Source organism: Anabrus simplex, chromosome 1, assembly GCF_040414725.1.
Source record: "Anabrus simplex isolate iqAnaSimp1 chromosome 1, ASM4041472v1, whole genome shotgun sequence".
In the NCBI taxonomy this organism is placed as follows: domain Eukaryota; kingdom Metazoa; phylum Arthropoda; class Insecta; order Orthoptera; family Tettigoniidae; genus Anabrus; species Anabrus simplex.
The window spans coordinates 516,964,688-517,238,518 of NC_090265.1; the positions used below are offsets into that span (position 1 = coordinate 516,964,688).

At 38.9% G+C, this 273,831-nt stretch overlaps 1 protein-coding gene and 1 pseudogene across 2 annotated transcripts; one reads left to right on the forward strand and one right to left on the reverse strand.

Moving 5' to 3' along the window:
• Positions 1–46,888: 46,888 nt before the first annotated feature.
• LOC136868747 (zinc finger protein 665) lies at positions 46,889–161,223 on the forward strand. Of its 2 annotated transcripts, none has more exons than XM_068227109.1 (5): positions 46,889–47,009; positions 65,174–65,334; positions 97,182–97,315; positions 127,799–127,935; positions 158,327–161,223. In XM_068227109.1, the coding sequence occupies exons 2-5, from the start codon at positions 65,298–65,300 to the stop codon at positions 160,278–160,280; spliced, it is 2,262 nt and encodes a 753-aa protein (XP_068083210.1). In that variant the 5' UTR covers positions 46,889–47,009; positions 65,174–65,297; the 3' UTR covers positions 160,281–161,223. The 2 variants fall into 2 exon arrangements, with proteins under 2 accessions (XP_068083210.1, XP_068083211.1); XM_068227110.1 differs by having other exon boundaries at positions 46,968–47,009; positions 65,124–65,334.
• Positions 161,224–162,413: 1,190 nt separating this feature from the next.
• LOC137501081 (uncharacterized) lies at positions 162,414–220,603 on the reverse strand (annotated as a pseudogene).
• Positions 220,604–273,831: the final 53,228 nt, after the last annotated feature.

A 273,831-nucleotide genomic window follows, 5' to 3' on the forward strand; every position in this document is an offset into this window, starting at 1 on the left:
TAGCCTCTAAGCTAGCTTTCTCCATATAAGCCGGTGTATAGCCACCATCTTGTGCAATCGCCCATAGCCGTTTCATAAGAGCCTTGTATGGCCGCCATTTTGCGCAAGCACCCCTAGGGTGTCTCATAAGGACCTATGTATAGCAACCATCTTGTGCAAGCACCCCTAGGCCGTCTCATAAGAAGCTATGTAAAGTCGCCATCTTGTAGAATTAGATAGCCGCCATCTTGCGCAAGCGTCCCTAGGGAGTCTCGCAAAAGCCTATGTATAGCAGCCATCTTGCGCAAGCGCCCTTAAGCCGTCTCATAAGGTGCTGTATATAGCCCCATCTTGTAGAATTAGCTAGCCACCATCTTGCGAAAGCTTCCCTAGGGCGTCTCATAAGAGCCTATGTATAACAGCCATCTTGCCGCCACCATCCTGCGCAAGCACCCTTAAGCCGTCTCATAAGGAGCTGTGTATAGCCGCCATCATGTGCAATTGGCGTCGGGAAGGGCATCCGGCCGTGATATTGAGGTTAGGCTCCTCCATGCTCTTTGGCGTGCTCTCTTATTCTAATCTCCATTGCCCTGCTACTCAAATAACGTTTCGAGAATACCCATTGCCCTACTACTCAAGATAGCTTCGGGAAGGGCATCCGGCCGTAAAACTAAAGTTAGGCCCCTCCGTGAGGTTAGGCTTGCTATCTTGTGTGTGTGTAAAAAGTAAGGTTAAGCCCCTCGAAGATGGCGGATGTGAGGTTAAGCTCGCTCTCTTAGGCGTCAGGGAGGGCATCCGGCTGTAAAACTGAGTTTAGGCCCCCCATGAGGTTAGGATAACTCTCTTACGCGTCAGAAGTTAGGTTAAGCCCCTCCAGATTGGCGGATGTGAGGTTAAGCATGCAGTCTTAGCCAGCATAGCAATGACCTTGTCAGAGGACAATGCGGCGGAGACCTCTGCGGTGGGCCTGCGGTGACGGTGGCTCTAGAACCATCCACCTATACTACTTTTGTCTTGTCGGATGAAGACATACAGCATGTCAATTCTATATTTTTCCAATTGCATTCTGTAACTAGATTGAACCTGTTTTGTCTTGTCGGATACAGCATTTGCTTATCCTACAATATTTTTGCATGCTGAAAATGTATTACCTCCCCCTTACCGCCTTCTCCTTCTGCCGCTTTCTCCTCAATCGAAAAACTTATGCGACGAGAACAATACAATATAACGTAAGTATATTTGTCTGTAATGTAACGTTTAGTTGAGGAAAGCATCTGTCTGTAAGAGGTGGGATGGAGCTAACCTCAGTAACTGTAAAAAGTAGTCCTTTTGCCATTTTGCCACGAAGAGTCGATTTGCCGAGAGGAGGAGCCCTTATGCGAGGAAGAGGAGCCCTTTTGCTAGGAAGAGGTGCCCTTTTGCCAAACGGGTAAAGAGGAGCCCTTTTGCCAGGAAGAAGGGCTTTTTTGCCATACAGATAAGGAAGAGCCATTTTGCGCTTTTGCTAGGAGTTGCCAAGGAGACCTATTGCCCTTTGCACGGAAGAGTAGCCCTTTTGCCCATTTTCCCTACGGATGAAGAAGTGCTCTTTTTTGCCCTTTTGCTAGGAGAAGTTGCCCTATTGCCGTTTTGCTATGAGCAGGTGCCCTTTTGCCAAGGAGCCCTTTTACCCTATTGCCAGGACAAGTAGCCCTTTTTCCTTTTTGCTCTACAGATGAGGAGGTGTTCTTTTGGCGCATTTGCCCATTTGCTTGGAGGAGGTGCCGTTTTGCCCTTTGCTAGGAGGAGGTGCCCTTTTGCCAAGGAGCCCTTTTGCCAGGAGGAAGAGGTATTTTGCTCTACAGACGAGGAGGTGTCCTTTTTGCCCATTTTCCCTTTTGCTAGGAGCAGGTGCCCTTTTGCTACACGGATGAGGGTAGGAGGAAGAAGAGGGCAGCTGTGTCCCTTCGGAAGAGGCCATAAGAGCCTTTGTATAGCCGCCATCTTGTTCAGTAGCCCCTGGGCTATCTTTCTCCATAAGAGCATGTGTATAGTCGCCATCTCGCGCAAGCGCCCTTAAGCCGTCTCTTAAGAGCAGCCGCCATCTTGCACAGTATCCTCTGACCGAGGTTCTAGGAGTCAGTCTCATAAGAGCCTGTGTATAGCCATCTTCTTTCGCAGTAGCCTCTAAGCTAGCTTTCTCCCTATAAGGCTTGAATAGCCGCCATGTTGCGCAAGCGTCCATGGCCGTCATCTGGACAATGATAATGAAAATCCACAGACATAGCACTCCCATTCCTCGGTGCTAGCCCTGGACCTCAAGAAATTAACAAAAGACGGCACCAGCAGCGGAATACGACATAAAGGAGTCCTCTCTACAAGCCTTAAGTATGTATTCATATTTCTCTAATAAAGACGGTATTTCTTAATTTACCGCAGTATTTTAACTTCATTTAAGCAAAAGCAATTATTATGTTCCATTTGTGACAAATTTTACAGTGTCATTTTGTAGATAGGAATGCGCGACGTAACAACTAAATTAAATAAATTAATATCGCCACCCAATTCTCCCGAAATTACAGCTGTTACGAGAATATTATCAAAACCGGAATGTTAATCAAGAACATCAACCGTCTCTATTATGAGCATTTAACCAATTCGGTCTTTTTCGTACTAGTTTGGTTCGAACATTACACCACCCGAAATACTCCATACCTTTTCGAGCAAGTACATTTAAACCCGAGATTCTTCACACTCTCTTCGAAGATCGTCCTTCAATTCTAAGAACAAAGAGTCACGTCACGAACGGTCTATTTCACTTCGCTTTAAGCAAGCACGATCTGTATATTACTTTCTACACGGATGGTTCAATACATCTATCTCCAATTTGTGTAGGGGCTTCATTTTACTCGCCGCAACTGGCTGTTTAAAAAATGCCCTCTACCACACCTAGCTTCTTCTTTTACGGCCAAAATATTCGCAATCCGCCAGGTTTTATTGTATATAAAATGTTTCAGAATACTAAAAGTTCTCATCTGTACTGATTCATTAAGCACTTTGTTAGCATTAGACAATCCCGAACATATACAAATAATTGGTATATTCAGACTTTACGCAAATTAAGCTATGACTTGTCCCTCTGTAATATTAACTTTGCGTGGATTCCAGAACATTCGAGAATCCAGGGCAACATGAAAGTAGATACACTAACAAACGAGGCAGCGCTGGGTAGCTGGATTTTATAACTACATAGCTGTTCCACACAGAGACTTATGGGAACACTGTCTTCGATTCATCAGAGACCAGTGAGTAGTATAATTGGATGGTTCGGCCGCCTCCTCCTCCTCCGGCTCCCAGGGGCCTGCTCCTCCTCCTCCTCCCGAGGGGCCTTCCCAGGGGCCTGCTCCTCCTCATCCTCCTCCCGGGGGGCCTTCCCAGGGGCCTCCTCCACCTCACCCAGGGGCCTCTTCCAGTGCTGCAGACTTAACCTTACTAAGGTTTAGGCCCGTCAAGATGGCAGCAGTGAGGTTAGCGATGCATTCTTGTCTGTCATAAAAGCACGTGGCTTTGTTTACAATTCGAATCTCGCGCTAGTAAGGTTAAGTTAGCAGCACTGGAAGAGGCCCCTGGGAATGCCCACGGAAGGAGGAGGAGGAGGAGGAGCAGGACCCTTGGGTAGGCCCCTCGGGAGGAGGAGGAGCAGGCCCCTGGGAGCCGGAGGAGGACGAGGCGGCCGAACCATCCTATTATACTACTCCAGTGGAATTCAGAATGGCGCTGAACATCACAGACGAAAGGTATTCACTGTTATGCATGACATTCCTAACCGTTGTTCGCTTTTGAAACATACACCCGCCGTCATATTACTTCAATCATACGGATCCGTAATCATGCATGTACGCCTGAACCTCTCCATCGCCTCAAAATTATTGACAGTAATATATGTCCACGTGGACAGGCACTTGGCAGTATAAATCACACATCCTTCCAATGTCAGACATATGAACATCAAACACGCGAGTTCCTATCTAACCTTATTAACAGGGAGTAAAGAATACAGGGAGCTGTCTGCTACACTACTCTCTGTGGATATCGCTTGAAGCCAATGGTCACGCCCCCCCCCCCCAATGGTTAGCAAAACATGGCAATTCTTACGTTGTGGATATATTCAAACTAAAATATTTTCTCTGGAGAAGGGAATCTTCGAATCGCTCAATTAAGTAAAATCGTTTTCAAAATAACACGGCGATTAACTGTAACAAAATTTTCTGGCAAACAGACCTATTAATACGTTTTACTAAGCTCTAAGGAAGCGTTTTTCATGACCCGCAGGTTTAAATCTACTCCCTCGCTGGTTCACTATCGGTGCTATAAACCAAGTATATTAAAACAGGAGATGCAAATCTTCACCAGATATCAGTAAAGATAAGGAGTAGGCTATTAATAACAGCACACCGCATCTGAATGCTTTAGGGGAATGCGCAATAAATCACCAAACTAGGCTTAGCAACATTACTTACTACATATGTTGGAGTGGTGGTGGTGGTGGTAATTATTGTTTTAATAGGGAGTAAAACCATGAAGTAAACCATCGTCTGACACAAGTGGAAACAATGCAGGACTCAGCTAAGGGCCTCTTGGACGCCAACCCACACTCCGAGTTTAAGAGCGCTTCAGGCCCTTATTTATTTATTTATTTATTTATTTATTTATTTATTTATTTATTTATTTATTTATTTATTTATTTATTTATTTATTTATTTATTTATTTATTTATTTGGCGTATGATGAATAATGACAACCTATAAACTATTTACACAACCAGTGAAAGATGAGTACAAAGTAAATACAAATTAGCATATCTATACAGTCAAAGAAACAATTTACAAAGTTTGAAAGTACAAGAAGAAAACACAATATATTTACATCGCTATCCACCTATCAACTCTGACTGTTCATATATACACACTGAGTGCGAGTGATGTACATGTCACTAAATGTGAATGTCCAAACCCGCCACCCACTTCACTGCTTCGGGTGTTGCTGAGTTGAGGTCTTCCATGGTGCCATTGAAAACACGGAGTGGACATTCCTGCACTACATGTTTCATTGTTTGTCGAACCTCCCCACAATCACAGTATGGAGAAACTTACCAGCCCCAGGTGTGTAAAGTAGATGCTGTTCTACCTACTCCACATCTCATGCGGTTTAGTCCACTCCAGGTGCAACGTGGCAGATCAAAGCCTGCCAGCTTTGTGGATGGGTTATTAATATCCACTATTGCCCGAGGTGGGGATAAAGACCACTCTGTTAACCATTTAGAGGTGGGGTTGAATTCGCTAGATGTTATCTTCACGGCTGTCTTCCAAGCAGGCTGGCGAAACTTCAGGCGTGTGCATTTCTGTCTGATATCCTCATGAACAGGTAGACGTTCATTCTATAGCATTCTGGTCCATAGCTGAAAAAGGGCCTTCTGTCTCCTGATATGTGGAGGTAGTATATTGCTGAGAACCGGTAACCATTGTGTCGGTGTAGCACGAAGTGTACCAGTTATGATTCGCATGGTTTGACGAATTTGTGAATCTACTAGCTGTGTGTGAGCATTGTTAAGCCAGACACCAGAGCAGTATTCAGCTGCAGAATAGACTAAGGCCAGAGATGTTGTCCATAATGTGTTTCCATCCGCTCCCCAGGAAGTTCCAGCCAAACGTTGGAGAATGTTATTACGAATTTTTAGTTTGTTGGCGGTTTTCTGCAGGTGATTTTTGTACGTAAGAGACCTGTCCAATGTTACTCCTAAGTAACTGGGATTGGCACAATATTGTACTTCATGGCCCTTGAAGAATACCCTTGGATGGTGGTTTGCTTCTGCGTTGTTCAGATGGAATGTAGATGTCACTGTTTTCTGTGGATTGGGATGAAGGTACCATCTTTGAAAGTAGTCATCCAACAGTTCAAGGTCTCGGTTAAGAACTATTTCAGCTTCTGCGAAGTTGGGTCGTTGAATTGTAAGGCAAATATCGTCCGCATATATGAACTTTCGGGACACTGTTTCAGGCAGGTCGTGGATGTATAAGTTGAAGAGAGTAGGAGATAGAACCGACCCTTGAGGCAGACCATTGTTGACTTTGTGGAATTTGCTTCTGTTGTGTTCTGAGTGAACTTGAAATAGTCGGTTGCTTAACATTCTGTCAATTAGTGTAGTAATTTTTAAGCAAGGAACAGCTTTAATCAGTTTAAGCATAAGACCTTCCCTCCAGACTGTGTCATATACAGCTGTAAGATCTAAGAAGACAGAGACGCTTTTCAATTTCCTCTCAAAACCAACCTCCAGATATGTGGTCAAGGACAGTACTTGGTCACTGCAGTCACGGCTGGGTCGAAATCCTGCTTGTTCAACTGGAGGGAATTCTTCAATGGCTGGTGCTATTCGGTTTAGTATCAGTCTTTCTAATAACTTGTAGGTGACGCAGAGTAGAGCTATAGGTCGATAGCTTTGTGGGAGAGTTGGATCCTTTCCTGGTTTCAGAAGGGCAATAATTTTTGACTTCTTGAAGACTGGGGAAGTCTTCCTGACTGAAGTATGGAGCTGAAGAATGCAGCGAGCCATCTTCTTGTAGCTGGACCACAGTTTTTTAGTAGTTCTGGGTAGATTCCATCTAGTCCTGCAACTTTGCCATTTCGGACTGATGTTAATCCCTCATCGAGCTCTTGTGATGCGAAAGGTTGTGAATAGGTTGCGTTCGGTTGTGTTTCTCGTTTTGCCTGTTTAAGCTCAGTTTTAACCCATTTCGTGGTCAGTTTATTCCTTGTTGTTTTAGAGGTGGAAACGAGGTGGTTTGCTATTGCTTCTACCTTGATTGGGGAATGTTGCTTTGGTGGTATGGATGTGGAATCTAATTTCCGAATAAGTGACCTTGCTTTTCTGCTGGAATGGGTGAAATTCATGTCTTTTACAGTCTTTATCCACTTCTCTTTTCTAGCAAGATCAAGTGATTGTAGTAAATCTGTTGCTTTCTCGTGACTGCTATTTTCTTCGAATTCCTTACTCAGTCTGCTGGACTCTTCACTCCATCCCGGTATATAGTCTTTACGGAATCCTCTAGGAATATAGGTTTTTGCTGCTGATTTTATTTAGCCAACAAACCTCATGTATTTCTCTGGGACAGGTTTAATCCATCTGATGTTGGCATCAGTAGACTTGGCATAAGCAACCCAGTCTGCTTTCTGAAAGTTCCAGTGAGGTCTGGGTGTATATTGTATAACTGGGATCTGAATTCCTTTTTGGTAGATTATGGGTCTGTGCTGGCTGTGCGGGAAGTTATTGAGCACGTATCTCCCTTAATCGCCTTGTACGACACTTGGCGGTGATTATTGTTTAAAGTGGGAGTACAACTAGGCAACCATCCTCTATTAACACTAATCAGAGAGAAATTAATATATCGGCCAAAGAAAGACAAGGGACATGAAGGGCGAGAAAATGAAAGACTCCCTAGACCTCGAATCTTCTTAGAGCCTAGGGTCGGAAAAGAACAAGTGTTGACCATCGGAGGTCGGACATGATAGAGTAAAATTAGCCTGGCACAAGTAAGTGAAAGCATTGCCAGGACTCAGCTAAGGGCCCCGTCGTTGATAACCCATGCTCCCAAATTGAGAGCTCCTCGGGTCCCTTTCAGTCGCCTCTTAGGAAAAGCAGGGGATGCCGTGGGTGTTGTTCTACAACCCCCACCGCCACAGGGACTTCTACGACAGGCAGGGGATACCTTGGGCCTTATTCCGCCGCCCTCACCCATAGGGGATACATATATTAGAGGTGGTGGTAGTGATTATTGTTTTAAGAGGAATTACAACTGGGCAACCATACACCATTAACACTAACTAGGAGGAAAATGGAAGGCATCCGACAATTTGAAAAATGAAGACATCGGCCAAAGGAAGACAACGGCCACGAAGGGCGTGAAAATGAAAGACTCCCTAGGCCTCGAGTGCTCTAATTCTGCAGTTCAGAAGGGAATGCTGCAAAAATAGTAGGTACTGCATTCTCCTTCAAACAACTTTCTTCATGGACCGACCAAACAATTCCGGTTTGATGTGTGTTGAACATATTCTGGTGTAAGGATAAGGTATCCAATTTTCCCTTCTAATGTCCTTAATCCACTCTGCCCCTCTTTCTTCATGAACAGGAAACCTCAGGAAAAAATGACGATAAACAACAAGTCTAACCTAAAAATTCTTACGAAAAGTGGACGGTGCTTCTGAGACGCCGAACTACTAGAGTAGAACGCAGCCGGGAAGGCGGTTTCGTTGCGCAGAGAGAGACAGAAGTATGAGGTGCGGTGATGCCAATTTGGCTACTCATAACAGCACGAAAGTGTAAACATTTTTCATCCAGTTATATCTTTAATTCCAACGCGATGACCTATAATTTTTGTGGGCTTAAGCGTTTCCTGAAAGTCCAAATTAATATTTAACATCAAACCCCGAGAAAGTGTTAAGGAAAATTTTCGAGATATTAAGGATGGTAAATGGACGGGCCAGTTTCAATGCCATAGGATATTCGCCGTTCTTATACATATCAAATATTGTTGTACGCAGAACATTTTTATTGAAATCATCGAGGTCCGTAACAGGCTTCTTCCTCTTAGGGTTCTTCCCTGGCGACCTGAACACTGCATTATGTTTATTTCCGTAGCTTGTTTTATCCTCTGTGTTGTTCGCAGGCCGATACCACACTCGTGGCAACATGGCGTTCCTCGCCTTCCCCGCCTATGAACGGCTGCTGCTGCATGCTTACAAAATACAAATACACTCTAAATACTATTTCCCTCGCCTTTCGCTGGAATACTTGTCTTTTTGCTCTTCCTGGATCTATCGTACACACGCAAATAGTTCCCTAAAATCGTTGATTATGATATTTACAAATAAAACTCGAAACATTCACTCGTGACCCGCACAAGCAGGCACCTCTTACTGAAATGATTCTATTGGCTCAGCGGAAAACACGTCATACTACAAAGCTCGGGAATGTTCCTGCGCAACCCTCTTCAAACCGCCTTCCCGGCGCGTTCTACTCTAGCACAATAACAATGAAGGCAATGTAATATACTATACTACATATTACAAGCCATACTTAGAATCTTACCTGTGAAATCTTATTCCAGGAATATTTTTGGATTTCCGATCCGTGCAACCGTATGCACAAACGAAATTGTAAGAGCTACAACATCAACTAAATATTAGTACCCCTTTTAAATTTTAGCTTGTACAGCGTTTGCATCTGAAAACTTCCGCAATTACAATTTGCGTTCACCGTGTTCCCTTCAGTGAGCTGTGATAGATTTGACTATCAAAAAGCAGCATGCGTTCTCGCGCCTATTTACGACCACGCCCCTTATGTAGACCACTGCCATTGTTATATCACGTTGGTGAACGTGAGATACGACAAAACTGCAACAGGCCGTACTTCAGGGCCATACTACTTGGAAGCGCTGCAAGGGGAAGAGTTGCGTCGTGATTGGCTGGCTTGGCCTCGTGGCCTACGCTCGTAATATTCTCTTTGCTCGTAATCACATTCATAAATTGGAAAATGGCGATGGCGAATTAGTTCTATTCGGCTTAATATTATAGAAGGATTTGCGACAAAGAAGGAGTCTGTTAATTTAATTTTTTCGGATACGATTAATGTCCAAATTTTTGCTATATGTTTGAGTTCTGTAGTTTTGCAATTTCGGTATAGGCTACATGTAGTCAGAACATGAACGATGTGAGATGATATTTTCTGCTGAAAGATGCTAAGCACAGCGAAGGTAAGTTATGGAAATGTACTTATAAATAGTGTACTAAATCATACTTTTTCATTCCTTCCATTTCATTGTTTTCAGTTTTTAAACTTTGTTTTCAAATGTGATGTTTTTTATTTCAGAGAGGTAACACCTTGATTTTAAAGTACTCCTGAAAGTTTTCAGCATGTACAAGTGGCTTTTATTTCGATATGACTGGCAATCTCAACATCAAGAATAAGCATTTTTACAAATAAGGATTCTCTGAAGCAATGTAAGCATGTGTGTCGTGTGAGTGATGGTGTAAATTGTTTTAGTTTTTATGTTTGTAAATTTTATTTTCTTGGGAAGGACCTTGTTAATTACCGGCACACTAAGCACCAACTAAAGTATGATGTTGTTCAATCAATCAATCAATCAATCAATCAATCACTCAATCAATGATCTGCTTTTAGGGTGGTTGCCCAGGTGGCAGATTACATGCCAATTCTTTACTTAGCTTTTTCTTTAATGTTTTCAACAATATTGGAAATTTATTGAAAATTTCCCTTGATAATTTATTCCAATCCCTTACTCCTCGTGCGATCAATTAATATTTGCCCCAATCTGTCCTCTTGAATTCCAACTTTATCTTCATATTAAACTTCTAGAAGCTATCCCCTACGGTATAATCCCTGTAACTTGGACATGCATGTGCCAAGTAATAAAATGGCAAAATAGAAATGTAGGACTAAATGAAATTTTAGTAATTTCACAAACAGGATTTGTAATCTAGACCTTTCAATATTAAGTGATGTTGAAGAGATTGAGATTGGAGAAAACACAAACTATTATGGATGAAGGTGAGTATCATTCTTCTCACTAAATCATTTATCAGTGCTCAATTACAGAATGCTAACAAAGATCTATCTGGTATGTGGTAGAATGAGGATAAGATTACGGCACTTTCAATTTATAAATGTGGGCCTCGCTTATATCGATATGTGGTTACTCGATAATCTTCCCTCTGTCAAGCTTTCGAACTCTTTACCATCTCAAATACCTTATGACACTGGTCTTAATCCATCCATAGTTGAAGTGCTGAAAGTATTGTTTCTAAAATGTCTAATATTGACAAATGATGTGCCCTCCTATTTGATGAAATGTCACTAGAAAAGAGGTCATATTATGAGGCTAATAAACAAGGTATATGTGGGAATGAAGATCTTGGTGCTTTAGGAAGGTCACCTGCTCTAGCAAATCATGCATTGTTTTTTTGTTAAGAGGTATTCACAGAACTTGGAAACAAATACTGTAATCGCCTATTATTTCACCACAAATTCAGTACCAGCAAGTATTGTAGCCTTACAACAGCTGATTGAAGTAAGGATTGAAAGTTGTTTGCACAATTTGTGACCATGGCTCGAGAAATCAGAAAACATTGTCAAGGTTATTTAGATAGATCCAGTCCATTCAATTTTCTTGTGAATAGTGAATCAATTGTTGTCATATATGATGTTCCCCTTCTTCTGAAAAATACCAGAAGTGCCTTAATTGCAAATAAGAATCAGGTTAATGATCACAGGGTGGTAAAATTTAAGTACATTCAATATTCAATATAGATATAGAGAAAAGATTTACAACTGGCCAAACTGAGAAAACAACATTTCAATTTCCAGGATAGCTATGTAAGAATGAAACATAAAGTTGCTGCTGAACAGTTCAGCCATACTGTGGCAGCTGTATTTGAAACATGTGTAGCTAATCCAAGTGTTGCCCTCAGAAGCTATATACACAGCAGAATTTGTAGAAGCAAGTGACAAGCTTCTGGATTCTTTGAACAGTTGTAACCAGAATGTCCTTGAAAGTAAGATGTATAGATGTGCACTTTCAGGAAATTCTCCACACATTGAGTTTTGGAACAGTATTCTAAAAGAGATATGTGCCTGGAAATGAAGAGACCTTAAAACTGGCAGAGATAAGACATGCACATTCAGTTTCATTGACGCATGGCAGATTACTATAAGATCTGTTATGTTTTTGTGGTATCACTAGAAGAAAGTAGGATTCATGTATCTTAATATGAAAGCACTCATTCAGGACCACTTAGAGAATGCATTATGTTGCATATGACAGCATGGCATTACCAACACATGTCCTACATGTTTTCAATTTGTAATTCCTTTAAAAATGTGTATTGGAAATGATATGGCTTTGCCCTTCAAGACTATGGGTAAGTGTGAGACTAATAATTGTTTTCCCTTAGCAATTTATATCAGTTTTTAAGTGCTGATGATGACAATCCAGGAGTGTGTAAGTGGCACTGGCTCTGTTGATCGTGAATGTATATATTACTATCTCTTGTCAGACCAGTGAATCCTACTCTGAACTTTGGAGGATATTCATGCTGTGACATATGTAGAAGGATATATTTCGAAAGTTTTAGTGATGTGTGCAAGAGAAATCTATATTCACCTAACTTGACTGAAAGCCATTTATTTACATATTTCAAAGAAAACAGTTCATCGGCTAACTTGCATTATGCCAGTGAGCAACTGAAAGATTTTCTGCTTCATATTCATAATCAATTGTATATATTTTTTGACAAATATGGTCATACAGAAGCATTAGAAGATAGCTTTAAAGGTTTATTCTCCAGGCCAGCCTACTCCTTTTGTAGGAATGTCTTGAAAAGGTGATTTTGCAGGCAGCTCTTACATTTCTCATTTAAAAGAGTGTAAACATTTGGTCAAGAGAAAGTATTCAGCTGGACATGACAAATAGGTTTAAAAAATCAAATCCCAGTAACAATTGTGTTTGTAAACAATGTTCATTTTGCTAGAATTTATTATCAGGTTAGCTGTATGCAGGCCTAGGTAGTCTTAAGACTTGTGCAGTTGTATGGATTGTATGCTTGCTTGTCCTTTTTGCTGGCACCAATATATTTTCTTCATTAGTCGATTGGGTTTGCTATACCATATGTTGGTCTAAGAAATTTAGTTTTAAGGCTTGTGTGGCTGTAAGCATTGTATGTGTACAGCCCATTGTATACTGCTTGCCCTTCATTGATTAGGTTACACATTGTCATGTAGGCTGAGGAATTTTAAGACTTGTCTGGTTGAAAATATTATCCGTATTATACTGCAGAGCACCTTGCCCTGTGGAAAGGTGATCCGCCGGTAGCAAGTTGTTGGGAAGTAGATCGAGAAGTAGTAGGATGGGAGGAGGTGGTAGATTAATGACTTCAGGAATACTAGAGTAGATGTGTTTATGATAAGAGTTGGTAACAAGGGAAAGCCTGAGAACATTAGGTAAGAGTTGAGAAAAGGGGAGGATGAGTAGGCTTGAGGGTAGTGTAAATTTAAGAAGCTGGTATATAGTTTAATTTTATCGTGGATAGATGAAATGAAAGGTGGAAGCTAAAAAAAAGAAGGAAAAAAGGAAAAAGGAAAAAATTAGTGAGTTGTCTGAGTGAACTAATGGACTTGGAATGGAGTACTGTCTGTTTGTGTGTAAATGAGGTGTGGAAAAAATGGATTGCTTAAGTGTATTTGTGTGTGGAAGGAGAATAAAGAAGGTGTATGTAATAGTAATTTAGATAGATTAAGTGGGACTGTACTTAAGGAGAAAATGTTTGCAGTATGGAAATTATGAAAGTAGGTCATATGAAAAAAATAGTTAAATGGTTGTAGATACCTTGATGAGGATTGTAAAATGATGGATTCTTGATGTTTATGTACTAAGTTTAATAGGATGGAAGAACTGGGAATAGTCTAACAGTTTGATGTATGTGTGGTGTTGTAAATTGAGAAGACTGAGTGAACTAATGGACCTGGAACGGAAACTGTTTATTTGGGTGTGAGGTGTGAAAAAAATGTTAAATTGTTTTAGGTGCGTTGATGAGGGATGTAAAATGGTTGTTAGTTGCTGTTTAAGTCTTAAGTTTAATAAGGTGAGATATAGTGGGCGGAAATTGTGTGAGAGAGGAGAAGGTGACGTATCAAAAGAAGAGGGAGGGGTTGGGACTTGACCCACCCCAAAGAAGTTAGGCTTGAGCATGTCTGCACGGGAAGAAAAAGGAGAGGAAAGGTAGTGAGCTGACAATGAACAGAGAAGGTGTGACGTACATAGCGGAAGTGTGTGGCAGGCCATGTGTTGGGTCTGGTTTCCGCCAAGCTGGCTTGTCACACATGGTAGGGAAGGAATACAGTGTCAGCAAGTGTAGGTGAGATCAGTTCTCACGTGGCGAGGCTGGTGGCTGCTGTAGACGGGTTGGTTGGAATGTATTCCATACCAGGGCTGACGCAGCGACCAGTCTACTAAATGTTTTAGGTGGTAGGTAGGAGTAGGTAATAAGGGTTGTTTGTAGTGCGGTGGCTTCCTGCAGGTATACTGGTTATCCGCGTACGCGGGGGATGATACTGAGTAGATGTAGCGGGAGTTAATTAAGTAGTTTTAGGAGAGCTGTAGTGCCTATTGTTTGTTTGTTTTTTGTTTCGCTTTGTCTTTATTACCTGTAAGCCGATGGTGTACACTAGGGTGGGTAATAAAGATATGTATGTGTGTATTTTACTGTATGGGTTCCTGGTGTGGGTTACTGTAGTCACATCCTAGTTCGTGAACCATGGACAATGGTTGAGTGGCCTAGCAAGTGGACCTGAGAGTTGGGATACCAGTTTCCTTGGAAGAGGAGTGGGCATCTCAGACATACTCTATGTAGTGGCCCTCCTTATGCTCAGGCGGCTTAGATTGTAAAATCCACCGGTGGTCCCATATCCCGTTAGAGAGAAGTATTTTCATTCACTGGGACTATCTGTAAGTAAGGTTATGTTAGCACCCTTCTTTCCAGAATTTTACCTATGATAACGCAAGTGAAGTCCATTTGCAAACGGTTAAGGGTAGAAAAACTCTACAATGAGGAAATTAGAAAAGAATATATGGATAAGTTTAGTGGTAATTTCCAGGGATTAGACAGCCAACAGGTTAAGGATAAAGGAAGAGGATGGGGAGACTATTGGATGGTGTTGCGTCCAATTACTTGTCAGGCTCCTCACTTTCATCTATTTTATCAGACCTCTCTTGGCCAGCTTTTGTTCTTTTCGACCTTGACGGTACTAGGTTGCGAATCCTAGGGATTCTTTCATTTTCATGGCCCTTGTCTTCCTTTGGCCGATATCTTCACTTTTCGAAGTGTCGGATTCCTTCCATTTTTCTCTCTGATTAGTGTTATGTAGAGGATGGTTGATTAGTTGTACTTCTCAAATCAATAATCACTACCAGTTAAAGGTCAGAGGTGTAGAACTAAACGAAACCACAGACCTAGTTGCTAAAAGAGGGCTTTGAAGAGACATAGTTAATTCACAGGGGATTGTAAGCTGAACGGTGAAGGGCATAACCGTCTATAATGAAGATATATGTATTTTATTGATGCTTAAACTTTTGCTGAAACCATGGTACTGTAGTCTTCATTAACTGATGAAGGCCTAGGCAATTTTAAGGCGTGTGGTTGTAAACAATGTTTGTGAACATTGCACCTCGGCGACAGCCCCAAACACAGATCGCTGATGATTGATTGAATGAATGATTGTCTTCTTTCATGTACATATCCTTTCTCTGAAGGAAAGAACAGTTTCATATGCTTCTCCTTTTGTCATGTATAACGTTTGTAGTGTTTTAATTAAGTTGCAATTCAATAAACATCAAATGTCATCATGATTTTGTTTTTACTGGTCGATAAGATTGCGTTAGTGTTTCTCCCAGAGAATACAAACCACTCAAAGATCCTCATTCCAAACTGCAACATTGTGGTTCTGTTCCAAATGACAAAGTTCATTTTTCAGCCTGCAGGTTTCCGAATTTTGCGAGCTGGCCGCGGTGATAGGTATGAGAATCTTAGCTTGCAGAGTACTTCCAGGTATGAAAACTTTCGTTTTGTTATTTAGGATATCCCGCTTCCCCACACGTTTCTCAGTTTTTTAACATATTGTATAACATATTGAATATCGTTTCATTATATATACGAAAATCTGAAAATACAAATTAATTTATGAACCAGTAGTAAAACATATTGCTCAGCCATGCCATATTCATGAGAGAAAAAAATGTAGACTGTTACATGTTATTCACCATGTTAAGATATTGGAAAACGTGTGGGGCGGCGGGGTATCCTACAAAAGTTTTCATACCAAGATGTACTTTGCAAGCTAAGTTTCTCATACCTATAACCACGTCCTGTTTGATGCGTCTCTCTCGCTAGCGTACCCCTGTGGGTGGGGACTGTAGAATAACACCCACGGTATCCCCTGCCTGTCGTAAGAGGCGACTAAAGGGGCCTCAGGGGTTCTGAACGTTGGAGCGTGGGTTGGCGACCACGGGGCCCTCAGCTGAGTCCTGTCATTGCTTCCACTTACTTGTGCCAAGCTCCTCACTTTCATCTATCCTGTCCGTCCTCCCTTGTTCAACTCTTGTTCTTTTCCGACCGCGACGCTATTAGGTTTGCGAGGGCTAGGGAGTCTTTCGTTTTCACGCCCTTCGTAGCCCTTGTCTTCCTTTGGCCGATATCTTCATTTTTCGAAGTGTCGGATCCCTTCCATTTTCCCCTCCGATTAGTGTTATATAGAGGATGGTTGCCTAGTTGTACTTCCTCTTAAAACAATAATCACCACCACCACCACCACCACCACCACTCTCCCGCTAGCGCAGCCAGGGATCTATTCAGCCGTGCTATCACTTAGCAGCCATACCAGTAGGAGCGCTGCGGTCATCTTTGTTTCCAATCTCTAACATGGACTGTGCACTTCTGTTATAAATTGGTATTCTGTGCTGTCATTGGGCTTTACTCTCAGAGTTTCAAGGCATCTCCCTGTATTCTTTACTCCCTGCTTATCAACGCGTGCTACCAATTGCCATTAACTGTTTCGTGTTTGGTGTACCATCCGACAGATCGCATTGCAGATTTAATCATCATTTTTTTAATTGTATGTAATATTAACTTGTAACCCTCTCTTGTCAATTCAGGTATGTACAATAACATCCTAATCCTTATTTGTGGTCCGGTCTAGTTTGTTTGTACAAGCCGTCGTGACGGATAACACCGCCGTGAAGATTTAGAACCTTGTGTCGCAGTGTTTTTTGTATTCTGTCCTGATAAGATGCACTAAATAAATTTGTACTTTCCTCATTTTTATCATTACCCGCTGTGAAATAGCTCCATTGAACAGGCATCCCTTCCCTTCTGTTGCGCACCTAATTTTTTTTAAGTTGGCACCACTCTTAGACTATATTAATAGCCCGCAACCAGTCACTGGACGTAGCGTGATAACAAGCCCATTCTCATTTCAGGAAGCATTTCAACAAGACCAACTACAATTACATCAGACCGCAATCCAGAAAAAAAAACATGGCAGACATCGGTGTGCGATATGAGAGGTTGAGGAAAAGGTTATGCATGTTTATTCCGAGTCAACTAAAGAAAATGTCACAAGTCGAACGTCATGAAATGCAACTCACTAACTCAAAGTATGAATAATGAAACACCAAAAGTAGCGTTATCGAGTATTGTAAGTATAAATGAAATTTCAGAGGGGAAAATAACGAAGGGAGAATTATTGTATCAACGTCAGGTTGGAAAAGACACAGAGTATAAAAAAATTCACATATGAATGTCCGGTCAGCAAATACTGTGTCAACAAAGGACATTATTAACCTTACATGAAATACTATGTAACACCACCATTAACCACAGCCCATTATGTAAAACACGCAAACAAATTTCTTCAACAACATTTCAACACTCCAAAATCCACTTGTATTGTTGAGTAGGTACAAGCGATGTTTGTATGATAAACTTGACCATCTAAAGCACTCGCAACCTTAAAACTCACCAGAAATGATGGCATAATTGTATTTTATATAAAAACATAATCCTCATTTTCACTCGCGGGAAATGGAATTAGTTTAGTTTACGCATATTCATTGTAAAACGTTGAAAATTTATTACATCATTCTTGCACCACCGTTAAAGTTAATTTATTCTCTAAATCATAAATCTTGGTCATGATTTTCCGGATCTTTCTGGGACTGATTTACTTTTCATCGTAGTTAGGTACGTTCGCTGATAGGGCAAATGCTGGGATAGGCATCATTAGTTTTAATTTCGGAAGTTTGCGCGGCACTCGCATTAGATCATCACCTTCTACGGGTATATAATGTCTTCCCTAAGAATACATTATTTCAAACATGATAAAATGATTAATGCACACAACATTATTAGTCCTATGATTCGGTTCCAAGTTTTCTCACGAATACTCTTAACCAAATTTTGCCTTAATACTACGTCTTTTGGAAACGAGAACACTGAAACTCTTACTTACATCCAGGCACACAACACATTAAACTATAAACATATTGCATAGGTTACTAAAAATGAAGAAAATACTTTCAGAGAAGAACACGAGACTCAACATTAACCTAATCACCACAGATATTGTTGGAATAAATAATCTCTTTGAGAACAAACAGCTTCTTACTGCACTGAAAGAGGATTTATAACCTTCTTAAGACCATAAATAAAGATAATGTACGATTAATAGTATTCAAATGTACGTAAATATTTGGTAAAAAACACGGCTTACACTAATCAAAACAAACGCATGCTAGCACTCCAGCTGCCGCCATTAAGGACAGTTGCGATAGGTCGGTTAAGGTCTGAGGTATTGTAGTTGGTCTTGCATTTCAAGAAGTCATATCGTTTTATTATGAAATCGAACAAGTGACCACGATAAAGAAGAAGTGACTGGGCAAAATATAGGAGCCCATAACCTTCACGAGGTAGGAGCTACTTATTCTCTTTGAGTAGGAGAAGCAGTGTTGCCAACTTGGGGTTTTAGCCCTAAATTTAGGGGGATTTAATCGTCCTAGAGGGCAAGTTGGTGGGGTAAAAGAGTTGGGGGGAATTTTAGGGGGGAAATTATTTTTTGAGGAATTTTGAGGTGCTATGGGAATGACATTTTTATTTTTGTTTATTTATTTATTTATTTATTTATTTCATTGTTGCAGTATGCTTGGGTCCGCTAGTGTGTCAAATTTATCTTGAGGTTTAATTTTTCACTGTTGGTCAGCCTGTCTCAGACACTGCAGTTAATCACGCAACGTCATTATTTTCTCTTCTAGCAGCTCTTAACGTACGATCCCTTTACGTGCCTCGGGATTCCCTGTTATCGTCTCTTTTATGAATCCAGCAGCCGCCTTATTCTTTACATTTCTGTTGACTACCACCGGATAGGTGTGTTTATATGAAATCTACTGATTTTTCAATTAATAAGAACTACAAACTACCGATACGGTACATCAAAACATTACAAATATGCATATCTCTCACTTTCTCTCTGTATCTCCTTCTCCTCGATAAGCAGCAGCATTTATTCCTATTGGTACATGTTGAGGGGAATCAGAGACTTTGGGTCTCGCACATAGTTCATTGGTCTGTTTTATCGAAAAAATGTCATGTAGGAGGAAAATCCCCACAGTACGTGAATGTAACAGTCTGATAGCGTAACTCGAAGCAGTTTTCACTGTGACTGTGCAGTTCATGCAGTTGTAATGTTATTTGCTTGATGTGTTAATAATTCTGTGGAGTGATGTATTCTTTTTTGTGAATGTGTAGCGGTGTAATATATAATAGCATCCAAATAGAAGAAGAAATACGTACAGAAGTATACAAAGACGTGGGAAACGTTTCCCGTATTGGAAGGTAAGTTATATATGAAATTTAATCAATCTGAGTATACTTAAAAGGTGTTAAATACCACATTACAAAATGCTCTCATGAGATATTTATTTTGTCAGCATCTCAAACAGAAAAGTGCACATTTAAAAATACGGTACGATATTGCTAGACATGAGGTGTCAATGAAACCCACAACTGATTTTCCTACAGCCCTAAGAGATAAAGTCATTATAAACAGCTGTCTTGTGATGTTTGTAAATCGCTCATCAGTACATGGACACAGTGGATCAGTTTTGCTGTTATGGTTAGGTTATAAACATGTTCTTTTTCATCTTTGATGATTAGTGAGTAACAAATCTCTTCATCACTTTTCAGAATGGTTAACACCCGACGCAGCTGGCCAAAGCATTCTGCAGATATTTCCACACTACTCTCACAGCTCATAAAAAGGATTTGTTAGATTATGCAAAAACGAAAAAGCATTGCGATGAAGTTCAGATGGAGAGGGTTGCAAAATTGTGCCAAGATATCAAACCTGCAGAAATTGGCAGGAACTAAAAATTGCTGGTTATGTAGCTCAACGTTCTTCCATTAAGATTGTTGATCATCTGGTGGGAACTTATTTGTCTGTTAGAGTGTTCTACTTCTATTACTTTACAAAGTGTAAAGATCCATAGAACAAAATATACCATGCTTATTAAGAACGTTATAGGCCCTTCTCTGCAAGAGAATTTGGTTCTCGAAATTGAAAATTCCCCTTACTCTATTATTATTGATGAAAGTGCCGATCTTACAACTCAAAAGATGCTTAGCTTTATGTTACGGTACATTTCTGTTGTTGAAAAGACATTGTTTCTACATTTTTGTATTTTGTAACTGACTACTTGTGATGCAGAAACCATTTACAATTCAGTAACAGGATAGCTGGAAAATGATGGCATTAAACTTGAAAACTTATTAGGCATTGGGTTGAATGGTGCAAGTGTAATGGAAGAGATCAATAATTCTGTAACAGCTCTTCTGAAATGCACTGTCCCTAACCTTATCGTCATGAAGTGCGTGTATCGTTCTCTCCATCTTTGTGCCGAGAAAGCTACTAAAATTTTTTCTTGTCAGTTGGAGTTTCTAATCAGGGAGACCCATAAGTGGTTTTCCTAGAGTCGTAAGAGACTAGGCCATTACAAACAACTGTTTAAAACAATGAATAACAATCGCAACCTCAAAAGGATTCATGGGCTTTGTGGCACTCGGTGGCTGGCGAGATATGCTACCATTGAAACAACTCTGGAACAATGGCAAGATCTGAAATTACTATTTTCCTTAGCCAGAACTGAGGACAAATGTTTCATGGCTGAACAACGTAGCCTATAAAGCCATTCTGGTGTTCCTCTTAACTGAGTTAAAAGCTATATGCAGGATTAATATGGTATTTCAAAGTGAGCGAATTGAAGCAGAGAAAGTAGTGGAGAATGTCTTTTTACTCTTTAAATCAGTACTGAAAAAAAATTTCTCACTCAGCTGGAAAAGCAGAAGGATGTAGATCTCCCATACTTTGACTTTGAGAAGTACGTGATGCATACTTCAGGTACGTATTTAAGATATGATTTTCTTCTTCTTCTTTTATGTTGTTGGGCGCTGCACACACGCAATTTACCCAGTCACCAAATGTACACTCGCTTGAACACTGTAGTCTCTATTTTTTTATTATATGAATGTTACATGTATGCGTATAGAACGATTGGTCATTATTATCAGAAGAATGTATGTTGAAATTACGAAGAACTAGATACATCACATTGAGTAATTTAAATTGTGTGAGAGTATTCAAAGACAAAATGTTACATTGATTTAAGTAGTCCGTGATGGCCAGCACAATTTCCGGTGTGAGATTGGATACTAGGCAAGAGACACATGTGGGAAAGGCAACCTGTTGTTCTAATAATCGTTGAAAGAGAATGTTTCGTTGTGAGTTAAATGTTTTACATTGTAGAATAATGTGATTAGCATCCCCGATAGCGTTACCACAATTACATAGCGGTGAGTCATTTAACTGAAATCGAAACTTATAGGCTGGTGTGATTGCATGGTTAAAACGAAGGCGAATGATAGTGGTAACATGCCGACGTGTGTATTACGCTTTAGCAAACCATGGCCGTAAACAGATAGAAGGTTGCACATTAAAATAAAAACCACCCTTTAAAGTCGCAGATCCTTTCCAATCGTCCTGCCATTCCTGACAAAGTGCGTGTTTTAAAAGAGGTTGAATATCGGTAGCGGGAATAGCGATGTTACAGTTGAACCCATTTCCTAAAGCAGCGTCTTTGGCAAGTAAATCAGCTTTAAGATTGCCATTAATATTAGAATGCCCTGGAATCCAGACCAACGTTATATCCTGATGGTTTTGGTCTAAGTTAAATAATAGTTTTTTTAATATTGAGGACATACCACGAACTTGGACTTTGAGTTGATTGTATGCATTTTAGAACACTCTGTGAATCAGAAAATATGATGGCTTTTGGTATAGCATGAAGTTTGACATATAATAGGGCCTGCCGAATGGCGAATGCTTCAGCAGTGAAGATAGAAGCATGTTTTGGTAGTGTGAATTTACCGGAGGTTTTAGATGAAGGTATATAGTAGGCTGCTCCGACACCTTGGTCATTTCGAGAACCATCCGTGTAAGTACTTAATGTATCCTGATGAGGAGATAGGCATACTGGGAATGGAAAAGAAATAATATGAGAAGATTGTATGCTTTGTTTGGTATTGAATCCGAATTGAGATATAATAAGTTGTGGTTTATACAATGATACAGAGTATGGGAAGGAACAATGAGGTAGAGAGGGACATTTAATGACTTGATTGTTATAATCTCTAATGTTTTCAAAGGCTGTTAAGAGGTCAGGCGGTTTTAATTTAGTATTAGGGTATTTTTGAAAATATTCCGAGAGAAGTTGTAATTTAGGAAATAACAAATAGGAGGTAAGCGGGAATTTTCTTAGAAAGAACTTGTTTGCTAGAAACTTACTCCGTAAGAACAACGGCATTTCTCCATTTTCAACCAGCAACGCATTAGTGGGGGTTGATTTCAATGCACCAATGCATAGTCGTATCGCTTTGTATTGAATAACGTCTAATTTATGGACAAGGGTGGCAGATGCATGTTAAAAAAGAAGCATCCGTAATCTAACCTTGATCGTATGGTATTCTTATAGATTGTCAACGCCATGACTGGGTCCGCCCCCCAGTTCCTCCTTACGATAGCTTTGAGAATATTTGAAAAGTTATTTGTTTTATAGTGTAGGGATTCAAAATGACATTTCCAGGTTAACTTATTATCTAAATATATACCTAAATATTTATAGGTTGTACGAATCGGAATTATTAAAGTACTACTTTGTATTGGTGATTGATCATAACTTCGTTTATTGGTGAATACCATGGCAGCACACTTATTCTGTGAAACTTCGAATCCATGGCCATTGAACCAATTTGCGTTGTCTAGTACTTGTGAGATGGTTTGTCTGGCTTCCAATACTGTACTTTCAGTAACGTATATTAGGACATCATCCGCGTACGTAATTATGCGAGCATCACGAGTAATGAGTGTTTCTAGATCCTTGAGGTATAATGCAAATAATATACCACTTAGTACGTCACCTTGGGGTAAGCCCTTGGAACTATAACGAATGTTATGAGGCTGCCATGATGATTTAACGTGTACCCATCGATAGTATAAAAGTTGCCCTATGATAGTGATAAAATTGGAAGGAAATTGCATATCCGTTAATTTTTGGAGTAATACATGAATATTAACATTATCATATGCCTGTTTGATGTCTATGAAAATGGCAAGAGTATCTTGTTTTCGAAATCTAGCTAATGTAAGATCCGTTAAGAAAATGTTTATAGCGTCAAAAGTACTTCTTCCCTTGATAAAAGCAAATTGGTATTTGGCAATAAATTATAATATTCCAAGCACCATATTAGGCGACTGAGCAGTATACGTAGAAAAACCTTCCTAATACAGGATCCCAAGCTTATGCCTCGGTACCGTGGATATACATGTCCTTCAGTTGGTGGTTTTTCTAAAGGCACAAGGAGAAATTGATTCCAATCCTGTGGAGTTGTGGCGGACGTTAAAACCGAATTGAAGTACGTGATTAAATTTTTCTTGAGCTCTGTGGGGAAGATGTTGTATCATTTTGTAAGTAATGCAATCCGGACCCGGGGAAGTGGAAGTCTTACCTTCAACAGCGGTGAGGAATTCTATTAGGTCAATGGGTTGCATAAGTGTGTCAAATTGAATATTATGTACGGACGAAGACAGCGGAAATTGGTGTATCACGAAATCTGGAGTTAGTTCATTATAAAATGTCTGTAAATTATCAGGATGAATGGTAACAGTATTGTGTCGTCGTTGAATGCGACCTAGGGCCCCGCACGCCACGTCAACCGCCATTCTTCAGCATGTGCAAGACACCCTGGCTGTTCCAATATCGACCAGAACAATTTCCCGTCGATTGGTTGAAGGTGGCCTGCACTCCCGGCGTCCACTCAGAAGACTACCATTGACTCCACAGCATAGACGTGCACGCCTGGCATGGTGCCGGGCTAGAGCGACTTGGATGAGGGAATGGCGGAACGTCGTGTTCTCCGATGAGTCACGCTTCTGTTCTGTCAGTGATAGTCACCGCAGACGAGTGTGGCGTCGGCGTGGAGAAAGGTCAAATCCGGCAGTAACTGTGGAGCGCCCTACCGCTAGACAACGCGGCATCATGGTTTGGGGCGCTATTGCGTATGATTCCACGTCACCTCTAGTGCGTATTCAAGGCACGTTAAATGCCCACCGCTACGTGCAGCATGTGCTGCGGCCGGTGGCACTCCCGTACCTTCAGGGGCTGCCCAATGCTCTGTTTCAGCAGGATAATGCCCGCCCACACACTGCTCGCATCTCCCAACAGGCTCTACGAGGTGTACAGATGCTTCCGTGGCCAGCTTACTCTCCGGATCTCTCACCAATCGAACACGTGTGGGATCTCATTGGACGCCGTTTGCAAACTCTGCCCCAGCCTCGTACGGACGACCAACTGTGGCAAATGGTTGACAGAGAATGGAGAACCATCCCTCAGGACACCATCCGCACTCTTATTGACTCTGTACCTCGACGTGTTTCTGCGTGCATCGCCGCTCGCGGTGGTCCTACATCCTACTGAGTCGATGCCGTGCTCATTGTGTAACCTGCATATCGGTTTGAAATAAACATCAATTATTCATCCGTGCCGTCTCTGTTTTTTCCCCAACTTTCATCCCTTTCGAACCACTCCTCCTTGGTGTTGCATTGTCACTGTCAGTCAGTGTAATTCCATGAGTATTAAAAACTCAGCACATAGTGCCGATTGTAGTTTACTTGGGTTAAAGGATAATGAATTATCCTTCTGGAAACTACTTCCTGGTTCATTATTAGAGGATGACACTGTAGACCGAATCCCTGAACCACTCGGCGCGTGGGTAGTATTAGTTATGGGAGATGAACGATGTTCTGTTCTGGTGGGTCCAAGTATTTGAAGGTAACCGTCCCTATCATAACCAGGGAGAGGTGTGATCCGAGGTTCACAATAGATAACTTCCGTAAATTTTCTTTTTTTAGGAAGCTCGACTGTTTGGTTTGACTCGGAAGAGTGTAATGGGGAAAATTGCTGCGTTACTGAAAGTGGGTTATGTGCCTTTGGCTGTACTTGATTTTGTGCCTCTTCGAAAGATATATTTTGAATGCACATAATTTTTTTTAATAGTAACTTGTTTGTTATGAACTTCGCATAAATGTGATCCCACTGAATGATAAAGATTGCAGTGTAGACATTTTAACATTGTTTGCTGATATTCCCGTGTTGAATAGGATAGAGAACATCTCCCACATCGAGAATTGCTGGCCCTACAATTTTTAGCAATGTGTCCATATCGCTGACAATTTTGACATATAATAGGATTATAAATAAATACTTCAACCTCTAAGAGCACATTAAAAATAGATACATGATCCGGTAGGTTTTGAGATCGGAAGGTTACTTTCACGGAACCAGTAGGCACGTAATCTATTTTATCACCAACACTAATCCTTCTGTTCATTCGCTGCACTTGTTTAATGGGTTCGGTAGAGTCAATGAATTGCATTATGTCTTCGTTGGATAAATTTTTATTCACACCACGAATAATTCCGATACGATAAATACTGGATGATGGAATGTAGGCTTTTAGATTCTTTTCTGATAAGATTGGATGGTGCAAAAAACTATTGGCGTGTTGACCAGACTTAAATCCAATTTGAATCCGGCGAGCACCTTTGCGACTAACAGTTTTTATGCCACTGATTTTATTGTCATAAAAAAGTCGACCTAAGGCCATAGGATGCAAATTGCCTGTATTATTATTACCCGCAGGTTCAACATTAATCAAATAAGGATCCCTATGAGTACGTGGATACAATTCTGTAGGTGATGAGCTATTGTCGCTTTTTGTGAGATTTTTGTCAGCCGGAGGCCTTTCATCGTTAGAGTTCACTGCTACCTGTTCATTCTTTGCGGGAATTTCTTCTTCGTGGTCGACCTCCAAATCCATGTCCAGATTCGGGGGACGGTTGGTGCCACCGCCTCCAACTGCTTTCTCCATTTAAAACACTCACTCCCTACTAATTATACTACACTGAAGCACACGTCAGCTGAGGAACGATGTTCGCTGCACCGCAGGTACTGACGAACTGAAGATATGATTTTGAATGTTTGGTTCAAATTCTGAAACCTGATGAACGCAACGACGTTCATTAAAGATGCAAGAAGTTCTAATTGACTTGTGCAAGGAACTACAGAAACGATTACCAGTAAATATAGCAACTTTACAGACGATGGCAGTGCTACATCCTTCCACAGCAACATCACAGAAGAAACATGAAATACTTCGACTAGTCTCCAATTTTGGTGGTCCTAAAGTGGCTGGGAATATAGATGACATTGTCTCAGAGTGGAACAATCTCCCAAGATAAACAATGGCACAACACATCAAGTACTACGCCTTTGTGGGATTAGGTTCTTCAGGATAAATATGCAGCTGGAAATGGTCGTTTCTCTAATATTGGTAACTTTGCAATTAGGATGCTAACGTTACTAGTATCAATTGCCACAGTGGAGCGCGCATTTTCAGTCTTTTCTATTATAATAAACTAATTAAGGAACAGGTTATCGTTAGAACTAATAAATTCTCTACTTGAATCTAGTTATTATTTAATAAGAAAAAAATTGGTGTACTCGTTTTCATCCATCCCCTCAAATTATGAAAAAGTTCAATGAGTCCATGTATCATTACAAAAACGTTGAAATGAGTGAAAAAGAGGAAGTGCTAGAGGATCTCAGCAAATTTTAAGGATCACTCACCAGGAATACAAGAAAGACAAACTTGTGAGTGCGGTAGTTTTCTCTTCAACAGTAGCACGGACGGTTTCTAATAATTTTCTTGTATGTTTCCAATCATCCTTTTGCGTACCGTAGTATTTCTGTAGAGTTTTAAAAAATAGTGTGTTTAATCAATATGATGGTGACGAAAATAATAATTAAGATTTGGGGTTTTTTTATCTCATTTAGAGGGATTTTAGAAGTGATGTGGGGCAGTCACGCAGTGACCGTTGTACGGTACACTACCTTAGTTGTGCGAGTCAGTGGTGCGCGGTAGTGGTAATCACTTGTGTTTTGCTTAAGTGTGGTGAAGGAATGAGAAGTCATGGAGACCGACAGTGGCGGAACGTTGAAAGTAGCCGGGCATAATCTGCGAGTGGAGCGTGAGATTGTCGTCCCCATGGATGAGGAATCCATAACTGATTCACATAGTCATTCGACACAACTGCAAGGTTCTCAGGCATCTGAGACTACTGAACACAGGCGTAGTACGGAAGTGGCAGACCGTTCTAATTCAGAACAACTTAACAATCAATCCGAGGTGTCCCCAGTAACTTCTCTCCCGGAATATTATAATCGCTTTCATCATGGACCCTTCTTTGTATTCGTTGAATCCATTATCGATCAAAACATAGGCATCTTACACCCTATGGCACTTGGTCGCCGATTCTATGAATCTAAGCTCAACGTCAAATCTATCCAACGTAAGGGACGCAATAGACTACAAGTCACTTTCCATACGGCTTCTCAAGGCAATGCCTTTTTGAGTAACCCCCTGCTTGAAACCCTCCAAATTAAAGTCTACATTCCATCTTCACAAGTGTTACGAGTAGGAATTATTCGTGGAGTTGAAAAAGGCCTATCGAATGATGAAATTTTACAGTATCTGGAATCTGAGGCACCGGTTAAAAGCGTGCAACGTCTTAATCGTCGTGCAATTCAAGATGGAGAAACCCAATACCTTACTACAGGTTCTATAAAAATAGTTTTCAGGGCTCAAACGCTCCCATCCCATGTAGCCTCATTTAAGGTGTATATGGCAGTTGAACCTTACATCTTTTCACCTATTCGCTGTCGTAAATGCCAGCGCTATGGACATACAATTCGGCAATGTCAAGCCAAAAACGCCCGTTGTGGGAAATGTTCGCAGCAACATAAAACCCAGGCTTGTACAGAGCAATTCACGCAGTGCGCCTACTGTAAGAAAAATCATGTTACGGGTTCCTCAACTTGTCCTGAACACAAGTATCAAGTTAACAATAAAAGGTTAATGAGTACTGAATACCTGCCTTTTCCCGAAGCTAAAGCTCGCATTGCCCTTCCAATTTACCATTCCGAACAACAAGAACATCAGTTCCCTCCACTACCATCGAATCCCTCATCCCCTCCGACATCAAACCCCCGTAAACGTAAGTTTACTCAAGTCATCATGCAATCTCCCCCCCCCCCCCCCTACACCCGAGCCAGGCTTTGATTGGCAAGGATACATGGCCATCCTGCGAAATGAACCTTCGGTTCCAGTTAATTCATTCCCGTCAACGAGTGCCATGCAACAACCTCTGCACTTATCATACCCATCAAGTTCGTCACCATCTAATGGGCAGCAACCTTCCGCAGCCCCCCAAGTCATAAGCTATCCTCCTACCAAGGAACGACTTCAACAAGAAATCCAGCAATTACTGGTAATGTTAATCCAAAGTATGAGCCACGAGCCTCAGATTCACCATGTATTATATAAACTACGAGATTCTATCATGAACATTCTTGCATGATTACAATACTCCAATGGAATTGTAGAAGTGTCACCTCTAAACGACATGAATTACAAATATTAATAAACGAAACGCAAGCTAATATTATTTGCTTGCAAGAAACGTGGTTTCAACCACATTTCATTTTCAGATTAAGAGGTTATCAAGTATTCCGATACGATGGTAACGGTTTTGATGGAGTCGCCACATGTGTACAAACTTCATTGCCCTTTACACAATTCCCTTTGCAATATTTCATTCCACGCACTTATGCAGTAGGGATAGTACACCATAATACTTGTTTTATAAATATCTATTCCCCCCCCCCCACATTTACTTTACTCAGAATCAATGGACGCAATTTTTCCAACAATTTGCAACATTCCAACACCTTTTCATTCTCGGTGATTTCAATTGCCATCACACTGAATGGGGGTCTATCATAGATACAATAAAAGGCTCCAATTTACTTGCTACCTCAAATCATCAGGATCTGTTTATTTTAAACGATGGCTCCCCGACCCGTTTAACTCCGCCTGGATCTCCACCCAGTGCCGTTGACCTTACATTATGTCGTCCAACCATGGTCCCTGTCACCACCTGGCACACATTATCTGATACCTACACCAGTGACCACTTTTCCATCATCATAACATATGGAAATCGTCCAATAATTTCCCAGTTTAAGTCACCTTCATGTATACGTAATGTCCGATCTTATAAAAATTTCAATATTTCAAACTATCAATCATATCTCAGTCATATCTTGCAGCAGGAACACGAGTCACCTATTACCTTTCCAACCTTACTCCCTTATTTAACCCAATATTTAAATATGTTTCATCCGTGTCGACTGCTTAATGTGACGACCCACCCACAGAAATACTAAATAAAGTGGTGGGATAAAGAATGTCATGATCTCATTCAACAACGAAAAAAATTATTTAAACAATACCGCCAATCAATGACTCAGCAGCATTATTTCCAATTGCAAAATCATATTGCAAAAATAAAACGTGTCTTTAATGCAATAAAGACGAAAAGCTTGGCAATCGTTTATTTCTACATTAACTCCTCAATTACCAGCAGCGAAATTTTGGAACGTGATCCGCATGATAACGCGAACATTCCAATACCAAACTTATTATTCCTATCCGCGACAAGTTTTAGAAGATTTTTATATACCCTAACCCCAGTATCAGTAAACCCGCCATTTCTACCCACCTCACAGGACAATTCTCGTTCTTTTACTTCATTATTAAAGCCGATTACATATAACGAACTACAATCTGTATTATGTACCGTTAATAGCTCGTACCCAGGACCTGATGCAATTACTTATCTCATGCTCAGGGCCCTACCCCCTCACGCCCAAATTTACTTACTACAACATTATAAATGTGTTCTTGAGACATTACAGGTACCAACAACATGGAAGGATTTTTTCATAACTCCTATATTGAAACCAACAAAACGACCTACCGAACCTGCAAATTTTCGTGGCATAGTTTTGGGATCATGCATACGGAAAGTCTTCTGTAAAATCCTCATGAAACGAATGGCGTGGTTATTGGAATATCACTCGCTATTACCTAAGTAGCAGTTCGCTTTTAGAGGTGGTAATAGTACACAGGAACCTATCATTATTTCCCTACTCCACATCTTATTGGCAAAATGGCGGAAACAATCTACCGTGGCAGTCTTTTTGGATATTAAAGGTGCCTATGATGCTGTGTTATTGCATATTTTCTGGGAGAAATTATTTATTTATGGATTTCCCATCAAATTCCTTTCTATTTTAAATCAACTATTTACCAATCGCCGGTTAACCATTAAATCAACTCAACACACAATTGAAAGCCGCTATACATCAAAAGGATTACCACAGGGTTCGATACTAAGTGGAATTTTGTTTACACTTTATATGAAAGATCTCGAATATCTTGTGACTCCACACGCTCGAATTTTAGCTTACGCGGATGATTATGTTATTTATTGTTCTCACTCCAACATTGATCATTGTCGAACCACAATATCTCGCGTTTTAAGTTTAGTCCTTCGGTGGCTAACAACCCATGGACTTTCACTTTCAATCGCTAAATATGCAGCGATGATCTTTACAAATAAACGAACCTTTGATAAAAGCCCTATTAACTTTGATACCTATAGCATCCCCTTTGTCCCACAACACTTATATTTAGGCATATATATCGACCAAAGACTTACATGGCAACCCCAAATACAGTATTTAATTCGGAAATCTGATCGTTATATTACTATCTTACGAACGGTAACGAAACGTGCATGGGGTGCTGATCCCTTGTCAGCAATACAACTATATCGTGCAACCATTCGGTCCACACATGATTATAGCGCCCATATTATTGATTTAACCGCTAAACACAGTTTACTAGCTTTGGATCGTCTTCAATTTTCAGCACTACGTATCAGTGTGGGTGCCCTCCGAACAACACCGACTAACGCTTTACTAGTAGAAACTACGGAAGAACCACTGTATATTCACAGGATAAAAATTTTAAAAAATTCCTACTTAAACATATTAGCAGATCGAACTCCCTTATCGCACCTAAATTAAAATTATTATATGAATATTATCAACAGCGTCCTCCACCTTATCATCAGTACCCCGCCATCTATATGGCGTATGCTGAACTCCACCATCTTACTGAAACTATACTTCGCACACCACGCGTAAATTTGTATTCATATGACTATGATATTCAAACATTCCGTCCTTCTATTATCATTGCCCCTTCTGATTCATTAAAACAATCAGTGTATTCACCTCATCCCAAATTATACGCTCTTAAGAAATTTAAAAGTTCAATAACCTTACCAGATTATCTCCTTTTTACTGATGGGTCAAAATCGACTACTGGAGTCGGAGCAGCATTTTATGATCCACAAACACAAACTATCTTTAAATATCCGTTGCCTAATAATTTAACTATACCGCAGAATTATATGCCATATATCAAGCTCTTTTATATGTCCAACAGTTAAAATCCAAAAAAAATAAATATATTCAGAGATTCTCAAAGTGTATTACAAGCTCTCCAATCCTTCGCCCATAGTCAAAATACATATGTCTACGAAGTTAAACACCTTATTTTACAACTCGAAACATCCAGTTTTGTTATAACGTTAATATGGATTAAAGGGCATAACCGACACGCAGGCAACAATATGGCCGATATAGCAGCAAAAGAAGCCAGTGCAGATACCGCGAACTTATTTCAAATCAAAATCCCGATTTCTGACTTCTTTCCATATATCAAAAATGAAGCTAAACACACATGGTGCACAAAATTGCGTTTATCAGCTAGTACGAAAGGCCATTATTACTATCAAATTCAACCGAATATTCCCACACTTCCCTGGTTTGCAAATGGTACGTATACACGACGTCACATTACTAACATCATCAGACTACGTTTTAATCATGGCTTAACCCTGGTATATTTATCTCGATTTCAAATTACGAATGATCCAACTTGTTCCTGTGGAGAACCTCAGGGCGATAGTGACCATTTGTTTTTTCATTGCCCCCAATATGCACGCCAACAGGCCATTTTAATGCAGAAATTAATTAATGTCCACGTACCTTTCCCTACACGACTTTCAGCTTTGTTGTATCAACCTTCGCCTAAGATCATTGCTATCTTAAACGAATACCTTGATAACACTCACATCAAATTGTAATTACGATCTAGATTCTCAGTTGTTTTTCCGACATGTTGGTAAAGTGGCATTTCTATATGTTCCGGGTGAGTGGATCTCGCGCCAAGTGTTTTATTACTCTCCAACTTTGTACAGTGCAACACGTTTTTATTGCTCAAGATTAATAGGTTATCCGTGTATTCGACCAGTGCAGATAGTTTAATACTTTTATGAACTTACATATACACGATATCATAGTGCTTCTTTCAGTTTATCTATCTAAGTGTAATCGTGCTAAAACTGGTTATTAATGATGTAAACGTGTGCTGTTGTGATATAAGTGAAAAAATTCATTGGGCTCGTGACTGGGAAAGAATATTTTGGTTCCCAAATAAATATCCACAAGACAAGACAAGACAAGTGATGTGGGAGGAATTTGGACTTAGGAGTTGGCAACACTGAGGAGAAGAACGCGAAGAAAAAGTGAATACACGGAGGACGGAGGTGTTTACTGTAGGAATTCAGTCACGCAGTGATAGTGGTACGGTACACTACTCTACTTGTGCGAGTCAGAGGTGCGCGGTAGTGGTAATCACTTGTGTTTTCGTTCAAGTGTGGTGCGGGAGTGACAAGCAATGGAGACCGACAGTGGAGGAACGTCGGCGGTAACCGGGAATTCCTTACGAGTGGAGCGTGAAATTGTCGTACCTATGGAAGAGGAACCCATAACTAATTCATCTAGTAATACGACACGACAGCAAGGTTCTCAGTCAACTGAGTCTGATGTACAGAGGCGTAATACGGAAGTGGAAGACCGTTCTAATTCTGAACAATGTAACAATCAATCCGAGGCGTCCCAAGTGGCTTCTACCCCGGAATATTATAATCGCTTTTATCATGGACCTTTCTTTGTACTTGTTGAATCTATAAACGAGCAAAACATCGGCAATTTACACCCTATGGCACTTGGTCGCCGATTTTATGAAACTAAACTCAATGTCAAATCGATCCAACGTAAAGGACGTAATCGACTACAAGTTACTTTCCATACGGCTTATCAAGCAAACGCATTTTTGAGTAATCTTATGCTTGAAACCCTCAAAATTAAAGCATACATTCCATCCTCACAAGTGTTAAGAGTAGGCATTATTCGTGGAGTTGAAAAAGGTTTATCGAATGATGACATATTGCAGTACCTGGAATCCGAGGCACCAGTTAAAAGCGTGCAACGTCTTAATCGCCGTGCAATTCAAGACGGAGTAACCCAATACCTTCCTACGGGTTCAGTAAAAATTGTTTTCAGATCACAAACATTACCCTCCCATGTCGCCTTATATAAGGTGTACATGGAAGTTGAACCTTACAACTTTTCACCCATTCGCTGTCGCAAATGCCAGCGCTATGGGCATACAATTCGGCAATGTCAAGCAAAAAACGCTCGTTGTGGAAAATGTTCGCAACAACATGAAACCCAGGTGTGTACGGAGCAATTTACACAATGTGCGTACTGTAAGAAAAACCATGTCACAGGTCACCATTAAAAAATTAATGAGTACTGAACACATATCTTTTCCCGAAGCTGAAGCCCGAATCGCCCTTCCAATTTATCATTCCGAGCAACAAGAACTTCGGGTCACCATTAAAAAATTAATGAGTACTGAACGCATATCTTTTCCCGAAGCTGAAGCCCGAATCGCCCTTCCAATTTATCATTCCGAGCAACAAGAACTTCAGTTCCCTCCTCTATCGTCGAATCCCCCATCCCCTTCGACTCCAAACCCCCGTAAGCGTAAGTTCACCCAAGTAATCATGCAATCTCCCCCTCCTACACCCGAACCCGGTTTCGGCCGACAAGGATACATGGCCATTCTGCGAAACGAACCTTCGGTTCCAGTACATTCGATCCCGTCAACGAGTGCCATGCAACAACCTCTGCAACTAGCATATCCCTCAAGTGCGCCCACATCTGCTAGGCAGCAACCCTCCGCAACCCTTCAAGATATACATTATCCTTCTTCCAAGGAACGCCTTCAACAAGAAATCTAGCAATTGCTGGTAATGTTAATCCAAAGTATGGGTCACGAGCCTCAACTTCACCATGTATTATATAAACTACGAGACTCTATCATGAACATACTAGCATGATTACTTTACTCCAATGGAACTGTCGAAGTGCCGCCTCTAAAAGACATGAGTTACAAATATTGCTGAATGAAACACGAGCTCATTTTATCTGCTTACAAGAAAAGTGGTTTCAACCGCATTTCATTTTTCGATTACGAGCTTATCAAGTTTTCCGACATGATGGTAACGGCTTTGATGGAGTTGCCACATGTGTTCATACTTCCTTATCAGTTACACATTTCTCTTTACAATATATCATCCCGCACACTTATGCTGTAGGAATAGTACACCATAATACTTGTTTCATAAACATCTATTGCCCTCCCCACATTTACATTACTCAGAATCAATGGATGCATGTTATTCAACAATTTGACACATTTCCACATCTTTTCCTTCTCGGTAATTTTAATTGCCACCACACTGAATGGGGATGTATGGTGGATACAATCAAAGGTTCCAATATACTTACTACTTCAACTCATCAGAATTTGTTCCTTTTAAATGACGGCTCCCCGACCCGTTTAACTCCGCCTGGATCTCCACACTGCGCAGTAGACCTTACTTTCTGCCGCACAAATATGGCCCCTGTCACCACCTGGCATACATTATCTGATACTCACACTAGTGACCACTTCCCAATTCTCATCACATATGGTATTCACCCACCACATTCCCAGTTTCAGACACCCTCCTGTATAAGTAACGTCCGATCTTATAAAAATTGTAATGTTTCTAACTATCAATCATACCTCAATTATATTTTGTAGCAGAAACACAAGTCCCCTCTTTCCTTTTCCCTCTTACTACCTTATTTAACCCAATATTTAAACATGTTTCATCCGTGTCGACCATTGAACGTGACGACCCATCCACAGGAATATGAACTAAAATGGTGGGATAAAGAATATCACGATCTAATTCATAAGCGCAAACAATTATTCAAACAATATCGCCAATCAATGACGCAGCAGCATTATTTTCAATTGCGAAATCATATTGCGAAAACAAGGCTCGTCTTTAATGCAAAAAAACCGAAAAGCTTGGCAATCTTTTATTTCTCAATTAACTCCACAACTTCCAGCAACGAAATTTTGGAACGCGATCCGCATGTTCACGAGAACTTTCCAATACCAAACTTCTGCTTAACCGCGACAAGTTCTAGAAGATTTTTTATACACCCTTGCCTCTGTTACAGTAAATCCATTCTTTCTACCCACCTCACAGGATAATTCTTGTTCTTTTATTTCCCTTTTGAATCCAATTACATATAATGAATTACAATCTGTATTATGTACCGTCAATAGCTCATCACCAGGACCTGATGCAATTACTTATCAAGTACTCAAGGCCTTACACCCCCCCATGTCCAAATTTATTTACTCAAATATTATAGTAGTATTTTCGAGACATTACATGTACCAGCATCATGGAATGGGTTTTTCATCACACCCATTTTGAAACCAACAAAACGACCTACCGAACCTGAAAATTTCCGAGGCATAGTTCTGGGATCGTGTATACGTAAAGTCTTTTGTAAAATCCTTATGAAACGAATGGCGTGGGTATTGGAATATCACTCGCTATTACCCAAGTATCAGTTCGCCTTTCGACGTGGTAATAGTACACAAGACCCTATCATTATTTTCTTACTCGACATCTTATTAGCAAAATGGCAGAAACAATCTATCGTGGCAGTTTTTTTTTGGATATTAAAGGTGCCTATGATGCTGTGTTATTGCACTTCCTCTGGGAGAAATTATTTAGTGCTGGATTCCCCATGCAATTCCTTTCGATTTTAAATCAACTATTTACTAACCGCCGGTTAACTATTAAATCTCCCCAACACACAATTGATAGCCGTTACACATCACAAGGTTTACCACAGGGTTCGATACTCAGTGAAATTTTGTTTGCTCTTTACATGAAAGAGCTCGAATCTCTTGTGATTCCACACGCTCGAATTCTAGCTTACGCGGATGATTATGTTATTTATTGTTCTGACTCCCACATTGACCTTTGTAGAGCCACAATATCTCGGGTTTTAAGTTTAGTCTTTCAGTGGCTAACGGCCCATGGACTTTCACTTTCTACACCTAAATGTGCAGCGATGATCTTTACACATAAACGAACCTTTGATAAAAGCCCTATTAACTTTGACACTTATAGCATTCCCTTGGTTTCACAACACTTATATTTAGGAATATATATCGATCAAAAACTCACATAGCAAACTCATATACGGCATCTTATTAGGAAATCTGATCGTTATATCACCATCTTACGAACGGTAACGAAACGTGCATGGGGTGCTGACCCCTTGTCAGCACTACAGCTATATCATGCAACCATTCGGTCCATACTTGATTATAGCGCCCAAATTATTGATTTAACCTCTAAACATAGTTTATTAGCTTTAGATCGTCTTCAATTTTCAGCACTACGTATCAGTGTGGGTGCCCTCCGCACAACACCAACTAACGCTTTATTAGTAGAAACTAAGGAAGAACCAATGTATATTCGCGGGATAAAACTTTCCAAAAAATTCCTACTTAAACATATTAGTGGAACGAACTCCCTTATTGTCCCTAAATTACAATTATTACATGAATATTATCAACAGCGTCCTCCTCCCAATCATCGGTATCCCGCCATATATATGGCTTATGCTGAAATGCACCATCTTACTGAGACTATACTTCGTACACCACGCGTTAATACGTATTCATACCACTATTATATTCAAACATTCTGTCCTTCTATTATCATTGCCCCTTCTGATGCATCAAACCAATCAATGTCTGCACCTTATCCCACATTATACGCTCATAAGAAATTTAAAAGTCCCATAACCTCATCAGATTACCACCTATTTACCGATGGGTCAAAATCAAATACTGGAGTCGGAGCAGCATTTTACGATCCACAACTACACATTAGCTTTAAATATCCGTTACCTAATAATTTAACTATCTTTACAGCAGAATTATATGCCATATACCAAGCCCTCGTATATGTTCAACAGTTGCAATGCAAAAAAATAAATATATTCAGCGATTCTCAAAGTGTTTTACAAGCTCTGCAATCACTCGCCTCTCATACAAATACATATGTCTACGAAGTTAAGTCTCTTCTATTTCGACTTGAAACATCCGGTTTTGTTATAACGCCAATATGGATTAAAGGGCATAATCGGCACGTAGGCAACGATATGGCCGATATAGCAGCGAAAAACGCCAGTGCAGATACCGCGAATATATTACAAATCAAAATTCCGATTCCCGACTTCTTTCCACATATCAAAACTGCAGCTCAACCCACATGGTGCACACAATGGCGATTATCTGCTCGTACGAAAGGCCAACATTACTATCAAATTCAACCGAGTATTCCCACACTGCCGTGGTTTGCAAATGGTACGTATACACAACGTCACATTACCAATATCATCCGACTACGTTTTAATCATGCCTTAGGCCTCGTGCATCCCGAGCGCGCTTCGCGTAGTGTGTTGCGTGTAGCGTGAAGTGCTATGCATAGCGCAAGGCGTGCTTGCTGTTCACACCGAAAACTCTACGCCGTCCTCTCAGATTAGTTTGGCGCGAGGCGTTTTGGGGTGGTCACAAACTAATGCCGTTATCCAAGTACACTAGAAACAGTTTACTGATTGATAACAGTTACCTAAAATTGAAAATTAGAAGGAAGAATCGAAAGTGGATTCATGCATTTAATGAAGAACGAATTACTTTCGGAGAATTCCATCGTTTTGTACAGAGATGCAAGACTTTATCACGATAAATTTTATAATTACTTAAGAATGACAAAAGATACCTTTGACCTTCCAAACCCTGCAACTGAAATGTGGCGACAAGTAGCAGAGAAGTATTGGGAGAAATTCAAGTTTCCCATTTGTTAGGAACACCGCGCAGCAAACACGTGGAAATTAAATTTCCGGCAAAATCACGCTCTTTATATAATAATTATAAATAGTATTTTGCAATATTGTTACAATTAGCATACCTAATTTATCATCGTAACAAAAGTGGAGTAAATGTGTGATTAATACAATTCATAAATATAAATATTTTCTTCCAAGCCCACTAGCCTACTAGGCTGCAGAGTGATACTATTCACGTTACCACCCTCCACTGGCAAAATTATAAACCGATATGACAGTCTGGGAGATTCTGTGCACTTTGTCACAAAGTGTCCTGCTAAATGGTTACCGTTCTGGCCTTTGGTCACAGGAGTCCCGGGTTCGATTCCCGGCAGAGTCGGGAATTGTAATCAAACTTAGTAAATTCCATTGGCGCTGGGGCTGGGTATGTATGTGTATTCATAATAATTTCATCCTAATCACGACGCAGGTCACCTACGGGTGTCAGTTCAAAAGACCTGCACCTGGCGAGCCAAACTTCTCCTCGGACACTCCCCACACTAAAATCCATAACTTACACAATTTCATCCTGTCACAATGTTAAGCCCAATAGAAGTAATAATACTATATAAGTTTTGTGTAGGAATGCGTTAAAACTGTTGTAGATACTTAATAGTTACATTTTTATAGTTTTTATGCCTCGGGTACCGTATTCCTTCTCTTTGAAAGACTGCATGAATAATTTTTTTCTTACATAGCTTCAGAACCAGCTAGGTAACGCTAAGCAATTAACCAACACTGCACGTTGTCTGGCGCTTCGCTTAGCTGTAAGGTAGGTGTTCAGTGCAGGAGAACGCGGACGGTGTGAACACCTGGCTTAGGAACAAAGCACTGGTTATGCTTAGCGTGACGCTTAGCGTTGAGCAACACGCGACACACTATGCGAAGCGCGCTCGGTGTGCACGCAGCCTTAACCCCAGTATATTTAACCACTGCCTTCATAACGCAACAGGCCATACTGTAGGAAGCGCGCGAAGGCAATCAGCTGATCGATTAGGGCGAATGTTACGAGTTGCATCTCCGAGTGTAATACGAAGTGTTTGAAAGCTTTCTGTGTATAATAGGGGTTATTGAAAGTCAATTATTGATTTTTAAGTATGTTAAATGCCTTTTCTAAATTATCGTAATTCATCAAAGCGAGATCCACATAAGTAGCTGTAATTGAAATAGTGAGACAAGGTTGTTTAGGTTAGGTATGCTATCTCCTCGTGGGGAGCTGAGTTAATTCAGAGGATTTATTGCTCCTTGTTAAATACATTAATTGAATATTTTCTGTTCTGTGTTAATACAATGTGTTGTGAGTTGAAGTGTGTGTGAAAAGCGATTGCCATTATGCCAAAAAGTTGTTGTGTGCCAGGATGCAAATCCAACCACTCAGGTGAATATACACCAGTATTTTCATTTCCTTCGGATGAGGAAAGAATTCATTTATGGAAGAGAAAAATACCGAGGGAAAATTTAACAATTACAAAGAATACGGGAGTATGCATAATTCATTTTCCTGACGACCAGATTGTGAGAGAAATCAGAGCAACCCGTGCTGATGGTGAGTCCTGCTTTTGTCTTTCTTCTTGTGGTACAGATTTATAGTAGTGAATTTTGCAGAATAAGCCTACAAGTAATTAAATGGGCAATAACTGAGCCTGAATTTGTGATGTTTCTTGGGTAGGGAATATTCAGAATTAGCTGCCTTTTTCCTCTCATGCTAAGTAAGATTAAAACACAGCCTAAAATGTAGAAATGAATGCAGTTTATAAATCCTAATCTTTGTTAACTGATTTTAGCATTATTATAACACTGAAAAATTAAACTATTGCTAGTATGAATGATGTTTATCTTGTAGACAACAAAAAATGGGCCAATTTTTTTGCTTAGGTACTGAATTGGTGGTACCACGCAAGAAATTGGAACTGACAAGTGATGCCGTACCATCAATATTTCCAAATTTACCAAAGTATCTTACTTCAGACAATCGCGTTTATCGTAAAGATCCAGAGGAAAGAAGAAAAACTTATATCGAGAATGAAAACAGGAAATATACTCAGTGGTTGTCAGAAGATGAAATTTCAAATTTAGATCAGGTTTTAAATAATGAATCAAAGTATAATCATTTAGATTGGATAGTCAAAGGTAAAAATGAGAAATTGTATTTTATGAATGTAGATTTCAGTGATTGTGCATCCCTTAAAAGAACTGTGACCATTGATAAAGAGTTAAAAGTAAACATTTTTGTTGATAGTATAAATATTGAGGTAGGGCAGTTTTCATATATTTTAGGCCCAGAGCTATTATGCAACTCTTATTCTAAACTGGTTAATTTGTTAACGGCCGTAAACAACCTTGAAAGTAAAGATGTTACAATTGAGGATAAAATTAGACATATCCAGGTTGTTCTTAAAGAGTGTAATGATGTTTGTGAGGAAAGCAGAATAAAAGCTGCTCTGGATTTCATTAGTGAACAGCTTGCACTTTTATTTTCCAGCCAGATGAGGTATTCTGTTGATACTTTAGTTTTTGCCTGTAGCTTTTTTTATTCATTTCCTGCTGCTTACAGATTTCTTAGGAATTTGGAAATTCTTGTGTTGCCACATCCCTCTTATCTCAAAACATTCACTTTATCTAGCATTAATTCTGATGTTAATGATTCACTTAAGAAGTATATGAAAGTAAAATGTGATGCCCTGGAAGCGCATGAAAAACTGGTATGTCTGTTGCTAGATGAGATATATGTTAAACCGAAAATTACATACAAAGGCAACAAAATTGTTGGCATGGCAAGGAATTCATTGGATCTTACATCAGCAACTACTGTTCAGACTTATATGATTAAATCTATTTTGTCAAAACAGAAAGATGTAGTAGCTTTACTGCCAGTAAAAAATATGGATGCTGATTTTCTCTATCAGTCAGTAATGAATGTCTTACGCACACTTCATGAAGCAGGCTATGAGGTTGTTGCTGTTATTGCAGACAATGCTAAGGTTAATGTTAAATGTTACAAACAGTTAAGTAATGATAGTGTGATCCACCCGTTTATCTTTAACCCCTGTGACAGTCAGAAGAAGTGCTTTTTACTATTTGATACAGTTCATCTGTTGAAGAATTTAAGAAACAATTGGTTAAACGAGAGGGACAGTACTTTCATCTACCCATCAATGAACGATGTTAACACCATTCAGTTGTGTAAATTTCAGGATGTCAAGAAGAATTTATCAGGACCAGAAACTTCATCTTGTAAAGCATGCCCCAGGTCTTTCCTATCGAGTGTGTTATCCAAACAGTTTTGAACGACAAAATGTTAATTATGCCGTAGCGCTTTTTGATGATAAAACAATTGCTGCAATGTCTACTATCCAGGATACAGAGGGTACAAAAGAGTGGTTGCAAATTATCAGGAAGTGGTGGATGATTGTTAATGTGAAGCATCCCGAGAAGGGGATTCGTTTGAGAGAGAAGTATGCTGAGCCTATTAGAAACATGGGTCAGGAAAGTGTTCAGTATTTGTATTCCTTTTGCTCCTGGCTCAAAAGCTGGAATGATATTGTTATCATTGACTCTCCCAAAAGTTGTGAAAAACTCAGTAAGGAGACATTTTCAGCTTTGTTACATTCCACTGAGACCTTGCTCGAACTATGTAAATACCTTCTGAATGATCTGAAGTTGCATAATGTAATGTTAGGCACTTTTCAAACTGATGACTTGGAGCAAAGATTTGGAAAGTATAGGCAGATGAGTGGGTGCAACTACAATGTTTCAGTTCAGCAGATAATAGAATCTGAGAGAAAAATAAAAGTTACAAATTTACTGAAGTTAAAGTCTAGGCAAGCAATTTTCAATGTTTCTGAGATGATCAAAGATATTAATGCAGCTTCAGACCAGGACATATCCAATGAATTCCTTTTGCCTGCTGAATATGACCATGTCATAAATGAAAGTGAGGAAATTGAGATGGAATCCTCTACTTTAGAAATAATAATATTTCTTGCTGGCTATGTTAGCTTTAAAGTCTCTCTCAGATGTGAATGCTTGTTGTGTAAGACAACTCTAATTACAGCTTCAGACTTAATTTGTGATTTACCCCCTGAAGTGAGTTATTAAAACCATTTAAATCGTGGAGGGTTAAAGTATCCATCTAGTTTCTCACTTGAAATTGGAATTCAGGTGTATAAAATTTTTGAAGTTCTTGTTTCTGATAGTTACAAAATGTTATTTTTGTATTCTGAGGACCCAAAATCTGTGCTTAATCATCTGGTACTAGAAGCAATGCAACTTAGTTCCTCTACAATTGTATGTGAATGTGGGAAAACATTAGTATATCTTGCTGGCCGGTGTGGTACCATTTGGGCGAATGTATTGCTAAATAACTACAGTAAAATTCAAACAAATGTTTGTGTGGAAGAAAGTGCCTCCAAACGATCTTGGAAAGATGGTGCCGGAAGTTCCAAGAAGAAAACCAGGAAAGCTGCCGTATTTATGGACATCTAAAGTTATGGAGGTAATGCCTTTTATTATTACACATTTTATTATTTTTGTACGTTCGTTGTCTCCATGCTTTTATCAATGAAATATATGATTTGTTGAGTGCGTTGACAAGTAAGACAATCGTTATGCTTTGAATGTTTTTATCACGTTCTAAACCAAATTTTCCTAAAATTATGTCGGCCTTATTTACTATATTTCGAAAGATCACAGTGTTATTGTTTTCATCTGTTTTATTAATGCAACCAATCGTTAATATTTCGTAACTAAAAGACAAATTATATCGCATTACAACGATATGTGCATGCATTGCGCGGGTCGGACGGACCTAGCCGACCGCCTCTTTGCGTGACGTCACAGAAGTTACACTACGGCCTGATCCAAGACCAACTACAATTATATCAGACCGTAATCCAGAAAAAACATGGCGGACATCGGTGGGCGATATGCGAGGTTGAGGGTAAGGTTATGCATGTTTATTCCGAGTCACCTAAAGAAAAGATCACAAGTCGAACGTCATAAAATGCAACTCATTAACTCGAAATATGAATAATTAAAAACCAAAAGTAGCGTTATCGCGTGTTGTAAGTCTAAATGTAATTTCAGAGGGGAAAATAACAAAAGGAGAATTATTGTATCAACGTCAGGTTGAAACAGACACAGAGCACTGTATAAAAATATTTCACATATGAATCTCCGGTCAGCAAATACGGTATATAGATGTCAACAAAGCATTATTATCCTTACATGAAATACTATGACTCCTCCATTAACCACAGCCCATTATGTAAAACACGCAAACAAATTTCTCCAACAATATTTCAACCCTCCAAAATCCACCTGTATTGTTGAGTAGGTACAAGCGATATTTGTATGATACACTTGACCATCTAAAGCACTCGTCACCTTAAAACTCACCAGAATTGATGGCATAATTGTATATTATATGAAAAAGAATATAATCGTCATGTTCACTCACGGGAAATGGGGTTAGGTTTAGTTTAGCCTACGCACGTTCATTGTAAAACGTTGAAAATTAATTACATCATTCTTGCACCACCGTTTAAGATTAATTTCGTCTCTAAGTCATAAATCTTGATCATGATTTTCCGGATCTTTCTGAGACTGATTTAATTTTCTTTGTAGTAAGGTACGTTGGCTGATAGGGCATCATTAGTTTAAACTTCGGAAGTTTGCGCGGCACTCGAATTAGATCATCACCTTCTATGGGTATATAATGTCTTCCCTTACAATACATTTGATTTCAAAAATGATAAAATGATTAATGCACAGAACATTATTAGGCCTATGATTCGGTTCGAGTTTTTCCTTACGAATGCTCTTAACCCAACTTTGCCTTAATACTAGGTCTTTTGGAAACGGGAACACTGAAACTCTTATACTTACATCCAGGCACACAGCACATTAAACTATACACATATTGCATAGGTAACTAAAAATGAAGAAAATACTTTCAGAGAACAACACGAGAATGAACATTAACCTAATCACTACCGATATTGTTGGAATAAATAACCTCTTTGATAACAAACAACTTCTTACGGCACTGCAAGAGGATCTATTACCTTCTTAAGACTATAAATAAATATAATGTACGATTAATAATATTCAGATTTCCGTAAATATTTGGTAACAACACGACTTTCACAAATCAAAACAAACGCATGCTAACACTCCAGCTGCCGCCATTATGGACAGTTTCGATAGGTCGGTTAAGGTCTGAGATATTGCAGTTGGTCTTGCCTGATCATTACGAAGGCAGTGATTTAACTCGATTTCACATTACGAACGACCCAACTTGTTCCTGTGGAGCACTGCGGAGAATCTCCGGGCGATAGTGACCACTTGTTTATTCATTGCCCCCAATATGCACATCACCAGGACATTTTAATGCAGAAATTACTCAAAGTTCAAGTACCTTTCCCTACACGACTTTCAGTTTTGTTGCACCAACCTTAGCCTACGATCATTACTATTTTAAACGAATACCTTGATAACACTCACATTAAATTGTAATTATGATCTAGTTTTTCAGTTGTTTTGTTCCGACATGTTTGTGCGGTGGCACTTCTATATGTTCCTGGCAACGAGCTAGAATAACATAGAGGGGCTGTACACCTGACATCAGCGCTCCCTGCTTGAAGCAAGTTGATAAGGGGCAGCCATGTTAACGGTTGTCAAAACAAAGCGAATTGGCGCGAGAGCATATGTTGAGATGACAGGGAGATCGTGCATGCCAATTTAATTCCCAAGTTTTAAGAAGTGAAAAGATAGATTCTCGCTTTCAAGAATGCCAGCCGTAAGCTCAGCGTATGGTTGTACTAATCGGAGTAATAAAACCAAGGATATATCGTACTTTAAGTAAGTATTACTGAATTATAGCAGAGATTCCTTTTTGTAATTTCTGTTTGTAATTAAATCCATTTTATTGTTTACTTAGCGAAAGTACGGATAGCCACGGGAATTATTTGTCGAATTTTGTTCCAGATTTCGTTTAAAGAACAAGGAATTAACTGAACAATGCGTTGTGAGGGCGAAAAGAGATAAATGGTATCCCACTCAATTCAGTTGCTTATCCTCTGTACATTTCCAGCCCTATTTAATTTTCATTCACATTTACAAATAAAGGAAATGGAACGCCCACCACCAAGAAAACGTAACCACAAAAAATCACGCATTTCGTTCAAACGTACACCAAGTATGATAAATACAGCATTTTACTGCTATTTTTGAAATGTATACAGCCTTTATTGTAGATGTCTGTTGCCTTGGTTTTTAAAACTATGCCACACTTCATAATGGACAACTTTCAAGCTAGTAATCCCAGTATGATATGGTAATGGGAAAAACATGATATCCCCCCTATATTATAATAAATAATTACACTAAACGATTATTGTGGTAAAGTATTCATGGGCCGTCTCTGTGGTGCACTGGTTAGCGTGAGCAGTTGCCACCCCTGGAAGCCCGGGTTCGATTCCCAGCTCCGCCACGAAATTTGAAAAGGGGCACGAGGGCTGTAACGGGATTCTATCACTGAGTAGAAGTGGGTTCGACTTCCACCCCAGCCATCCTCGACGTGATTTTCCGTGGTTTCCCACTTCTCCTCCAGGCATGGTACCTAACTTAAGGCCATGGCCGCTTCCTTCTCCCCCCACAAGGCCCCTGTTCAGCATAGCAGGTGCAGCCCTCCCTCACAGTTGTATCCCCCGACCCAATGTATCACTCTCCAGAACACTGTCCTTGAGGTGGTAGAGGTGGGATCCGTCGCTGAGTCCGTGGGAAAAACCAACCCGGGAGGGTAAACAGATTAAAAAAGGAACACAGTACTCATGAGGATGCAATAATTTTAAAAATATTAACAGAATGAGGTTGTAACCTATTATAGGTCCCTATGATTTTAAGGTTTCCTGTCATAAATATTTATGTCCATCGTTTTTATTCGAATTTACGCTTAACCACAACAGCCAAGCAGGGTAACGCTCTTGTTCCGATTTCGAGGCCTATTCGTATGTCAGTGTGCGATGTTTTCGAACTACCCTACAATCAACTGATCGTGATATTGGCCTCGTGCCCCAATAGATGAAGTGGCGGTATTCGCTTTCATGCTTCAAGCTTTCGGCAACGGACTTTAATTCTCCCCCAGCGATTCTAAAATGCGTATTTTCTACACTTTTCGCCATTTAAAGGCCTTGCCCCCTTGCTTGTGTGACAACAGGAAACATGGCGGACGTTCGTTCTATTAGGTTCACCCAGGCAGCGCTTCCGCCTCTCTATGTTATTCTAGCTCGTTGGTTCCTGGTGAGTAGATACTGTATCAAGGTTTTTATTACCTTCCGATCTTGTACCGAATGTAATACTTCCATGAACCTACTTATATCCGATATAATATTGCTTCTTTAAGTGCATCTATCTACGTGTGATCATGCTAAAAATTAGTGATGTAATCGTGTGCTTTTGTGATATAAGTGTAATATATTAATGGTCTCGTGACTGGGAAAGAATTTATTGAATCCCAAAGAAATATCCGCAAGACAAGACAAGATACTGTAGGAATTTTTAATATATGTATGGTGTGAGCAATCTGTGGAAGGTGGTTATTTTTATCTTCGTTAATTTCATTTGAAGGTGATGGTTCTTTTAATTTCAGTTTTTTCTTCATGGAAATTAGTGGTCCGATATGTTAGGCCTTTGAACTATGAGCTGTCAGATCTCTCATAACCCTTCTTTAGTATGAAGTGGGCAAGAGTTGTTCTTATGTTTTCTGTCGTTAAATGTTGAGACTGACGAAACCAAGTGTTCAAAAAGTGGAAATATCCAATATCACATTTTGGAAGGATTTTGGGTAACATTTTTCGTAACTTCTGTCATTTTCTCGTTATTTTGAGGTAAGTTATTTGTTTACCTACCTTACCTATGGCGTGACGCCCTTTTTCGGGTCATGGCTTCCCCAGTTGCTCTTTGTCAAACTTGTCTATCTCGCGCAGCAACTCTCCAATTCCGGACTTTCAGGATGTGTGCTGCGTCGTGATGTACACTATCTTCCCATCCGTTATGTGGCCTTCCTTCTCCGAAGTCTCCTAAGAATACCTCTGGGATTCGGTGTTCTTCCATCCTAATTAGATGACCTGCCCATTTAAGTCTCTTACCATACAGGGAATATAGTTCATTGTTGTATCTAATTCTCCATTCCCCTTGTTCGCATATTTTCCTCAGGATTTTCCTTTCGAAGGAATCTATTTTCTCCACGGTTTTCTTTGGGAGGGTCCATCCATCACTATACTGTGAATGAGGGTTTTGTATAGCATAACTTTTAGGTTCTGGTTTCTATCTCTACTTCTGAAAAGAGGTAGCACTGCGAAGAGTGCTCTGTTGGCAGCTTGAATTCTTCCCTGTATTTCTACCATTTCCTCATTCTTGTTGGTTAGATGTACGGTACACCAAGATATTTATACTCGTCCACCACCTCCACTTTGGATCCTTCAGGGACAAGTTGGTCATCTGTATATTTCCTTCTCCGAGCCTGCACCATTACCTTCGTCTTTTGTTTATTGATCTTAAGTACAATCTCTTTGCCTTCATTACTCAAGTTTTCAAATACTTCTTTAACTGTCCTTGTTGTCCATCCCATCAAATTAATGTCATCAGCATATCCAATTAGTTGAGCTGTTTTGTATAGAATTGTTGCACTGGTGTCCACCTTTAACTTTCTAATCACTGATTCTAGTGCCAGGTTAAATAGAGTTGGTGCTAAGCCATCTCTTTGCTCCAATCCATGATTCACTTCGAAGAAGCTACCTACTTCAGTCTGAATTTTCACTCCGCCATCGTATTTCTCATAGTTAATTCCACTAGTCGCACCAGCTTTTCTGGTATCTTGAACCCCTTAATATCTTCATTAATTTATTCCTGTCAATAGAGTCGTATGCTTGTTGAGAGTCGATGAACATCTGTATCACATCTATGCCCTGTTCCCAACACTTCTCCAACATTTGTTTCACAGTAAATATGTGATCAATAGTGGATCTTCCCTCTCTGAACCCTGCCTGGTATTCTAGAATTTCTTCCGCCAGGGGTTCTAGTCTCTTCTTCAGGATGGAGGTGAACAGCTTATATACTGTACACAGCAATGTAATCCCTCTATAATTGCTACATACCAACTTATCCCCTTTCTTGTATATTGGGCATATGATGCCTTTGCGCCAGACTTCAGGTATTTCTTCTGTATTCCACACACTCACAGTTAGATTGTATATAGCTTCTTGTAGTGTGGTTCCTCCGTGCTTTATTGGTTTTCAGTTGCTGCATGGCTTCTATCTCTTCCTGCTTAGATGGTGCTGTGACTTCCAATTCATTTGTCTCATTGTTATTCCTCGAAGTAGTTGGTGCTTTCCCTTCCATTTCTACTGGGTTCAGGAGGTGTTCTAAATATTCCTTCCATCTATCTTGGATCCCTTCTTTATCTCACAAAAGCTGTCCATCTCTGTCCTTACACATATTTGTTCTTGCCTTGAATCCTTCGTTCACTTCCTTAACTTTTCAGCAAGCCATATAGCTATTTTCTTCCTTAAATTCCTTCACTATTCTAGCCATTTTCTCTTTCTTCGACATACATTCCTTACTTCTTTATTCTGATTTTCAACCTCTTGTTTCTTCACCCTTGTTGGTCTAAGTATGCTTTATATGCCTTATCTCTTTCATCTATGGCTTTTTGGCATTCCTCATCAAACAGTGTCTAGTGTGTCCTTTGCCACGGACTTAACACTTTCTTTCAGAGCAATGAATTTTATTTCGACCGTTGCTGTTTGGTCCTTATTACATTTTTCTACCAGAACTTCTGCCATTCTTTCCCCATATCTTTCTGATACTTCCTTATATTTCAGTTAACTAGTATTGTATTTTTCTATCCTACTCACTTCTTTCTTGCTTTCATAATGCGACACCTTAAGATTGCCTTAACTAAAAAGTGGTTGGAGCCGCAACTTGTTCTTCTGTATGATCTGACATCCATGATATTGGATACCCATCTTTCCTCCATCACTACAGGGTCTATTCGATTACAGGTCTTTCCATCCGGCGATATCCATGTTTGCTTGTGTACCTTTTTATGAGGGAAACAAGTTGATATCACTTTCATGTTTCTGCTGTTAGCAAGGTCAAGCATTCTCTGTCCATTATCATTAGTACTGTTGTGTAAACAATGGATCCCTATTATTCCTTGATATATCTCCTCCTTAGAGATTCATACTGGCAATCTTTGAAACACAAACTATGAATCGCTTATGCATCGCTGTGCGACGTCTGGCTTACACCGAAGAAAGTGGAGAGGAACCATATTTGCCCCTACCCAGCTACAGCGGGATAAAGGTAAAGGATGATAATGATGATGATATCTCCTCCTTCCCAATTTGTGCATTTTGGTCTCTATTATCATCTTAGCATCGTTTGATGGGATTGAATCTAGCAGTTGTTCCAGTTCAGCATAGAACTGATCCTTGACTATCTGTTCCTTGTCTTCCATTGGTGCATATACATTTACGATTGTTAGATTATAGAATTGCATTTTAACATGCAGTGTTGCCAAACTTTCATTTATTGCCTGAAACTGTAGTACATCACCTTTGGCTCTTGTCCATACTATAAATGCTCCTACTCCTTCTTGTGCCTTCCTTGATTTCCTGCTACTAAATATTGTTTGGGATTCATGTTTCTGTTGGTAGCAAGGTCAAGCAATCTCTGTCCATTAGTATTGTTGTGTAAACTATGGATCCCTATTATTAGTTTTCTGGAGCAAGGTTGTTAGCCTTGTTCCAACCCCCAGCAATCCTGGAGGACCAATGTTTTCTGTTAGGTTGTTTCCCTTAGCTGATTGGTCCCCATTTAAGAGTTGGGAACTTGCTTTCTTCCCTTACATGACTCTGCCATGTACCTTAAAAATGTACCCGATGCCCAGAACCACAGCGTGGACGTGCACGTATCGGACTGTGTTTTGCTAGTGCACTTCCATTAACAAGAAGTGTACCCACAGGAACACATACTATCTGCGCACATTTTAGCGATAGATTTGCGTAGGGGTTTGAGGAGTAAGGAGGGGGCGCTTCTGGTTCCGTTAGTACTGCCAACTGAATGGAAATGAAATCTGGAATGAATCAAAAATATGATCGATCGATATGAATTTTCTAAATCTTTGTTATTTTAAGCCAACAACTGTGTCACACACACATTATATAACATTATATAACATTTCTTGATGCGAATCTTATTCCTAGAGTGAATTCTATAGTTTGGCTTTGCTGTGTAAATAACAACAGTACTTGTACGTAAAGTGTACGCCAGACGTCGCACAGCGATGCATAAGCGATTCATAGTTTGTGTTTCAAAGATTGCCAGTACGAATCTCTAAGACTGCCGAGGTCGACCGCTTCAGCACTAGGGTGTAAATCTATCGCTAAAAAGTGCCCAGATAGTACTACCCTTTTGACCCCCAGTTATTTGTTTAGCATATTCCATTATACACAGCGCTTAAATTTAGGAGGTGAACAATATTATGAAATAAATGCATGTAAAAAATAATAAAGAAACAAAAACGAAAGATTATAAACATAAAAAATAACAACAATATACACCACTTTTTCAATACTTATCAGTCCTTATATTTAGGATACAAATATTATAACTGGTGTTATATGTTGGGACAAGTTCCGCTTAACTGTCGTAAGCCTCCTCAGCCAAAGTAAACCTTAGCCTAAAGTTTGGTCAGGGCCCCGAACCTAGTGATCTTAAAGTACATGGTTCCCTAAGATCCGACATTTATATTAGATGATATAGATGTTGATTCCCATAGGGAAACAAATATTTTTTCCGAATGAGTAAATTTATAATACCAATATAAATGGTCCGTTATTGGACATTATAAATTTTCCAGCTAACTCATTCCTGGTTGCCAACGTTTCGCCCTCGTGTGCAAGGCTGGGCTCATCAGTTGGTACCTAGCACACCTACCAAGACGCTGGCTAGTGCATACCATGGAGGCCACTGCATAGGCTAATTGTAGCCACCGGCAGTGCCATGCACTATGAGAGACTTTGTCTCATTATCAAAAATTGATGCCTGCTTGGCCATCAGATGATATAGATATTGATTCCCATAGGGAAACAAATATATTTTCCGAATGAGTAAATTTATAATACCAATATAAATGGTCCGTTATTGGACATTATACATTTTCCAGCTAACTCATTCCTGGTTAGCCTATGCAGTGGCCTCCATGGTATGCACTAGCCAGCGTCTTGGTAGGTGTGCTAGGTACCAACTGATGAGCCCAGCCTAGCACACGAGGGCAAAACGCTGGCAACCAGGAATGAGTTAGCTGGAAAATTTATAATGTCCAATAACGGACCATTTATATTGGTATTATTTATATTAGAGCCAATCAGTAGCCTAAAAACTAGTGTGAAAACTTCTAACAATGTTCGACATAGCTAAGAGTAAAACCACTATAATCGTTTTGGCGGAGGTTAAAACATAAAATACGAAATAGAGCTGATAGTGAAGCAAATAAAATCATACAGGATATCATATTGCTATCAGTCAATCAATAAAAATGTGTATACATTTTATGTTCGTTGGAATGGAGAAGGAAATTAGAATAGTCATTATTTAAATCTCATTCCATTGCATAGACATGAGCGTCAGGTGAAAAGATCATGTATAGTAGTTGTCTAATGGAGTAGTAACACATCACAGGATTGATCACGCCTGAAATTGCGTAAATGTAGAGGCAAATATCCAGTTCCTTTAAAACAGGTGTCCTTGAATTTCTACTGGGAGCTCAACAAAGTCATAGATAGATGCAACACATGCGGCAACAGGCAGACGATTACCAGACCTCTTCAAGCGGCTAAGGTGACCAGCCACTGTTCTTCCAACATGAGGGACTTCAATTCACGCTCATCGTGTCTTATTTTCTCCATCTATGACTTTGTTGAGCTCCATTTTTATTGATTGACTGATAGCAATATGATATCCTGTATGATTTTATTTGCTTCACTATCAGCTCTATTTCGTGTTTTACGTTTTAACTTCCGCCAATACGATTGTGGTTTTACTCTTAGCTATGTTGAACATTGTTAGAAGTTTTCACACTAGTTTTTAGGCTATTGATTGTCCCTAATATAAATGCCGGATCTTAGGGAACCATGTACTTTAAGGTCACTAGGTTCGAGGCCCTGACCAAACTTTAAGCTAAGGTTTATTTTGACTGAGGCTGCTTACGACAGTTAAGCGAAACATGTCCCAAATTATAACACCAGTTATAATGTTTGTATCCTAAATATAAGGACTGATAAGTATTGGAAAGGTGGTGTATAGATAGATAAGGAATGGGTGAGCCCTGCCTTCGCAGGGCTCCACAAGTAGGTCTTAGAAGGTGGTGTATGTTATTGTTCTTATTTTAATGTTAACTAGCAGTTTCCCGCTGGCTCCGCCCGCTATGTACAAAGTATGATGTTGTTCGTTACTATTCTCACGGATGTATTTGCAATGTTTGGATTTAATGAAATAAAGCACATGATCTGCTGTGGTAATAGAATGTAATATTATGTCAACAAAACACTTGAAAAAACATCACACAAAGAAACTGAATTAAACGTTCCTTGGAACAACACTACGCGCCGAACTGTTAAAAAGTCCTTCAGAGATCTTCGTAATGGAGACAAATGTACTCATAACTTTTCTCAGAATCTACCAGTTTAAGTAGTTATTTCCTCAAAATAAAGTGCATGATCCACTGAGTGTTTTTAGACCAAAACGAATTGCATACCTCAATTAGAACAAAAGATATGATTATTGCTTCAATAAGAAAAAATGTGAAGAAATGAGACGTCAAATTGAATGTGCACTCATAACTCTCCTCAGAATCAACCAATTTGAATAGTTAAGAGCTTAAATGAAAGAGATTGATCCTCCGAGTGTTCTTAGGCCAAAACGAACTCCGTACCTCAATTAGAACCAAACATGATTGCTTCAAGGAGACAAAAAATTGAAAAATCAAATAATTTGAGGAAGGCGGAAGTTAAATGATTTTTTGTACCTGATGACAAATCTGTGCACGAATACCTTTCAGTTAAAAAAAAGAATGAAGGAAATCGACCGGATAGAATGGCCGGACTGACTTCGGACTTTAATTTTCATAATTTTTTAAAATATATAGATAATCTGATATCCGATACAGTCTACAATGAGATTTATTATATGTAAAAACAAAAGTCCCTCATGTTGGAAGAGCAGTGACTGATCACCTTAGCCGCTCGAGGAGGTCTGGTAATCGTCTGCCCGTTGCCGCATGTGTTGTATCTATTCAACTTCAGAGGTTAGACAGAGTCCTGTCTGTCGCCTCGGTAGGTGGTGGTGGTGGTGATTATTGTTTTAAGAGGAAGTACAACTAGGCAACTATCCTATACTAACACTGATCAGAGGGAAGATCTGGAAGGGGTCCGGCACTTTGAAAAACGAACGTATTGCCCAAAGAAAAACAAGGGCCACGAGGGTCATGAAAATGAAAGACTCCCTAGGCTTTGAAACCTAACACTGTCGTGGTTGGAAAAGAACAAGAGTTGACCATGGGAGCTCGGATAGGGTAGATGAAAGTGAGCAGCTGGGAACAATTAAGTGGAAGCAATGCCAGGACTAAGCTAAGGGCCCCACGGTCGCCAGTCCCTCGTTCCCACGTTAAGCGCCCCTGGGGCTCCTTTTAGTCGCCTCTTAAGATTGGCTGGGGGTACCGTGAGTGTTATTCTACAGCCTCCACCCACAGGCGGTGATCTCGCCTAAGGATCCCATGGTCGCCAACCCACGCTCCCAAGTCAGGAGCTACTTGGGTCCCTTTTAGTCACCTCTTACATCAGGCAGGGGATACCCTGGGTTGTCGCTTTCTTAACGTCTGAGAGGATATTTAAGAGCATTGTGGTGAATACTGGCACCAGTATTCTGTTTATCGTTCGCGCATTTACAGGTAGCTCGCAGCATATCCACACTCAGATTTTTCTGTATCTCTTGCCTTTCCTTTCCTCATGCTCTTGAGCACCTTCTCAGTCTTCAGTCATGTGATTCTTGGTTCAGTGTCTCCCCTAATTTCCCCCTCAACTCGTACAGAATTCGTCCATTTCTGTTGCCGTTATGGTTTCTTTATCACAGCACTTGTTCTTCATTACTCTATATAGCAGTTCCTCTACTGTCCTCTTCCAGTCTGTCTGCAAACTTATTCTGTTTCTTGTATTACTATGTTCTTAACAGGAAGTTTCTTAGCCCTGTATATTTCTTGGAGTCTGGGGATATCTTGGTTGTTGATTTCTAACCCCTGTATTTGTTTTCTTTATCTAGTTCCTTCTAACTGACTTCCAGCAGACGTGAGCAAAATTAAATAGCTCTTGCAGACCAAACATATTAAAAAAGGTAGTGTCTGTTCCTCATGTTAGAGGCAGCTGTCAAATGCGTCTGTACTTCAGGTTAGGAGCAGCCTCTGTAATCCTGGCAATAGGTATAAAATGCCCTTGATGACAAAGCGAACCGTCAGTTGAGAAATATCCTATTGCATCAATGGCTATCATCGACATCATCATCTACTAAAGGCAATGCCTTGTCGCTCTAGCCACATCTGGCGATCTTCTGATGGCCTCTTCATGTTGCTGTATGAAAAACACGCCAGTTCACCGACGGAGTTCTTGGTTGTCCCCTGATTCTCTCTCCCAGTACTTTACCTTGGATGATTGTTTGGAGAAGAGAGTCATGTCTCAGTACGTGTCCATGGAACTTTGTTTTCCTCTTCTTTATTGTAGCCATGCTGAGTTCAATGGCTGTGTCTCTTCGAAATTCAGATCATGCTAGAGCGCTCTTCCAAAACGATGAGCGCCACTTGCGCCCAAGTGACATGAAAAATGTGTGAGCGTTATCTTCCCATGGGCGGGGAAGGTTAAAGAAGCTAGTCCGACAACGACAAGTAAGACTAAGATTTGCTACACTCAGTATTGGAACATTGATCGGATGACATCATGAGCTAACAGAAATGCTGAATAACAAATGTGTTAGCATTGCCTGCATGCAGGAGACCAAGTGGAGACATTCAAAATTGCAATAATATGGGGATGGCTACAAAATAATTGACCAGCATTACCATATCACCATCACAAGTGTCAGGAGAGTGTTGCTAGGCTCATGTCTGTCAAGACTGATTCACCATTGATAACTCTCCATATTATATCTTGCTATGTCCCTCAAACTGCCTGTACAGAACATGAGAAGGATGAATTCTGGAAAAGTCTCGATACCCATCTTCGAGCGATTTCCCCGGATGAGTCAATTATCCTTGGAGGAGACTTAAATGGACATGTTGGGTCTCAGCGGGAAGGATATATGAGATGCGGCGGTGGATATGGACTTGGCATCCGAAACGATGATGATTGCCACATACTTAGTTGTGCAGAGGCTCATTGTCTGGTTATTACCAACGCATGCTTCAAGAAAAGGCTAACATATCTAGCAACCTATGCTAGTGGAAGCAATGCTACACAGAACGATTATATTGGATGGTTTGACAACAAGATTTGAAGCTGGTAACAGACACCAAAGTGTTTCCATATAACTGCTTTGTACTCAACACTGCTTGCTTATCGTTGATATTCTGAAAAATGTCAAACAACCTAAAACACCTAAAACTGGGCCAGAGCAAATCAGATGGTAGAGAATGAATGTCAGTGAAATGCACTGAAGACAGCCTTAAGTAACTTCTCTGTGAAGCCTGACCAAACAGCAGAAGATATGTGGAAAGTTGCTGTGAAACAGATACACGAGGGAGTAACAGTAACTCTGAGAAAACCATACCTAGGCAGAAATACATTGACAAGCAGATCAGGTGGAGGGATGATGAAGTCCAGCAAGTAATTAAAGGGGGGTAGGAGAAGATGGCCTTGAAGATTTGGTGGAACACACGTCTTGATGCTGACTTTCCCCAGTATCAAGTACATACTGAAATTAGCAGCAAAAAGAGCGGTGGCTGTTGCAAAAGACAGTTATTACAAAGATCTGCACGACCAGCTTGACACGCCGTTAGGAGAATACAAAATATATCCATTTGCTAAATCTGGTGACCGTTCAACCCAGGACTTTGGACATATAATGCATATCAAGGGAGCTCACAACAAATTACTCCGTGACCAATCGGCTATCCTCCAACTATGATCAGACTACTTTGCTGATATCAGCAACAAAGAATTTACACATCCACCAATTGCATCAGCAACAAAGAATTTACACATCCACCAATTGCAAGTCCTGCTCCCACCTTCAGACCTGTGCCCTTAATTACAGCCGAAGAAATAATGATAGACATCAAGGAGATAAGGAATGGGAAACTGACTGGCCCAGATAAAATACCAGCAGAAAATGGAAAATGCTCAAAAAACCTCCTTCTGAATTGAATGCTTCGATGGACTCTTCTACCAGATCATCACTTTCTCACACATGGACAATTAGCACGACAGTTCCAATTTGGAAAGGTAAAGGAGATACGAGCGTCTGCTTGACCTACCACTCTATTAAACGCCTCTGCCATACATTGAAGATATTCGAGTGAGTGCTGGACATCAGACTCAGAAACATTATCAATATAACAGCCAACCAGTGTGGATTCATTAAGGTCTGTAGCACCATTGATGCAATCCATGCCACCTGCCTATTGATGGAAAAACACAGTGTGTATACATGGCATTTCTAGACCTGAAAAAAGCATTTGACAGAGTCCCACACAACCTTATTCGGTGTGCTCTTCACTGCCGTGGTGTTCCTGAAGTCTATGTAAGCTGCATACAACTTCTACACCACAATATCACTAGTGTGGTCTGGAGTTCAGCTGGTATACAGACACTGGACACCTGGACCCTTCTTTTCGCAGATGAACATGCCTTGAAGTCCAATACCAGGTGCAAACCTGGATGGATAGACTGGCTGAGAATGGACTACGCTCAAACCTCTAGAAGACTGAATACCTAGAATGTGGTCCCCAAACTTGTGGTGTCATCACAATTAATGGTCAAGACCTGCAGAAGAACATACGTATTAAATTCCTAGGGTCCATTGTCACCTCACACGGCGATGCAACTTCTGATACCAGGATGAGTGTAAACGCAGCTTGGCACAAGTGGAGAGAAGTCACTGGAGTCCTCTGCGGTAAAAAATGCCTCAGCATATAAAATTAAAAAATTACACCATCAGGGTACACTTAGCGGTCATTTAAAATGTTACCGAATTACGAAAAAGGCTCTTCATACTATGGAGATGCTTCGATGGACTCTTGGACAGGCTTGTTGTGACCGCTTGAGAAATGCAGGTGTATGACAAAGATTTGGCGCGTTGCTGCAGTTGTGGACAAAGTAAGGAAATTCGTCTCCACTTGTATGGTAACATAATTAGAAGGCAGGACTATTTACTTGTAAAACCAGCTCTCCATTTTGATCCAGGTGGATTACGATCACGTGGAAGACCATTAAAACGGTAAACCAACAACATCCAGGCTGATGTGTGATGTTGGCTTTCAACATGAAGATGTCGGCAACAGAGTGTAATGGACGAAATATAGCAAAACAGCAGACTCTGTATGCCAGGATATCAGTAGGAAAGAAAGACAGTATCTTCTTTATTTGGTTTCTGTTTCACAGCTGTGTGGACTTGATTATTTCATCATGGTGTTTCCTTTTCCCCGTTGATTAAACTTTTGACTCCACATAGGTTTTTAGCTTCACCCACAAATATTTCTTTGAAAATCTTTCACTCTCCCTCTACGTTAGTAACTTCACTCTTTGGCAGGCTTTGTTGGATTCTTGTATTGTTCCTTCACTTCTTCCAGTTTCCATGTCTTGACCTTACATGATTTCTTGATATTCTTGATAAACTTGACATCAACTTTATAATGGGGTTAAGAATAGATAAAGGCAAAGAAAGAGGATGAAAATTTAAGAATAGAAATTCAGATATATTGGATTGGGCCCAGACCATATGTCCCCCATATATCATGTGAAGCCAGATAGAGAGGTGAAGCAGTGAGACTCAGAATAGCCTAAAGTTGAGGTACCAGCTGCAAAAGATTAGAATAAAATAGAGATATCTCTCCCCTTACCTTTGGAGATTCATTCACTTTCTTCTTATTCTTATTCTTCTTCTTAATGTACCATCTTCTAGCGAAGGTTGGCGGTCAACATGGAAATTTTGAATTTGGATGCAGCGACATGGAACAGAGACATCGTGTCCAACCCATACCAGACTATGAGGTTCTTCATCCATAGAGTTCGTTGTCTAGATTATTTCCTTTTATTCTTCCTTGTATAACAAGCTGCAGGATTCTGTTCTAATCATTCCGCATTACATGGCCGAAGTATTCCAGCTTCCGCCTTTTAATGGTCAGCATGACTTCAGTCTTCTTTCCAAGTCGATCCAACACCTCGGAATTCCGGATTCTGTCTGTCCACGAAATGTGAAGCATCCGTCTGTACACCCACATTTCGAATGCTTATAGTCTTTTGCAGAGGGCTTGAGTAAGTGTCCGGCCTTCCATTTCATAAAGCTGCATGGAAAAGATGTAGGCACGGACCAGGCGGAGCCTTAGGTTTAATTGTAGGTTGCGGTTGTTGAGTAGTTTCTTCATCTGCATGAAGATGCTTCTCGCATGTTCAGTGCGGACCCGTTTTTCTTGGCTGCAGTCCCGTTCCTGGTTGAGGTACAATCCTAGATACTGGTATTGGTGAACTGTAGCGATGGGTTCATTGTCGAGAGTGAGCTGCACGTGGACGTCTTGCCATTTACTGATGACCGTGAATTGGGTTTTCTTAATGTTTATCTTCAGTCCTCTGTTGCTGCAAGCAACATTCACTTTGTCTAATAATGCTTAAAGGTCTTCTGCATTGTCTGCTGGCAATACCGTGTCGTCAGCATAACGGAGGTTGTTTAGACGTTCCCCGTTGATAATGATGCATGCCTATGGTAGACAGTTATTCAAGTGCTTCTGCAAGGATAGCTTCTGAGTAAATGTTGAAGAGTAGAGGCGATAATACGCAGCCTTGTCAAACGCCACGGCGGTTGCCTATTTCTTCTTCTTGATTGCTGCTTTCTGACCCCAGTACAAGTTGGCAACAATTACACTTTATTTTACGACATATGTTACTCATAGCTGTTTATTGCCATTCTCAAGATAAGACTTGTAATGGTTGTAATTCAAAGTTACTGCATGTTAATTATATATAACGTGTTTGTGATACCGTATCCAACTACCAGTGTTTGTTTAATTATAACAAATATAACACTGTAAATCAATGGAGATACAAGTAAGTAATTTATAGAGAGACAGGAACATGAATAAAACACCATCTCATCATGTTTCTATTACTTGATTTGACACTTGTTTGTTCCTTTCTATTACTGAGATGTAAGTAAGATTCACATGCTGCATCGAGGTGGATGATGAAATACGATATGTGGTAGGAAATAAAACATTTATGTAATCCAAAGCATTTAATATATTTAGCAGTAACGTTAACAAAACTACTGTTATCTTTGAGATATGTTAATCTATTTTTCTGATATATTTAACTGAAAACGAGATATATAGTGGTATCATGTTGAAGATAAAGGGTGTTTTTAGTGTTTTTGGCATAGTAGAACAACTTGATTTGGGGCATACTGATTGTGAAGCCTTAAATGTATATGACTTGAGAGAGATTGACTTTACAAAGAAAATTTTGTCTCTCATCCTATTCAGAACATACACATGTCCATCATTGGATGGAGTAATAATAGTCACACATGTTTCAATTCGTTTGAGCCATCTTCATAAAAAAAAAAAAGGTTAAAGTTATGTACATAATTTATGCTAAAAATGTGTTAAAACATTAAGGAAAGAATGAAAAACAAGAGACATGACAGAATTAAAACAATGCAATATATACACAATTCCATCATTAGATGGAGTAATAATCAACTCGTTTGCGCCATCTTCAGTGAAAAGGTTAAAGTTATTTACATAATTGATGCTGAAAAATGTGTTAATACCTAATGAAGAAAACAATGAAAACAAATGAGACATGACGGAAACAAACTATAAGTGACTGTGGCTAGAGCCCTGTGCTGATATAGAAAATATTATCCACATCCGGAGTTTCTTAATTCGCATCCACGAATGGTTGTCTGCATCCGCAAATGGTTATGTGTGGATATTGTAAATATTTCACTACAGTATACTACACCCAAGTTATTGAAACGGATAGATCCACCTATTCAATTCATCACAATGTTATAAGATGAATTCTAACATTTTATTAATAATGAGACTGGTTTTGTTGCGTGTATGCATCATCTTCAGCCATAAACTTGGAAAAAGACAATAACACCTTAAGGTTACAAAAACAATGTGTAATAAATATGTACACTAAACTTGTGAATAATTAGTAGAAATTGACATGATTAGAAACATGAGACGGGAACAGTAACTTATAACACTAGCTTAGAAGTTCTCTTTTTCTGAAAATATAGTACCAATTCCTTTTTGAATGAGTAAGGTCTTATACGGAGTTAGAGAAGATACTATCTGTTCTCCCGACTACACACGTCACACACGCTGCCAGAGGTCCCACCTTGAACAGAGAACACAGTCTAGCACACTGGGGCAAATATGGTGTCCGCCTCATTTTCACATAAAAAATTATAAAATTATAAATACATAGCAGACCAATTCCAACCATAGCTTTGTTAAGGTTTATTTTGAGTTAGAGAAGACCTGCATTTTACCATGTAAAACGGAGCTTGAAGAATTTTCACGTTCTTTCCACATTCAAAACTTGTTACGTCAATTTTAAAATATGTTAAGTTATTTTAAGAAAGAACACCACATACAATTTTAATGACCAGTATTTCAGTCAGTGCTTTGAAAATGGTTTTTGACTGAAGCTCCTAATGTTTTTTTATCCTACATTTCAAGACTCGGTGAACTTTCTTCGAGAGGACTTTCACTTCGTATAAGACCTTACTTATTCAAAAAAGGAATTGGTGCTATATTTTCAGAAAAAGAGAACTTTTAAGCTAGTGTTATAAGTTATTGTTCCTGGCTCACATTTTTTTATCATGTCAATTTCTACCAATTATTCAAAAGATTAGTGTACATATTTATTACGTCTCCGAAGACCGTAAAAGTAGTCAGTGGGATGTAAAGCAAATAACATTATTATTATTATTTATTACGCATTGTTTTTGTAACCTTAAGTTGTTATTGTCTTTTTGCAAGTTTATGGCTGAAGATGATGCATACACGCATCGAAACCGGTCTCATTATTTATAAAATGTTATAATTCATCATATAACATTGTGTTGTATTGAATAGGTGGACCCCACTGTTTTGTTCCCATTATAATACAATAGGCCTGATACCTGGCACTATAGTAGACACCCTACAGTCGCAGGTTTATGAGAGATTTTCTCTTGCGACAACCATTAACATATTGACCTTTGTTCCTTCCTTCCATTAATTGCGGGCAGGAGCCAGTTAGGCTTAAGTGATATTTACGACTGTATGGTCTCAAGGCTCTTTATATATAACCATTCTCCCATATCACTGTCAAGGTCGCCTAACCACAAGCAAAAATAAGAGTATACTTGAGTGAAAATCAATAAACTTCATTATTTATAAATTATCAGCAAAATTATCCGCACTGTGTTATAATTTAAAAACAGGACAAAATCACTGTGCTAAAGTTCAAAGAGACAGTCTTTCTCCGTTCAGTCAGCATCACAAATAGTTAAAACTAAGGCAAACACACCTAGCCAACAGTGGACATGATCATTGAGAACGGGACTGCTAAAATTGAGAAGGTCAGGCCTTTCGAGAGTGCAACTATTAAAAAAATTTGAACTTCATTTGTGGTTTTCCACCATGTGTCACATACATTTTACCTGGTACGTGTTTCCCCTCAAACTTAGTTTCTCAAGTTTTTTTTGTTCCACTCTTAACTATGTGTGATGCTGACTGAACGGAGACAGACTGTCTCTTTAAATTTTAAGCACAGTGATTTCATCTTGTTTTTTAACTATAACACACTGCAAGTTTTTTTACTAAGAGGTCCACAACCTTGCCATAATTAGAGCCCTGCACGGATGCGGATATCCGCGGACTATATGACAGTGCGGATAATTTTGCTGAAAATTTATAAATAATGAAGTTTGTTGATATTCACTCAGGTATACTGTTATTTTTGCTTGTGGTTAGGCGAGTTTGACAGTGGTATGGGACAATGGTTATATATAAAGAGCCTTGAGACCATAAAGCCGTAAATATGATTTAAGCCTAACTGGCTCCTGTCTGCAATTAATGGAAGGAATGAACAAAGGTCACTATGTCGATCGTTGTCGCAAGAGAAAATCTCTCATAAACCTGTGACTGTAGGGTGTCTAGTGCCAGGTATCAGGCCTATCGTATTATGTTAACGCTCGGATACTCATTCATTTTGTTGTAGTACAGAGTATATTCTTTGCCAGGAATGTTGATACTCTCTATAGCTGCCTGTCAATGTTGCAGTTAACTGGTGAGTATGTTTCCGGCTTGACTAGGCACACCGTTTAGGCGCCAGATTAATTAGAAGCCAGCATTGCTGTTTCAGTGCTGGCAATGACCGAGCAAAGGAACGTCGCTGTGCAGACGGCCAAGTAGATATCTTTCAAATCAGTCAGTGGTTAGATGAAAGTAGTAATAGTATTATTAGCGATGATAGTGACGATAGGGAACAGGATATTTTTATACACAAAATACACCAAACTGAATCTGAAGAAGGTACAAGCAGTGAGGAAGATGCCCTGCCCGAGTGTCCGGCGACAAATGACGATGCAGGCACCTGCAGCAATAATTCAGGATGATTCACTGCCAAGGACAATTTCAAGTGTCTAAGGGATCATCCACACACTAATGTCCATAGAGTGCATAATATTATCATGCACTTTCCTGGCCCGAAGGGAATAGCTCGTATTGTGTATTGAATGTTTAGAATGTTTTATAGGTAGCAATATAATACAAATGATAATCACAGCAACACATATTTATAAAGATGATTTAAGAGATATGTTCAAACGTGATTGTGATACAAAATTTACCATTACTGCAGAAATAAGTGCTTTTATAGAGAGCTAAAATTCCTTAAAATGCTCACATGAACTCCAAGACAGTTTTTTAACCTGATATTGTTTTTATTTCCATGCAAATATGTTGTAATTTCTGTATTTGTGTGTGTATATATATATATATAAATTTAAAAACTGTAATTCTTTTATTTCTGTTTCCATAGTAGATTTCCCTTAGTGTGAGATGCAATCAAATTTTCCTTCAAGAGTTTTTATTTCCTCTTCTCAACAAAAGAAAAACTTACATATGGTCTTCAAATTTGGCGTTGAAAATGTATATATACTACTATTTAAGATATTATTACCAAAGAAACCAAAAAACAGTGCATACGAGACATTCAGTTTGAATTTTAGTTTGGGCTACGTATGTAGCCTGCGTGAGTAACGCTGCGTCTATTCCTAGCGCGAGTGTCCGTGGGTTAAGAGATTTATTTGTTTCAGTAACTTGGGTGTAGTATAATGTAGTTAAATATTTACAATACCCGTGGATAACCATTTGCAGATGCGGATAACCATTCGCGGATGTGGATGCGGATAATATTTTTTATATCCACACAGGGCTCTAGCCATAATCACTTATTGTTTGTTTCTGTCTTGTCTCGTTTGTTTTCATTCTTTTCTTCATTGGTTTTAACACATTTTTGAGCATCAATTATGTAAATAACTTTGACTTTTTTTCACTGAAGATAGCTCAAACGAGTTGAAACATGTTTGACTATTATTACTCCATCTAACGATGGAGATGTGTATGTACTGAATAGGAGGACACATTAAATTTCCTTTGTAAAGTGAAAACCGTCAATTCAGAATGATCCTAATATATTGTAATTGAGGGAGGTTGTTTTGTTTTGAAATGCTATATAGACGGAGTGATTCAATTTATTATAAGTGCAGCTTTTAGGAATGAGTCAGCAACATAGAAGCATGGAGAAATCCCAATAAATATATGTTTGGAAACTAACCATTTTAGAGCTATGATGTAAATACATTTGCAACTCTTACAGTGCTGTTCATGCTCTATGTTCCAGACACAGGCACCATGCTCCAGATTGGATGTCAACAATGTGTTGTGTTTGTAGAGCCATTTGAAGCATTTGTCAAGGTACTTCACGCATTTTCTATCAAAGAGATGACTGACATCGATATCAAATGGTCACATTATTGTGTGAGGTGCCATTAGTACTGCTTCAAATGCTGCTACGAATAAATGATGTTGATATCCTACGTGAAGCCTGGTACCTGCAACATTAAGCATGATTAAATCATATTTCTGAAATGGTTGGTTTCTGGACCTACGTTTATCGTGACTTTTTTCCTTGTATCTTTGCTCTGTATACCACTACAGTTTGTACCTGTAATTTTGAAACACTCTAAATGAGAGAAAATTGCGAAAGTTAGTGGTAGAGGTGATTTGTTAAATAAATCCACTTAGATTTTTGCTAGAGCCCTGAAACAGTGTGTTCTATATAGCAATTGTTCCATATTTAATGCTCTGATTGTAATTTGAAGATGTGCTTTGTATGTTTTATATCATCTTAGATCGGATAATGCCAGTGGTAATATCCTGACTTTTACTTCATTGTGTGCAGTTTTGTATGGATTTGGTCGCATACCTTGGAGTTGCCTCTCAAAATACAACTACCGTATTATTAATTTCAAGTGGAGAAACTGACAGATAGTGACTGCTCGTTGTACATCAGATACATCTGTGCCATGGAGCCAGCATTTGAAGAGCCAGAAGTTGCAAAAGGTATAGCGCCTACTGAATTTTTTTCTAAAAGTTTAATTTTCATCTTTTAATTTTGTTTCTATATTACATTTACTATTAGCTGTTGTATACCTGTCGTTGACAGGTTAGTTTTTGTAATTGCAGCAGTAATACCATCTAGCGGAGCACCCAGTTCGTTTAGACATCTCTTGGTATGGTATGGTATGGTATGGTCCTGATGCTATTCTGTTTGTTACTGTGATTAATTGATAAAAACCTCACAGTAGCTGAAGGTTCCACTTTCCACAAAATTTGCTGCAATGCGGGATCTTCAGGGTGGGTGAGGATTTGCCGAAACATCTTCTCCACATCTGATGTCATGACATACTTATGGTTGCAAAATCTAAGTCATATTCATTATTTTCATTTCCCCCCATCCAGCTCTTACGAGGTCAGGATGTTGATGGTACTTCTTCACCATTGCCTATCTTTTCACCACTCCTCTTCAGTAATTGTATTCCAGTCAAGTCTTTTTTTTCTTATTCTTTTCTTGACAGTCTGTCCATCTTGCTCTGGGCCTCCCGCTTGCCCTCCTTCCTCTATCTTAGCCTCCAATCTAAGTACGATGTGAAAATGATCTCACTGCATATTAGGTCCTATGATGAGCTTGTCGTTGAGTAACATAACAAGTAATTTCTTTGCTGAGGCATCGAACACCATTCTGACTTTAGTGGTGTCACTATATGGATGTACCACTGCTTGATGGGGTATGAAGTATGAATTCACCACTTCTTCATTTTGGTTTGTTTCAATCAAGCTCATATGCCTTAGTTTTTGACAATCGTCAATGAAATCTGTGTAAGCAGTCTTGAGTTCTGGTTGTCTGTTTAATCTCTTGACTAATGATTCTAGTCTCCTTGGTGCATAATTTTTTGATTCTCCAAGGATGACGTCTGGCTTCATTGGTAGACTTACGGTGAATGTACTTGGTTTATTCTTTGAAACAGTTCCTGTGTACTGCCTTTTACATATTCTTTCTTTGGTTATGTAATGTTGAATTTCCAGAATTGACTTGTGCTTCCAGAATATTTCCATCTGATCTGATAATTGTTGACTGCTAATTTTTATGCATGCAGTTGTTGAGTCTTGTTTATTCTCTAAAACTTTGCTGCCTATAACCCAACCCAATTGGGTGTTTTGCAGACCTAGTTGACATACAACTTCATTTTTGGGTGGACCCATGACTGTTTTCCTATAGAGTCCAGCACCAATCAATATATCTATGTCCCCAGACTTGTTGAATGTGGGGTGTGCCAAGCGAATGTCCTTTGGAATAATACCTTGTCATTCTTGAGTTCGAACTGTGGCAATCGTTCTGTTATAAAAGGCAAAAACCAGAAATTCTGCTTCTACCTGAAATCCATCATGCCCTGAAGCAAGTTGTACTCTGGTAATTCTTTTTATTTCCACTTTGGAGTAATCCACTCCTGTGATTTATTTGCTGCTCTCCATGTTCAGTAAACCAGGCTTCTTATACAGATCTCCTTTTATTAGATTCAGTTGAGATCCTGGATCCAGTAAGCCTCAGCATGTTTTTCTTCTTCCAGGAGCATCTTTCACATCAGTTAAAGCCATCGACAATAGTATTTGCAATGTTATTTCTTTCACCAGGCTTGCACTGAAAGAAGCAGGTGGATGCTGAGATTTGACACAAAGGTTGTGTGCACTTGTTTGTATGCAGTGTTTTGTTTCTGTTCGTCGTCATGCTCCTCTGTATCTAAAAGTGGGCTGTGTAAAAGTCCACATTTCTTGCAATTCAATGTTCTACAATTTTCTGCAATATGTCCTGGATTCAAACAGTTATGACACTGCCCTTTTTCTCAGAACATTTTCTATCTGTGTTCTACTGATCATTTGAGTAATTCCTCACAGTTAAAAATAGCATGACTTCCATCGTACAAATTACAGCTTGTCTAAGTGGTTGTCATAACTACTTTCTTGATAGGTTGTTTGTTCTTTGAATTTGTCTTCATGTTCAACATCTTTTTTTTGTTATGTAACAACATCATATATGACTGGGATGTGCTAATTCAATACGGTGGCAGGTTGATGCATGTATCAATGGTAATGGAGGGTGGAGAAAAACTTAGGATAATGATTCGTAGGTTTTACGGGAATAAAGAGAGAAGAAAGCAGGTTGTGAGGAACAGCAGTTACAAAATTTGTTTAAATAATATTGTAAATATAATAATGACTGATTAGAACGACTTGAGCAAAAACAATAACCAAATTTTACAATTTCTTTATGGAGTGCATAACCTTGAGCCATATAGCCACCGTCTCTACACATAAAATATGGATTACAAGTAAGACCGTTGTCTTATGACAGCTCGAATGTCCAAAATAACTGAACAAATTTAGGTATACTACTTGAAGGCTGACCAATGTCAAACCAATCATAAAAATTTTAAGGAAATATTAACAACAAGAAATCTGAAGTTAATCGAAAAATCACAAAAACGAATATTGAATTTAAGAAGGTAGAATTGGACGGCAAAAATTTACAAAATATGTTATTAATAGATTACAAGATATTGAAGAGGTGAGTTCTATAGCACTTGTACTCCTCCAGGGAGAAAAAAGTCCAACAAAAGCTTCTCTGAGAACAATATCAAAAGGCTTTCGGCCACAAATCTAAATGGCTGGCAATAAATATTCCGGGGAACAGGTTATCACCACAGAACAGATGAACCAGCTGCTCTAAAAAATATCCTTGAAAAGAAAAAGACATAATTATTTAAAGATGCTGCCGAATAAGCAGAAAGAATGACGAATAACTCACGGAAAAGAGCAGAGTTCAACCTGCCACTTAAAACATGTCTTTGGTTTTTTGTTGAAAATAAGAAGTCAGCCACGGTAGTGGCAACAGCAGCTACGTTTTCAGCTGCTTGACGTGCTGGTGAGATCTGTAATTGCAGGAAGTACACACGTTATCGATGACGAGGTGGTTAACCTTGGGCCAGAGTGCTGATGAAGGAATACGGCTGAATGCATACGGCCAAGGAGCTGCCGATGAACGTGTGTGTTTTGTGTGTGGCTGCCAAGGTGTGAGTGCTCTTAAGCAAGCCAGGAGCTGGTGTTATGTAGAGCTGTAGAAAGTTCTCAAAGCGGCAAACGAAAAATAGCGCTAGAAAACTAACAGTTAAATTACTAAAAAGAATGACAAAGACTAACAAAAAATGCAAAGTAATTGGAAAAAAAGTCCGTAAAGAATATTAGCAATAACATGAAATAAATAATTCAAGAAAGTAATAATAATGAATTATTAAGATTAGCCAGTGAAAAGAAGAGAGCAGCGGAAAAGAAAGGCAGATAGTTTCCATTAAAACTGTGGCGTGAATGTGTGACAAAAGGGAACATATACGGAATCAGTGGAAGGCTACCAAAAGAGAAACCACATTAAAGGTAAGTCCAGTATCAATAAATATTGAATTTAGTGAAAGGCAAGGGGTACCGAGAATGACGTAAATTTGCCAACAGACTTCGCGTATGTTCAGATGAAGCATGAACCAGAGGGCATTTTGAAAATATCTTGTGAGAAGGAGTTCCGTATGGTTTGCTGGTATGTTCCGTTCCTGTGTGTTTCCCATGATCAATGTACTGTGTAGAGTTGTAGAAAAAGAGTTTTAACATTGAAATCCGTTTGACATATTTTCTATGTGTGAGAGATGTATCCTGAAAGTTTGGCTATGCCTTGTTTTTGCACCCTGTATACTGCAGAGCTCCATGCTATCTTAGAAGCTCTGAGGCATGAACAAGGCCCCTTTCTCATGTGTATACCAACTCGTTATGTTTTCTGCAGTCTATTTATACATATTTCCCACAACACCCATTGCTGCAGCAGATTCAAATCCTTCTAACTAGGTTGTTCAATGCTGGCACCCAAAACACCTTTGTGTTGCTTCCAAGCCATGTAGGGCTTCTGGGCAACAAACTTACTGATCAGCCTGCAAAAGAAGCAGTACTTTTACCATTTAGCCCTGCGAATGTGCCTGCTACGGATATTTGTTCTCAACTATGCCAAACTATCTTGATGTCCTGGGAATTGGAGTGGTTATCTTTCCAAACTATCAACAAGCTTAGAGGAATTAAGAGGACAACTGCCATGTGGTGGTCCTTTTTTTTCCATCCCTCACAGGAAGAGGCTGTAGTTTTGATGTAGGCTGAAGATAGGTCATGGAAGATCCACACACTCCTATCTCTTAAAGAGGGAAGCCCCCCCATGTATTCTTGTGGAGATCTGAAGAGAATTGTAATTTTTATTTATGACCTTGTTGATGTGAATACCCCTACCTGGGTACTTAGGTACTTATAGTGATCCCCATGAGGTGCTTTCACTCCAACACAGTAATTTGTCGAGGTCTTTTTTGCAGCTGCTCACAATCCTGTAATTCATTTATTGCTCTATTCAGTTTAACGTTATTTACAAAAAGCCTTATCTGTGATTCCGTGATCTGTTTAATTTTTATTTGGACCCCTTCTTTCTTTCACCCCTTCCCTCCCATCCCAACCTCCCCCTTCCCCTCCCTTCTTTACCCCTCCCCTCCTCTCCCTATCTGCTCCTTTGTTTACATTGCCTGCTTCCTATAAGTCAATGCTTGTTCATTGTTGCACATTTACTAACTGAAAAATTAAAGGATATATGCTGGGTTCGATCCCAGGTTTTGTTAACGAAGTATGGGAAGATTTAGTATCGCGACATCCTATTCACAGATGAATAAATATTCACTGTGGAAGAGTCGTTTAGCAAGCAAAACAAGGCAATATCGTGTCAAAAACGGCACCGCAGTATTGGGATATTAAAAATACCAATTATGTCAGCTGTCAAAATAATTCTGCTGGACACAATTCGTGCTGCTATTGATGAGTGGTCTCAACATCTTTGCCGCTCTGTTGCCGCAAATGGTGATCATTTTGAATAAGAGTATGTTCATTCTGTAGCATTTTTTGTGCGTTTTCAAAATATATGTTTATAAATAGGTTTGCATATTTTTATTGAGTACTTAGTACATTAAGGCCCGGTTTCATCAACACATGTTAGTACTTAACAAGGTGTTAAATCATTTTAACATACGATTTAAGAAAATTTGCGTTTCATCAACAAATGTTAACATTAACAAATGTTAAACTGCGTATTAAAGTTAACATCAGCCATTTCCAATGTTAAATGGCTAACATTAGCATTTAGCAACCTGTTCCAAAATGGCTGCTGTGAATCTCGCTTTCGAGGCGGAATTGCTCTATTTAGATCTTTTACAAAACAGTCCTGATCAAAGAAGAGTTCAGCGACGTAATGACTTTGAAAATTTGACAGATCCGAAATTTCTTCATAGATACAGGTTATCGAAAACAGTCGTTGCTAAGGTTGTTGACAACATTCAAGTGAGGTTAGAATATCCTACGAAGAGAAACCTATCTCTTTCTCCAATGTTGCAGGTACTGATAATATTACGAGTTTTTGCTACTGGTTATTTTCACATAATGGCCGGAGACAATGCTCGAATTTCTAAAGCCACTGTTAATAGAGCATACCTGCCAACTTTCCCGATTTAGGCGGGAGACTCCCGATTTTCGACAGTTTTTCCCGCCTCCCGATTATTCTATCTTTTCCCCCGATTTTTTGGTGAACTTCAAACATGTGTTTTCAAATCCCGCCATTTCAGCTTTTTTACGTCAGTGGCCGGAAGTCCTTCGCTCAATGGCCGCTTTTAAACGAAATATCGAAGTTTATTAATGCGAGAAATGTGCGCGAATGTGCGATGTTTATTGAAACCTGTATATCGCGACGCGCATATCGATTGTCAATCTCTCGTTCTCGCGTGCTATGTTCGTGTTCGTTCACGTCAGTCTAATCGAGTCCATCCTCTTTGGTCGATTCTAGAGACTAGTCGCTTTCTTAGTAATATAGTGACATAATTTCAATGATAACGACTAGTGACTTTTCTAGAGATTTTAGAAGCCATTTGGAGACAATTCTGACTAATTTTAATTTATCTCAATATAAAGAAAATGTTTTGTCTGTACATTGCTCAGAATTTAAAAAGAATGATATTTCCGTACCGGTCGTGACCATATTAACAAGGAGAAATAAGTTTTAATTTTCCGTAATTTCTGTCTGTCTGTCTGTACGTGCGCAGGCTCATCACGAGAAAACGGCTGAAGAGAATTTAATGAAAATCGGTATATAACGTCGGGGAATAAGTTGCTACAATCTAGGCCATAAATAATGTTATTCACGCTGAGTGAAATGGTAGTTTAGGGGAAGGCCTAAAATTTAATTCTCAAATATTTATGTTATTATTGGCCCTAGTGATAAATACTACATAACTAAAGTTATATATTATTAAATTTCCTATCATTTATGTCTTATACATTTTTACCGTACCGGCTGTGATAACAAAGATATTCATGAATGATTTTTTTTCGTTTTTTTTTTCTTTTTTTTTTTCTAAGTCCATATCAGCGCCGATGTACGAGAAAATGGGTGAACAGAATTTTATGTAAAGTCAGGGAATAAGGAACTACAGTTTATGCTATAAATAATTTTATTCACTCTGTTCGAAATGGTAGTTTCGGGGAAGGTGCCAAAAAAATTTTAAATTACCTATCTTAGTGGTCATATTGAAAAATACTACATAACAAAAGTTACAGAGAATGCAATTTCCGAATGTGCTGTTTTCATTTTATCGAATATTTCGTATGAAATCATTGCTTTTAATCACGACATTCATACTGGCGTTGTAATGAGATGTTGACTTCAGTTGGGAAAACTATAAGGACAGTCTTCCTGAGAATTCCGTAGTGAAGCACGGGTACATCAGCTAGTTATTTGATCCAAATAGCATTGCGCTTCGCATAATTGCCGGGCGCTTGATGCAATATATTAATCTATGCATTTGCTAAGTAATGGATTCTAAGTGCATGACTGATTCACACATCTGGAGCATGAGTTCATACTATTTTTGGTAGGCTTATCAGAGACCGATCATCCCACTCACGCACTTCCTGTGAGGGAATAGAGATGTGTAATTTTTAGCCTTGTAGCCTCATATAGCAACAGTCGGGCTTTGAGACAATGTGTTATAAATATATCGTAGTACTGTGTTGCGCAAGACATGTAGAATAAGCAATTTTGACCAATTGTATCTCCTGATTTTTCCTGATTTTAAAATCAAAATCTCCTGATTTTTGGTTTTGTAAAGTTGGCAGGTATGATAGAGTTGTTTGTCGTGTGTCTGCAGCCATAGCATCCATGAGAAGAGCGTCAGTAAATTATCCGCGACTTCTATGAAATAAGCCGTTTTCCTGGTGTTTGTTCTACATGCAATAGATTGCACACATGTAAGAATCCAATCTCCTGGAGGCAATTGGGCCGAAATATATCGTAATCGAAAGGGATATTTCTCTGTTAATGTTCAGGCGATTAGTGAGCCTAACCTCCAAATCAGGGATATACTTGCTAGGTAGTCTGGTTCTGCACACGACAATACAATATTTAATAACTCCCATATCGGAGCACAGTCTGACAATTAACGAATTGATTTTGTTAGGTGACAGCGGATACCCGCTAAAAAAAAGTATCTGTTTACCCCATTGAAAACCTCGCGGACTTTTCCCGCGCCTCGTCCTTTTCTTTTATCGTCAAGCCATCTGTGCGCTTGCACTCAATAACTTATATATATATTTACTAACTAATTCAATTAACAACTCTTCTTCGAAGGAGGAAAAATTAGAACTACGATTCCGTTTCACTTCACGCGCCAAATTTTACAGCTGTGCTCAAACAAAAGCGCATCGGAGCGCGCTGTAAAACAGCATGTTCGTACCACTGCCTCCTTGATTCGCACCAGTTCGCAATATTGGGAGAGTTAACAGTCGATTAGTTAACATTTCACAAGAAAAGTTTGATGAAACGCAAGAAACCTAACAAGATGTTAAATTTCTAACTCCGTATTAACTAACTACTTGTTAGTATATATTTAACATGTGTTGATGAAACCGGGCCTAAAAGTACTGACAAAACTTATGGCTATACTGTGTATAAGAAACCATAAAGGTCAAATAATACTGCCTTGCCGAATCCCTGTATTAATCATTACACGTTCAGATAATGGTTTATATTAGTAAAAAATGAAATACACCTTGTGAAACAAATTTCAGCGGAGGCATTGAGACCAAAGTCACTTGCAAGACATATCTTGCTATGCAGATGAATATAGTTTGTTTTCCACTAAAGAGATGGATCTTCTTCAGTAGAATTGTATCTGATACACTGGGCCTGGTATTTATTAGTTAACAACAGTTGTATAAACAAATTCCACCTAATAAGGAAAGGATTTTAAACATCTCATGATGCAACTCTGTCTTTTATATTTATTCTGACAGAAGATGGATCTTCTCTCAGTTCTATTTTATAGAAATTTAGCTACGCATTCAGTACAGGTGTATGCTCCACAGACTGGATGTAGCGTGGAAGAAAAATAAGAGTTCCTCAATGAACTGGAAACACATACTCTTGGAGATGGCATCATGGTAATGGGAGATCTGAATGCTCATGTGGGAACTGATAGAATAGGATATGAGAATGTTCTGAACCCACATGGGTATGGCAATAGAAATGGATAGAAACTGTTGGACTTTTTTAATCAGAAATAACCTGATAACAAAGAACACATGCTTTATTAAGAGGATAGCCATAAGATCAGCCGATACTGTTGGTATGGACTGTATGGAACACTCCTCGATTTTATAATAACAGACCAAGAATGGGGAAGATACGTCATGAATACAAAGATAATCCCCAGTGAAAGTATGGAGGGTGCTCATAGATTATGAATTGTGGAATTAAAACAAGTAAAAATCCCTAAAATTGTATTGAAGAAGAAACCAAAGATTAGGATTTGGGAATTGGAGGAGGATAAAAGAATGGCATTCCAAGATTGTATAAAAAGGAAGTTGTGTAACATGGAAATATGAAGTGGAGAAGAAGAGTGGGACAATTTAAGACAGACATTTGTGGAAGCAGCAATTGAGGTATGTGGAAGAACAAAAGCAAAGTTTGAGGGAAAGGAGACACGGTGGTGGACAGAAAAAATAAAAAAAAGAAATAAAAGAAAGGAACAAGGTGAGGAAAGAAATGGATAAGGAAAAGCAAAAAACGTATCAGAGGGATGAGAATAAGATAGAAAGTTTACATGTGGAAAACAAAAGATTGAAACTACAAGTAAAGAGGAGTATCAAGGAAGAAAAGGAGAAATGTTGGGGAGAGTTTACCAACAAAATTGAGCAAGATAGTCAAGCAAATCAGGAACTATTATACAGAGTAATAAAATCGAAAAGAATAAATCAAGAAAAAAATGAAGGTATTAGAGGGGGAAGATGGATCCATAGTACATTACGAAAAGGGTCTTCAGAAGGTGATGGCAAAGTATTTTGAAAAACTTTATAATGAGGATGACTGCTCGGAGGAAGAAGGAGATAAGAAAATGGAAATAATAGATGTTGAAAAAGAAGAGAACCCAATAACATGGTTGGAGCTTGAAAGGGCAGTGAAAGCAATGACCAAAGGTAAAGCAATTGGAAAAGTTGAATTCAATGGTGATATGATTAAAGCAGCAGGAAGCATTGGACTGCAGTGGCTATACCAAGCCCTCAATGCCGTATGGAAATATGAAAGGATACCTGAAGATTGGCAACGAGGAAGCATTGTACCATTGTTCAAAGAAGGAAATGGGAAGAAATGTGAAAGTTATAGAGGTATAACTCTGTTATCACATGGGCTAAAAATAATGGAGAAAGTCATAGACAAAAGACTGAGGGATATAATAGGAACACAAAGTGAGAACAATATAGCTTTAGATCGAATAGATCAACAATAGTGTGCCATTTCATTGTTCTGAGAGCAGTTATGTGGAGTTGAACTGCGTGCGATTACTAGTAATGAAATAAGAAGAAATTAAATAGTACGCATAAGATGTTAAACATCCAGGAAATATGGAATTGCACAGAGCAGAGAGATAAATACGTAAAGCTAAAGCAGGCACATTGGTAATCTGCACAGAATTTTTTTTTTAAAGACATAAATATCATAAAAATCAGAGTCCTAGTGGCCGTGAGGGAGACAAAGTAGTGGTCTAATTGTTAACGCCAACACTTAGAAAAATAAACTTGAATTGAATGCACATTGAAAGAAAAAGGGCACGCAAGTTAGCTGCAAGAAGAGCGATTCGGAAGGAAATACAATACATCACGGTTATAACATCAACTAAAGAAGAAAGAGATATTATACGCTTAGACGTGTAAAATACATATAATTTTAATATTAAAAGTAGTACATTGAATACAAAAAACACGGGCAAGATCCACCTAGGCAAATCATAAGAAGAGGGCATTGAACAGGCCTTGTGTTACAGGAAGAAAGATTCGACTAGAATACACAATTTTAGTTAAACAAATACAACTAGCAACTACAATTGAGATAAATACGTAAAGCTAAAGCAGGCATATTGGTAATCTGCACAGAATTTTTTTTTTAAAGACATAAATATCTATCTAAGCCCATACTTACGAGCATTATCATACAAGAAGGCTTGGCATTTGTCAATATGTTTTCACTAATCTCTTCTATGATTTCGTATTTCCCGATTGTGCAAGACACCTACATCATGGGCCTGGAAAGAAGAATATGCGGGAGCTGTCCGGAGGAAACCCAGCCGATTTGATGGGCAAAGCAGAGCTCGATTCCCGAGGAAATCCTGATGACTATTGGCTGAACAATGAGGCTAACCAATGCAACTGATGGCTAAACAGAATTAACACAATCCCGGCAGGCGGAGAATGAGTTTCAGAGTAATATCAATTGAATTTCATAGTTTTCACGCATTGTAGATTGTTTGTATTTTGATAATCATGTGATAGATCATTTATATCTTCGAGACATATCAATATAATCTATTTTCTCGCGAATGACCCAATAGTGTTTCATTTTAAGGAAGGAATTAGGTAGTCTTCTAAAAAAAATAAGATCATATCCAATTTGGGAAGAGACTACAGTATATTATATGATAGTATGATAGTGTGATTTCTACGATATCAGTCAGTTACAGTATATCATGCCATAACACGTGTGAAATATTTTAAGAATAGAATGCCGTGGAAAGATAGGGGAAATGTAGGATAAAGTATTTAACAAATATAGGTTGTCTGTTGCCATAAATGAGTGAGATAAGGTTAGGTACGGATATACAGATAGACTGAAGACACGTTGATATTAAAAATGTAAATACTGATCCGGAAATTGATTTACTTTAAAGATGAGGAGAATTTTTGCATCAGTGTAGGTTATATAAGATGAATATTGAAATGTGTTACGTTAGGTATGAAGTGAAAAATGAGAATAGAGGTATGAGATGATGTTATATGAAGATAGGAAGGAAAGAATTGAGTTGTTAATGCTGCGAGGATATGATTGAAATGAATGAAATATGAGAAGATAAAGGATAAAATATTGGTGCAGACGCGGATCATTAATACCTATTTATCGAAACAATAGAGATGTTTCATTGATAGATGATCCATATCACATAATAAAGGGCAGCATAATACGATACTTACGAATAATATGGCAGGGTTGATCATCAAAATGAATTCTAATATGCATCATTATTCGTTTAAATGAATATTTCAACATTAGGTACCTACTTATAGGTTGCGTTTGATAGTATATGAAGTATGGCAGGTATTTATTGGCATGTATAGTCATTAATACATCTTATTATTAATATTGAGAGGTTGGTAGTCATTTCAAATCTTCATTTATGGTATTCTCTTTACGTACTTTCACACCAGGCAAATGCTGGGGCTGTACCTTAATTAAGGCCACGGCCGATTCCTTCCAACTCCTAGGCCTTTTCTATCCCATCGTCGCCATAAGACCTATCTGTGTCGGTGCGACGTAAAGCCCCTAGCAAAGAAAAAAAAGAAAAAGAAAAACAAAAACAAATTCTCTTTACTTAAAGGTGAACTTCATGAGGTCATACATTAGATTTCTAGTTCAATTGAGAAGTTATTTGGTTATTTATGATTTGTTTGATTTTGAAACATAATAGATGTTTTAATGCAATGCTAATCACTCAAAATATTTTAATTTTGAATGAATTGTAGCCCATTAATGCTACCTACAATATGAACAACGAAAGTCATTGTCCTTGAAATCAAAGATGAACGATAAAATGAAGTATGTTTTGTGTGAGCAAGACTGAACAATTAATTTAACTCAAGCGAATTTGTTAATAACTTATTTATTTTATTTTCTCATCTAATGTTAGACAAACATGAAGTGGCTATCCATGTCAATGACGATTATATTAATTCATACGATGGCTAATGATTATATGCACTACAAAAAATCTGAAGACTGTAATCAGAATCAGTTGATTAATTTTGGGATTTTCAAGCAGATACTTCACAATTTATCCATCATATTTCCTTTTCATGAATCAATATTAGTAAAAAAGGTATAATTTAATATCATTTATAGTTAGTTCGAATAGTATGTAAGTTAGAGTTAAGGTAGCCCAATTTATGATAACTGATGTCACTATTGTGCGTTTGGTGGAGTCGCCCATCAATATTCTTTTTTGGATTGAAGAAATGCGTACTTGAGTATCTGCATCATCTGGAATCCACATAAAATAAAATAAAAAATTTTAAATTTAACTTCATTATTTACCCTGAGATGCCTACCGACCCTGGCTGGAGTTTTCTTCGGCACCAATCATCTCGGATGCTGGAGATGGCGCAATAGACTTGATATTTACAGTGCGAACGATAATGGAAAAACATCCGGAAAGGAACAAGGAAGTCATCTTCGTATTTTTGGATTTGGAAAAAGTTTGATTCAGTTAAGAGAAAACATGTATGGGAATGCCTACTGAAAAGGTATGTACCAAAATCATTAACAAGATAAAAATATTGTATCATGAGAGTAAAAGCAGTGTACAAGTGGTGACTCTGAAACATTGTATACAAATAAAGGACTCAAGCAAGGAAGTGCACTGTTGCCATTATTGTTTATCATATTGATGGATCAAATCATAAAACTTGTAAAACAGAGTGTCAGTAGTCATGAAGTTAATGCTTTGGTATTTGCAGATGATGTGGTGATTTGGGGAAAGTGAGAAAAAGAATTTCAAATGAGACTGGACGTTTGGAATGTGAAGCAGTTTGGAATGGTAATTAGTAAAAAGAAAACTGTAGTCATGCACTGTGGAGAAGAGAAAAAGAGAAGCCAAGTGAACATAGACGGAGAACAGTTAGAGAATGTAGAACAGTTTACATATCTGGGTAGCATTATTAATGGAAGTAATGAAACAATCCCTGAAATTAATAACAGACCTTTATGGGGGTAATGGAGTCCCACTCCCATTTGACAGGCGAGGGACTCCTTGGAAACAACTTGGCGAACGAAATGGAATTCGATGGGAAGCTATCAATTTTAATGGGGCTTATGGAAGAAAGAAGGTAGAATTGGCTAAGTCAGCAAAGAGGATGCATCTGGATGTGCTAGGAGTAAGTGATATTCGGGTAAGGGGAGATAATGAGGAAGATATAGATTATAAAGTGTACTTGATGGGTGTTAGAAAGGGAAGGGCAGAGTCTGAGGTAGGGCTCTTTATCAGGAATACCATTGCACGCAACATAGTTTCGGTTAGGCATGTAAATGAGCGAATGATGTGGGTGGATTTGTCAGTTGGAGGAATTAGGACAAGAATTGTGTCCGTGTATTCACCATGTGAGGGTGCAGATGAGGATGAAATTGACAAGTTTTATGAAGCATTGAGTGACATCGTGGTCAGGGTCAACAGCAAGGATAGAATAGTGCTAATGAGCGATTTCAATGCGAGAGTTGGGAATAGAACTCAAGGGTACGAAAGGGTGATTGGTAAATGTGGGGAAGATATGGAAGCTAATGGGAATGGGAAGCGTTTGCTGGACTTCTGTGCTAGTATGGGTTTAACTGTTACAAATACATTCTTCAAACATAAGGCTATTCACCGCTACACATGGGAGGCTAGGGGTACCAGATCCATAATAGACTATATCTTAACAGACTTTGAATGCAGGAAATCTGTTAGGTATGTGCGAGTTTTTCGCGGATTTTTCGATGATACAGATCACTATCTGAATTGTAGTGAACTAAGTATCTCTAGGCCTAGGGTAGATAAAGTGAAATCTGTCTGCAAACGAATAAGGGTAGAAAATCTGCAGGACGAGGAAATTAGACAGAAGTACATGGATGTGATTAGTGAGGAGGTTTGAACAGTAGACAGTAAGCAGGTTCAGGATATAGAAAGTGAATGGGTGGCATACAGGGATGCTGTAGTAGAAACAGCAAGGGAATGCCTAAAAACAACTGTGTGTAAAGATGGGAAAATGCGAACATCTTGGTGGAATGATGAAGTGAGAGCAGCCTGTAAACGTAAAAAGGCTTATCAGAAATTTCTCCAAACAAGGGCAGAGGCAGACAGGCATTTGTACGTAGATAATAATTTCGTGTGGCTATTTCTAGCCGAGTGCAGCCCTTGTAAGGCAGACCCTCCGATGAGGGTGGGCGGCATCTGCCATGTGTAGGAAACTGCGTGTTATTGTGGTGGAGGAGAGTGTTATGTGTGGTGTGTGAGTTGCAGGGATGTTGGGGACAGCACAAACACCCAGCCCCCCGGGCCAATGGAATTAACCAATGGAGGTTAAAATCCCCGACCCGGCCGGGAATCGAACCCGGGACCCTCTGAACCGAAGGCCAGTACGCTGACCATTCATCCAACGAGTCGGACTGTACGTAGATGAAACAGAGCGAAACAAATAGTTGTTGAATCCAAAAAGAAGTCATGGGAAGATTTTGGTAATAACCTGGAAAGGCTAGGTCAAGCAGCAGGGAAACCTTTCTGGACAGTAATAAAGAATCTTAGGAAGGGAGGGAAAAAGGAAATGAACAGTGTTTTGAGTAATTCAGGTGAACTCATAAAAGATTCCAGGGAATCACTGGAGAGGTGGAGGGAATATTTTGAACATCTTCTCAATGTAAAAGGAAATCATCCTGGTGGTGTTGCAAACAGCCAAGCTCATGGGGAGGAGGAAAATTATGTTGGTGAAATTATGCTTGAGGAAGTGGAAAGGGTGGTTAAAAAACTCCATTGTCATAAGGCAGCAAGAATAGATGAAATTAGACCTGAAATGGTGAAGTATAGTGGGAAGGCAGGGATGAAATGGCTTCATTGAGTAGTAAAATTAGCGTGGAGTGTTGGTAAGGTACCTTTAGATTGGATAAAAGCAGTAATTGCACCTATCTATAAGCAAGTGAACAGGAAGGATTGCAACAATTATCAAGGTATCTCATTGATTAGTATACCAGGCAAAGTATTCACTGGCATCTTGGAAGAGAGGGTGCGATCAGTCGTTGAGAGGAAGTTGGATGAATACCAGTGTGGTTTCAGATCACAGAGAGGCTGTCAGGTTCAGATTTTCATTATGCGCCAGATAATTGAAAAATGCTACGAGAAGAATAGTCAGTTCTGTTTATGTTTTGTAGATCTAGAGAAAGCATGTGACAGGGTACCGAGGGAAAAGATGTTCACTATACTGGGGGACTGTGGAATTAAAGGTAGATTATTAAAATCAATCAAAGGCATTTATGTTGACAATTGGGCTTCAGTGAGAATTGATGGTAGAATGAGTTCTTGGTTCAGGGTACTTACAGGGGTTAGACAAGGCTGTAATCTTTCACCTTTGCTGTTCGTAGTTTACATGGATCATCTGCTGAAATGTATAAAATGGCAGGGAGGGATTCAGTTAGGTGGAAATGTAGTAAGCAGTTTGGCCTATGCTGATGACTTCTTCATAATGGCAGACTGTGCCGAAAGCCTGCAGTCTAATATCTTGGAACTTGAAAACAGGTGCAATGAGTATAATTTGAAAATTAGCCCCTCGAAGACTAAATTGATGTCAGTAGGTAAGAAATTCAACAGAATCGAATGTCAGATTGGTGATACAAAGCTAGAACAGGTTGATAATTTCAAGTATTTAGGTTGTATGTTCTCCCGGGATGGTAATATAGTAACTAAGATTGAATCAAGGTGTAGTAAAGCTAACGCAGTGAGCTCGCAATTGCGATCAGCAGTATTCTGTAAGAAGGAAGTCAACTCCCAGATGAAACTATCTTTACATCGGTCTGTTTTCAGACCAACTTTGCTTTACAGGAGCGAAAGCTGGGTGGACTCAGGATATCTTATTCATAAGTTAGAAGTAACAGACATGAAAGTAGCAAGAATGATTGCCGGTACAAACAGGTGGGAACAATGGCAGGAGGGTACTCGGAATGAGGAGATAAAGGCTAATTTAGGAATGAACTCGATGGATGAGGCTGTATGCATAAACCGGCTTTGGTGGTGGGGTCATGTGAGGCGAATGGAGGAGGATAGGTTACCTAGGAGAATAGTGGACTCTACTATGGAGGGTAATAGAAGTAGAGGGAGACCAAGACGACGATGGTTAGACTCTGTTTCTAACGATTTAAAGATAAGAGGTATAGAACTAAATGAGGCTACAACACTAGTTGCAAATCAAGGATTGTGGCGACGTTTAGTAAATTCTCAGAGGCTTGCAGACTGAATGCTGAAAGGCATAACAGTCTATAATGATAATGTATATGTATGTATGTACTAAGTAAAGGTACAACATTTTATCATCAAGTTGGAGAGCTTTTATGGGATGATAAAGTACCCAAGAGAATTAAATTTAACCAGTTGTAACATACAGACTAGAAATGCTGGTAACTAATAAGAGACAAGATAGTAAGATCAAAGCAGTGGAAATGACATTTTTAAAAACATTGGTTAAAAAAAAAACAAGAGATAGAATTTAGGGAAGAGCTAAATATAGAACCGTTTGTAGAGAACGTACAGAAAGCAAGGCTGAGATGGTTGGGACATGTAAAAATATAAATGGGAAAGGAATGGGTAGCAAGAAGGGAATTGGAAAGAGACGTTACGGGAAAGAGACCAGTTAGAAGACTGAGAAGAAAGTGGACGGATCAGATTTAGAAGGACATTGGATGTGGCAGAAGTAATGGAGCAGGAAAAGTGGAAGGACAGAAAGGAGTGGAGGAGGCTTGTTAACCACATCCAGGCGACTGAAGTAGGACATTGATGATGATGATTCACTAACTCTTTTGTCTAAAGTCACAACCACCAAATTAGGTGGGTTAGAGAAATTACACTGTTGCCAAGTTTATTTTGCAACTGGCAAAGAAAAGTCTAAAATTATTGAACACATCATTTTGGAGGTAGTATGATGTTACCTCATACAATGTTCCAAAACAAATTATACTGCAAGCTTCAGAAAAGACTGCTGATTTCAGTAGTATAATTATTTTCCATATAAACCGCTTTAAATAATTATTAATAAAAACTTCAACAAGTAAATTAAAATCCGTAGAATCGTATATTGAAAATTTCAGTAACCAGCCAAGATTTTTTGTTTTTTGAGCCAATAAAATTTTGTCTGCAGAAAATATGTAGAAAATCGTCTGACTTAACTTTTTATCTGGAACATATTTCTGTGGGTATTTTTGTTTTCCTAGAAAATGGCCCGGCAAGCAATCGTACATACAAATGTCACTAGCTGAAGTCTTTTGGGTCGCACACACCAGCGCATTACAGAAAATGGTAAATACTTTTGGGTTACATATTAATCTTTATCAGTTGTATTAAAATATTTGTGTATGGTGTACAATATAACTTTAAATATTTGAATACTCTATATTTGTCTGTGTGATATAGAAAAAGAACTACTTAAAAAATAAGTTTACATTCAGTTACAATGTAACACTAATAATGATTGGCTCCATTCTTTTATCCCTTACTATTTCCTTGGCTCAGTCGTCGTCTGGAAGATTTTCCGCATGATTGGAGCACTTTTCCCAATCTGCTGCAGTCACACGGTTGATGGCTTCTGACGTGAGTTTTTATACATCTTTTATTTTGAAGTTCTTATACCTGTCTGCCAGTTCTCTCTTGACTTGAGCCCAAATCAATTTAATTGAGTTGTATTGGCAGTGGTAGGTGGCAACCTACTATCTCATGGCTCCATGAAAGATCTAATTCATCAAGCTAGTACTTCTTTTCTACTTTGAAGGGAGCATAATTTTCCAAAAGTTCAGCTTGAGTTTCTTGTTGACTAAAAGGCATATTTTTTCTTCAGCAACCACTCTTGAGTTTTTCTTTTTCCGGCTTGTTCTGGGTACTTTCTCAAGTAAAGCTGAATGATACGGAGCATTATCCATAACTATTTCAGAAGGTTCTTCCAGACTTAATAGCAGGTCTTCTCTAAACCACTTTCCCCGTGTGGGTGGGGGACACAAATGAAGAATACACCCATGGTATCCCCTGCTTGCCTTAAGAGGTGACTAAAAGTGGCCCCAGGGGTTTTCAGCTTGGGAGTGTTGGTTGGCGACGAGGGGCCCTTAGCTGAGTCCTGGCATTGCTTCCACTTACTTGTGCCACGCTCCTCACTTTCATCTATCCTCTCCGACCTCCCTTGGACAACTTTTGTTTTTTTCCGACCTTAATGGTATTAGAGCATCCGAGGCCTAGGAGTCTTTCATTTTCATGCCCTTCGTGGCCCCTGTCTTTCTTTGTCTGGTACTTCATTTTTGAAGTGTCAGATCCCATTTTTATTTCTTTTCCCTCTCTCTCCACCCGCTGTGGGTGTGGAACACAGACGTAGACTACACCCACAGTATTCCCTGCCTGTCGTAAGAGATGACTGAAAAAACGACCAAGGAATGATGACATTAGAACCATGAGATTACTTGTGGTTCGTACCATTACGTGCAGAACACCATGGTTCGATGTTACTTGCAACTGGTACCACCTTGCGAGGTTCTACATTATATAGCAGCAGTACCATTCTGCGCGGAACGTATGGATCTGAGTGTTGCTTGTGAAAGAGATCATCATGTGTATTCCACTGGTCCGTTCCACTGTGTTCAGTATGGTCTTCCTTACCTATGAGTAGTGGCACTTTATGTACTACACCCTGGGTCTGCATTGCCTGCGGTCAGTACTACATTGTGAGAAACACCACAGGAATAGCAGCGCCACTATTTGAGGAAAACCATTGGTCTGCGTTGCCAGAGAGGAGTAATATTATTATTATTATTATTATTATTATTATTATTATTATTATTATTATTATTATTATTATTATTATTATATGAGGAACACCATGGGATTGTGTTGCCTGTGGGCGTTACCATAATGTGTGATGCACGGTAGGTCTGCTTTGCCTATGATTAATACCACTATGTGAGTGACCCAATGAGTATACGTGACTTGTGATTAGTTCCGCAAATGAGGAACACCACAGGATTACTGGCGCCCACGATTAGTACACCTAGGTGAGGAGCACCATAGGTCTACGTTGCTTGTGGGTGGTGCCCTTATGTGCGAAACACCATTGGTTTGTGCTACCTGCGAGTGGTGCCATTGTGCGTGACATACCATGGGTTTCCATAACCTGTGATTAGTACCACTATGCAAGAAACACCATGAGTCTACATTACCTGTGATTTTGAACCCCTTTAGATAATAAGCATCATCCCAGTAATTAAGACATTGTGAATTGGATCCACTTCACGATCATTTTCTCATCACCATGGTATAAAACCTTTAATACCCCCTGCATGTAAACAGTCAGTCTTTCACATTTTACGGTTGGCACCTTCAATCCACCGCTCTTGTCTGAATGTTGCCGAATGAAATGCTTACTGTGCGGCTAATTCATCCAAGTCCCATCTAAATAAATACGTTGCCTCGGATGTTGTTCATGTTTCAGGTCATACATTTTTCTCAAAACTTGTGCTCGAGCTACGACAATCTTCTGTCTTTCTAGCAGAAATTTTCTTCCATCATTAGCCCTCATTTTTGAAGCCTAAATTGTGAAGCATTCGTTACACTGAACCTACACTTCAACTATATCTGAATTTCTCTCTTAGCTTTATACGCACTTTTTCCGCTGTAGGAAATTCACTGCAGTCATAAAATTCTAGCACAGTTTGCCTAGCTACATTGCCGTTAAAATAACTAAGCACATTTTTTTTTTCTCCCTTACATAGTTTTTCCTTGGAGATGAAAATACTTTTAAGTTGGGTGAATATTTTGCTTCATTAACACATCTCTGGATCAAACAAAGGCTAACATTACACATTACTGTGATCACTTCTATGCTTTTCTTGAAATTCACAGTCTGAAAAAAATGTGAGTCGGCCAGCTTCTACACATATTGCAATACATTCACAATTACTGATTTTGTTTGGCTGGCTAAATCCTTCTTCTTAAGCCTTTCCAGCCAACGACGCTTCAGAGGAGGTATTTGTTTCTTTCTCGCACTTACTTCATTCTCTTCAGTTAATATTTAAAGTTAAACATTTCATGATTGTTCCGTATTGAATAGAGAAATATACAACACTAAACAGAAGGAAGGATCCACCTTTTCAATACTCACTTGTTAAGTTGAACCAAATAGAAGTGGGACCGGTTTCAAGACATTTGATGTGTCATCAGCCAATTAGCAAATGAAAATGAATGAAAATCCACAACCTGTTTCCAGTCATTCGACCAGGTCAGAAATGGAATGAATGAAGCCCCCATCTAGCAACGAGGATAGGAATTGTGCCGGCTGCCAAAGCCTGTCGCACTTCTCTGGGGGCAATGATTAATAAATGACAGATGAAATGAAATGATACTGGAGAGTGTTGCTGGAATGAAATATGACAGAGAAAACCGGAGCACCCGGAGAAAAAGCTGTCCCGCCTCCACTTTGTCCAGCACAAATCTCACATGGAGTTACCGGAATTTGAACCACAGAACCCAGCAGTGAGAGGTGGCAAACTTCCGTCTGAGCCACGTGGGGCTTCCCAATTAGCAAAGCAGTGCAAAAATTAAATCATGATGTTTTAAAAACACATAACACAATGATCACAGACAAAAAGAGTACTAGAAAAATTAACACTGTTTCGTGTGGAAGCAATTCCAGTTGATGATGTTTATAACACAATGATCGCAGTCAAAAGAGTAAAAAGATCAACACTATTTCGTGCCAAAACAATTCCAGTTGAAGTTCATAAGCAGGTCTAGTATAATTTTGTTGTGTTGCATTCACATATGAAGACGTTGTATTAAAGGTCAATAACGAGTTAAAGGATTTGTTCCAAGATGAAAAGTTGAAGGATAACGCGTTATGAAATTGAACATGTGATATGCAGTTATGTATAGTTGTTGCTAGGCAGGTCTTGTAGGCATTTGTTTTTTCGGCATTCACAGGCATTGTTGTCGCTTGCTCGTATTGCATTTGTAAACTACAGTTGAACCTGACTTATACGTACATCAAGGTAAGAGAAAAAAACTACTAGTAACTCAGAATTACTAGAAATCAGACTTATGCAGTATAGCACATATTTACTGAAAAACCAAGGGAATAGACCTACATGTGTTTATCCTTCCAAATAATAAATACAAAGGTTATGCCGAAAGTTTTTAGCAGCACGTAAACCGTAATTCTGAGGACAATGGGATTATTTTCATTTGAAAGAGCGATGTTTTTCAACCTTGGAACATGCGCGGGCAACCCTTCCTAGTAGTAGTTCCTCCACAGCAAGGGAAGAAAGCACAGGCAGTGCTGAGTCGGACACGGTGCAAGATGGATCTGTCGCGCTGCGATTTTCGAGCAATGATTTTTTATGATTATAAAAAGAAATTAAGTGCCGAAGAATGCCATTCTTCTTTGCTGCGCGTTTTTGGTGAGACTGCCCCTTCTAGAGCCACAGTTGGAAATTGGTTTCGCGAGTTTTCAAGGGGTCGGCAGTCAATTGAAGATGAATCTCGTCCGAAGTGCCCAGCAACAGCTGTGACTCAAGAAAACATTGATGCTGTGAGGGAAATGATCAAAGCAGATCCACATCTTACATTTTGTGACATTGAAGGGACCTTAAATATTGGGTCAAGAGCAGCGCAGACCATCATTCACGATTATTTAGGCCTTACCAAGAGATGTGCCCGTTGGGTGCCACATTCCCTGACAGAAAGCCAAAACGAGGAGAGAGTGGACTGGTGTCATTTCATGCTAGAAAAATTCAATGGAGGGCAGTCTGAAGACACTACAATATCGTCACAGGTGATGAAACATGGGTCTACCATTATGACCCTGAAACAAAGAGACAGTCTTCTGTGTGGTGCTTTCCAGGGGAGGAACCACCCACAAAAGTTCGATGAAGTCGGAGCTCCAGAAAGAAGATGGTGGCAACTTTTTTTTTTTTTTTTACAAAAATGGGGCATCTCACCTCTGTGATCTTGGACCCACGTCGTACAGTCAGTGCTGAATGGTATGTGCATGACTGTCTTCCCAAAGTCACAGTACCCAAAGTCCAAGAGTGGGCACCTTCTGCTGCATCACGACAGTGCATCTGCACGCAGGGCTGCCAGAACAATGGACTTCTTGGAAAGGGAAAAGTGCGAGTGTTACCTCATCCCCCCTGTTCACCTGACCTGGCCCCATGTGACTTCTTTCTGTTCCCTAAGACCAAGGAAGAAATACGTCGGGAGTGGTTTTCGTCAGATGAAGATTGCAGTGTACGAGAGTGCACTAAGTGACATCCCGAAAGAAGCTTGGACTGAAACGTTTTCTAAGTGGTTTCAGAGAATGGAAAAATGTATACGTGCTAATGGAGAGTATTTTGAAAAGTTGTAATTGTTTTTTCGCAAATAATTTTTTTTCTCACACTGCTAAAACTTTCGGCATAGCCCTCGTACATTAAGACAGAAAATATTATTTTGAACTTGGTCCAGTCGTAAAAAAAAAAAAAAATCAGATAGTTTGGCTTGTATCACTTTTCTTGCATTAAGAGTATAAACCTCCTTTTGCAGACTTAGTAATGAATTCATTTTCACTACATTGTTTCGCACTGATGTAACGCCTATACACATCGATTGCACTTAACACTTTACTCAGTTCAGGTGTTTCAAGATTCAAGTCGTTATCTTCATCTCCATCACTGTCACTATCGCTTGTCCATCACCACCGCATTGTTGGCCTACATCAGAAATAATCTCTTCATCCGGTAGTTCTCCACATACAGCCAGGTTACCATTGAAATGCTCAAAAGTATTGAATTCTACACCCTCCGGTAGCTTCAGCTCATTGCCAGACAAAACTTTGTCCCCAAAACCATTATAAGAGGCAGCCTCTTCTAGTAAGACACCAGCTTTGCAGAAACAGTTGCTGATTGTGGAGGATGACACCTGCTTCCAGGCAGCCAAAATAAAGTCAATGGCTTGTAGCAAATTTATGGAGAGAGGTTCATTTCCTGCATGCACTTTAAAATTTGCAGTGATGCCCACATCAAGTGGTTGTAGAACATTGGTACAGTTAGGAGGGGAAAATTTCCACTCGGACATTCTCCAGAATGATTTGAGGGGGATGTGCTGCACATTGATCCATAAGAAGAAGGATCTTCTTCTGTTTCTTTTTCATTTTAATGTCCTGTTTTTTCAACCACTGTTCCATTAGAAGTATAGTCATCCACGAATTTCTGTTGGATTCATATTCCGTAGGTTTTGTTTTCGCACTCTTAAAATATCTCGGATTCTTCGATTTTCCTATCACAAGTGGAGGAAGTGTGTCAGATCCATCTGCATTGGTGGCGAGAAGTACTGTTACACAAATTTTACTTTTCTTCCCTCCATGGCTAATGTTTCATTAGGAAGGAGATTGTAGAATAGGCTGGTGTCATCACAGTTGTAGATGTTTGGAGGCTGATAATCGCTTACGATACTTGGCAGAACCTCTTCTTTCCAGTGTTACACCATGACTTCATCCACAGCTTTTGAGTCACTGCAAATTGTTCTCCCTGTGATTCCGTGACGATCTTTAAATCCTTGCAACCATCCTGATGAAACCCTGAAATCAGTAGCGATACTCATTATTTTTACCTTCAGCATGTCGCCATTAATTGGTAGAGCTACAGCCCACTTTTGCTGTAACCATGATAAACGTGCTTTCTCTAAATCTACATACCTTCCTTCTTGCTGACAGCTGCGCTTTGCTGATTTTGAACCCAGTTTTAAGAACTCATCCAAAATAGCATTTCTTTACTGATGGCTGTACATTGTGTGGTATAAGCATTCCCTAAGTCTGAAGCAATTTCAACTTTAGTTTTGTATGGATTAGCGTCCACTTGTCGTATAAATTTTACCTTTTCATCTAGGTTATAACTTTTCCTTTTTCTGTTCTCCATGGCTAACAACTGAATGACAAAACTGCTGTTGAACAGTAAACACCAGATACTGGCTCCGTGGACATTTTACTTCTCCATTGTTCCCACGAAAGAAATTCTCATCATCATCATCAATGTTCCACTCCAGTCGCCCGGGTGTGGTTAGAAATTCTCATATTCAAACAGATTTACTGTATTGTCTTTTGTTTCAGCACCGAAACCGCCCACTTTGCTTATAATGTATCTTAATCTTATGCGGCATTATGAAGGTTAAAAAATAACGAAGGTAGAGGAAGAGCTACATAGAGAGTGAAGGGAACTCGCTCGGTTGGCCTTTCTTTAGCCACCAGTATGTAAGGGTCAACAATGTCACTTGGCAAAATTCTTTGTGTTCTGTTTCAGCACTGAAACCTGACCGCTCTACTTCCTCCTCCGGCGACAAAGAGGAAACTTCGTAAATACAGTAGTTTCTTTTAAAAAGCATGTGCTCACTACAATTATGCAAAACTAAGTTATATTTCACTGACACTTAATAAGTATAATAGCGAATTTCGTATAAACAGATAACGTATGAACAGATTACGTATAAATAAGATTTTTACCGGACGAGTTGGCCATGCAGTTAGAGGCGCGCAGCTGTGAGCTTGCATCCGGGAGATAGTGGGTTCAAATCGCACTGTCGGCAGCCCTGAAGATGGTTTTCCATGGTTTCCCATTTTCACACCAGGCAAATGCTGGGGCTGTACCTTAATTAAAGCCACGGCCGCTTCCTTCCAACTCCTAGGTCTTTCCTATCCCATCGTCGCCATAAGACCTATCTGTGTCGGTGCGACGTAAAGCCCCTAGCATTGTGTGAGGTCCCTGACTGTCTTGGCTTGTAGTACTCTGAATTATATTTCAATTCTATATTCTGCATTTTGCTTCTTCTGTGGAAACGTGGTGAAAGAGAAGAGTTCGTTCAAAATCTTTCAGCTAGTTACATCAGTAAATCAAGAAAATGGTGCCTCTTTATTGAGGAGAAAATAGACTGGAAGAAGGAAAATACCCAATATACAAACCTGCTGGATAAGAGAAAATACCAAGGTGAAACGAGAGAGAATGAAGTAGGAACTCTAATCTCTCTTACCTTAATAAATCTTTGAAAATATTATTCATGAAGTGTTACTTAACACATTGTAAGGGAAACTGTTTGATATGTTGTAAGTAAAGAATATCTCAGATTTTGCTCGCAGCCCTCACGAACTAAGGGATGCCACAAAGTGTATTAGTCTAAAGATGTAGACTTAGGTGTAGAAATTGTCAAGGAAGCAACACCAAGAAATAAATATCTAGAAGAGACTCATTCATTTTTGCAACAGTGATCTTGTCAGTGAAAACAAGAATGACAAGGGCTTCAAGATACATCCTCCGATTCAGATGATGAATGGAGCATTTTAACAGTTCAAAGTGTTTGAAGAATATCTAGTGGTAGATGAAATGATAGTTTAATACTATGGATGTACGAGGGTGAGTCAATAAATTACAAAACTGAATTGAGGCAAAAATAGTCAAAGTAACTTTCTGACATTTATTTCACTTTTCCACATTCGCCCTGTACATTCAGGCACTTATCCCATCTCTTTACAAGTCCTTGAAAGCCAGCTGCAAAGAAGTCCTTTTGGTTGTTGTCGCAGCCAACGTGTAATCTCATAGATTACGGCATCATCTGTTTCAAAATGACAGCCACCCAAATGATTTTTTCGGGACCCAAACAGATGAAAATCACTGGGAGCTAAGTCAGGACTGTATGGTGAATGACTCAAGCATTCCCAATGAAATGTTCGTAACAGCTCGTGCGTTAGTCTTGCTGTGTGAGGGCGGGCATTGTCATCCAGAAGAATCACACTCTTTGACAGGACTCCAGGTCGCTTGCAGCGAATGGCTTGTCGGAGTTCCCGCGGAGTGGTGTAGTACGACGCGGCATTCACAGTTTCACCATAAGGCTGGAATTTTGTAGTACGACTCCGCGCATGTCCCAGAACACGCTGAGCAAAGCCTTGCGGGCCGATGGAATCATCTTGAACTTTTTCTTGTTGGGGAGGCGGTATGTTTCCATTCCATACGTGATCGTTTGGATTCGGGTTGAAAGTGGTGACCCCAAGACTCGTCCCCCGTAACAATTCGTGCCACGAAGTCCTCTCCTTCCTCTGTGTACCGAGTGAGATGCTGCAAGGACAGACCCATTCTGTTCAGTTTGTGTTGCTCAGTCAACTGGAGGGGCACCCACCATGCAAAAACTTTACGAAACTGCAACTGCTCATGCACGATGTTCCATGCGGTTCCATGTGAACAGCCTACAGCACACGCTACGTCATCAATCGTCACACGCCATTCATTACAGATGAGTTGTTCCACACGCTGCAGTGTGGTTGCAGTTGACACCTCTGCAGGACGACCAGGACGCTCCCCATCTCTGATGCTTTTCCTTCCATGGTTAAACTTATGGATCCAATCGAACACAGCTTTCTGTGAGAAACAGCTTTCACCTTAGACGGGATGCATTTTGTGATGCAGTTCTTCTATGGACAGTCCTTTGGCCCATAAAAAAATGCACAACTGCACTCTGTTCTTCTCGTGTACAGTCACGCAACACATGTGCCATCATGCACTAACAGCCTCTGACTGACTGAGTGCCTGTGAGATGTCGTACGACAAGCATACATCTGCTGCCATCTGCTGGCAAAACTTGAGCGCATAATTTCAAATGGTATAAGGCAAACACGTTTGCGACTTATTTACTGACTCATCCTCGTAATACAGTATTTTGAAACAGTTCAACGTCAAACTTATTAGATTGAAGTACAAGTTATGGGCCCTGTGTGGATTTAGTGGTTACTGTTTCAATTTCAGTCTGTATTTTGGAAAGAAACAGACCGAGGGTGAAAGACAGGAGATGTTGCTAGGATCCCATGTTGTTCTGAACATGATAGACTGTGTGGATAATCCTAGGAGTCACATAGTAGTGCTCTTTGATAATTGTTTCACTTACAGAGACCTGATTCATCTCTGATCTCTATGATATAGAGTAAAATGTGCTGTAAGAGAGGATCAAACAGATGACTATCCTCGGAAAATGAGTAAGGAGATGAAGGAATGTCTAGAACCTATTGCCAAAATTTCCATGTGACCCTCTGCGTACAATGTTTTAATGTGTACCACAAAAAGTTGGAGTTGATGTACATGACTGCTGTTATGTAAGACAATAGAGCTTTGAAACTTCATAATTTTAATACCCATATCCTCATACGAGGATGGGTATTATCTGCTTATCTGTGACACTTGTCCTAAAGGTTTCCTAATAGGAGATATATTTTAACACTTTTAAACATTTTTGAGTAAAAATATCTCTGGAAAACAAAAGTAACTTGGGCATTAGTGAGTTAATCCAAATCAAACAACCAAAATAAGCTTAAAATTTAGTAAAATATCTGACTTCTTTCTAAACATCTTCCTGGATGACTTACGCCGATAATATATCTTCGAAATATCTGTGACGATGTTGCCAGTGGTGATCAGCAAGAATGTTTAATGCTCATTTGCCTCTCTATTACTCTTCTATTTCTCAAATGACCTTGTAAAACTTTTTTTCCATACTCATCACTGATGTCACTGTAGTTCGATGGAAAGAAATCTGATTGTTAATGAAAAGGTGAATCTGATGGGACTTTCTCTTTCCCATTAATTTTTAATTCCTCAACAAATCTTTCACTAATCTCTGTAATTTTTTGTTCTGTAGTTCCCCAGAAAATTGACTTCTGATTTAAAGGCAAGCTAAGCTATTGTTCCAACTGAAGTGAGAGTCCCTTCGGATACAGCATCGTCCAGTGGATCTCATATCTGTGGGCTGATAAAGATGCCTTCCTTAAGGTTTCCCCACTCAGCATTTGTAATTTTGTCCAAAAATATTGGATGCCCTTCCCGATATGTTTATTGCCTTCACAAAGATCTCCATTAATCCTGGTTTTATATGCGATAGTAAAATGATCTTAGCTACATCGAGTGGCAGGTTTTCCACACTTCTTTGTCCTACTACTACGTTTTTTCTTAATGGTCGCTCCTTAATTTCGTAATGATTTTGCTAGTACCCCACCCACATGGGAAACAGTGACATTTTGTCAACCCTGGCTGCATTCCTCTTAGCATATGTATGACTTAGATCTGAAGAAGGTTACCATTAATGTTGTGGATAAGGACAGTTTCTATACTGTCTAATCACTGAGAGAGTTGTTTTGTTAATTCATTCACCAGAAGGAACTCGATCACATACTTCACAACCTTGGCCTGTCTAAGACCATTAACAAGATAAGAACTGGAAAGTCAATAACCAAGTCTACACAAAAAAAAATATGAGATTGTACACAGAATGCTGATTGTGACTGTCCTACAATTCAAGATCTTGAACATCTTATTTTTTGGCCAGACTGCCCTGTGGAAACTCAAGATGAAGACTTAATTACAGTCAGTGAAAGAGCTTTCGTGGCTACCTCATAATGGAGCACTTTCAACGTATGAGCATACTTCAATACATTCATCATACTGTCATAGGTCTCTTTCATATTAACAGAGTGTAGGCAACTGGAGCAGATGGATGAACGTTCTCAGTATTCAGAAGCATTGCCTTCAAACTGAATTTTGATTATTCTGTGAATAGCTACCTTTCTTCAAGGTGGTGATCTCTTCCAAATGCAACCATTAGCCCATTAATTTTGCAGTGAACTAACTGTTAATTTTCTGTAAAGATTGAAAGATTGTATTCCCATTTTCTGAAAGGTGTTATTTTTGTGCGAGGTTGTAAAAGGTTCCATTCCTGAAGTTGAGATGATAGAATCTCAGCTTGTGTTTCAGTTAGTTTTAAATCTCTCACCAGATCACTTAATGTAACTTGTGATATCAGTTGTTGTTTCTGGGATTCAGTGAAGTCAGGATTAGAGAGAGATGATCTATGATCAGGAGAGGAACTAGAGCCATGAGATATCGTTTCTTCCTCTAAAGATCATTGGTCGGAGCGATCAGGAATTGGTAACAAATTGATATGTTTACCAGGTTGCATGGCTGATCACAAATTAGGTTATATAATTTCATGTTTATTTTTTATTTAGGTGAAACCAATATATTGACCATGCGAAAATACCAGTCTGTAGTGTGATCTGTAGGTATCCTTCATAACACTAGAATGCCAAATAGCATACATGAATGCGTAGTACTTAACCAACCTATTGAAGTTCTATGGTAATAGTATGGCAGCAGTAGTTAGGTGCCCATATTTTATCTTTATTTCTAAATCTACTAACTACATTTTTCAAAATACATATAAATCTTCATAAGTAAAGGTGTAATAATCCTGCACTGAGTCTTTGTACTATACCCTCCATATACATTACAGAATAAATTAGGGGAATTCTTACAGAGGCTAGACACGGCAAACATTTTTGTTTTTAAAATAATACACACAAGAAAGGAGAATAGTTACCTAACTTGATGAAATATAAATGCTTGCCCTCCACAAGAACTATCTTAGTACTGTTAGGTATACGGAAGAAAAGGATTGCATTCGAAGAATTGTCATATCAGTGGCATTCATAAATATAATTTCTATTAGTTTCAGCAGCTAATGTGTGGATGAGTAAGGGAGAATTCAATGCTTGAACTCAGCTGGTGAGTTGCTCTTGGTTATTGAAAAGAAATTTTCACGAATTTCACACTTAAATCGTGTTTCGAAGTTTTGTAGTACCCATGTGTTCTCTTCAATGCATGATAAGTGTACTGTAACACGTCCTTGTTGATCCAAATTTTCCCTGGGGAGACAGTCTCCTGTAAACTCCTGAATGTAACGGTAACTCTCTCTAGACTTCACTGGAAATTTCATGATAATTACTGTGGGAGTATATTTTGGTATTTTCAATACCTCAGGCAGATTTCCATATCTTTTCTTGCAATGTCAGGTGGTATATTGCAGTTAACAGCTAATTTACAAATACAGGGTCTTTCATAAAGAATTGAACTGATTTCAAAGGCTTATTGCGCCGTACTCAAGCCATGCAGTGGAATGATTCACATATCGTTACAGCGGGTGTGGCCTCACATTTCTATTATTAGTCAGACTGTGCTCCGCGCCTTCCTCCCCTCCCGTCCCCCGACTCCAACTGCACAGCAGTGATCTCACTCAACTGCCGCGCGAGTCTAACAATGGCAACACCTCGGCACAAAGCATTCTGTGTTGTTGCGTTCGCACGGACCCGGTCTGTGGTCATGGTGCAACGTGAGTTCCATAGGAGATTTAACAACGATGTGTACAGGCCCCCTCCCAAGATCATCTGAGGTTCCAACAGTTCCAGCAAACAGGATGTTTGTGTAAAGGAAAAAGCCCCGGTCGACTGCGAACTGCACGGTCAGAAGAAAATGTGAGGAGAATCCAAGAGGCATTTACTCGGAGCCTCCAGAAATCCATATCTCAAAGTCACAGTCAGCTTCAGGTGAGCAATACCAGTATTGGACATGTTGTGAAAAGACGCCTACACATGAAACCGTACAGACTGCAGCTAGTTCAGGCACTGAGACAGACATGTTGACAAGGGACAACGGATGAAATTCTATGCTGCGATGCAGAACATGGAAAATGATGCTGAAGACACCTTTTCATGCCTCATTTTTAGTGACGAACCAACCTTCCATATCAATGGCTGTGTCAATCGTCACAATGTTCGGATTTGGGGAACAGAACACCTACATGCTACAGTCGAGCACAAACAGAATTCTCCCAAGGTAAATGTTTTCTGTGCAGTCAGTAACGTCAGGGTTTATGGCCCTTTCTTCTTCAACACCAGCAGTGTCACAGGACAAAGCTATCTTGCAATGTTACGGTTTGGCTCTTCCCTTTGCTGCAAACATACTCATGCGACATCATTTTCCAACACGATGGAGCCCCACCCCATTGGATCTTACCAGTGCGAGCAATTCTGAATGAAACAGTGCCTCAATGGTGGCTTGGTTGACACACCGCTACGGATCGTGCTCTACTCGCATGGCCTCCCAGATCTCCAGACCTCGCTCCTTGTGACTTCTTCCTGTGGGGATACGTCAAGAACGAAGTTTATGTTCCGCGACTACCCATTACACTGGATGACTTTCAAGAGCAGATAACAGCGGATAACGTGTGATCAACTCAGTGCATCGTGATATGCTGCAACACTTTTGGGAGGAATTGTCCTATCGCCTTGATGTAGTCCATGCTGCTGGTGGTGGTCATATAGAACATATGTAGGACTAAACTTGAACATCATTCAAAACATGTCTTAGGTTTAATCTTGTACTAATGACTGTTGGGAAAATATAGCTTGATGAAATCGGTTTGTTCTTTTTGAAAGACCCTGTATATTACCAACTTACTTGTACAAATCTATTGTTACTGGCATTGGAATCCTCCTTTGGGTACCCTATTACAATTGTTTGCTTTTATTCTCAGATGACTACAAAACTGGTAAACAGCTGTGTCGACTATGTGCTAACACTATTGGGGATGCTGTCTATATCTTTGACACCGAAGAACAAGAAGGTGATGATCTAGCAACAATGATCAACATGTGTCTGCCTGTAACGGTAAGTCTTGTTATTCATGTTACAATCTTGGTGACTATAAATAATCTTCTGGCTAGTGAATGTGCCTCTTGGGTTCAGATCTGTATTGTATATGTACGAGGGCAGATCAGAAAATAAGTTGCACTTCCCAGTTATGGCCATGTATTACACCACCTATACAACAGCAACACGACTATAACGACATACACTGTAACGTCACTTTTCCACTTAGTTTCCAAGAGACTCCAAACATTTCTGCGAACGCACAACCAGCTTGTCGACACCAGATGCATAGAAATTTCCTCCAGCGTTCTGCAACCACTCGGTGACAGCGGCCTTCACCTCCTCATCGGTCTTTAAACGTCGACCACCGAGCTCCGTTTTGAGCTTACCGAACAGATGAAAGTCACATGGCGCTAGGTCGTGACTGTAGGGTGGATGTTGCCAGACCTCCCTCTTGAAACGCTGCAGCAGTTCTCTCGTTTCGCGGGCCTTGTGAGGTGTTGCGTTATCGTGCAACAAAATCACACCGGCGCTTAATTTCCCCAGGCGCTTCTCTTTAATCACTCTATGCAACCGGTGCAACGTTTGACAATACAACGCCGCGTTGATTGTCATTCCTTTAGGCATGAATTCCACGTGCAGCAAACCCTCCATGTCAAAGAACACTATCGTTATAACCTTACCGGCTGAAGGTTGAACCTTGGCCTTCTTTCATTGTGGTGATGGGGGATGGACCCATTCCATTGATGTTCGGTTTGTTTTGAGGGGTGAAGTGGTGGACCCACGTTTCGTCGCCTGTGACGATTCGCCGCAGAAACCCGTTGCCGTCTGCGGGATAGCGTTGCAAAAATGCCAGGGAGGATTGGAAACGTCCCTTGTGCTCATTGGTGAGAAGACGTGGGACCCATCTTTGACACAGCTTTCGATATCCAAGGTCCCCGTGAACAATGGCGAACACACTGCCATATGACATGTTCAGCTGCGTCGTGATTTCTCTCAGTTTAATGCGCCCGTTCTGTCTAATGATCGCATTCACACTGTTGACCTTTGCACGGGTTCTGGACGTTGCGGATCTGCCTTCGCGATGGTTGTCCGTGATATCAGTGCGTCCAGCTTCGAATTGCTGACACCACTTCACGATACCTTGCCGGGAAATGGCCCACTCCCCCTACACAGCACTAATTTCACGATGAATGTCCGTGCAATTCTTCCTTTTGGCCCATAGGAATCGGATTGTTCACACAAACATCATATTTGGAGTGAACGTCCAGTTGACGCGCCATTGCATTTGGCCACTATTCACACAATACTAGACTAGACAACACAGCAACCTGCCTAAAAGACGTGTGGGCAGTGTCTGTCCCTTTCTCCGCTGTGCCCACGTTTGCGACATACAGCGCGCTGCTGCGGCGTGTTAGTGCAACTAAGCTTTTGATCCACCTACGTAAATAGTTATTCGAGGTTTATAAAAGGAAAGCTCTTAATCATTCTACATGCAACCTACTAAAGTATACTTTACCGTATATATACTGTTTATGTTTAGGAAACTGGTAGAGAAAAGCGAGTTACCATATAAGTACACGCGGTTACAGTATATGTATATGACAACAGCAAAATTCATCGGGCTGGAAGCATATGTGACAGATTTTATGAACACTACCCCACCCTGACTTGAACTCCATTGAAAATCTGTGGGACGTGTTGAAACAGTGAGTAAAATGCCAAAAACAGCATTCCCGCAATTAGGTGGAATTGCGTGATCAAATCCTCAGTCAGTGGTCCTGGATGCGACGTACCTACCTAACCTTGGTGGACTCACTTCCTAACCCAATCCAGGCAGTTATCAAGTCAGAAGTGGAGTTTTACGGAATTAAATGATGCTTGTAATGATTTCCCTAGGGGTGACTAATTTTTTTGTCCGGTGAGCTTATTTCATGATAAAAGATTCAAATGAATTTATTGATCGAGAATTGCAATCTTGGTAAAGGGCATTGCGATGCTTAGCGCATCTTGCTGAATTACTTGTTGGTAGCATATAGTGAGACCACAATATAAGTCAGTTATAGTGAAAACTTGTAACAGCAAAATATATACTCGCTATAGCAGATTGACGTTACATCTGATTATTTGTAAAAGTTGGGAAAAACCCATACATTAAAATCTGTATGTAACGGCTACCACTTGGTTCAAAACATGTGTTTTCACAGATATCCATACTATAGCTTACTCGTAAGTTATTTTTTTAATTCTGAGATGTGAATGCGTATGTTCAGTTTTATTCTGAAAAATCTGAATAAAACTACTCCAATGGCTCCTGCTGCAAACATTTAGTTTTCTTATTCAAACAGCGTCACCTAACATAACTTAACCTTGTACGCATCATGAAGACATATTTCAAGTGCCAGTAGAGTAACCAAACGTAAGAAAATACTGTGAAATCTCATTAATGCTTTCCTCATTAAGGTGATTCTTGCTTAACTCATAAATTCAAAGTCTTGATTCACGACATAATAAATATATTTAAAAATATCTCGCTTGTCGCATCACAAATTTTCACTATTACCGCTTAGTACGATTACATTTTTCCTAGCTCTAAAAATGTTCTTTGTCATCTGTTGTGAAGGGAACGTGATTTCCAACACAGATTAGAGCCATCGCCACAGGGGGTAGGTCGGGGAAAGTTGCACAAAAACGGGAGACAGCCTTGAATTCCTGAACATTAGTGCGTAAATTACATCTCCGGGAAACAAGCGGTTAGCCTCAGGAATGTTCAGGTTTGTTTTCCGTTTTTCATTCATATTGCTGAATAACCCAGTAAGACTGTTTGGCTTGTATTTCACATTCCATTCAGAAGTTAGAAATGTATTCTGTGTTGAGTGATTCAGTGAAGGGTAGCAGATATTCGTCGCATGACAGACTACCTATGAATAGGAACATAATCATGTGAAGTTGAGTAGCATGGTGCTTTTTTTTTTTTTTTTTTTTTTTTTTTTTTTTTTGTGCTAGCCCAGTCATGGATACTGAAAAAGGTCGTGAAATCCCTTACTAAAGAAGACAAAATCCAGGAAGTGGACAGGCATCTGCATCTTTCAACGTTGGCATGCATGTTGAAACTCGCACCTTCAAATTTTGACTCGAGTCAATCGGAAGTGTTGTCACATTCAAGAAGACAGTCAAAGTCATTCTCTCGCACATGACCGAGTTTAATTTTCAAATAACCAGAAAATGTTTAATAACCCACTGGTCCAAAATATAAGGCTTCAGCTGATTTTTTTTTTTTTTTTTTTTTAGAAAGAGTGTAATGTGTAATAATGCACTGATACTTTTATGGGCCCCAGTGCAATTGTTTTAATATTTGTTGTCTGATGTTTTACACACCTTTAAATACACTGTTTTTATTTATTAAGCCCCAGTGGGAAATTTTTTTGTATTTGTTCTCTCGTCTTTTTCTTGTCTTTTAATACTATCATCACATCTTTAGAAATGGCAGATAGCCTATATCTTTCACTGTATTCATTCATACATACATACATACATACATACATACATACATACATGAAGTAAAATGCATTAATATCGGGGAAGAAAAATATCCGGTGCTTACATACCCGTGCTGGACAGTTTTTATTCGTGTATTCAGTTCTACTTTTTCTAACTTAACACATTCTCTTTCCTTGTCCCCTGCAGAAACAATCCAACAAGGTTTTACTGAATAAGCTCAATGTTCTCCCCACCAATTTTCGTCAGCCGCGTGGCAGGAATGAGTAGCCGGGTGAGGAATACTACATAAAAAATGAATAAGATAAAATTTCAATGTATTCCCGTCAGGGCATAAACAGTAATATTGGACAGGTAAATATTATCTGCTAAATTGATCTATTTTAGTGTTGTTATCACAAACGAGTCATAACAGAGTATTTTGAACTTCTGGTGTTCTAAGCTTGTTTCTAATCTTGTAACTCCGGCGCTCTTTTGCTGTGGAGCGTAATTATTGTTTTAAAAGGATGTGCAACTAGGCAACCATCCTGTATTAACATTAACCCCTCAGCGCCGACCTCTATACATGGTATAGACCCTCTTTTCTTCCGTAGCCGCCGACCTCTATACGTTGTATAGACCCATACATGGTTTCACATTTACGGCTATAGCGCGAAGAGTTTTGGAGTTATTGATATGCAAATTGTTTTGTTTCCAAGAAGACATTTTCAGGTTTATCAGCGTTGTAAATAAGAATTGAAAAATTGTTATGATGTAGTTCTTTTTGCAAGGATAATTATTTGTCAAATAAGTCTGAGCACTAATCTCTTGCTTTTTTAAAAGTCTGTTTGCTTAATTCTTTCCCACAGAATAAAATAAAGAAAAGATGATCTGAGAAGTTTGTCTTTTCGTGTGATGTTCTTTGCTCTATTTGTACATTGGGAGTGCGGTTTATTTATTATATTTGTCTTTATTTCTCAGCTTGTAATATTTTCGTAACTCTCCACGAGCGCTCTGTGTAGGCATCAGTTAGTGCTGCTTTCTGTCATACGATACGAGAACCAGTTGTTCATGGTATATATCTCGCTTGAAAGAAAATATCTTGACCTTTCATCTGAAATATGTATCGAGTTGGTTTGTTTCGTCATAAAAGTTATTCCCCTCATTCAGTTTCGTCCTGTTGCTTTCGGTCTCGCTGCAGCTTCATCAGTCCGTGTGACGCGCCGCGCTCAGCCGTGGTATGACTGACAGTAACGTGCTTGAAATATTGTATAATTCAGATGAAAGTTTAGTCGGAAGTAGTAGTGACAGTATAAGCAGCAGTGATAATGAAATAGATGATGTAGCAGTGGTAAATGATGAGAGTGACGATGAGGAGGAAACAGTACTTGAAAATTTCGTGTAAGAGACTAGATAATTATACAGGTCAAAGAGAAGTTTTCAACGGTGAATTCTGATTGCTAAATTCTCTAATAATACTCACACAGGTCACAGAGACAAATATTGAGCAATTACCTTATCGGGTTCAGCTGGTGAAAGGTTTGTTTACAAAATACGCTCGCTCGGGAGGGGAACGAAATATTCAATGCCGGCGCGCATCAGATAATACAGTTCCAAGGTTGCAGGAAAGACATTTTATCAGGAAATTAGCACCCAAGAGTTGGAAATCCAAACCTCAGAGACATTGTATCCTGTGTTCAAAACACGGCGAAAAGAAGACGTCAGTGTACTGCTTCCAGGAGTGTGACTTGAGTCCCTGTCTCAAAGAGTGTTCGAACTCTATCACACGGAACTAAATTAGTAAGGAAATGTGAAACAATTATGTAATTATCTGCATGTACATAGTTCTGTCATAAGGTATTCCAAATTTTGCGAAAATCGGGCTACTCTTATACTTGTAGTAACTCTTTAAGTGAATCGATGTATTGCAGTCGCGCGTAGTTGAAATCTCATCCGGCCGCGGGGTAGGAAGCTATTTAAATGGCTGCGACGCTGAGGGGTTAATGAGTGAAAAAAGAAAGGGACCCTACACTTCGAAAAATGATGGTATCGGCCAAAGAAAAAAAAGAGGCCACGAAGTGTGTAAAAATGAAAGATTCCCTAGGCCTCGTGACCTAATACCGCTGGGATCTGAAAAGAATAAAAGTTGACCAAGGGAGGTCGGATAACAGATGAAAGTGAGGAGCCTGGCACAAATAACTGGCAGCAATGCCAGAACTCAACTAAGGGCCCCGTGGTTGCCAACCCACACTCCTAAGAGCCCCTGGGGCCCCTTTCAGTCGCCTCTTGCAGCAGGCTGGGGATACCGTGGGTGTTGTTGTACCGCCCCTGTCCACAGGGGGAAATGCCAATGAGTTTGTGACGTCCAGTGGAATAGAGTGCTAGCGTGCGTTTTCACACTAATCCAGACACCGCTCATGCAGGACACTGGATGATAGTCAAGTTCAACATTTAAACTCTGATGTAATTGATGCAATTATGCTGACAGTAATGAAGGCTTATTATTTAAATAAATTGTTTTACAGTATTTACTTCTTAATTTGGAACACACAGTAGCCAGGCAGGCATCAGTTTTTGAAAATCAGGCAAAGTCTCTCATAGTGCATTGGCACTGCCGGTGGCTCCAAGTAGACTACACAGTGGCCTCCATGGTATGCACTAGCCATGCGCTCTGATAGGTGTGCTATTTACCAACTGATGAGCCCAACTTAGCACGCTGGCAACCAGGAATGAGTTATTACAAGATATTAGAATCTGCCCTCCCGACCGTTTAAAATAGGGCAAACTCAACTAGCCAACATTGGTAACAATCATCGAAAATGGGGCCGCTAAGTTGACAAGAGATTGAGAATGTTGCTGTTTTAAAATTTGAAATTCATCAGTGTTTTTTATCGCTTGTCACATACATTTCACCTGGCACATTGTCCCCTCTCAAACTTGGTTTCTCAAGCTTTTTTGCTCCCCTCCTAGCCATTCATGGTGATGGTGACTCTACAAAGACAGACTGTCAGCCTGAATTTTCAACACAGTTATTTCGTCCTGTGTTTGAAGTACGAACTGTAAAAATTTTAAACTTCGAGGTCCGCCACCTCACTATAAGCACTTATTGTTAGTTTTCATTTCTTTTCTTCTTAGGTTTAACACACTTTTTATATTCAGTTATGTATTTTATTATATTAACACCCCCCCTTTCACTGAATTTGTCTCAATGAGTTATTTATTGCTCCACATAATTATGGTAATATTGTATATTTTATTGTTTTTATTTTCATCATGTCGCTTTTGTTTTTCATTTGTTCCTCCATTATGTTTTTAGCACATTTTTAGCTTTATTATGTAAATTACTTTAATCCCCCTTATTTCACTGAAGATGGCTCAAACGAGTCGAAACATTTTTGAATTTTATTACTCCATCTAATGATGGAATTACGTTATGTATTGAATAGGAGGATGCATGAAATTTTTTCCTTTGTAAAGTGAAAAAAGTTTTCCTTTGTAAAGGAATGAGTTAGCTGGAAAATTTATGATGTCCTTATAACGGACCAACTATATTGGTATTATGTATTAATATTATGTAACTAGCACATATCTAGGTGAATTTACTCGGGCAGTCTGTTAAAAACGGCTGGGCAGTGCCCCCGTTAAAAAGGTTCTAGGGAGAACACTGAAACTATAGTCCGTGCTGAACTAGAATGGGATTAACAGTTGCTTCAACACGTGATCTCCAACTTCAATATGGATGGAATGGGAAGAAAGTATTAGTAGTAGAGATGGGCAAAAAAATATCACAACGGTTATTTTGGAACTGTTCTGGACTCAGATATGATCTTTAAATGAACGGTACGTTGGAACATCCTGTTCCAAAAGAACAGTCTTTTGTGTCGCCTGCACTCGAGCGAGATTGGTCTGCAGTATCCTGAACATCCTGTTCTGAATCAACACTGTTCCGCATCGCCTGCTCTCCAGCGGGATTGGTCTAGCTACATCCTGTTCCGAAATAAGGCCGGGCGCACATTGAGAAGCAGTTGGCCGCAGAGCAGGGGAGAGCAGAGCAGGACAGCGCGCGGCTGACGAAACTGCAAAGTGCATGTGAGCGCACATTGCCACGCAGGGTCTTGTCGGTTTTCAGAAGGATTAAACATGTTTTCTTCAGACTCTGTGATATTGGGGCATGCAGCGTAAAGGAGCTTCTTTTCTTATTCTTCAAGCGTTCATGATTTTTCCTCATTTACCTTGTGCTGATGACCACGCGACCAGGCGAATTGGCTGTGCGGTTAGGGTCGCGCAGCTGTGAGCTTGCATCCAGGAGGTAGTGGGTTGGAACCCCACTCTCAGCAGTCCTAAAGATGTTTTTCCGTGGTTCGCATTTTCACACCAGGCAAATGCTAGGGCTGCACCGTAATTAAGGCCACGGCCGCTTCCTTCCCATTCCTAGCCCTTTCCTATCCCGTCGTTGCCGTAAGATCTATCTGTGTGCGATGTAAAACAAATTGTAACAAGGTGACCACACGGCTGTACACTTTAAGACAATCCCAATAAAAACCACCAGTTTACAAGACTGAACAACATATCCATGTTACGTTGTTCGGCGTTCGTATGGACAAAGCAACAAAAGTCTAAATTCATTTTGCCTGGTGTGAAAATGGGAAACCACGGAAAACCCTCTTCTGGGCTGCCGACAGTGTTCTTCGAACCCACTATCTCTTGGACGCAAGCTTATAGCAAGGTGACCCTAATCGTACGGCCAACTTCCTCGGTAAATTCATTAATATCTATCTCCGTTATCATAGCTGGTATGATAAAACAGTATAACCACCCCGCGTGGCACTACAGCTCTGAAGGGCCTTGGCCTACCAAGCGACCGCTGCTCAGTCCGAAGGCCTGCAGATTACGAGGGGATATGTGGTCAGCACGACGAATCCTCTTGGCCATTATTCTCTGCTTTCTAGACCGAGGCCGCTGTCTCACCGTCAGTAGCTCCTCAATTCTAATCACGTAGGCTGGGTGGAGCTCGAACAAGCCCTCAGATTGAGCTAAAAATCCCTGACGTAGTCGGTAATCGAACCCGGGGCCTCCGGGTAAGACGCAGGCACGATAAAACAGTAGAAGACGTAAATGATCGGAAATTGCATTCTCTTTAACTTTTGTTCCGTAGTATTCATTAATAGGATCAGAGAGAGAGAGAGAGAGAGAGAGAGACAGGGAGAAAGCATTCATTTACAAATGTACTGCTAGTTGCCACAAGGCACAGTCTACTAAAATAAATCAACGTTGACAATCTATTGTGAACACGTTTTTATTTGACGAGACATGGTAAATTATTTTCTTTCCTTATTTCTTCACATAAATGTGATGGTAGATGACGGCCACGGAGTCGGCGATGATCTCCATAACCAACATTAGATCTCGACGTAAAATACCCAATGTTACGAGAACCTGAGTCACGGATTGTTACATAGATATTTGAGAATTACATTTTAGGCCTTCCACTAAACTACCATTGTACCCAGCGTGAATAAAGTTCTTTATAGTTCCTTATTCCCCGAATTTACATAACAGAAATTAAATTTAAAAACTACATTGTAGTCCACATCCTACAAAACATGTTAAGACCGAACGGCTGTGGTAATTTTCTCCTCCATTCCTCAACTAAGTACGTGGCACATGCGCAGGAAACTGTGTTTCGAAGACTGCGCGTGGTAGGCGGAAGTAGGTGCAAAATCGGCGTGCTCTGCTCTTGTCCTGCCCTGTCTGTCAACTTGAGATGGTGCAATGATTTGTGTGGATTACAAAAAATCTGCGCTGCACTGCTTTAGCTGCTTCACCTGCGTTCCAATGTGCGCCCGGCCTAACAGTGTTCCGTATCACCTGCAGTCAGCTGGATTGTTCCAAGACCGACTTTGAATGGTCTTGATTGGTCTAGGTGTTTGAGAACCACGCATCTTCCGCTGGTTGGCTGATTGTTCTGACTCCGTGAAAATTTGAGTTCTAGTTCTTTACACTAGTTTTGATGTTCTTTGAAACTAGTCATTGCCTGCAATGAACAGCAGTGGAGCATCAAGGTTAGGAAAAGGGAACCCACGAATTATGAAATTGTAAAGGGCACTTATCTTAGTCAGCATTTTGACAAACAGCGAATCCGCAGTATGTATGCATGACACTAATTTTTTAATCTTTGTTTGTATGAATTCTCGCTGCGTTAAACCACTTGCATTGTCAAAGTATTCTTTCACTGTGATTTACAGCTGTTAAATTTTGTGCTATCTACTGCAATTTGTTCATTAGAAGTGTTTGAAATAGACTGTATATACCAGTATATAAAAATTAGCAATGTCAGTATACCAAACGTTATTGAACTAGGCGTACATGTTTCATATTTTCCGATACCTGCCTTCTTTTGCCAGATAAAAACCTTCGTTAATCTATAACTTAGGTTCTTCTGTCAGTCAAAACTAATTTATGATTAAATAAAATTTATATATTATCTGAAAAATAAAACATTTAACAGCATTATCATCATCATCATCATTATCGTTGACCATCTCCAGTTGCCCGGATGTGGTTTACAAGCCCCCTCCATCTTTGTCTGTCCATGAACCACTATTCTCTCAAAAACTTCTCCCAGTCTTGTCCTGTCTCCTCAACATTTTTCTTCACCAGATCTGTCCCTTTTCCTCTGGGTCTGTTCACTGGCCTTTTTCCTTTTACTTCTTGCAGTCCTGCTTGCTCTCATCCTTCTGACGTGGCCAAACCACTACAGTCTTGCTTTCTGAATCCTCTGTAGGAGTGAGTCTCCTATTCCCATGTCCTCTGACTTTTTCATTCCTGAACTTGTCCTTCCTGGTCTTTTGTAACATGGTAAGAAATAAATTGTCAATATATATCAAGTAAATGATATTACATCAGTCTTGGGACTAGTTTGAGCCACTTAGTGGCCATCTTCAGCCAAGTAAAAATTTAACAGATTATGTGATAACTAAAACATATGTATACCAGACAAAGACAATGTTGCAGGAATGATTATAACATTAAAATACATATAATAACAAAAATTATGGTTATGATCTTCTCATAATATGATGTCTTTTAGTTGACTTAGGACCTCGGGCAAAGAAGTAAATCTCTAATGTCTGATGTAGAACAAGCACTGACTTGCTGGAGGACGCAGGCTTCTTGCTTGTTCCCTATCCGCTCCGTTTACATGGCCTGCCTGCTTTAATCCAGTGGCGGAAAGTGAAGAGAGGAAATGTTTCGGCAAATGCATTCCTATAAAGGGACAAACTCGGGACATTATTTGTACGAGAGTACTTTGAATGGGAGAAAAGGTGATAAGTAGGGTTTAAGACGTTAAAATAGCCCAAATAAGCAAGCAAATATTACCTCAAAAGTGACGAAATATTACCTCAAAAGTAACGAGATATGACGTAAAAATTACAAAATATGACCCGAAAATGATTGATCTAAGTATGGCCATTTTAAAATAAGTTATACATAGACACGGCAATCCCTTTAATACAAATTTGTTAGCTAAATTCTTACTTTCTAATTAGGTTTCCGAATATACAGTACATCGGATCAAAAATTAGATGTATGGCTTTTCAGGCGTTTGCTCTATTAACCAGCGTTTTGTCTTAGGGCTGACACCAGACTCGTCAGAGTGGGATGTGTCAGACCCTACCCACTGACGCTGGGTGTATGCAGGTGAACTTATCAGAAGCCTGTTTAAGAGGCACAGTCTGATAACTGCATATGGGAGATAAAACTCCACAATGGAATTAATGCCCGCCTAGCAATTCTGAATGGAAATTCTAAGTTTCCATAGAGGGAATTAGATATTTTTCCACCAATAGAGCATATCAAAAAAATTAGATGTATGGCTTTTCAGGCGTTTGCTCTATTAACCAGCGTTTCGTCTTAGGTCTGACACCAGACTCGTCAGAGTGGGATGTGTCAGACCCTACCCACTGACGCTGGGTGTATGCAGGTGAACTTATCAGAAGCCTATTTAAGAGGCACAGTCTGATAACTGTATACGGGAGATAAAACTCCACAATGGAATTAATGCCCGCCTAGCAATTCCGAATGGAAATTCTAAGTTCCCATAGATGGAATTAGATATTTTTCCACCAATAGAGCCTATAAAAAATCAGATCAAAAATTGGATGTACGGCTTTTCAGGCGTTTGCTCTATTAACCAGCGTTTCTTCTTAGGTCTGACACCAGACTTGTCAGAGTGGGATGTAAAATTCTAAATTCCCATGGAGGGAATTAGATATTTTTCACCAATAGAGCATGTCAAAAACATATCAGATGTAAGGCTTTTCAGGCGTTTGCTCTATTAAGAGGACTCATGAGTGAGTTTTGAAAATCTGAAACTACTCAATGGATCATTTCGAAATTTTAACCACAGGTAGATATACCTATAGTTAGGTTACATTGTGAATTTTAACTTGATTGCTCAAATAGGTTTTGAAGTAATAATAATAAAATTATTATCAAAATCATTGGGTCATAAAAAATGTTCCTTGCGATGGAGTTTTCACTCATTTTCATCCATACTTATTAAACATTACTTAAATAAATGCATAATTAGAAATCGCTTTTGAATTTGATGTGCCTTTAATATGAGAATCAGGAGAGGGAGTCAAAATCATAAAATTTATGTTTTGCCCAAAAATCAGAAATTATTTATATTTGAATGCACAAATAATGCAGTTATTTTTCACTGACATAGAAATATAGAGCTAAATGTAATTTTCATACATATTTAAATATCCAAACCAACTTTGAACTGAATAACTTGAAAACTGCAATACAGGGAGCTTTTTTGAAATCATAATATTGGTAACAAAAATCACTTCATGAGAAAACAGCATGTAAAGTTGGGCGGTTCGTTACTTACATCAGAACTGCCCTGCACCATATCCACAGCCCTCAGATGTCTTCATCCTTTCTTCTAAGGACCCATTTTGCAGTTTTCTCTCCTGGGTGCTTTTTATGTCCTGACGAAGACGGCTGTGATCACGTTGCTCACTGATCTTCAGTGAAGAACATGTCATAGGTTCTTGCCTAATGTCATGCATCACTTATAATGTTTTCACACAACTCATGTTAAATTCACTCACTGCTTTTGTAACTGCAATTTCCAGCTTCTTCCTTGAAATGAAGACCTCTTGAGGGTAATTATGCCTTATAATGCTATGGAGGCTCTCATTAGCATTTTGAATTTTCCCTCTCTTCCACCTCTCCAGAAAGGCATCTTAGGCCAATCTCTGGTAAATAGGCAGTATTTTTCCAACAATTTCATATGACAACTTGCTTTTCACACAACTAGTAGCGTGAAGTATCAAACCAGGAATAGTAAGACACACTCCAAACAATATTATCCTTGTCACAGATCAATATACACAAACAAGTATTTTAAATCAACCCCCATGGAGCAAATGTCTACAAAGATTGGTAGGAAGTAACTACAGTATTCGAATAAGCAACTCATGTATTTTTCTAGTTTCTTCTATTTACTTCATTACTGATAACAAAGATATATTGGACGGCATGAAGAAAATAAAACTTGAAATCTAAAGGAATTTATTTCAGTATTTTTTTATAGAGGTTATTTCATCCCCATGTATAAAAGGTTTTCAAATTTTTTTGTTCTTAGATGTCAAAAGACACTTGCATGACCATTTCCGCAAGTGGATTTTGTGGTAAATTGTTAGCAATGACATGGAAAACAAAATCCGACGTGTTTAAGTACATGAGACAGGTAGGTGTGCCGTGCTTAGGTATTTAAAAATAATGCGCAGCCATCTTTAAATCACCGCCAAGGCTTTAAAAATAGCGCTATGGGAAAAATTTCAACATTCCTTATTTCAGAAAAGGTTTGGGCCCCAATTTTTGGCAAATTCCAAAATTCGATATTTTGGCCTATTTTCATGAAAACGAACTCATAAGTCCCCTTAACCAGCGTTTCGTCTTAGGTCTGACACTAGACTCGTAAGAGTCTACCCACTGATGCTGGGTGTATGCAGGTGACCTTATCAGAAGCCTATATAAGAGGCACAGTCTGGTAACTGCATACGGGAGATAAATCTCCACAATGGAATTATTGCCTTTCTCCCGTATGCAGTTATCAGACTATGCCTCTTATATAGGCTTCTGATAAGCTCACCTGCATACACCCAGCGTCAGTGGGTAGGGTCTGACACATCCCACTCTGATGAGTCTAGTGTTAGACCTAAGATGAAACGGTGGTTAATAGAGCAAACGCCTGAAAAACCTTACATCTGATATGTTTAAGAGTGGGATGCGTCAGACCCTACCCACTGATGCTGGGTGTATGCAGGTGAACTTATCAGAAGCCTATTTAAGAGGCACAGTCTGATAACTACATGCGGGAGATAAAACTCCACAATGGAATTAATGCCCACCAAGCAATTCCGAATGGAAATTCTAAGTTCCCATAGAGGGAATTAGATATTTTTCAACCAATAGAGCATATCAAAAATTAGATGTATGGCTTTTCAGGCGTTTGCTCTATTAACCAGCGTTTCGTCTTAGGTCTGGCACCAGACTCGTCAGAGTGGGATGTTTCAGACCCTACCCACTGACGCTGGGTGTATGCAGGTGAACTTCTATTAATAATCTTGACCATAGTGGCCGGTATTGGATCCGTATTGACTTAATAACAGCAAATATGTTGGTAGATGGTCCACCTAGTCAATACTATTTATTATTTACCTTTCACCTTAACATCTAGTACATGTTTCGAGGCGAGACCCATCCCACTCTGACGAGTCTGGTGTCAGACCTAAGATGAAACGCTGGTTAATAGAGCAAACGCCTGAAAAGCCATACATCTAATTTTTGATCTGATTTTTGATATGCTCTATTGGTGGAAAAATATCTAATTCCCTCTATGGGAACTTAGAATTTCCATTCAGAATTGCTAGGTGGGCATTAATTCCATTGTGGAGTTTTGTCTCTGTTATGCAGTTATCATACTGTGCCTCTTAAATAGGCTTCTGATAAGTTCACCTGCATACACCCAGCGTCAGAGGGTAGGGTCTGACCCATCCCACTCTGACAAGTCTGGTGTCAGACCTAAGACGAATCGCTGGTTAATAGAGCAAACGCCTGAAAAGCCATACATCTAATTTTTTTGATATGCTCTATTGGTGAAAAAATATCTAATTCCCTCTATGGGAACTTAGAATTTCCATTCAGAATTGCTAGGTGGGCATTAATTCCATTGTGGAGTTTTATCTCTGCTATGCAGTTATCATACTGTGCCTCTTAAATAGGCTTCTGATAAGTTCACCTGCATACACCCAGCGTCAGAGGGTAGTGTCTGACCCATCCCACTCTGACAAGTCTGGTGTCAGACCTAAGACGAATCGCTGGTTAATAGAGCAAACGCCTGAAAAGCCATACATCTAATTTTTTTGATATGCTCTATTGGTGGAAAAATATCTAATTTCCTCTATGGGAACTTAGAATTTCTGTACAGTACATGTTCAGCAGTTATTCACAGTCTATTCTCCTTGATTCACTTATCAAACATTTGTAAATGTATACCTGTAAAGTACTAACTTTGCTAAGCTTATCAGATCACACAATATTTTTAAAAGTCAAAACATGTTTGCACCCTTCATTCGGTGGTTTGAAGTACGAGATAACTAGAAATCAATTTTTTTAAAAATATTTTGGAACGTTTAAGCCCAGATTACATTAATATTACTGAAATACGTTAAAGTTTAAATTGAGCACCACGAAACGAATTAAGTAGATTATGGTAGGGTGGCAGGGCAATAGTGCAAACTCACATAACTCTTTCATTGTTTTCCACGGGTGGTACTGACGTGTATGCGAAGATTCATCTTCAAAGTATCAGGCACGAAAGACCTCCGATTATCACTTAACACATTTTTGTAAGAAGAGCATCACAAGACGTTATTGGGGCATATTTGAATAATGTTAAATCACTGCTGTCGAGTATGCATTCATCTTGAAATGTACTGATACCTTCTCCTCTAAGAACATCATTTATCTTGCACATACAGTGAAAAATGTCATTTCGATTGAGCACGTTTTGAAGTTTCCGGTTTACACTGACGCCAACTATTCCATGTGATCGTTGTACTGAAAGTTCTCACAATTTCTATACTTGCATGAATTTCTAAACTAGCAGCTTCTGAACGAGTAATTGCACTCAACATAATTCCAAAGTTCCAAAATATACGCCAGACTTTCTGACAAACTGTTGGAAAACAGTTCCTGCGCAATCCTGATAGAAGAGGCAGAGTATTCCACTTGTATTAACTACAGCTGTGATGCGGAAAAGCAGTTTTGTGAGTACTAGTTCTCGTTTGGGAAGTTGACGATGATTTTGCACAGCTACAGCTACCCAGCATCAGTGGGTAGGGTCTGGCACATCCCACTCTGACGAGTCTAGTGTGAGACCTAAGACAAAATGCTGGTTAATAGAGCAAACGCCTGAAAAGCCATACATCTAATTTTTGATCTGAAATATGACCTTTCTACGAAAATGGCTCAAAATATGACCTTATGACAAAAATAACCAAAATGTGCAATTATATGACAAATAAAAATCACTTAATTGTGATGATAATCACCTGATTTGCACCAAAATCCAATCAGGCAAGAAAATAGAGACAAAGAAAAAAATGACTTTTCCTAAACATCCGAGCCCTAGTGATAATGGTCCTCTCATTTCTGTAAATAAAGTGTTAGATAGAACTGCAGCTGTGGTTAGAGTAATAGTTAAAATAGGGAAAGACAAGTATTATTACACATCAAGATGGCAGTGACTTACATGATGTTCGCGTGTAATATTGTCGCTTGGAACTATTGAATAATCGGTAATTCTAAGCTAAAATTTACCGTCTGAAGCACCAGAGTGAAGCTGCTAAGTACTTTTGTAGTGAGTGTGGTTTTAAATCTGCGTTGTGGAGATTAGTGCTCATTAAAGGATCAATCTCATACCTAACCTCATCTTGTAAGCTAACTGATAATGGCCGCCTCTGCTGATGGAGGTCGGCAAGTTTTTTCTAACTCACTGAATCTAAATAATGAAAATCAGCAAGTCTCAAGTAACCTCACGAATCGTCAGAATAAAGAAAGCATAATTCCCACCCGTACTGGTGAACCAGGTAACCTCATGACAACCTCTATTACTGTTCCTAACACACTTAATCTCCTAACAATCCAAGGTTAAGTTACTCTGCAGCAATGCAATCCTATCCTACCAAAGATCAAGCTATTGTTATTGAATCGTGTGATGGTATTAGTATACGAGATTATATACTAGCAATTCGAAAAGTCATAGTAACATCCGATTTGTCTCACGGATATCAAATGGAAGAATATGTATCTTCCTTGCAAGTCAAAAGTGTGTTGAAGAATTAATTTCAAAACATCCTAAGATTCTCATAAATAATGTTTCCTTGGAAATAAGACCTCTCCTAACTAAAAACAAACGAGTTATTCTATCCAATGTTTGCCCTGTGATTCCTAATATTGTTATTGAAGAAGAATTTCTCAAACTCGGCATTAAACCAATGTCAAAGATATCACCTATTAGAGCAGGTTTAACAATCCCCGGATTTTCTCACATTCTCAGTTTTCGGAGACAGATTTATGTTCAAAATGAAGAATTTAACAAACTTCCAGACTCACTCCAAATCGAATATGAGGGTACCAATTACTGGATTTATTTATCCTCTGACACACCCACCTGCTTTCTTTGTAAAACTGAGGGTCACTTAGCTAGAAACTGTCCTGATAATGATGAAATAATAAATGAAGGCTCTTCATTAAATCAAAACAGTCATTCTCGTGGCAAGATCAATCTAACAGAATTTCCCCAACTAGTAGAAGATACACGAAAAATTAAAACAAACTGTCAAGAAAATATTACCTGTACTCCCTCACAAACTACTGTTCAGACAACTGCTACATCTACATCCCTTCAGTGTTCTCAAAATCAAAACTGTGAGCCTTTACCCTCAGTCGAAATGACTCTAACCTCTCATTTGGAATGCCCTCAAAACCCCTCATGTGTTCATCTTGCTGGATCGAAGAGACCAATATCACTATCGAGCAGTGAAGCTACAAGCAGAAAAGACCTTGATTTTAAGGAACCTCCCCTAACAACTGAACCTAAGACAAGTGAACAGGCAGGGAAACACAAGACAAAACAAACTTCCAAGAAACCAAAGACAGAAAAAGAAAGCACAACTATTAGTGATATGCTTAAACCAATTAAGCAAGTTCTAGAAGCCAACCCTCAGTCCTTTCCCCTCAATTACTTACAACTCCAATCCTTTTTTGAAAACAGTATTAGAGTTAATGACATTGCAGCAATAGCTTCCAATTACACCCAAGATCTAGAGGGTTTAGCCCAAGCCCTTCAAAAACTATATCCATACTACACTGAAAAATCCATTAAGAACAGGAGTACTCGAATAGTCAAGAAACTGCTTAAGGCTAGCAGTGAAAACCGAGGTGAAGCAATTAACAGTTTAGTTCCAGATTACTCCAGCGATGACTCTACTTCCCTCACATAATGATGATAAAATTCCCTCTACACTTGTTTGTCATTCTTATGACTATATCATTACTTCAATGGAACCTCAACAGTTTTCGATCACAGCGAGAGTATTTACAACTTCTACTAAATAAACATCAGCCTTCAGTTGTCTGTCTACAAGAAATTAACTTTAGAGACAACTTTGTTTCCCATTTAAGACAGTTCAACGTACATTATAAAAATTGAATTAATCCAAATCATGCAAGTGGAGGCGTAGCCACCAATGTTAAAAATAATTTACACCATCAAGAGGTTCCTTTAACTGCTGATTTAGAAGCAGTTGCAGTTTTATTATACCTACCACAAGCTATATGTGTATGTAATGTTTATTTTCCTATGAATAGTACATCTCACACTGATGATTTAAGAAACCTAATACACCAACTCCCCAAACCCTTCATTTTGATGGATGATTTTAATAGCCACAACAGTTTATGGGGTAGTCGCAATACTGATGCAAGGGGGAAAGAAATAGAGAAGATACTAGATGAATTTACTCTAGTATTATTGAACTCAACTGCTCCAACTCGTTTTGATATAGCACACGGAACATACAGTAGCATAGATTTAACTATATGTACGCCAGAGATAGCTGCACTATTTAACTGGTCCATTTATTCAACTCTACAAGGAAGTGACCACTTCCCCATCATAATTAATGATGATCAAAGTTCTCCAGACAACACATCAAAACCCCAATACTGTAAATGGAATTTAAATAAGGCAAATTGGCAATCATTTAGAAAGATTGTAAATAACTATTTAAATGATCTAACTCCAACAAATAAATTTCCTTCTAAGCACATCAATGATATTGTTCAAGACTTCACTGAAGTAATAATTAAATCTGCTGACCAGAGCATCCCAAAAACAGCTCCTATGCCCTTCAAGAAAACGGTTCTCTGGTGGAATGACTCCTGTAAAGAGGCTATCAAAAATAAAAACCGTGCTTACTACCTATACAAAAGAAATCCTACGCCTGAAAATAAAATCAATTTTCAAAAATACCGAGCAATAGCACGAAATAAAATAAAGTAAGAAAACCTCCTGGTTAAAATTCGTCTCCTCCTTAACCTGCCAAACTTCACAAAAAGTTATGTGGAATAAAATCCAAAGAATAAGTGGCAAATACAATAAATTCTGTATTACCTCTCTAAGAGATCCAGTCGCTGGGTCAATTGTAAATGAACCTCAACAAATAGCTGATCAACTGGCTAAATCATTTTCAAAAATCTTAACAATTATGAACCTGAATTTCTTCACATGAAAACAACTCGAGATCCAATAGACTTAAGTGAAACTGTACCTACACCGAACTATGCTTATAATGATACTTTACAGTTGCAAGAAATGGTTACAGAACTCAACAAATGCGGCAGATCTAGTCCTGGCCCAGACACCATTCCATATGAATTTTTAAAACAGCTTCCACATAGTGCACTCAATTATCTACTTGCTATTTTCAACTATATATGGAGTTCCAAACTATTTCAGATCAATGGCGTTGTGCTATTGTAGTGCCTATACTCAAACCAGGAAAGGACACTTTGATCCCAGATAATTATCGTCCCATCGCCTTGACAAATACAATGTGTAAGCTACTGGAGAAAATTGTTAACAAGAGATTACGCTGGTATTTGGAACATATACACTTTTTTAGTGATGCACAAAATGGTTTTCGTCAAGCACGTTCAACAATAGATACTCTGATATGTTTAGAATCAGAAATCCGAGAAGCTTTCCTAAATAATCAGCACCTCATAGCTGTTAGTTTAGACATTGAGAAGGCATATGACATGGTGTGGAAAGACTATCTAATTGAAACACTGATGAAACATAATATTTCAGGAAACATGCTTCACTTCATTTATAATTTCCTTAAAGATCGCCGAATTCAAGTCAGGACAAATGGAACTCTTTCACATGAAGTAACCATTGACAATGGAGTTCCCCAAGGATCAGTCATCAGTGTCACATTATTCCTCGTTGCAATAAATGGCATTGTCTCCAACATTCACCTACCAGTAAAGGCTTGCCTTTTTGCCGATGACTTGACTATACTAAGTGCAGGAAGAAATAAATTAACTACTCAACAGTTACTTCAAGAATCAATTGATAATATCAAAAAATGGGCTAAAGTTACAGGGTTCAAGTTTTCCAAAACTAAAACCAAATGCATACTCTTCTCCAAATGTAAACATACTGTACAAGACCCTGAGCTGTACATGGACAATCACAAAATTGAAACAGTAACAACTATGAAAATCTTAGGAGTTTTATTCGACACTACGTTAAGTTGGATACCTCACCTGAAAAACCTTAAAGATGACTGCTTGCGAAGGCTGAACATAATGAAGATCCTGGCAGCAAAGAACTGGGGGGCAGACTACCAAGTGCTAATGAACGCGTACAAAGCCATTATTAGGGCTAAATTAGACTATGGCAGCATTGTATTGCACCCGTCATGCCGGGCTCAGCTCGGCCGGTGAGCAAAGATCTCCAGGGTGTAGATCGTTCGCTTATCGGCTGTGTGAAATTTTTAAAGTGCAGGGATAGATGATGAACTAGTGGCAAATGAGAGAAAGCTAAATAGGTTTTACACATTTATTATAACTACTGCTCTTCATAAACTTCACAATAATTTACAAAATCTAGGTATTTTGTTTATATGATTTGTCTTCTTTTATGTCGTAATCACATAGACACTTCATCGAAAAACGGAACAGCAAATGGCTGAATCTGCAAATATAATATTTATATTTTTAGTGGAAAGTTAATTAAATAATTAATAATAATTGATTTGAGATGATCTCTCCCATTGATAATTTAATAACTTGAAAATAAACTTCCTTCCTTCATAGATTTGATTTTAAACAAGTTTGAAAATGATCATTTTCATTCTTCTTTGAAAATTAAATAAAAAAATTTCTCTCATAAAATTATGGTTAAATCGTCTTCCTTGACCTTTAAATTAATTAATAAACTCAACTTTATAATTATTTAGTAGTTGCTTCTCACATAATAGCTCGGAACTTGACCTCATGTCAATCTATGTTTATCCATTAATTGAAAAAATTAATTAATTAACGCTTACAATTTTTGATTTTATGAGTTCAATCCACTGACATGGCCTATACTTATTTATGTGTATTCGTTAAATAAGATCCTATTCTTCCCTAAAAACGAATAAAATTCACTAAAGGTTTAAATTCATTCAAATGGTGAACCACTAAAGTTGGCGTAAATTAGGCCAAAAATTCCACGAAATAACGAAGAGCATCATCACAAATATGGATTGGAAACTTACATTAAGCAAAATACAGTCAAATCACACACACTACACTCACACAAAGATACACGGAAATATTATATACATATTTACACGAACGCTAGCCCTTGACTATTAATTTTCATGTTTAGACAAAGTTAGGAAAATGATTCTCATGATGACACTATCGTGGTGACCTCCTCTCATCAACTGGAAATGTGACAGAGCAATGATTATCACTTTATTAAAGAACATAGTTATACGACGATGTTCAGAGAAAATTTACGAACACAAAATCATCCAAAAATCATCGATAAAATCGCTTAAACATAGGCCAGAATTAACATTCCGCGCACGCGGTTCATGAGCTACGATATTTATTTTTACTTCTCCACTATAATTGTGATTCTCGATTAATCTGCACTCACAACGAAGAAATTACATCAAGTAACATATTTTATTCTTAAATTGACTCACTAATGGATGCACAGCTCGACTGCTGAATTCAATAATATCCATCTACCAGTCAACTAATCATCACAACACAGCAAATATATAAAAAAATTGTATCGGTCAGATACTGCCATTTCCCAGGCCTAAATTACTATAAATGAGCGCACATCAACCATATTCAATAATAACTAATATTATGCTCATGACCTTAGGTGTTCTTTTACGCGATAATTTAGTTAATTTATTTTTATTATTATTATTATTATTATCCCTGGCCGCGCAAGATCATACGTGCGGAAGCTACTGCACAATAATATTTCAGATGACTCTATTGCACACAAAATTCAACCATACGTCGCATAATTGAAGAATGAACTCTGACATAATAGAATCTACGAAATTACTGTCCCATTTGATCTCATTTTAAGTCTAAAAATATTCAAATAGTCCTAGTTTAACGTTGAGGTCGTTTTACATTTATTTCTCCTGCCACAATGAACTCGGGACAGTTGAAACACTTCTCGAAGACATCCACTCAAACAAACTAATAGGTTCAAATACTCACACATCCTCAATCTACCATCACCAAGAAAGAAGAGATGGAAAAATTCTAACTAATAGAAAATTTCTAAACAAATAAGTAGAGGCTATGTCATTACAATTACATTACAAAAGGAAAGAAAGAATAACAAAGTTTAAATATTACTTGGTGGTGACTGTCGGTTGTAGAACTCGGGCTGATGACCTAGTGCATTACCACATTACGCACCATCGATCCTGGTCACGCCCGCCTGGACTGCCTCACATTTTACTCGTGCATTGGAGACATGCTGGCGCGCTGGAAATCACACCATTCACCAAGAAAGAAGACTGGCATCCTGACTTGAACTCGAACCGGTGATCTCTTCTGTGGAATTTCTTGTGAAGCTGAAACTGAAATCACGTCTGAGACAAGGTCCAAAACTCACACCGATGTTTGATAAGATGGGAAAGAAACTTAACTTTTAAAATCTGTTGAATTATGGGTGGAATCCGTAAATATCTGAACTGCAGTTGCAACAAGTTGTAGGCTCTGAATGACGAAGTTCCCTCAGCAAGCGAAGTGCGTCTTCTTCCGTCCGTAGTTGAAGCTAGAGTAATTCTCCACACGACGTGTTCAGAGGTAGAAATTTCTGAGTAAATTTTCCTTAGGAAAATCCATTATTCACTGTCTTAAGACAGGGGTGCGTCTTCTTCTGTCCGTAGTTGAAGCTAGAGTAATTCTCCACACGACGTGTTCAGAGGTAGAAATTTCTGAGTAAATTTTCCTTAGGAAAATCCATTATTCACTGTCTTAAGACAGGGGTGCGTCTTTTCCTCATAAGCGATTGGTTAATTTATTAACTTCGCACCAAATTAATCGCTTGATTGGCTGCCATAGTCAGACGTCATGCACCTTCACTATTATCGATCGAGCACTTGACACACATTCTGCCTGGTCACGTGGCATTCACGGCTGATTTGAAGGTTATTTGGCTAGCTGTATCTGCGCTCTCCCCTCGTTTGCCCTTGAGTGGAATTCCCTGACACCTGACGTATCTCGCTCAGCCGACTCGATGTGATAAAACTCCCTTCCTGGTTCACGAAATAATATTTCAACACACAGTAGAAATAAAATATTTTCCAATAAATGATTTTTACCAATTTTGAAGGGGACAGTATACAATTCCGCAAGAATGTCTTCACTCAAAATTCTTGATTCCATCCAGTCCACAGCTCTTCGAATTGCTCTAGGAGCCTTCCGTACCAGTCCAGTAGCCAGCATTCAAATAGAAGCAAATGAACCACCACTCACAATTAGACGTAGACAACTAACTTGACTTACGCGCTCAAGGTAGCAACTATGAGTGAATCAAGAATTAAGTTGTATGCTTTTCCTAACAAGCATTGAGGTACACTCATTAAATCAGGATCACAACCACAGCCCTTCAATGCCAGAATAGCCAAGTTTCTTGAAGAACTAAGTTTAAATATCCCTCCAATACTCCTCGCAGATAACTCTCTTAATGTCCCTCCATGGACTATTACCCTTCCAAAAATTAACTTTGAAATAAATTACAGTGTCAAAGATGAAACTGACAGATCTCACTACCATCAATTATTTCTTGAAGTTTCTAATAAATACCCAAGGCACGCTGCAATCTATACTGATGGATCAAAATGTGAGGAAAGAAATGGATGTGGGATTATATATCCTGAACGTACCATGCTATACCGATTGCCTGACTACTATACAGTCTTCTCTAATGAGCTGTACGCAATAAAGCAGGCTTTGCTATATATTTTGAAAACCAGCACCTGTAATAACTCCATCATTTTTTCTGATTCTATTGCGTTTAATGCACTTTTTGAAAGTCCATCATTGAAACATATCCTTGTACAAGAAATACAACTGTTGTTTAACAACATCATGAAAGAAGGCAAACAAGTCATCCTTGTGTGGATACCTTCTCATAGAGGTATTCAAGGCAATGAATCTGCTGATCAAGCAGCTAAAGACGCTACTTACCTCCCGCTAGGTGATCTAACAATAGCTACCCCTCACACTGACATTATTGCCTATGCTAAAACAAAATTATACCAACAGTGGAAGATAAAATGGCTTCAAACTTCGAACAGCAAACTCCACGAAGCAACAATGGAATCTACAGTACAACCACAGTCTAATATACACAGTCGCGAAGCTCGGCTTACTTTTTTCATCCATGCGACTGCAGCGCTCCACTTGGCCAGCAAGCTGCCGGTCTTCTGGGATGTGTAAGTTGTATACGTTTTGCGAGGTAAGCGTGAGGTAATTACATTATAGATAATCGGTTTACTATTAAATTGACATAGTATGTACGAAAGGAGGTGTGTGTGGCGCAATAAATTGATCAGTTACAAAAAGACACCAGAGCTATCATTCTTTAGGCTTTCTAAAGATCCTGAACATTAAAGCCTTAATTACTGTTTACATTTTCGGATAAGAGAACAATATTGTGAAGATTCAGAAATTTAACTTCAGATAAGTAGGCATTTCGTTCATCACTGATTCAGGAATGTAACTCATAGTGAAATCCATCCAATTATATGAACTTAAATAACGTTTTAACACAACCGTAACCTCTAACACGTAGCGGTGTTTTGATTTTCAGTGTGTAGAAAACTGCTTGCCGCCATGTGTAGTGGTTAGTGTGATTAGCTACCACCACCCGGAGGCACGGGTTTGATTCCCGGCTCTACCACGAAATTTGAAGAAGTGGTACGAAGGCTGGAAGGGGTCCATTCATCCTCGAGAAGTTAACTGAGTAGAAGGGAGTTCGATTCCCACCTCAACTATCTTCGAAGTCGTTTTCCGTGGTTTCCCACTTGTCCAGACAAATGCCGGGATGGTACGTAAGTTAAGGCCACGGTCGCTTTCTTCCATCTCCCTTGTCTATCCCTTCCAATCTTTCCATTCCCCACAAGGCCCCTCTTCAGCATAATTGGTGAGGCCGCCTAGGCGAGCTACTGGCCCTCCTCCCCAGTTGTATCCCACAAACCAAAGTCTCATGCTCCAGGACACTGCCCTAGAGGCGGTACAGGTGGGATCCCTCACTCAGTCCGAAAGAAAAACCAACCCTGGAGGGTAAACGGATTAAGGAAGGAAGAAAGGCAAGAAAATTGCTTGTATATAGTAGGGGAGATGATTTATTGAAGAAAAATGTGAACTATTTGTACAATAACATCACGTTATGTTCCAATCATTTTGGAGACAGCCAGTTTATGTCAGCAGAGAAGAAGAAATTAGTATGGAATCTCCGCAGATTTCTTCGAACCGAAAGCCCGTCTCAAAGGAGCACAACATACAGAGTCATACGTTGCACCGACTCAGATAGGTCTTTTGGCAACAGTGGGATAGGAAAGGGCTTGGAGCGAGAAGGAAGAAACCATGGCCTTAATTAAGGTACAGACTGTTTTGACGATGGGAAACCACGAAAACCCATCTTCAGGGCTGGCGACAGTGGAGTTCGAACCCACTATCTCCGAAATGTAAGCTGATAAGCCGCCCAGCCACTTGCACGTTTGTCAGAGGAGCCGAGAGAACATGGGCTGTATGCTCACTAACTTCGATGTAGTATACTATTAATTCCCTAATGTTAATGCCTGATTTTCCACATTAATGCTGTGAAGGTACTAAGTCATTAGTGTTGAAATTATTTGTGAAACTAAGATTAGATTACCTTGTGATATTTTGCAATGAAAGTTTTCAGTGTCATAAAACAAAAAAGCTCAAAATCCAGCCATTTAGGTTCCTGAGATGTTTGAATATTGTTTGAATTGTTTTATAGTTCATTACTATTTTTATGATTTATGTGAAATTACCAAATTCAGTTCAATAATAGGATTTCGAAAATGGCTAAGACCTTAACTACAGTGGTATGATCAGCTGTTCATTCGAAAATAAACTATTGCTGGTTTCCTTCGGTATTATTACCACGCTGTAGTCTAGTGTATCAACGTAATTAAAATGTACGATTAATATAGTTGTCGAGGTGGTTACAGTTTTTAATTTACGTGGGAAAGTGCATTCAACTGTTGGGTAGAGAATTGTTCCGGACAGTTAAAGCTTGCTGGCCGCTACGAGTGCTAGTGTCGTTCCGCCTGACAACAGGATGCCATTTCATTACTAAGGAGCTTCGCGACTGTGTATATTAGACTGTGGTACAACACTATCTTCACAACCTTCACAGGCAAGATCAAGTCCTAATAACTAGAATACGGATTGGCCACTCCAAGATAAGTCACAGATTATATACGTATTAATATTATTATTATTATATATTATTATTATATTATTATATACATATTAATATTTGCACATCAAATGCTACCTCCTTGAGAAGAAACTGCCTCCCATCTGTACAGCATGCAATAGTGTGTTGACTGTGAAGCACATCATAACAGACTGTTCACTGTATGACAAATGGCGCCAGTACCACGGTATACCTAAGGATATTAAGGGGACACACTCATCTTCTTCACTGTGCAAACAAATTATTAAGTTTTTCAAAGACACTGGTCTGTATTCAAAAATTTAACTGTTCAGTTTAAAATACCAAAATCTTTTATTATTATTTTTTTCATTCTTCACTGTACTGTAATTTAATGTAAATTCTACAGTTAGAAGTCACAATAAGACCTTAGGGTTAAAGTGACTCTAAATTATCTTAATTTTAAAAAAGTATTATTATTGTAAATGGGCAACTGTCGTAGGGGAATTCTAATTATATTATATTATTGATAAATACTAAAGGTGCTGCAAATACTAATCGTAATTATGCATTGCATATGCTTATTTTTATGTTTACTCTTATTGTAATCACAAAGACGCACACACACGGGATGCTGTCAATTGTGTACACTGGTTTATTTACAAATTATATACATATTAATATTTGCACATCAAATGAACCAACATCTTGAACTTAATCGACTGCCACATTTGCACGTCAGCCAACTAAGGAACACATGACAAGATCAGATGTGGTACCGACATAACATAACCACTTATACAGCAAAACCACAACATGACTAACAACTCGATTAAACAACCCAAGTCTGTCCTTTTATATACCTTGCCTGGCCAGGCTTCCAGAAAAGTATGTACAGCATGCTTCCTCATATCTTCTCTAGTCTCCAATAACCTATATGCAAATGAATAGAACATTCTGTAAAACAAAGGTGCGTTGTGCTAGACGCTTACTCTGTCTTGCACGACATTACATCGGATTCGTTCATCATTTTTACAGGTAATAATAAATTACATAGGGAGCCTCCGTGGCTCAGACGGCAGCGCGTCGGTCTATCACTGGATACCATGGTTCAAATCCCTGTGACTCCATGTGAGATTTGTGCTGGACAAAGCGGAGGCAGGACAGGTTTTTCTCCGGATACTTCAGTTTTCCCTGTCATCTTTCATTCCAGCAACACTCTCAATTATCATTTCATAGCATTTATCACTCATTAATAAATCACCTTGGGAGTGGCGACCCCGTTGTAATAACAGCCTATATATGTTTCATTCATTACATCCCTGACCCGGTCATTGACTGGAAAACAGGTTGTAGGTTTTCATTTTCATTTTCAATAAATTATATACTATTAATTACGTGTTCTTACAATAAATAAAGTCGTATTAATAAACATACAGCAGAAGTATTGTGGCATAACCTCACATGTTCTCTTACACAAGACAGATCATACAACGTAGAAATAATAAATGATACGACCACAATTTATACCAAATAAAGTCCATACTGACAACCTGTTGTACATAACTTGGTAGGTAATAATAATAATAATAATAATAATAATAATAATAATAATAATAATAATAATAGACGTGGCGACACAGAGCATCTCTCTCTCTTAAACGTCAATCCTATTCTAGTTCCATGTGGACTATAACTTCCAAAATCAGTCATCCACTCTGCACCATATTTGGAGGTGTATCGCAGTCTTACTTAATTTTAGTACATAGTAGAAACTCCTCTCGCGAAGGTGACAATGAAGTACCATATTGTTAATTGTGTTATTCTTTTGAATTAGTAGGAAATCAGTGCATTTTTGTCTTTATTTGTGACAATTCAAACATGGACTGTTAGTTCTGTAAAACAAGACCGACATCATCCGATTGAAACTCACGTTGAAATAATGAGTAAAGTAGGCCCATTCAAGAACTTAACGAGTCTTTTGAACTCTTTAAAATGTAAACTGTTCTCATCTTGGACTTACGAAGAGAAGTCTGGAGCCAAAAACAAAAGATGTATGCCTGAGTTGGATATTAAGTATTTTGACGGTAAAGTAACAATAAAATTTCAATTTTCTTGGTATGCATCATGTTTGTGAATAACAGCCTGTTCCAGAAGCAAGAAGCTTTTTTTGTTATACATGTGTTTTATTTGGTGGTGAAAAGGAATGGAATTGTAAGTGGTGTAATTGCTACAAAAACTTTCTTAAAGAAGTAGAGAAGCATCAATATTCAAATAAAAATATGCAGAATGGAGTGAGGTTTCGTTTGCTGGGGCATGGGAGTATAGAACATTCTTTATCTGAAGGTGCAAGAATTCAAACCGTTAAACATAACAAAGTCATGAAACAAAATCGGCTTGTTGTTGAGAGACTTGTTGACACTGTGTTTTCGTGGGAAACAGGAGCTTGAATTTCGAGGTGATTTTGAAGGGGAAGATTCTATCAACAGGGGCAATTACCTAGAGTTGTTAGATTCTTCTTTCAAAACAGGAACAGTACATTCGAGATCATCTCCAGTGCACATCAGACTTTAAAGGCACATCAAGCAAAATGCAGAATGAAATTGAGTCTGTAACTGGCATAATTCAGGATATAATCAAAGCAGAGTTAAATTCTTGTGAGTTCATTGGTATTCAGGCAGATGAAACCTTAGATGTATCAAACAGATCTCAAGTTAGTGTAATAGTTTGGTTCATCTCAAAACAGGGTCCCGCAGAATGATTCATAGACTTTTATGATGTTTCGATTGATAAGACTGCATTAGGTTTATCAGAATTAATTGTCGATATTCTGAGAAAGTTGGGAGTAATTGATAAAGTTGTACGTCAAATATATGACAGGTGTTCCTCAATGGCAAGAAAGCAAGGGGGTGTTAAGAATTACGTTAAACAAGTTTGCCCAAAGGCAATATTTTTACACTGTTGTACACAAAAGTTAAAGCTTATTCTTCTCCATTACTCCAAAACAATAAAATCAGTCAGGCTCTTGATTCATAATCTGACTGCATTTCATTCATTTTTTTAGTAGATCCTCAAAAAGTGCTCATCTTCTGGAATCCAAATGATTCAGACTTCCACAAGCATGTACTACGCGTTGGAGCTTTCATTCCAGAGCATTCTGCACAATATTTTCACACTGATGATCTAAGACAGGTTTTTGAAGACATTGCTGAGAATGATGAAGGTTGGGACAGTGAGTCGTACAATTCAGCTGTTCTGTAATGGATGCAGTTACTTGGAGTGAAATATGAATAAAGCGCCTGTTTCTGCGAACTTTGGATACTGTTTTCAAGCAATCTTCTAAACACTTACTTATCTGTGTTTAATTTCAAAGCTCTTGCATGTGTATGTTTGTTTCTTGCCACAAAGTACCTGAATGTTTTAACAACGGACAATGAAATGTCAAAGAATTTTATAAATCGTATGTTAAATAATTTTTTAAAAATGGAATAGCCCTTGATATATATATATAATGTGATTGTTCCTGGTTCATCTTTATTTGATTCCTTATTTATGAATTGTTTTTATGTTATATGGGTGTAATACAGATGTTTCATATTTGAATCTCATAAAAATGTGTTACATAATATAGAAATAAAGTAATTGTATATTTTAACACTTTGTGCATCAAGATTTCATGAATATTTTGGCAGTTTTTAGAACATATAAATTGAATGGTAATTATACCTCAGAGTTATATAAAGTCATGTCTCAATTACAGTAACTGTAGTGTATTTTAGAGGCCAGAATAATGTGGTTTCTGCATTTTTTTCTGATTTGATTGTGACTATAATGAGGTCAGAAACAGAGAAGTAGTCCTTTGCAGAATCAAAGTATTGAGTTCATGTTGCCTCACAGGCTTTTTTTTTTTTTTTTTTAAGGTGCGTCGCACAGATCGATTGCCCAAGCAGTTATGCTGGGAGTGTGTGGATAAGCTTTACTTGTGCTATTCCTTCGCTGAGACATCACTACTGGCACAAGATAAATTGCAAGCTTTGTGTGACAGCAGTTATTTCATGTAAGTATAGTGGTCTCATTTTAGGCCTAAATAAACGCTTTAATTCTCACTGCCAAAAAAAGATTTGATCGATTGTGGAAATGAAACATATCCCTAATCCGCCATATTTATTAATGTATTACTTGCAATTTTTGGGAGAATTCTTCTTGATATCACACTATTGTATCTAGGTTAGGTTTTTCAGTCTGCGGAAACTAATACAGTATAAAATAAATTTGTGAAATACCTGAAAAAAGAAAACATTCATTAACCCATTGGCATATTGATTTTCTAGCCCTTCACATGCCCGTGATTAATATTTAATTGACTTAAATCACAGTTCATGAGAACTTTATTAATTGTTACAGTTTTCTTGTGCAAACTATTATTTGGAAAAATGAAAATCCACATCCTGTTTGCCAGTCATTTGACCGGGTGAGGAACGGAATGAATGAAGCCTCCATCCAGCCGCGAGGATAGGAACTGTGCCGGCTGCCAAAGCCTTTCGCACTCCTCTGGGGCATTGATTAATGACTGACAAATGAAATAATACTGAAGAGTATTGCTAGAATGAAAGAGGACAGGGAAAACCGGAGTACCTAGAGGAAAACCTGTTCCGCCTCTGCTCTATTCAGCATTGCTCCAAAACCGGAATTTGAACCATGGAACCCAGCGGTGAGAGGCCAGCACTCTACCGCTTGAGCCACAGAGGAACATAAACTTTAATTTACAAAATGAAAAATCATAAATCCTATGTTTGGATATTTTGCCTTTTCAGTAGTTTTCATTTTTCATCTTTTTAGCAGTTCTAGCACATGGCATTTCAACATTAAAGACATCACTATCACCATCAGAATTTTCTGATTTGCTGTCAGTTTTCTCGGATCTGCCACTATTACTTAAAAATATGAAGTTTCTCACTCGCTTTCATTATCATCTGTTCAGCATATCTGATATATCACCGTTAGCTGATAACTGCCTTCTACATGCCATGCTACTCATCTACTCACCTTGGATAGGGACAGATACAACGGGGAATAACTTTTCAAGATCGATTATAATGCTAACTCTTCGAGATAACCAAATGCAATGACTATTCTGAGAAAGTATAACTCTTTTCAACGGTATATAACATGTTACTTCCATCTCTTGGTGAACTTCTGAAATACACGTGCTCGGCTCCACGGCTGCGAGCCATGAAACTACACCTTTTCAAGGTCGATTATAATGTGAGCTATTTGAGATAATTGAACGTAATTATCATTGCAAAAAGGAGCAACTCTTCCTCTTTCTAACGGTATGTAACATGATAGTTCCATCTCGTGATGAATGTCTGAAATACACACTCAAAACTACTCACACTCAACTCCATGGCTGCGAGCCGTCATGCAACGTCTCTTCAAGGTTGATTGTAATGTGAACTATTCGAGATAATCGAATGTAATCACTATTGCAAGAAAGAGTAACTCTTCCTCTTTCCTGCAGTATATAATACGTCAGTGCCATATCTTGGTGAACGTCTGAAATATGTGCACAAAGCTACTCGTGCTCAGCTCCACGGCTGTGAGGCGCCAAGCTACGTTACATCCCGCGAACAATCACACAGCTGGGAGCCGTCAGTATACGCCAGTGTGTTACCTCAGATTATACACGAAAAAGAAACATTTAACTCGAAATTCGTTTCAGATATACTCTGTTATTAAATTCTTTCTTTTTCAGGCATTTTATAAAATCATATTATACTGAATTTGTTACCGAAGAGCCTAACAATTATAGATTAAGTCAAAACCGCAGAGAAATGACTTCCATTGTAACAAATCACAGTATTGAGCGCAGACAATATAAGGAATATTGAAGTTTGATTGAGGTAATTGACTGCTTCATGTACATTCTTCCATTGTACTAACTTATATTCTTATTCCTCTTCTTCTACAGCTTTACCCTCACTATGAGGTTGTGATGCAAGTTGTGTCACACAATTGGGGTTAGCCCAGTTTTCTGATTAATTCTAATGCCAACTCTTCTTCCATTTTAACTTAATTTAAATTATTTATGGTACTAAGTATATTTAAAAGTATTAAATAATTTTTTAAACCTTCCTGACTTAAGACACACATATACACTTACGTAATAAATACCACCCCTTTTACAATGACTCTAATGCCGTGAACATTATGTTATTCCTCTTCTGCCACATTTCCCCACACACAGTCTGAAGTTGTGATGCGAATTGTGTCACATATGAACTTGGCCCGGTTTCATAGGCTTAGGGCATTGTAGGCCAGCAATGTTTGGCATCAATAGACTTCATTAGAAGTGTAAATTTGTATCTCCATTATTGTGGTTTGTATGATAAAATTTTATGAAAATATAAAAAGAGGATTAAAAAATAGATTTTCTATAATTGTTATGTAGGCTACACTTTCTTAATGGAACTAATATTTCTGGAGATATTTGGAAATTTGTAATAATCATGAATATCTGTTAATATTATTACTATTATTATTATTTCAAGCTTCACTTTTTTTTTTTAAAATTTATATACAGTACTAGCTGTCATACCCATCACTGATGGGTTAGCTTTTGGATAATGTCAGCAGTGATACTATCTATTGAAGATGACTGGCAGCAGAAAGGACAGAACACATTTAATCTAACGACGATAGTTGGTTAGTATAGTGTTTTTGTTGATAAAATTATAAGTTTTACGTACTCAGGACATTGTAGGCAATTGCATATTAAAGCATTTGAGGCCTAGGCTTCCAACCCCTTTTTTAAAATTCTGTTAACCCTCATTCTTCGAGTGATTGTTCCTTCACTTTCTACTAATTTTGATAGTCATCTTGTTCCTTCACTTTCTACTAATTTTGGTAGTCATCTTTATTATCCTACTGCCAAATAGGGGCTAATGAGCACACACTTCTTTTGCTTATAAAAATCACAAACACCGCCAACAAACACGAGCAGCTTTGTTACCAAGGCAGCTGAACAGTATTCGATAGAATAGATCTAATGTATTCGAGAACAGTGCAAATGAACTTTTTGACATAATCTTAGACATGAAACTTTATAACTCTTATCTGATGCAAGTTTATTATAAACCGTATTATATACTCTGAGAAGTAAGTAGTGTGTTTAATATTATTGTATATGTTGTTTTATCAAATATAAGGTTCTTCAGCAGCTGAAGATGGCTTCTAATAGAGATCAAAACTGGTACTGCAAAATGTATTTGTAATGTAAATACATCAGAAATAAATCAAGTATTGATTATGTCGGAAATCCAAGTTCAGAATTGTGATTCAAAGCATTTCGTTACCAATTTGGAGGAGTGCTTCACATTGTTAGAGGTGGTGGTGATTATTGTTTTAAGAGGAGGTACAACTAGACAACCAACCTCTATATAACACTTATCAGAGGGAAAAAATGGAAGGGATCAGACACTTTCAAAAATAAAGATATTTGCCAAAGAAAGACAAAGAGTGCGTACATTTTTCTGAACCCCTCTGTAGAACATAGGGGAAAAGACTAATTGCACTTATTTCAGTGGTAGGAATCTCCAAAATTACATTAATTTTGCTGCATATGAAGCAGCCCACAGCTGATTCTTCTTTTCAGCATATTCATTTTTACGTTTCTAGTACAAATAAATGTCTAAGGGCGTGAAAATGAGACTCCCTAGGCCTCGAGTGCTTAAATACCGTCGGGGTCAGAAAGGAACAAGAGTTGACCAAGGGAGGTCGGATAGGATAGATGAAAGTGAGGAGCATGGCACAAGTGGAAACAATGCCAGAACTCAGCTGAGGGCCCCATGGTCGCCAACCCTCGCTCCCCAAGTTAAGAGCCCCTTGGACCCCTTTTAGTCGCCTCTTATGACAGGGAGGGGATACCGTGGGTGTTATTCTACTGCCCTCACCCACAGGGGCCTTCGGATTGTTATCCTGCTGAATGGGCAGTTGGCTGACATTTTTTCCCTTGCTTATGGTGGTATGGTGTCATTTAGAAAGTCTCTTATCTCTTTTGATATCATACGTTCAATCCAAAATATGGAGTCTACACCGTTATGGGAAAAGCATCCCCAAACCATAATGTTTCCTTCTCCAAATGTGTCTTCTTTGTATAATTGGAATGATATTCAGCATTTTTACGCCTTCTCATGTATGCAATTAAATGGAGTTAGATTCTAAACACTCAATTAAACTGAAAATGTGAGAATTGACTGCATTGACAAAATGATCATATACTACATGGAGACTTAAATAAGAGCGCTTGACATGTAAGAACATGCCAGAAGAGATTAATGCTGATACTATACATATGTATCAAAGAAGAACAAGGAAGTGTGTGTGAGTTTATGACAGCAGGTCAGAATGATTTGAAACAAAGGCCCAGGCAGGTCCATACAGCGAGATTTATGGGGAGCAGTTCCTATTGGCTGCAAGGCGGGTGATGTCACTGCGAGGACACGAGTGCGCTATATTATGAACAATGAGACATAGCAGTAGCTCTATCTTGCGTGATAATACACACTTTATGGGATTAAATTAGACGCAGATAAAATTTGCAGTTATGCAATATATACATATCGTAATACAGAGGCGTCCAAAAAAATGTAGACACTGTTTGACAGTCAATATTAATGGAACAAAATGACATACCGTTACAGTTCTTACACAGGTGGGGGGGAGGTTATTTTGTGTGTTCAAAGAGACCCTCCGCTAGCAGCCAAACAACATCGAGACTTATGAACTGCTGACTTTACTATGGCTGTCAGTGTTGCCATAGTGATAGCCGCACAGGACGTCTCTATGGTTTCTCGTAGCTCGTTCAGTGTAGCTGGCTTCTGTCAATGTTGTTGTTTGAGTCATCAGTCCATAGACTGGTTTGATGCAGCCTTCATGCCACCCTATCCTGTGCTAACCTTTTCATTTCTACGTAACTACTGAATCCTACATCTGCTCTAATCTGCTTGTCATATTCATACCTCGGGCTACCCCTACTGTTCTTACCACCTACACTTCCTTCAAAAACCAACTGAACAAGTGCTGGGTGTCTCAGGATGTGTCCTATCATTCTATCTCTTCTTCTCGTCAAATTTAGCCAAATCGATCTCCTCTCGCCAATTCGATTCAGTACCTCTTCATTTGTGATTCTATCTATCCATCTCACCTTCAGCATTCTTCTGTAACACCACATTTTGAAATCTTCCATTCTCTTTCTTTCTGAGCTAGTTATCCATGTTTCACTTCCTTACAATGCCACGTTCCACACGAAAGTCTTCAAAAACATTTTTTAAATTCCTATATCAATGTTTGAAGTGAGCAGATTTCTTTTCTTAAGAAAGCTCTTCCTTGCTTGTGCCAATCTGCATTTTATGTCCTCCTTACTTCTGCCATCGTTAGTTATTTGACTACCCAAATAACAATATTCATCTACTTCCTGTAAGACTTCATTTCCTAATTTAATATTTCCTGCATCACCTGCCTTTGTTCAACTGCACTCCATTACTATTGTTTTGGACTTATTTATTTTCATCTTGTACTCCTTACCCAAAACTTCGTCCATACCATTCAACAGCTTCTCGAGATTTTCTGCAGTCTCAAATAAAATAACCATATCATCAGCAAATCTCAATGTTTTGATTTCCTCTCCTTGGATTGTGATTCCCTTTCCAAATTCCTCTTTGATTTCCTTTACTGCCTGTTCTATGTAAACATTGAAAAGGAGGGGGACAAACTGCAGCCTTGCCTCACTCCTTTCTGGATTGCTGCTTCTTTTTCAAAGCCCTCGATTCTTATCACTGTAGACTGATTTTTATACAGATTGTAGATAATTCTTCGTTCTCGGTATCTGCTCCCAATCACCTTCAGAATCTTAAATAGCTTGGTCCAATCAACATCATCGAATGCCTTTTCTAGATCTATGAATGCCATTAACATGGGCTTGTCCTTCTTGATTCGATCCTCTAAGTTTCAGACGTAAAATCAGGATTGCTTCACGTGTTCCTACATTTCTTCTGAAGCCAAATTGATCTTCTCCCAACTCAGCTTCAACTTGTATTTCCATTCTTCTGTAAATAATGTGTGTTAAAATTTTGCAGGCATGAGATACTAAACTAATGGTGTGATAGTTTTCACACCTGTCTGTGCCGGCTTTCTTGGGAATAGGTATAACAACATTCTGCCGGAAATCGGATGGGACTTCTCCTGTCTCATACATCTTACACACTAAGGGCCGGTTCTACCACCTACTGGCAAAGTAGCACGTAACTTGCCCTTCGCGTAAAAGGATGTTTCCGTTCGACCACTCCCAGGTAGCGCTATCGGCAGCATAAATCGCCGTTATCCGGCGCGTAATTTATCGGCCACTGCAAGGGCCCGATAAGACTTTACCTGCCGGGCAAGTTTTGAGAGCTGAACATTATTAGCTGTATTTCTGGCGACATACAACTCAAAAATTAGCTTAGTATACTGAAAAAAGCATTATACTGTAACAGTGATCGATATTGTATTGCAGGATTTTGAACATTAATGTTTCCTTTGAGTTGCAACGGTCACACCAGCCTCTCGCATTGATAGCGTAGGGAACACATTTAATACGTCAATCTTTCGCAAAGAAACTCTAAAAGGATATAAAATCAAAGCCTATTTGGAAATAATCTCAAATGGGATTTAATTTTCTACGTTTTCAGTTTTCAGACACCAGGTATAACTTAGTCCTATGTATCCCAATTACCCCAAGCTTCCTCGTAGCGTAATGGCTAACGCTCTCAGTTCATAATACAAGGTTTCCAGGTTTGAGTCTTCATTATGACGAATCTCTTATGGAGCGAGCGACTTAGACCAATCTGCTACGAGAATACTTTCCAAAAACGCTGCCTTACATGACAGGTTATAACTGGCGTAAGAAAATGTAATCTTGAGATTTTAATCCCAATTAGGTATTGATTTTGAAGCTCATAGATTAAAATCACGAAAGCTTGACATAAATCGTTGTCCATAACTCTTAAGACTCCCCTTATAAGGCTTTTTGATGATAATCAACAGATGCAAGCACAGGAAAATAAGACAATCGAAATGTGCTTCATACATCTGACGATAGATAGCACCACACTCGAAAGCGAGAAGTCGTTGAAAATCAGTCTAGCCAACTCTGTATATCGGTGTCTAGCTCCGGGTAGCTACCCAGCACTTGCGCGGAGGTGGTTGCACGCAAGGCAAAGTACCAGCTGATTTACACCCCCAGGTAGTTTACCTCCCGGGCAGCTGCCAGGCACTTTACCAGCATGGTAGAACCGGCCCTAAATGGAATAGCCTTGCCATGCTGGTTTCTCCTAAGGCAGTCAGTAATTCAGAGAGTATGTCATCAATTCCAGGTGCCTTGTTCCTATTTAGGTCGCTCTGTCAGACTCTGACCTCAAAATTGGGTCTCCCATTTCACCAGCATCAACAGCCTCTTCTTGTTCCAGAACCAAATTATCTACATCTTCACCTTGATACAACTGTTGAATATATTCCTGCCATCTTTCTGCTTTGTCTTCTTTCCCTAGGAGTGGCTTTCCATCTGAGCTCTTAATATTGATACACCTAGATTTCCTTTCTTCAAAGGTTTTCCTGGATGCAGCATCTACCTTTCCTAGGACCATACAATCTTCGACATCCTTGCACTTCTCCTTCAGCCATTTTTCCTTAGCTACCTTGCACTTTCTATCCACTTCATTCTTTAAACGCCTGTATTCTTTTCTGCCCTCTTCATTTCTAGCATTCGTGTATTTTCGTCGTTCATCAATCAGGCCTAGTATCTCCTGAGTTATCCACTGATTCTTAGTTGATCTTTTCTTCCTTCCTAACATTTCTTCACCAGCCCTACTGACTTCATTTTTCATGACTATCCACTCTTCCTCTACTGCGTTTTCTTCAGCCTTTTCATTTAGTCTTTTTGCAACATGTTCCTTGAAACATTCCCTTATGCTCTTTTCTTTCAACTTGTCTAGATCCCATCTTTTTTCATTCTTTCCTTTCTTCAATTTCTTCAGCTTCAGATGGCATTTCATGACCAACAAGTTGTGGTCAGAGTCCACGTCTGCTCCTCGGAAAGTTTTGCAATCCAACACCTGGTTTCTGAATCTCTGCTTAATCATAATCAAGTCTATTTGATACCTTTCAGTGTCTCCAGGTCTCGTCCATGTATAAAGCCGTCATTTGTGGTGTTTGAACCAAATATTGGCAAGGACTAAATTATGATCAGTGCAGAATTCAACCAGCTTCCTCTTTCATTCCTTTGTCCCAATCCAAATTTTCCTGCTGTATTACCTTCTCTTCCTTGGCCTACAACTGCATTCCAGTCTCCCATCACAATTAGATTCTTGTCACCTTTTACATATTGTATTAAATCTTCTATCTCTTCATATGTTCTTTCGATTTCTTCATCATCCGCTGAACTAATAGGCATATAGACCTGCACTATTGTGGTGGGAATTGGTTTGGTGTTTATCTTGACGACAATAATTATTTCACTATGCTGGTCATAGTAGCTTACCCGCTGTTCTATTTTCTTATTCATTATTAAACCAACTCCTGCATTTCCCCTGTTTGATTTTGTGTTGATAATTCGGTAGTCACCTGACCAAAAATGCTGTTCTTCCTGCCAATGTACTTCACTTATACCAACTACATCTAACTTTAGTCTATACATCTCCCTTTTCAGATTCTCTAATCTACCACAATGATTCAAACTTCTGACATTCCACGCTCCGACTCGCAGAACGTTAGTATCCATCTTCCTGATGATCGCCCCCTCTCGTGTAGTCCCCCGCGGAGATCCGAATGGGGGACTAGTTTACCTCTGGAATTTTTTACCCGGGAGGAAGCCATCATCAGTACATCATTCATACAGAGAGAGTTGCATGTCCTCGGGAGTTAGTTACGGCTGTAGTTTCCTGTTGCTTTCAGCTGTGTAGCAGTATCAACACAGCTGAGCCATGATGAGTATTATTACAAGGCCATATCAGTCAATCATCCAGACTGCCGCCCTGGCAACTTCCGAAAGGCTGCTACCCCCCCTTTCGATGAACCATACCTTAGTCTCGTCTCTCAACAGATACCCATCCAATATGGTTGCACCTGCGGTTCGTCTATCTGCTTCATTGGGACACGCAAGCCTCCCCACCGCGGCAAGGTCACATGGTTCGCATGTCGATAAATTTTCATTTTTCAAGGTCCCTTATAGGTAGAAGTCAAGAGGTGTAAGGTCTGGAGATCGTAGTGGGTACTCAACAGCTCCTCTTTGACTTATTCATCATCCAGGTAGATTTTCATCCAAGTAGGCTCTGGCATCTCTGTGGTAGAGAGGCGGAGCTCCATCTTGTTGTAGGTAAAATCTTTCATTTCCAAACACCTATTGGATGGCAGGTAAAATCGATGTTTGCTGCACATGAAGATACACTTCACCAGTTACGGTACCTTCAAAGAAGAATGGACCATTCAAACCGCGCGATGACAGACCACACCACACATTAACACCGGGTAGATTAACATGTTTGTCCATGTAAACATGATGATTTTCAGGAGCCCAGTACACGCAGTTAAGGCGGTTTACAGTATCGTTCAGTTCGAATTGCGCCTCATCAGACCAGAAAACCATCCCTGCAAACTGATCATCCTCATGAACCATGCCTTCAAACCACTAGTAGTACTCCATCCTTCGATGCGGGTTATCCTCGTTCGTAGCATGCTGTGATCTTGAAATGTCCAATTTCCACTTTGCAGCCTTCATAATCCGTCGTACGGTTGTTCAGCGTACCCCACTTTCACGGACAGATTATTGAGGGGACCTAGTAAAATTTTGCAGTACAGCAGCACTGGAAGGCTGGACTTATTAATGTTTTGGTTGGCCAAACTTCTCTTATGCACATCCTGAACAGTACCGTCGGCTTCAAATTGATCCCGAATACGATAAATTGTTGTACATATTGGTGGCTGTGTTCCGTACACATTATGCAATTGCCATTGTACATCCATCATGTTTTCGTTCTTCCACTACCCCTTCAATACGGCCTTGCGTTGCTCAAACAACATTCTTACTTCATTCATTGCTGTACTGTCTTGTGGTGGAAAATGCGTGCCAAGATTGTTGCGCCATTCACGTGACCATCATCTGTTGAGAAAACAATGGACGACTCTGCCGTGCAAGAATTGCAGTGATATGTCATTTTGCTCCAAAGATATTAACTATCAAAGAGTGTGTACATTTTTCTGAACCCCTCAGTAGAACCTAAAGGAAAAGGCTAATTGCACTAATTTCAGTGGAAGGAATCTCCAAAAATACATTAATTTTGCTCTCAGCTGATTCTTCTTTTCAGCGTATTTTTGCATCGCAGGGACTTTCATTTTTACATTTCTAATACAAATAAATGTCTAAGACCAACTAATGTTATCACGGGCTGAAACAAGCTGCAGTATTTAATCACACCTTTACACTTAGAAATGGTTTCAGGTCCATGGAAACTACAAAATATTGCTTCAAAGTCAGTTACTGTGTTCAAACAATACTTTGTAGTCCTTTAGATATAATCGATATCCAGTCATTGCAAGCATCTCGTGGAAATCTACATTGTTCTAGGGAACCAAGTGTCGAGGGAACTGATTTTTATGTAAATGTAATGTACCTTACCTTGACCTTAATTCCTCTCATTCCCATTGGAACATCGTGCATCCATGAAATTTCTCCATTGTGGTCATTGACTTGCTTTAACTTCCTTCCAAGTCTTCCCTACTTCAAGGGCCTCCTCGTCTACAGTCCTCCTCCAGGTCTTCCTAGGACGACCTCTCTTCCGTGCACCTTGCGGATTCCATTCCAGTGCTGCACGTTCTATACATCCCGCTGGCTTTCTCAAAGTATGACCTATCCATTTCCATTTCCTCCTCTTGATTTTCACTGCGACTCAAACTTGGTTTGTTGTTCTCCATAACTCGTCATTGGATATAATTTCAGGTCATCTGATGTTTATGATGCGTCGTAAGCAATGGTTTATAAATGTCTGCAAGAGATTAGTGATAGTTTGTCTAACCTTCAAAGCATATAGGACTGATTCAACATTTGTATTGAATATTTTTATTTTCGTCTTCCTTGAAATGTTATTCTTCCACACTGCATACAGCTGCTTATAATCTCCATTTGCTTTCCTTATTCTGGCTCACTTCTGCCCCTCCTCTTGTCACTACGCTTCCCAAGTAGGTAAATGTTTTAAATTCTTCAATCTCCTCTCCTGCCACAAAAATTATTTCATCAATTTTAGCATTTACTCTCATTTCCTTGGTCTCAACAACATTTTTATATTGAGTCCTGCAGCCTCTGCTTCCTTCTGTAATCCTTCTGACTTGTGTTTCCTATCACTAATTCTTGAAGGCAAAAGACAAATATCATCTGCAAATTCTAAATCTACAGGCAAACACTGCGCTCTGTCTGATGATTGAAGGAGACTATTTCCTACTTTCTTTGAGAAATTGTGATTTGGAATTGATCTACACCAAAGTTGCGTAACAGTGTAGTGGTTAATGTGATTAGCTGCCACCCCCGGAGGCCCGGTTTCGATTCCCGGCTCTACCATGAAAGTTGAAAACAAATAGTACAAGGGCTGGAATGGGGTCTACTCAGCCTCGGGAGGTCATCTGAGTAGAGGGGTTTCGAATCCCACCTCAGCCATCCTCGAAGTGGTTTATTGTATTTTCCCACTTCTCCGCCAGGCACCTAAGGCCACGGCCGTTTCCTTCCCTCTTCCTTGTCTATCCCTTCCGATTTTCCCATCCTCCAACAAGGCCCCTTTTGAGCATAGCAGGTGAGGCCGCCTGGGCGAGATAATGGCCCTCCTCACCAGTTGTATCATCATACCCAAAGTCTGACGCTCCAGGACACTGCCCTTGAAGCGGTAGAGGTGAAATCCCTCGCTGAGTCCGAGGGAAAAACCAACCCTGAAGAATAAACTGATTAAGAAAGAAAGAAAGAAAGAAAGAAAGAAAGAAAGAAAGAAAGAAAGAAAGATCGTAGTACTATAGGTCTATAATCTATCATTCCCGAAAATATATATATTTATGGTTGGGACAACTGGCCTACCCACTTCCGGGCCCATGAAAGAGAAACATTAAATATCTTGATGGAGGGAAAAAGTTAAACATGATAAAGATAAATATGACTTCATCTAGTTTTCACAAGTCGGGCTGAGTGGTGCAGACGGTTGAGGTGCTGGCCATCTGACCCCACCTTGGCAGGTTCGATCCTGGTGCAGTCCGGTTGTAGTCGAAGGTGCTCAAATACGTCAGCCTCGTGTCGATAGATTTACTGGCACGTAAAAGAACTCCTGCAGGACTAAATTCCTGCACATCGGCGTCTCCGAAAACCGTAGAAGTAGTTAGCGGGCTTAAACCCAATAACATTAATTACATTTGGCTTTTAACAAGCTGAGCATATCACACAAGAAAAGTGTCTTGGTGACCTTTTAGTCGTTTAGTACAGGAATGCCTTTGGGTACTGTGACTTTTACCTTTTTTTTTTTTTTTTTGCTTTACATTGCACCGTCACAGATAGGTCTTATGGCGACGATGGGACAGGAAAGGCCTAGGAATGGGAAGGAAGCGGCCGTGGCCTTAATTAAGGTACAGCCCCAGCATTTGCCTGGTGTGAAAGTGGGAAACCACGGAAAACCATCTTCAGGGCTGCCGACAGTGGGGTTCGAACCCACTATCTCCCGGATGCGAGCTCACAGTTGCGTGCTCCTAACCGCACGGCCAACTCGCCTGGTATTTTTATCCTTCGGTTTATTGACTTGGCTTATATAACCTAAAACTTAGGCTAAGTTGGATAATATTTTAAACACCAACATCACTATTTTCACCTGTTTGCAATTATGTTATTTATTTCACTAATATTATGATAATTATTATAACTGAGCATTGTTAACTTATAAGACCCCAACAGACAAGCATTGGTTTTGTGTAGAGATATACATTTGTTAAATTCACGTTTTTTCTTTCGTGGCGTACACGCTTATTTTTTGTTATATTATAGAGTATTTAGCTGTAGCCTAAATTTCTTTACAAATGTAAGCTCTTCAATATAGACATAAATAACTGTCGCATGCCAAGATAAATTGGTGTAATTAGAGCTGTCAATATGGTTCATAATCCCTTTGATTTATTACCTTGACACGGATCACCCAAAACATAGGTTAGGTTTGGAGAGTACTTTAATAATCAGCATTTAATTAAAGTATCATACATTAAAATTCAAAGTGTTACCACCAGAACAGCTGACATGGAAAAGTGATTGAAAATTCAATCAAATTCTATTGCACATCGGAACTATACACCATTTATAAGTTTTCTGCCTCACTGTCTGCGCAGGATTAATTTTAAGTCTAAAATATACCACTCAGATTATTATCCAATGTATAGACTTCAAATTTAACTATACCAGACACTAACATAAAGTATCGCCGCTATAAGACCTATCTGTGTCGGTGCGACGTAAAGCCCCTAGCAAAAAAAAAAAAAAAAAAAAAAACCATAAAGTAGAAATATGCAAAGTGTATCCTGCTTCTCACAGCACACTATGTGTTATTTCGTCTGCTAATTCAGTGAACCTGTACGATTTCGTCAGACCAGTGAGATCGCTTACTTGCGTGACGTGACATTTTCGTACTTTAATTTAGATTTTTATCATGTTTGGAGTTATTATTTGTACATTCTGATCACATTTTTGAATTCTGCATGAAATTTTGAATCAGATTAGCATATTTTTAATTAAAACCCCGTATCATGCATGTTCCCTATTGGGAGGTTGTGGGTTCGGATCTCACTGGTGTCCAGTTGGCCATTTTTGTTCTTTACTTAACGTATCTGGTTGGCCATGTTTGTTCTGTTCTTAACATCTCCTCAATACGTACTAAATGTATGTAACATGACCTAATAGATCGATCGATCTTGATTACTCTTGCCATCTTCTCAATTGTTCTTCTTATGATAACATATTTCCTTGCTTATCCCTCACTGGTTTACTCTTCCTATAACCTCCACGTGACAATTTCCTTGTAATACGCAGTTCAAAAAAATTAGGGGAACATGTTTTTGAATGTATGCCATGCTCCACAAAACAATACCTTACACCCAGATATATTACCAACTAAACCTTTATTTTTTACCGTTGAAGTATACAAAAGAACATTGATGGATTCGCATTCATTTTCAGAACACAAACGGAAATGTCCAAATAGAAGCAAAAACAAAGTGATTACAGTCCTCCAGGGTGGATTTTTATTGCAGTTGGAGAGTTTCTGAATGGTGCATGTCCTCCACGAGCATTTATCACAGCTTGGCACCTACGTGGCATGCTCCGTATAAGTGACGGAGGTCACGTTGCATTATCAGGTCCGATTCTTCAATGAGAGCCCGTTCCAGGTCTTGGGGAGTCTGTGGTGGAACAGGACGCCCACGAACACTTCTGTCAAGCCTATCCCACACATGCTTGTTGGGATTAAGTTCAGGACTTACTGCTGGCCATTCCATCTCTTGAATGTCCAGTTCTCGCAAGACAGCTGTGGTGATGTAATCTATCAGCTTCATTGTCCGTATTGATAGATTGTGCACACAAGTACAAAGAACGATAGTATTCCACCTAATCAATACTTTGTTATACACTGACTGACAGAGCAAATGCAACACCAAGAAGGAGTGGTCAGAACTTTATGCCAATTGCAGGGTAGACTGACGTCACTGAGGTACGCTCATGATGTGAAATGCGCCGCTGTGCTGCGCACGTAGCGAACGATAAATGGGACACGGCGTTGGCGAATGGCCCACTTCGTACCGTGATTTCTCAGCCGACAGTCATTGTAGAACGTGTTGTCGTGTGCCACAGGACACGTGTATAGCTAAGAATGCCAGGCCGCCGTCAACGGAGGCATTTCCAGCAGACAGACGACTTTACGAGGGGTATGGTGATCGGGCTGAGAAGGGCAGGTTGGTCGCTTCGTCAAATTGCAGCCGATACCCATAGGGATGTGTCCACGGTGCAGCGCCTGTGGCGAAGATGGTTGGCGCAGGGACATGTGGCACGTGCGAGGGGTCCAGGCGCAGCCCGAGTGACGTCAGCACGCGAGGATCGGCGCATCCGCCGCCAAGCGGTGGCAGCCCCGCACGCCACGTCAACCGCCATTCTTCAGCATGTGCAAGACACCCTGGCTGTTCCAATATCGACCAGAACAATTTCCCGTCGATTGGTTGAAGGAGGCCAGCACTCCCGGCGTCCGCTCAGAAGACTACCATTGACTCCACAGCATAGACGTGCACGCCTGGCATGGTGCCGGGCTAGAGCGACTTGGATGAGGGAATGGCGGAACGTCGTGTTCTCCGATGAGTCACGCTTCTGTTCTGTCAGTGATAGTCACCGCAGACGAGTGTGGCGTCGGCGTGGAGAAAGGTCAAATCCGGCAGTAACTGTGGAGCGCCCTACCGCTAGACAACGCGGCATCATGGTTTGGGGCGCTATTGCGTATGATTCCACGTCACCTCTAGTGCGTATTCAAGGCACGTTAAATGCCCACCGCTACGTGCAGCATGTGCTGCGGCCAGTGGCACTCCCATACCTTCAGGGGCTGCCCAATGCTCTGTTTCAGCAGGATAATGCCCGGCCACACACTGCTCGCATCTCCCAACAGGCTCTACGAGGTGTACAGATGCTTCCGTGGCCAGCGTACTCTCCGGATCTCTCACCAATCGAACACGTGTGGGATCTTATTGGACGCCGTTTGCAAACTCTGCCCCAGCCTCGTACGGACGACCAACTGTGGCAAATGGTTGACAGAGAATGGAGAACCATCCCTCAGGACACCATCCGCACTCTTATTGACTCTGTACCTCGACGTGTCTCTGCGTGCATCGCCGCTCGCGGTGGTCCTACATCCTACTGAGTCGATGCCGTGCGCATTGTGTAACCTGCATATCGGTTTGAAATAAACATCAATTATTAGTCCGTGCTGTCTCTGTTTTTTCCCCAACTTTCATCCCTTTCGAACCACTCCTTCTTGGTGTTGCATTTGCTCTGTCAGTCAGTGTATAAAGTGTCTAAAATATTTTAATCACATTAAAACACAGTACCGGTATCGACCTGTTAATTAGGTCATCATCAGCTGCTTGTACAATATAAAACATTACTTAGACTAAACATAAATGCCACATATTCCATTAAAATATTATGCTATAATGTTAAAATATAATTCAGGGTACAGTTCTTAGTCTAAAAAGCCTTTGACATCCTTGTGTCACGTTTAAAATATCTTGTGCTGTTTTTCCAACATTATATCCAACGGTTGTTCATGGTAAATTCAGAAGTGCATTGTTCGGTTGTAATTGTGGGGGGGGGGGGGGGGCGGGGGGAACGTTATGTTCAGTAGTATAATGGGGCTCTGTCCTTGTTTTCTAAGTACACACGCTCATTTTCAGTCCATTATTTTGCTGATAAACATGCTTGATTTTATACTAAAACTTCATGTTGAGATATAAGTTGCTCTATATGAGGTATTGATATCAATAAAAGTAAGTGTGAGTGCTCCCCTCTTCATACTTGTGTTCCACTCGGATAATGTTAAATGATCTATGAAAGAAAGAAAAAAGAAACGGTAGAAATTAAATTAACTAATAGTGTGCATATTGAACGTGTTGTAAACCATCATGTGTGTGTGTTACGTGCGATCTTGACATGCCGCTTGTATGGTCGGGAGCATGCTGCATGCTGTTCTGTGTACGTTGTGTGGCAGTTACAGCATTAAGAGGGAGGGGTAGTAGGGAGAGTGAAGCAGCTAGTGGACACTTCATATAATAATACTTTATATAGTAAAGTATTGATTAGGTGGAAAACTCTCGTTCTTTATACTTGTGAGCTCTGGTGATGCACGCTACACGAGCCCTGGCATTGTCGTATATGAGTACGAATTCAGGGCCAACACCGTATGCAGCAACCAACACATGGTGTAGCAGTATCTGCTTGATGTACCCCACAGTGGTAAGATTACCACAGACTGCGACAAGATCCGTATGGCCATCAATTCTGATGTCACCCCATACCATCACAGAACCTTGTCCGAATCGGTCGCCTTCCTGGACAACATTTGGCATGTACTGTTCTCCATGGCGTCTCCATGCACGTTGACATCCATCATGCTGTGTTGGGGGAATCTGGACTCATTTGTGAACAACACAGGTCTCCACTGTTGAAGTTGCCAGTTGACGCGGGTACTGGCAAACAGAAGGTGAGCTGCACAATGTAGCTGCGTTAAACGGGGCACTCGAACAGGACATCTGGGTCGTAAGGATACTTCTCTTAACCTGTTCCTTACTGACTGGTCATACACCATGACTTCAGTGACCCTCCTGAGGTTTGGTTGCAGGTCTCTGGCAGTTGCCAAACGACGCCGCAGCGCACAGGTGGTCAGATATCGTTCATTCTGTGGGGTTGTCATGCGTCCACGACCTTGTTCAACCCTTCTTGTGAACTGGCCTGTCTTGATGTACCAATTCCACAAGCGTTGAATAACTAACGGAGAGACAGTGAGATCCACAGCAACACAACAAAAAGTCCATCCTTCCTGGATCAAACTGACGACCATTGCGACTTGAACCTCAAGAGGTCTCATGGGATGTGCTTGTTTACGTACAACGTGGTCAAATGACCGCAGTAGTCTGCGTACCTCACAATGACACATGAACACACCACTATTCACTTTGTTTTGAGGGGTCGCCTGACAGTTTAATGTATGGCTACGCCTACAGATGGAGTATAACTTCGATTTGACGTACTCTGAGTAGCTAAGGTCTCAGGGTATGCTGTATGACCATTGGAACTCCATCTACCAAATTAATGTTCACATACCAGACGTTACAAAACGTGTTCCCCTAATTATTTTGAACTGTGTATTATAGAGTTGTTTCATTTCACCCTTCTTCTCAGCTTCCTCTACAATTTGTGCCTGTTGGTCAATCTGTCTTCTTTTATCCCTTCTCACACTCCTTTTTTACCATTTTTTCAATTTCTGAATATTTCCTTTGGTCTTCTGACTTCTGCAGTCTTGTTCTGCTTTGATTTACTATAGCTTTTGCCTCTCTTCATTTTCCAGTTAAGTCCCATATTTCCTCAGACATCCAGTCTTTCTGTTGTGCCCCCTTTTATTACCTGGCTGAACTTATCCACTGAGCGAGAGATCCCAAGGGGGAACGTTCGTTCATGGCTTTCCAATTTTCTAGAGGCATTTAAGGGAAAGGGATGGACGACCAAGTACAAGAATACATTTTAAAACAACATTTCTGACATTTATTCACATAAACACCTTTTGAAACAAAAATATTCTTTCTGGTTTTAAAACTTTACAATAATTTAATTGTATCCTGTCTTCTAGTAGTTAATTTACATAAATCGGAATGATCTTCGTGGACATAGACAACAGTTAGGTTCTGGTATAAACTCAGTTTAGGCCTTTACTGCCTTTAAAATATAAAAATTAAAATATGGATTGAGCCTCCTGTATCTCACATTAGTATTTACAAAATCAGCTGGCAGTTATCTCAAAATTAAACTTGAAAATTCCACTTATCCATTAAAGATCTAACGCATGGTCATTCTTAACTAATGATTAGTTACATTACTTTCAATGTAGGTAACACTCGCTTAGGAAATCCTACTGTTGGATATGAGTCTACTTCATAGGCACAATTAATTAATTAATTAATTAATTCATTAATTTATTATTTTTATTTTATTTTATTATTATTATCAATGATTATTAAGTCTATCAGTCCTCCTGAAATTATCAATAAAATGGATGACACAATCCTAAGGAATTGTAAGTAAAGCCTAGATGACACTCAATTCGACACTGCTTCTCAAAATTTATGTACGACCCCATATCATGATATTTCAAATATCACATGTAAATCAGGTAAAGTTTAACGCGAGGTCCAAACAAATTTTTTAAAAATCCTGAACTTGAGAAACCATTCAAAGATCAACTACAGAAACTACTCTAATAGAGTTAAAAAATTTCAGTCACACAGGTAACTCGTCTACGAGTACCTCGCCACCTTTAAGAATGGAAAATGGAAATAAACTACAGCAAATACTAATAGACTACGATCTAGGGAAGAAAGATCACCTAGTTATTACAAAGATGAGAAAGATATTATACAATAAATGGGTACTCAAATGTTGGCTGGTATTCGACTCCTGGCTGAGGTCCAATTCATTCCGGCATTTCCCTCTCGTTCACCTTCCCCATGCCAGAATCTCCTTACATATTTAGCCGCTCTTGGAGACACAGCAGTTGACGTCCCACGATGAAATTGTGATGATTCTTCAGAAAAGAAGATTCATCTTCAGGTGTCGACGATCCGTTGTGCTGGGTCTTTGCCACGTGCACATAGAATTAAGCTGAAACTGACACAACAGGCATTAAAATATGCACACACCAGTCGAAATGTTCACTAATCTCGTGGAGAAAAAGACTTAACTTGAATCCTCTAAATTTTCAGTACCACTCAGTGAAGTTTTACTTTAAATTACTACAGTCACAGGTAGCGTAGAAACTTATCGTCCGTAGGATTTCATTAAATTCCATGTGGTCCAGCGAACAGCAAATACGTAACATCAGCTGCACAGAGCAGAATAAGTTAGTAAGAGTAAGAGAAAAATTTAATGTGCGCATGAAGTTTATACCTTTTGCTCGGGGGGTGTGTCGTTTTCCAAGACGACCATTGGTTCACCAGTGTCTCTTTTAATTGGCTACAATTATTCCAGAAACTTGTGGATTGCTGGCTTGCTGGTCGGCACGCGCGCGATAGCCTCGAGGAACCTGTCCGTCACGTGATCTCCCCATCACTCGATCAAAGACAGATCAGTACTTGCTGCTTCTGAACCGGTAAAAACTAGCCTGACACACACACAGCTCGCTGAATGACAAAATCTTGCTCTTGGCAAACAATAAAATTTTCCAATGCAGGCCTGTAGCAAATATTCTAATTATGACCAAATTTGACGGGGACATTTGATAGCTCCGATAACCCATTACTTTTTCACACGTTAGTATATATAAGTGTTCTTAACATTTTTCAACTCCAAACTAAATTCTTTCCTGCTATTTTCATTATTTAACCTTTGTATGTTGAACTACTTTTTTTCTAGTTGCAAACTTCTTTGATGCAGCTTTTATTTTCAATTTAAACTAAGCTACTACTAGATGATAGTCACTACCAACATTAGTTCCTCTTTTGTTCCTCACATATGTCAATGATCTTCTAAAATTCTTACTAATAGCTACATGGTCAATCTGATTTTCTATTTCGTGGTCTGGTGATACCCACGTAACCTTATGACACCTTTCGTGAGGAGAGAATGTCCCTCCACTCACCATTTCCTGGTTGGCACACAAATTTACAAATCTCTCTCCATTATCATTCATTTCGTTTAATCCATGTTTCCCTCATTGTTTCATCCAATCTTCGCATTCATATCACCCATAATAATAGCAATATCTCTTTTATTTATATTCTTCATAGTTTCGTTCAACTGATGATAAAACTGATCCTTCATGTCACCATCAGATACTTCTTTTGGTGCATAACAAACTATTGTTGTTACATTTTGAATTTTACCTTGAAATCTAGCTGTCGTCATTCTTCCTGAGATAGGAATCCATTCAATTAAACTGTTCTTGTATGTCCTACTTACCAACATACCCACTCCATTTCTCTGTTCAGCATCCTCCCCAGACTGTCTAGAATAAATAAATGTGTTCCCATTTTGCGTCGTAACCTCTCCAAAATCGCACCACCTCACTTCGCTTAAGCTAAGAATTTCCAAGCCATAATTTTGCATCACATTCTCTTTCTTAACCTGCTTTAGTTTACCTTCCTCTGTCAAAGTTCTGACAATCAAACAACCAGTTCTCATTTAGGTTTCGGGCCAAAGTTCGTTATCAAGGTATCCATCCGGTTTCGTTTCACTTCAGTTTCTTTAATAATTGGACTTAAGCTGCACAAGTTATTAGCCCACAGCACCTGAGCCTCCAAGCCTGCTGTTTTTTGTAGTGGTTGTCTCCCTTAGCTTTTGAACATCCCTCTTCACCACAAGGCACTAATGTTAAACAAGGGAACAGAGTTTTTTGCTTTGGTCTTTGCCTTCGGCAGTCTTGCCTTCAGCTCACGTCAGGGGAGGCCTATCGGTTTTCAGAAGTGGTGTCACTACTTGGACGTAAGTCATAGTAGATAGTTGGAAGGTGTTGGTAGCATTCAGTATTCCATACTTCGATTCTCGACTTCAGCCCTTGTTCTTCTTGGTTTGTTGTAGTTTGCAACTTGAAGCTTGAGGATCTCTGTTAGAATCCACGATACTCTGTTCACTTAGCATTCTGCGGTCTCTGTGCTTAGAATCCACTCTGTACTTGTTGGAGTAGCCGTTCCGAGGAAGGTTAGCTCTTGTATGTCACACTAAGTGACTAAGTTAATTATTACTTGCATATTGTTTGTTTAATATACACATATATAGGAAATCATATGAGTTTCAACTCTTGACAGCCACCTTACCTAATGCCAATAAATTACCATCTTCAAACCCTCTCGTTTTTAGTACTGTTGTTAGCCATCAGGTGGGTCCTCATATGGCAGGGATACGAAACCTTATTGTCACTTGTTGCTTCCATCTCTGTTCTAGCCCTTTTGGTATTCCTTTGCTGCCAAAACTTGTCTGAGTTAGTGCAACATTGAAACACTAACAGGAAGAATATATCTGAAAAAATTTGCTGAATCAGTGCCAAAAAGACTATATAATGTTGTAAAAGTGAAAGGAAATAAGACATATTTTAGTACCCGAGTTTATTATTTTAACCGTAATGGTTTAATTTATTTGGTCTTTATTGACTTCAAGTTAGTGTATCACTGATACTTATTATTCATATTGAGATTAAAAGAAGCAACAATAATTTTGAAAACAAGATCTTTAGAAAGGAAACGCAAACCAACACAATTATCAGAAGTGATTCGAACGACCCTGGTCAGCATAAAGAGGCGACCTTTTACAGTTTGATAGTAAGACAATTAGGGTCTCCTTAAGAAAAGCAGGATTTAAAAAAAAAGAATATAATGTATGAAATTGCAGAAAATAACAGGTATTCTAAGAATTACATCAATAGAATAAAAATGAATTAAAGAAAATATTTAAAAAGCAAGGTATTAAAATTGCATACAGAACAGATAATAATTATTATTGTTACGGAAATTTCATAGAACAGAGAGGGGTAAGAAGGTGCCGAGGTGAATGGGCGGACAAAAAAATTACCAGAGCATAAGTTAAAATACTAGATTTTGAAATTTTTTCTTTCCTTCATTTTTTCATTTTAAAATTTGATATATAATCGAATCAACAACAACAACAGCAATATAATGATGAGCTCGTCGGCTCCCACGACGACAATGACTTAAAGTCAAAAATCGGGCACAAAATTAGGATTATCCATTTGATAATTTACAAGGGATGAGCAATGTAGCTCTAAACAGGTACACTTTTACAAGAGCATGTTTGCTCCACTCATTTACATCCCAGGAGACTGAACTCTAAAAGGTTACTGTAGAGATTGGGCCAGCGAGGAAGACATCCGGTGAGGGGAAGTGTGCGAGTGAGAAAGCAGAGCCGTGGGAGCGAGAACGCTGACTTCCCCTTCTCGCTCAGTGTTGTGGCGACGTACAGTTGGCCCGAAATATTTGTTATAACTGACATGTAACACTCCGCAGATTTTCAGTTAGTGGAATTCCCTTCCGGCTGTAAATTACAGACATACCTAGCCGAAATGAATGCATTTAGAAGTGTTGCAGATGACAGATAGATTGAAGGAGTTAGAACATAATTTAACCTCTTATTACAGTAGCTGTGTATCAATTTACGTAGTCCTTATTTTTAAATTATAATTTGATGTAAAATTAACTTTATGACGCTGTAAATGTATGGTGTAGAACATTGTTTGCTATAATACCAGGCTTCATAACCTGAGCAACGTCATGTAAAATAATTCGATGTTGATAATAATAATAATAATAAGCTACAAGAAAATTGAAAAACTCACAGATACTATGCGATGGAGGATAAATTTTTACGGTCATCTTCACCTGAGAATGAACTATGATTAACCGAACAAATCTTGACTTCTTCCGTAACTCAAAACAAAACCAAACTGGTTTAAAGAAACTGAAAAAGAAATGGTAGAATTAAAAATTACAGAAAATTCACTATTCGGTCAAACAGCTAAAGTAATAACTAAAGAAGAAAACATAACGTTCCAAAACAAATCTACATTAAAAGCCAAATCTATTATCTCGGAAGACGAGAAGAAACGAAGATCAGAAAGAGTGAAGAAACAATTGGGCACTAAGAAAAGAACAACACACAGAGAAAGAATTGATTCAACATACCCCAAAGAGGGTGAAACGAAATAATAATAATAATAATAATAATAATAATAATAATAATAATAATAATAATAATAATAATAATAATAATAATAATAATAATAATAATAATGTCAGTCTCTGTGGTATAGTGGTTAGCATGATTAGCTGCCACCCCCGGAGGCTCGGGTTCGATTCCTGGCTCTGCCATGAAATTTGAAAAGTGGTACGAGGGCTGGAACGGGGTCCACTCAGCTTCAGAAGGTCAACTGAGTAGAGATGGGTTCGATTCCCACCTCAGCCATCTTGGAAGTGGTTTTCCGTGGTTTCCCACTTCTCCTCCAGGCAAATGCCGGGATGGTACCTAACTTAACGCCACGGCTGCTTCCTTCCCTCTTCCTTGTCTATCCCTTCCAATCTTCCCATCCCCCACCAAGGCCCCTGTTCAGCATAGCAGGTTAGGCCACCTGGGTGAGGTACTGGTCATTCTCCCCCGTTGTATCCCCCGACCCAATGTCTCACGCTCCAGGACACCGCCCTTGAGGCGGTAGAGGTGGGATCCCTCGCTGAGTCCGAGGGAAAACCGACCCTGGAGGGTAAGCATATTAAGAAATAATAATAATAATAATAATAATAATAATAATAATAATAATAATAATAATAATAAGTACTTTTGCTTTAAGGCGATAAAGCAGTGTTAGACTATATGATCGTGTGTCCCTAGCTCCTTAGTGCCAATATTTTGTTGCTTTCTTGTAAAATAATAAATGTGACTTAACAATATGACATATATAATTAAATAATTGTTTTCAGGTCATCATCATTAGTCGTTGTGCTCATTACTGAGCGTCGTGACCTCATAACTCCATCATTTCCTTGTTGCAACCTTGACAAGATGTCTCCATCCAGAGCGGTTTTCACATTTCGTTAGTATGACCTGAAGTGGTAGCCCAGTGATCTTCTTCGCCTGATCTATCCATCTGCTTGCTGTTCTTCCTCGTGGTCTACTGCCTTCAATTTTGCCTTGTAAAATTACCTTTTCCAAGTTCTCTCCGTCTCGTCTCAAAATGTGGCCAAGGAACTGGAGGTAACGTTCACTCACACGGGAAGATAGACGTTTCTTGATGCAGAGTTCTTCCAGAATGGAAACATTAGTTCTTTTTTCTGTCCAGGATACACGTAGCATTCTCCGCCAACACCACATCTCAAAGGCATCAATGCGCTTTCTGTCTTTAGCATTCACGGTCCAGGTCTCACAGCCATACAAAAAGACCGAGAACACTAGTGATTCTACCAAGCGCATCTTCGTGGCTTTTGATATTGCCCAGTTCTGCCAGATCTTAGTAAGTTTAACCATTGCAGCACGACCTAAGACAATACGTCTTTTTACCTCTTTATCACAGTCCCGTGTCGTTGATGACAGACCCCAAGTATACAAATTCCTTAACTATATCCAGGTCTTTTAGGTATCCCGTAAGTTGGATTTCACCTTGCCGATCAACTACCATTAGTTTGGTCTTTTTTATGTTTATCTCTAGACCATACTGAAGACTAGTGTTCTTCACCCTTACAAGCAAGTCATGAAGTTCCTCTTCACTACCAGCGATGAGGGTAGTGTCATCTGCAAAGCGTAGGTTATTAATTTTTCTGCCACCAATCGAAACTCCACCATTCCAGCCATTGAGAGCTCTTTTGATGACACACTCTGCATAGATGTTGTAGAGTTGAGGTGATAATATACAACCTTGCCTTACTCCATTCGTCACATTGAAAATGCCTGAGAGATCACCATCTACCTTTATGGTTGCTGCGTGGTTTTTATACAGGCTTTTCAGTAACGATATTAAGTGCAGTGGAACCCCAAATTCCTTTAGCACCTGCCACAACTTGTCCCACATAACACAATCAAAGGCCTTTTTGTAGTCCAGGAAGCAAATAAAGGCAGGGACACAAAACTCGCGACATTTCTCAATTATCTGTCTCATGTTCAAGATAGACTCTCGTGTTCCTTTACCTGCAACAAAGCCTGCTTGTTCTGCGGATATCTGAGGTTGCAGGAATGGTTTTAGGCGTAGATTTATTATGTAGAGCAGAACTTTGCTTGCATGGGATATTAATGCGATAGTACGATAATTGGAACAATCCCTTATAGACCCCTTTTTGTGAAGAGGGATTAGTATTGATGTTGTCCAGTCCTTGGGCCATTCACCAGTTTTCCACACCATATTACATACCAAATGTAAAACACGCATGCCCTCCTCCCCCATCACTTTCAGCATTTCTCCCGAAATACCATCCATACCTGGGGCTTTGTTGTTCTTCAAATGATTGACAGCGTTCACAATTTCAGTTAATAAAATATCAGGTTCTTCTTCATACCTCAAAGAATTTTCCTGTTCGGCAGAATTATTTCCTTTGCAATACAGCATTTCACAGTATTGTTTCCACCTCTCTATTGCTTTGTTCTTATCAGTAATGAGGTTGCCATCTTCATCTTCAATCACCCATGTGCGTGGTTTGAACTCATGGGTAATGCTGTTGACTTTTTTAAAAAGATCACGTGTTTGATTCAGCCTATGATGTTGGTCTATTTCATCACAAATACTGGTGAGATACCGTGTCTTGTCAGTTCTGCAATTGCGTTGTATTTTGCGGCAAAGTTCACTGTATGCTTCTTCGTCTTGCTTGGATTGAATGCCACGTTTCTTTAGTGTGCTCCGCTCTTCTATCAGCAGTAGAGTGGTGTTCGATATCCAGGGGTGCTTAGCTTGGGAAGAATTAGTAAATGGTTCAGGGAGAGAAGAGTTAATGATTGTCTTGAGGTTATCCCATGTTTGGGAGGCTGATCCTTCCTCCTGCACTTGCTGGAGTTTTGGCCTTATTCTTTCTCCAAAATCTTTGAGAGCCTTTTTGTCAGTAACGCGAACTTGTGTCACTCTCTTCTTCTTGGTCAGCTTCAGTTTGATCCGCATTTTCATGGATAGCATAATGTGGTCACTACCACAGTCTGCTCCAGGATAGGTTTTGCAATCCAGTACAGAAGTCCGCCATCGTTGCCTCACCAAAATGAAATCAATCTGATTTCGAACCCTGTCGCCAGGAGAAATCCATGTGTATCGACGCCGTGGGTGATGTTGGAAGAGAGTATTGCAGATAGACAGGTTATTGCCAACACAAAACTCCAGTAGACGCTGACCACGCTCATTCCTCACACCTAGACCGTGCCTTCCAACCACATGTCCCAAATGATTATCTTCAATAGTCTCGCCTATCTTCGCATTAAAATCACCCTGAATGACTAACATTTCCTTCTGAGGAATCTTTCTGATGGTGTGTTCCAGCAACTCATAGAATTCATCGATTTCTTCATCCACTGCAACTGCAGTAGGAGCATAAACCTGAATGAAGTTGATCCTACACGGAGAAGCATTCATCTTAATGGAGATGATTCTGTCAGAGACAGACTCATATCCGACGACAGCACTGGCTAGTATTTTAGGAATGACTACAGCGACACCATTCCGACTGAGATCCTCGCTTCCAGAAAAATATATGGTGTTATCCGAGTGAGTGACAAAGTGGCCACAACCTTTCCAATGTGTCTCGCTGAGTCCAAGTATGTCCAGATCATGTAGGCTCATTGCTCTTTCAACGATAGCCAGTTTTCCTGTCTGTAAGAGACCTCGTACATTCCAGGTTGCAATCTTTCTAACTACGCGCAAAGTTGGTTTGGATTGATTTGCACGTTCAGATGCTCCACTTAACCATGTCCCCCCCCGGAGATCCGACTGGGAGACTTACTCCGGACACTGATTTATGATTGAGTAAAGCCATGAGGTTGTCTTGGGAAAATTAACAGTGGTGGTTTCCCATTGCCTTCCACTGACCCCCAATTCCACTCTGCTCACCGACCCAGCTTCCCGCTGGGGTTGTTACCCAACCTTCCACTGGGTTGCTCGGCTTAACAGGGGCACCACGTGTAGGTAGGAAATGGAGAATTGAGGTGAGAGAGGCTAAGAGAACTCTCTTGTTGAGTTCTTATATTCGCATCACACCTCCATTTAGCCAGAGTCTCAAGGTGGTCGCAGAGACTCTCCCTAGGTCAGTTCCCAGGTACAGAAACAAAATATAATTCATAAAAGGAAAACACCATAAAGGGTCTACATATGCTGAGTAACAACGTATGTATACGAAGATAACTTAAATGGCACTAGAAGTAATAAGTATTAAAATAATGACACTAAATTATTCACAAAAGGAGCACATCTTGTTTTATTATGTCCACTACATCTCTTCACTTCCACTGAGTCCTCCGTCATCACTTCTGTCATCCTCACCGGATGACGTGTCGTCGGCTCCCAGCTGGATCGCAAAGGACTCCATAATGTCTTCAAAATGTTCCCCACCTTTTATGTTCCAGTCTTCGGCGGATATTGACGCGAATTTCTGTCTAGTTAGTTTCTCTACATCGTCAATAGTGAAGGTGACGTTGTGAGATGCTACCCAGTTCTTCACTTTTGCCCACATTATTTCAATGCTGTTTAATTAAGGGTGATATGGGGGCAGTCAAATTACCGGGTGTCCGTACTGTTCCATGAGTTCATCTAAGACGTAGGTTTTGTGTGCCGGCTTGTGCAATTTGATTAACTTATAAAGCTCGTGTTTGTACATCGTCTCACGGTGTGGAATGTTCCTATTCACTAGCCAGGAGATCGTCGCTTTACGTGAGCTGGAGGTTGGAGCACAATCTACTTCCTTGTTGTGATATGACGCGTAGTCAATTATGAGAACACTGCAAGGTGGAAGTTATCTTTCATTCTCTTAAAAAACGGTCACTATTCATGTCGTCGTGGTAGTCGCCACGCTTGTTGCCAGACTTCCAGATTAGCAGACAGTTCTCGATGAAACCCATTTCACCGCCAGCATGTACAACTATCCTCCGCCCGATACTGGGCATTTTTTTAATAAACAAACCTTTTGTATTTTATGTCATGTTTTTCCATTAGGATGCGATTGTTAGTGTTAGTTTTTTTCTGACAATATCCTAATGATCGAAGAATTCGCTCGATACTAGTTATGGATCCTTTGAACTTTAAGTCTTTACCTAACTTTGCACGAATTTTTGAAACTGCAGGTAAACATTTTTCATCTAAATAAAAATTGCTAACAATACGACGTACGGCACCTTCGTCATAGTCGTCCAATCCAGTAATATTCTTTGTGCGCATTCTGTTCTTGTTTGGTGTTTCAAACGGACTATCCATAGGTTTTCCTAATTCTTTCGTTTTTCACTCTTAATCCGTACCAAAGAACTTTCTGACACTCCAACAGCTGCTGCTACTCTTTCCTGCACTTTTTTACAATCTATCACAAACTTTTCTTCCATTGCCTCCCTTTCCATAAAGTCTATAACGTTCAAGATTGCTGCACGAGTCTGACTCTTTAGCACCTTACGATGCAGGCTACTTTTAACGCCTTCCATACTGTCACAGATAGGCCTAACGTACATCACCACTAACCACAGTTACTACTCAACGGGAAATTAGAAAGCAGAGCGTGGCAGCAGAGTGTAAACTTATGCACTGAGCTGTCCTTGTAGCAGGAGCTCTGTTAGGAGGGGATACGCTACGCGAGATAGTCCAAAGTGCGCATGCGCTCCCAGATGTCTTCCTAGCTGGCCCGATCTCTAGTCCAGCCTCTAAGAGGCACAAGCTTCTTACAATATTATGCCTTACAACTTTCAAAAACTATGTTGACAGTCACTTCTGTTCGACAGTCTGTTACAATAGACCAGGATATCGAAATTCTCAGCACTCTAAATAAAGGCCCTCTCCTAGACATCACTGAAAACAGTTTTATACACCTCGACCAGTTTTTCAGTCCAAACAACCTGAATGATATTTCTGAGAAGCCTAACGCCCTTTTCAATTTTCTCATCTCCATTTTAAATAACCTCAAGTCAACAAGTAAGTGATCAATCTTTCACAATTTACACAATACCCTCATGCTACTTGCCCCTTTCGCAACAACCCATGATCCTCCTTAGATATCTCCCTCTCCCGCTGCCGATTTTTTTCTTTTCCTCCCACTCTCTAATAAGCGCTCATTATTCTCCACCCTTTCCTCTATTTATCGTCTCCCATTCATTTATCATTGACCACGGCAAGCTGTTCGAGTTGAGTCTCACATTGTAATTGTTTTAAATTTTCTTTCTATTTTTTAAATGTTTTTATTTGGTTTTATTCTTTTTAACGATCTGAAATATTTCCAGCTAACTCATTCCTGGTTGCCAGCGTTTCGCCCTCCTGTGCTAGGTTGGGCTCGTCAGTTGGTACCTAGCACACCTACCAAGACGCATGGCTAGTGCATACCGTGGAGGCTACTTGAAGCCACCAGCAGTGCCAATGCACTATGAGAGACCTTTTCTCACTACCAAACATTGATGCCTGCTTGGCCATCAGATGATATAGATGATGATTCCCGTAGGGAATCTGAAACATTTGTCCCGAATGAGTAAATTTATAGTTCCAATATAAATGGTCTGTTATTAGACATCATAAATTTTCCAGCTAACTCATTCCTGGTTGATCCAAAATATTACTGTATTTTCATGATTGCTCTTTGAATCTTAGCTGGCTCCATTTTAGAACTGTAAACTTTTTATTTTTTCAGAAAATGATTTTCTTTGCTATGGAAATATTTAACTGGTCTTTCCTGTGAACAATAAGTAAAGGACATTTCATTTGTTTAGGAAGGAAAAGGCGTGAAACAGACCCCATCATTAAGCTTATAAATGTTATGTTTGTAAAGTCATTACTGTTGATAATTTAATGGTCAGTAGCATTTTAATCCAAACAATATATATTGTTCTGACCTTCGTGATAAACTACGACTTCTTATCAGTTTATCTTCTGCATATGGGCATTTTCTGTTTGCAGGTCATGGACACCATACTTGAACAACCCTGATAAATCTAGCTGTGGTGACAATCAGGATAAAGATAAATTTTGCTGTCCTCTCTGCTATGAAGGTAGCATGGTAGTACAAGCTGATGATACATTGTTAGAAGACAACAGAATGACTGGTTTGCTGAATGGATGTAAGCAGGAACTATCTCTCAGTGAACACTGGTGGGATACTGTGGTAGACCTGAATGCTACAGACATAGAGGATAGCAGTGAAGAAGGAGTAGCCGGGGAATGTAAGGTGATGTACAGCTGCGTTCTCTGCAAACAATTTTTTCCAACTTTGGCAGAGTGTTTGGAACATTCCTCTCTGCATGCAGAGTCCAACATGTTCCCTTGTAGTGTGTGCCAGACATGTTTTCCAGACAGGATACAGTTTGAATATCATATAAAAGAACATCTGGCACAAGGTGAACAGTTGAAGGGTAGCGTTCTTGTATGTTCGTTGTGTGGATGTGAGCTACATAGTGAGACTCAGTTTAAGACCCACTCATGTTTCGTCAAGCTGCCTCATGCATTCAGGTGTAGTGTTTGCAATAAAAGTTTCCGGACTCAAGAGCGATTACTCTTTCATGAACAGTTTCATCAAGGGGCCACATCCCTCTATTGCCAATCTTGTGCTAAAACCTTTCCAAATGAAAAGAGACACTATAGCCACTGGAAATTTGTCCACAAGTGTGAGAAACCCTTTTCCTGCAGTGAATGCAACAAAACATTTTTTAAGAGAAGCCTACTGGAAGCACATCAACGTTTGCACACGGGAGAACGTCCTTTTGAATGCAATGAGTGCCACAAGAGGTTTCATGATAAACCATCTCTAAGATCGCACATTATGTCTCATGTCGACTCCAAGCCATTCCAGTGTGATCATTGTGGGATATGTTTTGTAAATGAAGCAGCACTTAAGAAACATCTGCTTGTATACAAGTCATCTTGTGCCCCAGAGACAGCGTATAAGTGTGTAGTTTGTATGGAGGTATTTATTAGTCCTCAGGTGGCTGAGGAGCACCTGAGAAGTCATGTGGATCAAACTGAGAAGACATATGAACCGGTTATTATTTCAAAATTGTTTACATGCGAGTTTTGTGACAAATATTTCATTTCTCCGTCTTCACTTAATTCACACAGGGAACAGCATAATAGTGACACTCCATATGAATGTAGGTTTTGTACATTGTGCTTTGAATCATATAGACAGCTATTTTCACATAAGGCTGGCCATAGAAGTGAGGAAGGTAGCTCAGTTGATTTCAGGATTACTAAAATGTATCTGTGTAATTATTGCCCCAAAGAGTTCATCACCTATCCTGCAATGGCACTGCATCTCCATCGGTTACACACATATGGGAAACCATTAGAGTGTATCTATTGTGATGAAAAATTTGATACATACTCCAAAATTTCAGATCATTGGAAAATCCACCATCCTCCTAAGAGTGAGAGACAAGAACCGTATCAATGTGAATATTGTCAAAAATATTTTCCTGTAGAAAGTGAGAAGCCATACCGCTGTAATACATGCGGTAAGGGTTTTAGTAAGAGCTGGGGACTCAACAGGCACATGGGAGTACATGCAGACGAAGAGCCCTTTTCCTGCCACCTGTGTGTTCGTAGTTTTAAAAGTAAGGGTGAACGCGACTTTCACATGCGCACACATAGCGGGGGACGACCGTATAAGTGTGACGTCTGCGAGAAATGCTTTAAGACCCAGACTCATTTACTTCGGCACCGCATTATACATACTGGGGAACGGCCTTACAAATGTGATGTTTGTGGTAAGACCTTCATACGATTAGATGTCCTAAGAGAACATAGACGTATACATACAGGAGAAAAACGTCATTCCTGCGACTTGTGTGAAAAGCGTTTCCATCAGAAGCAGCAGCTCCTTCAACACAAGAAAAGACGACATGGAGCGGTCAAGTAGACTGGCAATATAGTTGACCAATATTAAATTTTAATAGTGGAACTCAGCAGTTGATGACTCTTTACAAACACTTGACCTCAAATCCAGTGTTCTAGTACCAAAGGCAACCAAAATGCATTTTAATGCTGAACCACTGTTCATTGATCACTGAGGAAGCCAATCCTGAAGGTAAATCCTGAAACAAGATAGTAGGGGAACCTGCTGAATGCAAGAGGAAACATTACAAAGTAGCCATGAGTACTTTGGTGGACTGGAAAAATATCAGTCTTTCACCTGAATTAACAGTACCTGTAAAAGAAGAGAGACATACAAAACCCCAAAACTTGGGCACAATGATGTGTTCAGCCAGTACTCAATTATTATACTGGAATTAGTTGGAACACCTGCAAAAATGTGAAAAGCATCAATATATTTGCATATTCTGCTGGCACTAAATTAAAACACAAGAAGATAGTAGAGAATTCTGGATGTAATTGTGCATTCAGTTAGCTCAGAATTATAATTTTGGAGAAATCGACTCATATTTCCAAAACAGGGGTTCATATATTCTCCTAGTTTTACTACTGGTAAGTCAGTATTTGCTTACAGCTACTTTATTTTTCGGACCATAAGACACATCTTGATTTTAGGATGGAAATTTAAGAAAAATATTATTTATTTTTCAACCAAAATTTTATCAAGTAACATTACACTTTGAGCAGACACAAAATATCACAGTCCTCAATATATTAATTTTCATTATCAGTCATAAATGTTGTCCGAATGTTTACGTCCACTATCACTTTCTGAGTCTTCAAAAAGTACATTGCTAGCAATACTGTTAAGATCATTGCTAATAACACATTTCTTAAAATGATTTTTCACACACTTGCACAATAGTTGGTCTCTTTATCCTTCCTATTGGTGTTTGATCGTGATTTAGTCTATCCATCCATTTTGTCCATTCCCCACGCATGAAGACTTTAAATAGCTTATCTATCTATCTATCTAGGTATTCTGCCTTATGGCAGGTCTTGTCATGGGATGAACCTCTTCCACTGTTGCCTGTCCTGCGCCAAGTTTTTCATGTCCGAATATTTATTTCCTTGGATATTGTCCAACATTTGATATTTTTTCCTTCCTCTTCCTCGTTTGCCTTTCACCATTCCTTCTATTCCTTCTTTCAGTAAACAGTCCCTCCTCAAACAATGTCCAATCCAGTTCATTTTTCTCCTTCTAATGGTTTGTAACATACTTCGTTCTTCTCCAACTCTTCGTAATACCTCCTCATTCCTTACCCGGTCTTCCCATTTCACTCGTTCTATTCTCCTCCATACCCACATCTCTAGTGCCTCCAATATTCTCTCATCTTTCTTTCTCAATGTCCAAGTGATTGATATATCGTGTGGCTGCAACTGACTTTTGAGTCCCTCTAGTATGATCGCCAATTGAGAGTTCAAATCCTCTTGATTGTTTCTGTTATATGTGTTTTGAACTTTTCACACAGACTTTGTTACGAGGCCACCAAAACATTTAGTCCACACTTTCTCCATCCACACCTTCATTCCATTTTCATCCACTCACCCACCCACCCACCCACCCACCCACCCACCCACCCTTTGTCTTGAACATAAAGAACAATTTTTTGTGGAATATTATCTGTAGGAGCAGGGTTCCTCTTAAAAATTACCATAGGAATGAGTTTTGTGCCATCTGCATAGCATGAAAAAATAAGTGAAATGGATTTTTTCATGGCCAGCTATTTTAACCGTAAAGGCTGTATTTAATTAGGGAATGTTTTTTTCAATTGGTTGTGTTTAGAAGGTGCACAATTTAAAAATGTTTACACAGTTGCTTCTTCAGTTCCAAAATTAATTATGAACTTTTATTTTTGATATTGCTTTTTGATATGTCATGCCTATTGCTTTAGTAATTGGCCTTGTAGTTAACCTTTGTGTGGTACAGTTTGAAACAAACACCTGGATGTACAGTAGCCAAAAATATACAGTTTCATAGCAGACACCTTTGATTTTCTTATCGGAACACTGCACAGTCCATGGTGTTGCTGTTCTTGTTGAAATGTGGTTAGGGGACCAGTATTATCTCTGTAACTGAATGTTGTGCGAGTCCAGGATCATCAGCGAGAACTTCATGCTATCCACTAGCTTTGACATTAATTTTGTCAGAACTGTCATCACTCTCACTCTTCCTCACTTTCAATGATTTCTGAAGTGTCTGACAAATAAAATCACTGTTGCTGTTCTGAACTGCACCAGTGATATCTGAAACACTCAACAAAACATACCTGCGTTTACAACTTATATGCTTTTTTTTTTTTTACATCGTTTTGCCCTACTCAGGAGCATGGTTGAACTTTCTTAGCTGATGTGTTGGCCATCTTTTCCTCCCAAAATCTCTTCATCCTCTCGTCGAGGTTCTTTCTTGGTCCTTCTGTCCAAGTTATAGTAGTTCTGGTGTTGGGTTTGTCTTCAAAGTGGTGATTGTCGATTTTGGTTCTGAATTTACATCAGTCCTGTACAGTGTCTTCTGAGATGTTGATTTCCTGAAGATCTGTTTCAATTTCACGAAGCCAGCTGTTCTTGGTTTTTAAGGAAAGGGCCAGGTTGAGAATTCTTTTAGTTAGCCTGTTAGTGTACATTCTGATAATGTGTCCATAAAATTTCAATCGTCTTTTTCGAAAAGTGTGAGAAATTTTTTCAGAATGACATATCTCCTGGGATGATTTTTTCTCCATATTCCATCTATGCAAACTGGGCCAAAAAATTTTCGTAAAATTTTCCTTTCTTATTTCTCAATATCTTTTGTTAAAGATCCGCCACCAATGATTAAGGTTTCTGAGGCATATAACGCTTCAGGTTTGATCACTGTATTATAGTGTCTAAGTTTTGCATTCCGAGATATTGATTTTTTTTATTATACCTGAAAGTTTTGTAAAAGTTTCGTGTATTGTTTTTTGTAAAATTTTGTTCAATTTCTGCCAATCTGTAGTGTTCGTATTTGCGTTTTTCAGACTTGATAGTTTTCTGTTTGTTTCTGTATTTTGGTGAATTCCTGCCAGGTTTGTTCAGTTTTATGAGAATTCCAATTCTGCCAGGCTTTAGTTCTAAAGTTTATGGCCTTGTCGCAGGTTTCATTCCACCACCTATGTTTGCGTTTCCTGGGTGGTGTGCCAACATTTCGAGAAGCCTTCAAAAGTATATCTTCGAGTTCTAACCAGTTCGAAGGATTGTGAGTTGGAATACTTTCAAGGAAAGTACTAATGTTCTGTTTAAGAAATTCCAGATCGACACACAGGTTTTTTTGTTATTCTGGGTTTGGACCTGTTTGGTTGAAATTTGACCTTGTTTAAGGATAGATGGTTGTTAGTATCGATGATCCCTTTTTTAACTTTAACATTCATACTTTATTTTTGATTTTCCTCGGAAAAGCCACATGATCTAGTTGAAATTCTCCCAAGTGAAAATTTGGGGATCTCCAGGTTATTTCCTTGTTTGGAAGCACCTGGAAATGTGTTGACATTAATTTGAGATCAATTTTTTTTTTTTGCAAAAATCAATTAATCTTTCTCCATTTTTATTAGTTCTATTGAGCGCTGGGTATAGTCCTACAATGGTCCTGAATTTCTTTTCTCTGCCAATTTGGGCATTGAAATCTCCTAATAGAACTTTTATGTGATTGGAATTGTGGCTGTAGTTTCTTCTAGCAGTTTCCAGAAGTCTTCCACCATTTGTGGATCTTTTTGATTGTAGTTATTGGTGGGTGCATGTGCATTAAGTAATTTATAAGCTTTGTTTCCTGTTTCAATGGATAGTGTTGAAATTCTTTCAGAAGGCAAAGAAAAGTTAAGTACTGAGTTTACAATGTTTCTTCTTACAGCGAATCCTGTGCCAAATTGTAATGGTCTCTTATGAAGGGAAATTGCTGGCTTGCCTTTGTAAATTCTATAATTTCCTGAGTCAAAATTATTTTCATCCGTGTATCTGGTTTCCTGAAGTGCTAAAATTTGGATGTTTAAGTTATCTAACATGTCTGTTAATTGTTTTAACTTCCCAGTTTTCCAAAGTGTGTTGATGTTTATACTACCAAAGAAAGTTTTGCATTTTGGGCGAAGAGATTTGGGAAGCTCCGATACATTCCCGCATGATGTTCTCGGTCCCCCAGAATCCGATACCGAGAAAAACTAGTATGTCTACTGGGGCCTGGGGTAGTTATATTGTAGGTTGATTCAATCATACTATCAAGTTAAAAGTATTGGGGACATCGATCTATGTCGGTGTCATGGTTACAGCTGAAATAATGAGCTTCAGGGGTTGCTGAAGATGATGGCGAGCTGTGCCTGTTTTTATCCGCGAGAGTATTTTATTTCCCTCAAACCGTCCGGACAAGTCCGGCGAGCCTCCCGATCTGCCATGTCGGACGTGCCCAATAGAGGAACAGGCTGAAACTTCCACGGGTTATTATTATTATTATTATTATTATTATTATTATTATTATTATTATTATTATTATTATTATTATTATTATTGTTACTGTTATTATTGTTATTGTTATTATTTATATTATTATTATTATTATTATTATTATTATTATTATTATTATTATTATTATTATTATTATTATTATTATTATTATTATTATTATTATAGAGGAGAATCAGAAGAAAGGCAGGATAGTTGCAAGATGAACAATATGGTTTTAGAAGTGGAAGATCTTACAGTGGACCCAATCTTGAGCATGACGCTATTAATGGAAAATAATTGGGAATTTGGAGAGAATCATGTCATGACATTCATAAATCTGACAAAGGCATACCATCAGTCAGTCATTCATCAATGATCAGCAATTAGGGCTGTCGCCCAGGTGGCAGATTCCCTTTCAATTGTTTACCTAGCTTTTTCTGACATATTTTCAACAAACTTGGAAATTTATTGGACATTTCCCTTCATAATTATTCCAGTCTCTTACCCCTCATCTCATAAATCGATATTTGACCCACTCTGTCCTCCTGTATTCCAACATTATTTTCATATTATGATCTTTCCTACTTTTGAAAGTTCCACTCAAGCTTATTCTTCTGCATATGTCATTCCATGCCATCTCACCACTGACAACTCAAAACATCAGATCAAAAAATAGATGTAGGGTTTTTCCGGCATTTGCTCTATTAACCAGCGTTTCATCTTAGGTCTGACACTAGACTCGTCAGAGTGGGATGTGTCAGACCCTACTCACTGACACTGGGGTGTATGCAGGTGAACTTATCAGAAGCCTATTTAAGAGGCACAGTCTGATAACTGCGTACGGGAGATAAGACTTCACAATGGAATTAATGCCCGCCTAGCAATTCCAAATGAAAATTCTAAGTTCCCATGGAGGGAACTAGATATTTTTCCACCAATAGAGCTGTTCACCTGCATACACCCCAGCGTCAGTGGGTAGGGTCTGACACATCCCACTCTGACGAGTCTACAGTAGTGTCAGACCTAAGACGAAATGCTGGTTAATAGAGCAAATGCCGGAAAAACCCTACATCTAATTTTTTATCTGATTTTTGATATGCTGTATTGGTGGAAAAATATCTAGTTCCCTCCATGGGAACTTAGAATTTCCAACTCAAAACATACCGCATAGTTAAGAATCTTGTCTTCTTACACCAAAATCTTCCCTGCCCAAAGTTTTTAACATTTTTGTAACACTACTCCTTTGTGAGAAATTACCCAGAAGAAATCGTGCTGCTTCCCTTTGAATTTTTTTCCAGTTCTCATATCAAGTAGGTAGTCCGGGTGAGGTCCCTTACACTGAAATCAAACTCTATCTGTGGTCTTACAAGAGACTTATATGCCCTCTTGTTTACATCCTTACTCTCATAACCATTTGAAGAGATCTGTAACCTTTCTTAACAACCTTGTTTATAGGATTACCCCAATGAATATCATTCCTTATATTCCGTATATTATATTGTTCCAAATGAGGTACTTCACTCCATCAACACAGTAATTAAAACTGATAGGACTTTTCCTCTTGGTGAAACTTACAACTTGACTTTCCATCTCATTTACATTCATACCTTTGTCTGTTGTCCATCTCACAATGTTTAAGTGTCCCTGCAATCGCTCACAATCCTGCAATTCATTTACTGCTTTGTACAGTATAACATCTTCTGCAAAAAGCCTTATATGTGATTCCAAATCTTTAGTCATATCATTTATATTATAAGGAAACATAAAAGTCCAATAATACTGTACTGTGGGCCCCCTCTTAATCATTACAGAATCAGATAACACTCCACCTACTCCTAAGTTCTCAGAGTTCTGTTTTCTAGAAATGTAGCCACTCATTCAACCACTCTTCTGTCTAGATCAATAGCCCTCATTTTCATCAATAATCTCCCATGATCTACCCTATCAAAAGCCTTGGATAGATCAGTAGCAATACAGACCACTTGACCTCCTGAATCTAAAATATCTGTTATATCTTGCTGGATGCTGTTGAGCTTCACTGGTACAACCTTTCCTAAACACGAACTGCCTTCTATTAAACCAGTTAGTGTCTAATATGATCAGAAAGAATGCTTTCCCAGTGTTTACAAACAACAGTCATGTCAGACTGACTGGCCTGTAATTATCCACTTCATGTTTGTCATCCTTTCCCTTGTATGCTGGGGCTGCTATTGCAAATCTCCATTCATTTGGTATCACTCCTTCATGCAGACTGTAATCAAGTAAGTGTTTCAGATATGGCACTGTATCCCAATCCGTAGCCTTTAATATATCCCCAGAAACCTTATCAATCCCAACTGCTTTTCTAGCTTTCAAATTTTGTATCTCTTTATAAATGTCTGTATTATCATAGGTAAATTTTTGTGTTTCACCAGTATTAGTCGCCGCCTCTATCAGGATGTTATCTTTATATCCAATTACCATTACATACTGCTGACTGAAACTTCTGCCTTCTGTATGTCCTTGCATATACACTCCCCTTGTTCATTAATGGTCCTTGGAATGGCCTCCTTGGAACCTGCTTTTGCCTTAAAGTATATATGTACATGTCCTTTCATTGCTGCCTAAAATTTGTATGACTGTCAATCAAGTTTGCTATCATGTTATCGTTAGCTGATTTTTGCACTAAATTTAATTTCCTAGTGAGCTCCTTCAATCTCCCTTACTCTCGCAACCATTCCTAACTATATTTCTTTCTAATCTGCACTTCCTTCTTAATCTCTTTATTTCCCTCTTATAATATAACTAGCTGTTACCCACGGCTTTGCTCGCGAGGATTTTGTAAGTTGATAAAAATTAAATGTTCCTTGGCACTGCACTAAGACATTATCTGAAAATCCCTAAAGTATAAAAACTTGCATAAAAATTTCATTTCATTTACCCCAGAATCTTTTACCCTTATATAAAACTGTCTAGTTTCATGAGCAGTCTTTCTCTCTTCTAATTATTCAATTCACTGTTTCTCAAATTCTCTCTTCCTACATTCCTTGTCCTCTTCCTTTCTCTTCTCTTTGTATTCTTGTACAGTAGTTCTTGTTCTTCTCTGTAACATTCTCCTTCTTGCCTCGTTCCTTTCTTCAATTCTCTTCCTACAATCTTCATCAAACCAGTGTTGAATCCTCAATTGTTTCTGTACCGGGCGGTACACCTCTACACCGTTTATTTAAAAGTTGCGCCAGTTGAAACTCCTCTTCTGGAGGAAGGTTGAACTTTATCTACTCTATTAATTCTCTACTTTCTCAGAAGATGTCACCACGTGGAAAATTTTGAGTTTTTGAACTGTGTCACTTTTGATGTGTTTTTGTTTCGCTTGAAGTAAGAAGTGTGAACTTTCTCTTCTAGAGGACACTACTGAAGATCAACAATAGTGCACCCTAGTGCGGAGTCAAAGAACTATTTTGTTGGAGAAATTTTTATTTCAAAAGTTTGTTTCTTGTTAAATTTCTTTCTGTTATGGTTTAAGTTGGCTGTTTACCCCTCTTTTTCCCCTTGTTTTAGATTTATCCAATCCCGAATTTCTTTTAGTAATTTCTGACCAATCTGGTGTATTTTCCCCCAACTTGTATCTGTTGCGGGGTCCTATCCAATAAAAACATTGTGGGCGGGTGTTTTCTTTCCCCTAACGCCTAGAAACTTCCGCGAGAGTATTTAAACTGCTGATTTTTGGGTCTCTGGGCCACTTCTGTTCCATCTTTCAGTGTGTTAAGTACCTAGCAGGAGGCGGGAGGCGCCTCTTTCTTCGGCTGCGGTCAACAATAAGGTAATGGCCGATTAATAAATTCTTTCTTTTCTTGCTCAGCAGTTTAACTCTCGGGGCGGGTGCGAAGCGTTCCACCATGTAACCTTTTCCTAAAATGTAACTAGTCTTTTCTTCTATTCTCTTGAAAAGCTACATACTGGGATAGAGAGTGCTAACCCTCTCGAGCTCCCACTCATAATGTTTTGAGGTGAACTTATTGTTTCTCAACCTATTCTTCCGTAATGTAATGTAAATTGCTATTAAGTCACCTCTGTAGTATGGGATTAGCCCTTGTAATAACGGCCTAGTGCCAAAGTAGGTTTTAAAATCAAAGTGTATTAGGAGTGCAAGTTCGCCTCCTCTCAAATTGTTTTAGAGGTCATTTAATTAACCTGCTTTTCATTTAATAGACCTCAGTAGATTGGGTATTTTACCCCTGGGTTTGTGTCCGTTGTGGACAACTTGAAGGTGGAGTTTGGTGTGGCCTGGGAGAGGCTTAAATTAAAGAGCGGGTGGCTCTTTTGGAAACGGAGTGTTGTGTGCCTCGAGGAGGCTTAACTGTGTAATTTGGAGCAAGTGCTCCAGGGTTTGATTGGGGTCTTCTGCCCCTTTGTTAAAATTTGTATATCGGAAAGTTGGGCTAGTTGCTCAAGAATTGTGAACTCAGGGCTCGAAGCCCAAACTCTGTAACCCCTGTAATTGTACATTTCAAATTGTGTTTTGGCTACTAAGTACCTGTTCTTTGTTATTACTTAATATTGAAAAGAAAATATAACCTCGTTAAATTTTACATTAACTTTGATTCCGTAGTTTGAAAACCCATTCACGCCCGCACCTTCTTACACCTCTACCTACCGCTAAAAAACGGTAACAGTTTCTTTCTGCCCAAAACAGTTTCGGCCATTTTGTATATTATACCTTTAACTGTTTGCCATCTTACTTCAGTACTCTCTCCTGTCCAATCTTCCATTTCATTAAGGCTATTTGTCAAAACCATTGCATATTGGTGTGCTCTATTTTTATCCTTCATATTTTCAAACCTGGGTATTACAACTCTTTTAATCTCTCTGTAGTTTGCTATCCTTTGTCTGTATTTGACACTTACCAGATAATGATCACTATCTCCATCTGCACCTCGACAGCTATCCACTTCCAACATATCTGAAGCATGGCGTCTATCTATAAGCACATGATCAATTTGGCTGTTTGTGATCCCATCAGGGGAGCACCATGTTACTTTCCTTATGTTCTTCCTTTGCATCCATGTGCTTTTAATAAGCATGTTATTACCCGTAGCAAAATCAATCAACCTTATACCATTATCGTTCGAAACCTCATGTTAACTCTCCTTACCAGCTGTTTTCCTGTAAGCAATTTCTCTTCCCACTTGGGCATTAAAGTCCCCCATAACCACTTTATCATGCATTGCCACTAGTGCTAATTCTTGTTCCAGATGTTCATAAAAGGTATCCTTCTCTACTGACTCTGCATCTTCTGTTGGTGCATATATACGTATGAAAGATATATTGAAGAAGCGGGCTTTTACTCGTAGAACACAAATTCTGTCATTAACGGGCTTAAAGTTCAATATTACACTCGTATATGCATTATCAACAAGGAACCCTGTACCTCCGTATCCTCTGTTTCCACAGCTATAGAACAAGGTGTGTGTCCCAATTGCAAGTACTCCACTTCCATTCCATTTTACCTCTTGTATTGCTACCACCCTCACATTATATTTCTTCATTTCGTTCTTCATATTCAATAATCCTCCAGGTTTATTCAGCGTTCTTACGTTCCACGTTGCGAAATGCCAATTCTTATGCCGTTTCCGTTGCCAGGGTCATTTATCCGTTATATCCGTCTGGTTTCCTTTGTCCTTTGGTTCCGTAATGAGATTTTTTTTTCCAGGGTAGGTTTGTAGACCCCACGCCCAACCTCCAACCTGGAGGACCAGGGTACTGCTCTTAGTCTGGCCCATCGCTTTAGACCTGCCCAGCTTGGGTGGTCCTACCAGGAGCCGTAGCTCCCGCTGGCATAGCTCTAAGGGTCATTTGAGCACGCAAGCCTCCAAAAACACCCAGCAATGCCATATTGCCTTCGTCGAGGTGGCAGTACCTGCGGGAGGGATAGGAATATTAGCTTTTTGAATTTTTGGGAGGCCTTTAACTGTAGGTAGACCTGGGTTCATGTTTAAGAGCTTAGATTTTTCTTGATCTGTAAAAGGAAATTATATATTCTTTAATGTTCGTTTTAATTGTCTCTGAATTTTCTGTGTAGGATTTTTATTGATTATTGTAAACATGCTGTTGTTAAATAATTCTTTCGTTTTAGATACGTAATTAGTTTTGTCCATGATAACTGTAGTATTGCCTTTCATGTAGGTACATCTAGAACCTTGTTATCCCTGATAATTACTGGCATATTCAACATCTCTTTTATTTTTTTTATCACATATTTATTAGCGTAGCCTTGAGCTCCAATTCATTGAGCTAATTACATCATATTCACAAGTCTTCTGCTATACCTTAAGGACGAATTTCATTTGTTCCTCATGACGTGGCCATTCTAGGCTCTATCTTCATATTTCACCTATTAATTACACCCAGGGATGTCATTTTATGCTTGTGATCTTAATATTTCTACCTCTCACTTGGACTCATAATCATATGCATCTCAATTATCATCATCTCATGCAAGTTAGCCATGAATTCCATGTTTACCAATGCAGCATTACTCCTTATGTACTCAAGACAGGATTGCCTACACAGTAGATTTTAAGTTCTACAACTCAAATCCTCGGATAATGACGAATCTATCAATTTAACTTCTGATATAGGATTATTATTATTATTATTATTATTATTATTATTATTATTATTATTATTATTATTATTATTATTATTGTTGTTGTTGTTGTTGTTGTTGTTGTTGTCATCATCATCATCATTATTATTATCATTATCATATTCAAATACACAGTACTATACTTTATTACTTAATTATCATACGCTACCTCAGTTTAATTCATTATACGTTCAAAAAGATTGTTATAATTACCTCATAATTATTTATTTTTTTGCCTCTAATCGGTTATTTATTTATCATAGTCGTATATAGTCACCGTGAACAAATATAAGAAAGTAACTGCAAACCATAAAGACATAGTATGTTGTGACAAACTTGACTTGACACTTTCTTCTTCTCATTATTATTATTATTATTATTATTATTATTATTATTATTATTATTATTATTATTATTATTATTATTATTATTGTTGTGGTAACTCTCCTTCAAACAAATGACTATTAGTTTGATTCTGATAGACGTCAGACTCTCAGATTATAAACACATGTGAAAATTGACACCGACACGCACAAGAATTATCTTATCCACGATGCGAGCTTAAAACATTCAAATCCCAATCGTAAATCTGACTGGACCAATCTCTTAAGTGGACTATGATCATAATTTTATAAATTCTACTTATTATTATTAGGTACGTGAAGCCTCCGTGGCTCAGACAGCAGCGCGTCGGCCTCTCACCGCTGGATACCGTGGTTCAAATCCCGGTCACTCCATGTGAGATTTGTGCTGGACAAAGCGGAGGCGGGACAGGTTTTTCTCCGGGTACTCCGGTTTTCCCTGTCATCTTTCATTCCAGCAACACTCTCCATTCTCATTTCATAGCATCTATCATTCATTAATAAATCACTTTGGGAGTGACGACCCCATCGTACTAACAGCCTATATCTGTTTCATTCATTACATCCCTGACCCTGTCAATGGCTGGAAAACAGGTTGTAGGTTTTCATTTTCATTAGGTACGTGAATTCAGTTTTTACCTAATAGCTAATCTATCATTCTAACTTACACAGACGACGCTTTGCTCACTGTCATTACTAATTACAAAGATAAAAAATTCAACATTTTCTTTACCTTATAGAATCATTGGTTGCTACTGCATTCTGTAGGCCCCCGCTTCCATGGTGAAGATATTCCATAATGGACATCGCAATCACGTTATATGATACGTAACACAGACTAATTGGATACATTTTAAATACACAGATCAAACGCATTAATTTCTTCACAAGCTTTCTTGATGATTATCCTATGGTACAGATTATTTACACAAATAAAAACATTTATGCAATTAGATTATGTATCTGGAATAAAAAGATTCACCTAACTGGTATTATCTTTTGCTGCTCAGCTGTTCATACTTCTGCCTCCTTCTACTGCTCCCGACTCTTGTCATTTGTTTGTAAACAGGATTAGTGTTAAACTACCTCTTTCTATTGAAGTAGCCTCCAAGGAATGTGACCTTGACCATCTTCGCCTCCCGTTATCTGAATGGCTGGCTGTCAGCTACCTTGATCTCGCACAAACTGTGTGTTAAATGAGCTTACCCATTCTCTTTCAACTGCTACCGTCTTTATTAAATTTTACGAATCTCTAGATTATTGTGACTACTTTGCTGACAATAAACTCCCTTCAAAGTTCAGCATTTCGAGTTTATTAAATCAATTATTACTTTTTTAATGAAATAAGTCTGATAAAAGTTTATGAAGTACTACCTGGGACTTATGGCACCTTTCAAACTCTCCTCCTGTATGAAATTAATAATTAATCAATCAGTCAATACTGATCTGCATTTAGGGGAGTTGCCCAGGTGGCAGATTCCCTATCTGTTGTTTTCCTAGCCTTTTCTTAAATAATTTCAAAGAAATTGGAAATTTATTGAACATCTCCCTTGGTAAGTTATTCCAGTCCCTAACTCCCCTTCCTATAAATGAATATTTGCCCCAATTTGTCCTCTTGAATCCCAACTTTATCTTCATATAGTGATCTTTCCTACTTTAAAGACGCCACTCAAATTTATTCGTCTGCTAATGTATTCTACGCCATCTCTCCGCTGACAGCTCGGAATATACCACTTAGTTCAACAATGATAAAGGTGTTTTAATTTATTCCACCTATTCAATACTTATATTATCACGTATAGTTGTTACATAATTAAATTCTTAGTTACATGGGACATGTTTCGCCCTCATTTAAGGGCATCTTCAGCCTAAATACAATAATCAAAAATACAACTAAATTAAAAGTGGAAGTTAAATACAATCATCAAAAATACAACTAAAATAAAAAGTGGAAGTTAAAAGTTTAGTCTGTTCTTAAAATTCAGAACAATAAAATTGTGAAAAATGATAAAATAATGCTAATGGAAAACTGTCTTATGATTAAACTATAATCTTGTCGGAGACTAAAACTTCTATTAAAATTCGAATTAAAACAGTTCATATAAAATATTGGAAAATCAAAGTGGTAGTAATAAAAAGCCAACGACATGAGGGCGTGTACACAAGCATAAACTTGATTGTCATGAATACAATCTTTTCAAGGCCGCTGATGAAATTCGTAGTAAGTAAGGCAGAAGCGTCTATTGAAAAATTGTAAGAGGCCGTTAGCACCGGTAGGTAATAAAATGGCTGAATCCTTGCCAGAAAATGTCAACAGATGCAGAAATAAGTTTTCTGTAAGACAAGGAAAAGAAGAAATAAGGAACTGAACGTAAGGAGAGAATTCAGTCTTACATAATTTTGAAACAGATGAGGACTTACATGTAAGTGGAAGTTGTTATTTCTTAACTACTGTTGAGTTGGTTGCTGCCCGTCTGTTGGCTCTAAGTCTGGTGTTATAACTCTGCTGCAGAGGCGGTAGCGAACTCGGAGGGGAAGGAATAGGGGAGTGCGGAAGGGAGGAGAGGATGGGTGGAGTCAAATGTGACGAGGCTGACAAAGGGGCGGAGTCAACAGCATTGCTGGAAGTAGGCCTAATATCTGTAGGTATGGGAGGAGTATTAGGGTTTGAAGAATTAAATATATTAGGTATCCTAAATTTATTCGAACTAACTGACTTTAATAATTTCGGCATTAATTCATGTAACATACTTTTATTGTCCGTGGTTTCATTGAGATTCTTTTGCTTATTGTACGTCTGATCTAAATAGATGTATAAACTTTCTAATTCATTCAGCATTCTTCCTTTTTGTATGTTTCTAATTATCGTTAAGTCTTTCTCTATGGATTCAAATCTGTGGCCAGTCTCCCTCATATGCAAACTCATCGCTGAGTATTTCCTATGTTTTTCCGCGTTAACATGTTCCATGTATCTTGTCATAAAATTTCTCCCAGTCTGTCCAACATATGAAAAATTACACTGAGTACATTTAAGTCTGTATACTCCCGATCCTAAATAACGATTCTTATCATAATTAACTTTTTTATGATTAAAGAATATGGACTGGTTAGTATTAGTAGTTTTAAAAACTATATTAAAATTATGTTTCTTGAATACGCTAGTAATCTGGTGTATAGCTGGATTATTAAAAGTGAATGTAGCATACTCAGTTTTTTTTGTCTTTTCTGGTATCAGATTCGTAGATAATTTGTTCTTAATTTTATTGATTAATTTGTTGATCATTTCTATTTTGAAACCATTTTGTTTAGCGAGTTATCTAATATAATTTAATTCTTTCTTCAAATTCATGGGAGATAGAGGGATTCTAAATGCTCTATAAATTAGACTGTGAAAAGATGCTTGTTTATGTGAACTCGGGTGTAAAGAGGAATTGTTTATAGTTGTAGATGATTGTGTCGGTTTTCTAAATATTTGGAAATCAAAAGTGTTAACCTTACGCGTAACTGTTATATCTAGAAAATTCAATGAGTTATCGACTTCGTCCTCTTTCGTGAATTTCTAATTAGGTTCGATTTCATTTAATTTATTTAAGATTTCTTGACTATTAGTGACATCTTTGTTTATGATTACAAATGTATCATCTACATATCTCAACCATAAATCTATTCCTTTAATTTTTGCTATTATTTCATTGTGTTCGATTGAATCCATAAATATGTCGGCAAGGATGCCCGATATTGGGTCACCCATTGCTAATCCATTCTGTTTATAAATATTATTGTTAAATGTGAAGTAGTTATTGTCTAATACGAACTTCAACAATCTAGTGAATTCTTCTACTTCCATTTTACTAAGATTACTGTGTTTACAAATATTATCTTGAATGATATTAACAGTTTTATCTGTCGGAATATTCGGGAACATATTCACTACGTCATACGAACACATCATCTGGTTTGGTAGTACGCCAAATCCAAGCAAAATGTCACACAAGTCAATGGAATTTCTTAATGGTTGTTTATTATTAAAAGTGTAATGTCTTTTCAAAAAATTGTGAATGTATTTGGAGACTTTATACGTGGGAGAATTACGGCAATTGATAATCGGACGAATCGGAATATCTTTTTTATGTATTTTGGGCATAGCTCTAGTTTCCGGGAGCCTAGGATTCATATTGACAAGTTTTAATTGTTCTTGTTCAGTAAAGAGAGATGTGGATCTTTTAAGTAAGGCTTTTAAGTTGCGTTGAATTTTAGTTAGCGGATTTTTTTTTTGTTACTAATGTGTATTTTAAGAACAGACTAAACTTTTAACTTCCACTTTTTATTTTAGTTGTATTTTTGATGATTGTATTTAACTTCCACTTTTAATTTAGTTGTATTTTTGATTATTGTATTTAGGCTGAAGATGCCCTTAAATGAGGGCGAAACATGTCCCATGTAACTAAGAATTTAATTATGTAACAACTATACGTGATAATATAAGTATTGAATAGGTGGAATAAATTAAAACACCTTTATCATTGTTGAACTGTTAAATTTTCAATACGGACCTAATATGAGGTTTATAACATGTAATATACCACTTAGTCGAGCAGCTCGTCTTCTTTCTCCCAATTCTTCCCAGCCCAGACTTTGCAACATTTTTGTAATGCTACTCTTTTGTCGGAAATCATCCAGAACAAATCGAGCTGCTTTTCTTTGGATTTTTTCCCGTTCTTCAATCAGGTAATCCTGGTGAGGGTCCCAGACACTGGAACCATACTCTAGTTGGGGTCTTACCAGAGACTTATATGCCCTCTCCTTTACATCCTTACAACAACCCCTAAATACCCTCATAACCATGTGCAGGGATCTGTACCCTTTATTTACAATCCTATTTATGTGATTACCCCAATGAAGATCTTTCCTTATGTTAACACCTAGATACTTACAATGATCCCCAAAAGGAACTTTCACCCCATCAACGCAGTAATTAAAACTGAGAGGACTTTTCCTATTTGTGAAACTCACAAATTGACTTTTAACCCCGTTTATCAACATACTATTGCCTGCTGTCCATCTCACAACATTATCGAGGTCACGTTGCAGTTGCTCACAATCTTGTAACTTATTTATTACTTTATACAGAATAACATCATCCACAAAAAAGCCTTATCTCTGATTCTACTACTTCACTCATATCATTTATATGTATAAGAAAACATAAAGGTCCAATAATACTGCCTTGAGGAATTCCCCTCTTAATTATTACAGGGTCAGATAAAGCTTCGCCTATATTCTCTGAAATCCATTTTCTAGAAATATAGCAACCCATTCAGTCATTCTTTTGTCTAGTCCGATTGCACTCATTTTTGCCAGTAGTCTCCCATGATCCACCCTATCAAATGCTTTAGACAGGTCAATTGCGATACAGTCCATTTCACCTCCTAAATCCAAGATATCTGCTATATTTTGCTGGAATCCTACAGGTTGAGCTTCAGTGGAATAACCTTTCCTAAAACTGAACTGCCTTTTATCGAACCAGTTATTAATTTCACAAACATGTCTAACATAATCAGAAAGAATGCCTTCCCAAAGCTTACATGTCAAACTTACTGGCCTTTCAGCTTTCAGCTTTATGTCTGTCACCCTTTCCTTTATACACAGGGGCTACTATAGCAACTCGCCATTCATTTGGTATAGCTCCTTCAACCAAACAATAATCAAATAAGTATTTCAGATATGGTACTATATCCCAACCCATTGTCTTTAGTATATCCCTGAAATCTTATCAGTTCCAGCCGCTTTTCTAGTTTTTAACTTTTGTATTTTATTGTAAATGTCATTGTTATAAGTAAATTTTAATACTTCTTTAGCATTAGTCTCCTCCTCAATCTGGACATTATCCTTGTAACCAACAATCTTCACATACTGCTGACTGAATACTTCTGCCTTTTGAAGGTCCTCACATACACATTCCCCTTGTTCATTAATTATTCCTGGAATGTCCTTCTTGGAACCTGTTTCTGCCTTAAAATACCTATACATACCCTTCCATTTTTCACTAAAATTTGTATGACTGCCAATTACGCTTGCCATCATGTTATCCTTAGCTGACTTTTTTGCTAGATTCAGTTTCCTAGTAAGTTCCTTCAGTTTCTCCTTACTTCCACAGCCATTTCTAACTATTTCTTTCCAATCTGCACCTCCTTCTTAGTCTCTTTATTTCTCTATTATAATAAGGTGGGTCTTTACCATTCCTTACCACCTTTAAAGGTAAAAACCTGTTTTTGCATTCCTCAACAATTGCTTTAAACCCATCCCAGAGTCTGTTTACATCTTTATTTACCGTTTTCCACTGATCATAGTTACTTTTTAAACACTGCCTCATGCTTGCTTTATCAGCCATATGGTACTGCCTAATAGTCCTACTTTTAAGACTTTCCTTTCTATCACATTTATTTTTAACTACGACAAAAACAGCTTCATGATCACTAATACCATCTATTACTTTGGTTCCTCTATAGAGCTCATCTGGTTTTACCAGCACCAGATCCAGGATATTTTTCCCTCTAGCAGGTTCCATCACTTTCTGAACCAGCTCTCCTTCCCATATTGACTTATGTGCCATTTGTTGGTCATGCTTCCTGTCGTTCGCATTTCCTTCCCAATTGACATCTAGTAAATTCAGATCTTCCACTGCAATCACATTCCTTTCCATGTCATTTCCCACATAGCTGATTATCTTATGAAATAATTCTGAATCTGTGTCACCGCTACCCATTCCCGTTCTGTACACTCCTAAGATATTGAGTTGCCTATTATCTTTAGAAATGAGCCTTACACCTAGAATTTCATATTTGTCATCTTTAACTTTTCGTAGCTTACAAATTCTTCTTTCACGAGAATGAATACTCCCCTTCCTACCATTCCTATCCTATCTCTACGATACACACTCCAGTGCCGTGAAAAAATATCTGCATCCATTATATCATTTCTCAGCCATGATTCTTCTCCTATTAAATATCTGGTAAATATATATATCTCTGAAGTTACTGAATTCTATTCCTTTCTTTACAATACTTCTACAGTTCAACACTAACATTTTTATGTCATCCCTACTTGATTTCCAGTTCCCTGTTCCCTTATCACCGCTCACCAGGCCACCCTGTTTCCCTGAATGTACCTCCCTATTACCCTACCAAACAAATTTCCTAACTTATACGTACCACTGAGGTTTAAGTGCAGGCCATCTGAGCGCAGATCCCTATCTCCTGCTCTCCTGCCCACCCATTAGGATCTAGAAATTCCATTCCCAGTTTCCCTCATACCCACTCCATAGTCTCATTTAAATCCCCAATCACCCTCCAGTCAGTATCCCTCCTACACAGTATTCCACTGATACTAATCTGTGCTTCCTTAAACTTCACCCGTGCTGCATTTACCAGATCCCAGACATCTCCAACTATGTTGGTACTTATACCTGCTTGCCTTACATTGTTGGTACCAACGTGAAACACTACCACCTTCTCCTTCACCTCCTCCTTCTCTTCTACTTTCCTCAACATCTGCCTCAACCTAATTCCTGGATAACACTCCACCCTGGTTCCCTTTCCTCCACACACTTTCCCCACATGTCTAACGATAGAATCCCCCATGACCAGAGCCTCAACCCTACCCACCTCATTTGATCCCCTCCCCTCCTGATCAGCCGTATCTTTCCTGATAGCTGCAGAAGCTACTTCCTCCTCCCTTTTCTCCTTCCCATGACCCTGTTCCACCTGTCTCTTTCCATCCTCTACTCTACATTTCCCTTTCCTATCATTTCCCTTCCTACTTCCACACATCTCAACAACAGTTCCCTATTCCTCATCGTCCCCCTGTTGTTCTACCTGGAGTGACTCGTACCAATTTCTCACAGACATCTGTTCTGAATTCTGATCCTGAATAGAGCCCTTAGCCTGCAATCTCCTTCCCCTTAGAACATCAGACCACCTGTCTTCTACATTTCCCTCCTTTCCTTCCCCTCCCTCTTTTACACCTACTGTAACCTGTAGCCAGTGTGATGGTTCAGTCAGCTTCCGCTTCGAACGCTAGCGTCCTGGGGTCCATCTGGTGGCGAATGAATGTACCATTTTCCACTTCTATTATAAAGTCCAAATTTAAAAGTGTCATTGTTTAAGAAGCATTTCTCATGGACAGTCGAGATTTCTTCTGAGGACGCAGAGCACAGTTTCCTGCGAAACGTTAAGAATTACACCGTATTTTCTTGACACGGCATGAGCCCAAAAGCCTATACAGTATCATCTCTTTAAGTATGGGCCGTGAAAGCATTAATGACAACTACAGAAATATTTGTTACAAAATAAAGCATGACCAGGAATTAACATGAAACCTCTTTCTTCATGAGGAATTTCTCTCACTGTCTTACCATGCCAAATGACAAAGAGACATTGTATGGAGTTGATACTGTTGTTATCCTAGAAATAGAGAGTTAGTTTCATATGATCATGAAAATTCAGTACACCATGCATTTTCTCTCGAGGACATGATGGTCTGTGCATGTGAGATTTTAAAAATTGAAAGTTATGTTCCTGGGACTTTTTTCTCCCTGCCATATTTTATGTTTTTCTTTTCTCTTCTTAGTCTGTTTACCGTCCAGGCTTGGTTTTCCCTGGGACTCAGCAAGGAATATCACATCTACCGCCTCAAGGGCAGTGTCCCGGAGCGTGAGACTTTGGGTCGGGGATAGAACTGGGAAGGAGGACCAGCTCCTCGCCCAAGCGGCCTCACCTTTTATGCTGAATGGGGCCTTGTGGGAGGGATGGGAAGATTGGAAGGAATAGGTAAGGAAGAGGGAAGTAAGCGGCCTTAAGTTAGGTACCATCTCGGCATTTGCCTGGAGGAGAAGTGGGAACCACGGAAAACCACTTCAAGGATGGCTCAGGTGGTAATCGGATCCCCTCTACTCAGTTCACCCTCTGAGGCTGAGTGGACCCCGTTCGAGTCCTCGTGCCACTTTAAAAATTTCGTGGCAGAGCCGGGAATCAAACCTGGGCCTCTAGGGATGGCAGCTAATCACGCTAATCACTACACCACAAAGGCAGACCACGTTTTATTTACTTGCCATTATATTAGTTGTTGTTCGTTTTAAGATTGACCATCAAGTCCAGTATACAGAATTGGAAGGGAGAGCAGTAGAAAGAAGAGACACGAACATTAAAGCATAAAAGGATGAGGGCAATCTCCATTTCTTCATACACTACCATCTTCATATAGACAGGCTCTGTTCACATCAATCTCAGTCCTTCTACATTCACATATCTTCTCAGTCCTCCTGCCTTACTTGATATGCTCATTTCTGCTGCATCAGGGGAGCAGCCTCAACACTAATTGAAGGGCCGCCTTGACAGATCTTCATCCTTGACGTGGGAAATGTAAGATGAGAAGGAAGCCAGATAGATGAAAAGCAAAAAAACAGAAAGGTCTATTGATATGACTTCTTATCTTAGTACACTTCCCACATCAAGATTGAAGATCTGTCACAGCTGCCTCTCAATTAGTGCTCTTTTGATGAAACTGGGAAGCAGAAACAGCTTGTCAGGGGCTGTCATTATGTTCGTCCTATTATGGGTTTCTGTTCATGTTCATAGCTTTCTATATATGACTTGATTTTTCAGTTTTGTGTTCCTTTCCATTACATTAACATTGATCATAGTGGTAGAGTACAATATACCGAGCTCGATAGCTTCAGTCGCTTAAGTGCAGCCAGTATCCAGTATTCGGGAGATAGTGGGTTCGAACCCCACTGTTGGCAGCCTGGAAGATGGTTTTCCGTGGTTTCCCATTTTCACACCAGGTAAATGCCGGGGCTGTACCTTATTTAAGGCCACGGCCGCCTCCTTCCCACTCCCAGCCCTTTCCTGTCCCATTGTTGCCATAAGACCTATCTGTGTCGGTGCGACGTAAAGCAAGTTGTAAAAAAAAAAAAGTACAAATTCATAGCAGTCAAACATGTTGATCATTGGAGAGTGTGTAGTCAAAATTGATGATGAAGGATTGTTGATAATATTTTTTTAATTTTTTAATTTCATAAATAAGAGTATGATTGAGAAATGTTGCTTTTGCTTTTCATTTACCAACCATCTACTGGACAGGTTTCTATGTTGTACCCTTAAGAAGTGGGTCACTGTAATGCTGCGTTCCATTATAAGATTGAAGTTTGTTATTTTGTCCTTTAAATTTTGTCATTCATATAACTTCACTAATTTGTAATTACGTGATATAAGATACGAAAGGTAAAATATTGGATGGAAATCTAGATCTATAACTGCTGGATGCTACATACATAATTCTTTGAGTATGAAAACATTATTTTCTCTGGTAAGTAACTGTGCCAACAGAACAGATTGATGTATCATGCTTATACAGTGGCCAGATCAATTCCTCGGAAAGGAAAAGTTTCAGAGTTTGGTTCCTAGTTATGCTCGGTACTAAACATCTTCATGGCATGTCATCAATGTAAGCTGTACAACTTATTTATTTATCATATGGCTTTATTTAATGCCAGGAGTGTCCAGGACATATTCGGCTCACCTGGTCAATTCTTTGTACTTGTCGCCCATGGGTGACCTGCGAGTCTGGATGTGGGATTATGACGATGAGGCAGGTAGAGGGTGAAAGCTGATGTCGGCACATAGCCTATTTCTGTCAAAATATACCAAGGGGTGTGCTCAAGACATTATGTCCTCATTCAATGGACAGATTGCCATCAACAGCATCATTTGCCCACATTCCATATGAACACTCCAGAGAGGTTTGGAATTGAATCCAGGCTTTTGGTTCCTACTCTGTGCCAACATTGTAATGGAGAATTTTTTTTGACCGGTGTGACTGGAACCAATTTACCACCATGTCAGACTATATGTAAACACAGTAAAGTTACATAACAGCTAGATGTTTTGGCCCCATTGGGTCTTTTTCAGCCTTGAAAACAAAAAAGTAAAGTACAGAACACTATAAAACACAACATTAAAAGTCTTATGAAAGATCAATCTTGAAATATTTTATCATGTCATATCATTAAAACACATAACCATAAACATCATATACAAGCACTCGTTCTAGAGGTCTTGTTGTAAGAAAATTTTCATACATAAAGACTTCCTGTGATATTTTATAAGATTATAAGATTGAAAAGAAATACATACTTTTTGTGAGAAGAGAATATTAGATAATGATTTTTTTAAAGCTATTATGCAATACTCCAATGCAAGAAGGATTTGACAGTATCCTGCATTATTTCATAGTCTGGTCAATAAAGGAGGATCAGTTAAGATCAAATGTACATTCACTCTCATTAATATGTATTTAGGGAGCATTATCAGTTCTTTTCGTGTTACCAGTATGTTGTAAGAATTGAGTTACATATCATAATTAAATAATTTTATGCTCAAGTGCCATGTGAAGTAAATGTGGATCAGCCAGATCCTTTCTGTTTTCTCATTGACTACATTATGGTAATGGTAGCATTTGCTCAGTGATTTTTAAGCTTCTTCAAAAATGACTGCAGTTGATTTAAATAAGATAGTCACCTATAATTTCAATTGTAAAAGCTAATACACAGCCAGAAAATATATCAAGATACTAAAGCATGTCTTCAATTTTGATTGCATGTAGCATATCTATGCTTGATTCAGTTGCCTAAACCATTACTCATGTGACTTCTTGTCTCTGCTAATGATATGCTATCAGTGCTGAAGCTCCAGTGGGGATGTATGTTTCAGTAAAATCCATTAACTGTTTAGTGCAAGCAAAAACCATGCGATGGAAAGGAAAAGATGCTTCTTTTTTCCTTCAACAATTGAAGCTGTTAAAGAGGATTTGTTTGGCAAGCTTTCAGGAGTATGATGGTTTTATTGGAGACAGTGCATGGCAGTGCTTAGATTTTCAAAACCCTGGGCAATTGTATATTTCCATACTCGTTGACCAGATTCTGAACTCCCATTTTGTATAGATATCCAACAAAATCGAAATAGTCTGGAGGTAATAGTGACCGGGGACAGAGTGCACGGCATATCTCATAGCCTATGTGGCACAAACGACCTATATACAGTGAGTGATCTTACTCGTGCACCTAGAGACAATTGTCAAGTATTTCAACATTTGTATGCAGATTCATTTTCTGATGTGCCACATGAATGACAAGCTCTGAGAATTCTCATAGTTTCTCAACCGACAGTAGGGAACGGGCTACGAGAATTCTCGCTTTTATGCACCTCGTATTTCCTTCATCCTATTGTGGGTGAGATTATGAGTTCCAAACAGTGTAGTCATAAGATATAAACTATCGCATTCGCTGCATCTTTCTTTCTTAAAACCTTATATATTTAACAACATAATATCAGATATGTAGACCTATGTAGAGCTTGGAATCCAGTACGGATGTCAACATGGCACGGTGCATTCAGTTGCTGATGGATACCGATATTCGCGATTAATTAAGTGCAGACCAGTTATCATAGGTATCGAGTGACAGTGAATTGGATATTTCTAATGTTTAATGGCTAACACTAAATGGGGAGTAACCGTAAAGAGAAATCCTTGCATACTTGAATACAATAAGTACATGAAAAGCACAAACAGCACATTCCTGCTACACTGTGCTTAGGAATACTATCGAATGGAGCCGCAAACGGTACTGTTGTGAATGGTATCACACCGTACAGACTACTAAGCAACCTAGTGAATACATTTCAAGTTTGAGGTCGATATCTTGAATATTTTCCGAGTTACAGTAGTTTTGAGTGCAGCAGTGTCATTTCTTTCTTTTTTTTCTTTTTTGCTAGTGGCTTTACGTCGCACCGACACAGATAGGTCTCATGGCGACAATGGGATAAGAAAGGGCTAGGAGTTGGAAAGAAGCCCCAGCATTTGCCTGGTGTGAAAATGTGAAACCACGGAAAAGCATCTTCAGGGCTGCCGACAGTGGGATTCGAACCCACTATCTCCCGGATGCAAGCTCCCAGCTGTGCACTCCTAACTACACAGCCAACTCGCCCGGTCATTTCTTTCTTGGAGGCTATGTGGGGTAGCAGCGTCTGTTTGGCGTCCATCATCAATGTGTTAACTGGTGCCTCAATACAATCTTGGATATCTTCAGTGGTATAAAAAGGAAAGAAGAATTTTTAATCCATATCGACCATTTAAGTTTAAATGTCTGGCCTACTCGAGACTGAACTCTTGGTTGGATAACGTAATGGTCAGTTATACCAACAATATTAAAATATATGGCCTATCCAGCAAATTAGAGTACTATACCGTCTTTAATTCACGATATTTTAAACAACATTTCAAAACATATTAGGCTTTTAAACTAACTAAAAAGAGCATCTGATATTTTAAGCGATGAGTAATATTAAAGAAGTTGCATCTTGTTTGCGAGTGGAATGGCGTGGAAGGCAGCGCTGGTGCTCGCAACCATAGGAAACCAGAAGCGATATTATTCACTGGGTTGGTTAGTAAATCTTACGGATGGTTAACCTGAGGCCAGTAAAGAGGGTGTCCACTGAATGTTAACAGTTCATCCGCCAGTAAATCTATATATATAAAATAAGAGTTTTGTCTGTATATTGCTCAGAATTTGAAAAGAATTGTATTTCTTTATCGGTCATGTCCACAGTAACAAGGAAATGCACTTTTTTCTTTTCCGTAATTTCTGTCTGTCTGTCTGTCTGTCTGTCTGTCTGTCTGTCTGTCTGTCTGTCTGTCTGTCTGTCTGTCTGTCTGTCTGTCTGTCTGTCTGTCTGTCTGTCTGTCTGTCTGTCTGTCTGTCTGTACAGTATGTATGTATGTATGTACATGCATCACTAGAAAACGGCTAAAGAGAACTTAATGAAAATCGGTATGCAAAGTCGGGGAATAAGTCGCTACAATCTAGGCTATAAATAATTTTATTCACGCTGAATGAAATGGTAGTTTAGGGGAAAGCCTAAAACTTAATTTTCAAATATTTATGTCTTAATAAAAATTGGTAAGCAAAGCCGGCGAATAAGTTGCTACAACCTAGGCAATAAATAATGTTATTCACGCTGAGTGAAATGGTAGTTTAGGGGAAGGCCTAAAACTTAATTCTTAAATATTTACATATTAGTGGTCCTATCTCATTGAAAATTGGTATGCGAAGTTGGAGAATGAGCCGCTAAAATATAGGCTATAAATAATTCAATTCACGTTGAGTGAAATGGTAGTTTAGTGGAAGGCCTAAAATTTAATCTCAAATATATATATATTATTAGTGGTCGTATCGATAAATACTACATAACCAAAGTTATATAGAATTAAAATTCCGACCATTTATGTCTTATACATTTTTACCGTAGCAGCTATGATAACGCAGATATTCATGAATTTGTATTTTTGTTGCCAAGTCCATATCAACGCCGAGCTACGGGAAAATGGGTTCACAGAATTGAAAGAAAATCGGTATATGGAGTCGGGGAATAAGAAACTACAGTCTAAGCTATAAACAATTTTATTCACCCTGGATGAAATTGTAGTTTAGGGTAAGGCACCTGAAATGTAATTTTTAAATACCTAAGTTATTGGTCCTTTCAAAAAGTACTACATAACAAAAGTTATGGAGAATACAATTTCCAGTCACTTACGTTTTATTCAGTTTAAAGATACCGACTATGATAAGAGTGGTATTTCAGAGTCGGAAGAAAACTAAATGTGAAGGGCTACAATATCGAAAGCACACAACATTGATCAACAATAACATTACATTGACCATTGTTTGTTGTGATGTTCTTTGTCTCTTATGCTGCCTCTCAACTCCGATAGATGGTATTACTGCTGCGTACCGAGTATAATAGCCTGACTGAATATTTGTTTTCGGCGCAAGACAATGATGTTCTGTTTACTCTCTTGACTGCGATCATTGTGTTTTGGACATTAACTGAATTGCTACGATATGAATCAATGTTAATTTCTTGCCTGTGTTCAATGTATTAGTTGTTTTAAGATCTTTATATCTTGCCCTATTTTACTATTTGGCTGATGATGACACTTGTAATGTGTCGAAACCGGTCCCAATAAACAAGTTGTGACTTCTTTTTAGTTCAACTTACAACGGAGTATTGAAAGGTGGATCCTTCTAATATTGTACATCTTCTTATTTCTCTATTCAATACGGAACGATCATGAAGTTTTTAACTTTAAATGACTGAATATTGGCGGGAAATGGTCGGGGAGTTAGAAAACTTTCTTCTTTAGCATGCCATTCGTCTGGTTCATACATTTTCTGATACAGCTGATACGTAACATACTGGTTCATCATAGTATTCCAGCTATTCGATCCCTACTCTGACGCGCTGTTTTGAATGAGCAGTGGGCATACTAAGGTCTGTGGCCCGGTCTGGAATAACAATTAGGGCTATTCCAAATTATAGCACCACAATTCACTAAATAACTCAACATTGAACCCTGAAAAGAGCCGTTTCTTAAGAAAAGCTTCTTTCTCTTCATTTTTTATTAAATTCTACATTCATTTTATACCAAGTTAGCAGTGAAGAGGGCGTTTCTCTTCTGGCTCGAAGGAAAAATTTGCCTCAAAGGTAGCTTTTTCTGCCGCCAGTGTAGTGAATTGATACTTTCCGATTGATCGGGTACTCCTAGGAAACAGATTAGTAAAAGGGCAATTTTTGCCCTGGGAGTCACCACTATTCGATCCCCTCCCCGCCGAAAGGAGACGAAGATTGTTCACGGCTCATGGCAGTCTGCGGCTTGGTCATTCCAGCTCTGGAACTTTGGACTGTTAGATCGACAGCTTAGTCCTGTTCGTTAAAAGTGAGAAAATGTGTTGTTTTTCATTTGATCGAGTATTTCATATGAAAGCATTGCTTTTAATCGCGCCATTCCTACTGACGTTATTGTAATGTATGTTCATTTCAGTTGGGAAAACCACTAAGACAGTCTTTCTGAGGATGTAAAAAGGCAGGTGGAGAGTGAGTGTCTACCATTATGATGAAAGCTCCCCAACCTGATTGTGACTGATGGAATGCAAGCGGGGCTACCATCACAGTGAAAATTCCCTAATTCAGTCTTCATATGAGAAAAGATGTTTGGTGACCTCTCTGTCGCGTTTCTAGGGTAACGTTAAGAGCTATGCAATTTCATACAATCTTGCTCACAACGTGTACACTACCTAACCTAGAGTTCTGAATACAATGTAGAATTCCGTAGTGAAGCACGGGTACATCAGCTAGTATTGTAATAAAAATAGAAAGTATTGACTGGCGGATCAAACATTAACTTTAGTGTCTCAAGCGGTTGGGATGAAATGGTGCTCTGTAGTTTTTAGCGATGAAATCAGGTCACCTTTGTGCAATTGAAAATAGTCCTCAAGTGTGACTAAGACCTTGAGAGCAGCATTGCCCAAAGTGTGTTCACCAATGGCGCACAGGCCCAGTCCCTGGAATCATGGTGCGAGTTCATGGGTTGAAACTTGTACTCGTGAAGGGAATATTGACCAGTATCAGCTACTGTTAGTTGCTGGGATCTTCAGCGAAGTGGAAAGGTAAACAGCTGGTGATGAGCGCACTGTACTGTACTCATGCTATGGTGTCAGTGTGGTATTGCCCAAATGGAAAAACAACCACCAGCACACCGTTCGGTGCCTTCAAACTGAGCATAGTTGTGTTGACGCAAGCAGGTGAACTGCCCCTCTCTCCCAATGGGAGATAGTATGACCCCTCTAGCACAGCTGCAGATCGGAGCAACTGATAGTACATACAGAACAGTGTTCAATTCATTATGCTGCCATTCTTGCAACAAGAAGGCATTTAGGATTTTGTACTGTTCCTACAGACAAAACCTGCTATCATGTTGCTCATGCTATTTAATGTACTTTGCAGATTTTTTGTCAACTTACTTGACTGGCATGATTGCCAGACCTACCCACCATTAAACATTTTGGTGACAGTTAATCAATCAATTAATCAGTCACCACTGACCTGCATTTAGGGCAGTTGCCCAGGTTGCAGATTCACTATCTGTTGTTTTCCTGGTCTTTTCTTAAATGATTGCAAAGAATTTGGAAATTTATTAAACGTCTCCCTTGGTAAATTATTCCAATCCCTCACTCCCCTTCCTATAATCAAATATTTTCCCCAATTTGTCCTCTTGAATTCCAACTTTATCTTCATATTGTGATCTTTCCTACTTTAAAACTCACCACTCCAACTTATTCATCTACTATGTTATTCCACGCCATCTCTCCACTGATGGCACAGAACATACTACTTATAATACCAACATAAATGGTCCGTTATTGGACATTATAGATTTTTCAGCTAACTCAATTTATAATGTCCAATAACGGACCACTTATATTAGCATTATAAATTTACTTATTCGGGACAAATATTTCAGGTTCCCTATGGGAATCAACATCTGTATCACAAACTACATAGTCGAACAGCTTGTCTCCTTTATTCTAAATTTTTATAATGCTACTCTTCTGTTGGAAGTCACCCAGAATAAATCCAGCTGCCTTTCTGTGAATTTTTTTTTTTTCATTTCTGGAATCAAGTAATCCTGGTGGAGGTCCCATACACTAGAACCATACTCTAGTTGGGGTCTCACCAGAGACTTGTATGCCCTCTCCATTTCATCCTTACTACAACCCCTAAATATCCTCATAACCATGTGCAGAGATCTGTACCTTGTATTTACAATTCCATTTATGTGATTACCCCATTGAAGATCTTTCCTATTTTAACACCTAGGTAGGCCTACTTACAGTGATCCCCATAGGGAACATTCACTCCATCAATGCAGTAATTAAAACTGGGAGGACTTTTCCTATTTCCTACTTTTCCTAATCAGCACTATTCTGTCTAGGAGTTGCCTGGCCAAGGCAGTAAAGGCATACTCAGTTCACTCGGAAGGACCTGGGTTCTGTTCCTTGTCAGGAAGTCAAAAAATTTAAGAAACATGATTTCCACTTTTGGAGGTGCACATGGCCCTGAGGTTCACTCGGCCTGTACCAAAAACAAGTACTTTTTTCTGTTTTTTCAATTTGCTTTACATCGCACTGATACAGATAGGTCTTAAGGCGACGATGGGATAGGAAAGAGCAAGGAGTGGGAAGGAAGCGGTCGTGGCCTTAATTGCCCGGTGTGAAATTGGGAAACCACAGAAAACCATCTTCAGGGCTGCTGACAGTGGGATTTGAACCCACTATCTCCCGGATGCAAGCTCACAGCTGCGCTGTCCTAACCGCACAGACAACTTTCCCGGTAAAACAAGTACCAAGTTAATTCCTGTGCAGGGGCTAATGCGGCCAGGCATAGAGCTAACTAATCTAACCCCATCAAGTGCCAGGTGCCAGAAGTATAAGGGGTTTAAAAACCACCCATCACTAGATGATTTTTACCACCTCTGTGTTCATTTTAATTCATGAGTGCAGGCAGGTGTTGATGCCCAAGGAAAGTATGCAGCATATTGACATGTTATCTTAAGCACTGGTAGTATATAATATATTTCATAACCTGTGAATGTATGTGAAATCATTTACCATAATCCACCTCTGAAGCATGTGTTCAGAGAGTTGCATTATTTTTTGTTTTCTTGGCACTTTATACAACTCTCTGTAATGTATTTTATAATGTGTAAAAGGGATAAAAAGTATCCATTTTTACCCCATTGTACTTCCACATTCACTTCTGCTTGGCATATGAATCTGCATTTGGGGTGGTAATTATTACTGTATTTGCTTGTGTTGTCCCTTTAATAATATGCTGATGGAAGATGTAACTTTGTCTATATAATCCTTTGGTAGTTACTGCAATGTTGTTCTTTCTATGAGAAGTTTCAAAATACATAAACCATCAAGTCTGTTCTTGTAACCTGTGTATGATGCCTGGATATGTCAGTCTCTCCTAATATGCAACATTCCACATTTCACAGCATCACCGTTGTCTTGAATTAGGTTCATCCAACAGCTAGGCCTATCAGTACGTCTTAATTTTCTACTCCATTCTGGGATTAACCCTTGGTCTTTCCAGTAAGCAAGCTAATACTTCATCCCTTGATCTATCATGATTTGATAGAATTCTGAAACCATTATTAAAACCCCAGGGAGATAATGTAGCACTTTTCTACCTTCTTCTTTTTTCAACAGAATATTCAGATTTGAACTAATTTATTTATAACATGAACCTTGTTTGGGATATTGTCTATCCATTATTAAATATGATGATGAAAATGTGATTGTGTGATAAATTGCTAAAATCAGGAACATTGCTTTGGTGCAGTTAAAATATTTAATGCACCCCCTGGTGTTTGCTAACAAAGTGTTATATTATAAAGAACACTGTCCGATGGCTATTTTAATCCTCTGATATAGCACCCTTGATGATGATGATGGTTTATTTTCAAAGGCTGACATGTTTGATACTTTTTTGTACTTGCTGATATCAACTGTTTTCTAGGATATATTAGTATGTTGCCTCAGAATGACTTAATTGGAAGGATATTGAATAAAATTAATCAGAAGTGAATGCTGAATTCAGTGGTAGGTTCATTGTGTGAGATGTGTTTTAAATGTGAATATGAGAGTGAGCGAGAAAGAGAGTGTATATGTGCATGTGTTTGTGTGAATATGTACCATATTTGCAAATAGCTAGATCACTCTTAAAATTATTGTTGCATTCATAAATGTGATATTTATTGTAAAAAGAAAAGAAATAAAGTATTATATTTAGTAACAATGAGCTTTATTTCTACATTCTTTTATTGTGATCAGAATTTAACTTACTTCATTTTGCTCCATTTAGGGTCGCTTCAACCATCTGCTGGTGAAGTAGAGGTAAACTACCCGGGGGGGGGGGGGGGGGGGGGGGGTGGTAAATTACTGGTATTTTGGCTTGTATGCTACCACCTCTGCGTAAGCGCTAGGTAGCTACCTGGAGGTAGATACTGATATACGTGACTGGGCTAGACATATTTTCAGCGATTTTTCTCTTTTGACTGAGGTACTATCTGTCGTCAGTTGTATGAAGCTCATTTCGATTCTTATTTTCCTGTGCTTATATCTGCTGATTATCACCATCGGGCTTAACAAGAGGTGTCTGCTGTGTTATTCTTCTTCTTTCTTCTTGTATCATATCCTCATCGAATGTTGGCTGTCATCAGGGTGATCTGATTCTTGTTCTCAGCAACTCAGAAAAGAGTGAGTTACTGAGCCCGTACCATTCCATAGCCGAGATATTCTCCTTCTTCCCCTACTTTTTCCTTCAATTGAGGATATTACCTATGCACCCTTTTTGTGGCAGTCACGCTAATGGGTACTCCATGTTATTGTGCTTCCCTGAAAATGTCAATAAGATTGGATAATTTTTGTAGATGCGAGGGATACTTTCCCAGTCTAGGAAGCCAAGAATAACAGCCGAGGGGGATCCGTCGTGTTGATCATACAGCACCTTATAATCTGCAGGCCTTCGGGCTGAGCAGCAGTCGCTTGGTAGGCTATGCCCCTCTGGGGCTGTTGCGTCATGGGCTTTTTTTTTAGGGCTAATTTTCTTAAGGCATTTCCAGTTGGTAATAAGTCATGGTGAGCCAAAAACAAACAACATTGGTTTAGTTGAGGTTATGTGATTATTCTAGTCGGTTGTTTTGACTTGAGGAGAAAGTTAAAGTGAGTTTTTGCCTTAAAAATGGAAGCAAGTGGTAATGATCATAGTATTTTTAAGAAAAGACATAAGTTATACATCAATATTCAATAATACTAATGTAAAACATCAAACTACTTGTTATTAGTACCACCACGCGGGGAATACCATGGGTCGCTTTTACTTGCCCGTAGTACCACTATGTTAGGTACCAAATAGGTTTTTGATTAGTAGCAAATGAGAGTGCGACGGCTTTTACAGTACCTGTGATTATTGAGCACTATATGAGCAACACCATGGGATAAGGGAACCTATGGTTCTGGCTTGCCTATGATTAGTACCCACTATATGAGGAACACCACGGGATAGTATGAGTCCCTGTGTGTGATGAACGCCATAGGTTTGTGTTGCCTGTAAATGGCACTGCAATGTGCGAAACACCGTAGGTCTGTAATACATGTGCGAATTTCATTGCCTATGAGTAGTACCATAATGTGTGGAATACCGCGAGTCTACACTACTTTTGATTAGTACCGCAACATGTCAAATACCATGGTTCTACTTTTCTAGCCATAAGTATGGTTATGGGGGCTGATGACTTGGATTTTGGACTCCTTTCGACTACAAGCCTCATCGATTCAGTATCGTGCTATAGAAGCAGTCCCTTGGTCAGTAATACTATTGTTTTACGCAAACTTCTGTGCATGTGAGGCACTGTGGGTCGGTTCCACTGATCGTTTTAAATTCATATCCATCCATTTATTCTTCGTCCTCAAGTTTTGAATTCTGGTCAGTGGAGGATTTTGGACTTCTAATTTGTCATTTCATTTCATCTCATTTCGTACCATTAGAAGCCGATGACTTAGATGTTAGGCCCCTTTAAACAACAAGCATCATCATCATCATCAAACTTGAAACTGCTAAGTAGGAAGGGCTGAAGGACAAAGTTATGTTAGTAGTTCTGGCAAGACAGTTTGAAGAAAGTAGTTTTTAAATGTTAATGAGTGCTGTAAAGCATAATGTTTCAAGCATTTCTCAATTAAAAACACAGGAAGAGCTCTTTGGAAACTTCTACAATGGGCAGGATAAAGGTATGCAAGATTCTTTTCTGTCAAAGTGCATATCAAAAGCAAATGCAAAATCTGCTGAACTTGATTAGAAAAGGCAAAGACAAAACATTTGGTCTTATAACCTGAACTATGATGGTTTTGAAATTAAAACCCATCAAATGATAATTCAAAAACTATTTCATATATCAGAAGGAAGAATACATGTTATTTAAACAAAACTCCCTAACAATGAAGACCTAAGAGATCGTAGAGGCAACCACAGCAATAGATGCCATGAAATTAAAACCAAATGTAATGACATAGATGAAAAGTAATTTGAAATCAGTCCCTCATGATGAAAGCCATTATTGTGCCCACAAAATATTACTCAGCTAACAATAACAGCTCTGTACTTGTTTTTTGAAGACTACTATACATCACATACAAATGTACAACTTAAAATTGGATATCCTCATTATTTCAAAAAGTTCAAAAACTTTGATTTTTTTGTAAATTCACCAAAAACTGACATTTGTGAATTTTGCACAGAACACAATGAAACACTTGGAAGGGACCCCAATACCCTTGTTGAGTAGCATATTACATTCACGTCAGAAGGTGTAAGAAAAGGCACGAGTTAAAGGCAGAGTATATAAGTAGTAGGCCTAAAGCTAAAAGTGACCCATCTTAGTATGAATTCGATTACACATAAAATTACCCAGTTCCTCGTGTAAATGTTAATCACAGTACTATAAGATATTACTGTGGATGTATGTGAACCATGTATTTGATTTTCCCTCCCCCCTTATACTATTTATTATGTCTGTTTTAATGGTTTCCAACTTTTATGCACTACTGTATTTTTTTCGCCTGTTGAGTTGTCCCCTTGGTAAAATAATAATAAAATTATTCCTAAATTATGGTCCCAGGGTAAAGGAGTTTTTTCCGCCCTGGGAACGGCCCGGCCTGTATTGCCTCCCCCTTGCCATCCCTCCCTTACCCCTGCGGATGCGCCGAGCTCTTCTCACGCAGCCTGACCGTGTCGCTTTGCGTGGTCGTGCGTCATCGGTACTCTTGGCGAGGCCGTGCGGCCTGGCTGGGAGTAAGTATTATTCTTGCCTTGCTCTCTGACTTGTGCACGTCTCGCACCCGCCTTCGAACTCCGCACCGCGAGGGGTATGGGAGGTAAGCGTCTAAAACTTGCTTAAGATTACGGATGACGGGAGGACATTCTTTGATTGTAAACCACTGAATAGGCGCTGAATGTTGTTTCAAGGCATCATAATAGCCGGGTTGTTTGGAAACTGTAAGGTATGTGTGAACCCCTTGGGTCTGTTACTGCAGTTTTCTGCAGCTTAAGTTATTGGGAGTTTGTGCCCTTGGTAGTTGAAAATAAATATATATATGTTGAATGATGTATTCAACTCCCCTAGGAGTCTTAGGCGCTTAGAAGCGTCCCTTAATGAATGTAAACTGAACCAGGGTATGTTACGTTAGGGGAAATTTGCGCTCCTCCTTGAGCCACTTGAGGTGGCGTATTATCAATAAGCCCCATCTAGAATTATCTATTACACTGTTCTCTGGTCATAAACTGTGAACAGGGCTGGATCCCTGTAAATTACTATAGGGCACGTGTCGGAGGAACCTGAGTGATGTTGGTGTTTAAATATTTTAATCTTTCTTACTCTTCTTGGTGTTTATCTATTTGTTCAATAAACTCTGTTAACCTGATTTCCTCGGGTATCAGTGATCTTGCCCTCTGGGTTGTACTCTATCCTCGCAAAGTCCAGATCCTATGGGGTTTGCCAGTGATAATTTACGGTACAGTATGCATTTAACGTACATATGTAAAATGACGATGATTCATTTTTTTAATTGCTTCATGGAGACCCAAAGTGCCATAAACTCAACTTTAACACTGTTGTGTCATTTTAAAATAATTGTCCCCTGAAAAACATGAAGAAATATCCTCAAGGGAAAACCATACTTTTATTACCTGACTCGGCAGGGGGGGGGGGTTCAAAACCGAAATATGACAATGACTAAGTTTCCCTTGGTTCAATGAAGTTCATGATGTTGAAGTTATCCAGTTATTCTCTGTTAGGGTTCATTCCTTTACACATTGTGACAGGAACTTTGGATTGGTAAGAAAATCTGTAAAAAAATGTAGAAGTAATAGAAACTGAAAGCCTTGGATGGAGAGTATAGAATACAAGCCCAATGAAACCCTAATCCATTTCGGCTCGTCATGGATAGCAAGCTTATTCAACGCTGGAACAAAGTCCTCAATCCATTTTTCATGGCTATTAAGAAATCTAACAAAAACAGCAGTTGTTGTTTCTTCTTCTTCTTCTTATCCTTCTTCTTGTTTTATGACTGCATAGGATCACTTTAGTCAGTCCATCGTTCAGGTCTTTTTGAAGGGATTGTTTAGTCTTCACGGTCATCCCAGTACTTCTTCAGACGCTCTGTTCTTCGTGCCCTTCGGTTGAAAATGTGTGTGTTGTGGGTTTGTTTCACATAAGGGTAAAGCAGTGGTTTGTATTCTTGAGTTTTGTATTCAATTTTATCTTATGTGTAGTGTCTTCTGTTGTAAGGCCTATTTCCTTCAGATCCTCTGATTATCTAATCCATTTACATTTACATTTTGCTGAAGTACAAAGAAGATGGAAGTGTTTTGGCATCAGTAAGTATATTTTGCGGATGCTGGACCACCTCCGGGGCAAAAAATATAAAAAATTGAGTAAAATTAAACAAAAATATTTTAAAAATTAAAAATCCTACATAAAAAGATCAAAAAAGAGGATTTGGTCCAAATTTAAAGTGTCTCTGGATTCTGGCTCAAAAAAGTGGAAGAAACACTTTTGAGGCTCAAGAGATATGTTTTTGAAAATGAAAAAATTGAAAAAATAAATATTACCCCAAAGCACTAATTGAAAAATAAAAAATATAAAAATATGCAAAAGCCTCATGGGACTGTGACTTAAACTCAATGCTTGAATGAAATGATCTTTATTTTGTGTTTTTCCTCTATGCATCATTTTTTACTTGTAAGATTTTCTATTTTATCTTCATTTCTAAAAAAGATTTTTGTATATCGATCCGGTAGTATTATTTTAAATTTATTTGTGCAACATTAATGGTTTTTTTTTTTTACCATATTTAGTTTCTATGATTTCAGCCTTTTAAGTTTTTTCTTTTTTAATTCTGTTAATTTAATAAACGATTTAGAACCATTTCCTTCTTTGAAATGATTAATTCTGTTTTTTATTTTTATTTCTATTCTTTATTTTTTAAATTCAGTTGTATTTTATAATGTCCCCCAGGTAATGCATCATTTCCATTTTCTAATATGTATCTTTTATCATTATCAGAACTTAAAACTATTTTATTACATTCAACAGAACATAATTTGTGCTTATAAGGTCTAATTAAATTCATTGTTCAATGTTGTTTTATTTTTTCATTAAAAATTTTTTATAATCATTAAAAGTCATTTCATTTTAACTGTTTTTTAACTCCTTTTGATTTTTTTTTAATATTCTTTGTCTTCTACTCTATAAGTGTACATATTTTAATTCAAACTAACATGTGTTGTGATTATTTTCCCACGATTTTCATCCTTAAATTTCCCCAAAACTTTTTTGCTAACTTGAGGTATTCCAAATTCGTTATCCTTTTGATAATCACTTGTATCAAACTTGTTTAATATCGATTTCATATCATTATAAAATCTTCCGTTTTTATATATATATAATAATATGTCCTGACTGACTGATTCATCATCCCCGAGCCAAAACTACTGGACATAAAGGAATTAAATTTTGAGGATACATTTATGTTACAATGTAGGTGTTCACTATGTATGTATGTTTAGTCCACAGCCCAAAGGCTGGTTGGATCCTCAATAGTTCCGCCATCAGCTGTCATAGATGGCCTAGGCATCACTGAAGAGGCGTACTAGGGAAATGAGGAGTGAGGTAGTTTCCCGTTGCTTTCCTCACTGAGCCAGAAGTTGCTATTACATATCAGTCTGCCAAGCCCACTGAAATGCATGCACCAACTGACCCTATGAGCAATATTTTCACACCATTCATAGCAGGGACTGGCTGCAGAAGGAATGGCATTACTAGCATCACTCATACCTCAGTCACTTTCATTTCGTCAAAGCCAAGGATAAAGCTGAGACAGATCAATGAAAGTAACAAAATTGCTCTAGCCCATACCAGAAGACATAGTGCACTGTAAACACTAGGTCCCACCAGCAAAGGCACAGGTGTTCACTAAGGGAGGGTTTTTATATATTTCCGTCGCTAAGGAGTTAAAAAGGGGGTGAATTTTTTAAAACGAGTGTATCTATATCTCAAAAACTTAACAGTTTAAAGACGTGAAAATTGGTATTTGGAATTTTTTTTTTATTTTCGGAAAATCCTCTGAAGGGGGTGAAAAAAGTTGAAAAATGGGTTGAATACCTTTTATGAGGATACTTATATCTGAAAACCGGAGATTTTATCGTCATGAAAATTGGTATTTGGAATCTCCTTTAAAAATAAAGAAACATTTTTGTTTTTGTTTTTGGAAGATCTACTTAAGAGGGGGTAAACAGGAGTGACAAAGTGGTTGAATTTTTAAAATGAGTGTTTCTACAATATATCTCACAAACGTAACATGTAACGGACGTGAAAATTGGTATTTGAAATCTCCTTTAAAAGTAAAGGGACACACATAATTTGTTTTCTGAAAATCCACTTAAGGGAAGTGTTATAGGGGGTGAATTTTTAAAATGATGATATCTGTAGTATATCTCCAAAAAGTAACATATTACAGATGTGAAAACTGGTATTTGTAATCTCTTTTAAAAATAAAGAAACATGTCTTTTTTTGTATTTGGAAAACACTTGGGAGGGGGGGGGGGTGAAAATGGCTGAAAAAGGGGTTGAATTTTCTTTTTTTTAGGATACTGGTATCTCCAAAACAGGATATTAAGTTACAGTGGTAAAAATTGGTATTTGGAATCTCCTTTCAAACTAAAGAAATGCATATTTTTTGTTTTGGGGGTTTTTGTTTAAGGGATAAAAATGACTGAAAAAGGGGTTGAAATTTTTTTATAGGATACTTATGTCTCAAAAACTGAAGATGTTTCAGACATGAACATTTGTATTTGGAATCTTCTTTAAAAATTGAGAAACATATTTTTTTGTTTTCGAAAAATCCACGTAAGAGGGTGGGATGGGTGAAATGATGTGAAGTAAGTGTTGAATTCTATTTATGAGGATACTTATATATCAAATACTGATGTTACAGACACGAAAATTGGAATATCAAAAATTATCAGAATATTTTATTAGAGAATTTAAAGATACTATATTTGTGAATGTCAACGATTATCAGATTTTCTACGTGAATTCCAAGATAAGGTTAATTAGATTCATATTTCTATATTTCAGAATTTCTCAGAAGATTTTATTAGAGAATTTATAGACAAAGTTGATTGGTATTCCATTTCGGAATATCAAAAATTATCAGAAGGTAAAATTAATTGGAATTTGATTTTGGAAAGACAAACATTATCCGACGTGTTTATACAAGAGAGAAAATCTCCTTATAAAATATTGCTGCCAGATCCCACTTCAGAACTAGAGTGTTGTATATGTTTAATAAAATTGTCATAAGTTTGTAAAAACAAAATGTGATCATGTTTTTCATAAAGAATGCATTGACGAATGGTTAAAAGCCAACGATTCTTGCCCAATTTGTCGCCGTACTATAAATGATATAGAATTATACATATGATGAATTAATGAATGAAATTAATGATGTTTTAACTGCGAGACAGTATTCTTTTAAATTAGTTATGATATCTATAAAGGAAGATGTCTCTTTTGGACAATATATTCCAAACAATGATAAATCTTTCTGCTTTATCTAGAGATTCTAAAAATTAATTTTAATCATATACAACCTCATTGTTAAAAAAGTAAAGCAATCCATTAATATATCTAAAGGATGAATCCTTTGTTGGTGGTAAACAGGGAAAGCTTTTAGATATTAATCCATGTCATTTTATAAGCATTCATCTATTTCTGTAAAAAAAAAAAATGCATCATTTTAGAAAATAAAAGTATGACCTGAGTAAGTATTTATCGCTGTATAGATGTTTGTATCAGATCTCAAGTTCCAAACTGACAAAGATTTTGGAAAATTATTTAAAGGCATTAAACTAGGATATTCAATTAAATAAATATTATATTGATAATCATAACAATTTCACCTGATGCTCATTGATAAACAGCTGTGATGTTTTTAAAACCTTGAGGCAAGAATGTTACCGATTAGTAATGAGCTGAGGAGGCATATTTTTATAGATGTTGAATTATCAAGAACGAAAATCCAGAAACATTTTTCATGAAATACGTACATCAGTTGGTTGACGATTGAAAATATGTTTACATTTAAATCGCACGGTTTAAATTTTGTCTTTGGTAACTTAGACGGTTGTGTATTGTTTTCACGTTCATTACGCTTGGTATTTTTTCCATCATCCTCCTCCTTTCATGTATTAGTCCTATAGAAGAACTGTTACGGTCTATACAAAAGATTTGCATTTTCACGCCATCTCTTCCTGGGGCGTCCCAGAGATCTCTTCCCACCGGGGCAGTAGTTTATGACTGCTTCTGTCCATCCTGTTTGGGTGTTCTAGCCAATTTCTCTGGTATTTCATTTCAGCTGTAGTTATTCTTCTCTCATAGCATTTCCTCAGGGTCCACGCTTCACTTCCATAGCAAAGTACAGGTCGTGGTAAGGTTTTGTAGATTCTTGTACGGGTATGTTTTTGAACTAATGATGGTCTAAAAACTTTATTGATGATTCCTAGACATCTGTTGAATTTGGAGATTTTCTCGGGTATATCCAGTTCTTCAAAGAAAGACAGTTTGTAGCCGAGGTATTTAAAATCATTTACTCTTTCCAGAATGTTGTTATTTAAGCATATCTTGCTTCTTACTGGTTCCTTGCCACAGTAAGCCATTATCTTAGTTTTCTCAGGGGATATTTCCATTGAGTACTTTTCTGAGACTAGGTTTAGGTTATACATTGAACGCTATAAATCATCTTCTGAGGTGGCGACCAGCACTAAGTCATCTGCAAGTAATATTGTGTCCAGCTGTAGATTTCTGTTAATGCGGATGGAACCATGTCTTGTTTCTCTAAAAATTCTCGTATGGGAGCAATCATATAGATTATGAACAGGAGAGGGGAAAGACCGCAACCCTGTCTTACTCCTGTGTTGTTTTCCACTCTGATAATTTACCGTTGACCTTTACGGAAATCAGGTTATGTTTGTAAAGGTTTCTTATGTTCTGTACCATCTGTTGTGGGGTGTGTTCAGATATTAAAATATTAAGTAAGGTATTGTGGTTTACTTTGTCAAAAGCTTTTTTGAAGTCCACAAAGGCAATATGTATTTCTACATTAAATTCCGTGTGTTTTTCTCGAAGGATTTTCATTGTGAAATATCCATCGCAGTAAGATCTTCCCTTTCTGAAGCCAAATTGTTCTCCCAGAATGTTCTCATAGTGTTTGTACAGTTTATTTTTAAAGATGTTGGCGTATATTTTATAACCAGAATTTAATAAGCATATGCCTCTGTAGTTTTCACAATCATTTTTGTCACCTTTCTTGAATATGGTTATAACTATTACTTTATTGCAGTTTTCAGGTGGGTTTCCTCCTTTCCAAATTCTGTTTAGGAACTGGATGAATCTTTCTTGGAAAGATTTGCATAAATATTTGAATAACTCTATATTTAAGCCATCTTCCCCAGGTGTTTTATTGCATTTTAGTGTTTTCAGGACTGCAACTAGTTCTGCAATGTACAAAGAATGTTGTAGTTGCATGCAAACACAAGTTGGCAGGACAAGTTGGTTTAAAATCACTAGTGGGCTGCGACAGGGAAGTGTTCTATTGCCAATCCTGTTTCAGTAGTAATGGATGACATCATGAGAACAGCAAAAGCAGCATATGGAGGAAGAGAAATGAACATCATGTTATTTGCAGATGATATTGTGATTTGGGGAGAAGAGGACATGAAGATTCAAGAACAGTTGGATGTGGTGAATGGAAAGATAGAAGAATGTGGACTGACAATAAGTTTAGAAAAGAGTAAAACTCTTGTTATGACTAGAGGGGAGAAAGAAGGGAAAGGTCAGATTAGACTTGCAGACAAGCCCCTGGAAGTAGTGGAAACGTTCATATACCTGGGGAGTGAATTAATGGAGAATGCTCGACTGGATGCTGAAGTTGGTAAGAGAATTCAAGCTGGAAGCTGTTTTATCATAGTGTAAGAAACGTGTTATAGGACAAAGATGTGCCAATGGAAGCAAAGGAAACTATGTACAAGATGTATTAAGTACCCATAACAACTTACAGAGCAGAAACTTGGACAATGACAAAGGCGGATGAGTGTCGAATACAGGCAGCTGAAATGAAGTTCTTGAGGAGTATGATACAGAAGAGTAGAAGAGACAAAATAAGGAATGAGAAAATCTGGGAAGAAATTGGAGTGGAAAAAATGAATGATAGAATAGAGCTGACTAAGATGGTCTGGGCACATAAAGCGAATGAATGATGAAAGAATGCCAAAAAAAGGTGATGGAAATGCAAATGCAAGGAAGGAGAGGCCATGGACGACCACAATCGAGATGGAAGGACACAATCCAATGCAGTATTATAGAAAGTAACATAGACTGGGACACAGTGTTGGAGGAGGAGTGGTGGTAAGTCCGAAGAAAGTGTAGAGGAACAATATTTGCCCCTACCAGGCTATAGCTGGATAATAGAAAATGTTGATGAATGATTATTCCATTTATATCTGCTTGTTCTAAAATGTATTTCATCATCTAGAACACCATATCTCGGGTTATTTATTAATTCTAATGTTGACTCATCTAATGTTCCCTAGGAAGATGAGCATTAACCTTACCAATCCAATGGTAGTCCACCAGGTAAGAGGGTTGGTAGTGTGCTAGCCCCCGAAGGGAGTTAAAGCTAACACCCAAAAAAGGCATAAGAATACAAAGGGACAATTACAACACATCGCAGTAAGAAGCAAATGAAAAACAAACGCTTACCTTGGGAAGCGTGATCAATGGGCTCAAAGGCCGTAGTCGAAATTAAGAAAAAAACAGTGACAGTGCTGAATTGATGTAAATCAACAAAAACCACTTTAATTCAAGGTTAAAATTGTTTGAAAAAACAAGAAAGTGTAAGAAATGTGTTATCAATTTAAATTACTTTAAAAAAGCAATGAAATGTTGATTGGTTTAAAATTGTTCAAAAGAATCAATAAAATATAAATCTATTTAAATTGGTTTAAAAGAAATAAAATGTTGACCTCCATACACTGAAATGCAATATAGGAACTTGGAAAAATCAGAAAGAATTAAAACTCATAGTTGTGACCGGTCACCTATTTTAAAATTAATGAAATTAAACATTCTCATCCAGTATTCGGGAGATAGTGGGTTCGAACCCCACTGTTGGCAGCCCTGAAGATGGTTTTCTGTGGTTTCCCAATTTCACACCAGGCAAATGCTGGGGCTGTACCTTAATTAAGACCACGGCCGCATCCTTCCCACTCCTAGCCCCTTTCTGTCCCATCGTCACCATAAGACCTATCTGTGTCAGTACGACGTAAAGCAACTCGCAAAAAAATTGATTAAGATACACGTTTGATCCAGTGGTGTGAATTTCCAGTAGGTTGCATTAAAATCATGTGGAAATAAAACCCATTCCACATCAAGGGGCCGATGCAAGGATAGTAAATTTAAGGATTAATAGACTGCAAAAATGAATAAATAGGAACACACACAAACTGTACACACAGAAATCAATAAACATCCATTGTATTGTAAGCAAAATCAAGTCGCACAGGCCCAATCAAACCCAAATCTTATTAACAATCAAATCAACAAGCCGTTGCTAGCAGACACCAAAAACAAAGCCGCGTGTCCACCCAAAGCAAAATAGAACCGGACCCAGCACAAAATTAAATGGCAAGGATCAATTAAACAGGAAAGAATAATATTAAAACCAGAACAAAACACATGGGAAAGTAAAAATTACCTAAGCTAAGCGAGATAAGAAGAAGACTTTGCGAGGACCACCTTGATTTACACAGAGAATATTACATTTCCGGGCTAAAAATTAAAATAAAATCTAAAATTAAATTTTGAAAAACTGTCCACACCCTGTATGGTTAAAGTCCAGATGTAGCTCATTAATAGAACTCGTCATAAGGTAATGGACGAACAGTCCTTATCCGACTCGGAAATTATTAGTGTTATTATTATTACCACTTGACGTAGTTGAAGTTCAATTTTAACACGCATTACCAAAATGTTTTTCTTTTCTTCTTTTGAAGTGCAATCCATTGCTAGGGAATATTTCCAAGAGCAAATTATGCCAAGACTTACTTTTTAGATCCTTCACCACGAGGCAACACAACTTGCAGGATATTACCTTCCTCACGAAGAACAACTAGAAGAAAATGTAGATAAATTACTCATAGTATACACCCGAGAAAAAAACAGAGGTCAACATCACAACTTAACGGGCTCTATGCCCTTAGAAAATTAGTTTCACCCCGGGTCAATGCGACTGATCCATGGCATTGCGCTGGAAAGACACACACCTACTCGTCATGGCTGCCTGACTCAGAGTGAATGCGTCACCACGCCAACGAGAGTCACTTCACTAGACACTTGTGTCTAGGGAATGTCGAGGTGCAGCCAATAATCGGCTATGCTCAGAACTGCTCGAGGAATCTTGGCGTTTAGCACCTCCTACCAAGCGACTTCGCGTCACGTGCGGAGCAAGAAGAAGAAGAAGGAGCTTTGTTTTGTTTTGCTGTCTTTCGTGAAGCCAACACTGTGTATCGGGAGCGCAGCATGTTTTAAAGTATGAATTTCCTTCATTCGTAAACAATAGTACAAATAGCATCTGTCCCTCCAGACGCCGTACATGTTTGTATAACTTTAAAACCTAGAGTTTTTTAACTATACTTTTAAAGCGTTTGCAAGTCCCTGAAAAATAATCAGGCGGCAAGATTGAAACAACGAACATTACGTGTTTGAAATTGATAACCGAGCTCGATAGCTCCAGTCGCATAAGTGCGGTCAGTATCCAGTATTCGGGAGATAGTGCGTTTGAACCCCACTGTCGGCAGCCCTAAAGATGGTTTTCCGTGGTTTCCCATTTTCACACCAGGCATGTGCTGGGGCTGTACATTAAGGCCACGGTCGCTTCCTTCCCAGTCCTAGCCCTTTCCTGTCCCATCATCGCTGTAAGCCCTGATCTGTGTCGGTGCTACATAAAGCCAATTGCAAAAAAAAAAAAAAAAAAAAAAAAAAAATTGATAGAAATAATTATTTTTGCTTCTATTACGACAGTTGAATGTTAATACTGATAGTAATGAAATGAAATGGCGTATGGCTTTTAGTGCCGGGAGTGTCCGAGGACATGTTTTGAATTGACACAACCTCCCCCCCACCCCACGCGTCGTGATGAGGATAAAATGATGATGGAGACGACACATACACCCAGCCCCTGTGCCAGCAAAATTAACCAATTATAACATTCCTGACGCTGCCGGGAATCGAACCATGGACCCCTGTGACCAAAGGTCCCCCTGTGGGTGGGGGCGGTAGAATAACACCCACGGTATCCCCTGCTTGTCGCAAGAGGCGACTAAAAGGGGCCCCAAGGGCTCTGAACTTTGGGGGTGTGGGTTGGCGACCACGGGGCCCTCAGCTGAGTCCTGTCATTGCTTCCACTTAATTGTGCCAGGCTCCTCACTTTCATCTATCCTATCCAACCTCACCTGGTCAACTCTTGTTCTTTTCCGACCCAGACGCCTATTAGGTTTGCGAGGGCTAGGGAGTCTTTAATTTTCACGCCCTTTGTGGCCCTTGTCTTGCTTTGGCCAATATCTTCATTTTTCGAAGTGTCGGATCCCTTCCATTTTTCCGTCTGATTAGTATTATATAGAGGATGGTTGCCTAGTTGTACTTCCTCTTAAAACAATAATCACCACCACCACTGTGACCAAAGGCCAGCACGCTAACCATTTAGCCATGGAGCCGGACACTGATAGTAATAAGAAAAATCAATAAGGATTTCGTTTTGTCGAATCCTTGGCTGAATGGCCAGAGTTGTGGCCGTCATTTGAGAAGGTCCCGGATTTGATTTCCATCCGGATCGGAGATTTTAATCCCGTCTAATTACTTCTTCTGGCTCAGAGACAGAGAGTTAGTGTTTGTTCCACCACTTTTCTCTTAATATTCAGACAACACACTGAGCCTCCGTGGCTCAGATGGTTTTCCCTGTCATCTTTCATTCCAGTCCGCCTCTGTGGTGTAGTGGTTGGTGTGATTAGCTGTCACCCCCGGAGGCCCGGGTTTGATTCCCGGCTCTGCCACGAAATTTGAAAAGTGGTACGAGGGCTGGAACTGTGTTGACTCAGCATCCGGAGGTCAACTGAGTAGAGGTGGATTCGATTCCCACCTCAGCCATCCTGGAAGTGGTTTTCCACTTCTTCTCCAGGCAAATGCCGGGATGGTACCTAACTTAAGGCCACGGTCGCTTCCTTCCCTCTTCCTTGTCTATCCCTTCCAATCTTGCCATCCCCCTGCAAGGACCCTGTTCAACATAGCAGGTGAGGCCGTCTGGGCGAGGTACTGGTCATTCTCCCCAGTTGTATCCCCCGACCCAAAGTGTGAAGCTCCAGGACACTGCCCTTGAGGCGGTAGAGGTGGGATCCCTCGCTGAGTCCGAGGGAAAAGCCAACACTGGAGGGTAAGAACATTAAGAAGAAGAAGAAGAAGAATATTTCATTCCAGCAACACTCTCCATTCTCATTTCATAGCATCTATCAGTCATTAATAAATCACGTTGGGAGTGGCGATCTCATCGTGCTAATAGCCTATATATGCTTCATTCATTGCACCCTTGACCCAGACAATGACTGGAAAACAGGTTGTAGGTTTTTATTCACACAACACTCGGCACTTCCAACCACCGCAGAAACATGCAGTCGTGATTACTAGACTTTGGATCTTTAGGTGTTAAACGGTTATTTTAGCCGCCTAAAAGACTCTCAAGTAGGTTCTAAAATACTTTTAGGCAGCTTCAATTGTACGTATTTTAATAGGCTTCAATTAAAATACCATACTTATTTTGCTAAATTGATAATAACTCGTTAACCGGAAGTAAACAACTTCACTCACCTCTTTGCTGCAAACTTCACAGGAACAAATCCTGTAACCACTTTTTATTTAAAGACGAGCTGGAACCTGACACTTCCGGCATAATTCACACACTGAACAAACGGGAACACCGAAATATTCTCACAGAATGAAATTTTTTTCCCCCAGCAGGTCAATGGATACTCTATCATCTCCTGGCTCGTGACAAATTATGGGAGTGTTCACTGCGGAAGGTTCCTAAGGCATTTCGGGGAGTGTAGTTTACAGCTTCCCGATTTTAAAATTTTGTTTAGGATACTGAACACGAGTCAGCAAATATTTTATTTCCTCGGAATATACTGAAAGGCATTTTTAAATGATTTCGGGATTTAAAAACGAATTATATAGGTTTTAACATCAATTCAGACATTTTTAAGCACAATAGGACCATAGTTTCTAACTTTATAAAAACATGAAAACCGAGCGAGTTGGCCATGCGCGTAGAGGCGCGCGGCTGTGAGCTTGCATCCGGGAGATAGTAGGTTTGAATCCCACTATCGGCAGCCCTGAAAATGGTTTTCCGTGGTTTCCCATTTTCACACCAGGCAAATGCTGGGGCTGTACCTTAATTAAGGCCACGGCCGCTTCCTTCCAACTCCTAAGCCTTTCCTATCCCATCGTTGTCATAAGACCTATCTGTGTCGGTGCAACGTAAAGCCCCTAGCAAAAAAACAAACAAAAAAAACATGAAACGTGTAAATACAACTTCATTTTAAGTCATTTCTTCAAGAACAAAATAGGTCTTTCCCTAAAATCTGAGCGCTGGTGATTACATCCCTCCATATAGGGTGGGCGTCAAGAAGGGCACCCGGTCGTAAATTACGGCCAAATCCACGTGCAAGACAGGTCACACCCTCGACTCCACACGTATGGGAAAAGCAGTAGGAGGAGGAGAAGAAGAAAATTTTTTTTGTTTTATGTATTTTATTTAAATTTTTCATCAAATAATATATTAACACAAAATTATCAATATTCACAAACAATAGGACAATAATAATAACTAATCAGTTGGTAAGATACAATTTTACCCCCTAAAACAAAAAATCAAGGACAACTTACATAAAGGCAATACTACTGTACAGTAATTGTGGATAAAACTGAATACAGAGCATTTTTCAGAGATAATAAATTCAATATTGTTAAGAAAGACCTCACTAATACCATCCAAAAGAAGCTCAAATAAATACTAAAAAATGATCAGTTTTTGTTAATTGAACAGCAGGCATTGAAATTAACATGAACCCCAAACTACCAACTGCAAGAGCGCTCCCTAAAATACACAAAATAAACATACTGGTACCTATCAGGCCCATTATCAATTTTAGGAACAGCCCCACTTACAGAATTTATAATTATGTATTCAAAAATTTCTAAACATCATTTTGCAGTTACAAAGTTACAACCTCATTTTTCCATTTATTACCATGATATCACCAACATACATTTCAACATACTGACAGCCGAAACTATCCAACCCAATGAAAGAAATCTCAATAATTATAGCAAATAGAGTAAAATCGAAATAATTCTTTTATGACTCCTTAAATTTGCTATTGACAAGAAGTTCTTTACTTTTAAGAATACCATTTATAAACAGGACGGTCTTCGTATGGGATCCCGTGTTTTCCAGCATTTTTGCCAATATTTATCTTGATAAATTTTTTCTTACAGGTTGCTTTACGCTGCACCGACACAGATAGGTCTAATGGCGACAGTGGGAGAGGAAAGGGCTGTGAGTGGGAAGGAAGCGGAAGAGTCCCAGCATTTGCCTGGTGTGAAAATGGGAAACTACGGAAAATCATGTTCAGGGCTTCCGACAGTGGGGATCGAACCCACTATCCTCCGAATGCAAGCTCACAGCTGAGCGCCCCTAACCACAGGCCAACTTGCTCGATCTTGATAATCTAGAGCACACTAAGATTATTAACACATTTCAAGGAATCGTTTTCTGGGTGTTATGATATGTGGAAGACATTTTTTTCTATAACTGACCATCATTTCATCAAAGAAGATACTTTGCTTAATCAATAGAACTCATTAGATCCGCATATTAAATTTATGCTTGAATCTCAAGTAAATAATTCGTTAAATATTTTGGATCTCTCAATCACTAGAAACATTAGTATAGAAAACTCACACAAACTTGCAACAAAAAAGACGAGATTCTCAACATACAGGTAACCAGGAATAAAAGCTGCATTTATAGTTTAATTTACAGAACCTTCAACATACCTCTTTCAACTGCTGATTAAAAAAAAGAAGTTGATAACATTTGGAATATCACATTAATTAATGGCTATAACAAGCAATTTGTTGACAAAATAATTCATGAATTGAAAAATAAATCCTCCTCAACCCTTATTAGAAGACCCACAAACAAAAATAAATATCTCACTTCCTCATACAACAATAATATTTTTCAGATAAACTTACTTAAAAAACAAAATTTGAAGATAGTGTTTAGAAATAATGACCTGCCCCGCGGTGTAGGTGTAGCGTGCCTGCCACTTAGCCGGAGGCCCTGGGTTCGATTTCCGGCCAGGCCAGGGATTTTCACCTGGATCTGAGGGCTGGTTCGAGGTCCACTCAGCCTACGTGATTACAATTGAGGAGCCATCTGATGGCGAGATGGCGGCCCCAGTCTAGAAAGCCAAGAATAATGGCCGAGATGATTCGTCGTGCTGACCACATGACACCTCATAATCTGCAGGCCATCAAGCTGAGCAGCGGTCGCTTGGTAGGCCATGGGGGGGGCTGTTTCGACATGGCAGGTGGGGGGGGGGGGGGCGTTCAGAACTAATAACACTAATTCTAACATTTTCTATAATGTGCATACATGTCAATGCTAGCAACAAATATTTCAGTTCAGGTATTTATAAGCATAAATGTCATAAAGTGCAGCTACATACGCCAAACCGGCAGAAGTTACCAAATGTGATATCAAGAGTACATCAATGCCAAGAAGCATAATAGATTTTCGGTCATGGGTGAGCACATGGCACATTTTAATCATCAATTTACGACTAACTACTGAAAAAAAAGAAGGATCAGTAATAGACTTTATGCAAGAGAAATATTTTCATACTTCTGGACCAAAGAAACCATCCCATTTATAATGTCAATGACATTTCCGGGCAGCCCAACATTCCTTTCGAGGCTTTAATATTTATTTCCAACAAATGCAAGAAAGCTGAAACTCCTGCAACTCAAAACTCTCCCCGTAAAATCCTCCCTTCGCTTCCCTCCGTATCTCTGTTCCCTCTCCATCTGCTCTGCTCAGTTAACAGGAGACCTGGCTCAGCAATCAGGCAGCTCCCACTGTAGTGCACACTTATTTTAATGTTCCCCTACTTCAATATGACAACACAGTCACTGCTTACTCTCCCACGTTTCTATTCACATTACTTTTTACCAATTCTTATTTTTCTTTCTCTTACATATATGGTTCATGTTGTGGGTTACTGTAGTCACATCCTAGTTCGTGAACCATGGGCAATGGCCAAGTGGTCTAGGAGTGGTCCTGAGAGTCGGGATACCAGTCGCTATGGAATGGGAGTGGGCATCTCGGACATATTCTGAGTCGTGGCCCTGCTTGTGCTCAGGCGTCTAGAACTATACATTCCACCAGCGGTCCCTAACCCGTTGGAGGAGAGATCCTCACTTGGACTATGTGCAAGTAGGGTAGCATCCTGCTTCATGAATTTATCGAGCTCAGAACATTTTAGGCAAGCCTCGGACCTATGGGAGTAACGGAGTTCCACTCTCATTTGATAGGCGAGGGACTCCTTGGAAACAACTTGGCGAACAAAATGGAATTTGATGTGGAGCTATCAATATTAATAGGGCTTATGGAAGAAAGAAAGTGGAACTGGCTGAGTCAGCAAAGAGGATGCATCTCGATGTACTATGAGTAAGTGATATTTGGGTAAGGGGAGATAAGAGGGAGAGATAGAATATTATAAAGTGTACTGATGGGTTTTAAAAAGGGAAGGGCAGAGTATGGGGCAGGACTGCTTACCAGGAATACTATTGCATGCAACATAGTTTCTGTTAGGCACGTAAATGAGCATATGATGTGGGTAGATTTGGCAGTTGGAGGAATTAGGACGAGAATTGTCTCAGTGTATTCACCATGTGAGGGTGCAGATGAGGATGAAATTGACAAGTTTTAAGAAGCGCTGAGTGACATCATAGTCAGGGTGAACAGCAAGGATAGGATAGTGCTAATGGGCGATTACAATGCGAGAGGTGGAAACAGAACTGAAGGATAGAAAAGGTTGATTGATAAATGTGAGAAAGATATGGAAGCTAATGGGAACGGGAAGCATTGGCTGGAATTCTGTGCTAGTATGGGTTTAGCAGTTACGAATACTTTCTTCAAGCATAAGGCTATTCACCGCTATACACGGGAGGCTAGGTGTACTAGATCCGTAATAGACTATATCTTAACCGACTTCAAATTCAGGAAGTCTGTTAGAAATGTACAGGTTTTTTGGGGATTTTTCGATGATACACAGACCACTATCTGATCTGTAGTGAACTAAGTATCTCTAGGCCTAGGGTAGAGAAAGTGAAATCTGTCTGCAAACGAATATGGGTAGAAAATTTCCAGGACGAGGAAATTAGACAGAAATACATGGATATTATTACTGAGAAGTTTCAAACAGTGGACAGTAAGCAGGTTCGGGATATTGAAAGAGTATGGGCGGCATACAGGGATGCTGTAGTAGAAACAGCAAGGGAATGCCTAGGAACGACTGTGTGTAAAGACAGGAAAAAGCAAACATCTTGGTGGAAAGATGAAGTGAGAGCAGCTTGTAAGTGGAAAAAGAAGGCTTAACAGAAATGGCTCCAAACAAGGGCCGATGCAGATAGGGAATTGTACGTAGATGAAAGAAAGAGAGCGAAACAAATAATTGTTGAATCCAAAAAGAAGTCGTGGGAAGAATTTGGTAAGTCAAGCAGCAGGGAAACCTTTCTGAACAGTAATAAAGAATCATAGGAAGGGAGAGAAAAAGGAAATGAACAGTGTTTTGAGTAATTCAGGTGAACTCATAACAGATCCCAGGGAATCACTGGACAGGTGGAGAGAATACTTTGAAAATCTCCTCAGCGTAAAAGGAAATCTTCATGGTGATGTCGCGAACAACCAAGCTCATGGGGAGAAAGAAAATGATTTTGGTGAAATTATGCTTGAGGAAATGGAAAGGATGGTAAATAAACTCCATTGTCATAAAGCAGCAGGAATAGATGAAATTAGACCTGAAATGGTGAAGTATAGCTGAAATGGCTTCACAGAGTAGTAAGATTAGCATGGAGTGTTGGTAAGGTACCTTCAGGTTGGATAAAAGCAGTAATTGCACCTATCTATAAGCAAGGGAACAGGAAGGATTGCAACAATTATCGAGCTATCTCATTGATTAGTATACCAGGCAAAGTATTCACTGGCATCTTGGAAGGGAGGCTACTATTGGCTTTATGTCGCACCGACACAGATAGGTCTTATGGCGACGATGGGATAGGAAGGGCCTAGGAGTTGGAAGGAAGCGACCGTGGCCTTACTTACGGTACATTGCCTGGTGTGAAAATGGGAAACCACGGAAAACCATCCTCAGGGCTGCTGACAGTGGGATTCGAACCCACTATCTCCCGGATGCAAGCTCACAGCCGCGCGCCTCTAACCGCACGGCCAACTCGCCCAATTTTGGAAGGGAGGGTGTAATCAGTAGTTGAGAGGAAGTTGGATGAAAACCAGTGTGGTTTCAGACCACAGAGGGGCTGTCAGAATCAGATTTTCAGTATGTGCCAGGTAATTTCAAAATGTTAGGAGAGGAATAGGCAGTTGCGTTTGTTTCGTAGATCTAGAGAAAGCACTTGTGCCTAGGGAATGTCGAGTTGCAGCCAAAATCGGCAATGCTCGGGACTGCTCGAGGAATCTCGGTGCTTAGTACCTCCTATGTACCAATTTCGCGCTACGTGCGGAGCAAGAAGAAGAAGAAGCTTTGTTTTGTCTTGTGAAAGATAACTTTACAAGTCTATCTCAGTATTGCTTGTTTTGTGATAGTTAACTTTACAAATCTTTACGTCGAGTTTGCCGTATAATTTCCCGGGTATTGAGTCTAATTTAAGGTTTTAAAAAATTGATTAGAACAGATGTAGTTGATGAAAATTAGGAACCATTTTTAAAATTGTGGTTAGTTTGCCATTTAATTTCATGGGTAATAAGATTTATTTTAAATCGTGGTGCTGTGAAGTACAGACAGTATTAATAGACTTCTAGAGTGTTTTGGGGGTCTACTTCATGAAATAGTGAATTAGTTATGTGCATTAAGTGTTTTATTACGCATTGAAGTGAACTTTTTGTGCTTGCACGATGGACAATTTCGTATGTAGTGAGTGTAAGAAATTCTTCAACTACAAGAAAAATTTAAATCATCACGTAAGAACAAAGCACAATAACAAAAATCCTAAACATTTGTGTACTTTTACCTCTCACACAAAATACAGTTTAGAACGGCATAAAAATTCACAGCATAAGACTATGAAGTGTGAACAACATCAAGTGAAATGTCCGCTTTGTGTAGAAGAATGTCCTACCAAATACAGTAGAGACAAAACACGACACTTACGGATTTCGCCTTGCTAAAATGGGAGACAATTCGACGGTGGCGCTCCTAGTGACTTGACCTGAACAAATCGCGCTAAATTCAAATATCAATGGAAATGTATATACGGAAATGGATAAATAAATTACGTCTAGAAAGAAAGTGTTATTGAGATATTAACTTCGAAGTTGCTAAAGCAATTCTGGATAAATGAATGAAGAATTATTTAAAAGGTTATTATTCAAAGACTGAAATTAGACATATAAACAAGGTGTGAAATGGACTGCTGTGAAATGGCTTGATCTTTCATTTATGCATTACTTTTTTGGCTTTAGCATACCTGCCTGAAATCTTACGGTTGGATTTGTCTTTTACCCTCATTTAAAAACAATGTATCATCACATTAAGACATATGTCAATAAAAATATCGGCACATTCCTTACACATATGATGCAATGAATTAACATTTAATAGCTGGACAATTTTCTTCTTAACATGAAGCCTACTAACAGAAAGAAAATCTATAAAATCCCGGCTTTAATCTGAGAAGAGGGATAAAAGAATGAAAAGTTTGAAAATGATGTCGATAGTGATGCTTTGAGGAATATTTACGTACAATTAGAGTAAAAATGTAACATACCCTTGGCTGTATAGTCGAGGATTTTTAAAGTCGCTGGCCTGGAAATGATCTGAACAGATCTTATAATTCTTATACAAGCGTAACGTCCCTTCTTTCTTGTACACTTTATCCAAATCGCTTCTGTGACATTTCAAAACCCACAGATCACACCTACAACAACACATAGGTATTGAATGTACTGCTGCACTATACAATAAAATATGCGTATTATATTTTAAGCCCGTTAAAACATGGGTCGAGCAGGTCAGAAGATTATGAAGTACTATAAAAATCTCTGTCACTGGAAGAATATATATGCAAACACAATATTACTTACATGTTCTTATCACGAGGGAACCTGAAGAACGAGCGCGCATTTTTCTCTACTTCGTAATTACTGCAGCCAAACACAGCACATACCTTTCCCCTCATGTTGAGAGAAGATATCAAGGAATGACACACGCTACTATTTAATTATGTCAACTCACTGAAAACACATAAATAACACCAAAAACTTCACACAAAAATACACGTGCTCTTATGACAGAATCAGTACCGTTCAGGTCTATCCGCTAGAGTGAGCTCCAATAGCTGTCCCTCGATATCTCGCTCAGTGTCGTGTATTGTCTCTACTGTATTTGGTCCTACAAAATCTGGTATGGTGACACATTTGATCAATTTTTACGAGATGTGTATCGCGAACAAAAGTTTAAAATTTGCGAATGAAGAGGATTTCCTAAAGTGAAAAAAAAACGAGCAAGTGTGTGAATTTGTTATATGTCGCTCCAAGTACGAATGTAAAGATTGTTCATCTAAAATGAAATACAGATGTCACAGGGATGGGACCTTTAAGTCAAGGGGTAAGCATGAGCGTCACCAGGAAGTACTTGGAAGCAACAAGATAAGTGGTCATTGTCCAGCAAAAATGGATGTTACTTTTCGGTCTGGATAAATGTAAGTTTCATTTTGTGCAACACACATAGGCCACCAAGGAAATTCATTAAATGGACGAACGTGGAGGAATAGTACGCTTTTACAAGGGTCAAAACGTGTCTTCTACGATGTACCCTCAGTTGAAACCAGAGGACTTTGTTCTAATTATAATGAATGAGGCGCAGCAAGAAATGATACGGCGACAAGTTCATGAGATTATCGCTGTCGGCAAGAAATGACTTAGCGAGGAAGATTGCGATGAAAATTCCTTTCGATAGAATCCTTGATGAGGTTAGAAATTCTATTGGTGAAACTGACATTGAGCGCATTCATCTTCTGACCAGAAAGGATCTATTTAACATTAAGCAAGAGTACAATTTAAAATCGGAAGCTGTGCGGCATGAGAATGATTGTACGAGTGTCGAATCATGGATTCGTGAAATGGACGAACGTGGAAGAATAGTACGCTTTTACAAGGGTCAAAACGTGTCTCCTACAATAATAATAATAATAATCGTATGGCCTCAGCTACCGTGTGCAGACATTTCAATTTGACGCCATCTGGCTGTCTGCTTGTCAATTTCGACGTTCCGTTTTACTCTAGGTCCCCACTAGATGGCAGACCGAGTAAACCGAAACTCTCTTGGGCGGCTATGGCTGAGATTTAATGAATTTTGTCGGGTAAACACCAAATGTGTCACCAGAGATCTTTTACATGCCGACATCGTACGACATGGAGTGTCGATTGGACTTTTTTCCGCCCTTCAAAAATCCGACTACCTCTGCCGGGTTTGAACCCGCTATCTTGGGATCCGGAGGCCGACACTCTACCGCTGATCCACAGAGGCAGCTTGTGTCTCCTACGATGTACCCTCAATTGAAACCAGAGGACTTTGTTCTAATTATAATGAATGAGGCGCAGCAAGAAATGTTACGACGATACGGCGACAAGTTCATTTGAATTGACAGCACACTTGGTTTAATACGTGCAAACATATACACTTAGTGACTAAATATATTGGTGGTGCTAACGAACACAATTTAGAATCAGGCACAAATTTAGTCATTCAGGAAGCACCTTCAAACGAAGAAAAGAACATTATTCTGAAGGAACTGCGTAAGCCCCTGAACAGAAGGCTAAGTGAGGACATAGAAGAGCACAAAGCCAAGCTCCGAGAAAAATTTGAAAGCATTCTAGCAACAGTAGAATCACCAGAACATGTAGATATAATTGAGAAACACCTCCAACCAATAATCCCAACTATACAGTATACAAGCCCATAGCACTAAAGCAATGATCAGAACAACACCTTCAGCTTCAAAGGGGATAAAGTTTGAAATACAGCGACAATTATTTTCCACAAAAAAGCCTCATAATGAAACTTCTTCCTCCTTGTCAAGGCCTACCGAGCGAACAACAGGCAATTAGTAAGATTCTATTAGAATAAAATTTATTGTAACCACCTATTCAATTGCGAATTGATTATAGGCTATAAGCCACACCTTTTTGCCAACTGCTGGCATCGCCAGTGTTCGCGGATTCTACCTCTCCGCGCACACTGCCTGCTACGTGATATTGCGGCGTTCCTATAGGTGGCTACAATCAATTTTATTCTAATAGAATCTTACTTATTGTTATCTTCAATACGGAACAAACATGAAATTAGTTACTTGTTACTTGCAACAGGCAACTGCTGCAAATTTGTTACTCCGCTAAGAAAAATGTGTTATAGGCCCTACTTCAGTACAATAAACTGTTTTATAGAAGCAATCCTAAAGACAACAGTTACGGTAACAACTACTGTGTGGGTGAATTGTGTAAATATTTTGTGAACGGTATAAATATTTTGTAAGTTGTGGTGGCAAAACTACAGTATTCGTGAAAGGAACTTCGAAACTGATGAGCTAACGATGATAAACAGCAAGCATTTTTCAGCTGAAGGGGCCCAGAATTGTATTACGTAAGTTCCATACTATTCTATTTGGTCTACAGTATATTATGTGCATATATAATATTTTTTTCCGATTTAAGTTAATAACAACAGCCCTTTTCAAATTTCCAAGTGACCCCATGACGTAGATTGTCAAGCGTAATAGAATGTGCTATCTCACTTGTGTCTAGGGAATGACGAGACCAACATAGGAATAACTGAAATATACTTATATAAATGGCATTATCAAAAGAGAATATGTGACTATTAAAATGATTACCTAATTTTAAAAAGTAACAACAGTTTGTACTCGTGCTACTGGCCATTGAATAAGTGCTGCTGGCTTCACATGTGTCTTGGGAGCGCAGCGTGGAGCCGCTTGGAACATCCACGACAACTGACGTACGCAATGTATAGTTCGTGCAGTCGAAGAGAGCGGAGACATTCTGAGTGGTTCCACACGCTGCGCTCCCGTAACACAAGTGAACTAATATGCTTTAGAAGAATAATAATACATTGCAAGAACAACAGTTTTATCGCTGTCAGTGAACCACCTTCCTGTGCCCTTATAAACAAAGTTTTTCACTTGACCCTTAAAAAATCCTTTGAGTATGAGCTGGAATGACCTAAGTACTTTATTAAGTCAGATTTTGTTTCTACTTTATACTTTTCTCTAACCTGCACACCTCACCCTTCAATTTGGTGATAAGTGCATTATTTCTGCAGATAGTTGTTTGAGCCTTACACAACCTTTTACTAATTATATTAAATTTAACTTCGTTATTAACACTTTTAGGACACCTAGCGTTAGGAAGTCTGCCTGTTGGCTGCACCTGAGCAGTACCGGTGGAGATGTTCCATTATGTTCCACTTCTTCTTTTCTTCTTCTCTCTCCCTCCCTCTTGCGTGGACTCCCTCTTTTTCTTGATCCCAAAACACCCTTCAGGCTGCTGCTGGGAAGATTTTGTGTTGGCACAGAATTGGATTTCAGCCTAAAAAAGAGTTTATTGAAACAAAGTTAATATTCATGTTAATTACACACATTGCTTTTTGAATAAGCCCATGCTATAGTTCTTCTTCTTCTTCTTCTTTAGCGTTTGTCCCGCCTGGTGGCAGGGTCCGCTGTGTGGATTCGTTGTCTCCATTTAATTCGGTCACGGGCCATGTCAGGATGTAGTCTTACAGCTTTCAGGTCGTTGTGCACTGTATCGATCCATCTCTGTCTTGGTCGTCCCTTGGGCCTCTTTCCAGCGACTTCCAATGTATACGCTGACTTGGCCAGTGTATTGTCTTCTGCACGCAACACATGTCCAAACCAGCGCAGACGGTTTTCCTGCATTTTCTTCTGGATCGGTGCAACGCCAAAGCGTTGCCTAATACTGTCGTTTGAAATATGATCCAGTCTAGTGATGCCAGCTGTCCACCTAAGCATCTTTGTCTCCATGACGCTTAGTCGACGTTCTACCTCCTTCGTAGCAGGCCAACACTCAGTGCCGTAGAGAGCGACGGGACGGATAACAGTCCGGTAGATCTTAGATTTCAGATGGTCCTTCATCCAACGGTCGCAGGTGACGCCCGTTGTCATTCGCCACTTCAGCCAAGCTGCGTGTATCCTTGTATTGTCCTCATCAGTAAGTCTGCCATCGTCAGAGAGTGTGGAGCCAAGATATTTAAGTTACTCTACTCGTGGTAGATCTTCACCATCAACGTGGATGGTTCCAACTTCTCGATGATCCAATGTCATGTACTCTGTCTTTTTGTTGAGGCGCAGGCCGTATTGCGCTAGTCGGTTGTTCCACTCTTCTGTTTGGCGCTGGAGATCAGACTTATTCTCAGCAGCCAACATGGCATCATCAGCAAAGAGAAGTGGCTTGTGCAGGTCTGATGTAGCAGTGTCCATCACAAGAATGAACAGCAGTGGTGATAAGACAGAGCGTTGATGTACTCCTACAGTGCTGCGGAAATCATCGGATGCTCCTGCGGCAGCTTAAAAATAACTCCTTGGTTCTACGTAGAGCATCTGTACCCACTTAACGAGGTGCTCTGGAATGCTATGTTCTCGAAGTGCTAACCAGATTAGGTCAAGTGGCACCCGATCAAAGGCCTTCTCAAGATCCAGAAAAGCGAGATGAAGAGGCTTGTGTTTTTCATGGTGTTTCTCAACTAACAGCCGTGCAGCGTGGATTGCATCTGTTGTGCCACAATTTTTCACAAATCCAGCTTGGTTCGTTGTAAGTTTGGCTATCTGGCATATCCTTTGTCAAGAATACGTTCGAAGATCTTCATCGCGTGGCTCAGAAGTCTGATCGGGCGATAATTAGAACAATCGGCAGGACTTCCCTTCTTCTTGAAGATTGGTACGGTAATTCTCCGTCGCCAATCTGATGGTATTTGACCTTCTTTGATGATCTGATTGAAAAGCTGTGTTAGCCATATTGCCGCATCCCACCGTTCATAGCACCAGAACTCTGCTGGAAGTTCATCGGGGCCGGTGGCTTTGCTTGGTTTCATCTCCTTCAGATCAGCCTGAACTTCCGTGATGTCAATTTCCTTCACTGTGCCTTCAATAGCGGAGGCGGTTGGGATTGGTGGGTGAGGAAATTCTTCGGTTGAAAGTTTCTCAAAATAGCTCCGCCAGCGTTCTCGCGCTATCTTCCAGTCGACCAGCAGGTTACCTTTTTCGTCATTGATGCCGTAAAAACGTTGGATGTCTTCCGTTTTGCGGAGCCTCGATTTGAGTAGCCGGTAAATGTGCCGCTCGCCTTCGCGCGTGTCAAGTTTTGCATATAGGTCTGCATATCGATTAGCTTTTGTTACAGCAATGACCTTCTTTGCCTCACTACGGGCTGTTTTGTAGGCATTCCAACGAGATGGTGTTTTATCTGAAAGAAACTCTTGGTACAGCTGTTTCTTCTTCCGCACTGCATCTTTAACATCGTCATTTCAAAGCCACGTGTCTTTGTCAATCCTACGTCGTCCTGATTTAGTTGTTCCAAGAATAGAGCGTGCGGCTTCATGAACGGCGTCTTTCAGTTTAGTCCAGCTCTTCAACCGTGGTGATTGGTGGCACTGTAATTTTTGTAACAATGTCGGCCTCCTCCTCCTTGTAGCGCCACCATTTGATTCTTTTAGGCCCATTTCTGGGTATGTATTCGGCTCTTGGCGACTTCATCCGTAGCTTACAGATGACAGGTCGGTGTTGCATCGCGACGGTTTCGTAAGGAACAACTTTTGTATCTAGAACATCTTTGAAATTCTGTCGTCTCACAAGGATGTAGTCAATCTGAGTTGCATTGGAGCCACTGTAGTACGTGATTAGATGAGTATCACGTTTTTTGAACCAGGTGTTCGTGATGATCAGATCATGAGTTTCTGCATAATCAAGAATTCGTTGGCCGTCGCCATTCTTCTCTCCATATCCATGTCCACCATGGGCAGTGTGGTCTTCTTTCCTCTGTCCAACGTGTCCATGAAAATCACTGGCAACGATAAGGTAGTCTTCTGGTGGCCCTTCAGCAGTCTTCTCGTCAAGCAGTTCCCAGAAGGCATCTTTTGTTTCCGCGTCTAGCCCGGTTTGTGGAGCATAGTCACTGAAAAAATGGACCTTCCTTCTATCCGCGACATATACGATTTTCATCAATCGATCATCGTAGCGTTGCACCTCAGAGACAGAACCATCAAGTTTTGCTGATATAACAATGCCAATGCCGTTGTTCTTCGGGTTCCGTAGTATATGAGTTTGTATCCACACCCAATGTCGCGTGACTTTTCTCCACTCCATCTTGTCTCCTGCACCGCGCAGATATCTATATGCCTTCTTTCAAGTGCTGTGGCCAGTTCACTGTTTCAACCAGACATAGTCTCGACGTTCAGTGATGCTATACAGAATGTGGGAGCTCGCTTGTTTAGCCGTCGCCGCCCGTGCGACGGTAATCCTTGCATACTTTTCGTGCTGGCTGAGCCCTGCCAACACGCGTCGCTTTTAGCGGGGGACGCCCTAGCCGTGGTTCCGATTCCATGAGACAACATTTCCATAAAGATGTGACGGTATGTTTTTACGGCCGGCTTGTCACGGAGCCTGTCGCCAAGCATTTTAGAGCTGCTGCCAGCAGGTAGTTAGGCCGCTCCTGACCTGGAGAACAGACGCCTTTTGTAGCCGCTCCTCTGGAGAACAAACTCTACGTTCCTCTCTGCATTAACTCCCAGAAAGATAGAGTGCCTTATCTGCCAACTACACCGTACCGATGGTCTCCATCTCCGCCGGAGTTGCCATTAAGGACTTTGACACACTTCCATCACTGATGAAAGTTATTTCTAGTGTGGCCCGAAGACCACGAAAATACAACCAGGATTGTGAGTCCTGGAGGCAGCTCTTCCGCTCTCTCCGCCATTGGGAATCTGAAACTCCTCTTCCGTCTTTGAGACCGTTGGCCAGGTTTCACCTAGTAACCCTAGGCAGGGGCCCTTACAGGGTACTACCATCCGGAACCAGATGGACCCAGGTTTTTTACGAGGTGTTACTCCTCCCCCTCCTCCTTCCCCATCACTTGCGAGATGGGGCCCCGGACTATGAAATGCAAAACTGGTAGGCTATAATAATACAGCATATAAATTACAAGAATATGATGAAATGTTGTGAAATACCATTCAATTTCATAGTAGTTGTGTAACAGCCCAAGATGTATTATTATATTATTAATTTTTGTGGTTCATGGTGTGGGTTACTGGAGTCACCTCCTAGTTCAAGATCCACGGGAAACAACTGAGTAGCCTATAACGTGTTCCTGAGACTCGAGATACCCTAACATTTTCAGAGTCATGGCCTGCTTTGTGCTCAGTTGGCTAGGACCCGTCAGGGGAGAGGTCCTCACTAGGACTATAAGTAAAGTAGCATCCTGCTTCACAGAATCGACCAAGCCAGCCTCGGACCTATGGAAGTAACGGAGTCCGGGGTACAGGCGTACGATACAGAAAGAGAATGGGTGGCGTACAGTGACGCGGCAGTAAAAGCAGAAAGGGAATGCCTAGGAACAACCCTCTGTAAAGGTAGTAAGAAGCAAAATCTTGCCCGAATGACAATGTGAGAGCAGTTTTAAGCGTTCAGTCACCACGGGCCAAGTCCTCGGTGTATCTGCGCTCCATGCGGCAGAGCTTGTGATAGATATCACCAAATACAGTAGAGATAATACGCGACACTTACGGATTTCGCCTTGCTAAAATGGGAGACAATTTGACGGTGACGCTCCTAGTGACTTGACCTGAACAAATCGCGCTAAATTCAAATATCAATGGAAGTGTATATACGGAAATGGATAAATAAATTACGTCTAGAAAGAAAGTGTTATTGAGATATTAACTTCGAAGTTGCTAAAGTAATTCTGGATAAATGAATGAAGAATTATTTAAAAGGTTATTATTCAAAGACTGAAATTAGACATGTAAACAAGAAGTGAAATGGCTGATGTAAAATGGCTTTATCTTCCATTTATGCATTACTTTTTTAGCTTTAGCATTCCTGCCTGAAGTCTTACGGTTGGATTTGTCTTTTTTCTAATTTAAAAACGTTGTATCATCACATTAAGACACTTGTCAATAAAAATATCGGCACATTCCTTACACATATGATGCAATGAATTAACATTTAATAGCTGGACAATTTTCCTCTTAACATGAAGCCTACTAAGAGAAAGATATTCCTTACACATATGATGCAATGAATTAACATTTAATAATAATGTTATTTGTTTTACGTCCCACTAACTACTCTTTTAAGGTTTTCGGAGACGCTGAGGTGCCGTAATTTAGTCCCGCAGGTATTCTTTTACGTGCCAATAAATCTACTAACACGAGGCTGACATATTTGAGCACCTTCAAATACCACCGGACTGAGCCAGGATCGAACCTGCCAAGTTGGGGGTCAGAAGGTCAGCGCCTTAACCGTCTGAGCCACTCAGCCCGGCGAATTAACATTTAATAGCTGGTCAATTTTCCTCTTAACATGAAGCCTACTAATAGAAAGATAATCTATAAAATCCCAGCTTTAATCTGAGAAGAGGCATAAAAGAAAGAAAAGTGTGAAAATGTTGTCGATAGTGATGCTTTGAGGAATATTTACGTACAATTAGAGTAAAAATGTAAAATACCCTTGGCTGTATAGTCGAGGATTTTTAAAGTCGCTGGCCTGGAAATGATCTGAACAGATCTTATAATTCTTATATAAGCGTAACGCCCCTTTCTTGTACACCTTATCCAAATCACTTCTGTGACATTTCAAAACCCACAGATCACACCTACAACAACACATCGGTATTGAAGGTTAACTGCTGCACTATACAATAAAATATGCGTATTACATTTTAAGCCAGTTAAAATATGGTTCGAGCAGGTCAGAAGATTATGAAGTACTATAAAAATCTCTGTCACTGGAAGAATATATATGCAAACACAATATTACTTACATGTTCTTATCATGAGGGAACCTGAAGAACAAACGCGCATTTTCTCTACTTCGTAAGTACTGCAGCCAAACACAGCACATACCTTTCCCCTCATGGTGAGAGGAGATATCAAGGAATGACACACACTACTATTTATTTATGTCAACTCACTGAAAACACATAAATAACACCAAAAACTTCACACAAAAATACACGTGCTCTTATGAGAGAATCAGTACTGTTCAGGTCTATCCGCGAGAGTGAGCTCCAGCAGCTGTTCCTCGATATCTTGCTCAGTGTCGCGTATTATCTTTACTGTATTTGGTATCACACTCTTATCCGTCCTCAGAGAAAAGAATCGCTGACATGTTTCGCCATTGTGAGTAGTGAAATGTTGTTTGGTGCATTTATTATATATAATATTGATAATTAATTGAAAGATACTATGCTGTAATATGCAAAATATTCATGTTCAAATTATGCTCATGTTATTCTAGTGTACCGGTAACTTAAAGGATGTATGAAATGTAATTTAATCTTATGACCATTGACTGCAATAAAATACTAAGTTATTTTTGTCATTATTATTATTATTATTATTTAAATCACAGAGGCATGCAGACTAAATGCTGAAGGGCATAACCGTCTGTAGCTATGTATGTATGCATGTAATATTCATTTTCTCTATTTCAAGCAGTAAAGCGAAGTTAAAAGTTTTATTCACAAGAACTATTTAACTTCATAAAGCATAAAATTACAGGCCAGTCAGTTTGACATGCATTGCATGTAAGCTTTGGGAAAGCATTCTTTCTGTTTATATTAGACATGTTTGCGAAATTAATAACTGGTTCAATAGAAGGCAGTTTGGGTTTAGGAAAGGTTATTCCACTGAAGCTCAACTTGTAGAATTCCAACAAGATATAGCAGATATCCTGGATTCTGGAGGTCAAATAGACTGTAGTACAATTGACCTATGCGACGTAAAGCCCCTAGCAAAAAAAATTGACCTATGCAAGGCATTTGATAGGGTAAATCATGGGAGACTACTGGCAAAAATGAGTGCAATTGGACTAGAAAAAAGTGACTGAATTGGTGGCTAAATTTCTAGAAAATAGAACTCCGAGAATTAGAGTAGGTGAAGCTTTATCTGACCCTGTAATAATTAAGAGGGAAATACCTCAAGGCAGTATTACTGGACTTTTATATTTTTATATATATCAATAATATGTGTAAAGAAGTGGAATCAGAGATAAGGCTTTTCGCAAATGATGTTATTCTGTACAGAGTAATAAATAACTTACAAGATTGTGAGCAACTGCAAAATGGCCTTGGTAATGTTGTGAGATGGACAGCGGGCAATGGTACGATGATAAACGGGGTTAAAAGTCAGGTTGTGAGTTTCATAATTAGGAAAAATCCTCTCAGTTTTAATTACTGCGTTGATGGGGTGAAAGTTCCTTTGGGGGATCATTGTAAGTACCTAGGTGTTAATATAAGGAAAGATCTTCATTGGGGTAATCACATAAATATGAATGTAAATAAAGGGTACAGATCTCTGCACATGGTTATGAGGGTATTTAGGGGTTGAAGTAAGGATGTAAAGGAGAGAGCATATAAGTCTCTGGTAAGACTCAAACCAGAGAATGGATCCAGCGTATGGGACCTTCACTAGGAATACTTGATTCAAGAACTGGAAAAAATCCAAAGAAAAGCAGCTCGATTTGTTCTGGGCGATTTCCGACAAAAGAGTAGAATTACAAAAATGTTGCAAAGTTTTGTCTGGGATAACTTGGGAGAAAGGAGAGGAGCTGCTGGACTAAGTAATATGTTACAAGTGATTAAAATCATGTTGGGTCCATACAGAATCTCAGTTATGTTCCGAACTGTCAGTGGAGAGATGGCGTGGAATGACAGTAGTACACGAATAAGTTTGAGTGGTGTCTTTAAAAGTAGGAAAGATCACAATATGAAGATAAAGCTGAAATTCAAGAGGACAAATTGGGGCAAATATTTGTTCAGAGCAAGGGGAGTTAGGGATTGGTATAACATACCAAGGGAGATGTTCAATTAATTTCCAATTTTTTGCAATAATTTAAGAAATGACCAGGAAAACAACGAATAGGGAATCTTCCACCTGGGCGACTGCCCTAAATGCAGATCAGTAGTGACTGATTCATTGATTCATAACTTACCCCTGACTAAAGAGCCGAGGATTCCTAAAATCTGTGGATTGGAAGTGATCTCAACATATCTTGTATGAGCTATTTAACTAGGTAGGTCATTCTTTCTTGTAAATATCATCCAAATCATTTCTCCTACATTTGATAACGCACTGATCACACCTACAACGAAAGAAAACAACAAATTAAAATCTAACCTATGAGTGCAACTTTCACACCATTGTCTACTTCCGATTTATGTAATTTTTTTTGCTAGGGGCTTAACGTCGCACCGACGCAGATAGGTCTTATGGCGACGATGGGATAGGAAAGGCCTAGGAGTTGGAAGGAAGCGGCCGTGGCCTTAATTAAGGTACATCCCCAGCATTTGCCTGGTATGAAAGTGGGAAACCACGGAAAACCATATTCAGGGCTGCCGACAGTGGGATTCGAACCCACTATCTGCCGGATGCAAGCTCACAGCCGCGTGCCCCTAACCGCACGGTCAACTCGCCCAGTGGGGGTAAGAAATAGGAGTTGATTATTTTCATGAGGATACAAATATCTCAAAAACTGAAGATGTTACAGTCGTGTTAATTGCTATTTTGAAGCTCCTTTATAAATACATTTTTTGTTTTTAGAAAATTCACTTAAGGAGGAGGGGATGGAAAGGAGTGACGAAGAACTTGAAATTTATTTGAGCAAACTTATATCACAAAAACTGAATATGTTACAGATGTGGAAACTGGTATTTGAAATCTCATTTAAAAATAGAGAAAAGCATTTTTTTTTGTTTTCGGAAAACCACCTAATGGACTGAAATGAATTGAAAATGCAGTTGAATTTTTAAAATGATTACCGAAATATCTAGTGTATGTAAAAAACTTAACATGTTACAGACATGAAACTTGATACGTGGCTAGTCCTTTAAAAATAAATAAACTTACCTTTTTTTGTTTTCGGAAAATCTGCGTAGGTAGGGGTGGAGGAAGGGCTGATAACGGAGTTGAATTATTTTTGTGGGGATACTTATATCTCAAAACCTGAAGATGTTATAGATGTTAGAATAGGTATTTGGAATCTCCTTTAAAAATAAAGAAATTTTTTAACTTGAGAGAAGACGTTCTCACGTGTATAGTTCTGTGTCGCATGGTCATCTTAGCCCCAAAAAGTAATACTACAGTCTAATATATACAGTTGCGAAGCTCTGATGATATTTTGCATCTAAGGCGACTACAGCACTCCAAGCGGCTAGGTAGAGGCAGCTTGCTAGCAGACAACAGGGAACGAATTACCACTACAGACTAAAATAGTCATAACTTCTGAATCATTCATGGAAATAATGTCCGGACAAGGTTATTTTAATTCTCATGAAATAGTGGGGAGGTCAAACAATTTATTTCGATGAGGAGTTCGAGGATAATATCGATATATTTACTAAACCCTAAGGTGTTATTTTTCTTTACCGTGGACTATAACACAAAATCGCTTCTAGAGGGCAACCGGTTCGAAATAGGTATATACCATCGCGGACTTTTTTGTAGAGGTTTTTATGCTCTACAGTTCATATGCTTACACTTGGGATCTATCGTTGACGGTTAACGCAGCGTAAGCCAGGAAAGCAAGTGACTGACCTACCGACCGACATCGAACCTGCCAAGTTGGGCTAAGAAGGCCTGCGCTCTACCATGGTCGGTCACTTGCTTTCTTGGCTTACGGTGCCTGAACCATCAACGATAGACCCCAAGTGTAAGCGTACGAATTGTAGAGCATAAAACCCTCTACAAAAATGTCCCCGATGGTATATACCTATTTCGAACCGGTTGCCCTCTAGAACCGATTTTATGTTAAAGTTCGCGGAAAAAAACATAACTCCTTAAGATTAAATAATTATTTCGATATTATCCTCGAACATTGCTTGACCTCCTCCACTATTTCATAAGGATTACAGTAACCTTGTCAGGACATTATTTTCATGAATGGTTCATACGTTATTACCATTTTAGACTGTAGTGGTAATTCGTTCCCTGTTGTATGCTGTCAAGTTGACACTACATTGCCGCTAGAGGTGCTAGTGTCGTTCCAGCTGTCAAGTGGATGAACATTCCTCTTATTAGAGCTTCGCGACTGTATATATTAAGGCCGGTCTCCACTGATTAACGTTTAACAACAACATGTTAAATGTTAAAAGAGTTAAATGTTAAATGGTGACGCGATCAACATGTTAAATGTTGAATACTGTTTCATTTAACATTGTGTCCACACTTAATAAACATGTTAAACTTGACTTTCTTACCTTTCTTTGCTTCATAATATCAATTTGAGGTAATACATTTAGGTTGTGTCTAGTATTTTCAAACAAGGCAATGGACGCAGAGAAGAGGATTTGGCCTTTCTTATTGCCACTGTCGGTTCTTGTTATGATTTAGAAATGCAGTTTTATTAGACACATTTCCTCCCCTCGTCCTGGTCATTGCTTCAAAAGCAAACCTCTTTGAAGTATAACTTCGTCTGCTCCCGCCCCGCAACTTTTCTGACTTTTTTTTGCAATACTCGTCTGTACTGGGAGCGGAGGGACGCTAGTTTTATTTTATCGATGCACTCGCAGGAATAATTATAGTTAATTTAGAGTTCCTGCAAACTGTCGGCTTTCTTCGATTTATCTCTGTATTTCTTTGATGAGACATCCCACAAACTAGGCCTTTCTATTATGTCATTAATTAAGTCCAAAATAATCGTGCTCCATTCCATTTCTGACTACAAATTTTAGTATAGTGCAGAGAGAACGACACGCGTGCGCGTGCCGGTACCGGTACTGTATTTGTAGCTTATAACAAAGAGAATGAATGTTTCGGAATATTGTAACTATAATCCTTCTTCACGAGACGCACGTCGTTTGCGTAGTTTGGCTATCTGTTGACATGGAAACGGCAAGGAAGTTGCCGAAGCTGTGCCAACATCTCACGAACACCGAAATGACTTGACATGTTTCCCACTTGGAGCAGAAAACACGCCAATATGTTAAAAGTGTTAACCTCAACATTCTGAGTTAACATGCAAAGTCAATTGGAAGACACAATCACAATATACATGTCAATTGTAACATGTTAAATTTAGCATGTTGGTGTTAAATGTTAATCAGTGGAGACCGGCCTTTAGACCAACGAGCTAGAATAACATAGAGAGGCGGAAGCGCTGCCTGGGTGAACCTAATAGAACGAACGCCCGCCATGTTTCCTGTTGTCACACAAGCAAGGGGGCATGGCCTTTAAATGACGAAAAGTGTAGAACATGCGCATTTTAGAATCGCTGGGGGAGAATTAAAGTCCGTTGCCAAAAGCTTGAAGCATGAACGCGAATACCGCCACTTCATCATATTGCGGCACGAGGCCAACATCACGATCAGTTGATTGTAGATTAGTTCGAAATCATCGCACACTGACATACGAATAGGCCTCGAAATCGGAACAAGAGCGTTACCCTGCTTGGCTGTTGTGGTTAAGCGTAAATTAGAATAAAAACGATGGACATAAATATTTATGACAGGAAACCTTAAAATCATAGGGACCTATAATAGGTTACAACCTCATTCTGTTAATAGTGTTAAAATTATTGCATCCTCATGAGTACTGTGTTCCTTTCTTAATCTGTTTACCCTCCCGGGTTGGTTTTTCCCACGGACTCAGCGACGGATCCCACCTCTACCACCTCAAGGACAGTGTTCTGGAGCGTGAGACATTGGGTCGGGGGATACAACTGTGAGGGAGGGCTGCACCTGCTATGCTGAACAGGGGCCTTGTGGGAGGGGAAGGAAGCGGCCGTGGCCTTAAGTTAGGTACCGTCCCGGCATTTGCCTGGAGGAGAAGTGGGAAACCACGGAAAATCACTTCGAGGATGGCTGAGGTGGGAGTCGAACCCACTTCTACTCAGTTGACCTCCCCAGGCTGATAGAATCCCGTTACAGCCCTCGTGCCCCTTTTCAAATTTCGTGGCGGAGCTGGGAATCGAACCCGGGCTTCCAGCGGTGGCAGCTGCTCACGCTAACCAGTGAACCACAGAGGCGGCACATGAATACTTTACCACAATAATCGTTTAGTGTAATTATTGATTATAATATAGGGGGATATCATGTTTCTCCCATTACATATCATACTGGGATTACTAGCTTGAAAGTTGTCCATTATGAAGTGTGGCGTAGTTTTAAAAACCAAGGCAACAGACATCTACAATAAAGGCTGTATACATTTAAAAAATAGCAGTAAAATGCTGTATTTATCATACTTGGTGTACGTTTGAACGAAATAAGTGATTTTTTGTGGTTACGTTTTCTTGGTGGTGGTCGTTCCATTTCCTTTATTTGTAAATGTGAATGAAAATTAAATAGGGCTGGAAATGTACAGAGCATAAGCAACTGAATTGAGTGGGATACCATTTACCTCTTTTCGCCCTCACAGCGCATTGTTCAGTTAATTCCTTGTTCTTTAAACGAAATCTGAAACAAAATTCGACAAATAATTACCGTGGCTATCCGTACTTTCGCTAAGTAAACAATAAAATGGATTTAATTACAAGCAGAAATTACAAAAAGGAATCTCGGCTATAATGCAGTAATACTTATTTAAAGTAGGATATATCCTTGGTTTTATTACTCCGATTAGTACAACCATACGCTGAGCTTACGGCTGGCATTCTTGAAAGCGAGAATCTATCCTTTCACTTCTTAAAACTTAGGGAATTAAATTGGCATGCACGATCTCCCTGTCACCTCAACATATGCTCTCGCGCCAATTCGCTTTGTTTTGACAACCGTTAACATGGCTGCCCCTTATCAACTTGCTTCAAGCAGGGAGCGCTGATGTCAGGTATACAGCCCCTCTATGTTATTCTAGCTCGTTGCTTTAGACGGTAGTAAAACCACAAACATGGTTTACAAAGAGTTTCTGGGGTAAATGAAACTCATTTTTTCAGTGAGTTTTTTTCCTTTAGGGTTTTTCAGATAATGGCTTAGTACAATGCCGAAGAATGATTACTTGTATCAAATTACAAAATCCACGCAAGAGAAGCCGTGGGTAACTGCTAGTATTTTAATAAAGAAAAATTATACGTTGCGCCGTTCCCGTGTCCCGGCTGGGCCGCAAAGAAATCCGGACTAGCTCATTTCAACATGCAAATTCCTTCGAATATTCTTGAGGTCGTGGGTCCCGCAAGAAAAGACGTTGGGTGTGCTCAACGGCTAGATGCGCTTTAAAAATCTGATGGATGTTTCAATCTCGCAAATCCATCATTTTCGCTCATGAAATTCCGTAATAAATAACCTACGTTTGTCCATAACTACTTACTTATCCTAAAATATCATACGTAAGTCAGTAAGTTTGACCATGATCATTTATTAAAAGAAAGTAAAATAAAAATGAAATATTCTTCGAAATAAATATTTCTCTTCTCCTAAATGAGGAAAATGTTCAAAGATCTTTGATTCAAAGTAAACATTAAATATTTACAATCATTTTGTTGGAAAGTACAAAACAACCTTGAGATACCTCGTAGAATTCTACCAGATTAAATTAAGATCACGTTTCTGTTCATTTCTTGTCTGTTTGAATGAAAATATTATCCTAGACTATCTTGAAAATAATAACATTTTGCAGGCCTGTCTGGAAATTTATTGGGCATTCTTCTTTTTGCCTAGATTTAAATATCAATATTTTATATATCCATTATTTCATATCATCATAGCTAATCAATGATATAAGAAAAATATTGATATTCTGATTGACATCGAAGACTTGAGTTTCAGTGGTTCTCATATGTGGGCACATCAGGAAGAAATGATAAATGATAAGTCATTCAACATCATTGCATTTTTAAAAATAATTTAAATTACCATTACCAATAGCTCATGTGGATATTGTTTCTCTTAAGAATTCTATAAATTACGTTAAGTGCCAATTATTATCTCACGTACAACATATTAACATGCGATCAGTAACTCACGACATCTTACTCATCATTATTTCTGAAAATATGTGTTATGCCATCTAGGAAGACTTTCACAACCGATATATTTATCAACTAATTATGGATAACCTCTTCAATAACATCATTGAGATGAATAAGTATGCATTATATCTCAATTTATTATTGGAAACACGACTGTGGTCAAGAATTTGGGTTGATGGTGGTTAATTCTGCTCAGTTTTCCCTATGCGGATTCATTTCGATGATCTACCAGTGCCTATCCGATATATGAAAGATGTATCGATCATATTTAACGTTGGATGTTGCACCATCCTGAGGGGGGTTTCTTTCATGCACCATATTGGGCGACCTATGAATTGATCCGGCTATTTTCCCCTCAATCATCCATCACTTCTACAGATCATTAAATGGATCAATGCATTTAATAAAAATGATGCTAAGAGTCGGTAGCTATGCTCGCTTCTAATATTCATTGTATAAACAGTTTAAGCGATATCGTAATCTTCATTTTTCTTATCACATTTATTGAAATGATAATCCTTAAATTGCCACGCGACACCTCTCAGGGATAATTAAATTGCATCTGTGAACCGTATAATTTTTTACGTGAGATCAACTGGGACACCACATTTCCTTTTTAATAAATTACCATCGATACCATTCGTCCTCCAGAATCAATATCAAGTTTTCCAAGTCCAATCATTCGAAGAAAGGAAAAGAAAAGAAATAAAATATTTTTAAATGAATTAATTCAAAATCATTTATGTCATAATGATATTAGCGTATCTCCTAAAATAATAACATCTAAATTGGATAATCTATAATTTATTTCATGATTCTAAAATCATAAAAGAAAATCTGATAATATTTATCGACATCAATTATCTTCCTCCTCTCTATAAAAAAAATTAAATTTTAATCTATCTTCGATCTGACTCAACTATTCCTCTTGCATTAATTATGCGCATCACAAAAGTAAAGGATAAATTCTCTTACTTATATAAATCGAAAGTACATATTCTGTCTGTTGAAGACGTAGTATAACATTCTCTCAAATTGATTATCTCATAATAATAATAATAAAAATTAAAGTTAATTGATAAGCAGAAAAAGTTAATATGGGTTAGAAAATAAATCTAAGTCCCTAAGCCTTAGTAAACTTCATAATAAATATGCTTAATCTGAGTCCATCAGTTCTTGTTTCTTTCTTTTTAAAAATGCTTATTTTCATCATTATCAAATTGATATTCTGTCATTAACACACGCGTATCTTCCGATGTTTTAACGTTAGCAATAGCAAGTAAGTTCCAAATATATATCAATTCAAAATGGCTATTTCAAATATATATAGTTCATTAAATGAGAAATATTGGTCACCTTGACCATATCATTTGGTTAAAGTATTCAAATAACATCTTAAACTTAAATGTAGGTATCGTGTAAAGATCAATTATTACCGTAGTTCAAATAGAAATTATACCTAACATGATTCATGGTTTCACCAATATCCAGTCAAATATTAAAAATTCCGTAGGAATGCATTTGGTAACCTATTTTATTTAATTGTGGTAGAGATTTCAATTATGAAATTGTTCTATGAATTAAATACATTCTCGACACCAAACTTCAGATAATATTCAGTACAACGTTGACATATTCTCTATGAAGATAACAAGTTTCCCTTCTTTATTTCTTATTTGGATATTTAATATGAAGACAGTTTACGGTAACCCACATACGAAATCTACGATGTATTTCATTCTATTCGTGTACCACTAACCCAATATATCTCGCATTACCATATTAATATCTTGCCGCATATGTCAAACATCACCATTGGCCAGTAATACGCCGTATTTACCGCCAAAATTATCCATAAGCATATCTATCTCTCCATTTACCAATATTAATTACCATAATATATCATTATTCATTCCCACAAATATATCTCAGCGAATAATTATTCGTAAATCCACATCAACATGCCACTCAAATCCTAACTTCCCTACGTAAACATTTATCATTTCCAACAAGGCGGCAAATCATCTTAACATAACATTAAAATACTGCAACGGTACACTTTTGGGTTAGATTTCATATATAGTACACATAAACACGTAATCCTGAAAATGAAACACATATATAAACTAAACAAGTTAATATTTACTCACATGTCATCGCATCGTAACAGCAACCAGATATTAGTTACTCAGAAATCAACTATCTTCTTTAAAAATATTTAATCTGGGATACGTCTCTTTGTATACGTTGTTTCAATCCCGTAATGGTTAAAAATCACACTCTAAATCTCTCCTTGTTCAATTATAAACATCCCTGTATTATGACATTGATTGTAAACTCTGGAAGAAATACCTACTCCCATAATAATAAATCAACTAGGACAATCTCATTGCAAAGATGGCATCGACTGAGATTTCATCACGAAGAACTACGTAAAAACAACATACCAATGTTCACTACAAATATATGAATACTACATCTACGACACATTAATTTCAAGATAATAAAGTAATTCTTTGGAACTTAACTTGCGGTCGCTGACGTTAGATGACTGGGTCAGGCTTCGATGTTGTCATCTTAGGACTGCGTAGATCGTTTCCAACATCCGTTACGTCACCATCAGGTTGTAGTTTTGGGACCCGGGATAGTAGAAACAGCTGGGCGATCTACGTCGGAAAGTCGGCTCCATCTCCGATTTAGCCTCTCATGTTGTAGCCGTTAGTCATATGTGAAAGAAACATTTCCAAAATGGCAATTAATATCACGTCCATACTCTTGAGAATGAGAATCTAGATTATATATCTGATTCAGGTTATTAAGACAGTAATTCAATGTTAACTCCTTGTGACAGATTTTAACAGGTAAAAATCATCAAATTAGCTTTAAATTTTTTTTAATATCCAGCTAATCAACCTATAATGCGTTAAACTTGACTTAATATCTCGTAACGGCCTTCAGTCTATATTCCGACTACTGTTCGGATACTATTCAACTTGCTCTGATTTTCCGTCACGATATTTGTTCAAATATAGGTGTAATTCAAATATTTCTTCACTGTGCAGGTTCTTCAGCTCTTAATAACTGAAATAACTCCCTTCTTCTTTCTGCGAGGATTATTTTTTTCTCGTGGATAAATTTACGTAGCTTTGCGTACCAGATTTTTTTATTGTTCACCTACTTCTTCTTTTTTAACAATTTTAAAAACTTTCTATTTTTTTATCACGGCCGCATGGATCCTTTATAACTTTCCGTCTCACTCCGTGACCTAAGCATACTTAATTCGCTAAATGAACATCTTTGCCGTCACGTGCATGGCCTCCTTGATTTTATACGTTTGTATTATATATATATATTCTGAAATCACGGCCTATTTCACTTAATATATGCGTTCTTTTTAGATGTATGGCCCAATTCCGTAATCTTCGCGATCTCATTACCGTGCATGGCAAACTTTTAATGTCGTATGACAACATTTATTCCGTTATCAGGACGATGAAAACGGTACAATGTGGAATCCCGAAGAGTTAACATATATCATGGAATTAAATATATACTCTTAACCTTAAATTGCGTCTGCTAACTCAATATTACCATTAAAAGAAATTTATCTCTTCTCTCTCGACGAGATAATAAGCATCGCCGACATCACTCTTCTTCTCATTCAACTATTCTTCATATACATATCATCTGTTTCATATCTTCACAACATATTTCTTCTTTCATTTCAACAACTCTCATATGTTCAGGGAACAATAGAGGTGATGAAAATGCTGAAGCAAGAAGGTTGTGTGATGAGTGGGTACGTGTGAGTGATAACAAGCAGAAAGTTGCAACACCAGCAGTAGAATGTAAATATAGACCAGGCTGAGGAGGTAAGATAGTTTGGGACCCGCAATAAGAAATGGGATAGTTGTTATCCTTAGTCTTATCTTTTCTTTTATGGAGTTGGTTCTGGTATAGAACCGTGGCCTTAGGTCTTTTTGTTTTATTGTTCGTTTCATTTTATTTTGTATATGGTGGAGAGTGGTGGCTTAGGTTGGACTACGTTTATTAATTTTATTATTTATTTATTTATTTATTTATTTATTTATTATTATTGTGAACATGTATTCGGGGCTGAACGCCCGTTATGTTCATTAATAAATACAAAAAATACAAAACTCTCATATGTACTCCAACTCGACGCAGATGATTGCATAACTATCATCTATTCACTTAAATATTCCCTTTTCTTCTCAATTCTCCTCGGATTCACTTCATATTACTCATATGTCTTCACATAATCCAAGAACAAACAGTGCATTGCACTGTATCACCTTCATTTCATAACACAACACACGAACTTATCCATTACTTTAACCACAATGTCGGTCTACTTCTCACAATTCAAGTAAATTAACCTCTTATTTATGATGGATAACAATACGAACGCACAATTAGGTTACCAATGTTCTAATACATCCTAGACAAATAATTGCTATTTTCAGTCAGATGACTACCTATTATCCTCCTACATCATCATGTGTACGCGATTTCACATCTAAATCCACCCTTCTTGAGCTAAATCAACGTTTGCATTGCACAATTATTTGCTTATTACAAAAAAGAATGGCACTTTTCAAAAAATATTTAATTTACTGCGTAAACATTATCAGACTTATCTTTTCTTCCTTTCGCTCCATTGATGTTGCGGTTAGATGTCCTGAGACATCTATTAGCAATGTCTGACTGCTACATTTCGCTGGTCTCTGGGAATTTATGCGCAGGTCATCCACCATCGTCAACTCAGATCATATTCCCCAGACATGCGGCCTCGGTCTTCTTAGCTCATGTTGCTGTACATATCTTGCGCAGACATAACAAAAATATAAACAAACATGGTCAGTTTCGTCATCTTAGTATGTTCAAATCCTTCTAACATTCATATAGGTGCTGAAAAGATTGCTTCTCTAAGTTTAATTCAGTTGTTTTCCAGATTACCAATATGTCTACCTAACATCAATTGTATAATTTGATTTATAACTTTATATATCACAATTATTCCCGTGGCTTTCTTATTTCTTGCCAGCGATCTTAAAGTAATATCCACCTCTCTTGTTCGGTATTTCGTGACTTAATCTGTTACGTAATGTATTTCATTAAGCCACTTTAATTACTTGGTCTATTATGCGACCCAACGCAATACTTATATAGCTTTCTGCCCTTTTTTTCAATATATTACTTCAAATTCCTTCAAATTCAGATCTGCTGCTCGTAATATCCTCTTGTTCTCGCAGATATGATGTCGCTCTGTGTAGCTTGCAGTGATTTTTCTTGAAGAAGATATTAATAATGCCATAACGATCCTATGCCCTTTATTTTTCTCACGGCCCACCTAAAAATTCTCGGCTCAATCACGCTATAAATACTATCTTCTCGTCATTGATTATTGAATTAGCGTGCCATGTTAATTCTTCTCGCGGCATGGCGTCCATTTTCGTTCCAAACTCTTCATTTATGACAGGGAAATTGCACAACGTGAATATCCATATTATGTTATAAGAACTCAAAATAATTCTGTAAATTCTGGGTTGAATGAATTACGAGAAGGTTGTCCCGAAATGGAAATAATTTTAAGAATCAGAAATCCAAATTCAATAGGTCTATATAATGTAATGAAAGAAAGAATACCAATAATTTCTCAAGGAAATTATTTTGAAAGAAGTTGAAATAACATTATTCTTATAAGAGAAATAATGAACATGAGCATTTAATAATTATTTTATTTTTATCAATCCAACTGTTACGTGAATTATAAAATCCTAACCATTTAACATATACTTTATTATCTTAAAAAAACTTTTTCAACAAGATATATATCAAGATATTTTCTTTTCTTAACTCTACTGGGCGAGTTGGCCGTGCGGTTAGTAGCGCGCAACTGTGAGCTCACATCCGGGAGATACTGTGTTCGAACCCCACTGTCGGCAGCCCTGAAGATGGTTTTCCGTGGTTTCCCATTTTCACACAACGCAAATGCTGGGGCTGTACCTTAATTAAGGCCACGGCCTCTTCCTTCCCCTTTCCTAAGCCTTTCTTCTTCCATCGTCGCCATAAGACCTATCTGTGTCGGTGCGATGTAAAGCAACTAGCAAAAAAAATTGTAACTCTTGCTCATAAGAATTGCCTTTTATTTTTTCATTATTTATATCTTTCAATTTTTATGTAATTGTATCAGAAAGGGTAACTTATTTTATTTCAAACAATTCTGTTGATCTGATACAATTACATAAAAATTTAGGTATTTTGTTATTTAGTTTTGTAGTAAAAACTGTCTGCAACAGTATGTTTTCATTATTTTTATTAACATCAACTGGTTTCATATTTATTGTACTATGGTTTGCATTATTGTAATTATTAATATAGGTAAATTTTCAACCCATTTATAATTTCTTTGAATATCAAATTGTTTTCACATTTCCTCTTTTAATGTTCTATTGAATCATTCTACATTACTAGCTATTATTTTTTCTGAATAAGTTGAATAATGATTGATATTGAATTTTGCATCAGTTTTGAAAATTCTTTATTGAAAAATTCTTGAATCTGTTTGAATATTCTTGGGTTTTCTATCTTTAGAAATTTTTTCAAATGCTTCTGTATCATTTTGACCTGTTTTATCTTTAATTGTGTACCATTTCGCTGTTCCCAACAACATCCAATTGGAACAAAAATGGAGTTTGAGTCATCAGAACGTCGATAATAAAGCGTCAGAATACTACTATGAGCCGAAGGAGTAATGCTTTCGTCAAGCGCCCGGCGAGAAAGGAGCATAGAAGGAGGTGGTAAAGAAAGAAGTGTGAAGATTGTTAAGAGTTATTATTAAAAACTTAACATTCGATTTGCATAGAAGGAGAACGTCACGGTCATACTTAAGAGGAAGGAAAACATCATTTCATCAGAATACTAGCCATAAAATAGAGTGAAACCTTTGTTCACAACTGTTTTACGAAGTATTAGCGCTCAAGAATATTTCACGCCGCGAAATTAAATTGTACTTTCAAATATAAAGACTTCCACATTGCTACGTCACGATATCCACCCAAGACGACGTATTAGCCGATACCATCAATTCTGAAAGGCTACAGAGCTGTAATATCAACAAGGAGAGGGAGGAGAAGAATATATGTACACATATATTTTCATAATTCAATTGGAATATTCATTTTTACATATTCCATAATTTAGAATACTTCCAAGATCAATTTTCTAAGAGCAATATTCCTTTATCATATTCAGATTGTAGAAAACCATATCCATAAGATGACGACATTAACAGGGGCGTATACTGAGGGCTACCAAGGCTATCAGTGAAGCCCAAGCCTCAAATGAGAACGATGGATATATAAATCTTTTTATAATATAAGCATCTGACACATTCTTTCATTTACAAAACTTGAAACCGTTGAGAAAGAACGTCGCTCGTATTTCTGAGAGCAAGGCATCGGAGACCAACATTGCAGCCCAGGCAGGCCCACTCCCCTCGACTGGCAGCGCGAGGCTTGTTGGCGAATGTCGGAATGGTGCGGGGAACGAGGGGATACTAACCTTGAGCTGTGCTAGGCTTCGATCCGTCAAATCGCCGCCGCTAACGAGAGAGACAGCGGTGGAAAGAGAAGGCCCAAAGATTCGAAGTTCTCCGGAAGTCGCCGAATTGATGGGATTCACCCATGTGTTACAGTATCACGAGTTTGTTTTTTCATGTGCAGGACATCTTATGGGTTGCTTATAGTTGGAAATTATTGGTACCGTATATTTCAGTTGATCTCAGAACAATATTTTAGTTTATATGAAGTTATAGTGTTTAACGTGTTTGTGACCTTGTGATGTTACTTCTATGAAATGGCTCAACCGTATGTATGTTGTTGGATAAACCATTCTCGCAACTGAAATATGAAGATAAATTGCTGATAATTAAAAATGTAAGCCTACCCCACCTCTTACTCAGTTACAGTGTGAACAGCAGGAGAAAAACAAGAATCCAAACAAAGGGTATTTCAACGTAAATAAATATGAAAAGTATTTGTGGTTATGTGGCTCATGCGAACTTCACAAACTTTATTGTTGGCCATGCTTATTGTTTGCAACTGAGGTAATAATAATAATAATAATAATAATAATAATAATAATATTAATAATAATAATAATAATAATAATAATAATAATAATAATAATAATAATAATGACTACCTCTTTGGTGTAGTGGTTGGTGTGTTTACCTGCCACCCCCGGAGACCCGGGTTCGAATCCCGACTCTGCCACGAAATTCGAAAAGTGGTACGAGGGCGGGAACAGGGTCCACTCAGCCTCGGGACGTCAACTAAGTAGAGGAGGGTTCGATTCCTACCTCAGCCATCCTCGAAGTGGTTTTCCATGGTTTCCCACTTCTCCTCCAGGCAAATGCCGGGATGGTACCTAACTGAAGGCCACGGCCGCTTCCTTCCCTCTTCCTTGTCTATCCCTTCCGTTCTTCCCATACCCCGCAAAGGTCCCTGTTCAGCATAGCAGGCAAGGCCGCCTGGACGAGGTACTGGTTCTCCTTCCCAGTTGTATCCCACCGACCCAAAGTCTCCCGTTCCAGGATACTGGCCTTGAGTGTAGAGGTGGGATATCTCGCTGGGTACGAGGGAAAAACTAAACCTGGGGGACAAACGGATTAAGGAATAATAATAGTAGTAATAATAATAATAATAATAATAATAATAATAATAATAATAATAATAATAATAATAATAATAATGCAAGGCTTGATGGTGACCTGATGAAATGAATGGTGAAGACGTCATAAGCACCCAGTCCCCAAGCTAGGGGAATTAAGAGTACGAGGAGGCTGATTCTTTAGCTACCATCAACAATAGCAGAGGCTAGGGCATGTGAACCATCCTTAACACAACAGGGTACTCCGATGGCTATTAACTGCAGCTCAAGACCCTTAAGGCTTGACGTTCACTAAACCAACTATCGAAAATGGGTAACCTAAGTCAAGTGATAGCCCATGTCTTGATGGCAGCATACGCCACTGGACATTAATCAAACTGACGTCCATTTTTGTTCCGATTGCTCGAGAGACCAGCAGCATGCACTAAGAAAATGAAGGCGAGGCTACCTAGATGATGGCGGCACGGGTTCCAGGCCATAAGGACCGATAGCCAGCCGAGACAGTCCCAGATGTTCCCAAACAGATGAGGGAAAAGCCCTGAGCTGTGCCCACATGTCGATCCACCCGGACATGAGATGACAGCGGGGAATCAGAGCGACGATGAGTTTCTTTAAGTCAATGCTTTAACTGAAAATTTATTTTTTCAAAGTGCTATTCTAATTAATGCCAGTGAAATGATTATATACGGGAAGACGAATTCCATAGTTAGGTTAAAGGTTGATAGGTATTCATCGGACCTAAATGTCAAATCCATGTATAGGACATAGTCAACCTGTGATAATAAGGCATCCGTTCGTAATGCTATCAGTGTAATATGAAAGGAGGTTAAATTTTTATCTCTTGGTCAGTGGCGGCTCGTTTGGGAGGCGCTAAGGCGCGCGCCCCCCACGGGTTCCATTAAATTAGGGAATTTTAATCTTAAATGTTAACAAGGGAAATATTTTACTATTATTATCAAGGGCGCGAGTTGTACTGTACTGCGGCCCGATGCGCTGCTGGCCCTACGCAGGAGGGCGCTCTCTCATAGCGGACCAAATACTCCGAGTCTCGCTTGACTGGCCTTGAGGGAGCCAATCAGAGGCGCAGTAGAGATGTGCTGTTCTAACGGAGATTCCGGCGCGTTTCTGCCGCGGCCTATCTCTGCACCCAACCTACTCGAAACATTGCTGATTCGATTGCTATTTAACAGGGGTCAGTTTGTGCCATTTCTCTCCTAAAACTAGGAACTATTTTACCGAGGCACTTACCTGAGTTAAATCTGCTGGTATATATTTAAAATAGTCTTGTAATTTTTAGGATTTTTAACTAACGAAACGAGTAACGACTGTAACTACTGTCTCCTCGCACTTGACTCATGTTGGCGATACTCACTGGAGAGCGCGTTGTTTAGCTTTGTGTTGATGAATGATCTCGTGAGGTGACCGTGACGAGGTGAAATTAGGAGAAAGGTTGTGATTTATACGTAGGCGTAGTATTATGTTTGCACTTCGTACAGTATGATTACCGTCGAACATATTAAAGAACTAAAGTTTTCTTCTCTTTCTATCGAAAAGAAAGTCGAACTGAAGGAGTGTCGTAGGCCGACACCAGACTTCTCGTTAAGAAAATCGGAGACCAAGGAAAATGAAAATGAAAATAGGGCTTTTCAAAGACAAATTAATTCTCCTGACGTATATAAGAAGAACGCGCGGATATGCGGAAGTGATATCTCAGAAACCTTTTACTGCATTCCTTCCCGTTCTAGGAAAGGAGATAAATGGATCACCACAGGGGTGATATCAATAGTACCATGGACTCTGAAATGCTTGCTAAAGTCAATGTCGTGTCTTGTTTGAGTGATCACTACAGTGAAACTATTCGTAAACATAATTCGATCGTGGACAAGAACAGGCAAATGTTAATAATGTCTGTCTGTTAGGTCATCAGCCCAGTGGCTGTTTGGATCCTCAAATAGCATCACCAAAGGCTATGCAGTTATAGGGAAACCACAAAAACCAATGGCAGAGCCCAAATGAGGCGTACTAGGCAAGGTGAGTATAATAATAATAATAATAATAATAATAATAATAATAATAATAATAATAATAATAATAATAATAATCATCGTCATCAAAATAATTGCATATGCATTGCACCGTATAGTGTTCGAAGTGTGTATCTTGATAACATGGTTTGAAGAACTTGAGATATATTATGGAATTATGAAACTAAGGCGCGCCCCCCACTGCTGATATCCACGAGCCGCCACTGCTCTTGGTGAATTTTATACGACGTTGCGATAAATACTTAGCTTAAGTGAGAACTTATGACATCAAATAATAGAGAAAATGAGATCGTATGTAGGATATGTTTTCTAAATAGAAGGGTATGGTAATATTTTACGGAATTATTAAAAGATTGAGACTACGACAGAGTAGTCAGGTACACGGTCAATGATGACAATCAAACATACGTCGAGTTGGAATGAATCAATTCGCTTACTAGGATGTGAAGTGTTATGTATGATAAATAATGTGAAGTGATGGTTTTATATGTGAATAATGATATGAGGTTTTGATTATTAATGTTGGTGATGATTATTGTTCTTCGTGAGTAAGATCATAGTTTATTTTAATGAAGATAGTATTCCAAGTTACGTATTTTTGAGATGCTGAATGAATATAGTTTGTTTTCAATTGAACGTTTATCCTTGAGTAAGCCATAGGAAGTGTAGGATACGATCTCAGTGACGTCCGTATGTTGATATTTTAATTGTAGATCATCAAATGATTTTTGATGAGGATGATGGTATTAAATTAACCTACATCCATGTATTTCTTCTGATCGCAAGAATTTTCTCACATATTAGGGAAGCTTTGAAGTTTATTCCAATGCATTATCCGATATCACTGGTGACTTAGCTTCACAACTAACAGTTGTTGGTAGTAAGTAGAGACTTCTCACAAGGTACACCACCCAATTACGGTATGATCTGATTGATTGATTGATTGATTGATTGATTGATTGATTGATTGATTGATTGATTGATTGATTGATTGATTGATTGATTGATGGTCAGATACACTTGATAGTACAATGTTATGAGATAGATGTGCACTTGAATTAATTAATGCTCTCAAATAAGAGAAGAATTTGCATAATTTCTAGATATGATGCTTGATCATATTTTAAAGAATATATTGACTTAAAGGGGGTTATCTTTGTCTTTGCAAGAAGAGATGCCAAAAAATCTGAGATCATGTTTGAAAAGTGTGATACATATTAATTGTTTTAAATATTTCTGAAGATATTTTCTCATGTCAATCTGGTTGTGTATTTGGACACAAATAGTTTGAGTCAAGGAAAGTTACCTTATTGCAAGGAATTAACGAATATTAGATGAAAGCTAGTACGATTTCGGGATAATTATACAAGAATTTACATAATGAAGTATGGAAGCTGCGTCCTACATTTAAAGACTCTCAATTGTGATTCAATGTAATTTTCATTCATTTAATTAGATGCATCTAATGTTTTTCTTTTCAACTTAATTTCTTTTCTTTTCAATCAGATATTTTCAATCTAGTATTTTTTCAATTAATGTCTTTTAATGTAATGTTTTCATTTTTAATTATCTTAATTTGAGATCTAATTTCAATTCAATGTTTCCAACTTAACATTTCAAGATGAATTTCAAGATATATATCAATGCTTATTACTTACCATTTCAAAGAGGAATTCTTGACAACATTTTGCGTCTGACCTTTCTTGATTTATAATAAATGATGCATGGTAAAACTTAGCCGTTCTATTAATGACTTCTAGAATAGATGCTTAGATGTAAATGTTAACCACTTGGTAATTGCGTAAGCCGTAGGTGGAAACTAACTAGGAATACGGGTAGGAGACGTCCACTGCGTAAGTTAGGTACTTCCACTAGCATAAATCGGTGATCTTTTCTCTAATGCGTAAACCATAGCCCGTAAACTTTGAATAGCGAGAAATGGTATTATATTTGAGCTAGCCTTGATCTTATGCGACTCGACCTGGACGCGGGAACGGGGCAATTGGGATACCCCAAGCAAATTTTGAAAACACATCTATAATTGTTAACAAATATGTATAACCTTTATTAATCTATTAATCCTCATTATTGTTTATCACCATCATGGATGACACAATGAAGAACATGAAGAAAACCTCTGATGAACTAAATGTAATGGCCGTCGCTGATGATGTTGTGATCTGGGGAGAAACTGAGGAACAAGTGCAGTCGAGACTCAAGGAATAGAAGGTTATGTTCTACGAGTTCAATCTCAAGATAAGCGAACTCAAACATCAGTGATGGCAATAAACAGAGTGGGACGACCAGCGAACATCATGCTAGGAAACCATCCACTAGAAAGTGTGGAAAGCTTTACATACCTCGACAGTGTAATATGTCGAGACACACTAGCCACACAGGAGGTGGCAAATAGAGTGGAGAAGTACGAAGACTCCTCTGGGATCCCAAAGTACCAATAAAAACAAAGCTGGTATCGTTCAATCAGTAGGGTAGTTAAGGACAGGAATTGGAAGTAATTCAGCAACGGTCTATGAAAAGTACCGTCCCGGCATTCGCCTGGAAGCTGCGGAAAACCATTCCCAGGGCGGCTGAGGTGGGATTCGACCCCACACTCTTCTGAATACAACGCACTACTAACGTGCCTCAGCACCAGAGCTACACCGATCGGTAAACATTTAGTCACTTCATCAATCATTGTTTTAATAACAGTCCTGCTGACATGGATTCTATGCCAATCATCCGCTACTGCAGATGTTATCTCGGTTTCACATCGTTGCTCAATAATGAACCGCTTGTGTGATTGTTTAAGACGATGAAAGTGGAAGGGAATGAGTCTCATATCCAGTAGTCTGTGAAAGACGTCATCAGGATCTGACGGTTAACACCGCGTTGTACAGTATTTTCCTACGCAGTATTTTATTGTTTGAGTGAGTATAAAATGGCTTCAAAACAGATGAAAGTGGCTGTTTCCATGAACAAAATGTTAGAAGTATTAAACAGGCTGGACAAAGGAGAACTTTTGAAAAATATTGCTGTAGACAATGTCGTAGGGACTTCCAACTGTATCTGAAAGAAATACCGAAAAGAAATTGAAGACTTCCGCTTTAAAATGGTGACGAAAGATTTTACAAGAAAAGTTTAAACAGCAAGCCAGCAAATGGAGAACCTAACTTCACAGCTAGTCAGGGTTGGTTGGGAAGGTGGAAAGCGTGTCGTGGCATACGCACCTTTCAGTGAGTGATGAAAGATTTTCAGGGGTTGTTGGATGACGAATTGAATGCTGTAGCACACATGTTGTATTACTAACCAGCGATGATTACTCTGGTAGTGGACTGTAGTTTGGTTAAGCACGTGATAAGACCATAGGGCCGAGTCATGTATCAATATTACACGTAAATAAAACATTTATTACAATTAAACATGATTAACAAACTGCGTAGAAATTATTTACACATTAACAATAACTGAAATGCCTGGATGGCTATTGATTAAGTTAGAGGCCATGTGGCCGTGAATGCTTCTCTCGCCAACATGTTGTCTTGTACTAGTCTGTCTCGTTTTCTTGCCGGAAACCAGATGCATTCTGGACACTCAATAGAGACGCGGACAAGAGCGCGCTCTGTATAAATTTTCTGAGAGGACGGAACATTCTTCCCTCTGTTGATTGCATTCAATCAAGACAAAATACACTTTCAATGAAAATAACACTAACATAAAACAAAATGTCATCAGAATACAAATACATAATAATAAATGTTGCAATTAAATGAACGTCAATCACTAATTAACATAGATAAAATGAAACAGAACTGTACACTGGTGTGCAGGCTGATGCATTGTTTTGTTTACAGCTGCACAATGAGAGTTTTTGAATTGTTCATTTGTTAAATGACTGTACAATATAACTACAAATACAACTTTATACACCAATCAACTCACTGACACTGTAAGGAATCATATTGTCATTAAAAAGAAAACACTACTCGATGGGAAGGGGTCACAACTTCACTACTGGTCTCTTGAAATTTCCATGAGCAGTTTTTATGGTGACTGCTCGCACAAGTCCATCGAGACCTGGGTGAAGTTCCTCAACCACACCTAGTCTCCACTGAAGCGGGGGTAAATTGTCCTCCTTGATAACCACCACTGCTCCAAGTTGTATACAAGGTTGCTGGGAGGCCCACTTTGGCCTGTTTTGTAGTTGGGTTAAGTATTCCTTATGCCATCTGGTCCAAAAGTGTTGCACCATTTGCTGCAACCGTTTCCATGCTGAAAGTTTATTGCCGGGTACAAGTGTCAGATTGGATTCAGGGATGGAATTCAAACTGTTACCAGTAAGAAAATGACCTGGAGTCAAGGGTTGAGGGTCAGTCGGATCTGAGGATAGGACTGTAAGTGGACGAGAATTTAAACAGTCTTCAATTTGTGTGAGCACAGTATTAAGCTCTTCAAATGTTAATGATGAGTTTCCAACAACTCGATGCAAATGATATTTAACTGACTTGATGCCAGCTTCCCATAATCCTCCAAAATGGGGTGAACGAGGTGGAATGTAATGCCAGTTGATACCCTTGTTTGCCAGATTGCTTACAACTTCCTCTTGATGCTGCGGTGATGCCATGAATTGGTGAAGATCCTTTAATTCTCTATCGGCTCCAATAAACGTAGTAGCATTGTCACTGTAGATATCTGCGGGCTTTCCTCTTCTGGCTATGAAACGGCGAAGTGCGGCTAAGAAGGCATCTGTAGTAAGACTGCTGACTACTTCCAAATGTACAGCCTTTGTCGTGAAGCAAACAAATAGTGCGATGTATGCCTTGATACGGACATTGCTCCTCTTGTTAATTGGGCGAAGTAGAATAGGACCTCCATAATCAATGCCACAAACACTGAATGGACGTGCTGGTTGAACTCTATGCTCAGGATAGTCAGCCATGAGTTGATGACTAGTTACGCCTTTCAATTTGTAACATGTTACGCATTTGTGCACTTGCTGTCTGGCTACATTTCTGCCATTCAGAATCCAATAACGTTGACGAAGGGTTGCTAACAACAATTCTGGTCCTGCATGAGCTTGTTGTAAGTGTTCATGTTTGACAATTAGAGTCGTCAGGTGATGTTTTGATGGTAACAGTATTGGATGTTTGGATGAAAACGGAATCGATGCATTCTTCAACCTGCCTCCGACCCTTAGAATATTATTGTGTAAGAAGGGACATAGGTTCCTTGTCTGGCTCTTCTTAGAGACTACGCCTCCGTTTTTCAGGTCTCCAATCTCTTCTGAGAAGGCTGCATTTTGTGCAATACGAATGCAGACTTCTAATGAATGTTCCAATTCTTCAACATTTAAAGGTCCAATTTTCTTGTCCCTGGCATGCTTAGTGTTATGCAAAAATCTGTAACAATAAGCTATTACTCGTTGCAGTCTTATTAATGATGAGAATTTCTCAATAATAGTTTCAGCTTGTGTCACTACTAATAGTGTGGATGATTGTCGCTGCTCTGCTATGGCGAGCGAATCCTCAACATTGTTGTTCTGCGGCCAATTTAACTCAGAAGTGGACAACCAGGCGGGTCCTGACCACCAAATGGTTGAGTTTTGCAGATCTGCTGGTCTGACGCCTCGAGAAATCAAGTCCGCTGGATTATCTTGTGATGGTATATGATGCCAGTCACTAGTGTTCGTTGATTGTTGAATGTGAGCTACCCTATTTGCTACAAAGGTCTTCCAACGTGATGCTGGTGATGTTAACCATGACAGTACGATAGTGGAGTCTGTCCATAAATGTGTTTCATTAATGGCCAAGTTTAAGACTGGCATGGTTTTGTGTACCAACTGAGCTAATAATGCTGCACCGAGAAGTTCTAGACGAGGAAGAGTGACTCGTTTAACCGGAGCTACGCGCGATTTAGAGCATAGCAGTTTGACTGATACTTCACCCTCCTGATTCACTGACCGAAGGTAGATGCATGCGCCATAAGCTCGCTCGGAAGCGTCTGAAAATCCATGAACTTGAATATTTGCCAAGTCACCCTCAATTAATACGTGGCGTTCTACTTGTATATTGTCAATGTGTGCTAGCTGCATTTGTAATTTTTCCCAGTCTGATGCTAATGGATCTGGCAGTGGGTCGTCCCAGTGAAGTTGATGTAACCATAAGTCCTGCAAAAATATCTTGTATAGTATCACTAATGGGCTGATCAATCCTAATGGGTCAAATATAGATGCTACAACTGACGTAGTGGTGCGTTTAGTAATGTTACTGTTCCCTGGAATGTGTTTGATTCTGTTTGCCACTAAGAATTTGTCTGACGTAGGATGCCATGATAATCCTAAAGCTTGTATGGTGTCATCATTATCAAACTGGAAAGGTAAGTTAATTTCTCTGTCTTCAGGTGGAACAGCGGCAATTATAGCTTGATGATTTGAGCACCATTTCCTGATGGGGAAACCACCTTTATTGAGTAAGGCTATGAGTTCACTTTGCAATTTTAATGCTTCAGCGATGTTGGACGCACCACACAGGGCATCATCAACATAAAAATCCCTTTGTAAAACCGTTGATGCCAGTGGAAATGAAGTTGCTTCATCTTCTGCCAATTGTTTGAGGCACTGTGTTGCCAAATATGGAGCTGAAGCTGTACCATACGTGACAGTCAATAGTTCGTAAGTCTTGATAGCTGTTTGTGGCGATTCCCTCCAAATAATTCTTTGCAACTGCGTGTCATTTTCATGAACCCGAACTTGTCTGTACATTTTCGTGATGTCTCCCGTAAATGCAATGTTGTGTGTCCTGAATCTCAACACAATGGAATAAAGGTCTTGTTGTATAGTAGGCCCTACTAACAATGTATCATTAAGCGACACTCCAGTAGTAGTTTTGGCTGATGCGTCAAAAACTACTCTGACTGATGTAGTTGTGCTTTGTTTAAATACTGCGTGGTGTGGCAAGTAATAATGTTCAGAATCATTTGTTGCATGTAGGCCTACCTCCCTCATGTGAGATAACTGTTCATACTCTGACATGAAGTTCGCATACTGTTCATGCAATACTGGATTTTTCTTGAATTTTGCTTCCAGTTGTTGAAATCGTTGGGTTGCCATATCACGAGAATTGCCCAAGGGTGATCGAGTTTCTTTACGAGGTAACCTGACAACGAATCTTCCTTCAGGAGTGCGTGTGGTGTTTTCCTTGAAGTGCTGTAAACACTGTTGTTCATCCTGAGTTTTAGGTTTAGTGTGCAATTCTTCTATTTCCCAAAATTTACGAAGTTGCGTGTCGAGTTGATCTTCCTTTTTGACAAAGAGAGAAGTGACTGTGTTGCATGCAGGATGGCTGTTTGACTGAGGGCATTTACCAGAAATTATCCAACCCAGATGAGTGTCCTGCAATACCGGGTAATCACCTGCACGTTTTTTCCCATCTGTCTTTACAATGTTAAAGAACATCTCTGCACCAATGATTAAATCTACCTTGCCTGGACTGTAGAATTTAGGATCTGCTAGTGTGATGTCATTAGGTAGGTTCCACGATTTGTAGTCTAACTCCATGGAAGGCATTTCTCCTGTGATGGCAGGAACCACTAAACAATTTATGTTAGTGTTAAAATCTGATGTTGTGGACTGGAGGTGAATATCCACACTGTGTTTCAGAGTTGACGAAGAATTGTTAATGCCTACAATAGAAGTGGTGTCTTCTTTACATTTTAAATTTAGTCTGCTGACAGTGTCTGTAGTAATGAGATGAGTCTGACTGCCGCTGTCCAAGAGTCCTCGAACCTTGCGAAATTTACCACTGTGATCCTTGATTTTGACAATAACTGTGGATAACAACACATATGGTTTGTTTCGAGTACATGGATGTTCATTCTTGGTGGTTGTGTGAACGCTGGCAAATACCACCTTGTTGTTAGAAGTAGTTTCGTTAGTTGTACTAGACTTGTGATTTTCAAGATGTAGTAATGTGTTGTGGGCCTTGTTGCATTTGCGACAGTGACTGGATGTACACTCTGATGTTTTATGTGATGCTCGAAGACAATTTAAACAGAGTTTGTTGTCACGAGCATACTGAATGCGATTTGACACAGTTAACTTGAGAAATGCTTCACATGCAAAAAGTCCTGGTGTATGACCTTGTTTACAATAAGAGCACTGATTGTTAATGCATGCAACATGTGTATAGGACGACGGTTTTTTCTTGTGTGAGCTTTCTTTACTACCGCGCACCTTGACTTGACTGACAGATGTTTGCATGCTTTCAAGGACTTGGCAGCGATGTTCAATGTAAGATGTTAATTGTTTGAGGGAGGAATGTTTGTTGGCGTTTGTTTCTAGTTCCCAGCCCCTCCTGGTTTCATAATCAAGATGATCAACAATATGTTGTGATAATATTACTTCTTCGAGAGGAGTATCTAATTTCAATGCTTTAAGTGCTTGTAAGTTGCTTGAGAATGTGCCGATGAACTGCCTGAGGTCTTCAGCGGTTTCATTCTCCACTGTTGCAATGTTTAAGATTTCTCTAACATGCTTTGCTGCTATTAATCTCTTGTTTTGAAACCGATCACATAATAGGTTCCAAGCTACCGTATAGTTTGTTTCAGTAGTTGGAAGGTTCTGAATTAATGCTTTAGCTGAACCTTGAACTGCTCCTAGTAAGTAGTGAAATTTCTGAATGGCTACTAGACTGGAATTTTCATGCACCAATAGTTTGAAATTATCTTCAAACGACATCCAATCTTCATAGTTACCACTAAACATGGGTAGTTTAATCGCGGGTAATTTGATGTTGATATTTTCATGCGACGAATTGGAAGTGTTACTTCTGGTACTACCAGCATTTTCGTGTTGGTCTGGCGACAATAATACCTGCATTTTTGCCTTCAAACTGTACACAATGACATCTACTTCATCTCTATCTACCCCATGATCTCGTTTACTATCCTCCACCTCAAGCTGCGATTGAAGTAAATCGTATTTGCTTTCTAAATCAATAAGTGCATCATATCTAACCCTAATGTCTGCTAGGTTTTGAGTAGTGTCGTACTTTTCGACGAAAGTTTTGATTTTTGTGATTCTACCTTTCAGATAACCCCGTTGCTTGATCAGCTTTGCGATTTCGTTCTCGTCCATCGTAAAGCACTGGCTCACACAAATGTAAATAATGCAAGGAAAAGGTAATTAAAGGGAATCTGACCTTGTAAACTGAAGAGTCCCACGTTGCATTGTATGTTTCCAATCCTGCGGATATTTCACACGCATACTTTTACCGTGTAATATCGGGCCCGGAAATGGACCAAAATGTTGGATGACGAATTGAATGCTGTAGCACACATGTTGTATTACTAAACAGCGATGATTACTCTGGTAGTGGACTGTAGTTTGGTTAAGCACGTGATAAGACCATAGGGCCGAGTCATGTATCAATATTACACGTAAATAAAACATTTATTACAATTAAACATGATTAACAAACTGCGTAGAAATTATTTACACATTAACAATAACTGAAATGCCTGGATGGCTATTGATTATGTTAGAGGCCATGTGGCCGTGAATGCTTCTCTCGCCAACATGTTGTCTTGTACTAGTCTGTCTCGTTTTCTTGCCGGAAACCAGATGCATTCTGGACACTCAATAGAGACGCGGACAAGAGCGCGCTCTGTATAAATTTTCTGAGTGGACGGAACAGGGGTTAAAGTCGCTACTGACAGTTTCATAAAGGAATTTCAGGACATTATTTGCTCCGATACTTAACACCAGATCAGACACAAGCGCCAATGAATGTGGGCTGAAAACGTCTTTGTGATCATGCTGCGCGTAAATGCTATACAAATGAAAAACAGAAAAAAAACTCCCATATTATTTTAGTGCATAAAACAGAGTCGTAACTGTAATGTTCCATTTCATTGCCGTGATTATTTCGGAACGAAATGTTAAAACCGCTATTTTGCCGTGAACAACGGCAAAGTTTCATAAAATATGCGGCAGAAAATACGGACTAGAACGTACAGACATGTGGAATCAAAGAGGCCGTAAATACGAAGTAGGAAAGTATAGACCAACGGAATCCAAATGGCCGTGATTTAGATAAATGCATTGATTTTATATTGTTAAACCAACAGTAGGAACAATCGAACATTACACTGAGACTGGAGCACTAGACGAAGTTTTTGGAATATAAAATCATAACGCTATTGCACCATCCTTCGGGGGACACATTTCTTGCGCCATGATAGGCGCCAATTTAATGCGCCGCGTTGGGCAGCCCATGTGTTGCACCGGCTGTTTCCCCTCTTCCGACTACATCACGTATTGGAATCAACTGAATGGATCATGTATTAAAATGATGCTAACTATCGGCAGCTACGTTTCTCCAGTAATCGGTGAATAATAAATTAATTACACCTGTATAAGTTCCGATTAAAGCAGTTATCTCTATTCCACGTTCCATTGTAAGCGTCAAAATAATCTCCGATTTGTTACACGACACCTCTCAGGGGTAACTAATGTGCATCAATAAAGTATATTTTAACGTGAGATCGATCGGGAACCAGCATTTCCTTTCATATAATTTACCAGCAATTCCATCCTTCCTTAAATATCAATAAAAATCATCATCCAAACTCCTTCAACTAAAATAATTATGTAGGAACTCAATGTAAGGTTATCTGCTATAATTATAAAAATAAATTGCAATAATAATTGTGCCGGGCGGTACACCTCCATGCCGTTTATTTAAAATTTGCGCCAGTTGAAACTCCTCTGCTGGAGGAAGTCTGAACTTTATCTACGGTATTAATTTTCTACTTTCTCAGAAGATTTCACTACGTGGAAAGTTTGGAGTTTTTGAACTGTGCCACTTTTGATGTATTTTTGTTTTGCTTGTAGTAAGAAATGTGAACTTTCTCTTCTAGAGGACACTACTGAAGATCAACAATAGTGCACCCTAGTGCGGAGTGAAAGAACTATTTTTTTGGAGAAATTTTTATTTCAAAAGTTTGTTTCTTGTTAAATTTCTTTCTGTTATTGTTTAAGTTGGCTGTATACCCCTCTCTTTCCCCTTGTTTTGTATTTAGCCAATCCCGAATTTCTTTTATTAATTTCTGACCAATCGGATGTATCTTCCCCCAACTTGAATATGTTGCTGTATCCGACCCAATAAAGTGTTTGTGGGAGGGTGTTCTCATTCCCCTAACGCCTCGAACCTTCCGCGAGAGTATATAAACTGCTGATTTTTGGGGCTCTGTGCCACTTCTGTTCCATCTTTCAGTGCGTAAAGTACATAGCAGGGGGCGGGAAGCGCCTCTTTCTTCGGCGGCGGTCAACAACAAGGTAATGGCCAATTAATAACTTCTTTCTTTGCTAGCTCAGCAGTTTAACTCTCGGGGCGGGTCCGAAGCATTTCTATCATGTAACCTTTTCCTAAAATGTAACTACTCTTAGCATCCGTTATCTTTTAAAGCTACATATTGGGATAGAGAGTGCTTAACCCTCTCGAGCTCCCACTCATTTTGTTTTGAGGTGAACTTATTTCTCACAACCGATTCTTCCTTAATTGTAATGTAAATTTGTTTCTTTCTTAAGTCACCTCTTTAGTATGGGATTAGCCCTTGCATTTGCGGCCTGGAGCCAAATTAGGTTTTAAAAACAAAATGTATTAGGAGTGCAGTTCGCCTCCTCTCAACTTGGTGTTTTAGAGGTCATGTAATTAACCTTCTTTTCATTTAATAGACCTCAGTAGGTTGGGTATTTTACCCCTGTGTATATGTCCTTAGAGGACATCTTGAAAGTAGAGTTAGGTGTGGCCTTGTGATAGGCTTAAGACTTTGAGAGCGGATCGCTCTTTTGCAATTTGTTTCTGCGTGCCTCTAGGAGGTATTACTGTGTAATCTGGAGCAAGTGCTCCTGGGCATGATTGGGGTTTTCTGCCCCTTTGCTGAACCTTATGTATATGTAAATTCGGGCTAACTGCTCGAGAATAGGAAGTTCGGGGCCTGAAGCCCAAAACCTGTAAATACTATTGTCGCTCTTTGTTGCCTTGCTACTCTGTACCTGCCATTCTTGTTATTTCTGAGTTTGAAAAGAAAATATAACCTTGTTAACTTTTACATGCACTATAATTTCCGTAGCTTGAGACCTGTTCACCACCCCGCACCTTCTTTCACCTCTACCTACCACAAAAACACGGTAACAATAATAATAATTTAAATGTATAAATTCTCGATTTATTCATGATCATGAATTACTATGGAATGAATTAATATATTAAAATAATATCCATTTATATTCAGCGTCTCTTCATTAAAAAGATAAATCAATAAAATCTTTGATTGAGCCTAAACATTCTTTTCGTTAAAGAATTATGATTCTCACAACATAAAAACAAAGAAAAGTTTACGTAGTTTCATAAGTCGTAATTATCAATCTCATTAGTTAGTATTCTTGCTGGATATTCATGAAATTAAAGTATCAAGAAAGTTAAACTGTGAATAAAATCATAAGTACATAAATGAAAAGTGGTTAAAATCAAAATTGAACCTTTCACTTAAATCGAAAATGCTTATTTTTCTTCTGAACAAATGATCCATCAATCATTCATCTTTGTTTGATCTTCAAGTGTAACGCTAGCAGAGAAAGCAAAGTTCCAAATATTATAGCTTCAGATGACTATTTAAATATATTCCGATGCATACAAAAATATCAATCAGTTTCTCCAAGTTACTGGAGAAATATATCCATATGGTCTCCTAAGAAGTAAATGTAGGTATCGCCTAATAATAAATTATTATCATTATCCTATCAGGTCTTACATCTATCGTGATTCACGATTGCATCTAAGTTCAATTACTATTTCATAGAATTCTAGAGAATATAGTTGGTGACAGTATTTATTTGTCAATAGCAGAGACTTAAATTAAGAATATGCTTCCCTTCATCAAATGATGGCTTCGACAACAAAAACCAAACAAGACTCGTTACAACATGTGAAATCCTCCTAGAAGAAATCAGGTTTACACCTTTATATTTATTATCTGGAGATTTTATTTTGATGACTGTATATGGTTATCAGACTACGGATTCCGTAACGTATTTCACCGTATGAATATCCTATTAACCCAAAAAATATCTTATGCTGCTATTAAGATCAAGCCGCGAACACGTTAATTATAATCAATGGTTAGTATCACGTCATGTAATTACTGCCAATAAATCTCAAATATCTATCTCTCTCCATATTCCAACCGTAAACATTATAAATTCACATTATTCATATCAACAAATACCGGTATATCCCTCAGAATATTTATACTTATAATCTCATATATACATATAAACGTATAAACTCTTAATTACCCATATAAGCATCAAACATCTCTCCTTTAGCTGCGTATCGTCTCAACATTCCATTAGCAAATGACAACAATGCATTAATGGGTTATATTTCTTCTCAAATACACATAATCACTCTTTCCAGAAAAAGAAATGCATGTATGAACGAATCAGGCTCATATTTACTTACATGTGATCACGTACTGCCGATAACCAAGTCTTAATAACCAACGAAATCATCTAACTCCACTCCGCATTACAGTTAGATTATATCACATTATGCATTACACTTTTATTTGGTAATCGTCGTAACATCGTTTTTCAATCTCTTCACATTTGACTAAAAGCATCCAATATCATTATTAGCACTACAATTAATTTTATCAAGAGCTTCTCCTGTATATAAATTATAATTTCGGACAGGTTTTTCTACCAAAAATTCAATGTCAACTTTCAGTTACAAGCTTTGTAATGGTACTCTAGCTTTTTCGTAAATATGTTTCGAGTTGTTGATATCTTATTTTCGTTAGGTGCCCGCGTCAACTTTCGGTTTGAACCTCAGTCTCCGATCATTTATATATCCTTCTTTCTTTTAAGTTTTCCTCCTCGTTAGCCTTGATATTAAGTTATAGGTTGGCGTAATATATTATAATATTACTTGATGTATTAATTATTCTTAAATTCTTGCTCCGTAGAAACTATCTTGTGACGACTTTTTGCGTGAATAATTTCGTTTCGATGCTCAACGTAATTGATTGTTCATTTTGCCATTTTAACAATTTAAAACATTCGGCATTTTTCTTAATCACGGCCGCGTAGATTCTTTAAGTCTGTCTGTTTTACTTCGTGACCATGGCTTATTTGGTTCTTTAAATTAGTATTCTTTTCGACACATTCACGGCTTCTTTGATTCTCTGTGTCCGTATTTTGTTATTGTAACGTAATCACGGCCTATTTAACTCTTTATGACCATACTTTCTTCAGATTTACAGCTCTACTACATAATCTTTGTCATCTTACTACGGTGCATGGCAAATATAGATGTTGTAATACTTCGTTTTTCTTAAGATCAGGGCAATGAAACGGTACACTATATTCCTATTATACGTAAGAAAATTTCTAATCGGAATATCCAAAAGAGGAAAAAAGAATAGCTGAGCGCAGATTGGAACTGAATTACGTTAAAGATTTTCATATATTTATTAGAGAAGACGTTGAAAATCACTTACTTAAAGTATTTAATCATAAACAACGCAATGTGCATAAAACGGTACCCTTTATTTACAATCACATTTATGTGATTAACCCAATGAAGATCTTCACTTATATTAACACTTACGTACTTACAATGATCCCTATGAGGAACTTTAACCCCATCAATGCAGTATTGAAAACTGGGTGAACTTTAAATATTAGTGAAACTCACAACCTGACTTAACACCGTCTATCATCATATCATTGCCTGCTGTCCATCGCACAACACTGTCAAAGTATTTTTGCAGTTGCTCACAATCTTGTAATTTATTTATTACTCTATACAATATGACATCATCCGCAAGAAGCCTTATCCCGGATTCCACTTGATTACTCATATTATCATGTATTTAAGGTGCAATAATACTGCCTTGAGTAATTCCCCACTTCATGATAGCAGGATCATTATCATCAGCATCAGCATTGAAACACCAACTGCATTTAATTGTAATATGTAGGAATTATTTTCAATAAATGTCCCCGTACCCCTAATTTCATACGTTTCATATTATAGTGGAGTACTTACATATAAAAAGTACGAAACCAGGGAATCTGTATATGCACCATCATGCCTTACAAAGAGTTGTATCCAAGTTCTAATTAACATCTTGCGGAGCATCTCAGGAGTTATGGAACGAAAGGCTTCCTTCACACTTTGGCGCAATTCTTCAGTAGTCGTGTACTGACGTTGAGCCTCATGCGACTTGATTATTCCCCATAATGAGTTGTCTGGCGTGGTAAGGTCCGGGCTTCGTGGAGGCCATTTCAACGAGGCTGGAGATGTTGACGAGCCACGGCCAATCCAGCGGCCTTGAAATTGTTCATCTAGGAACTCGCGCACCTGAATAGCAAAATGTGCTGGAGCCCCATCCTGCTGTTACCACACATGACCCATGATTCCCTTGTCTTGAAGCCGAGGCATTAGCCAAGATTGTAACACATGCAAATAAGATTTTCCATTCACATACCCATCAAAAAATACGGTCCGCACAAGTGACGTGATGATTTCCCAGCCCATACCATAACATGAGGGGGGTTCCTTTTTAACTCTTGCACATAATGAGGATTTTCCTTAGACCAGAAAACCACATTCCTCCTATGTGAACTGCGATATATCGCACATTCATCAGAATATAACACTCTTGAGCGAGACACGGCAGTTGGGAATTGTTCCAACAAAGCACGACAGGCTGCAACTCGTTGCTCCATGTCATTGTCAGATGATTCATTGACATGCATCGGCCTAAATCCTTCCATTTTCAAATATGTTTTAATGTGGTCAAGCATTGTTGATCGCGGTACTTGAAGTTAAGCTGCTCTTTTACGAACGGATTTCAATGGAGGCTGATCAAATGATTGAGCGACGGCGGCACACGTTTCTTCCCGCGTCTTCTTACGTCCACTACGCGGCCTGTCTTTGACACTGCCTGAAGCAAACGCACGTTTCTCCCAATCAAGCAGAGTAGCTTTACGAGGTGGGGGTTTGCCAAAGCGATCTCTAAATGCACTAATTATCACTGTCATTGTATTCCCCGTATGTGCTCGTTCGTGCACCCACACACACACACGCCGCAAATCGCTCCTCAACAGTGTACCTGTGTCCGCACACGTCTGCTATGACTTAACAACTGAAATGTGACTGACAACAACGCTACCAGCAGGGACACCAATACCAATAAAACAACTATTGAATTCCCCAATTATACAAACTCAACTGTCCATGACATAATATAACAAAATAATAATATGGAACGTATGAAACTAGGGGCACGGGGACTTCTCGGATACTCTGTACATTCATTTATTAAAATATGAATACAACAGTACATGAGAAAACATGTCAAAACGATACACTACTAATCTTGCACCCATTAAGAACACATTGGTACTGTTTTATATTAAAGCTAAGCAGGGTATTTTGGAAGGCAAAGAAAGGTACAATGCTATTAAATAATTATATATAAGACATATTGAAAAATAAAAAATATTTGCCAATGACAAATTCATTAGTTCCAAAAATAAATGCATGGCAGCTTGTGCTGAAATAACGAAACTAGTAGGAAGGTAACACAGGAGACCGTAGCCATTGTGCCAAATATACTGAATGATTTGTTTGAAAATACTTTAAAAACATGTCTAAACTAGAAAATAATCTAGACTTACTCAAGGAGAATAAAGATACATTTACAAATATGCTGAGTAAACTATAAACTACCATGAACAAGTGAAATAAAATATACATGGCATGAAGTTGCACCCAGCGAAAATTTTTAAAATAGTTGAAGAACTCAGGAACTCCAGGACAGATGAGTACAATGGGCTGTCCTCAAAACCACATGAATATGTTTGCATAGAGTAGAATGCGAAGAATAATCAGGATGTACATGGATACTCATGAAAACATATTTTAAATTCAGAGCAAATCAATGGGCAGCAGAATGACCTGTTAAACATTATTTCCTGATGCTATGAAACTCATCTGTCCTCCTTCTTTCAGCCTTACACGAAGTGGAACTTTCCACTGTCACATCATTAACACACATTACTAGACTGTTTTTGTGTCTCTGTCTTATAAGTGGGATACATATAAATAACCTTAGATATGCTGATGACACCACCCTGTTGGCAGAAAGTGAAGAACAACTTAAGTATCTACTAATGAAGGTGAAAGAAGAAAGTGCAAAAGCTGGACTAAGGTTGAATGTCAAGAAAACAAAGATCATGGCAACTAAACCTATCACCTCCTGGCATATAAATGGTGAAACAATGGAGGTTGTTCCTAGTTTCATCTACTTGGGCTCCAAAATAACTGCTGATGGCGATTGCAGCCATGAAATTAAGAGACGCTTGCTCCTTGGGAGGAAGGCAATTGCCAACCTTGATAACGTTTTCAAGAGTAGAGACGTAACTTTAAGAACGAAGATTCGTATAGTGAAGGCTATGGTCTTCCCAGTAGCAATGTACGGAAGCGAAACCTGGACAGTAAGAAAGGCTGAGCGCCGAAGAATAGATGCATTTGAACTATGGTGTTGGAGAAAACTCCTTAGAGTTCCGTGGACTGCGAAGAGATCTAATAAGTCCATATTACAGGAAATCAACCCAGGCTGTTCACTGGAAGGTCAAATACTCAGGCAAAAACTAAAGTACTTCGGTCATATCATGAGAAAACATGATTCACTGGAAAAGACCTTAATGCTGGGGAAGACTGATGGTAACAGGAGAAGAGGGCGACAACGGATGAGGTGGATTGATGACATCAAGGAAGCCACGGCTCTCAATTTAGAAAGACTTCGGAAAATTGTATACGACAGGAAGAAATGGCGCACTTTGGTCTATGGGGTCACGGAGAGTCGAAAGCGACTAAACGACTAACAACAACAACAACAACAACTTATAAGTTGCACAGTTTTGCTAAGTTTTCCTTTATTTATCTTCAGCAACTTATAAAACACTCGGTGAGCTTTCATTACCACTTGTTTTAGGACTTGGTGGAAGGGTTCTAAATGCATACTGGTATTATTGTGCATTCCTAATCGGTAACAACAGGCCCACTAATCACACCCACTAGCATATTTCTTTTCGAAGTACACACCAAACTCTCTATATGTGTCATCATTTTCACAAGCATCTAGGAAGTTGTTGACCACACTGTGGAATTCAACTACATCTTCACTCTGCAACAATATCCTTAGGTGTTTGTACAGAGTTGCTTTGAATTCCTGGCTATCATGAATTTTAGAAGAAATGTTCTTTCTCCAAGCCCTACACACATGCCACATGCATAGAAGTTTCTTTAAGGGAGCACCCATGATTTCCACCCATGCATTAGAGAAAGAAGCCTAATTATCAGTTATCAGTATATGCACAGGAAAATCAACAGATATTGATTATTTGACAATATAAAAATACATTTCAGCACATAGCAGTCAGTTTGATTAGAGTAACAGAATATAACAGAGAATCTCTCATTGTATTCATCTGACATCAATAATGTTGTAAGTGAGAACTCACAAGCATTTGTCCCACGAGTACTGTCCATACAATGATTTTTTTTCCAAACTCCACAAGCATTTATTTCTGCACATCAGTCATAATTATTAATACAAAATTATTATCTGTCAATCCTTATTCTGGGTTGGGAATCCCTTGGAATTTACAAAACCTGACATAATCATTACCTTGTTCTTTTAATCTATCTATCCAAATGCACACACTTTCTACATCTTTCTGACTCGGTTTATCACTAACTAATTTAAAATCATGAACAATATTACTCAGGTCATGTCTTTACAGAAGGTGTAACCTGGTAATCTCCTTAGTAATAAAATGTCTCTGATATTTTTCAGAACAGTGTCAAAGGGAGTATTCTGAGCCAACTGGCCAGCAATTTGCCTCTCTCTTCTTTTGAAGCGGCATATGCCCACTCCCTCTGTGATGCCCAAAATGTAGATTATTGTAAATAACACACATACACACACACTTTGTTTATTTTACGTGAACACTGAATTTTCATATGCCGTATTCCCTTTCCTCTTGTTTTGACCAATCAACTGTGATGACAGAAATAAGTAGATACAGTTGTTGATGTCCTCTTATGTCTTGGTGGACGAGTTAGAATATATCTGGATTGAGTGTATTTTTCTTCCTTCGATTTCCATACCTTAAATTCTTGAAAAGAATATAAGAATTGAATTACTAGTTATTAACATTAAGATAATAATAAACTCATTGCACAGCTCAACTTGTGTTATGCTAAGGGTCATTCCATAAAAACTCACAAACTGCAACAAATTAGACATTTAATTTTTTTACTGAACTTGTTTGTAGAGTACTTGTGACCACCTGGTGGCCATAATTGTTAAGGTGTTGAAGTCTATACGGTCTGACACCGTGGTTAGCCGGTTCGAGTTCCGTTGATCGAAAACATTTTGGCCATCAGAATCCTTGGCCACCAGGGTAGGGGACGTAGTGGTATACAATTTATAATCAAGAGATTGCGAGCCAAATGCCTGGATTAAATACCAAACCTCTCCGCAGTGCTCATATATGGAGTGAGGGCATATGACGCTGTTGATGGTGATTCATCCGTCGGATTGGGACGTTAAGCCTTGAGCAGACCCCTTGGTGCTATTTGACAGGAGTAGGCTACGTGCCAGCATCTGGTTTCACACTCTCCCTTCCTACTGTCATATATCGCATCATTCATTTCATCTCAGCAACTCCTCTGATGAGGCTGATGCCAGGAAGGGCATCCGGTCATAAAAACCTGCCACGACTGATTCATCTCAAAGCATTCCCGACCCCGTAGAAAAAACGGGACAAGGTTTGGACAAACAAAAACAAATCATTGTTTGTAGAGTACCGATTCTCTACAGGGTTGGTAATGCTTTGAGATGAATCTGTCGTGGCGATGTTTATGACTGGATGCCCTTGCTGACGTCAACCTCATCAGAGGAGTTGCTGAGATGAAATGAATGACGTTATGTATGATAACAGGAAAGAAGATAGTGAAACCCAGTGCCGGCACGTAGCCTACTCCTGTCGAATAGCACCAGGGGGTCCACTCAACGCTTAACGTCTCGATCTGACGGACGAATCACCATCGACAGCGTCATATGCCCTCACTCCATGTGAGCACTGTGGAGAGGTTTGGAATTCAATCCAGGCTTTTGGCACGCAATCTAGTGGTTATAAATTGTATACCACCGCCTCCTCTACCCTGCCGGCCAACATTCTGATGGTGATTTTTTTTCGACCAACGGGACTCGAACTGGCCAACCTCGATATCAGACCATTTAGACTTCAACGACTTAACGATCATGGCCAACAGGCAGACTGATCTAATGTTTATTGTTGTGTTTAAAATGACTATCTCAACATAAAAATATGATTTCCTAGCATACTTCTATAAATAAAGTTTGCACTTGAGAATGTTAAGTGAGCTTCAGATAAGTTTGATAAATACCTCTGACTGTGGTCTGTCTGTTAAGCTGAATCCTCAAAAAGCACCATTAAATTCAAGTACTAGTGGACTGGGGTAGGATCGAACATACCAACTTGAGCTTAGAAAGCCAGTGCTCTACTGCCCTAGCTATCCAACCCAAACTGAACAACTGATCAGTATATCCAAGCACTGAATTACTCAGAAAAATATTACTGGAAATCACTCCCGAGTATGAATATCCACAGCCTCTTTCCACTCATTCAACCGGTCAGGTATGGAACACATGAAGCCCCATCTAGTGGTGAGGAAAGGAACTGTGCCGGCTGCCGATGCCTGTCGCACTCCTCTGGGGCAATGATTAATAACTGACAGATGAAATTATACAGGAGAGTGTTGCTGGAATAAAAGATGACAGGGAAAACTGGAGTACCTGGACTGTGGAATGGAGCAAATAAGGACAGATTGTAGACAAGATTAAAGAAAGTAGGTATTCAATCTTTCTATACAAACATTCCCATTCTCTAAGTTATTCCTGAAAGTTAAAATAATTATTTTATTTGAGGATGAAAATAATGATGAAATATTGCATAAAATTCAGGTTTACGTTAGATCAATGGGTGAATACAGGACTGGTGTGATATCAACACACTGATAATCATCCTATATTCAAAATAGGCACATAATTTAAAATGTAGGGTTAGATCATGGACTAATAGGTTGGGAATTTTGTGCACATTATTTCCATGGGTATAATGCTGTAACCACTAGAACTAGATAAGTCTTAACAGAATTTCTTAAAATAATACTTTATTGAATTTAGCAAGAACCATAGGCACCTTCCTTTAGATTTCAAAGAATGATAAAATGTAGTTAATACCTGTATAACAATTTTAGATGACACATTAATGAAATCTGAAAGTTCACACTAAGGGAATCTTCTCTTCATGCAAATAATTTATTTAAAATAAATACTGAAAATATTAAGGAAAATCTTTCTGAAATCATGACTCTTGGAGGCGAGTACATTTCGAGCATCATTAGGCCTAATGTAGCTATTAATAGAAACAGAAAAGTATACTGATTAAAAGAATATTTGTATTTAATGAACATGTGAGGAAAATGTCATAACATTCTGTGAAGAACTTGTAGCAGGTTGTGATATTTCATGGAATACCCTTAATAAACTTTAATGAATATTTAAAGGACATTTATGCATTCAACTATCTCCATATGGATTGCCTAACTAGGTACAGTGTACAAAAATATGAATATGAATATGAACATCTGTTGCATAACTACTATGATACAATGGTTGAACATTCTTCCTACCTTTCATGTTACAGAAATACATTTCTGTGATAGAACATCCTTCAATAATTAATTCACTGTGATCACGCAACACATGCTGACTCAATTCTTGGCGATTCACAGTGATATACGGACAATTCACCACTGAAATAAGAAAGACAGGCTTTTGAGTAAGAACATATCAATCCATTACCGCTAACCGATTCAACTCGTAATATGGAAATCATCAGCACTTCATGCATCTTCTGACTGAATGTCTGACGCTGATATATTCCCGCAACTCGCGGTCGCTGAATGTGTCCCAGCTACAAAATTTACACGTAAATCCAGTTCCATTGGGCCACCCACGCGTTACTGATTCAGATGTCAACTTTTGTATTTGTAATTTATGTCTCTTTACCGGATATCTCGTGGCAAAAGAAATATCGCAGATTTCGCAAGTTTTCATGATTCCTAAATATAATTTTGCATCGTTTAGATAGCAGAAATGATCCAAGTGAACTTACTGACCATGTGTTGACGCAATTCAAACAAATATTAAAAATGATTCACACAACGTATTGACCACACTTTAAACACAATTCAAACGACAATTTTTCCCTCCACTTACGCAAAAACAATTGCTAATCAATTGTCATATTTACTACGAAAATTTCGTGGTTATGTAGAATAATGATAGTATTTTTTTCATAGGCTTAAAAGTTGCACGCACAGTGAAAACTGAATTCATTACCTTGGTTTTAAGCTTCTTTCTGAGTGAGGTTTTCACATCGTTGAACATACTGAAGGCGATATAATTCGTAATTCGTAAAATTTTCCGTCAGTAAATCCGTCGCCCGTTAAAGCCATATTTTTGTATATATAAGGAGAAAAAGCGCACAATGTCCCAGCTCAAGGGAAATATGAACTGAGACATTTAGGCCCGGTTTCTTCAACTCTGTGTTAAATTTTACTTAATAAATGTTAACCAACAATTGTTATTAATTTATCACTTCGTTTGATTCCGCGTTTCTCTGCATTGCCATCGCCTCCGTAGCGGAACATAGTTAAACACAGACATGATTTTAATATTTTTTCCAATGGAATAATTTATTTACTAAAAAATAGCTTTTAAATTTTTAAGTATACTGAATTATACTGTCGTAATTACCGTAGTTTAGTGACTCTGCCATTAAAGATAAACAGCAAACAGTTGTAAAACACGACAGCATCTTGCAATGTTAACTTACTTAGGCCGAATTGCTAACAGCACAACAGGATGTTACAAATATATTTCAATTTAAATAGGCATTGCATGATCTTAAAAGAAAACTAGCACGTATAATATTAGCATAGGCCTAAAATCTAAGCTGACGTAGCATCACTGGCACTATTTGCACATGAGCCTACGATGTTTCCTCCCTTGAAGTTCATGTTTGGTTTAATGAGAATTTCACCCTCCGTAAATGCATGAATTTCGCTCACGGTGATCAATCGGAATCGGTCTACACCAGCAGCACTTGTAGGTGGTATGTTTCATTGCGTATAATAATAATAATAATAATAATAATAATAATAATAATAATAATAATAATAATAATAATAATAGGCCTATGCTCATTATGATTGTGTGAGGATGTAATAATAATAATAGTTACTCACCACTGAGTTATTAGTAAATCTGTAGTCTTGTCTTGGAATTCCACGTAAACAAATCTGCCGCATAACCTCGTCTTTCGGAAACTTAATGCATGCACTTCGTTATCACTGTCGCATTTCTCCTTACAGTTGAGTACCCAACACATCAGTACCATTATGTACAACGGTATTAGCAATTGGCACCATTAAACGAATTAAAACTCTTCTAATTTCAGCGTTACATGGCCAAACTCATTGCTGTGTTATTACTAAAAAAGGTTCAAGCTTGCCTGCTGATGCTGACGTCAGAACGGTTGTGAGGCCTTATATCTAGGAGGTGTTGTTTTAAGAACCTTGACACAAACCTTAGCCTACAAGGAATATGAGGAATATGAAGGAATATAAAGCCTGCTCACTCGCAGTGTTCTCTTCAGAAACAGTGTCCGCCTGGCAGTGCACGTCTTGACCACTGCAGCGCTTGTATACCACCTCACAGCTCTCACAGCAGCACTCACTAGCATTGCTAACGAGAGTTAAAACCAGCAGAAATTTGTCTCTACACTATACTTCCTGTATATTATATACGTTACTGAGCAGAATGAAGTAGAAAATAATAAATGTTCACCTTCTACTCCTAGGAGTTCAATTCAGCTGTGGATTTTTCATTTCAGATAACACACATTACCGTCTGCCTGCATTTAAAATGATATAAGGTGTACACTAGATATTTTTCTACCGCACCGTGGATTTTCAGTGAAAAGGAACGACTTTAACCATTTTTCTTGATATTTTATTCTTATAAATTGTGTATCTTCTCAAGAATTATTCTCGGCGACACTCATCTGTCGTGCCATTAGCGTAGTTAGTGACAGAGGGCTCAGAAACTTCTGAAGATTTATTCTGCTTAGTTCCTCAGGATGATCACTTTTCCCACACTCTAGAATAGGATTTTTAAAAACATGTGGCAACAGCATTTCGGTAAATGTTTGTGCTATCTTTGGACTGCCCAGCGTTACCGATGTCATTTCGTCCGTTACTTGCCCCAGTTTCATCAGCAGTGAAACAAAACTTGGCTTTGGATACCTGAGACCACCTCTGTCTTTGATTTTTATAAATGGCGTTAGTGGAGATGGACTTGGATACTACTAATTTTATCAACACACTCTTGAAATGGCATGTGGTCTTCGACAATTCTTACCAAATACCCTTCAATATATTCCAATGCAGCACTCGACATAGAAACGCATGGTGCTCCTTCGGCGTCCTTTTCGATGCTTTCCAGTTGTGTGTGAAAATTTCTTGCTAACTCAGGATTCGTTGCTGCCGGCTCATCCGCGTGGTCGATTTGTTCACTAACTAACGGTTGCAAAATTTGGAAAAGATACATTTTATTTATTTTGTTCCGAAAAATAAGAAAATAAGAAAACCATTTAGAAGTTTATAGGAGACCATTTATTCCTTTTCTGGTTATTTTTCACGAAGAACTGAAAGGTAAAAAGGAAATACTTATATATTACGTCACTTTACGTTCCATAATTATTCCTCTCTTCCTCCTGCATAGACGAGCACAGTAACTTACGCTCCGTGATAGGATTGGTCAGCTGCACTCTTCGAATATTCCAAGGTTCAAATCACTGGCAATTTTCAGTGTGAGTTTCATGTCGAGTATTCCACGAAATTAATGAAAGAATGCGAGAGCCTTCAAGTCCTGGGGTACCTACTCCAATATTTTTGCCAAATACGATGGCCATTACACACAAGGAGTCTGGCATTGCTTATACCTTCCCAAATAATATGCTAATGTTGACGGATCTCGAGCCAGGAGATTTATATCGAAGATAATATGATTATCATCAGAACAGGAGCAATAATAATGAGTAACCTAATTTTCGCAGTCACATGGTTTGCGTATTTACTGTATCATACCTTATCTGCGTATTGCTTTAATCCACAATTCCCTAGTTGGCTCTTGGTAAGGGAATTCATGGAAACTAGTTCCAGGAACGTTATTTCTAGAGCCTTGTTTACAAAACGGTACACAACAGTACACCATTGTAATATAATTGACGTATTTTAACAATACGATGTCACCAGTAACCATACAACGTGTAGAAATACCGCCAACCGAGGTGTTCATGTGTGGTTGAATTGCAGCGCCTCTAGCGGCAAATATAGTATCCAGAGGGTGGACAGCTATGAGTGGCTATTGGGCAGGCCTTGTATTCCTTGTAGGCTAAGGACAGACACATGGTTGACATTATTATAGGTTATGGTTAGTGGAGACCGCTAAGATGTAAACATGTCAAGTAAGAGGCAATGAAAGCGTTATTATGATGAATGTGAGACAAATGTTGTTATAGTTTTAATTTAAAATTATGCGAGCGTGCTTATACAATGAAATAATGGTCTGTTATATCACAACATTCGATACACCCTATCCTTGTAGGAGTGGAATGTAAGGATCCTACATCACTGGGAAACTGTGATAATTGATATGTTTTGAAATGTAATGCCTTGTTAATGCTGCAATGGCAGCAAGAATTCTTTTCATGATTCTACACACTCTTTTCTTGCACTCGTGAACATAGTCGCCTACAATTACATGACGAGTGTCTCAAGCATAATATCTAACAAGCAGAGGCCAGAAGACCCTGCTGTCAACCGATTTCGTCGAGCTTCAATGTACCTATGGGGAGACACTCAACAGTAACTCGTGTATAAGTGTTTAAGTCAATACGCTTTCGATTTCGAACAAAATGACGTCAGATATCATTACACAGAATCCGCTTCGGACAAAGTGGAGGTGATAGAACACTAATGGGGACACATATTAATACAGACAAGACTGCGGCGGCAATGACCAATTTTATTGAGAACAATTATAATACAGACAAGACTGCGGCTGCAATGACCAATTTTATTGAGGAACAACTACGTTTAAAATTAGTGAATTTTATCACCTGGAGGCAATACGGCAGAAATATATCGTAATCGGAAGGGATATTTCTCTGTTAATATTAATGTTCAGGTGATTAGTGATTCTAACCTCCAAATCAGGGATGTAGTTGCTAGGTGGCCTGGTTCTGTACACGAAAGTACGATATTTAATAACTCTCATATCAGAGCACAGTTTGAAGTGGGGACAGCTAACGAAGGGATTATGTTAGGTGATAGTGGATACCCGCTAAGAAAGTATCTGTTAACCCCATTGAAACCCTCGCGGACTTTCTCCCACGCCTCGTCCTTTACTCTTAACGTCAAGCCATCTGTGCGCTTGCACTCAATAACTTCTCTATATTTACTAACTAATTCAATTAACAACTCCTTTTCGAAGGAAGAAAAATTAGAACTATGACTCCATTTCACTTCACGCGCCATATTTGACAGCTGTACTCAAAACGCATCGGAGCGCGTTGTAAAGCAGCATGTTCGTACCACTGCTTGCTTGATTCGCACCAGTTCGCAATGTTGGGAAAGTTAACAGTCGATTAGTTAACATTTCACAAGAAAAGTTTTATGAAATGCAAGAAACCTAACAAGATGTTAAATTTTTAACCCAGTATTAACTAACTACTTGTTAGTATATATTTAACATGTGTTGATGAGAGCAGGCTTCAAAGGCGAACAAATTTTACTTAAACATGTCAGGTCCGCAACCTAATAACTACTGAAAAATTGATGAGTCACCGATTCCAATCAAAGGCATATATACTTGGGAGTTACATCACAGGCAAACAGAGTGGTGGCGTAGTGGTCATCGCACTTGTCTGCGAACCTCGTATACGTGAGTTCGAGTCTCGTTGCAGCTATAATTGTTCAAAATAAATGAATACTTGAGGGAACGTTATTTAAAAATTGGAACAAAAATTTTACGCAAATTGTAGTACACTTAATTTTCTACCTGAAATTAATATAGGCCTAAAGGTTCTCACAGTTACTGCTGGATCTCTTTCCCTGTATGTATATTAATTTGAGGTAGAAAATAAAGTTCCACTGCAATTTGATTGTTAATTTTATTCGCATTTTTACCTTCACATTCCCTGAAATAATAATTTAATTTGTATAAGAAAGTATGGCTATGGCGAGACCCGAACTCTCGTCGTCGCGGTTCGTAGACAAGTGCGATGACCACTCGGCCACTGCTCCACTTGTCTGACTTGCAACTTTTCAAGTATGTCTGCGTTGCATTAGAATCGGGTGATTCACATTTTTTTCGGACCTGACAAGTTTAAGTTAAATGTGTTCGCATTTTAGTGTTCTATCACCTCCACGTGGTCCGAAGCGGATCCTGCCTCATGACATTTGTCCTCTTTTTTCCAAAACGAAAGCGTACTGACCTAAACCCTTATACACGAGTTACTTTTGAGTGCCCCTCAACAGATACATTAAGTTCGCTGAAATCGATTGAATGCAGGGTCTGGCCCCTCCTTGTAAAATCTCACTGCCTGCTCGATCTGTATCCGATGGCTGCTTATACTGCCTGCTCATTACAACATTTTAATATGGCACTAAATGAAACACTCCGTTTACAAATACCCACAGCAGGTGGCAGTACCAACCGGCTCCTGAACTGTCGGAATGAAATAGCGGAAAATAGGGTAGTACTGTATTTGTTTACATTGAAAATGGTGTACTGCTGCGTGCCTTTCTGCAAATCAAAGAAAGGGAAACCAGAATGCCGTTGTATTTCATTCCATGACACGGGCTTTTTCAGGAGATCCAGTTGAAGCCATGTTTAGTTCTGTAAGAATAGGAGAAGGGTGCAATGACATGACTGACTCCCGGGATACCGGTACTCAGAATTCCATAAAGAGAATTCTGAAATCCGGTATTTTAATGTCCACCGATGTTGCTAACGTTATCCACAAGCACAATTCAAAATTTTCTGCCTCAGTACCCTCTCCCGGACTTGACGAAATAGAACCAGTGATGCCCGCTGAGTATGTACTTGATTTACTGGAAGATGTTCGTGAGCCCCCTGAGTCAGTGTGTGTCACTTTGGAAACTGCTTCCCATGCAGTAGTGTGTGGTTATTTAGTGCGTGTAATCGAATAAAAAACAATGCAGCACGTGCTTGACTAACGTTTCCACCTCAGTTAATGCATTCCCATTGATGAACTTAATCAGACAGTCTGATAGAGGAGGCCTGCGCTATCCCCAGCAACGATTTATTGGTCTATTTATGGGGCTACATAAATTTGTTGAGGCAGCTCTACCGTACTGCAAGAAATCTGCAAGTCTGCTCCAGACTACTATGTTCTACCCTCTTTGTGCCACTGTAAGATTTTAAAATGTTTTAGTAACAATAAGCACCAGGAACTTGTGTCAGAAACTGTGGTGGCCAAATTCGTGAAACCTCTACTTAGTAATGTAGGGAAGTACCATACAGAGAAAGTTTGCAGGTTTTCTTGTTCGTCGAATACGCTATCATTCTCTAGAGCACCTCTTTATGCGTATAATTCTTTAATTTTTCTGTTACTTTCAGATTTTAAATTTTGCTTGTATGCTTATCTAGCTGTATTCACGCGAAAACTGGGCACGTCTGGTGCTGCGATCTAACGGCAGATTGTTTGTAAGTCGTGTTACACGTTTGAATATGGAATGAGCAGGCAGTATAAGCAGCCATCGGATGCAGGTCGAGCAGGCAGTGTAAAATATATAAGCAACTGCTGCACTGGAGAGACTGATAACAAATACACAATCAACTTAGTAACCTTCAGCAAACTCCTATCTCGTATAATACACTTCATTCTATTATTAATACCTACATTGATACATTTCATCCTTACAAACCTTGTGTGTCCACGTTTTTACGACCCTATCAGTATATGCACTGGTGGGATAGTGAGTGCCACCAATTAGTATTGAAACGAAAACGTTTATTTCAGACGTACCGAAATGATATGACGTTACAACATTATTTATGTTTAAAGCGTCATAATGCAAGAATGAAACAAGTATTTCATGAAAAGAGACGGACAGCCTGGAAAATCTTCATATCGTCTTTGACTTCACAAATGTCCACTGCCTGTTTGTGGAATGCAATTAGAACTCTTACGCGTGCTGCCCAACAACGCCCATATTCACCCTTTCCGCGAGAGGTTCTTATCCCGTTTCTCATTTCTCTTACTCCAGATTATATCGTTCCCTTCCCTCTTCCTCAAAATGTTTCCCAATCTACTCTATATTCAACTTTATTACAACCTATTCAACTTCATGAATTAACGCAAACACTTATATCTTCGATAAGTTCTGCTCCCGGTCCAGATTCAATAACCTATGCTATGCTTCAATTGTTGCCATCTTCAACCCATAAGATAATACTGGCATATTTTAATAATATCTTAGCTGCTGGAAATATCCCTACAGAATGGAACATCTTTCATCTTATACCAATACTTAAACCTGGAAAAACGCCAACCGACCAGGCGCATTATAGAGGAATCGTGTTGGGTTCATGTGTAAGAAAACATTCCTAAAATACTATTAAATCGTTTGGTCTGGATTATGGAATATTATCACCTCATACCCAAATCACAATATGCTTTCCTTAAAGGAAGGTGTACACAGACCCCCTTAATATTTTCATCGTTGATCTTTTGTTAGCTAGATATCGCAAACATAGTACAATTGCTCTATTTTTATATATCAAAGGTGCATATGATTCAGTCCTCTTACATTTACTATGGGAAAAACTTGGATCAAATGGATTTCCGTATAAGTTCATATTACTTTTATATCAATTACTTACATACCGCACTCTTATCGTTAAAACACCACATACTCCACTTGCGGGTAGACAGACTTCGACCGGTTTACCACAGGGGGGACGTTTTAAGCGGTGTTCTATTTGCTTTTTATATGCGTGAATTAGAACGGATAATGTCACCATACGCTAGAGTTTTGTGTTACGCTGATGATTTTACTATATATATCTCCCATGAGAGCATCCCTGAATGCAGGAGGATCTTAGCTAGTGTAATGCGTGACGTAATTAAGTGGTTGGATACCCATGGTCTAACTCTGTCAATTCCTAAATGCACAGCAATGCTTTTTACGCACAAGAGGTCGTATGACCACTCCCCCTTAATACTTGATGAATTTCTAGTTCCGTTCTCACTTCAACACACATACCTCGGTACCATATTTGATCATAAGCTCTCGTGGAAACATCATTTTAATGCAATTCGGCAAAAAACGGATGGGTATATCCAAATCCTTAAAACAGCGACACGTAGAAGTTAGGGAGCAGATCCATTAGTCGCTTTATCGCTTTATCGTGCTACAATTCGCTCTGTATTAGATTATTGTGCTTTTTTTATAGATATGGCCGCACCTTCCATAGTTTCACATCTCAATACCATACAATACAAAGCGCTTCGAATATGTATAGGTGCATTAAAAACTACTACAAATGCCTTACTTGTAGAAACAGGTGAATATCCTTTGTGGATTCGTAGAAAGCCTTTAGCAGGTAAATACCTTCTAAAGAAATTTGCTTTGGCCTGGTCACCATTAATTCCAAAATTACAGCATCTACATGAATATTATACGAAACACCCCCCAAGAGGCGAACGAACCCCTGCTATCTATCAGGCATACAAACTGTTGTGCAGGCAGAGCGAAAAATTTTTACGTTTGCCAAAACTTCCTATGTATTCTATCCCTTATAATAGCCTACTTTTGCAACCTAAGATCATAATATCCTCTACAACTCACCTTTCTCCTTTCGAACACAATGTTTTTCATAATCCTTCCGAATCCAAAAAAATTAGAATTTCCTTATCTGAGAACGAGATCAGTATGTACACTGACGGTTCTAAGTCCGAAAAAGGCGTAGGAGCAGCATTCTTTATTCCCAATTTCAATATAATTGAAACTTTCCATTTACCAAATAATTTTTCTATATTTTCTGCAGAGTTATTTGCAATTAGACAAGCACTTATTCACGTTCAGCAACAGCATTATAAACGAACAACTATATATACGGATGCTCAACGTATACTTTATGCATTAACCTCTCCCAAACTCTCTTATAATTGGTATTTATATAATGTGAAGTATTTATTGTATCAACTCGAACAATCAGGCGTGTATATAACAGTAGTGTGGATCCCAGGGCATTCCGGTATTTTTGGAAATGAGCGAGCTGATTCTGCAGCTAAGGCAGCTAGTACTCAAAATACAGCACCAATTCTTGTAACCCTTCCTCCCCTTG

Bases quoted from the DNA above. Each gene is read 5' to 3' on its own strand.
- LOC136868747 (XM_068227109.1), top strand. From the start codon at position 65,298: ATGGAGCCAGCATTTGAAGAGCCAGAAGTTGCAAAAG. The intron at 65,335-97,181 runs GTATAGCGCCTA...TTTTATTCTCAG, and splicing joins AGAGCCAGAAGTTGCAAAAG to ATGACTACAAAACTGGTAAA. The intron at 97,316-127,798 runs GTAAGTCTTGTT...TTTTTTTTTAAG, and splicing joins ACATGTGTCTGCCTGTAACG to GTGCGTCGCACAGATCGATT.